Source organism: Callithrix jacchus, chromosome 15 (genome assembly GCF_049354715.1).
Source record: "Callithrix jacchus isolate 240 chromosome 15, calJac240_pri, whole genome shotgun sequence".
Lineage (NCBI taxonomy): Eukaryota > Metazoa > Chordata > Mammalia > Primates > Cebidae > Callithrix > Callithrix jacchus.
Window position 1 is genome coordinate 11,011,371 of NC_133516.1, and position 260,893 is coordinate 11,272,263.

Below are 260,893 nucleotides of genomic sequence, written 5' to 3' on the forward strand. Positions count from 1 at the left end.
TGTAATCCCAGCAGCACTTTGGGAGGCTGAGGTGGGAAGGTCAGGAGTTCAAGACCAGCCTGGCCAACATGGTGAAACGCTGTCTCTACTAAAAATGCAAAAATTAGCTGGGCATGGTGACGCACGCCTGTAATCCCAGCTACTCGGGAGGCTGAGGTCGCATTGCTTGAACCAGGGAGTGGGAGGTTGCAGTGAGCCGAGATCGCGCCACTGCATTCCAGCATGGCGACAGAGCGAGAGTCCGTCTCAAAAAAAGCAAAAAGGAAAGGCATTCAAATTTATGTTGCTGCCTGCTTTGTGGCCATTTTAATTGATAATATTAACTCTTTATAGGCTGTGCAGAAATGTATTATAATGTATTTCGTATCGTAACTCACTTTTTAGTTCCAGTATTTAATAAAACCAGTTCCTTCCTTTGCTCCAGCAGCACCCCATGTATGGCAGAAGGCTTAACTAACCAGTGTCTGTGATGCCTTATTTCCGTCTTAGGTACCAATATTTACTGGTAATCAACATATGTCTTTAGAGCTATATATTTTATATTTTTCAAAGGTTAATAGATTATATGTTATACTGTATTACATAAACAAAATTCTATCTTCCCCTCAAAACGTTTTAAAATTGCTTTTAATAAAGGTTTAGAATGCTTCAAGGCTTAGCTTTCAAACAAACAAATAAATAAATAAATAAATTTAGAAATAAGGCCGGGTGCAGTGGCTCATGCCTGTAATCCCAGCACTTAGGGAGGCCAAGGCAGGCGAATCGCCTGAAGTCAGGAGTTTGAGACCAGCCTGGCCAGCATGGCGAAACCCTGTCACTTCTAAAAATACAAAAACCAGCCAGACTTGGTGGCGGGTGCCTGTAATCGCAGCCACTCAGGAGGCTGAGGCAGGGGACTTGCTTGAACCCAGGAGATGGAGGTTGCAGTGAGCCAAGAGATTATGCCACTGCACTTCAGCCTGGGTGACAGAGCGAGACTCTGTCTCAAAAAAAACCAGTTTAGAAATAAACCTATTATTGAATGTTTGCCATGCTGCAGGCAACTTATGTGGGTTATTTTAGTCAATTTTTATGATAACCTTAAGAGGTAGATACTACTAGTATCCCTATTTTATATACAGTGGAACTAAGACTCAGTGAGAGGAAGTGACTGGCCTAGGTCACACAGCTAGTAAGGAGGCTTTGGGGAGGACAGCAGCAGCCCATAGGTGGGGACATCTGCCCCACCTGCATAATCCAATCTGCCCCAAGGGACCCTTCTGGCTTCTGCTGTATACACCGGCCAAGGAAAAAAGGAAGCGGAAGTCCAAGATTCCCATGCTTTGTGATGGCAACAGAGAGCAGAAAGGGTCCCAAACAGGAGTCAGTCTATTTACGTTCTGTTCCCCTCTCCACCTCCTACACCACTCACCATGCGAACAAGTCCCCACCTTCTCTGGCCTTGAGTGTCCGCAAAGTATAAACTAAGCAGCTAGACTGGATGAGTATTGAGGGCCTAACAGTTCTAATGCAAGGAATTCACTTTGCCGTCCTGTCTGTAGGTGAAGGGAGGCAGTGCTGGAGAATCTACCTTCTCTTAGGCCCATTCAGCCCAGTCCTCATAACGTTCTGACACCACACTCTTAACCCAGCCCTTATTCTACACCAAACATTAGACACAGTCTCTAATTTAACCCCCAAAGAACTTTAAAATGTCAGTGGCATTTTCCCCATTTTATAAGAAAGGAAATTGAGTCTCGGAAAAGGTAATTAATTTTTCTAAAGACAGGCATAGTAGGCTGGGCACGGTGACTCACACCTGTAATCCTAGCACTTTGGTAGTCCAAGGTGTGCAGATTATGAGGTCAGGAGTTCAAGACCCTTCTGGCCAACATGGTGAAACCCCATCTCTACTAAAAATACAAAATTAGCCGGGCAGGGTGGCACACGCCTCTAATCCCAGCTACTCGGGGGGCTGAGGCAGGAGAATCACTTGAACCCGGGAGGTGGAGGTTGCAGTGAGCCAAGATCACACCACTGTACTCCAGCCTGGGCAACAGAATGAGACTGTCTCAAAAACAAAAAAAACCCACACATAGCAATGGCAAGTAAGTAATAGAATTAGGAGTAGGCCCCAGACTTGCCTGGATCCAAAGCCGGCCATAGACCATCATGCTTCTTTGAAGTAACTGCCTCCTCCAGCTGGCTACACACGGATTCAACGTGGAGATGGGAGAGATCAACCATGGCAGCAGTAAACCTCCCCTTTGCTATCCGTGGCTACAGTTTTGTGAATGAGAAGGTGTAGCGAGTATGACTTGGAACCTTTCCAAGAGCTCTGCTTCCTCCCTCTTCCGTCCTCTAAGATGGCAGAGATTAACTGCTTATGAATTACTCAACAGAATGAAGTGCTGGGGACTTAAAAGACCTCGTTTCTGCTCCGGCTTTACCATTTATGTGACTTTGGTACGTTCAGAATCTCTGTAAAATAGGATTGAGTGTATTTTCTCTGCCCGTCTCACAGAACTGTTACGAAAAAAATGCATTCACTATTTATTTGTCCATTGACAAATACTTGGCGAACACCTGACATACGAAAGGCACGGTTCTAGATGCTAGACACCCCACACATTTGCAAACACCCACTCAGTGTGCTGCCCATCGCAGCAGAGACCCACACGCTGTGCACTGATTACGCTTTGACTCTGGGTAAGCTCATCTATCAGTCATACGATCTAACTCAATTATGTCATCACTAGTTCATGATGCTGAGGTGGTTTCAGCGATCTATTTTGCAAGAAATAATTGTTTTCCCACACTCTTTTGCTCCTACAAGTATCAGCTTGGACTTTCTGGCTAGTTCCCTTGGGCTCACACTTCTTTGAAGTAACCGTCTTTAAGGAAGAAAGTTTGAATAAGAGCGTTCTGCCCTGCCTCACTCACCTGCCCGCCCCAGTCCTACCATCTGTGCTTTTTATTTCCTTATATAGACCCAAGGAGGGGTGTGCCCAAGAGCACAGAAGGTGCCAGGAAGGAACGATGTTAAAGAGGTTTACCTGCCAAATGACTGGATCAAAAAGGGGGTAACTGGGGGGAGGGCACCACAGCAGGCCATCGGCACAGCGTGCATTTCTGGGGAGAAAGGTGTTGCCTTGAAGAATAGTTCCGTTTTGTCAGAAAAAGAGAGCGCTCGGGAGGGACGGCGGCAGCCTTCATCCAGCAGGGCATGATGACTCACTCCTCTCCAGCAGGTCTCACCAGTCCCTCCACCTTTCAGTGCTTTGACCTGATAGTAACAACCAAGGTGGACTACTTCCTGGCTCTGTCTTTGATTGAATCAGAGCAAGTTTTTCTTCTTGTTGCGATTAATTTATTACTCACCAGAGTACACCACAGCGGCCGAACTCGCTCACAGACTTCTCTGGGCTTCTTCCAGGGAAAGGTGTACATCCTTCCCAGTACACAGTTATGAAATTTATGTCGCCTTCAATTAAATCTGTATTGTACTCTATATAAGTGACGACAAGTTGTAGCGTATGTATTATGTCCTGATGAGATTGCATTACCTATTTCTTATCATGACAACACCAACAGTTGCCCCATTTTCATTAAAAGGTACAAAGCTAAGGTATCAGGAGAGACTGTGTGTCCTTTTAAGTTTCTTCCCAGCTCAGACATCAGTTTGCAGTAACATAATCTTCTGTGAGGTCTCAGGGGGAGTAAAGCGATTTGGACATCCCCACTGCAACTCGATCCAGAGACTGCTGAATGCAGCAGACATCTCCTGTTACTGCCTTATCTACGTGGAAACGCATTAGAGATGCCTCATCTCCTCCCTCTTTGGCTTCCAAGCATCTCTCTTTACACCCTTTCTTTCATCCTCTTCACCGGTCTCAGACAGGGAAGGTACCGCCACCTTTTCTATCTGTTCTCTCTGCTGCTGTCAGTCTTACCTTCTTCCTGATTCCATTGAACCTCTCTCTCTCTCTTTCTAGTAACTTCCCTTAGTGTCTTCTGGCTCACTGCTTCTTCTGTCTACCCTCTAAAAAAAAGCCGCCTCTGCCCTAGAGACAAACAGAAAACCTTGGTGACGCTGTTCCATTAACACACTACCCCGCTCCTCTCCCACCTTTCTCTGCCAAACTTCTGTTCTCCACCCACTCTTTCCACTTTTATACCAACTATTCACTTTAATCACCTTCAACCTCGAGTTCCAGTGAATCCACATTCTCCAGTGATGCTTATCTTGTCTATCTGCGGTTCTCTGAAGCTGACAATCCTCGTTTTGAAAGATTCTCTTTGGGCCTAGCGCAGTGGCTCATGCCTGTAATCCCAGCACTTTGGGAGGCCAAGGCAGGCAGGTTACGAGGTCAAGAGATCGAAACCATTCTGGCCAACATGGTGAACCCCATCTCGACCAAAAATACAAAAAGTAGCTGGGCATGGTGCTGTGCACCTGTAGACCCAGCTACTCGGGAGGCTGAGACAGGAGAATCGCTTGAACCTGGGAGGGGGAGGCTGCAGTGAACTGAGATCACGCCACTGCACTCCAGCCTGGTGACAGAGTGAGACTCCGTCTCAAAAAACAAAAAGAAAGAAAGATTCTCTTGAATTGCTAAAGAGTTTTCTAATCAATCTTCCCATCTGTTTTCTTCACTCTTCATCCCTTTTCTCTCTACACCCCCTCCCCCAGAAATCTCATCCACACTCAAGTCTTCCCAACTGCTCAATTCCAGCTTTGCGGGGTGCTTTTAAGCAGCTGTGCCTACCTAAGCAGCGTGTCGCTATTTCACAGACTTGGCTTCCCCAACGGCAGCAGGTGGAGACTCCATGTGTGGCTGGGAAAGGCCTGACTCATTCCCAGCCCTGCTCTCCCGGATGTTCCTGCCCCTCAGCTCATCGCTGGTTCTCCTGCTGCAGACTCACCGTGCCTCCCACGTCACCACATTGTTCCGTCCTGGCAGCACATTCATTCATTACATCTCGGATCCTGAGTTTTCTCCTGAAGTGTAATTCTACATTTTTACAACTTCCTAAATATTTCCCCTTGATCCCCTATCACTTCAAACTCGTAGCACATGAATAAATGTATTTGCCCCTGGGGGTCTTGGGGGAGCACAGAACTCTCTCTGACATTATTGTATTAGGTTGTGATGAGATTGCATTACCGACTTTTTGTCATGACCACACAGACAGTTGCCCTATTTTCTTTTCTTTTCTTTTTTTTTTTTTTTTTGAGACAGAGTCTTGCTCTGTCACCAGGCTGGAGTGCAGTGTTGCAATCTCGGCTCACTGCAACCTCTGCCTCCCAGGTTCGAGTGATTCTCCTGCCTCAGCCTCCTAAGCAGCTGGAATTACAGGCCATGCCACCACGCCTAGCTAAGTTGCCCCATTTTCACTGAAAATTACAAAGCTAAAGTGTACAGCCAACTATGTGTCCTTCTAATTTTTTAAATTTTAATATTTTAATAATTTTAGTATTGACAAATGTTGTCAATGTCATTTTCATTCAGTCAATCTCAAAAACCAGTCATTTTGGCTCCCTCCTCCTGTTCTAATTACCAAGCCCTCTTCATTCTTTCTCTGTACCTCTCTTTTATTTCTTTACCATTTCCAGTGCCACCACCTTGCTTTCTGTAACCCATCTGCTACTAGCTTAATCTTCATAAAACAGTGAGCACCAACACGTAATGCTTGTATTAGTCAGAAGCTTTCAGTCGTAAATAAAAATGCCAGTTCAAACAAAAATTTATAAAGGAAATTTGGCAAACACCAAAAACCTTCAAGCGTGGTTGAATCCATATACTCAAGCAACACCATTAGGAATCTCCCCCCCTTAGACGCTTGGGCTGTTGGTTGGCTTCACTCTCAGACACATTCTTCCTGGGTGTGATGAAGGAGCAGCTACCATCTGTAGACTAGACTGTGCAAGTGTAGCAGCATTAGCAGAAAGAAAGAGCACTCTTTCTCAATCGTCCAGCAGATGTCCTGGCACTGGCTTCCACTTCAAAGTCAGGATCACTGGCCCAACCCTTGAACCAGGCGAGTAACATCAACCCACCCGAACTGCATGGATTAAGAGCAGAAGAGGCATTTCTCCTGTAAAATATAAAGGCACTAGTACCAAAAGGGAGCATGGTTCTGGGTAAACAAAAGCAACCAATGTCCAGTTGATTCTCCCATGCCTACATGGTGACGTTCAATTCCCATAGTCTGACATTCAAGATCCTTATAATACCTTAATGTGGCTTTAAAGTCCTTTCCTATTTTCTCACGCCTTATTCAGTGCAAACCTTTTGCTGGAGCCAATCTTAACTATGTTACCCCTGCTATCTCCACGGTCTTTCCTATCTCTGTAACTTTGTTAATGTCACTAGTCCTAGCCCGTCTTCAAGTTCCACCCATCCTCCAAAACCAAGACTAAGCCACCCTCTTTCTGGTCTACCTAACCCCCCTGGATTGAAATGATTTATGCTTTTATTGACCCAGTTAATATTGATTGACTACGAGCTGGTCCGATAGCAGACAGTGCCTGTTGTCAGATTGTAAACACTTAACCAAAAGATTGGTAAAAAGATAGAAAAAGTTGGTATGGCCGGGCACCAGTGGCTCACACCAGTAATCCCAGAACTTTGGAAGGCCAAGACGGGCAGATCACCTGAGATCAGGAGTTCGAGATCAGCCTGGCCAACATGGTGAAACCACATATCTACTACAAATACAAAAACAATTAGCCGGGCATGGTGGCACACACCTGTAATCCCAGCTACTCAGGAGGCTGAGATAGGAGAATTGCTTGAACCTGGGAGGTGGAGGTTGCAGTGAGCCGAGATCACGCCACTGCACTCTAACCTGGGTGACAGAGCGAAATTCTGTCTAAAAAAAAAAAAAAAGAAAGAAAAAAGAAAAAGTTGGTATGAAAGGGAATACTTACTTAGAATAAGAAAATAAATCACAACTAATTATTAATTTTGAAAAGCTGCCATGTCACAAACATTACAAGATCCAAAATACAATAATATTGTTATTAATTAACTGCCTGGCACCCACTATAATACTTGTTTGCTGCCTTTTTGGTTGTGTATTCTTTAATCAGCTCTTCATTTGACAATTGCTTTGTAATATTTTCTGTAAAGAAAACAGAAAGGCAATTCAGTATTTCCTCTAGCCTAGGTGAACTTTTCTGCTTTTTTATTATTGATATATTTCAAAACATATTTCAGCTTTATAATTCATATTTGGTAATGTCAGATAAATATTTAGAATGCTGTCAATTTTGGGGAAAGGGCTACTATCAAGTTTTTAAAAATCAATGTTTTTTTTTTTGTTTTTTTTTTAAGAGATGGGGTCGGGCCGGGCGCGGTGGCTCAAGCCTGTAATCCCAGCACTTCGGGAGGCCGAGGCGGGTGGATCACGAGGTCAAGAGATCGAGACCATCCTGATCAACATGGTGAAACCCCGTCTCTACTAAAAGTACAAAAAATTAGCTGGGCATGGTGGCATGTGCCTGTAATCCCAGCTACTCAGGAGGCTGAGGCAAGAGAATTGCCTGAACCTAGGAGGTGGAAGTTGCGGTGAGTCGAGATTGAGCCATTGCACTCCAGCCTGGGTAACAAGAGCGAAACTCTGTCTCAAAAAAAAAAAAAAGAGAGAGAGACAGGGTCTCCATATGTTGCCCAGGCTGGAGTGCAGTGGCTATTCACAGGCGCGATCCCACTACAGATCAGCACGGGAGTTTTGACCTGCTCGGTTTCTGACCTGGGCTGGTTCACCCTCCTTAGGCAACCTGGTGGTCCCCCGCTCTTGTGAGGTCACCATATTCATGCCGAACTAAGTGCGGACACCCGATTGGCATAGCACACTGCAGCCCAGAACTCCTGGGCTCAAGCGATCCTCCCACCTTAGCCTCCCGAGTAGCTGGGACTACAAGCACGCGCCACAGCGCCCGGTGAAAATCAATGATCTTGAAGGCTTTGAAAATTTTCAACAGACTAGTTTCTGGCTCTTAATATTTTAAACTTGCTACTTCTCCACAACTCCCTGCCTCCGGTGCTGGGTGCTGTGGGATGTACACATGTGTTGAGAACTCTGGTCCTGCTCTTTTGGGTGAAGAGTGGCAAGTGAGTCAGCAAGAGGTTGGAAGGAATAGTCTTAGAAGCCACTCCATTTCTCTACTGGAATGGCTAGCAATGACTTTACCATGGGGGTAACAGTGAACATATTAATATATCTTATTAAAATCTTCACTAAGTATATTTCTAGCTTAACTGGCCCTGATCTGGATCCCAAAACTGTTCACGGCCACTCCAAGACCGTGGGAGAAAGTGTTACAGAGGAAAGTTGGAGTGGAAACTTGTACCAAATCAATCTATTGGAATACAATTGATATTTCCTGCTAGGAAAAAATGTGAATGATTTTGAAATAGACCAAAAAATAAAAGGTGATGGGTGCCTTATTGGCATACCCTACTTGGTTTTCTGATTCTATATGGGCCTGTGTCTTTTCATAAATGATTGCTGTCCATACAAATGCAAAGGTATGGCCGGGCACAGTGGCTAACACCTGTAATCCTAGCACTTTGGGAGGCTGAGGCAGGTGGATTGCCTGAGCTCAGGAGTTTGAGACCAGCCTAGGCAACACGGTGAAACCCCATCTCCACTCAATTACAATTAGCCAGGGGCTGGGTGTGGTGGCTCACGCCTGTAATCGAAGCTCTTTGGAGGCCAAGGCGGGCGGATCACCTGAGGTCGGGAGTTCAAGACCAGCCTGACCAACATGGTCAAACCCCATCTTTATTTAAAAAAAAAAAAAATAGCCAGGTGTGACAGTGTGCCTGTAATCCCAGCTACTCAGGAGACTGAGACAGGAGAATTGCTAGAACCCGGGAGGCAGAGGTTGCAGTGAGCCAAGATTGCACCATTGCACTTCAGCCCATGCAGCAGATTGAGACTCCATCTCAAAAAAATAATAAAATAAAAAAAAATAATGATTAAAAAAAGAAATGCAATTGTGTGTTACTTTGTGGAATACAATTGATTACTGCTCTGTGGATACTTACTATTTTTGAGTGTGTACCTGCATCTGCACAATCCTAGTTGCATATATACATATGTAAAATGTGTGTATATATATATGTGTGTGCATATATATGTGTATATATATAATGTGTATGTATATATAAAATGTGTGTGTGATTATACAATGTGCATATATATAAAATGTGTATGTATATATCAAATGTGTGTGTATATATATATTAAATGTGTGTATGTATATATATAAAATATTTTTGCATATACAAAATGTGTGTGTTTATATATAAAACATGTGTGCAGATATATATAATGCGTATATATAAAATGTGTGTGCATATATATATAAAATGTGTGTGCATATATATAATGCATATATATAAAATGTGTGTGCACATATATAATGTGTATATAAAATGTGTGTGCATATATATATAAAATGTGTGCATACACGCACATTATATATATGATATAATATAGCTTAAATTTTCCTTCAAACCAGTTGTAACCTCTTATTTGTTCCTTTATTAATGAATTAAATAAAATTTTTGATACATGTTCATTTTATCTCTATGAAAGTCATGATTTTACCTTTAAAAAATGTATCCTCTCTCTTTTAGCAATATAACAATATAAACACACTGCTAGGGCCCCTCCCAGGACCTGGGAAGGCCCCATGCCAGATGGAGCTCCAGTGCTACTGTTTCCTTTGCTTCATGGAAAGCCAGCCTTGCTTCTGGTTCTGACATTTTATGACACAGAAGACTCTGGTCACTAGGGTGACCTTGTGTGCTTTAAAAGGCACCTTAACTTTATGTCAAATTTAAATTTTAGGAGGGAGCCAACATGAAATAAAACAGAAAGAGCTGTGGAACTGACATGATCATATTTAGAGCAAGAACAGTTCCCAACACCACCCAAGATCGGCTGGAGCACCCAGGAATCAAATCCCAGGTCTCCTTCCAGCAGATTTCTTCCCATATTCCCTAAATCTGACTGGGAACTCCTTATTCCAGACCCCCTCTCTTCCTAAAGGAGAACGTGCCAGATCAGCAGCTACAGATGTCCAGCTGCTGAGGTTTGTCCAGTCACCTAGACTAGTTTGACAATCCTTCTGGGTTTGAAGAAGTGTGAGCCCAAGGGAGCTGGCCCAGAAGTCCAAGGGAATGCTTATAGGAGCGAAAGAATGATGCTGAGTTCAAATACAGCCTCTTAAATGATAGATTCTAGAATTCTAATGCCCGTTTACGAAATGATGTTCCCCAACCGATAAATGCCTGTACCTATCAGTTCTCAGGCTGGAGTACCTGGAGCCGTCAGCAGACCCACACCGGATCAACCAAGGACATCAACTCTTTCCTCTTCTCTTGAACTGAGCTGAGAAACGTTGCAGTTTTTCAAGATGAATTTGAATTTGTGCGATTCAAGCTAGAGCTGTCTCTTTGGCAGTCTCTCATTAGAGCTGAAACTCCACTTTCAGGTGCTGGTTTTCTTGTGCCAGATAGAGGTTCTTCCGTGGAAGAAACAGACCTCAAAGACCTGTGCAAAGGGCTGGCCCAGAATAACCTGAAGCTTTTGAAAAATGCAGGCCTCCGTCCTTGATCCTCAATCACTCTTTTGAACAGCTTAAGGACCAAACTATGTGGTTAATACAAATGTAGAGAAATAGCCCATCAGGAGCCAGAAAAGGTCCCCAGGTTAATTCTATGTATAACACTGTGGTTCAGTCGAACGTTCTCCAAATTCTTCCTGAAGTATAGGAGATAGTAACAGTTAACATTTATTGAATGTCATTATGTGCCAGCCATTAATAGTTATTGAATGTCACTATGTGTCAGCCTCTAGCATAAGCCTTTTGCTTTGTTTTGTTTGAGACTGAGTTTTGCTCTTGCTCTTGTTGCTCTTATTGCCCAGGCTGGAGTGCAGTGGCTCGATCTCAGCTCACCAAAACCTCCACCTGCTGGGTTCAAGCAATTCTGCCTCAGCCTCCCAAGTAGCTGGGATTATAGGCATGCACCACCACGCCTGGCTAATTTTGTATGTTTAGTAGAGATGGGGTTTCTACATGTTGGTCAGGCTGGTCTCGAACTCCTGACCTCAGGTGATCCGCCTGCCTCTAAGTGCTGGGCTTACAGGCATGAACCACTGCGCCTGGCCTAGCATGAGCCCTTTACTTGTGTTTTACCAGATCCTAGATGAGTTGATTGTAAAGGCTTTGTAAGTATTAGCTACCATTAATGCACCTGACAGGGTTGTAAGGATTAGAAGTGGTATACAGATAGTGTCTGGCACATAGCAGGCACTCGATTAATATTAGCTAATGTTGTTTTATACAGAATGCTTGAAATCTATGACTTTTAACTGGAGTGATTCTTTTATCTTAGATGGAGAGATACGAATAAAAATGATAGTAATTATTTATCTCCAGAGAATTGTAGAAGAGACTGGATTTGTTTGTGTAGCCCTGAAAAAAAGATTTTTTAAAGTCAGTATACGTCATAAGGAGCTGGTAAAAAGAAAGAAATGAAGAGAGAATAAAGAGAGAAAAGGAAGAGCAGAGGAAGAAAGGGACATGTTTACAAGTGATGAGCTCTTTCTTGGGTATCTGTAGGGCTTTTCTAGAAGCAACTGGACAGATTTTTGGTGGGTGGGTGTGTGTGTGTGTGCGTGCGTGCGTGCATGTGTGTGTGTTTTATTTTTGTTTTTGAGACGGAGACTGGCTCTGGCTCTGTCGCCCAGGCTGGGTGCAATGGCAGAATCTCAGCTCACTGCAACCTCTGCCTCCCAGGTTCAAGCGATTCTCCTGCCTTAGCCTCCCGAGTAGTTGGGATTACAGGCGCAGGACACCACAACTGGCTTTTTTGTCGTTTTAGTAGAGACGGGGTTTCACCAAGTTGCCCAGGCTGGTCTCAAACTCCTGACCTCAAGTGATCTGCCTGCCTTGGCCTCCCCAAGTGCTGGGATTACAGGTGTGAGCCACTGTGCCTGGCTAGATTTTTGACAAGGATAATTATGAGGAAAATTCAAACACCAAATAAGCTTGCAGATTGAGGAAAATATTACCCTACCCTAATCCCAACTCCTGTGGCTTGAGAATGAAAGTGAACACCATGGAGGCTTTTCATGGGCCTCCAGCTTCACAGGACAAAGGGTTTTAGAACCAATAAAATGCTGATCAATTAAGAAAAGGATAAGGGTTATTCCTGAATAAACAATAGGTAATTTCCACACCATTTATTTTTTTTTTCTTTTTCACAATGCTTTGTTTTAATTACAGACCATTTATTTTTAAAAGCTCCTTGGAATTAGCAAGAGAGTAAACTTTCCGCTATCAGCAAACATTCTCAAGGCCAGTAACTAAGTTCCTTTTTAAAATTTTTTTGCCTTTCTGTTGTCAGAGGACTGTAGATAATATTTGTAAAGCATCGGGTTCCTTTTACTCTGTTGATGGAACCTGATGCTTTACAAATATTGCAGTGATGTCGAACCGACCTAAATGCCCATCAACGACAAATGGGATATGTGTGAAAATTTCATATGTATACACCATGAAATATTATGCAGCCATAAAAAGAATGAAATCATATCTTTTGCAGGAACATGGGTGAAGCTGGAGGCAAACTAACACAGGAACAGAAAATCAAATACTGTAAGTTCTCACTCATAAGTGGAAGTTAAATAATAACTCATGAACATAAAGAAGTGAACAACAGACTGGGCACGGTGGCTCATGCCTGTAATCCCAGTACTTTGGGAGGGCAAGGCAGGTGGATCACCTGAGGTCCGGAGTTCAAGACAAGCCGGGCCAACATGGTGAATCCCATCTCTATTAAAAATACAAAAATTAGCCGGTGTGATGGCGAGTGCCTCTAATCCCAGCTATTTGGGAGGCTGAGGCAGGAGAATTGCTTGAACCTGGGAGATGGAGGTTGCAGTGAGCCAAGATCATGCCACTGCACTTCAGCTTTTAAAACATGGTATCACTTATAAAACCCTATATCACACGCATCTCAGCAGCACAAAATTTGCATAAAATTATTTTTTATTCAGTTCACTCTGGAAAAATAGTGTATTTCTCTTCTTTTAAAATAATTTTTACCTTTAAATCATCTGGTTAAATGCTTTTAAATTGATCTATACATGATTACTCACTTAATGTATTTGAAATACAAATCTAAATCACACAAAACCAAAAATGCCATTTTCTATTTGGAGACTCATATATATGTAACACAATTTCCTGTGTTAGAGGATACTGCAGAGTATAAATTAATTTCAAAAAGGCTCTGATTAGTTTCTTTAGAGAAAAAAGATAAAACACTGAATCCATGAAACAAAAACAGGCTCATATTAAAAAAAGAATTCTTGGAGAACAGGAAATGTGCAGCAGCCAACTTCCAAGATGGTGCCCAGAGACTGATGCCCACCCCCTGGAATTCAAAGCCTATGTTATCTCCTCCCACACGGCATCAGGGTTGGCCTTCTTGAACAATCAAATACAAGAGTGACATTAACCGACTTCAGAGACAGATATAAAAGACATGTGTTTCTGCCTTGTTCTTTCTCAGGTGACTTAATTGTAAGAAGCTAAGTGCCATGTTATGAGCCTGCTCAAGTAGCTTTATAAAGAAGTCCATAGGCCAGGCACAGTGGCTCCTGCCTGTAATCCCAGCACTTTGGGAGGCCAAGGTGGGTGGATCACCTGAGGTTGGGAGTTCAAGACCGGCCTGACCAACATGGAGAAACCCTGTCTCTACTTAAAAAATACAAAGTTGGCTGGGCATGGTGCCACATGCCTGCAGTCCCAGCTACTCAGGAGGCTGAGGCAAGAGAATCACTTGAACCTGGGAGGTGGAGGTTGCAGTGCGCCAAGATCACGCCATTGTGCCCCAGCCTGGGCAACAAGAACAAAACTCTGTCTCAAAAAAAAAAGAAGGCCACACAACAAAGAAGTGAGGCCTTCTGCCAATAGCCATGCAAATGACCATCTCTGATGCCCATCCTCCAGCCCCAGTCCAGCCTTCAGATGACGGAAGTTCTGGCTAATGTCTTGACTGCAACTTCACAGGAGTCCCTGAGCCAAACCACGCAACTAAGCTGTTCCTGAATTCCTGGGCCACAGAAACAGACATGATACGTATTTGAAGGCTTACTTTGCTATATTTTGGGGTGATTTGTTACACAGCAATAAATAACTAATACAGAAGATTACTTTAAATTAAAAATATGATGGCAGGAGTTAAAAACGCAATAGATATTTAAAGATAAAGTTGAGGGAATCTCCCTCACTAGAATAAGTGGCAAAGAGGTAGAGAATATGACAGATAAGATTAGAAACTTAGATGACAAATCTAGCATATCTAACCAGAAAGAGTTTCAGAAAGAGAGAACAGTTAAAAGGGGTGAGGGGAAGAGAAGAATATTATGAAATCACTTTTTAAATGTAAAAAATGGAAGACCATGATTTTCTAGAATGAAATAATTCACTTAGTCCCCAGCAAAATGAATGAAAAATGATGGCCATCAAAGCAAGTGATTGTGAAATTCCAGAATCTCTGAGGATACAGAAAGATACTGAAAACTTCCACGAAGAAAACAACATGACACGTACAGAAAATCAAGGGTTGGAGTGACACCTGACTTCTCACCATAACATTAGAAGACAGAAGACAATAAAGTCAGTCTTTCTGAATTCCAAAGACAGACTATTTCCATCCTGTTTCTATATCCAGTCAAGCTATCAATCAAGTATGAGATTAAATAGTCACTTCATATATGTTACTCAAAAACTTTACCTCCATGAATTCTTTCACACAAAGCTACTGGAACACATGTACTACTAAAATGAGGTATTAAATCAATAAAGAGAACACATAGGAGGGGGAATCAGGGAAAAAAAGAACACACAGTCTTGATTCAGAATTTAGAATCCAGGTTTATATTAATTAACACATCAATTCATCAATCTCCTTTTAAAAGGGGAACTCCTGCCTGACCTCCCCCAGCCAGGGCCATTTGCAGGTGGGTTGGCAACCTTTGGGTAAAAAGTGTGCCTGCAGCTTTTATTTTTCTTAGTCACTTCCATCCTCCCTCCCTCGCTGCTATTTCAACTGCCCTGAGGTTGGGGTGGAGGGCATGAAAGAAAGGCAGATATGTTCTCACTTAGATGGTACTATTATAAATTGGCTTCACACTCTTGGAGCCTCCTGGACCACTTCTTTAAGGGTGTTTTTCTCAGCGATTCCCCAGCATGTGAAGCTTTTCTGCATAGCTTTATTTATTTGTTTATTTTGAGACAGAGTCTCAATCTGTTGCTCAGGCTGGAGGGCAGTGGTGTGACCTTGGCTCACTGCAACCTCCACCTCTCTGGTTCAAGTGATTCTCCTGCTTCAGCCTCCTAGTAGCTGGGATTACAGGCACCTGCCATCAAGCCTAACTAAATTTTTTTGTATTTTTAGTAGAGATGGGGTTTTACCATGTTGGCCAGGTTCGTCTTGAACTCCTGGCTTCAGGTGATCTGTCCGCCTCAGCTTCCCAAAGTGCTGGGATTACAGGCATCAGCCACCGTGCCTGGTCCTCCTCCCATCTTCAATAGTTAGGAATCAGCACACCTTCACCAATGAAATTTATTTGACATGGGCCAGGCATGGTGGCTCACACCTGTAATCCCAGCACTTTGGGAGGCCGAGGCTGGTGGATCACAAGGTCAAGAAATCGAGACCATCCTGGTCAACATGGTGAAACCCTGTCTCTACTAAAAAAAAAAAATACAAAAAATTAGCTGGGCATGGTGGCGCGTGCCTGTAATCCCAGCTACTCAGGAGGCTGAGACAGGACAATTGCCTGCACCCAGGAGGTGGAGGTTGCAGTGACCCGAGATTGTGTCATTGCACTCCAGCCTGGGTAAAAAGAGCGAAAAAAAAAAAAAATGAAATTTGTTTGACAAAAATTCTTTCCCAATCTTCACTTTATTTATATGTCCCTACCTTCCTTATGGGTAAGGAATTATTTGAATCATGAAACGGGTATATAGCTATACATTTTGTTTGGAAATTTCTTCTTGGTCCAATACTGACACTGGAATTTCATATCAACTGTATGTCAGTGCCTAGCTCAAAACTTCCAGTTCCACCACCTGTCACACTCACATGACGATCATAATGTAGCCTGAACTCTGATTTAACCAGAATTGTGACACGACTATATTAACCACAGTGGGAGAAAGGTTGGGGGGACACTGTCCAGTAGGGGAACAAGCTAAATCTTCATCTTCCACAGAACAGTCAATTAGCCGGGCGCAGTGGTTCACGCCTGTAATCCCAACACTTTGGGAGGTGGAGCTGGGTGGATCACCTGAGGTCGGGAGTTCAAGACCAGCCTTACCAACATGGAGAAACCCCACCTCTACTAAAAATACAAAATTTGCTGGGTGTGGTGGCACATGCCTATAATCTCAGCTTCTCAGGAGGCTGAGGCAGGAGAATCACTTGAATACACGAGGCAGAGGTTGTGGTGAGCCGAGATCGCACCATTGCACTCCAGCCTGGGCAACAAGAGTGAAACTCCATCTCAAAAAAACAAAACAAAACAAAAAAACCCACTGTCGATTAAAACTTTAAGAAATAACAGTATATTATATACAAATGTGGAAGCAAAAGCCAGAAGAAATTGTTAAGAGTTGAAGGTGGTGGTCTCTGGGGAGTGGGACTAGGGAACCGGCAGTTTATAAGACCAAACAGCCATAAATGGTTTATAACAGAAAACAGTGTCTGACTTCATAAACCAGGCTCTCGCGTTATTTAATAAATAATTTAAATTAGCAAAAGGGAGAGATCTGGATGCTTTTTTCTAAAACATAATAAAAGGCAAATAGCACTGGCATAAAATATATAATAAAATGTATATATTTTTAAAATTAAAGAAGGAATTTCCTGTGAGTGCAGCTGTAATATGTGGCACAGCAAGAATGATACATAGCTATGTCCCTGGAATATCTAACAGGAATTATGTTTAACGATATTACAAAGGAAATGCTTTGGAATCTGTTTTCCCCTCATACACCAAATAAAAATGTCTCTACCTAACGTAGGAAGTTTAAAATGCCCCCTGGCCAGGCACAGTGGCTCACACCTGTAATCCCAGCACTTTGGGAGGCCAAGGTAGGTGGATCACGAGGTCAGGAGATGGCGATCATCCTGGCCAACATGGTGAAACCTTGTCTCTACTAAAATACAAAAAATTAGCTAGGTGTGGTGGTGGGTGCCAGTAATCCCAGCTACTTGGGAGGCTGAGGCAGGGGAATCACTTGAACCCCAGAGGCAAAGGTTGCAATGAGCTGAGATTGCGCCACTGCACTCAAGCCTGGTGACAGACTGAGACTTCCTCTCAAAAAAAAAAAAAAAGAAGAAGAAAGAAATTTAAAATGCCCCCATGAGCTGCAGTAAGAGACGAAATGCCGAGTGCTCAGATTTGAGCAAGAAGGAGGTGAACACAACATCCCTCAGTTTCCCAGGTGCAGCTCATGCCTGGGATTCTTCAGCCTGGTGAATAGAACAATCTGCCTCAGCTAATGCAGGGATAAAGTCTCTACAAAGAATCAAAACTTTAATGCATCCACTAGCAAAGGCTTAAGAACCCAATGCAAAATGGTCGCTGTTATAACAAACTGACATCCTTCCCAGACAAGGTCAGTGTGAAACTCACACGGAAAGCAAGCAACAGAACCCGACAGGGAAAGGAATGCAGATCAAACCTAAACCCGGGCTCCAGGTTCTTCCCAGTTCCTGGAGGTGCTGGAAATTTCTATGAGAATCGTGTATTTATCTTTAACGTAGTTTACGGCAAAGAGTTTTCATGCTCAAGTAGACTTAACCAAACATAAATGCTTTTATTGTCCTTATAAAACCCCAAGTTAAAAAGCCTCTCTGAGCAGTTAGCATAGATCTGTGTCTGGATAGTTTTTGAGACAGGGAGTGGCACCATCTTGGCTCACTGCAGCCTCAACCTCCCAGGCTCAAGCGACCTTCCCACCTCAGCCTCCTGAGTAGCTGGGACCATAGGTGTGCGCCATCACACTTGGCTAATTATTGTGATTTTTGTAGAGATCGGGTTTCCCCATGTTGGCCAGGCTGGTCTCAAACTCCTGACCTCCCAAAGTGCTGGTATTACAGGTGTCAGCTACCACCCGTGGCTCCAAATTCTAATTTGTTCAATTCTCCTGCAATCCGCCTCCAGTCTCAAGCAAGAAGGAAAGTCCTTTGTGACTTTTTACCTAAGGAATTTTTACAGAGCTCAAAACATACGCATATGAAGTCAGAGGCTCTTCTGGTCTCCATAAACCAAAGTCCGTAGAAGACATAACCTTGTGTGTCTTGCAGGGGAAGTAGAGAGAAATGTTTGTTTGTTCGTTTGTTTGTTTGAGACAGAGTCTCTCATTGTCACCCAGGCTGGAGTGTAGTGGCACAATCTCTGCTCACTGCAACCTCCACCCGCCAGGTTCAAGAGATTCTCCTGCCTCAGCCTCCTGAGTAGCTGTGACTACATGCGCGTGCCACCACACCTGTCTAATTTTTTCTGTTATTAGTAGAGACGGGGTTTCACTGTGTTAGCCAGGATGGTCTTGATCACCTGATTGTGATCCGCCTCCCTCAGCCTCCCAAAGTGCTGGGATTACAGGCGTGAGCCACCGCGCCTGGCCCAGAGGAAAATATTTTTAAGAGTGGGAGAGAGATCACAGATTCTAGAGACTGGACAGGGGACAGAAATCAGTGGGTCTGAAAAGTATCAGGAGCCTATGCATAGCTTGACAGCCATGCAACAGACAGATTCTGTCTAGAATAAAGCCCAAACCAAGGAGGAAAGATCTCCCAGGGAAGGCTTGTCATGAGCCTAAAGAGAACGGACCCCCAGGATGCCCAAAAATTCTCCTACCCCAGGCATGGTCCAGAAGCAGCTAAGCACTTAAACCTTGCTGGTGAGACACAGGCACGTCAGCAGAAACCAGCATGAGCCACCGCTCACTAAGCAGAGCTATCAGTGTTCCCTCAGAATCTAAGCATGGTGCCACGAGAAGACCAGTCATGACAGTGAATTCTCTTCCTGTACTGCAGGAGGGGGGCTCAGAGTCAGATTCCTGTTGATTCAAGGAAAACGAGGAAATGTGATGTTTTCTTTTCTTTTCTTTTTTTGAAACAGTTTCGCTCTTGTTGCCCAGGCTGGAGTGCAGTGTTGTGATCTTGGCTCGCCACAACCTCTGCCTCTCAGGTTCGAGTAATCCTCCTGCCTCAGCCTCCTGAGTAGCTGGGATTACAAGTATGTGCCACCAGGCCCGGCCAATTTTTTTTTTTTTTTTTTTTTAGTAGAGACAGGGTTTCTACATGTTGGTCAGGTCAGTCTCGAACTCTCAACCTCAGGTGGTCTGTCGGCCTCAGCCTCCCAAAGTGCTGGGATTACAGGCATGAGCCACCACACCCAGCTGGAAATGAGATATTTTCTGCACAGTTGAGCTTGTGAACTGCAATTCATTCCCACAACAGACAGATTCTGTCTAGAATAATGGACACTACCTGACTTTCACAGGCACAGTATCTGTGTCCAGTGGAGATAAAACCAGATAATCGACCCTTCTTACAGAATGATTTCTTAGTAAATATCAATGAATAAATGGAGTGGAGAAGTTTTTAAAAAGTTATTCCTCACGGGGAGCAGTTTTCATCCCATTTCCGACTAGTTAGGTATATTGTTTGTTAGACTAAGTTTAAAAGTGTGGAAAATGGGTAAATCAGTCCAGTTTATTAATTCTGATAGTTCAAATATGGGATGCATTTATAGTTAGAGTATATATCATGAGCACATCAAGAGATCTATTTAAGAATATTATAAAGTTAAAATATTTGCCTCTAAGAAAGAACTCGCTGTAAGATCAAAAATCAATCCATGGTTCCAGCATACCTCTTACTGCTTAGTAACAGTACAGAAGAAAGTGAGGTATATTCTGCATGGGTCAAGTGCATTTTATTTCTTTTGATCCATATAGAATGCTTAGTGTAATTAATAAAATTCACATTGGAAACAAACATTTTGCTGAATTTTAAAAGGTTCCGTCAGATACTTCCAATTCATTATTTTCATGGGGTTCCCAAACCTAATGTATTCATGCCTTTCTGATATCAAAAGTCATAGTTTGGGAGTTTACTATTAACATAGCAAGAAATGTAAGACATTGAGGTTAGTGCAATAGACAAAGTATGAGACAGTGTCTCCTGATCTAAAGCAAAATCCATCAGAACAGATTCCTTGCCCAAACCAGAAGCATTAACAAAATGTAATCTGTTAATTGCAAACAAACTAAAATTATTAAATCAACTGAAATTAAATTACATTTCTCATTCCAGAAATAGAAATACTAGTGGGTTTTTTTTCCCCTTGGCATTACAAAATTATATGGACGGAAGAAGGAAAGGAAGGGAAGATGGGAGAAAGGGAGGAGGAGAGGAAGGCAGGAGAAAAGGGAGAAAGGAAGGGGCTGCCTTGCCTTTACAATGTTACAATAATTTTTTTTTTCCAAATGGAGTCTCACTCTGTCGCCTAGGCTGGAGTGCAGTGGTGCAATCTCCACTCACTGCAACCTCCACTTTCTGGGTTCAAGTGATTCTCCTGCCTCAGCCTCCCAAGTAGCTAAGATTACAGGTGCCACCCCCACACCGGCTAATTTTTGTTTGTTTGTATTTTTTTAGTAAAGATGGGGTTTCACCATATTGGCCAGGCTGGTCTTGAACTCCTGACCTCAGGTGATCGCCTGCCTTGGGAGAAGAGAAAAAATACAACTGAAAAAATGCATAGGGGACACCGATCCAAGATGGCCAATCGCTAACATCTCGGGACTGCAGCTCTCAGTGAAGGTGCGGAGAACTAGAGGACGCCACACTTTCAGACAAATTCTGGTCGCTCACGGAGCAGAAGATCCCCAGTGGAGGAATCACATGGGTCGCCGGCGCGACTTTTGTGGCCGGTGCAGCTGTTCCACCGCCACCTCAGCGCGGCAGCTCTCGGAGCAGAGTAAACAGGTTCGGAGGACCCACAAGGGCCCCCAGCACGACACCAGAGCCCGGCACAGCGGCTGTGATGGCACCTCCGTGCAGCAGCGCTCGGAGCAGAGGCGCAGAGTAAGCGGGACCGGCTCCCCTTCTGACAGAGGTTTGCAGCCCCAGGAAGGCAGAGTCACCCACTACGGACAAAAGAAGGAAGCCAGACAAGAGAATCCTGGGCAGAAAAGCACCATCAGTTTTAATGCTGCTGCTCTGGCTCTGGGAACTAACAACCTGGACGCCCACTCAAGAGACCTAATCTGAAAGTTGGTAAATTCAAAGACGGCAGGAGGATAAATTTACAATGACGGGAAGAAACCAGCGTAAAAAGGCTGAGAATACTCAAAGTCAGAACGCCTCTCCCTCTAAAGATGATCACAGTTCCACATCAACAATGGAACAAGGCTTGATGGAGAACGAGTGCATCCCAATGCTAGAATATCGCTTCAGGGAATGGATAATAACAAACTTCGGTGAGTTAAAAGAACATGTTGTAGCCCAACGTAAAGAAACTAGGAACTTTGAAAAAAAGTTTGATGAAATCCTATTGAGAATAGACAACTTAGAGAGGAGTATGAGTGAAATAATGGAACTGAAGAATACAATACAGGAACTCCGAGAAGTTTGCACAAGTTTACACACTCGAATTGTTCAAGCAGAAGAAGGGATATCAGAGGTCAAAGTCCAACTTAATGAAAGAAAACACGAAGAAAAGATTAGAGAAAAAGGGATAAAAAGGAATGAGCAAAGTCTCCAAGAAGTGTGGGACTATGTGAAAAGACCAAATTTACGTTTGATAGGTGTACCTGAATGCAACGGAGAGAATGAATCTAAGATGGAAAATACCCTTCAGGAAGTTATTCAGGAAAATTTTCCTAAACTAGCAAAGCAGATCAATATTCAACCCCAGGTAATACAGAGAACACCACAAAGATATTCCTCAAGAAGAGCAACCCCAAGGCACATAATCGTTAGATTCACTAGGGCTGAAAAGAAGGAGAAAATACTAAGGGCAGCCAGAGAGAAAGGTCAGGTTACCCGTAAAGGCAAGCCAATCAGACTCACAGCAGATCTCTCAGCAGAAACTCTACAAGCCAGAAGAGAGTGGGGGCCAATGTTAAACATCCTCAAAGAACAGAACCTTCAGCCCAGAATTTCATATCCAGCCAAACTAAGCTTCACAACTGAAGGAAAAGTAAAATCTTTTATGAACAAGCAAGGACTCAGAGATTTTATTACCACCAGGCCTGCTTTACAAGAGCTTCTGAAAGAAGCATTACACACAGAAAGAAACAACAAGTATCAGCCCTTCTAAAAATATACCAAAAAGTAAAGAGCACCAACATAAAGAAGAATTTACACCAACGAATGGATAAAACAGCCAGTTAACATCAAAGGGCAGTAACCCTAAATTTAAATTGACTAAATCCCCCAATCAAAAGACACAGCCAAAACCCAACAGCATGTTACATCCAGACCTGTTTCACATGCAAGGATACACAAAGACTCAAAACAAAGGGATGGAGAAAGATTTACCAACCAAATGGAGAGCAAAAATAAATACATAAATAAATAAAAAGCAGGAGTTGCAATTCTCGTATCGGATAAAATAGATTTTAAAGCAACAAAGATATAGTGGTAAAAGGATCAATGCAACAACAAGAGCCAATGATCCTAACACCCAGATACATAGAGACGTAGACACAATGAGACAGAAAATTAATAAGGATATCAAGGACTCGAACTCAGATCCGGAACAAGTAAACTTAATAAATATTTATAGAGCTCTCCACTTCAAATACACAAAATATACATTCTTGTCAATACCACATCACACGTACTCAGGTTTAAATGAAACATTGATTGGCCATTATTAATACCCATTTTTTTTTAAGAATAAAGCAATATTTCCACTCACTTTCCCTCTTTCTCTTCCTCTTTCTTCCTCTCCTTTACTCATTTTTTTCTTCTTTCCTTCACTCAAAAAAAAAAAAAAAAAGAAATCAACTTGTAAACCTCTAGATCCAGGTCGGCAATGTCTCTCTCATTGCTTGAATTCCTTCCTTCCCTTCCCTCCCTCCCTTCCTCCCTCCCTCCCTCCCTCCCTCCTTCCTCCCTTCCTTCATCCCTCCCTTCCAAAAAAAAAAATGCATAAACAAAGCAACATAATCACATACTAGATTAGATGATGCAATCAACTGATACATCATTTCACTAACCAAGCTGAAAATTAACTGCTTTGTGTATGTGGAACATTTTATTATCAATTGTTAGGTGCCCAATATATGTCAATATCAAATAAAGGGCAAGGTACGTGGAAAAGAATTGAGGACAGCTGGAATCATTCATCAAAGAAGTGGTTCTCTATTGGTTTCATTAAAACCTGAGGTTACCTTTAATGTTATTATGTGTCCATCTTTGAGAGAGTTTTTTGTTTTTAATTTTCTTCTTCTTCTTTCCATTTCAGTCTTCTCCAGCAACAAAAGCCAATAGGCCAGGTGATTGAGGAGTAGCACAAAGTGTTCTAGACCTGAGTTAGAGTCTTACCTGAACCTTTCCATGACAACTGTTTTGTTGTTGTTGTTGTTGTTGTTGTTGTGTTTTGAGATGGAGTCTCACTCTGTCACCCAGGCTGCAGTACAGTGGTAGGATCTCGGCTCACCACAACCTCTGCCTCCCAGGTTCAAGCAATTCTCCTGTCTCAGCCTCCTGAGTAGCTGGGATTACAGGCTTGTGCCATCATGCTAAGTTAATTTTTATATTTTTAGTAGAGATGGTGTTTCACCAGGTTGGCCAGGCTGGTGGTCTCAAACTCCTGACCTCAAGTGATCTGCCCACCTCAGCATCCCAAAGTGCTGAGATGACAGTCGTGAGCCACCGTGCCTGGCTACATGACAACTTTTGGGAGAAATTTACCAATTTGAGCCTAGACTGGTATATTTCTGGATATGGTGTATTAAAACCAGTTAAGCATGTCATACTGAAAACAAAATCAAAGTTACAGCTTATTAAAAAGAGTTGTTTTTCTGTGTCTGATGTAGGTAATCTTGAGCTAAGGAGTTAACTCCTTCCATCTCCATTTCTTCACAGGTAAAGAGGAGCCATTAGTCTCAGAGTGAGGATGAAGAAAGTGCAGTTAAGAAGTATCTGGGAGCCGGGCGCGGTGACTCACGCCTGTAATCCCAGCACTTCGGGAGGCCGAGGCTGGTGGATCATGAGGTCAAGAGATCGAGACCATCCTGGTCAACATGGTGAAACCCTGTCTCTACTAAAAACACAAAAAATTAGCTGGGCACAGTGGTAAGTGCCTGTAATCCCAGCTACTCGGGAAGCTGAGGCAGGAGAATTGCCTGAACCCAGGAGGCGGAGGTTGCAGTGAGCCGAGATCGCGCCATTGCACTCCAGCCTGGATAACGAGAGCGAAACTCCGTCTCAAAAAAAAAAAAAAGAAGCATCTGGAACTGACAAGGCAATCAGGGCTGGCCATTACTCTTTCCCCTTTAGAAAGTGGGTTAAAAAGTGAGGAGTCTATTGTGGATTGCTGCTTCTCAAGCTTTAACAGGTATACAGAACATCCAGGATACTGTTAAGACACAAGTGTCGGGGAGGGCCTGAGATCTGACATTTCTAATGTCGCTGCTTCAGGCACTACTCTAAGCAGTACAGCTTCCAAGATTAAAAAGAACATGGAAATGTCAGAGGAGAGAAAGATTGACAAGGAGAAAAATAAACCAACATTTACAGAATGCCTACTTTATGCCTAGAAATATATACATAAACACATCTTTCTCCCTCGTTTTATCCTTAAAATATCTCTGAGAAGCAGGTTTTATTTCCTTCATACATGGCAGGAAATTGAGAATCAGGTGCCCTTGCTCAAAAGATTGCTATAATCCAGGCCGGGCACGGTGGTTTATGCCAGTAATCCCAGCACTTTGGGAGGCCGAGGCAGGGAGATCACAAGGTTAAGAAATCAAGACCAGCCTGGCCAATATGATGAAACCCCGTCTCTACCAAAAATACAAAAATTAGCCAGGTGTGGTGGCACCCACCTGTAATCCCAGCTACTCAGGAGGCTGAGACAGGAGAATCACTTGAACCTGGGAGGCAGAGGTTGCAATGAGTCAAGATCGCACCACTGCATTCCAGCCTGGAGACAGAGTAAGACTCCATCTAAAAAAAAAAAAAAAGACTGCTATAATCCAAAGTTCACATTCACTGCGCACCTTGAGAGGACGCAGAGGTAGGCAGATCAACGGAAGCAGATAGGGACAAAGGAGTCTAAGCGGGAGAGAGTGACTGCCTAGGGGAGGGACCAGGGGCCTGTGGAAGGAGAATTGAAGGGACTGGGGATGTGTGGGTACAGAAACGGTGCAGGGATGATAACCCCCTTGCTCCCAACAGCCTTTCAAAGCCAGGCTAGTTGCTGTTCTCAGTTCAACCCTTCACCTTTCGGGTCAAATTGTCATTGACAAAGCACTGATGGTCTTCCATGCAGTGAAAAATGGACCTGGTACGACTTCACCTCTCCAAGCTGTTTCTGTGGTTACCAAGATAAGGAAGAAAATGCAAAGAGGTCAAAAAGAGAACAAGCAAATCCTGCAATTCTAAAGGGACTTTCTCAACCACTGAACTTGGCAAAGAGTTCGCATCTAATCTAAGTTCAACTTTGCACTAGCAAACAAGAGCTGGAGCCAAAGTTATGAGTCCATGGTTATAATGAGGTCTAGCAGGTGAACCTCATATGGCAAGAGAAAAATGCTGACATAAGGCAATTGCAGTGTTTAGGTTCCATAAACTGTGAACTTCATTTAGGGCAGACACAAAAAAAAACGTAATTTTTTTTTATTTTTATTTTTTAGCGACGGGGTCTCGCTATGTTGCCAGGCTGGAGTGCAGTGGCTATTCACAGGTGCAGTCCCACTACTGATCAGCACAGGAGTTTTGACCTGCTCCGTTTCTGACCTGGGCTGGTTCACCCCTCCTTAGGCAACCTGGTGGTCCCCTGCTCCTGGGAGGTCACCATATTGATGCTGAACTTAGTGCAGACACCCCATCGACATAGTGCACTGCAGCCCAGAACTCCTGGGCTCAAGCGATCCTCCAGCCTCAGCCTCCCAAGTAGCTGGGACTATAGGCATGCGCCACCATGCCCAGCAAAAACATAATTATTTTTAATAAATTACAACCTTAATTTTGTTTTCAGGATGACATGTGTAACTGTTTTTATGGCTCCCTCTTTAGAAATATGCCAATTTGGGCCAAAATTAGTAAATTTCTTCAAAAGCTGTGAGGAAACCTATCGTTGTTAAATAGAAACAAATCATGTAATGTTTCCTTATACTACCAACTCCATTCCTTGAGAATACAGAACCTGGGATTCATTGGAGTGAACAGTTTCTCCTCCTTGCCTGCATGAGTAAGACCTAGATACGATAATTCCTCATAGTAATCATGATCAAAGAATCAAAATAGTACCAGGAAAATGGTAAAGGAATGTGGCCAAAGAAAAGCAGGACCAACTTTATGACAAAGGAAAGCAGCATGTATTTAGTCTACATACATTAATTCTTCTTCTTTTTTTTTTTTAAGACAGTCTTACTCTATCGCCCAAGCTGGAGTGCAATGGTGCAATCTTGGCTCACTGCTACCTTCATCTCCCAGGTTCAAGCGATTCTCCTGCCTCAACCTCCTGAGTAGCTGGGTTTACAGGGGCATGCCACCATGCCTCACTGATGTTTGTATTTTTGGTAGAGACAGGGTTTCACCATGTTGGTCAGGCTGGTCTCAAACTCCTGACCTCATCATCCACCTGCCTTGGCCTCCCAAAGTGCTGGGATTACAGGCACGAGCCACTGCACCCAGGCTACATACATCAATTTTATTTAATCTTCACAAACTTGTGGGCTAGGTAGTGAGATGCCCATTTTACAGATGGGAGGTCTGAGGTTGAGATAAGTTAATTAACTTGTTCCTGATCATGTTACTAGTAAGTGGCAGTTAGGATTTAAAAGACAAAGGCGATACTCTTGCAAAGCATATAGGGATTGTAATTGAAAGTGTCGATTGCCTATCTATCAATTCTCTTCCTCCTTAACAGAAGCCCAATTTCTATCTGGGCAAACTGTCACTTGGAATAAAAGAATATATTTTCTTGAAGCTAGTTGTGGCCATGTGCCTAAATTATAGACAATGAAATACAAGTAGAAATGTTACATGGGCCAGGTGCAGTGGCTCATGCCTGTAATCCCAGCACTTTGAGAGACCAAGGCAGGCCAGTCACTTGAGGTCGGGAGTTCAAGATCAACCTGGCAAGCATGGTGAAACCCCATCTCTACTAAAAATACAAAAAGTAGCCAGGCATGGTGGCAGGCGCCTGTAGTCCCAGCTACTCTGGAGGTTGAGGCAGGAGAATCAATTTTTTTTAGAGATATAGAGTATCTAAAATCTTTTTTAGAGATGGAGTCTCACTATGTTGCCCAGGCTGGAGGGCAGTGCTTATTCACAGGCATGATCACTGTGGACTGCAGCCTTGAACTCCTGGCCTCAAGATATCCTCCTGCCTCAGCCTCCCAAGTAGCTGGGACTACAAGAGCACACCACCTCACCTAGCTTATTTTCTACTATCTTATCAATAGAGCAAGATTCCATCCAAAACAAAAAACAACAATAACGACAACAAAAAACGCTGGGTGCGGTGGCTAACACCTGTAATCCCAGCACTTTGGGAGGCCAAGGCAGACGGATCAAGAGGTCAAGAGATCAAGACCATCCTGGCCAACATGGTGAAACCCCGACTCTACTAAAAATACAAAAAAATAGCCAGGCATGGTGGCAGGTGCCTGTAGTACCAGCTACTCTGGAGGCTGAGGCAAAAGAATTGCTTAAACCCAGGAGGCGGAGGTTGCAATGAGCCAAGATCGCACCACTGCACTCCAGCCTGGCGACAGAGCAAGACTCCATCTCAAAAAAAAAAAAAGAGAAAAGAAAAAAAAAGAAATGTTACATGGGACCTTGGAAAGCATTAACAGCAATCTCTCCTGTGTACCATCAACTTGCATCACTGGCCTCCTTTCTGAATCACTGGTTCTCAAGTTCTCAGGCCATCCCAACTAGAATGACTCCAGCTGTGAAATCCATCACAGTTGGTTGAAACCTTTACCCCTTTCCAGCCTCAGCTTAATTCCTACATGCTTCTCCCACGGGAATGATGCTCCTCTGCTCCCCTGAGCTCCCACAATGAAAGCAAAGCCTGGATGCCCGCATGAGCACCAAGGAGCCACTATATCCACCTAAAATTTTAGATAGAAATTTCGCTAAAAATGACCAGGTTCCTAGCTGGCCCTTGGTGCCTGGTTGTACCCCCTTCTGATTCCCTGTGGGGTTGGAACCCAGCTCTGAACCCCAGCAAGCTGGCTGTGGACCTCACTGTCTCCTGGCTACTGCTGGCCCCATTTCCAGAGCTGGACTATGGTACGTCTCACCCCATCATCAACACCCCTCTCTGGTTCACATGATGTCCAGAACTGCTGCTGCCTGCTCTGTCCCTTCAAATTGGATCCCATTTGGCCACTGACACCTGCATAAAAGAAACGGATCCTTGTTGTATGCCATCACCCTTCAGCCTCAGCAAGGTCTTGTCAAGCTGTCATGCTCTCCAAACCCCAAGATGCCGCAGGAACGCCCTGGTTAGAGTATCACTAGCCAGTAAGTCACAAATCTGTCTCAGCTCAAAATCTCTCCTCCGTTCTTGGTGTTGCCATCCAGAGAAAAGAAGGAAGAGTGAGGGGCAGAACCTTTTATAAAAATGAAATATACCTACCCTAACCTTTTTTTTTTTTTTTTTTGAGACGGAGTGTCGCTCTGTCACCAGGCTGGAGTGCTGCTCTGTTGCCAGGCTGGAGTTCAGTGGCACCATCTTGGCTCACTGCAACCTCCACCTCCCAGGTTCAAGAGATCCTCCTGCCTCAGCCTCCCAAGTAGCTAGGACTACAAGAGCATGCCACCTCACCCAGCTTATTTTCTACTATCTTATCAATACATACAAAACACTATTAATATTCTAATGTAGAAATTTCAATTGGATCAAGAAAGTTTCCAGGAGACACAAATGGGCAAGGAGTCCATTCTGAGAGCAGTTTAGTTCCAGCAGGCATTGAAGTGATTAAACTTCTTTATGATGGAGCAAGTAGGCATAAAGGAGCTGCTTGTAAGGTCACAGTGGCTTTTTTCCTCCCTTCTTTCCCTCCCTCCCTCCTTCTATCCCTCCCTCCTTCCCTCGTTCCCTCCCTCTTTCCCTCCCTCCCTCCTTCCCTCCTTCCCTCCCTCCCACCTTCGCTCCTTCCCTCCCCCTCCCTCCTTCCTTCCTTCCTTCCTTCCTTCCTTCGTTCCTTCCTTCCTTCCTTCCTTCCTTCCTTCCTTCCTTCCTTCCTTCCTTCCTTCCTTCCATATAGCCACTTTTCTCTTCCAGAAAGAATGACTTCTCAGTCTTGGCTTCCAAGTAAAACTAATTCAGAGAAGGGAGAAAATACAAGAGCTTATAGTTAACTATTTTGAGCAATTTCAAAATCCTTAATTGCGTTCGAGTGTGTGAAAACCCAGTGGAGAAATGAATCACTATCAGAGATCGGCTACTGGAGTCAGAAGCAGACATTATTGATCTAAGACAAGAGAAAAGGGGTTGTGACTCCATTTTGGACACACATATTTTTATTCAGCAAAATTTTGCTCAGAAATCCACCCTTCAGAGACTCTATAAAGGCCAGAAAGAGAAAAAATGAAATTGCCTAGGAAACCATGAGTTCCTCATGGATATTAAAGTAGAATCTGTATCAGTTTTATACCTAGGTAGAGAAGGCCAAGCAGCAAGAATAAAAATGTAGAATAGAGCTGGGGGAGGTGGTTCATCAAAGTGCCTGTAATCCCAGCACTTTGAGAGGCCAAGGTGGGCGGATCACAAGGACAGGAGTTCAAGACCAGCCTGGCCAATATGGTGAAACCCCGTCTCTACTAAAAATACAAAAATCAGCCGGGCGTGGTGGCACTTGTCTGTAGTCTCAGCTGCTTGGGAGGCTGAGCAGGAGAATCGCTTGAACCTGGGACGGGGAGGTTGTAGTGAGCCGAGATCCCACCACTGCACTCCAGCCTGGGTGACAGAGCAAGACTCCATCTCAGAAAAAAAAAAAAAGAAAAAGGAGGGAGAATAGGAATTTTTTTGTGTTGATGCAACGTGGAGCTTGCCTTAGGTGAAGGTTTGAAAGAAAAACATCTGTCTGTGATTCCCTACCAAAATACATTTTTATATTGAAACCATTATTTCTGGATGTCTTCCTGACTCTCCACAGATTAAGACACCACTTCTTTGTACCCTCTGCACTTGAGGCATGCCTCTAACACAGCAGTTATGGTGTGTTATGTAAACTGTTACATTAGAGTGTAACCGTTTCAGCTTGTCTGGCTCCCAACCGAGCTACTTGGGGTCAGAGACTATTTGCTGTGCCTAGTATAGGGTCTGCCAGTGTGTACTGAATTAATGAATAATTTTATTTCATGAAATAGCAGAAGGTCTGCATTTCTACCAATGGAATGATATTGGAAAAAAGGGTGATGATAAAACTTAAGCCTATTTCCTTTAGCCTTTTGTCCAAGACAGAATCAAACATAGCAGGTAGGACCATCTGCTCATGACTCTTGGAAGGACATTACTTCAGGAACTGATTCATAGGAAGGAAAGACCGTTTTCCCATAAAATTACTATATGTCAGTGTTGCAAAATTTAGTAGCAATTTATATTACCTTCTTTCTTGGGTTTCTTGGAATACAATTGTATTAGTCAGAGTTCTCCAAAAACATAAAACCAATAGGAGTATCCTTCTATCTCTCCAGAAAGGGATGAAGTATAAAGAATCAGCTCACATGATGATGGAGACTGACAAGCCCAAATCTGCAGTGCGGAGCCACCAGGCAGAGAGGCAGCAGAAGACTCCGCGATGCAAATGAAGTCTCAATTGATCTGCTGGAGAATTCCCTCTTACTAGGGTCGTTAGCTGGACTTTAGGTTCCACTCTTGCCTTCAACTGATTGGACAAGACCCACCCACATTGTGGAGGGCGACCTATTTTACTCGACCAATTGAAATATGAATCTCATTATTCTGGGTGGTCTTTCAGGGTGTTTTTGGATGTTTGACTCGTTGACACATAAAATTAACTATCACCGCATTCATGCGTCAAATAGGCAAGGTTTGCTGTATATTGCTCTGCGGAATCAACGTTCAGAGTAAATCTCAATTGAAGAGGATACTGCTAGTTTCGTGCAATTGTGCCTAACATGAGCTTTTGCTTCAGAGAGACCTGGGGTCTAGGTTCTACTATGCCAGGCTACTATCCGTGCGACATAGCAAGTTAACTAAAGTTTGTACACTTCAGTTTCCTCTTTGGTATTTTAGGAATAATACTAGTACATAGTACCTATCATGGAGTTGCAAGGATTAACTGCACATAAGCACTTAGCTAAGTACTAAGCGCACACATAGTAAGAAGTCAATAAATGTTAATTGTGGTTATAGTTGTTTCTATATGCCTTTGTCCTCTGACTAAATGGTCTATTCTTCAAGGCAGATTTTTTTTAGCCTCTCTCAATCACACTCTGTGCTTAATGCATTATGTGCATTTGATAAGTTTAACTGCTTTCAGATTCTATGACTCCACTTTTATGATAAGAATATCAGGTGTGTATTTTAATAGCAAAATTTGTCCTTGTGTGTATGTGTGCTTTAAAAAGAAACAAATGTAGAAAATAGTTCATATGCTACTGAAGGGTGGAGGACACTAGACAAAATCCATGAAGCAGAAATAAGGTCTAAATAGGCTCTGGTGAAGAAAGGTAAGGACCCTCAAAGGAATAAATAAATTTACAGATGGAAAGATCTGGAGAACACTAACGGCATTCGCAGGCTTTAGTCACGTAACAAAACTGATGTGAGTTCTATTCAAAGAAACTGCAGATTATTTTAAGCAAATCTAAGAAATATCATTCCTTCTATATATATTTCGATATGCATCAATAAAAAAAGGACTTATTTTTTCTTTTCTTTTCTTTAGATGGAGTTTTGCTCCTATTGCCCAGGCTGGAGTGCAATGGCGGAATCTCAGCTCACTGCAACCTTTGCCTCCCAGATTCAAACACTTCTCCTGCCTCAGCCTCCCAAGTAGATGGGAATACAGGCATGCACCACCAAATGAAAGCGGACTTCATTTGCACGGCCAATTGTGTATTTTTAGTAGAGATGGGGTTTCTCCATGTTTGTCAGGCTGGTCTTGAACTCCCGACCTCAGGTGATCTGCCCACCTTGGCCTCCCGAAGTGCTGGAATTACTGGTGTGAGCCACCATGCCTGGCTGGACTCATTTTTATTTTTTTCAGACACTCCTGAGGTTCCCAGGAAAAAAATGACACAAGGAAATGAGGATACCACAATCATCACTGGCTCAGCCCTCCTCTTCCAAGTCCCTTCTGTCTTTCATTAGGTCCTCAAGCGATTCCCACACTGTGCTTGCTTCACTCCTTAGCAATCAAATAGCTTCCACCGTGGCTTCTCCCCATCAATCCTGATCTCTTTGGGTAGAATGGTGAGGAAAATCTCCAGTTTTAGCTGTGTTCCTACAACTTTCTGAGTTCAGATCCTTCCTGCAGCCTTGATTTGTGCAAAAGTGATGGTGAGGCACACTGCATTCCTTCCCAAATGCTACTAAAAGTCCCAGGATTAAACATCACTGAAGAGCTGTGCAGCCACAACCTTAGGGCCCCAGGTGTTGCTCAGGGCCCAGGAGAGACGGCAGGTGGGTATTCCATCCCTTCGGCTGCTTTGGGGTGAGGTTGCTTGGTGCTGCCGGGGATTGACTCCTCTGCTGGTCCCCCCGGAGCCTCAGATAGAGCCAAAATCCTACTGCAAACTTGAATGCAAGTGTAAGAATACGAAAAAAACAAACCCATTTTCTCCTGCTATACTCTCACAACACAGAACACTTCTGCGACCCCAAATGTGTACAGTTTTTCCAATTCAATTCAATTCTGACACTGTTTACCTGGAGACAGCATCAGATCCTCAGGTTGAGGGCTCAGTTCCATGAGACTCCAATTCAGATGCTAGTCTTAAGCACAGGTGGTGGCCTGTGCTTCTGACTGACCTGCTATAAATCAGGGTTTCCTTGGGCCCCTCCTCTGGCTCAATTAATTCACTAGAGTGGCTCATGGAACTCAGGGAAATAGATACTTACATATACTACACATTTACACATACTGATTTGTTATAACGGCTACTACAGGCCAGGTGCAGTGGTTTACACTTGTAATCCCAGCACTTTGGGAGACCGAGGCAGGTAGATCGCGATCACCTGAGGTCAGGAGTTCGACACCAGTTTGCTCAACGTGGTGAAACCCTGTCTCTACTAAAAATCAAAATTTAGCTGGCAGGATTGCGGGCCCCTGTAATCCCAGCTACTTGGTAGACTGAGGCAGGAGAATCGCTTGAACCCGGGAGGAGGAGGTTGCAGTGAGAAGAGACTGCACCACTGCACTCCAGCCTGGGTGACGGAGACTCATCTCAAAAAAAAAAAATACATATATATATGTATGTATGTATATATATATAATCTCATTAGCATACAGAAGACACTCTTACACTCCTGAGACTCCAAGGATTTTAGGAGCTATATGCTCAGGAAATAGGGAACAAAATTAAGTATATATTTTACAGTATCAGAGCAACCAGTAGGTACATATGGTCCCAAAGAGCCAGCCTGCCTTTAGCTATAATGTTGAGGCCTCCATTTAGGAATCTTCTTTGGCCTGGCCCAGTGGATCCTACCTGTAATCTTAACACCAGGAGGCCAAAGCAGAAGGATCGCTTGAGGCCAGGAGTTTTCAACACAGTGAGACCTGTTTCTACAAAAAAATTTGAAAATTAGGTAGGCATGGCAGCACATGCCTGTAGTCCCAGCTACATAGGAGGCTGAGGTGGGAGGACCCCTTGAGTCCATGAGGTCGAGGCTGCAGTCAGCTATGCTTGTGCTACTATACTCCAGCCTGGGCAGCAGTGTGAGACCCTGTCACAAAAAAAAAACAAAAACAAAAGGAAAAGAAAATTTCTTGGCTCTGCGACTTGATGTCAGACATATTTTCAAGAGATTGTACTGCCTCTTCTATCTCCTACCCTTTCACCACGACCAGAGTATTTCTGCTTTTTCTCCTAGTCACATTTTCCTGCTTTGGCTAAGGGAGGTGGCATACTCAGTTCTGGGAATTTGCTGCGTTTTGTTAAATAAAAGTGTGCTTTGTAGTCAGCAGAATTGTTGGTTCATGTGTTGGTCTAAGTTACTGATTTTAAAAGATACACAGTACTGGCAGAGTGGGTTCACATCTGTAATTCCAGCACTTTGGGAGGCCGAGGCAGGTGGATCACAAGGTCAGGAGATCAAGACCATCCTGATCAACATGGTGAATCCCCATCTCTACTAAAAATATAAAAAAATTAGCTAGGTGTGGTGGCACACGCCTTAGTCCCAGCCACTCGGGAGGCAGAGACAGGAGAATTGCTTGAACCCAGGAGGCAGAGAGACTGCAGTGAGCTGAGATCATGCCACTGCACTACAGCCTGGGCAATGGTGCGAGTCTCCATCTAAAGAAAAAAAAAGATACACAGTACTATAACCATAGCATTGGAATTTTCTTAAATATTAAGGACAGGATTGTGTACATGACTCGGACAGGATGTACATGAAACTGGAGGTTAGCTTTTTGTTGGGAATGGAGGGAAAGACACAGCAGATGAGACATCGAAGTAGAGAAGCAAAATATAACAACAAAGATTTTCAGCCTTTGGTCTTTGGATTTTAGGCATTAAATTATATAAAAGTCAGCATAGTTTAAAAGTACATTAAAATGTTACTTTTTAACTTATCATTCTTGGTGTGTTTAACAGTTAGCCTGAATGCCAAGGCTGTTTATTTGGTGACACAGTCATACAATGAAAAAGGTAATTTTTACCTCTAGAGAGATTATTGCAAAGTAATACAACATGGGCTAAATTAGTGAATACAGAATGAGAGCAAAATAATGCAAAGCAATTCCCATCATCCATCCAGTATTTGCATGCTCATTATTATGTCTGGGAACCAGTTAAGAGAACAGTATTTTCACAGCTTTAAGAATTAAATCCATCGTACAGGAGTCAGACACAGAGAGGAGTTCCAAAGCTATTCACATTGCGCCTGGGAAGTCCCATCAATAGTCAGGTGGTTTTCTCCATTTTTTAGCACGCTATACTAGTTAGGAAAAATATTCTAACCTTAGAGAGACCTGGGTTTGTATTCAGGTTCTGACAGTTCCTAGGTGGGTGATCATAGGCAACTTGCTTAACTTCTGTGTACTTATGTGAGTTTCCTCACCTGCAAAATGGGAACTGTAATACCTACATTCCTGGTAATAGCCAAAATAGTTAACAACAGGTACATCTTGGACACCAACCAATCAGAATGGACTCTGGTATTGCCCTTGATGTTGCGAGCACCTGCTGTGCCCAGCGTTAACCCTTTAGCTTCTGAATTTGAGGAGGACAAGGTTGAGGGGTCCCCAGCAGAAGAGTTGGGCAACTGGAGAAACAGGGTGTGGTGTGGAGGATACGTGGGGAACTCAGGGCAGCAGCTCTTCACTGGCCACTGTGGAAGTGTTTCAGTACCTTAACAAGCATTTTAACCATATGGCTGATGTAACTGTAAATAAAATATAGTTGTTGTGAGGATTAAATGATATATGTACGGCACTTAGTTTCTACTAAGCTCAACAAATGGTAGCTATGTAATAGTAATAGTGTCATCCTAGGAATAAAATAATGCCCTCCTTGGGATTATAGAGGATTAAATAAGATAATGTGTTATGTATTTAGTTCAGGGCTTGGCTCCTACTGAGTCTTGGAAAAACAGTAGGAACTATTATTATTCTATTGTTGTTGTTTAATGCCTGGTATGTGGATTAAATTGTATACATTGGATTGATTAAAAGGCCTATCAGGGCCAAGAAAATGTGGGTGTATAGCACAGCTTTTCTAGCTACTAAATAATTACTAAACTCATGTCGTGAGATCAAATCAGATCGGCCGGGCATAGTGGCTCACACCTGTAATCCCAGCACTTTGGAGGCCAAGGCAGGTGAATCACCTGAGGTCGGGAGTTCAAGACCAGCCTGACCAACATGGTGAAACCCCATCTTTAAAAAAAAATAAAAAAAGAAGAAAAAAGAAAAAAGAGATGAAATCAGAGCATGGAAAAATCATATTTAAAAAATAGTGAATAGTTTTTTTGTTTTCTTTTTAGATGGAGTTTCACTCTTGTCGCCCAGGCTGGAGTGCAGTGGTGCCATCTCAACTCACTGCAACATCCACCATCTGGGTTCAAGCAATTCTCCTTCCTCAGCCTCCTGAGTAGCTGGGATTACAAGCACCCACCACCACACCCAGCTAATTTTTGTAATTTTGGTAGAGACAGGGTCTCACCATGTTGGCCAGGATGGTCTTGAACTCCTGACCTCAGGTGATCCTCCCGCCTTGGTCTCCCAAAGTGCTGGGATTACAGGCATGAGCCACCACATCCAGCCAAGTGAATAATTTTAATGAAAACAAAGATTAATTCCTATGAAACAATAATGTGGGAATACACCTAGTTTGTTGTATAGTGAAAAAGAAAATTAAATTAAAAAACATAATTGAATCTGACAAATTATTAGCTATAAAATCCAGAAAAGGCACAATATAAAGGAATTGACAATACAATAAAGTCAATTCTAGCATTCTTGAAGCAATTTGAATCTAGTTACTGATGATTTAAAATTTAATATTTTCACATCTCTGGGACTTTTATTAGAGATAAATAACTTTTTTGTTGAGACAGGGTCTTGCTCTGAGACCCAGACTAGTGTGCAGCGGCACAGTCTCGGCTCACTGAATGATCCTCCCACTTCCATCTCCTGAGTAGCTAGGACTACAGTTTAGCACCACCAAACCCAGCTAATTTTTTGGATAGATAATATTTTTCACCAAATTAAGAAGTAGGAATAACTTTTCCTTACTAAAATATATCAGCTCAAATCTTGAGTCTTCAAAAAGCTTTGTTATATTATTCAATGTAATCCTTTCTCAGACCAAAGGTATACAATAAAATATGAAGTTACTATTTTTAAATCATTTGCTTATTTTTTTAAAGTAAACATTCAAAACAGGATAGTTTAATAGATTTGGGGTTTGTGGGTTTTGAGCCTCTATTGTTTCTTGGCCCTCAAATCAATTATTACCAAATTGCTATCTCATTTTACCAAGACCTTAAAGTCTCCAGTGAATATTTAGTGGTCAAGTGGTTTGGAAAATGTGGTTGAGATGGAGTGAAAGTCTATTGAACTTACCTACAAATGAAATTAACATTTTTTTCCTTAGGAGCTTTATTTCAGGCATGATAGTAAAGGTCAACAGATGGGTTTTTAATCCATAATCCTCACCGTCATTATGAAGGAGGTATGTCTGAGGGAATCTACCACCAAAAGAAGCACAGAGCCAGAAGTAAGGGTCTCACTTTTTTATTCAAAGATATTTTTCCACATTTGAATAGTAAACTCAAAGCTAATTTGCATTACCAACCAATCAATATTGTACCACAAGTTCTTTTACAGCTTCAAGAGGATTTTTTTCCACTCAAGTAAGCCTGAGAGAACAAAGGTTGCTATTCGCATAAACTGTTTGGACAGATTTTTAAAAATTGTGCTTACAGTAATCAGATTGTACACCATTATTAATTAGTTGTGCATATATAATTTTCTGGCTTCTGTTGATCTATCAGCTTTCAAAAGGCTCAGTCTACCTGAATGATGAAATAAAGACAATTGCTTGCAGAGGAGGGAAACTGAAACCAACTGGGGATAAAGATAATAAAGATAGGTAAGAGCAAGCTGTTGAAGATCTGCTGTCATCCACAGAGATAACATTTTGTTGGAGAGAGAAACATAAAGAAGTAACAGACTTTGAGACTCCCCTCACTGTATGTTCACGAGAGATGTCTTTCATTCCACAAGTATTTTCTTTGAACACCATATTGAGGTCTCATTTATTAATAACTAAACTTGTTATGAACCAAGCTTCTGTGTTAGTTACAAGAATGTATAGTGTTTAATAGTGTGATTATTGAGTCACAAAATGCAGCTTTCTTTTCATTTTTTAATTAATTAATTTTTTTTGAGATGGAGTCTTGCTCTGTCGCCAGGCTGGAGTGCCGTGACGTGATCTCGGCTCACTGCAACCTCCACCTCCCGGGTTCAAGCAATTCTCTTGCCTCAGCCTCCCGAGTAGCTGGGACTACAGGCATGCGCCACCATGCCCAGCTAATTTTTGTATTTTTAGTAGAGATGGGGTTTCACCATGTTGGCCAGGATGGTCTTGATCTCTTGACTTTGTGATCCTCCCGCCTTGGCCTTCCAAAGTGCTGGGATGACAGGCATGAGCCACCACACCTGGTCTATTTTTTATTTTTTGTAGAGATGAGGTTTCACTAGGTTGTCCAGGCTGGTCTCAAAGTCCTGGTCTCAAGCCATCCTCCCCCCTTGGCCTTCCGATGTGCTGGGATTACAGGCATGAGCCACACTAGGCCTAGCCAAAACTGCAGCTTTCAATAAACAGCCAGATCTAACAAGTATACTTTCATTCTCAGTCTAACATTTAATCAACAGAAAATTGAGTCAGATGAGGAAAAAAGGAGTTAAAGAGCAGGCTGTACTGTATATGCTTACCCTCTGATATAGAGGATGGCTTCAAAAATTGTTATTACATAAAATATTAATATAAAAATTAATACTACTGCATCAAAGTTATGTTAAAATAGATGATCAGTAACAGCAAATGCCCCACTTTGAAGAATGTACGTACTTCCTGTCATTTTCCCAGGTTGGATTCACTGGTACATTTCCCTGGGCTCTAACCCAAGGGTCAGGGAGATGCTAGAAACTGGAATTCTGGGAAAGGGCTGAGCGGGGCAAGAGGAGGAAGGAAATCCAGGAAGATGAGACTTCTGAATGTCAGCTGGAGACTAATTCCATCCATATGTTCTAGAAAAAGCCCCACTGAAAACTGTTAAGCCTCTGATGTATCCATGAACTGGCCTCAAATAAAAATAGGCTCTTTCTGATAGTAGACTAGCAAGCCCACCCAAATGCTGGGGAGCATAAGAACATGTCTGGGGATTAGAACTGGAGCACTTATTTCAGGGAGGCTAGTGGGACAGTATCGGTGCTGCAAACTAAGGATTTTATCAGAGTTTTAATAGCAACTTGATGAAACACAACAGATGGCGTTGAAAATAAGAACGGTGGCTGCAACCTAAAAACTGGCATCTCTCTCAACCGACTGCCGAATTCATTCACGCAGGAGAAAGGCTGAGTTCTCGTCTGACATATCAAAATCCAACAAAGCAAAAACAAAATGTCATTCAGAATTCTAAGGCAACCCTGTGGAACTCTCACACTCAACGAAGTTACCGTTAATTATTCATACTCAGTGGAACTAAAACCTATTAGAATTCACACACATTATTATATTACTCAAGGTTAAACAATGGTTACGTCTTTCTGTACATGTAGATAAATAAAAACAACATCTATAAAATAATACAGAGGAAGGCATGTACATATATTTTTAAGTGTAAAAAACTGTTTACCTTTTCTATCATGATTGAGGGTTTTTCCCCTCCTTTTTCCACAGTGATGGGGGAAAGTCAGAGTGATACATCTAACAGTAATCTTCTCTCCTTTGCAATGATGATACTGATCCACCATCATATGACTGAATTGACTTCCCCGTCATGCTGTTGATTCCATTGAATAACTGTGGATAAAAATCAAGCAAGCTAAGTAACAACCCACTACCCTCCCCCATCTTCCCCTCTCTGCACAGCATACAGATACATAAATTTGTGCATACACACACACTGACAACACCACTCCTGCTTTGTGTAGATGAGATGCAATCTTCTGCAGACAGGATGTTTCTTCATGCAAGGACACTGGGTGTGTATATGCTGATTAGCAAGAGGTATTGCTCCATCCAGAAAAGTTACCACGTCTCCGTTGAATGATCTGGTCAGTGAACAAGGAAGTCTTAAATGGGAGCTGACAAAACCAACATTTTCTGAACTTTATTTTTTACAACCGTTTTGACTCCATGTATCTGTGATTTCCAACACAGGTATAATCAGTACCTTTTTGAATACTCTGACCTACAATATTTTTATTATACTCAAGATGGCAGACATAAAATTGTGCTGCTGTTAATAACCTAATTCTGAAGCAGTACCCCAGGTCTTAAACTATGAACACCTTGAAGGTAATACCTATGGGACGATGCACTCAGGCACCTAGGACAACGGCTAGTGTTTGCTAAATGCTTAGCAAATATTTGTTGAATAACTGAATGGTGGCAGAAAAGGTGATGGTGAAGAGAGAGGTTCAGAATAGGAGAGAACTTAGTATGATTTTATGAATGGGCCATTTAGAACTGTCAGCAATTGACTGTAGTGACACATGATGTTGAATTTCACTAGGAATTATCTACAGGATACCAATTTTCCTCACCAGAATAGCAATATTAAATAGTCTGTGAAGTCTTTGGTGGAATCAGTATTGTATAGGAAACACCTCACACTTCATTTGATCTTTTCAACTAGTAAGTGATCTTCTTTTATCCCTTTTTTACTCATAAAAGACCAATTTGTCATTGATGTCTACAAAATTCCCTGATTCTTCACTGATCACTTAAAAGCCGTTTTGTGTTTTTTTTTTGTCTTTTGTGGGTATTTTTTTTTTTTTTTTTTTTTTGAGATGGAGTCTCCCTCTGTCACCCAGGCCGGAGTACAGTAGTGCAATCTTGCTTATTACCACCTCCACCTCCCAGATCCAAGTGATTCTCCTGCCTCAGCCTCCTGAGTAGCTGGGATTACAGGTACCAGCCACCATGCCCAGCTAATTTTTGTATTTTTAGTAGAGATGGGGTTTCACTACGTTGGCCCCGCTGGTCTTGAACTGACCTCAAGTGATCTGCCTGCCTCAGCCTCCCAAGGGGCTGAGTCACCAAACCCAGCCATAAAAGTTGTTTGTTCTTTGTAGAACAGCTGGTCACACATATACTTGAGCTCTTGATGAATTTCACAAACTGAGTCTTTACCCTCCAGAACAGTCTCATGGGGAAGACAGACATTAAAGAGGTTACAGCAAACAGTTACATGATGACCAGTGTGCTAAGTACTTGGAGAGATACTGGATACTGTGGCAATTCTAATCTCTTGAACAACTAGCCACTTTCTTCCTGCTTCCCATACAGCAGTCTCTTTGAATTAGTATTTCTCAATTCTCCACTTCCAACCCATGCTACTTCTTGCAACCTTAAAGAACAGTGCGTTATTTCTCTTGGATTCCGCAAATTTCCTTCCTGCTTACATTTTTTTCCCCTCTTTTCACACCCTGCCTTACCTGGCTTCAGCCTTCACTCATCATTTTGTTTCTTTCCTGTCAATCTCCTACTCAAATTACATGGATAGTCATCATAAAATAGTGAAAATATACATGTATTATGGTGGAAGTAAGGAAATTGAATAATCTTCAGGTTCGATTATTTTAAGCTCACTACCTAATTTTAAAATTAAACTTTGTGGCATTATCATGAATATTTATGTCTTATATTTTCCTTTATTTCTTCTATTCAAAAAACATGAAAGGTAGCTTAAACAATATATCCAGTATAATAAGATATAAAGGAAGTGGAGTAACCAATCAGAAAGAAAACAAAAAACTAAGAATAGACAAAATAAGAACTTGGGATAAAAGTAATTCACAAAACGTACACCATAGGCCTGGGCACTTGCTAAAAGTAAGCCTCTGAATTTTTAAACAACCAACACAATGAAAGGAAGCACACTTGATTATATTATTCAAAATGCCCACAAGATTATATAAGTAATTGCTCAAGGAAAGCAGTTTGCCAGGTGCAGTGACTCACGCCTGTAATCCTAGTACTTTGGGAGGCTGAGGCAGGTGGATTGCTTTAGCTCAAGAGTTCGAGACCAGCCTGGGCAACATCGTAAAACCCCATTTCTACAAAAAATACAAAAATTCGCTGAATGTGGTGGTGCATGCCTGTAATCCTGACTACCTGGGAGGTTGAGGTGGGAGAATTGCTTGAACCCGGGAGGCGGAGGTTGCAGTGAGCCAAGATTGTACCACTGCACTCTAGCATGGGCGACAGAGTGAAACCTGTCTCAAAAAAAAAAAAAAAAAAGGCAGTTATTTGAGGCACTAAATTTCTGCAGGCTCCTGTTAAGAAAACACAATGTGATAATTTAGCACGTTCTCAGGTGCATCTCTGCAGTAAAAACAGTCAGTCACAGCGTTCCTGAGCCTGCGTCTCCTACAGTCCCTAGACTTAGGGTATTTGTGTGATCCTAAACAGCAGTCAGTAAAAATAATCATAGGAGGAATTAAAAGAAGACTATCCAAAAAAAAGAGAGTGTTCTTTTGTTTTTTCTTTTAATCTAAAGATAAAAATTAGATCACCCAAATACAGTGCAGATTTCAGGAAATCCTAAGTGTTACTTCTCCCCGACTCAGCATTTCTGAAAATATCCAAAAAGCAGAGTCATGTCAACAATTTAGAGCATATTCATTTGCATTAGAAGTCATCGGAACCAGGAATAGGGTTAATGCTGTGTTATCAAAATTAAGGAAACAGAGGAAATATTTGTCAGGGAAGCCAAGATTTTCCTCAGAAAACAATTTTGAACCTATTCTAATAAAATATAAGGGCAATGTAACGCCACAGATTTTTGCCATTGAACACAACTTGTGGATGATTAGCCCAGAAAATCTATGAAGCAGCTGTTAGCAAACACCTACCTAATGCAGTCATTTTAATCAGAAAAAACAAAAAAACCACTCATAAACTATCTAACCTCAGCCAGGCACAGTGGCTCATGTCTGTAATCCTAGCACTTTGGGAAGCCAAGACAGGCAGATCACGAGGTCGGGAGTTCAAGACCAGCCTGACCAACATGGTGAAACCCCATCTCTACTAAAAATACAACAATTAGCCAGGCGTAGTGGCGCATTTCTCTAATCCCAGCTACTCAGGAGGCTGAGGCAGGAGAATCGCTTGAACCAGGGAGGCGGAGGTTGCAGTGGGCTGAGGTGGCTCCACTGCATTCCAGCCTGGGTGACAGAGCAAGACTCCATCTCAAAAAAAAAAAAAAAAAAAATCTAACCTCAAGAAATGAAACCTGTGACATCTATAAGAAACAATTATAAAACAAATGCCTCCTAGCTGGCTACACGATTTGATCTACGGTGCAGCACAGGTAACTGAAAAGTTAGTTAAGCACTGGAGACTGTCAGAACAGTAACAGTTTTAGCAATTTTAGTTTTGCTGCAGCTGATGTGAGGCCACCAATATTTCTGTCAGTAATTCAGTCAGAAGCCACTTGTCTATTAACTTCCTTCCCTCCTTAAGCCAAAAACATATACAAAAAAGTTCATTCATTTTTCCCTATTGTATCTTTTACAAGATATTTTAAAATATCTTTTACAAGAATCCTATATCCAGCTCATCCAAAGATAGTATCAAGTTATTAAAAGGCAACTTAAAAATAAGGAAGAGGGAAAGTACAGAAGGTATTTATGTTTTGTGTACTTTCTCATCTTTCAAAAAAGTGATCATTTTTGTGAATTCTAATTCTGACACTGGCTTTGTGTATCAATTCTGTGTAAGCCTAAGTAGCCAAAAAAGAAAACTGAATTCATGTAACTTTGCCCCCTATCTGTTTGAGAACTTTTCAAGAAAAGATGCAAATTGTAATGAGATGTTTCTAATGAAATACTCCACAAGGTGATAAACTATATAATCCTGATCAGTACTAGAAAAGTTTGCTTAAAGTCTGTTCTTTCTTTGCCTAAAGTCTGGTCTGCAAATCCTGAAATGATAATCAGAACGAAACTGCTTTTTCAGTGGAATAATTTGTAATCTAGTACTAGATTTATGATTTTGAGGAGTAAAAAGTTATCCTTTTTAAAAAAATGAGACCAGATTCTAGGACCCACCTGATAGCTCCATCACTACAGAAATAATTAGGGCTCCGGGTACGGTGGCTCATGCCTGTAATCCCAGCACTTTGGAAGGCCAAGGTGGGCAGATCACAAGGTCAGGAGATCGAGACCATCCTGGCCATGGTGAAACCCTGTCTATACTAAAAACACAAAAATTAGCCCAGCATGGTGGCACCCACCTGTAATCCCAGCTACTCAGGAGGCTGAGGCAGGAGAATCACTTGAAGCTGGGAGGCAGAGGTTGCAGTGAGCCGAAACTGTGCCACTGCACTCCAGCCTGGGTGACAGAGTGAGACTCTGTCCCAATAATAATAATAAGAGCAATAGATTGGCAAGGCTGTGTCCTCCAAGCAGACTGACCCTTGAAGAGTTCAGAGTGACACAAAAGGAAGTACCCTGGGTCTGAAGGATGGTGACCACTGCTCTTACTGCATAGCTTGGGATCCACTAAAGTTATTCAGTATGCTTGGCTCTATATCACTGGGATTTTTTTTTCTTATCAGTCACTGGTTTTATTAGCTCATTTTCCATTTATTGAGTACTCCTTAGATGCTGTGGGTACCAAAATGAATGACCACAAATGTCAACCTTAACAAGATTGTAGTCTGTGCTTCCTATTGATGGTCCAATATGTTCTCATCAAGAAAAATAGCTCTCTGTTTTGTCTGTTATAGCTGAGAGGATTGTACCTAACTAGGAGATGTTTTTCTCTTGGGAGCAAACATGTCTCACAGTATAACTAGCACAGAATTACAGTAACAAGTTTACTCAACAGTAAGAACCATATTTACCATTTATTCAGTGGTTGTTACGAGATGCTGGTAAACGTATTGCTGGAACAGCTTGTTTCCAGTTTTCTTGCAGCACAGCACGGCTTCCTATAACTGTTTGCTACTTCTGGTTCCTTGCCAGCCCAGCACTTTCCAACTTAATGTTTCACTCTAGCAATAACTTCCTAACTGACCTTCCTTCTCTCTCCAACCTATCACATACAATGTCTACAGACTAATACTCTGATTTCATCCTGCCATTAATCGGATCAGAAAATTCCAGAGATTGCCCATTTCCTGTAAACTCTTATGACTAGACAGAAACTCTCCCCATGCTATGCCTCTCCTTACTTATCCAGTTCCACCTCTTGAACTCCCGACCTCAGGTGATCCGCCCGCCTTGGCCTCCAAAGTGCTTGGATTACAGGCATGAGCCACCATGCCTGGCCTCCAACCCACCTCTTACTACTCCAAGTTGGTTGTACCTCAAACATCTTGAGCTTTCTTGACTCTCTATTTGCTCCTGCAGTTCTTCCTGTTGGAAAGACTTTCCCTCCTACCTTCATATTGCCACTTCAAGCTCAGCTTAAATTCAGCTCCTTGCTTCTGAAACCTTCCCCAATTGCTATTGCTCACATCAATTTTCCGAAATTAGTGTCTACTGTAGTACAGTTCTTTAGGACTTAATCCCATACCGACTTGGGTTGTTATTTAAGTGTTATTTAAAATCTCTTTTTCCAACGAGATTTTAAACTACCCAGAGAAAAGAGGCTCACTTTAAAAGTTGCCTGTGTGCCGGGCGCGGTGGCTCAAGCCTGTAATCCCAGCACGTTGGGAGGCCGAGGCGGGTGGATCACGAGGTCAAGAGATCGAGACCATCCTGGTCAACATGGTGAAACCCCGTCTCTACTAAAACTACAAAAAATTAGCTGGGCATGGTGGCGCGTGCCTGTAATCCCGGCTACTCGGGAGGCTGAGGCAGAATTGCCTGAACCGAGGAGGCGGAGGTTGCAGTGAGCCGAGATTGCGCCATTGCACTCCAGCCTGGGAAACGAGCGAAACTCCGTCGCAAAAAAAAAAAAAAAAATTGCCTGTGTCTCCTCCTAGTTTTAGGCAGTTGTTATGCATACATCTGATGCTCAATACATGTAAGAAATAGTTGTACAATGAATGAATGACCACTGACTCAAAGCATGTTTTGCCCCCTCTTTCCTTTATAGCTGGTGCCTGCCTTCTTAAGTCCTTAAGTCCTGTGTTTATCCATCTCAATGTTTTTCAAACCTTCTAACCATAACCAATAGGAAGAAATTGCTTTTATATTGTGACCTGATGTACTTGTGTATGAAAACGCTACAAAATACAGGTAAGTACTTACTCTGTGCAATGTATTCTGACGCTTTCTATTCTATTTTTTAAAATACAGATCATGATACACTAAACTGATTTCACCACCACCAAGGGATTATAATTATAGTATTGTTGGGGCTCAGAAATTGAATACCTTAGCTTGAGCTTGGCTATAATGAGTACATTTTAAGCAATCCTGCCAACTCCATTTTACCCACCCTGAGCTATGTTTGCCCACCCTGAGTTATGTAGGGCATTCTGTTCTGAAAGCTTGTGGTCTGAGACCCCTGGCATCTTTTGTAACCAATTTTCTGAGAACCAGAGCCCACCGGCCCTGCACATCCTGCATCTGTCACCGTGTAACTGCTACCCCACATCCTGAGTAAAAAAACAATTTTAAGTAGAACTTTTTGTTAGGCCCCCCCTTCTCCCCTAAACTGCTCCTTCTGTTTCTGTAATAATATGCTTACCGCCCCCTTATCCTAAACTGGTATAAAAATGTGGACCGCCCTTTGTTCTTGGCTGAGGGGTTTGAGCTCCAGCTGACTCTCGGATGCTGGCATAAAGATGGACTCAACAAATTCACTGCGTGGCGCTTCTGTCTAAACTCGCTCAGGTATAACAAAATCAGTATCCCAAAGATAGTGTTTTGACATGCTTTACTGAAGAAGCCTAAAAACCTCTCTGGCCTCCCCTCTTTGCCCCACCATCTCTCCAAAGCACATGAGGAAGCTGAAGTTCCTTTATCTGCACAAGATCTGGACCCACCAAAAGGAACAATTGTTTTTCCTTCCCCTTCCTGTAAGACCAAGAATGTAACTACACCTAAATAGATCCTTTGACAAAATAACATACAAGTTAATCTCTGTTCCCTGATCCATTCATCTTCCCTAATAACTTCCTCAACAGAATTCCTCTTCTCCCCACTCTCATAACCTATTTTGCCAGGATGGTATACAAGCTTGTGAACCACATGAGGGGGCTGGCAATCACTCTATGATTCTCCTCATGTGCACACTAAATTTATGTGCCTTTTCTCTAATTAATCTGCCTTTCGCAAGTCAATTTTTTGGCAAATCTTTGGAGGGCCAATGGGAAAGCTTTCCCTTGACCCCTACAGTATAAAAACTGTCTCCTTGGCTGGGCAGGGTGGCGCATGCCTGTAATCCCAGCACTTTAGGAGGCCAAGGCGGGCAGACCACTAGGTCAGGAGTTTGAGACAGCCTGACCAACATAGTGAAACCTCATTTCTACTGAAACCAGAAAAATTATTTGGGCATAGTGGTGCATGCCTGTAATCCCAGCTACTCAGGAGGCTGAGGCAGGAGAATCGCTAAAGCTCCAGAAGCGGAGGGAGGTTGCAGTGAGCCGAGATCATACCACTGCACTCCAGTCTGGGTGACAGAGTGAGACTGTGTCTCAAAAACAAAAAACAAAAAGGCAGTCTCCTAGCTTATGCTCTTTGTATTAACTTGAGGTGTATAGGACTGCTCTTGTATAATGCTTAAAATACTACTTGTGCTGCTCATTCTGTTCCTGACAGTTTGAGCTTCAATTTGATCATTAAATATTTAACTTGAGATTACTTCTTACTATATTCCATCAGAGCACTAGAAATCAACCCCTTCCCCCAACTTCTTCCTTTTGAAATTTGGGGCACAATTAAATCATGATACAAAGTGTTCTCCAGATTGCTATGACTTATGTTATCTTGAAGAATTTTAGTGGCATATAAGTAAAAATTTCCAGGCCGAATTTGTGATCAGATCATTTGCAAATGAATAAAAGTAGGCATGGCCATATTTTTGTTTCTTGACATAGCTTAAGAGCATGAGCATCACTGCTTAACAATCCAGAAGCTGAACCCCAGCTTTGCCAAATTAGTGTGAACCTCCATTTCTGCGTCTATATAAAATAGGAATAATCATACTTACTTCAAGGGATGGACTGGAGTTAAATTACAGCATACAAGTAAAGAACCTGATACAGGACCTGGGTGCTCCATGAATGGTAGTGAGGTTTTATTACTAAATGTATCTCAAACTTCCTTTTAGGGTCATAAAGTATGGTTTAGTCATAAGAATAAAAGATGACTTTTCAAAGATCTAGTATTTTTTGAAGTTGGATGACTTATAATATAAAATTTCATGTTGGTTTTATAGATCGTAAGTATCCCCAAAGAAAGGTTCTATTTGTGGTGCTGGATAAGCATTATATAATAAGAAATGTCTACTGAAACTAGAAGATTCAGGATCATATGCAGCAACTTACCTAGTCAAGCAAATTTCATTTGGATTTGTTCTTGCTTAATTATTTTTTTAAAACCACAAACGTCTATTGGTGAAGTGTGCTTTAATTTAGCAAAAACACAGCACTCAATACATACATATAACGCAGTATGTATATGGGGCTGCTTTTAACGCCAAATCTTTAACGTCAAAGCCTTGTTCCAGTTGCTTGTATATTCCTTCTGAGTTTGTCATCCCCACACTTATTTAACCTAGGTCAAGTTACTTCTAAGGGTGTTTTTTTATTGCAGAAGTTTGGCAGTTAACAGCGATGAGCTGCCTTTTTACAAATCACCCTCCCCTGATCCTGTCCGATTTAGCACACAAGACAGAATATCTCATCCATTCTCCTAGAAACATGGGTCCACGGTGTCCCAGGCTCAGGGCAGTTGCATTGCTTTCAAATCACTTAAGGGGTGTCATCAAGATTTCCCTAGCCCCGTCTCGTCTCCGCCGTCTGCTAAAGAGGAGGCCTGACAACTTGATGGAACCCAAACTGGGACCTCTAGAGATTAACTTTCAGTCACATACTGAAAGCACATTCAAGATGGTGCGTGTGCGTGTCAGGAGACGCGTGGACCAAAGACGCCAGAGAGCCCGAAACGGACCCGCAACAGGAGGCAGAGACAGAGGAATCGGCCCCACGCTGCAGGCTCGGAGACGGCCAGACCCACACACACGACTTAATCCCACCCCAGAACCCGGAGGAAGGTGGCAGCGGACAGAAACAGCGTTCGGGAACCCGGCACCTTTCCGCGCTCGCTTCTTCCCTGACCTTCAACGCAGACCCCCGCTCGGAACGGCGGCGAGACGCGCCCAGCCCCCAGGGTCCGCGCAGCCGCTTTCGTCACGTCCGGGGGCGGGCCGGGGCGCCGGGGGCGGGCCCGGGTGGGGCCCGGGGCCGGGGGCCGAGCCGGGCGGGGGTGGGGTTGCCGGGGTGCTTGTGTGACAATAATGAAGGTGGCTGCGGCGCGGCGGGAGGCTCAGCTGCGCCGGGCGGGGGCGGCGCCGGGGCCGCGCCTGTAGGACTCGGGGCCGGCGCCGCGGGATGGGGACGCGGCGCGGGGAGTGAGGCGGTGGCGGCTGCAAGCGGAACTTCGGCCCGAGGGACTCGCCCGCTCCAGCCTGTGTCTGGTCGGCCTCCACCTGCAGCCCCGCGGCCCCCGCGCCCCGCGGGACCGGGACGGCGACGACGGGGGAATGTGGCGCTGGGTCCGGCAGCAGCTGGTAGGTGCCCCCCTTCCTTCCACCCCCTTCGTCCGCCTCCGCGCGGCCTGTCAGCGCGGGGTGGCGGGGACAGGCCGGCGCCGCCGAGCGGGGAGGCCAGAGCGCGGGCGCCCGGCTAGGCCGCGGCGGGGACGGGCGCGGGGCCCAGAGCCGGAGAAGCCCCGTGCAGCCCCGCGCTCGTCTCGCCTCCAAGCCCGGGCCGCCGAGGTTGGCGGGAGGCGGCCGCTTCCTCCCGGAGCTTCTCCGTTACTTCCTCCCCCAGCCGCTCCGGGGCGGCTGTGACCAGAGGCGGGAGTCCCGAGCTGGGTGGCGGCGCCCCCTGAGGAAACGGGGCGCGAGAGCTGAGCGGGAGGAGGGCAGTGGGGGAGGAGAGAGGTGCGCGCTTCCTACCTTGCACGATTCGGGACGTGTTTGGGTGAAGGGGAGAGAAGAACCTGCCTTCTGCCCCCGCTTGTCACGGACTTCGGGAAGCGGGTCACGATTCTGAGCTGGGTTGATTCCTGGAGAGGAGGCGGCCTCAGCTAAGTGACTGTAACCCCCTCGGCGACAGACATGTCTCCCCCCGGCCTGGAAACGGGAGAGGAGGACCGTCCGGGTGCAGCTTCGGAAACGAAACTTAGATAATTATGAATGCTACTTGTTGGGGTTTTCTTCCGACCTCATCCTCACCCCACCGCCGTGAAACTTTTCCAGTGGGAACCTTTTTTCCCCTTCTCCTCGAGGTACTTTGAACGAGACAGGTTTGGAAGGAATAGTTAACTTTCCAGTATTACTGGAACATCTGGACACCAGCAACAAAACATCTTAGAAAAGAGTGATTTAAGGCCTTTGAAAAGTACCACCGAAAATTTCCCAGAATTAATTCAGTGAGAAAAATCTTCCCTGCCTCCTTGCAGCTGCGGCGCGGAAATTACAACACTGAGGCAGCTGTGACAATTAGGACTGAAATTGCTCCTGGCTGGAGAAGCCTAACCTTATCTGTGTGATGAGGCGGGCTACTATTTAATTTCTAAGTCGCATTAACTTAATGCTTCTACAATGCAGTGTTTTCATGTACTCATTCTAAAGGCAGTGGTAACATTTAGTGAAGAAGAAACTGTGGGACGAAAGCACTGATACCTCTTTTTCCCTTCTGCTCTAGGAAAGCATTTTAACATTAAGACTAGGCAGAATGGGATTTCAGAGCCAGTCTTGTGTTACTTCATTTTGCAACGGGCATCATTCTCAGAAAAAAAAAAAAAAAATATATATATATATATATGTATATATATTCAGAGAGAGAGAGAAAGAGAACTGCCTACCGCTCTCTCCTACAAATGTGGGCTATTTTTAGCCTTGTAAATTCAGATACCCCAGATACCTGCTTTCTTAGGAAACCAAGCTAATGACGTCATTAGAATACCAGCTTGTTGTAATACTTCGGCTTTGTTGCAGTAAACCGTAGCACGGTCATTTTACTCGGAAGTTAATTGTTACAGATCTGCCTTATGCTTTTGCTTTGCCAAATCTGCATGTGTAGAAGGCTGATTTACCTGATGGTGTTTTGTGTGGTAGGAAGATCATTTTGAAGTGGTTCTCTTAGAGCTTTTAAAAATAGATTGAGACATCCTTTCTCACTGTTAAGGTATTTTTTAGCCAGAATAAAATCCTGGTTGTATAACCACGCTCATCTTCAGGACAGAAAATCTGGTAATGTTTTTTAAAATGGCTTCAAATGAACACAGCTGAAAGGAAGGGCCGGAAGTTGTATGTGGTTATTTTACAAGGCAGCCGTCTTACAGGATGGTTGACGAGTTGAACAAGTTGCTGTGCTTAAAAAATGCTGCCTCTGACATTTAGCTGCTCACCTCACTGGTTTTAAGTTATCAGATCCTCTAAGTACGTAATCATACCTGGGCCAGTGTAGGACTTTGTGTCTCTGGTCATGTAAATTAAATATCAAGGACAGTTGATACAGAGTAATGAAAATGTATTTTACTATACTAGGAGTTATTCAACTCAGGAAAAATCTAGTTTAGATTATACTTCTGTTGGCTCAGTGGATTGAATCAACATGACTTTTAGCAATGGGTTTATTTTAAAATTCAGATAAATAGGATACATTTGGGGAGATTGACAAGCAAATCCTAAGGTCAGGTTGGAGTTATAAGCATACTTAATTTGTTATATGAATTCTGATTTCCAACTAATGTCTCACAAAAAAAGTTGTCGTTTTATTACAGAAACAACGCCTATGCTCTAGTAATTTCTTTTTAATTAAAAAAAGTGCGACTTCTTATCACAACAAAGCATTTTCACTATTTGAGAAGATGGAAAAAATCGGAAGGTTGACAGAAGCTTGATCTTTTCTATAGGGAAAGTAAACAAAATGAAAATATTGGAATAGCCATTTCTTTTTTGTTCTTTGATTTTTAGCACACAATGTTAAAGTTATTTTACACTAAAAAAAATTCTCTTGTGGTGTCTTCGTGGTACAGTTAGTATTCAAAGTGTTCACATTTTCAGTACCGTATTTTATGTCTTAACTCATTAGAGATGACAACACCTTGATTATAATTGTGGAAATGCCGTTAGCTATTCATTGTATTCTAATATTTAGACCTGTTCAGTAGCCATTAGTCACATGTGGTCATTAAAATTAAAATTTGAACCACATGTGGCTATTAAAATTCGAATTCATGTGTCTGTTGGCTGCCATTGGCTATCAGATTAGTTCATATTATCATTGTCACAGAAAATTCTATCGGGCAACACCAATTTAGACTTAAATGAAAGTCTGTGTCAGTACATATTTTAGTTGAATGTAGTATTTCTTTACAGGACAATGTAGTACTACATTTTTAAAACACTTTGTGCTGGTATTAAAATATGCTGAATACTGGGGGTACAAATGTTGGTCAGGGCCACACTTACTCAACACGAGTAGACATTGGGTACATGTAGCTGAACAAATAATAGATAAGGAAAGAATGAATCTGTAGTGTTTCTGTGTTTAGAGACAAAAGTGACAAGTCAAGATCGACTAGCCCAGAAAAAAGCTAGAAAATAATTATACAAAAATAATATGTCGTAGTAGAGTAACTGTTTCTTAAATTGTTTCATAAATGTAATCCCTTTAGATTGTATTGGCGATGGTGGTAGGAGGCTGCTAAGATTGTCTTCTGATTAACTGAGGAAAAGGGGAAGGTCTTAATCTGAACTCCCTCAAGTTTCTGTTCTTTCTCACACTCACCAAACTTGCTTATACTGGTACGTAATCCTTGCCTTCTTTCCCTGTAGTCACAAGGAAGATGCAGCCCTCCTTTCCAGGGTGACAAGTCTTCTTAAGCTTTTGATCCTTTTCTTCCATCCAGCTGCCCATACTCCACCTTTATCATTAGTATGTTTGTTCTCTTCCCCTTTCCTCTCTCCTTCAACCTGGGAACGTGTTCAAGCCTCTCTCTGCTACCTTTTTCCTGTACCTGAAACTGCCAAATTGTTCCTAATTTTCTAAAAACAGATCCACAAAACTGCTGGCTGTTATGTTTGAAATGTGGCTAGCTTAAGTAGAGATATTCTTACGTGTAAAATACACATTGGATTTAAAAAATAGTATTAAAAAATGTGAAACCTGGCCGGGCACTGTGTTTCATGACTATAATCCCAGCACTGTGGGAGGCCAAGGCAGGTGGATCACCTAAGGTCAAGAGTTTGAGACCAGCCTGGCCAACATGGTGAAACCCCCGTCTCTACTAAAAATACAAAAATTAACCTGGCATGGTGGCAGGTGCCTGTAATCCCAGCTACTCAGGAGGCTGAAGCAGGAGAATGACTTGAACCTGGGAGTTGCAGTGAGCCAAGATCACTGGATTCCAACCTGGGCAACAGAGTGAGACTGTCTCAAAAAAAAAAAAAAAACAAAAAAAAAAACCTCATTTTTTTATTAGCTACATGTTGAAATATTATAATATTTTGGATATATAAGTAAAGTAAATTTTAGAATTTTTTGTGGGTTTTTTTTTTTTTTAGGTGGTTAGTAGAAATTTTAAAGTTTCCTGTGTGACTTGCATCTATGACTTATGCTCTGTTTCCATTAGTGCTGCTATATAACATTAAAAGTGAATTCCTGTATCCTCGTTAGCATAGTGAGATCCCATCTCTAGGAAAGAAAAAAAATTAGCTGAATGTTGTGGTACTGACTTAGAGTCTCAGCTACTTGGAAGGTTAATGTGGAAGATGACTTGGGCCAGGGAGTTTGAGGCTACAGTGAGCCATGATTGTACCACTGCACTCTAGCCTGGGTGACAGAGTGAGACCCTGTCTGAAAAGAATAGTGAGCTCATGTTTTTACAGAGCACATTATGGAATTCTAGAAATCTCACTTACTAGACTAGCCTGCCTGTAAATATCTTAGGATAAGAATCATGTCTCACTTGTATTTGTATTCATTACACTCAAGACAGCAGTTGGCCCATTGTAGGTATCCACCCGCCAGATGTTGGTTGAGTAAATGAATGAGTATCAGATCTAATTCAGCATCAGTTTGAAAATACCTGCATTCTTTGCCTCTTTTCCAAGGAATGAATGAATGAATAGAAAAAGGAAACACTGGCCTATGGTGGATAAGTTTTAACCTCAAGAATTAATGTTTAAGAACCTACATCTGTGAATATGTCTCTATTTCAGACATATATTCTTAGATACTCAGTTTTGCAGTTGGTTAGGAAGAGGGTAAAGCATTAGAGGAATCTCAGTTGTTCCCAGCAACACCGAAGGAGGGACCTTGCTCCAGATCCTGTAAAGAGCCTGATGATTACCATTATTGTCATTAAATATTTTCTAGACTGATGCTATTCAGTGTGGTATCCACATATGGCTGTCAAAATGTAGGCACTTGAAATATGTATGAAATACACAATGGATCTTGAAGACTTAGTTTGGAAAAAGGATGTAAAATATCTCATTTATTTTCTAATTGATTACATGTTGAAATTGGGTTATATAAATACACATATATATTGGGCTAAATATTAACTGTTACTGGTTTATTTTTGCCTTTTTGGAAAAATGTTGAAACTAAGAAACTTAACATGTGGCTTGGGTCATGTTTCTGTTTGACAGCATTGTTTTAGATTATGGTAACCATATATAATGCCTGGCATAGGCAGATCCAAGAAAGTTTTTGATTCTAAGGACTTTCTGATTTTACCTAGGCTTTTTTTCTGTTAGTTTTCTAGTTTTAGAGTGCTGGTCCACGTTATATCAAAGAGACTAGAAGCTGCCTGATAGACTATCTTTATATCTGATCTATTTGAAATAATTTTTCAAGTCAGCGTTGACTGCTATGGGGTTCTAGATTTAGCCAGGCTGTTTATTCTTCACTTTGTTTCTGCAGTTGTCTGAGTACTGATCATTCTAAGCAAGAGAATAATAATGATTAGCTTAGTTTTTACCAAAAATGTATATTTTTTATTGTTTAATTTTTATTTTTTTATTTTCAAAAGAAGTAAATGTGTATTTTCTTTAAATATCAAAACGAAACCCAGTATTTTAGTTCATAAACATAGTTAGAAGATTTTATTCTCAGATATTCTTTATTTTGCTTTTTTTCCTGGAGTTTTTCTGTTATAAAGCATAAGAAAAATATTCTAGGCCAGGTCTGGTGGCTCTAGCCTGTAATCTCAGCACTTTGGGAGACACACAGGAGGCTTGCTTGGGACTAGGAGTTTAAGGCCAGAATAGGCAACATAGTGAGATCCTGTGTCTACAAAAAATTTAAAAATTGGCTGGGCATAGTGGTGCCTGCTTTTAATCCCAGCTACTTGGGAGAGGGCAGTAGTATCTATCGCTTGAACACAGGAAAGGCTACAGTGAGCTATGATTGTGCCAGTGCATTCCAGCCTGGATAACAGAGTGAGACCCTGTCTCTAAAAAAACATTCTTGATTGGATATTTGTATAGGAAATACTAGGAGACTTACTTTTAAGCCAATATTTCGTTAGAAAATATATATGGGTTTTTTTGATGTTTTTTTTTTGGAGATAAGGTTTCACTTTGTCTCCCAAGCTGGAATATAGTGAATATAGTGGTGTGATCACAGCTCACTGCACCCTCAAACTCCTGGGCTCAAATGATCCTCCTGAGTAGCTAGGACTACAGGCATTGGCCACCACACCCAGCTAATTAAAAAAAAGATTTTTTTTTGTAGAGATGGGGATCTCACTGTGTTGCCCAGGCTGGTCTCAAACTCCTGGCCTCAAGCAATCCTCCTGCCTCAGCCTCTGGAGTAGCTGGGATTTGGGAGGCTGAGGTGTGAGCCACTGTGCCGGGCGGATGTTTGTATTTAATTCTTTGGTATATGTGGTTACAATGCTGCATTCAGTAAACATTCTCCCGTGCTGCAAATGACATGCATTGAGTTTCTGTTACTTCTCAACTCTTGGAAATGGCTCTGAGGGAACTGTTTGACTCTTGGGTGTGCTTAGGCGAAAACTAGAACACTAAAATTTTTTTGCTGACTGGTTCACGTAAAATTGTCTCTACAGTTTTTTATTTTCTTCTTTTCTTATCTATACATGGTATTGGCAAATTCTTTGAATTTTTATTTATTTATATATTTTTGAGACAGTCTTACTTTGTTGCCCAGGCTGGAGTGCAGTGGTGTGATCTTGGCTCACTGCAGCCTCCGCCTCCCAGGTTCAAGCGATTCTCCTGCCTCTCAGCCTCCCGAGTAGCTGGGATTACAGGCATGTGCCACCACACCCAATTGATTTTTTTTTTTTTCATTTGAGACAGTCTTGCTCTGTCACCAGGCTGGAGTGCAATGGCACAATCTCGGCTCACTGCAATCTCAGTGCAGTGGCGCGATCTCGGCTCATTGCAGCCTTCACTCCCTGGTTCAAGTGATTCTCTTGCCTCAGCCTCCCACATAGCTGTGATTGCAGGCGTACATCACCATGCCCAGCTAATTTTTGTATTTCTAGTAGGGACGGGGTTTCACCCTATTGGCCGGTGGTCTCGAACTCCTGACCTCATGATCTGCCTGCCTTGGCCTCCCAAAGTGCTGGAATTACAGCTGTGAGCTGCTGTGCCCGGCCTTCATTTGAAATTTTTAGCATGTAGTCTATTCTCCTTAACATTAAGTTATAGCTTATGCAGGTAATCATTCTTGTTTCTCTTTAAAAACTAATTGATTATCAAAGATTTAGATGAAATATCAAATTGAAGGTATTAATTAGTTAAGCTCTGTCTCCACATTTTAATTGGAAGTGGAGTACCCCTCAGGAAAGAAGGAAGAATAGGATGATAAGCATGGGTGTCAGCCATTCATTCATTCCCCTATATTTTGGAAAACTTAGGAACAGAAGCTGATTTTGTATATATGTCTTGTTACTGTGTGAAGTCGATAGAGCTGTACAGGTAATTTTTATTCTTTAAACTTTATGGAAAATTTCAATCACATACAAAAGTAGAGAAAGTGGTATAATGAGCCCCTTTATGGTATAATTTAAAGTTGGGCAAAGGGTGTGATTTATCCTTTACCCAACTTTTACAATTATTGGCACATGAACAATCTTGTTTTATCTATTTCCCCCAACCACTGTCCTCACTCTCTTTCGTTATTTTGAAGCAAATCCCAGACATTATATAATTATACCTATAAGTATTTCTTCTTCCTTTTCTTCCATTCTCAAATTCTTATTTTTACAAGTGTAGACATTTCATTTTATGTCAGTTACATCAGTGATTATTAATATGTTAATGTAAAATTATTGATTTAATTCAGTTATATTAATAACAAAAGGTATATGCATAATATATTTTGCTCATAGGTTTGTTAAGAATCTGTTAAATTCTAAGCAGTAGGTGTAGGACTTTCAATGTCAGCTGCTTTTTTCCTATAGATACATCTGTGGGGAGGATAAATCAAAGAAAGACACATGAATCCAAAAATGCTTTGCTTCAAAACATCATGTTATGCACCGTAAATACATAAAATTTTTATTTGTCAATTAAAACCATTTTAAGAAGTGTTTTACTTATAACATGAATTCATTTAAGTGTTTGGGGAGCAAATCATATCTCCCTTTTTCTTGTTGCTAAAAATGATATATCCTGAACCCTTTCTCTCTTCTTTCTCTGCCACCACCCTGGACTAAGCTGCTACCTCTTACCTAAACTATTGCAAAAGCTCCTAATTCATCTCATTGTTTCTCCCCTTCTGTCCTTGCAGTCTTGTTTTCAATATAGCAACCAGAGTGATCTTACTAAACAGATTAGATCATATAATTCCTCTGTTTAAGATTTTCCAAGTGCTTGCTTTTTTGTTGAGAGTAAAAGCCAAAGTCTGCTTGATCTGTATCCGAACCCCTACACTTCTTCCAATTCATTTCTCATCCTTCATCACCCTTCACTCACTCTTCTTTATCCACACTAGCCTTACTGCAATTCAGAAGTCCCAGGCATGCTTCAATTTTAGAATTTTTGTCCTGGCTGTTATACCTCTGCCGGGAATGTTCTTCATACAGACATCTGCTGGCTCCTTCTCTCTCTTCAAGTCTTTATTTAAATATTCCCTTATTCATGAGTGAAGCCTTTTCCAGCCATTCAGTATAAAATTCTGACCCTCCACAATACTTCCCTGTTGCCTTTCCCTGCTTGATTTCTCAGCACTTAACACTGTTTAACCTACTTCAAAACTTACTGTCTTGTTTATCTCAGGAAGGCAGGGATTTTGTCTGCTTTGGTTTTGTTCTCCATTTAACAAAAGCCGTTTCTCAGCTCTGCATTCCCTTTTAGGTAACACCATATCTTTCTCATGTATTCATTAATTCACTCATTTTTTATGAGTGGTTAATTTTCTGTGATAGCATTTTTGTTGCTAGGCTTTGGAACTACCAAAATGAAGCAATCCCTGCCCAACCAGTCTGGGGGAGGTGGGTTCTTCTTTTCCAATGCAAATTTGGATTGTTACGATTTCTTCCTATTACAGAAAGTGTTACAATGACTATTATTTGTTTGTTTATTTTGAAGTGAAATACCTAGAAGTGGAATTGCTGGGTCATGGGGTATGTACATTATGACTGTTACTAAATATTGCCAAATTATTTTCTAAGACATGAGCGTTCTCCTTTCCCTACATCTTGCTCAACACTGTACTGTCAGACTTGAAAAAATGTACCAGTCTGATGGATGTGAAACAGTGTCTTATTTTTGTTCGAATTTGCATTTTCTTGAATGCTATTGAGATGCAGCTATCCTCAATTTTATTCGTGTGAATAGATTGCCCATTTTCCACTGGGTAATTTGGCTTCTTCTTATTCTTGCTATAGTCTAGTTGCTAATTCTTTGTTGTATATGTTATCAGTATCTTCTAGTCTGTCCCTTGGATTTAACTTTGTTTATAATATTTTTTTAATACAGCAATTTTTAATTTGTAGGTAAATTTATTAGACATATGATTTCTGCTTTTTATTACATATTTGGCAATTCTTGTACTAGGATCATAAATCTGTTTTCCTAGCATTTTTTTTCAAATTGTTTTAAAATTAAGTTTTTCAAAACTTAAGTCTTTAAGATACGTGGAAGTGGTTTCTGTAAATGGAATAAGGTAGGGAATTTGTTTTCTCTCATATTGAAAGTTTCTTGTATCAGAGCCGTTTATTGAATGAGGCATCCTTTCTCCACAAGTCTGTGTTGTTTGCCTTCTCTGTCATAAATGACATTGTCTTTCACATGCTCTATCGTATACTAGCATTCTTTTCACATGCTGTCATACAACAGCGTTGTCTTTCGCGTGCTCTGTCATACGCCGGTGTTGTCTTTAGCGCACTCTGTCGTAGCCGGTGTTGTCTTTCGCGCGCTCTGTCGTAGCCGGCGTTGTCTTTCGCGCGCTCTGTCGTAGCCGGCGTTGTCTTTCGCACGCTCTGTCATACGCCGGCGTTGTCTTTCGCGCGCTCTGTCATAGCCGGCGTCTTTCACGCGCTCTGTCATACGCCGGCATTGTCTTTCACGTGCTCTGTCATACGCCGGCGTTGTCTTTCGCGCGCTCTGTCGTAGCCGGCGTTGTCTTTCGCGCTCTGTCATACGCCGGCGTTGTCTTTCGCGTGCTCTGTCGTAGCCGGCGTTGTCTTTCGCGTGCTCTGTCGTAGCCGGCGTTGTCTTTCGCGCTCTGTCATACGCCGGCGTTGTCTTTCGCGTGTTCTGTCGTAGCCGGCGTTGTCTTTCGCGTGCTCTGTCGTAGCCGGCGTTGTCTTTCGCGCGCTGTCGTAGCCGGCGTTGTCTTTCGCGTGCTCTGTCATATGCCAGCGCTGTCTTTCGTGTGCTCTGTCATATGCCAGTGTTGTCTTTCACATACTCTATCATATACCAGCATTCTCTTGCATATACCTTGGTCTCATTCTAGGTACTCTATTCTATTTCATTCATTTTTTGGGTGCATAAATAATGCACTTTTTTTTTTTTGAGTCGGAGTTTTCGCTCTTGTTACCCAGGCTGCAGTGCAATAGCACGATCTCGGCTCACCACAACCTCTACCTCCTGGAATTAGGCAATTCTCCTGCCTCAGCCTCCTGAGTAGCTGGGATTACAGGCACACACCACCATGCCCAGCTAATTTTTTGTATTTTCATTAGAGATGGGGTTTCACTATGTTGACCAGGATGGTCTCGATATGTTGACCTCGTGATCCACCTGCCTCGGCCTCCCAAAGTGCGGGGATTACAGACTTGAGCCACCGCACCGGGCCAATGCATGGTTTTAATTATAGTTTTTTAATAAGTCTTGGTATTTGGCAGGCAGAACCCCCACCTTTTTCATTTAGAATTATATTAATCTTTATTCTTCTATATGCCTCTTACAATGCTTGTCAAATTCTGTGGAAAATCTTTCTAGATTTTGATTAGTTCTGCATTGAAGTTAGGTTTCTTCTATTCATATTATTCCCTTTGATTATAAGCTGTGGATTGTAATTCATTTTTATTTATTTTTCTAGTTATGCTTATAGTCACTGAGTATCTCTACATCTACAAATAAGATATGCATTTAGATTTTTTGACTCCAGTATTCTCTTTCTCATCTTCCACATTACAGTTGCATAGTAGTTTAGTTCTACTTTTTCTCTTTTACCAGCTTTATTGATATATATCTCACATACCATATAATTCACCCATTTAAAGTATATGATTCCATTTTTTTAGTGTATTCATAGGTTTGTGTAACCATCACTACCCTCTAATTTTAGGACATCTTTTTCTTCCCAAAAGAAACTTAACTCTCATTCCCTGTTTTCCCAAACCTGAAGCCCCCAGTCTAAACCACTTTCTGTCTTTAGGTTTGCCTACTCTGAACATTTTATATAAATATCATACAATATGTATTTTGTAACAGTGTTCTTTCACCTAGCATAATGTTTTCAAGGTTCTTCTTTGTTGTATGTATCACTGCTTCATTTCTTTTTATTGCCAAATAATACTCAATTTTATGGATATGCCACTTTTTTTTTTTTATTCATTCATCAATTGATGGATATTTGAGTTGTTTCTACCTTTCGGGTATTAGAAATAACACAGCTTTGGCCATTCATGTATAAGTTGTTAAGTAGATATGTATTTTCAGTTGTGCTTATACCTAAAGAGTAGACTTTTATTGGGTCACATAGTAACTCTGTTTTTAACTTTGTGAGGAATTACCAAACTGTTTTCCAAACTATCTAGACCATTTTACATTCCCACTGGCAATGTATGAGGGTTCCAGTGTTTTCGTATCCTTGCCAACACTTATTTTTGTCTTTTTTATTATAGTCATCCTAGTGGTTATGAATAGTATCTTATTGTGATTTTGATTTACTGCTTCCCTAATGACTAATGATGGTCAGTGTTTTTTCATGTACCTGTTGGCCTTGATCATTTTTGGAGAAATGCCTATTGAGGTATTTTTGCTTATTTTTAATTGGGTTATTTCTTGTGTGTCTTTTTTTTTTTTTTTTTTTTAATTCTTGAGTTGTAAGACTTCTTTATATAGTCTAGATATAAGACCTTTATCAGATGTGTGATTTGCAAATATTTCTCCCGTAACGTGGGTTGTATTTCTCTTTTTAAACTCAATGTTTTTAAATTTTTTAACATTCATTTTTAATGTGGTAATTTTGGTTTAGTACAAGGATTTAGTGATTTTTTTTTTTTTTTGCTCATTATTGTTTCTTGCGTACCACCTCTTTCCTCCGGATTTAATTTTATTCTTGCTGACATAGCTTCTTTAGTTGTTTTTAAGCAAGGGTTCATGAGTGGTAATGTTTTTATTTCATAGTCACTATTGAGTGCAAATTTAGCTAGATACAGAATTCTGGATTAATAGTTACTTTAGCTCTACATATTGGACATACTACTTACTCCATGACTATCTGACATTTATTGCTGGTGTGAAGTATGCTTTTAATCTAATTGTCATTACTTTGTTGGGACTATCTTTCACATTGCTTTTAAGATGATCTCTTTGTGTTGACATTTTGTAATTCTACTGTGATGTATCCATCATGTTTTTTCATATTTTTCCTGCTCTGCATTTGTGTGTGCTTTCAATCTGAAGACTATACAGTTCAGAAAAATTATTAGAAAAACATTACCACTCATGAACTTTTTCTTTAAAATATTTTTTCTCAGCCTTTAATTTTCTCATTCTGGAACTCTTGCTTGGCATATGTTGAAGCCTCTTAATTTATTCTCTATGGCTCTTTTCTTATTCTCATCTCATTTTCTATCTGTGCTGTTTTCAGTGAAAATTTTTTATTTCTAGCTTCTAGTCCACCGGTTCTCTTACTTGTTTTCACTGTAGAGTTTATACTGTCTTCTGAATTTTTACTTAAAAGATAATTTCTCATTTTCAGCATTTATTTTTTTATTTTATTTTATTTTTTTGAGACGGAGTTTCGCTCTTGTTACCCAGGCTGGAGTGCAATGGCGCGATCTTGGCTCACCGCAACGTCTGCCTTCTGGGTTCAGGCAATTCTCCTGCCTCAGCCTCCTGAGTAGCTGGGATTACAGGCACACGCCACCATGCCCAGCTAATTTTTTTTGTATTTTTAGTAGAGACGGGGTTTCACCATGTTGACCAGGATGGTCTCAGTCTCTTGACCTCGTGATCCACCCGCCTCAGCCTCCCAAAGTGCTGGGATTACAGGCTTGAACCACCACACCCGGCCATTTTCAGCATTTATTATTGAACCTTGTTCATTTCTGTCTGCTCTTTCTGCATATCTTCCTGATTTGTTTCATAATTTTTGGAATAAAACAAATAAAAAAATATTATTCTATTATCCCTTTGGAGGTCTTAAACATACTTAGTTTAAGAATACACAGCTTTTTCCAGCTTTCTTTCAAAGGTGGGAGAAAGCCTGGACCCAAGCACAATTGCTACTAATTGAACCTGACTCTAGAACCCTGGTGCAGAGGGAGTTCTGCTGATTCTTATCCTGCTATTCTTACCCTACAGGAGTTGAACATCAAACTGCTCATTTCCACACCAAGTCCCAGAAGCTCAGCCCCTGATTACAGAAATGATTATCTTATGTTAAGCTTAGCTAAGTATTAATTAAAAAAAAAAAAAAGACCATCTGTCTTTGCTTTTGTGAAGTAAAGGGAACAGTTCAAAATGTAGACTTTCCCAAGGCCAATAGCCAGTTAATGTCACAGCCAGGGCTCGAACCTAGAGAGTTTTTCCAGGGAGTTTAGTAGTGTGAAATAGAAATAGCAGTCGCTTCCACTGTTATTTCTAAAATCTGCCTGAAAGTGAGATAAGACTAGAGGATGCATTAGGGTAAGGAATGTCTAGCAGTGGTATTCTGGAGATGGTGGTGACAGGTGTGTAGAGGAAAAAGATAATAAAGTGATCAAGAGTTTCTGTAGTCCAGCCATGGCCATTCTCAAGGTGAAACGCATTTTATTAGTTAGACCTGGTTTATCTCTTGATGTATGTCTCTTCTTAAAAATGTTATATAGTGTAAACAGCAATGTTTAAATTGATTTTAAACACCATGACAATTTTTTTTAAAGTTTTAGAAAGTTTTAAATCCCTTGGGAACTCAAAAATTACTTTGACGTTTGAAAAACTTGTAATATTGAAATAGAAATTATAAATGCAGCAAAGAGATAAGGTGGTTTCCCATTTTTAATAATAACTTTTATCATATCCGTAATGAAATTGTGCCATACTTTTAAATCTATTCAGATTATATTTTATAATATTCTGTAGGAAAATAAGTGAGTCATCTATGATTTAATGCTTTTTAGTCAAATTTGTACTCATTCTACATATTTTATTTTTTGTGCTTATTAAAAGGTCTTTTTTTAAAAATGAAGTTTTATTCAGGGGAGGGGTGTTGTTTTCTCATTTTGGTATTTCCATAGTTCCAAGCATATTACCTTGCTCATAGTATTTATAAATTGAATTTTAAGATGAAATACTAAGTGGCTTGATATTTCAGAATGGTCAAACATTTTAACTTTTTGGTCCAGTGCCAAGCAGAGTAGCAAACACATTTTTCTTAATAAATGTGTGTGTTATGTATTGATATTGTAAGATTTTGCTTTGAAATGTCTTTTGCAATGAGTATAATTGGCAGGTAAAGCTTGAGCAGAATATATGTTACCTAGAAAATTGTTTCTTCATTTCTTCATCTCCCCAATTACAAGGGGAATATAGATATTCTTATCTTAGCTCTCCACTATGCTCTTTAATGTACGGTGAGTTCAGAAACAGGGAGAGTGAACCTGATTTTTACTATGGAGAGACTGTAAAGTAGTTCTGTAATCTTGTGTTTTCCTCTTGAACTTTCAGTGTTATAAAGGACTTGGCTTCCAACTTAGATATGCAGGAGACCCTCATACTTTGTGGATCCAAATCTTTGTGCAGAATTAAAGGGAATTGATGCAGTGCTTACCTGCCAGTGTTGATCATTTTTTCAGCATATGTTTGTAGTATTGTTTTAAAAAGAAGGAAAAACTGAAATATCTTGGGAATTTATCATGAGAAAGGGAAAGTCAAAATTTCTAAAGAATGCTTTTAACAGTTTTTTTAGTTGATAGTCTCCCAGGCCATGGGTTCCCTAATGATGATGTTTCATGTAGATTGAGATAAAGCTTTCTGTGGTCTACAGCAAAATGGAAAAAATGAGGTCAGTGTAATCTCTGTTTGCATACATTTGTAGATGTCCTTGTTTTTGAGTAATTTTTTTAGCATTGTAAATATAAACTTTATTTTAGAATGGGCTTTAACAAAACGTTGCAAATATAGTAGAGAGGATTCCTGTGCCCTCCTCTCTCACCCAATTTCTCTTACTGTTAACATCTTACATGACTATGCTGTGTTTTTACACCAATTTTGATATGTTGTTATTTAACTCCATACTTCATTTGAATTTTATTAGTTTTTCCCTAATGTCCTTTTTCTGGTTCACTTTCTCTTAGATTGTTTCCTTTGCTTTCTTTTTTCTTAATATTTTTGCTTGGAAAAATAAACTGTTGGCAACTCTATGCCAGTTTTTAAATTTAAAAAAGTTTTACTGATCTGTAAAATCTAAAACTGTTCCCTCCTGTGGAAGATTAAAAAAGTAAAAATCTAAAAGTCTGAGAACTAGTGCCTTTGGTTGTTAGAAGTCAGTGTGATAGCCATTAACAATTAAAGACTCTCTAAGCGTTTCCTAATTACATTTTATTTATAGTTTTATTTATTTTATTTTATATTGTATTTTCATTTTATTTAATTATTTTATTTTGATGGAGTTTCACTCTGTTGCCCAGGCTGGAGTGCAGTGGTGCCATCTTGGCTTACTGCAACCTCTGCCTCCTGGGTTCAAATGATTCTCTTGCCTCAGCCTCCCAAGTAGCTGGGTCTATAGGCGCACCACCATGCCTGGCTAATTTTTGTATTTTTAGTAAAGACTGGGTTTTGCCATGTTGGCCAGGCTGTTCTTGAAGTCCTGGCTTCAAGTGATCTGCCTGCCTTGACGTCCCAAAGTGCTGAGATTACAGACATGAGCCACTGTGTCCTGCCCGCTTAGTACACTAATAGGCGATTCCATACATACCCTTTGCTTGCACTGTCAACATATTGCTTGCTGGGTTATCAGATAGCCTTGCTAGTTGTCTCAACTAGAAAACAATTCCAATTTGATCTTAAGTATGTGAGATGAAATAGCTTATGTCCTAAATCACTAAGATTTCATCAATTTCAAGTTGGTGGGGACTAAGTCATGTATCTCTTTCATCATCATTAGTCCTTAGCATACTACAAAGCACATAGTAAGTATTCAGTAAGTACTCTTTGGTTGTTAAAGTACATTTTTAAAAATTGAATACAGGAAGATAGTAAAAGGCAAGAATTGCAGATCAGCAGTAGAATTTTCATTGTTACTATACAGGATAAATGAGCTGCTTTTTGAAATATCTGAAAATAAGTAAACATTTTTTTGTTTTTTAAAAATACATTTTTAGCCAGGCATGATGGCTCATGCACTATGGGAGGCCAAGGTGGGCTGATCACTTGAGATCAGGAGTTCAAGACCAGCCTGGCCAACATGGTGAAACCCTGTCTCTACTAAAAATACAAAAAATAGCTGGGGATCATGGTAGGTCCCTGTAATCCCAGGTATTCAGGAGGCTGAAAGAGGAGAATCGCTTTAACCCAGGAAGCAGAGGTTGCAGTGAGCTGAGATGGCGCCACGGCATTCCAGCCTGGGTGACTTGGAGCAAGACTCTACCTCAAATGTATACATACATACATAAATAAATAGACAAACTGAAAATTTGTCACACTGACATAATTCTGAAAATGTTCCGTTTCAGAATTATGGAACATTTTCAGAATTATGTTAGTGTGATCCAGTGATACTAAATAATCATTTTCTGCTTAAAGTTTAATTTTCATAGCAAAGTTTAGGATTTAGTGAGTCTTTTTTTTTTTTCTTTTTATACTGTGTAGACATGCTTTACTTTCTTTTGAAGTGTATTTCTCAGGTTCTTGATAATACATTTCTGATTTATAGACGATTGTGTATCTTCCTCCCTCCCTACTTTTTTCTACCTTTGTGTCAATTCTTATCTAAAGACTAAATAGGATTCACCTAGCATCTTTATTCTTTGAACTCAGGATTTTTATGCTGTTTTTTGTGCTGCAATTGTTGAGAATGTTTTTACCTATACTTTATCCTATTTAAATCTGTAGTTGGAAATATTTGTTGTACAGTAGTTTCCTGGTTTGAATACTGGCTTTACTGCTGATAGGAGATAAGCAGCACCTTCTAACTTGAGAGATAGTGAATACTTGTATGATAACTTCTATTTTAATATCCAAGTATGTAGTTGATTCTCAACACTATCCGACACATTTCCCTTTTCCTGTCAAATATTTTATAAATACTCCTTCCTTTTTTTAATACTGAAACAAAATTTAAATAGCTTATACAAGTAATTTGTTTAAAAATGCACATTACCACCCTAATTGTCATATGAAGGAAAAATCAATGAATACATTTATGTTAAATAAAATCTGTTTTGGTATGTAAAGAATCATGACTACACTAGACATAATGAATAATCAGATGCTGAAGTCATTGTGAATGCCCTGGCTCTAAATATACTGCTAAAAATATATGTTATAGTGACTCATAAATTTTCAACTGGTGATGTGATTTTCTAAAACAGTAAACACCGCTTCATAAAAGTTCTGACAAAAAGTATAATTTTTCTTCAATTTACTTGGTATTGAAGATTTCATACCTTCAGAAGATTTCAGAACTACATAAAAGTTCTGACAAAAAATAGAATCTTTCTTCAGTTTACATGGAATTATCCAGGGATGCAATTATATGGTAATTGCATCCCTGGAAAATTCATAAATCCATACAAAAAGTTTTTGTTTATGTTTAAATAGACGGCTCGGATTATTTCAAATAGACTTTAGCAAACATGGCATCTTGAAGTTGTGATGCTCATACGACAGTTCTTCATTGGCAAGACTCTGCAATCCTTTGCAGAATGTCTAATACTTCTGCCTCACCCACCCAGTAACTAAATGCCACTAGCACCCCCAAGTCACTGTGAAAATGAAACCAACCTTATTCCTGAAAAGTTCCCTTGAAGTCCACCTTCTTTCTTTGGCTCATTCTCCAAAAAGGAGTTTTGACTTTGAGGCATACACCTCTTAGCTATCGCAGAACTAGTACATACAGTTTTTTATATAAGAATAGGGAAACACACTTAAGCAACCAATCAGAAAACGGTAGATGGATAGAAAAGCCTGTTGAACACTAAGTATATCATTATTCAGGACCATCATTTCAGTAATATCATTTTGGTTGGTTTATCCAGTTTAAATTCTTTATATTGCATTATACACATAGGATAACAGGAACGGCATATAATTTCAGTGTACATAAGAGCATTATATATTTTGAGAAACATTAAAAATGTTTATGATTATGGCAAGATGAAAAGTAGGATTAACTAGATTGTGGTGAGACTGGTACAAGGTAGTTGATTTTTGTTGTTGCTGCTGCTGTTATTTATTTAGTAACAGTTGCCTGGTTCAGCCATTACTGAAAACTGTTTCCAGCATATAAAATTAATAGCACAATTGCATATTTTCCATCCATCTTTTTTTCTTTTTTTTTTTTTTACTTTAATACACTTTTTAATGTTGTTTAGAATTTTGTGGTGTATGTTTGTGACTCGTATTTTTTTAAATAGTAAACTTTAAAGATACTGTGAAAAAGATAACGTTTATTCATTGACCACATCTCCAGCGTATATGCAGAGTTGTAGCCAGCTATTGCCTATTTACCAAGGAGGATTTAGAAAGCCGTTTTCATTGCCATTTTTGTTTATGATTGTTGGGGAAGAAGGAGGAAGCTCAGTGTTTTAGAAACCTGAGTAGAAATGTATTTTTACCCATTTATCTTCAATCTGGAAACTGCAGCTATAAAATTGACTAGTTTCACTCCTTATCCAGACAGTGGTTAGCTGGATAGGCAAAGTAAAAACTCAAATTTAGTGTTCTTGGTTATGGAAACCTTAAATTCTCCCTTACTAAAACCTGTGATCTTTAAATTTGCTCTAAAGTAAAACAACCGTACACATTTATTTTTATCATAAGTACCTCTGTGTTTCCATACATGGAAACTACCAGTGCAGCATATAAAGGGATATTTACTATTACGGTTGAATTATGGCCAAATAGGATTTACCTGATCCAGAAAATCCACGGTGAAGTCCCAAATGGATGACATTGATTTATTAAAATTGTGTGAAATATACATAATATAACATTTACCATTTTAACCATTTTTAAGTGTACAGTTATGTGGCATTCAGTATATTCACATTGTTGTATAATCATTACCACCATCTGTCTCGATTTTTTTTATCTTCCCAACATGAAACTCTGTACTCATTAACTTGCTATTCCCTTCCTTACTCAACCCCTGGCAACCACCTTTCTGCTTGTGTCTTATGAATTTGACTACTCTTGCTCATTATATAAGAGGGATCATATGATATTTGTTATTTTGTGACTGGCTTATTTCACTTAGCATAACATCCTTAAGGTTGATACTTACTATATCATATGCTGACATTTTCCTCTTTTTAATGCTGTTTAATATTTCATTGTATGCCTAAACCATATTTTGTTGATTCATTCATCAGACGAACACTTGGGTTGCTTCCACCTTTTCACTGTTGTGAATAATGCTGCCATGGACATGGATGGAGAAATGCTCTTCAAGCTCCTTCTTTCACTTCTTTGAAGTATATACCTGGAAGTAGAATTGTTGGATCTTGTAATAATTCTGTGTTTAATTTTTTGAGAAACTGCCATACTGTTTTCCATAGTAGCTTCACCATTTTACATTCCCTCCAGCAATGTACAAGGGTCTGCATTTCTCCCCATTTTTGCCAATACTTATTTTCTGTTTTGTGGGGTTTTTTGTTTTATTTTGTTTTCGTAATAACTTTCTTAATGGATGTGAAGTGTTATCTCCTTGTGGTTTTGATTTGTATTTTTTTAATGGAAGTTGATTTCTTTGACATTCGGGAATGTCAAAGTTTACAGCTTACAACAACTGTAAAATTGTAATAAATAGCTTGGATAAGAATAAGACAAATCTAGGAACACCAGAATAAAAAGTTTCCTTCTAGTCCCTCTTACGCTAGTAATGGTACATTTCACTCTACAGAATAAATTTTAAATTTTTTTCCTTTTCCAAATTAAATATAAAAGTTAAAATCAGTTTGGCAGACATTTGTTTTTTTAAGTTATTTTTATTTTTATTTTTTTGAGGCTGGGTCTTACTCTGTTGGCCAGGCTGAAGTACAGTGGCACGATTATGGCTCTCTGCAACCTTGACCTCCCAGGCTCAAGTGACTCCTGCCTCAGCCTCCCAAGTAGCTGGGACTATAGACACGTGCTACCACACCCAGCTCATTTTTCTACTTTTTATAGAGACAGTTTCCCCATGTTGCCCAGGCTGTTCTCAAACTCCTCGCTCAAGTGATCTGCCTGCCTTGGCCTCCTGAAGTGGTAGGATTAAATGTGTGAGCCACCATGCCTGGCTGACATTTATTTTCAGTGATATTTTATTTTTATTTATTTATTTTTGAGACTGAGTTTCGCTCTTATCATCCAGGCTGGAGTACAGTGGCGTGATCTCGACTCACTTGCAACCTCTACCTCCGAGGTTTGATTCTCCTGCATCAGCCTCACAAGTAGCTGGGATTATAGGCGTGTGCCACCCCACCCAGCTAATTTTTTGTATTTTTAGTAGAGACAGATTTTACCATGTTGGCCAGGCTGGTCTCAGACTCCTGACCGCAGGTGATCTGCCCACCTTGGCCTCCCAAAGTGCTGGGATTACAGGCGTGAGAAACCACACCTAGCCAAAAGAATTTTACAGTCTAGAGGGAGAGATACATACAGAGACAAACAAATACAATTCAGCGTAAGTAAATCTATACTGGGACTGTATAAAAGGGTTGGTGGGAGTAGTACCTAACACATGACTTCCTTTGTCTCTGGGGAATGAGGGGTATCAGCTAAAGCTCCACTGAGAAGGAAACTCTTAAGCTGAAAAATGAAGGATGAGTAGGCTTTTGCTGGAACCTGGGTTGAAACAGGAAATCAACTTTGGGAAGTAGTATTATAACCTTTAAGAGATGAGCTATCTGTAGTAAAGCTTTGGCAAACGATTTGAGAATTTTTGAGGTCTTTCTCTAAGATTACTCTAGATTTTATATCCCACAGCTTGAAAATCCAGTCCCAACCCACCCCTGCACAAAGCCAGAGTTCTTGGAAGACCAGACTGGTCTGATAGATGGCAAACAAACTTCAATTCTAAAGTGAAAGTTATGTAATGCAAAGCAAAAAGCTAAGATAAATTATTACAACTGTTTACATTGTAGGTGTTGGAACTTTTTCTCTGTCACCTTACTCTGGCCTTTTAGCAGTGTCACATTATCTTACCCTGATGATACTTACATAAAGGTATATTTTACTGAATAGGTACATTTTACTGAAAGTTCATGTCTAGGAAACAGTAATTCACAATTAACTTTGTAGATTTTAATAAAAGACATTAAATAATTCCTCCCCAGAAGCCTTGGTATTTTTTCCCTAAGCATTTTCATGGGCCTATATGCTTTGAAACACATAGCCAACAAAAATCACTTTCTGTCATGTATGTGATCTAAATAAAATTCTGTTCCTTTATTTTAATAACATAATGGTATTACAGTTTTGACTCTGAAGCTGCTTTTTGTTTTGGTTATTTGAGGTCTTTGGTTTGATTTGATGCTTTTTCTTTCTGTCAGCAAATAAATCATATGTAGGAATGCTAGATGGCACTGTGAACTCTAAGGATAATAGTTTTCTTAGTTATATTAAAGTAGTATGACTAATTATTCACAACTGTAGTTTTAGTCTCCTCATAGCTCTTTTATTTATAATGCTTATAAAATCTTTGGGATTTTAAGATACAAAGAGGCGGATATATTTGGCCTGGAATTGAAAATGTTGAGACTCATTCCTAAGTATTGTTTTATGCTAGAGACCTCCTCTGGAAATTGATAACTCTGTTTGCTGGTTTGATTTTTCCAGGTCTCATTCAGTTTCGTTACAAGAGGAGTCTCATTCAAACAGTCCTGTCCTGTGTATCAACAGTCTCCTGACTGCCTTGAGACTTTCCTTCCTTTAAATACTCACCCTCCCCACTCCCTGGTTTTTTTTTTTTTTTTTTTTTTAGTATCTATAGCTTTAACATATGCTCACAATTCCGGTAAGAAAAGAAAAAAGGGATTTTGAATTTCATAATTTTTAAGAATATAATAGCTTTCCAGTAGTTTAAATTTGTATGTCTGCAATACCTAAACTCTACTTTTTAGTAGATATTAATAAAAACCGGGGTGGGTGGAATAGCATTAATCTATCTCATTTCCTTTGCCCAGGACAATATAAAATGAGAGGAGAAAGGAGCAGGCAAGCACCAAGGCGTTGAGGGTGTGAGTGAGTAGTCTAGGATGACAAGAGAAAATGTATTATGTGCCAAAGGTTTCTGAACCTTGGCATGTAGCCTTGACCTAGTGATTAGGGAGTTCAGATTCTGTTTCCTCTCCAGTGTCATAGAATTGCTGATAATGCTTGCCAGAAATAGCGTGAAACTATGTTTGAACTTCATACTAACAATATAGTTACACAAACAATTTTGTTAATAATTTGTTAAAGAAGACAAAGGTGCTACTGAAACATAAAATTCTCCTGAGGTAGTTTTAAATAATAGAATTTGAAGCTAGAGAACTAATTACAAAGCAAGATTTGAAGTTAAGTACTTTTAAACTTCTTTTCATCATGCAAAGCTCATGAAACCTATGCACACACTTATCAGGAAAATGCACATATATGCAAATTTGCACACACTTGCAGAGAGTCACAGAACTGAAGCCCGTTTATGGATCCTGCTCTAAGTCAATTTCTTCATATTTGGATAGTTTTGTTCTTTTATTTAGGTTGTGGATAGTTTAATTTGTTATAGCAAAGTCGATGTTAAATATTAATGAACTGAAGTTACAGGTTTAATTTTCTTAAGGGACATTAGACCATACTTATACTACAGACATATTAAATTTTACTATTTTGCATATGAAAGAAAATAAGGCATGTACATCCCCACAAAGGCATGCCATTGACTATAATATGATTGGATGAGATTATGTGAATTAATGAAAAACCTCAGGATGCAAAAGTAGATATATCATCATTGCGAATATGGAAAAGTTTGTCGTCATTTTCCTTTCAGATTTGTCATATTTTAAATTGTGATATCTTGGAATATAGAATTACTGTATAGGATTTTAAAAATTCAGTTTATAATTGATTTTGGGGGGAACATTTAAAAATATCCTTTTAAAATAACTATAGAACCCTCAGAAGTTCCAAAATTTTAGTATGTGGTCACTGGTTCTAATCATCCAATTGAGATAAATGGGAAATGATGAGCATTTGCTTCATGTAAAGTATGTACATTTATATGTTAATACAAATTCTAGTCATAACTGAGATGTTGTAGTTATCTTTCTGTTATTTTGGGTTCTTTGTTTTTTGTTTTTTTAGATGTATATAAATTCCAGTGTCGGTGATGATTTAGCAAAAATTAAAATTCTCTTTCAGTGGTTCTGAGTCTCAGTTGTCTTGACATTTTAAAGATTTATGTATTGTTTCAGGTCCTGAAATTTACTTTCTTTTTTTAAAAACACTTTATCCCAAAAGCTAAATTAGTGTTAAAGAGAAGTAATAACGAATATTTTATCTACTTTAATAGGCTCTTAAACAGGTGTCCATCTGAATCTGTTCAGTTGAGCTGAAAGCAGAGTGATGCTGGAAAGATGGCAGAAAGCATATTAAGAGGCAGGAGCTAGTGTATGGGGGAGATGTTAACATAAGTTTACAAAGCAGATGCTGAATAAATATTATGCCTCATGCAGTGTAATGCTCCAAATACCTGTTTATAGGTAAATTTCCTGTGAACCTGTTTTGAGAAATAAAGCCATAGACTAAAGGAGCAGACTTTAAACTATCTGTTCATTCATTTACCAAATTGTGAAAAAATTTAAAGATACCTTATTAGGAAAATAAATATTTATGCCACCATATATTTTCCTTAAAGAGACTGATTTTGAAGTCAGACACATACTGCTATTTTCACCTCTACAAAATGTGGTCATCATTATTGCAAAGTGTTGTGAAAGCAGGGTAGAAAATCATAGGCCTTTAAATAGTCTGAACAAATAAACATGATTTTTATGATGCATACAAATGCATTTGTACAGCCATGTAGTAACTGTTGCTAAGATCACAGAATAAAAGTTTAAAACCAAGAATAATAACAGTTGAATACCATACATAACACTTAATATTCCGAGGGACTAAGCAAAATATCCCTCTACGTTACATGGGATCTCCCGCTGTCTGTGTATGTCGACGCTTAATGGAAATGTTATAGGGATGCTAAGCATTGAATGGCAGCCGGATTACTTACTTAGTAGGTTGCTAAATTAGAGCCTTTACTAATATCTAAAAATGGAATATCAAGTTTTATTGACCTTTTAACAACTGATTTTGAAGTCAGACACATATTGGCTTCAAACACATACAGACACATACTTACTTACTAGTACTAATAAATAGCCCATGACCACTATTTTTAAAAGAAAGAAAAAAATCTAAGGAATTTTTAATTATTTCCTGTTAGTACCAAAGAAAGAAGGTCTTTCATTTGGATATTGCTTTCAACCCAAAATCTACCAAAAGAGTCTTTTTCTTTTCTAATTTTTCAAAACCCTAGACAACATGCCAAATGTTAAAGGTATCTTGACGATTCACTTGCAACTGTGGAGGTTAGTACAGTCCTCTAAGAATAAAGTATCAGTAGTCTTGTCATCCGTGAAATCTTTTCTACTGGACATGATTACTAATAAGCCTTGGCAGGTGGTTTTCTAAATTTGAGGTCAGGATATGAGTTCCTCAAGGCTGGGAATTACAGCGTATTCATATCTATGTTTTAGTAAGTCAGTCGATACTGTAATGGCATCAATAAGTGATTGTGTGGAATGAATCTGGGCAAGACCCTACCTAATGTACTGTCAGTCATCTGGGAACAAATCTCTGCAACCAAGTCAGTCTGGCAGTGGAAAAAGATGTGGCAGGTGCTTACGAGGCTGTGGCTACACAGGACTTTCATATCACTGAGTAGAAACCCATCCTAAGAGAAGGCAAGGAACCCACAGAAATGAAGGGAAGGAATGCAGTAGGGAAAGAAACTTTGTCCTCAAATACTTCTCTAGGCTGTAGTAATTTCTGACAGAAAATGAACTGTTTTTCATTACTAAAGATATTAGTTAAATCTCTATCTAGAGATAATGTACCTGTTTACCTGTGAAAGAAAAAAAAATAGGTGGCATATGTCTTCTAATTAAATAGATTGAATCTATATGCATTTTAAGGACAATAGTAATATATGTAATCTGACCAGCTAAATAAAGCTAACGAGAAAGTGTCATAACTAACCTGGTTGACTAGTATTTCTTTTTCTCTTGCTTGGTTGGTCTTAGGGTTTTGACCCACCACATCAGAGTGACACAAGAACCATCTACGTAGCCAACAGGTTTCCTCAGAATGGCCTTTATACACCTCAGAAATTTATAGATAACCGGATCATTTCATCAAAGGTAAGAATTAAAACTTTTATTATTAGGCTGGGTGCAGTGGCTCATACCCATATAATGCCAGCACTTTGGGAGGCCAAGGCAAGAGGATCGCTTAAGCTCGGGAGTTTGAGACCAGTCTGGGCAACATAATGAGACCTTGTCTGTACAAAAAAATTAAACAATTAGCCAGGTGTGGTGGTGCGCCTGTACTGCCAGCTACTCTGGAGGCTGGCTTCAGCCTGGGAGGTCAAGGCTGCAGTGAACCATGATCACACCACTGCACTCCAACCTGGGCGACAGAGTGAGACCAAGTCTCAAAAAAAGAAAATCATTATTAAAACTGTGGATATGGATCATTTTATTTTTAAAAGTGATTATGTGCATGTATATTTATTTATATTCTTACAAATTGAAGAAAATAGTAGTTGATTTATCTTCACCAGAATAGTTAACTGTAAAATAAAAGGAGTTGCTAATTGCTGATACCAGTAGCTAACATGCCAAAAATTGTCTTTATTTGCTAGTAAACTAAGGAACTAATATTTATGCTATGTACCAGAAACTATATTAAGTACTTCTCCTATTATTTAATACTTACAACCACCCTATGAGATAGGTTTTATGAAATCTATTTTACAAAGTGATGTTATACTGCTTTTAAATCAGTTTTCTCAGTTGAAGTGCTAGGAAATTGAATAATTTTCCCAAGGTTGCTCACTAGTAAATGGCTAGATTGGAATTTAAACTCAGTTCTGCATTGCTGTAAAGCCTGCTTCCTCCAATCTTATCAGTCATTTGTACATATTTTATGGTGCCAAAGTACAGCCTCACTCATATATTCTTCCTTATTTCATTTTTTCCTGTGGCATTTTTAAGATGTCTTAGGTTATTCTGAAGCTGAAGATTGTAGAATAGTGCTTTTCAGTAGACTTTTCTCTCATGATGGAATTGTCCAATATGATGGCCAGTAGCTATACAAAGTTATCAAGGCCTTGAAATACAGCTAGTGCAACTCAGGAACTGAAGTTTAATTTAATTTTTATTTAAATGTCAGTGTGACTAGTGGCTACCTTATTGGACGGTACAGTTATAGAGGATATGAGTCAAAGAGACTGAGGATAAAATTTTCCTTGTCTCATAATTATTGCCTGAAAAGGCACCTTAAGAAGCATCTTTCCATTGCTCCTTCCCTCCTGTCCAAAGCAGCTAACATCTTTTCTCTAATCCTGACCTTGTCTTTCCCAGGGATATTGTCTTAGGTCAGCAGTTCTTTGCCCTGCCCCATATTTCTGCCTTTACGTTCTTTATGTGTGTGACATACCCTTAGTGACGTCTCTCATTTTGCATGTTGGTTCTAAAGCAGAAAGTAGGAGGAGAAAATGTCAGAATCTAGTATAATGCATGAGCTTTAGATTAGTGACACGGTTCTGAATAAATTATGCAAGAAATAAAAGCACTTGAAAACTTTAATTTTTTTTAACTTGGGGTATAATTTACATACAGTAAAATTTATCAGTTTTAAGTGTAGAGTTTGATGAGTTTTGACAAATCTGACCACCACCATAATCAAGATGTAGACCGTATCCACTGCTCCAAAAAATTATTTTATGCCCTTTTGCAGCCAGTCCCCTTCCTCCTCACCCCCAGCACTACAACCACTGATCTGCTTTCTGTAACTATGGTTTTTTCTTTTCTAGAATTTCATATCCTACAGCACAAGTCTTTTGTGCCCGACTTCTTTTTTCCTAACATAATGCTTTTGAGGTTCATTTTTGTTCTTGCAAGTATAAGTATCTGTAGTTCATTCCTTTCTGGTGCATAGTTTCTCCATCAGCCTGGATTTGGATAGTTAGTTTATGTTTTGAATATAAGCCATTTTCTTTGTATGGTTCTCTCATAGTCAGTATTTTCTTCCCCTTACATTTCCAGCTGCTTTTCCAGCCCTGACCTCTAGCTGTTGATGAGGCTGCAGTTTCCCCAGCTGTTTTGCTGCCATTGCTGTCTGTGGTAGTTGGATACGTCTCCAAGCTAAAAAGCCAAAAATTCACAATTTATACTTTTTTCATTTGCAGTTTTTGAAATTAAACTCTCTTCCTGTTTCTATCTATACTTTGGGACTTAGTTTTTAAAATGTAATCTTTATAATTCTTATCTGCTGGGAGTTCACAGAGCCGCTTCTCTGCCACTAGTGGAAACTGAGTGTCCTCCTGAAAAGCTTTTGGGATTAAAAAACTGTCTCTATATGACTGTCTTTGTACACAGAAGTATTCAGTTTAATGTTCTTGACCATATTTTTAAAAATGTGAATGTTTAAAGAAATACTGCCTTTTTAAATTTTTACCGTAAATGAGGACTATCTCATTACTACCTATCACTTGTCTTATGCCACTATTGCTTTCTTACACTCCTTCCAAAACAGATGCTATTCCACAAACTCATGTTGAACTTTCCTAGCGCTATGCTGTTGCTTTGATTTCATGCTGTTAACCGCAGTTTTTTAAAATTAGATTTTATGTTTTTGTAGAAGGTAGAATTCATGTCTTTGACCTTAATTTCAAGAATGTAAATGTCTATACAAATACTGTCACTTTTTTCCTGAGCGTAAATGAAGCCTGCCTCTCGTTGTTCTCATTTTACTACCTTTTCACTCCCCTGTTATTCTCTTGGTCTCCTTCCAGACTGCATGGTTTTCTTTTTTTTTTCTTCTTTTTGAGATGGATTTTTGCTCATGTTACCCAGGGTGGAGTGCAATGGTGCGATCTTGGCTCACTGCAACCTCCACTTCCTGGGTTCAAGTGATTCTCCTGCCTCAGCCTCCCAAGTAGTGGGACTGCAGGCGTGCACCACCATGCCCAGCTAATTTTTTTGTATTTTTAATAGAGATGGGGTTTCACTATTTTGACCAGTATGGTCTCGATCTCTTGACCTCGTGATCCACCCGCCTCAGCCTCCCAAAGTGCTGGGATTATAGGTGTGAGGACTGCATGGTTTTCTGTCTCACAAAGCCATCCTGTCCCTTTGCTCATGCTGTCCTAGCTTCCTGAAAGTTTCTCCTTTGTTTGCCTTGGATTTTCAGCCTGTTGAATGTTCTTCTTTTAAAGCACATGTCAAATATGACCGTCTTCATTAAACTTTTTTCATATGCTTTATCTTTGAATACAGCTATTGATATTTTTGTTCTTAATCTCCTCTACTTAATATTAAACATCTTATTTCTGGTTCTCAATCTCCTCTACTTAATATTAAACATCTTATTTCTGTTTCTCTTATTGTGGAATACATGTTGTGGTTGCATGGTATGTCTTTAATTGGCCATAGTAACTACATTATCTTAAATTTAAACTTCCTTTGGCTGTGCACAGTAGCATACGCCTATAATCCCAGTACTGTGGGAGGCCGAGGTGGATGGATCACTTGAGGCCAGGAGTTTGAGAACAGCCTGGCGAACAAGGCGAAATGCCATCTCTACTAAAAATACAAAAAAATTAGCTGGGTGTGGTGGCCAGTACCTGTAGTCCCAGCTACTTGGGAGGTTGAGACATGAGAATTGCTTGAGCTCAGGAGGTGGAGGTTGCAGTGAGCCAAGGTTGCACCACTGTACTCCAGCCTGGGCAGACAGAGTGAGACTCCAGAGAACTTTAAAGCATAATAAATTATTCTCTTTCTTAGCAGTATTTTTGTAATCTTTGGTATTATGCTACTAGAGTTCACCCTCTCAATACAATAGGAAAAGCGTAGAATTTAGACTCTTTCAATCTATTAATATGTTTGTATTTCAGAAAAACTAGAAACAGTTTCTACCATTTGTGTGCTAGTTTTAACAAGAAATTTTTATTTGTTCTTAGTTGTTCCTTGTATTGAGTAGTCAAAGAAAATACCCTGAAACCAGTTACCTTACTGCCAATTTATATAGCTGTTCTCCTCAGGATTCTGGAATACAAAATATATTGTCACTGTTACGTTTCAAATAGATTGCTATGAACTTAGGAGATTTCCAACTTTCCTTATAAAGTATTAGGCATTTGATTTGGTGACTCAAGAAGTTACAAGGAGATATTCCAACAACTGATTTTTAATTCCAGTTAAGATCACTGGACTTGACCCAGAATTACCATCTCGTGTGTATACATTGAACATTGACTTCCTTTGGCTCAAGGAGTATCTACCTGTCTTCTCTCTAGAGCCCTAAATATACTTCCCATCCTCAGATTCCAGAGCCACTGGTGCTGCCACTACTCAAGAAGAATATGTTTCACATGTTCCAGATTCAAACTGAAAATATAATTTCACCAAAGAAAGAAAGTTTGTTAGATATTAGACTAGTCTTTCCGTATCCCTGGGTCAGATAGGCTTTTGTGGACTCTTCTGGGAACCTGACTCTATTTATAAGGTTGTTCACCCGGGAACAGTATTTCAGGTCTCAAAGAGCTGATTAAGAAGTGAACTTTTGACTGAAAATCCAAAAATTAGAGCCATGCCATCTGACTTGACACCAGAGAAAATAGGTAAAGTACCTCTTTGGAAATCTTGAATTGGTCAGTAACCATTGAGGCTTCATTGCCTGAGGTCAGGATATTATCTGAGAAAAAAAAAACCATTGTCAACCATATTTATGTATTCATTAATGTATTCTGCAAAATATTTGATCTCCACATATGTGCCAGGTAGTAGTATACGTGCTGGAGATAGAGCAGTGAATAAAATGATATCCCTGGCCTCAGGGATCTTATATTCTTCTGGGAGAATGTAAAGTAAAGGTTCTATAAACCCTTTCCCTGTTTCATATTTCAAGTTATGTTGTGAGTTGTAATACAAATAAAATTTGCAACATATTATTCTGCCCTTGTAATATAGCATTACAGGTTTTGGGGCTGAGTAATAATAAGCACGTTTATAGCAATTAGTATGAGCCAGGGTCTATCCCAAGTGCTTCACCCGATGTTAGCTCATTTAATAGTTATAGGAACCCTATCAGATGTGATTAATATTGTCCTCATTTGTGGAGGAGCAAAGTGGGACAAAGAGAGATTAAGTCCAGGGTCATTTAGTGAGTATTACAAATTAAGATTTGGGCCACCGCAGTTTAACCCCCAAGTATCTATGCCTTTAACCATTGTAGTCTTTAACCACAGTATCAAATTGATACTGTGACAGATTTTCATATCCTTCATGAAATTTTCTTGGTGATTATCGCAGTGATCACTTATCTAAATAAAAAAGCATTTTTATTTCTTTAACATTCTAGGTTTTTTTTCATATTTCATACTAAACAAACCACTTCCTCTGTTTCTGTTGCTAAACTAAATAAAATATAAATTGTATCTAAAATCAGCATTTCTATCAACTCATATTTATCTTTAGCATTAGGTCTAGTTTTGTGTACCAAAATTCAAAATAAGTTGTTAAAATGTTGTAGATCGGCTTTCTCCAACTTCTTAAAATAACGAGAATTTAATGGCAAAATTGTTGGGTTTCAGCCTATTACGTTTTTCAAAATGATGCTAGAATTGCTAATAAATAGTAAAAGGAAGAAAAAAGGGAAGTAGAATAAAAGTCCTGAACTCTAAAAGCCAGATCGTTTCTGTAGCATATAGACTTAACACGATTTTGTCTAAGGGATTAGTAAATCTGATTTTACTTTACTTATTAATATTATGTCTATATACTTTATATTATTTTTAAATATTAATTTACTGATCTCTCCTCTTTCTTTTTAGTATACTGTGTGGAATTTTGTTCCAAAAAATTTATTTGAACAGTTCAGAAGAGTGGCAAACTTTTATTTTCTTATTATATTTTTGGTTCAGGTAAGCTTTATTACTCAATATTGTTTGTAAACATAGTTTCTAAAAATATGTCTTGGAACAAAGAAAAATTACATTGTGTTCTTAATCATTTGACCATGTGACCATTTTTTTCTATAATGCTTCTGAATCATATTCAGTGAGTACAATGATCTGTCATATCTACTTTTCTAAAAGAAATAGCCTGTGAACTTTAAGATCAACTGTATATTGTTTCATCAATAATGTGTCATAGTACTTAGATTAACCATAATCTTAGCTAAGAACATAACCTAACATCTTTCAGATATTCTGCCTCAGAACATAAATATTTTGGTTTTTAATATATAGTGCATGTTTTTGGCATATTTCTGCCTATGGAATCATCTTCGTACAAAATAAACTTTTCTTTGGCTTTTAATTTTTTAATTTAAATTTAAGTTATTTAAAAGAATTTTAATTGTTAAGTATCCCTGTGGGTATAGTTTTTTCTTTCCAGGAGACCATTTTCTTTGCTTAAATCTGTGTTTACTATATTAGGCTGTTAGACAGTTTCTTAATTTTCACCTTGTGCTTAAAAGAATTACATATATGTATGTCTATATATAATATATATGTGTATGTGTGTGTGTGTATATATATATATATACACACACACACACACACTCACAAAATATATATAATCAAGAGAAAAGCCCATGAAACTTAAGTATAAATCAAGATTTTAAAATAGTGATTCCTTTTTCCTTTAAAGAAGTTATTCTTTTCTGATAAAGCTTTGCAGTTTCAGTGTAGCATTGAATGTATAAACTCTGAACTCTTCCCTCAGTAGAACTGGGATTTCAAATGAAACATTAAAACTTGTTAAATAAATATTTTAATGCTTTAGGAAACATTTGCTTTTTTTTTTTTTTTTGAGACAGAGGTTTGCTCTGGTGGGTTACCCAGGCTGGAGTGCAATGGTGCGATCTCGGCTCACCACAACCTCTGCCTCCTGGGTTCAGGCAATTCTCCTGCCTCAGCCTCCTGAGTAGCTGGGATTACAGGCACGCACCACCATGCTCAGCTAATTTTTTGTATTTTTAGTAGAGACCGGGTTTCACCATGTTGACCGGGATGGTCTCGATCTGTTGACCTCGTGATCCACCCACCTCCACCTCCCAAAGTGCTGGGATTACAGGCTTGAGCCACCACGCCCAGCCAACATTTGCTTTTTTTAGAAAAAAAAATTGCTTTCCTTCATGAACAGAGAAGGAATTTCTGATTTTCTGCCCATAGAGCATCAGTTTGATTTTCTTGGAAAAGCAAGAAATGTATACTAACCATATCCACATAACATCCATAGATTTGTGAAATCACTAGCTAAGATGAATTCAGCTTGTCTGTGGAATAAAACAAATTTAATTGGCCTGTCCAGAGTAAAGGAACATCGTTTTCCTAGCTGTCTCCCTCTTGTTCTGTTGGATGTAGCAAAATTACTTCCATTCCTAGTTTTCTTTCCCTAGTGTTGATATCATTCTGAATCCAAGGGTAAAAATTGCTGACAGACTTTTCAGAATTTATCAAGATGTGCAAAGAAATGTGAAATGAGAACTGAGTAGCTGTAGTTCCACTCCTTGGCAAATATTGAAGAACTTAAGAACTCTGTCTTTAGCAGAGTTACTGAGTCCACTCTAGCCATATATGTGACTAGGCAGTAGATTTAAATAGTTTACCAGCTCCATACAATAGCCAACAAAGTGAAGTTGTGAAATTGTGAACTAAAGTATACATACTCACTGTGTACTATGAAATTTTAGATGATAATAGTATGATGTGCACAATATAAAAATGTAATATTCTCTGTTCTTTTTTATACATCTAGCTTATGATTGATACACCTACAAGTCCAATTACCAGTGGACTTCCATTATTCTTTGTGATAACAGTAACTGCCATAAAGCAGGTATGAAATACTTTCTTTTTTTATTTTCCTCCAGGTCATTTAGAAGTTGCTAAATGTTTCTACTGCAAAGTAACATTTATTGTTGTGAAAATAATTCCCATAAGAAAGCAGCAAATTTGATATGTAGTAAAATTAAACAGAATTAGCCACTCTGTTATATTTCAGGTACCTGGTGACTTATGGAATGATTAACATCATTAAAATAGGTTATTCCCTTGACACAGCTAGAAAGCATCCAAAAACAAGTATTATATATGTATAAACCAATTTATATATGAAACAGATTTCTTAATTATAACCATCTTTGTAGAGTTTGGTGATATTTAAAGGTAATACAATCCACAAGAGATACGTTTATAGAAACCAGGGTATATACTTCTGGTGTAAACATTTGTGAGTAAAAATTATATAGTTCAAAAATTAGGGTATGGTAGCATATACGTATGGTCTCAGCTACTTGGTGGGCTGAGGTGGGAGGAACACTTGAGCCCAGGAGGTGGAAGCTGCAGTGAGCATGTTTATGCCACTGCACCTCCCACCTGGTTGACAGAGTGAGACCCTGTCTCAAAAAAAAAAAAAAAAAAGCATAGCTTTTCTACTGTTTATAACTCTCTTGTGAGGTTGTGTTTTATGTATTTTCCCACAGGAGAAATAGCTTCAGTCAGAGCATGAATTGACATTAAAATCTAGGTATAGAGAATAGAGTTGTTAGATAAACACAGAATAAGAAATGAAGAAATTTATGGAAATGTCCTGTTGTTACAGCTATTACTTCTCAAAAGATCTTGGCAGGGTTTCATTTAAACAGAGATGATTCCTTCCACTTGCAGGAGAGTTAATTGAATTTTCTCAGGTAAACATGATACATTTTTCTAAGATGTAGGGATAAGGCATAAATTGACATGGAAATAAAATTGACACACATTTTACAATTCTGGGATGAATATTTGTTATTGCTTACATATGATAGAGCCTATAGATTAACAATTAAATTATGCATCTACATGTCAGATAGGTCACAGCTCTCACTAAGTTTGATTTTACCTTCTTCACTCTTCTATTGGAGATTAGAATGCATATATACTGGTTGATAAGCATTTAAATTACTCTATATAATTATTTACTTGATGCATATTTACTTTGATGAGATAAATGACAAATAGATATCATTTATTTCAACAAAGTAACATGTTCGTTCTTCGGACCTCTTTTCTCTATCTATATACTTTCACCTTAGGTGATTTCATCCCATCCAGCTGATTGAAGTTACCATCTCTGTGATGATGGTTCCCACATTTACGTTTATCCTGAAACTATTCTTTGAACTCCAAACACACATGTACAACCATTTGTACAACATTTCTACTTTGCCATCTCCCAAGAATCTTAAACATAATTCTTAATTTTTTTCCCCCTGTAAACCTGTACTACCAGTTCTTATTATTCTGCAGTTTATTAAATGGTACTGCCATCCAACCACCACAAACCTTGACAGCATCATCCTTTGACGGTTCTGTTTATCCCTACCTTCAAGATCTACCTAATTAGTACAAGCCCCCATCAGCTTTTGTCTGGACAATTGCATTCTTTTCCGAAGAGTTCTTGCTTCACTCTTACTCTCCCATGGTTTTCACACAGCAGCCAGATTGATCTCTTAAAATCGGATCACGCTACCCTCCCACTTAAAACTGTTCAGAAGCTTTCCATCACACTTTGACCAAACCATATCTTTTCAGTGATCTACAAAGACAAAAATATACAGAGTCTGGTTCCTGGTTCCTTCTTCTGCTTCATTTCCTACCTTTTCTTTTCCTCACTGTGCTGCAGCGGTACTCCTCTACTTGTCCTCAAACACAGTAAGCATGCTTCTTTCTCAAGAGTTTATGGCTTGTACTTTCTTCTTGAAAAGTTCTTTCACCAGATAATTGCATTCTCAATTCATTTTACTCTATACTTAAACTTTGGCTTTTCCTGGCCACCATGCCACTCTTATTTCTTGCTGTGGCCGTTTTTTCCTTCATATCATTTATTCTTTTGTTCTATTGATAAATGTTTGTGTTTTAGTTTTTCTGTCACTTTCATTTGAATGTCTAGCTCTATGATGCCAGATAATTTATTGTATATACCTGCTTATTTCCATTTACCAGAAAAAGACCATGCACATACTGGGCCTTCAGTAGTTGTTTAACAGATGAATAAATGAACTTATTGGATATTGTTAAAGCAATGTAAAATATTGCAATACGTGTTGCCTTTATTTCCCAATGTATATTTGGCCAAATATGGACTGCATTCAGTTGGAATGCAGCTCATTAACTGAGTTGAAAAAGATGTTGGTGAATTTTTATCTGCAAAATAAGAGTTTAATCATCATAATTGACAATCAGTCTCCTTCCAAAATTGGTTTAAGTAAAAGTGAATAAAATTTAAAGGCAGAAAGCAAAAGGTTATGCCTAGAACCTGTGTTAATATGGTTATTAAATATGAATACTAAATTTATGGCCGGGTGGCGGCTCATGCCTATAATCCCAGCACTTTGGGAGGCCAAGGCGGGTGGATCACGAGGTCAAGAGATCAAGACCATCCTGGTCAACATGGTGAAACCCTGTCTCTACTAAAAATACAAAAAATTAGCTGGGCGTGGTGGCGCGTGCCTGTAATCCCAGCTACTCAGGAGGCTGAGGCAGGAGAATTGCCTGATCCCAGGAGGCGGAGGTTGCGGTGAGCTGAGATCGCACCATTGCACTCCAGCCTGGGTAACAAGAGCGAAACTCCATCTCAAAAAAAAAAGTTTATATGAGAGCTTCATAAGTAAGGCAATGGGGGAAATAGGAAAGGCCATTATAATTTTTGAAGAGAAAATTTGATCCACAAAGATTTTCTCCTTAACTCAAAACAAAATTTTTGGACTCAGAATTTTCTCTTTTGCAACAACTATTTCTAACTTTTTCTAACTTAATAAACACACAGAATACTTCCATATATTGTTCAGGTTTATGTATCTATTTATTACTATAGATCAGTAAAACAAATTTGGAAGCATTGTAAAAGTGAAAGTTTCCAGGTTCCAACCTTTCTTTCTTGTGTTCTCCCCTTTTAGTCTGCCCTTTTCCTTTGTACTTTTGTCAAAATAGGAAAAGACTCCATTGTCAACTCCTTACACTTTAATATGAATGAGGTTGTCAGTTGTTTCCTTGTTTTTTAGCTTCCCTCAACTAATATATTAAGTCTTCTCTCCAATTGTGTAATGCAAGATATACTGCTCTAGGAAATAAGATAGTCTGTCCTCCATGATTCTAAAACTTGTGAAATAGGAAGGTAAGACCAAATATAAAAATAATTATGATTCAACAGAGTAGTAGTAAAATCCAGTGAGCTGTAGCTGTTCAGAGGAGGAATGAAACACTTCATCTTTATCTGGATGACCAGAGATGGTTTTGTGGAAATAAATAATATTTATTTATTTGTGGAAAAAATACTATTTTTACATAAATTTTATTTATTTATTTATTATTTTGAGATGGAGTCTCACTCTGTCGCCCAGGCTTTAGTGCAGTGGCATGATCTTGGCTCAATGCAGTCTCTGCCTCCTGGGTTCAAGCAGTTCTCCTGCCTCAGTCTCCTGAGTGGCTGAGATTACAGGCGCATGCCACTATGCCTGGCTAATGTTTTTGTATTTTTAGTAGAGACAGGGTTTCACCATTTTGGTCAGGCTGGTCTCGATTTCCTGACCTTGTGATCTGCCCGCCTCAGCCTCCCAAAGTGGGATTACAGGAGTGAGCCACCGCACCTGGCCTATTTTTACATAAATTTAAGAATTTATTCATGGTAAGGGTCATATTTCATATCACTGGGGAAAATACTGATTGAACAATAATTGTGAATATTTAGAAAAAATTGTTGGATTCAGACTTCATACCATATAGCAAAATAAAACTCATTTGGATTACTAAACTGAATATACATAACTACAGAAGTAATAGAAGTAAATACAGATGAAATTTTATCTCATTTTCTATATGGGAGTTAATCTTATAGAAGCAAGGAAAGAAATATAGGAAAAACAAAATCTGAGTGTTTAAAAAGGAAGTCTGAATAATATTAAAGACAAAAAGGAATCTGAAAAATTTGTGTTATGTATGACAAAGGGCCTATGTCCTTAATTTTATTATTATTATTATTATTATTATTATTATTATTATTTGAAACAGAGTCTCATTCTGTTGTCCAGGCTGAAGAGCAGTAGTGTCATCACAGCTTATTTTAACCTTGACCTCCCAGACTCAGGTGATCTTTCCACCTCAGTCTCCCAAATAGCTGGGACTGCAGATGTGTGCCACCATACTCAGCTAATTGTTGTATTTTTTTTTTTGTAGAGACGGGTTTGCCCATTCTGGTCTCTAGCTCCTGGGCTCAAACTATCCTCTTGCCTCCCAAAGTGCTGTAATTACCAGCTTGAGTAATTCCCACACCCAGCTGATCCTAGTTTTAAAAGATATTTTACCAAGAGGACATACCTTTCTCTTCACCATAAATAAGTGAAAAGGGCATGGATCATCTCCAAGAAGAGATATGCAGATTGCTAATAAATAGATGAGGAAATACTACGATGATGATTCTTGGAGTATGGGTGAAATGACAATTGATGAAGAAGATGAAGTAGAGATGAACAACTTGGGCAAAAAAAGCCCAAATGCAAGACAAGGGAAGACCTCTTTTGGGGAATTATAAATCTAACTTGTTTGACCCTGTTTAAGAAAGTACTACAGGATAATAGAAGTGTAGGTTGGTTCTAAGTTAAGGAAGCCAGAAGATGCTTTGCTGTAAGCACTGAGAATCACTGAAGGGGTTGTGAGCAGTATAGTGAATCAAGACAATGCTTTGGGAAGATTAATCTGGCAGTAATATATAGGATGAATTAGAATTTGTGAGCTTGCATAAAAAAAGACAATGTTTGAATTATCATTGCTCTGCTGTTCGTGTCATCTGACTGTAAAGGAAAGTGTGCTTTTGACAGTTTGAGAAAAAAATATTTTGACTCAATTAAATTTCTCTGAAACGACATACTGCAACTTAAATGAGGCCAACATAGTTTAGGTGTTTTAAGAGTGCTTTCCCACGAGGTTTCCACCTAAAAACAGCATAGCTTCAAAATAGTCTCTCATGTTTTTTCTTTTATAGTTTCTTAATATTTAAAAAATAATAGATGCACATTTTTTAAGGGAAACAGCACAAAATAGCATATAGTAAGTCTTACACTCCTAACATCCAGTCTCTTAGTTCTTCTACCCAGGGAGCAATTATTTGTAAGTTAGTCCAGATATCTATGCAAAGTGTTCACACAGGCAGGCATATTTTTTCACAAATGGTGGCATAGAACAAAACCTATTCTGTACCTTATCTTTTTATTCATTTATTACTCTTGCTTAGATATCGTTCCATTAGCTGTACTATGTGTATCTTGAGTTCTTGAATTTTCTTAAAATGTCACAGAAAGTCTTTTCCACTTAAAGAAGATTACCATTCCTGAATATTTAATCAAAAGATCCTTTGTGAAATGCTTGTTTCCCTTCCTAATGATGATCCATACAGGCTAACATATTTTTGTTGAGTACATTTGGCCCTTGAACAATGCAGGGGTTAAGGGAACTGATCCCTTGTGCAATTGAAAATTCATGCACAACTTTTGACTCTCCCAAAACTTAACTACTGATAGTCCACTGTTCATCAGAAGGCTACTAATATCATAAAACAGTCGTTTAACACATATTTTGTATGTTACATGTATTAGGTACTGTATTCTTAAAGTCAACTAAAGAACATGTTATTAAGAGGATCATAAGGAACACAAAATATATTTACTATTCTGAAGTGGAAATAGATTGTCTTAAGGGTCTTCATCCTGTCTTTGCATTGGGTAGACTGAGGAGGAAGAGAAGAGGTTGGTGTCGCTATCTCAGGGACACAAGAGGTAGAGGAGATCGATAGGGGGGAAGGAGATTTAGGCACACTCAGTATAACTTTAAGGGAAAACAATCCATGTATGAGTGGACCTGTGCAGTTCAAACCTGTGTTATTCAAGGGTCAACTGTACTAATTATAATTTTGGCAGTCTATTAAGAAAGTAAAAGAACACAATCTCAGTTTCAACATCTGCTCATTTTTTCCTGCTTATTGTTTGTAATGCTCTGTGAATTTATACTTTATGATGAAAATATCATTTGTACATAGAAACAATAAAATGTAGTGACTGAATAGGTGTTGGAAAAGAGTAGAAGTCGAGAATAACTCCCCAAGTTTCTGGCAAGAACAGCTTGGTAGAAGGTGATGTCATCTGTCAAGATGGGAACTGGAAATGTGGCACACTTTCAGGACATCATCGGTTTCATTCTGAACATGTTTAAGGCATTTATGAATCGTCAAAATTGAGGTATTAAGAAAGCAATTAGATATTCAAGTTTGGAGTCCAAAAGAGATATATGGCTGGAGATACACATTTCAGAATTACCAGCATATTTGCACTATTTGAAGACACAGGGATAGAAGGAATCTCCTAGCGAGAAAAAGAAATGTGAGAAAAGGCTACATAGGTGACATAGAAGGACCCTCCATAAGGAAATTGAGAAGAAATAACTGAGGTCCTGTGAAAGCCAGGAAGATGTATGTAACAAAAAAGAAGCAAGTGTTTCCAGTAGGAACAGATGTCAAATGCCTGTGAGCATATGCATCAAAGTGGCGTAAAGTGATTCTGGAATACAGTGTTTTAGGGACGTTTTTGAGGTTTTTTCTTATTTAAGAAATGTATCTTCAAATTATACTGAAAAAATATTTTTTAACCCTTTGGATATTTACAGGGATATGAAGATTGGTTACGGCATAACTCAGATAATGAAGTAAATGGAGCTCCTGTTTATGTTGTTCGAAGTGGTGGCCTTGTAAAAACTAGATCCAAAAACATTCGGGTATGCATCTGGTAAATAATGGAAATAATTTTATCTTCATATCACAGGACATAATTCTAATCTAGATATTATGTTTTAGTTAAAAGCCTACTTTCCTACGCTAAAATACCATGGGAGGCTACTTATTTAGAGCCCAACAAAAGTAAGTCCTTGCCTTTTAAAATCTGTAAATTCACTCTTCCCCAAAATTCTTTATAGGTGGGTGATATTGTTCGAATAGCCAAAGATGAAATTTTTCCTGCAGACTTGGTGCTTTTGTCCTCAGATCGACTTGATGGTTCCTGCCATGTTACAACTGCTAGTTTGGATGGAGAAACTAATCTGAAGGTTTGTTCACGTATGTTTGAGTATTGCTGTTGGAACAAAATGTCTTTGGAGTGTAATGATACTTTCCTTTGGTTAAAGTAATAAAGTTTGACCTGATTAAGGAGAAGATTTTAAAACTACCGACTATTCCAAAATTTAAAAGGTTTTAAAAAAGAATTGATGTTATATCTTTATTTTAAGGGTAGCCTCACATGGGTTTAATCCAAGTTAAAAACAGAAAGTGTTTTTAGAAAAAATATAATCTTTTACTATTTATGTTACTTTTAAAAGATGACGAACAGATTTATATATTCTGTTTTCAGAGTATAATCAAAGGTGAAAATTCACAATTTAAACTTTGAGTATTAGTGACTGTGCACACAGACTTAATTTCCTTATATGCAAATGGCCTCTGTAGACAGGTAATCATAGTAGCTTCCTTTGCTCCTTGTTTATTTTACATTTTTCTTTCTCTTCTCTTGTCTAGATGAGTGATCTCAAGTATAGCATGCCATGACTTCACTGATAAAAGAGATGTGAAATAACTGATATCGAAGGTCCCATTTGGATCTTAAAACTACAATTTAATTCATTTTTTTCAGACACATGTGGCAGTTCCAGAAACAGCATTATTACAAACAGTTGCCAATTTGGACACTCTAGTAGCTGTAATAGAATGCCAGCAACCAGAAGCGGACTTATACAGGTATGTGTGATATTCAGTATACTCATTTTAAGTCCTATTTACAGACCTCATTTTTAAATAACCAGAAACATAAAATGAAATCTTTAGCTAATTGGAGACAGTATTTGTGGGGTGGGTTGGTGGGGGATACAATTAATACAGTGAAACAAACGAGGAGTGGAAATTGTTAGAATTCTAAGCAAAAGATAATAATTCAAAGGCAGTGTTTTTATTCACAAGTTTCTTGACATTACCTTCTATTTAAGAACTAGCATGCTCACTTTGTAGCTCTAACAGTAGTTACGGTAGACATAAGATTATTTTCTCAGAAGAAAATAATGATTTTTTTGGTAAGCTCCATAAAGCCAGGGATTATGTCTTTGTTTTTACTGCTATATTATTTAGAGGATACTACTTTTAAATTAAAATCTTATAAAGTTTTCAATATTTTACTTACATGTAGTACATAATACAGTAAAAAAATAATTTTATATAAATATTTAACAGCTATGAATTTCTCAAAGACAGAAACTCATTCATCTTATCTACCACAGTGAACACAAAATAAAATATGTATTTTTCTAGTTTGTTAGATTTTAAAGATCTTGTTTCTGAAAGGAGAGACAGGAACTTGTTTTAACATTATGGTTTACTAAATACAGTGTTGTATACCTTCAGTGATCATCTTCAGTAATCCTGCCAATTATATGTGGGCTGTGGAATGGAAACAACTTTTTATTATTAAAAAATCAAATGACAAACTATGTTTATTTTTACTCAATGAATGTTGAATAACCTATAAATTATGCCACTTTGTAAAAATCACCCTCAGTTTCTTGTCATTTTGTATATCTCCTCCTGTTGGTTGAAATGTTTCAAAGTCTTTAGCCATTGGCTTTTCTAAACCTCTTATATATCTGGTTTTTTTTGGATCCATCTTTATAATGGAGGTTTTCTCTATGTGGTATTATAAAAATTGTACACTTTCATCTACACTACAGATACAGTGTAGAATTTTCCAATTAACTAAAAACTTTGGAATCATGTGCTTTAAAATCACTTGCTAGACCGTAAGACATTTTTAACTGTGAAGAATTAAGTATTTTAAGATTTCTATATTGCTGTTATATCTTGGTCTGAGGCAATGTCAAATTATAAAAAAAATTATTAAAAACCAGAAAATGGACAACTAAGCAAGCATAAGATTAATATGAGATGAAGTGTAACTAATGCTTTAGTGTATGGTTTTTACATTATCTTGGAATATGGGGAGAAAGTTTGAAAAACTTTAAACAATTTTTCTTATCAGAAGTGTATGTTTTGTTTTTGTTTTAAATATAAGTAAAACATAATTATTGCAACAGTCTTTTGTAATAGAAAACTCAATTATATCACTACTTAAAATTTTGAATGCCGTTTTTATTCATTTAACAAATTATTGTTCAACATCTATGTGCTCATTGTGTTAGGTGATAAGATGAATAAGAATAGTTTCCCTCTTTGAGGAACTCATGGGAATTAAAGACAATATTTGTATAAAATTATATCTTTCATTTATGTGCTTATAACATATGTGCTATATATTTATTCACATATATTGCATGTGAAATATTGCAAATATTTTAAATGTCCAAGTAGGACATTTAATATGTAGATATTTAAAATCTTTTTAAAGAATTGAATGATATAGGTACATACTGAAATATAATGTTAAATGAAATAAGATACAAAGTTGGGGCTCTCATATGATCCCAGTTATGTAAAAATAAATGTGTGTGCAATAGGACAGACATGGAATCAACCTGTGGCAGACTGGATAAAGAAAATGCAGTACATATACACCATAGAATACTATGCAGCCGTGAAAAAGAACAAGATCACGTCTTTTGCAGGCACATGGATAAAGCTGGAAGCCATTATCCTTAGCAAACTGATGTGTGAGCAGAAAACCAAATACCGCATGCCCTCACTTATAAGTGGGAGCTAACTGCTGAGAACACAGGGACACAAAGGAACAATACATACTGGAGTCTACTTGAGGGTAGAGGGTGGGAGGAGGGAGAGGAGAGCAGAAAAAATAACTATTGGGTACTAGTCTGAGCATCTGGGTGACAAAATAATCTGTACAACAAACCCCCATGACCAAGTTTACCTATATAACCTAGTTATGTACCCCTGGACCTAAAAGTTTAAAAATAAATAAATAAATGTGTGTGTATGTGTACTAAATAGATAGGTAGTTAGGTAACAAGATAGAATAATTGATAACTGCAGAAAGAAAAACCTGGAGGAATTGTAGATCAAAATTTTGTAATATTCTTGTGGTAGGATTTCCACCTATTTTTAATCATTTTTTTCTTTTCCATATTTTTAAATATTTCTGTATTTTATTTATTTATTTTTGAAATGGAGTCTCACTCTCTTGCCCAGGCTGAAATGCAGTAGCATGATCTCAGCTCACTGCAATCCCTGCCTCCCCAGCTCAAGAGATTCTCCTGCCTCAGCCTCCCAAATAGCTGGGATTACAGGTGTGAGCCAACACGCCCAGTTAATTTTTTTACATTTTTAGTAGAGACAGGGTTTCACTATGTTGGCCAAGCTGTTCTCGAATTCCTGACCTCAAATGATCCACCCACCTTAGCCTCCCAAAGTGCTGGGATGACAGGTGTGAGCCACCACACTCAGCCTAATATTTATTTAAAGAATGTGGATTGGCTTTGTGATTTTAAAAAGTATTTTTCATTGTTCTGAACAGTATTCTTGACCTGTTTTAAAATATTGCAGGAAGCCGAATTAATGATCATTTTAAATGGCCATGAATAGTTTAAGTGGGTATACGAGAACCTAATAATTCGCCAACATTTCCATTCTTGGCTCCTTTCATTGTTTCACTGTCACAAATATTTTATGGTACCTTATTACAAATAAATTCACCAGTTCAAAATCTGGTGGTTGATAGTTCATTGCTTTCTCCTCTTTGATACTGTTTGCTACCTTGTCTTCCAGGCCACTTCCCTCTCTTGGTTTACCTCCTAACTCCCTATTCTGGCTGTCTCAGTCTCCTTTGCTAATTTTTCTCTTCTCCCAGCCTTCTTCCTGTTAGAGTACCCAGTACTTGCACTGTTCCCTTCTTCACCTGTACCTTTCACTATCTACCTTCACTCCCTTGGTGATCTCACCCAACCTGCTGGCTTTAAAGACTATCTACATGCAGCTGACTGTCAGGTTTATTTCTCTATCCCAGACTTCTTTCCCTAACTTCCAGCTGCCTGTTCCATAGTTCCACCGTAGAAATCTCAAATTAATGAAGCTGAAAACTAAACTGCTAATCTTCCTTTCAAAACCTTTTCAGCCAGCAGTCTTTCTCATCTCAGTTGACACAGTCCATCCTTCCATTGCTCAGTCGGCCAGAAATCTTGCAGTCGGCCATGACTCCTCACATCTCCTCTCCCTTTGCCTTTCTTCACCTCCTTACTCACATCTCACCCCAACTCATCAGAACATTCTGAAGGCTTACCTTCAAAATACATCCAGAATCTCACCATCTTTCTCTAGTTTTATGTGAGCCAGTACCACCTTCTACCTGGATAACTGTTGTCTTACGTCTGTTTCACAAAAGCAGTCATAGTGTTCCTTTTTAAATGTAAGTCAGATCATGTCACTCTTCTTCTCAAATTTTGTCCTGGCTTACTATGTCACTCAGAGTCGGAGCCCATATCTCTATAACCATTTATAAGATCTGTTCCCATCCCCCATCTCCCACCTCTCTTCTCTGCCCTGATTCCTGCCCTTCCCTCTCTAGCTCATCCTCCAGGTACACTGAACATACCATATCCGCTCCCACCTTTTCACTAGACCTAGCCTTTGTCTAACTCTTTAACACCTTCAAGTCTGCTTAAATCACCTCCTCAGTGAGGCCTACCTTAACTACTTAGTACTGTACCTTGATCTGTTCTGCTTTTCAGTTTTCATAATATATAATACTTTCTAGTATACTATGTGATTTTTTTTTTTATGTTCATTGCTTACCATCTCTCTCACTAGAATGTAAACTCAAGGGCAGGCATCTTTGTGTGTTTTGTTCACTGATGGATCCTCAGCACCTAAAACAGTATCTAGTTGTTTTGCAGGACTTATTGTGTATTTGTTGACAGTTGATAGAGTAAACATCTTTGCATACCTAACTTTATGTGCTTAAAATTTTCCTTTTATTGAATTACAGGTTGAATACCCCTAATTCAAAAATTCAAAATCCAAAACACTCCAGATCCTTGCCATTTTGAAAACATTTTTTATTCATTACGTCATTCATAACTGGAGTAGAGGTAGCAAGAACTAAATGTTTTAAAGCTTAAGGACTGATAAGTATTTTTAAAAATAATTTATAGCAAGAATATTGGGCCATTCATATATATACATGATTGATTTTTGTTTCATATATAAGAATAGTGCAAAAACTCTAAAATGGTCCACCCATTGATGTCCTAAGTGATATTATATATTTTTGTAATACGGTGAATTCTTTGATAGATTCATGGGACGAATGATCATAACCCAGCAAATGGAAGAAATTGTAAGGTAAGAATTAATTTGTGTTATCTAATTACCTTTAAATGGGAACTGTTTGGGGGAGGGACTGAAAGTTCCAAAGGGAGATTATGTAAATAAGCAGCCCACTATCAGAAAGGATTAATTTTGTTGTGTTTTGTTTACATTTAGTGGTTTATTATATCACTTCAGAATCATTCAGTGAAAGCTAGAGTGTTTAGTTGGTTAATCCAGAACTGCTTACTTACTCTTCTGATTGGTTTATCATACCCTTTATAATAAACCACTAAATGTAAGCAAAGCATACAGACGAAGAGATGCTCAGGGCCAGGTACTGGGGAGGGGTTGTGGAGCTTCTCCCTGGGCGTGCCACTCTCCAGAAACCTCCAGAAGCCCTCACATCTCATTTCTCTTGCTTTTTTATGGAAAAAAGACATCAGCTTTCTTTACACCTGAGTATAGGGCAGGAAGGACCCTCATTAGGGAAGGCCTTATGACCCACAATTTAGAAAGGTGGCCCACAATTTAGAAAGGTGGAGAAAAAGGAGAGTCCTACCTTGGGGTGAAAGGAGAACAGGAGAAGGTCAGAGGCCTGCCCCTGAGGCCTAACATACCCAACATTATAACAAAAGACTGTAACAAGGGCTATGGGAGTTATAAGCCAGGGACCATGGATGAAAACTAATGTATATCTCATAATACCACTGGCCATCTCCTAGTTTTCAAACACAGATCCCTTACATCAAAAGAATACACAGTTCAGAAGACACAGCCACATTACCAGAATCCCATTCCGTCAATAATTAGTCCAGTCCATCACAGTGCATGAGTGTGTCCCAGAGTAAGGTCACTCAGGTTTGCAGGCTGCTTACCACTTTTCTCAGATTCCAAAAGCAGCGGTAGTCTCTGCAAATAGCTTCACTCTTTTAGGCATCTGGTGTTTATTATTGAGCTAAGAAACAATGTCATCTCTTGCTCTGAGCCTCTTTCAAGGTGTTAATGTAATGTTGGATTTCCCTCAGTTTGCAACTCATTTATTCATTCATTTACCCTCAGCTATTATTTCTCCTTATCTCCATTATACTCAAACTGTTTCAGGAAAGGGTTAATTTAAAAGCACTTAGCATTTCATCTGCTAGTAATTTGTAGCAGCAGCAAGTGAGGATAAAACACGTCCCATAAAATAATACCAAAATAATTTAGTGAGATTGTGTTTTTGTATTTCTTTTTCTAATAATACTAGGTAGTAACATTAAAAGGAAACATAACTGCTTTTATTCAGCTCTTTATGCATTTAAACCCACAATGCTTAGTAAATCTAGAATGTGAAAATGTTTTATACAATGTTTAATAAGTATAAATGCTGTGTTCTTCTTTACTTCAGAATCATTGAGTGCAGACTGGAGTGTTTAGTGGTCAGTCCAGAACCGCTTAACTTACTTATTTTATTATTATTTTTTGCTTGGTTGGTTGTTTCAGATTATTTTCTCTCAATGTTTGGGTTAATTTCTGGCTCCTAAATGAAATACTTTGTGTCAGTTCAAAGATAATGCTGATGGGATATGATTACATTATTTACTCATGAGCATAAGCCTAATTTATCGTCAATCTTCGAATCAGCTCTTCAGTTTCTAATCGTATTTGACATTCTGCCTCTTTTCTGGGGACATGTTCAGTTTATACTGGCTGCATGAAATAAGTTACTAACAGAACTGAGCATTTTTTTAATGAAATACTCAAGACAAACTAGCAAAAATACGATACATTCACATTGATTTGCATTTTTAATAAGCATTAACATAAGAGTATATTCAGTAAACTCTGTAGCAAGATCTTCGTATGCATAGGATCCCTGCTGAATAACTATGACTAGGTTTATTTTGATTTTTATAGGGAAATAGTGGGAAATAGGACACATATTCTGAGTTGCATTAATATATGAAGGAAAATAGTAGTTATATTACTTCAGCGCCTAGAATGGTTAAAAAAATGATCCATGTTCTCTACTGAAACAACCTGACTGAACTGATGAATTATCTTTTAATCTGAAGTTGTCATTACCTCCAAATTTTATCTGCCAATGTGAGCTAAAAATATTTCTGTTTATTGTTAGAAGCAACACTGAGTGAAAAAATAGCTATTTTGTAGCTCCTAAAATAAGTTTCACATTGATTTTGGAATATCCATTGAGTGCACGCCAAATATGACTGTATTGGTTCTCCTTGCTTCATTGCATTTGTTCATTCCAGTGTTCAGGTTTGCAGGTATCTTCATAAATGGTTCAGATTATGTTTGGTTTGGATAACTGTGTATGGATATTTCAGAAAAGTATAAGGAATAGCAACAAAATAATGGCTTTTTAACTTATCCATAGAAGATTCTTATTTTGCTGTTACTAAGAAGATCGATTTCCTTTCTAGTTATTACTTGTCATTTTATATCTCCTTTATGGAGAGAAATTCAAACAGCAAGAAGACCTGTGCTTCAAGAAGTATACAATGCAAGTAGTCAAGTTGTACTGTGCAGTCTTGCCTGGAGAAAGCACTAACATACCTTCTATGCTGTATTTTATAATTCAGTATAATTTTAATTGTGAACTCATACATTTATATGCAAATCAATTTATGTTTACATTGTTTTAATTATTTTCCCTTTCAAAGCTGTTTATTAATTTTGCTTTAAAATTTTATCTTCTGCCACACATTTTAAAATCACTGCTTGCTCTTTGATTTTGCTGAACTTTATGTTTAAAAATTTTGAAACTAGTGGCTTTGTGATTATATTTACATGCATAATTATTTTTCTGAGCCACTAATCTTAGAGCAACTGAAATACTAAAACAGGTGTTTGTTGTTACAGTAACTAACATGATTGGCCTAGGCGGCTTTTTTTTTTTTGTAGAGACAGGAGTCTCATTCTGTCTCCCAGGCTGGAGTGCAGTGGGTGGCACAATTTGAGCTCACTTCTGCCTCTGCCTCCCAGATTCAAGGAATTCTCCTGCCTCAGCCTCCCAAGTACCTGGGACTACAGGCGCACACTGCCATACGTGGCTAATTTCCTTTGTATTTTAGTAGAGGTGGGGTTTCACTGTGTTGCCCAGGCTGGTCTCAAACTCCTGAGCTCAGGCAATCTGCCCACCTTGGCCTCCCAAAGTACTAGGATTATAGGCTGAGCTACCATGCCTGGCCTCTAGGCATCTTTGTAGTAGCTAGGATTTTGGTGTAATATGAAAGCAGTGTTGTAGCTATAGCTTAAGTACTTTCTGCTGAAGACGCCATTTTAGAATCGAATGGAAATTTTAATGTATTCAGTGCTTTATGGTTATTTTCTTTTTTTTTTTCCTAGACCTCTGGGGCCAGAGAGTCTCCTGCTTCGTGGAGCCAGATTAAAAAACACAAAAGAAATTTTTGGTTTGTGCATATTTAAACATTTAAAATGATTGATTTGTGTTAATGCTTTATATGAAGTACTTTTAAAATACAACTTTGTGGTCTTTTGGTTACTTTATTAATAATTGTCATTTACGATGATTTTCTTATAAAGTTTCTATTAATGTAGTCTTGCATATTTTTGTGTTGTTGATGATTCCTGTTTTTTAATAGTAGGCTAGAACCTTGCTCTTACCTTTATGGATAGTTGTGAAACTGAGTGCAGATAGTTTATATAACACTTCTAGTAATAGTGGTGATACCCAGTATAATCTGGCATCATGGTACGGTAAACCACTTCTATAATTCCATTATGATTATTAGATTGGATTAATAACTGTGGATTCATTCATCTATTCATTCAACAAATTTTTACTGATACCTGAATATATACCAGGTGCTATTGGAACATACACTGACTACATCAGGATGAATAAGTATTGCTCTTGCCTTGGAGATCTAAATTAATATAGTACACTGTCAGTCAACTATACGCAAATTGTGAAGTTAATGATAACCTTTAGCTGTTACCTAGCTCCTCCCATTTCAGGGATGGCCCTTAGTATCCTGCCTGCTGTGTTACCCACTGGTTGGCTGTAGCTTTTGAGATCTTCTTTCACATTTGCTGTTTTTCTTTTACCTGTACTATATCTTGTCTATCAGTGTTAAAAAAAGAAGCCCATATATTGAAAAAAAAAAAACAGGTGTTGGTGAGGAAGTGGAGAAATTGGAACCCTTGTACGTTGCTGACGGGAATATAAAACGTTGCAGCTGCCTTGAAAATTAGTTTTGGCAGTTCTTCAAAAAGTTAAACATAGAACTGTATGACTCAGTGATCCCACTCTACATATATATATATATATATACCCAAAGTAACCGAAAATGAGTGTTCAAACAAAAACTTGTACAATAATGTTCATAGCAACACTATTCATGCTGGCCAAAGGTTGGAAACAGCCCAGTGTTCATCAGTTAGTGAATAAATAAACAAAATATGGTATATCCATAGAATGGAATATTATTCCAAAAAGGAATGAAGTATTAATACATACTATAATATGGATGAACCTTGAAAGTATTGTGTTGAGTGGAAGAAGCCAGACACAAAAGGCTACATGTTGTATGATTCTATCTTATGAAATACCCAGAATAAGCAAATTCATAAAGACAGAAAACAGATTAGTAGTTTCCAGGGGCTGGGAAGTAAAGAAGAATGGTGAATGTTTGCTTAATGGGCACAGGGTTTTCTTTGCAGGTGATGAAAATATTATCTAGTTAGATAATATGGATAGTTGCACAAAATGCACTAACTGCCACTGAATTGTACACTTCAAAATGGTAAATATGTATATTTTACCACAATTAAAAAAAAAAAGAAATTCATAAAATGTTCTAATACCAGAAACCAGAGTAAACCTTCAGGGTTTTTAGATCCTCTAATATAACACTGTACTTTAACACATTTTTTTTTTTTTTTTTTTGAGACAAAGTCTCACTCTGTCACCCAGGCTGGAGGACAATGGTGCGATCTCCATTCACTGCAATCTCTGCCTCCCAGGTTCAAGCAATTCTTTTGCCTCAGCCTCCCAAGTAACTAGGATTACAGGCGTGTGCCACCATGCCTGGCTAATTTTTGTATTTTTAGTAGACACGGGGTTTCATGATGTTGGCCAGGCTGGTCTCGAACTCCTGACCTCAAGTAATCCGCCTGCCTCAGCCTCCCAAAGTAGTGGGATTGCAGCATGAGCCACCGCGCCTGGCCAACAGATCTTTCTAGTAACTTCATCACTCCTGTTTACTTTATACCGTAATGAATGGGGTCCACATTTTGTATACTCTTAAAAGAAGATGTGTATTTGAATGCCTTTAGATGGGTCTGCCTTGCCTCAGTACCACCTCTCCCTGTTGGATCATTCTGGCTATTTTGCCACATTTCTATAATCTCTTGTTTGAGTTACAATACCCTGCCTTAAAGGAATAAGTCAAGATAAAAAACTTCCAGGACAAATATTTAGGAAGAGGGCACGCTTTTCAAATTGTACTATTTAGGGATGGGAATGAACATTTATTGATCATGTCAGTTAATTTTTCATACAGACATCACCACTCTATGAGGTGTTTTCTTCCCTTTTAAAGATAAGAAAATTGAGACTCAGAAAAATTACTTAACCCAGGGATGTAGAACTAATAAGTTGCAGAGCTAGAATTTAAACCACAGTCTAGCTGCAACTTTTTTTTTTTTTTATAAGCTGGTCTTACCTCATTTCATTCGTTGTCCAGTTTTAGTCCCATTGCTACTGTCATCCTTGCTCATTTCAAAGTCGTTCAATAGGCAAACATTTTTTAAATAGCACTTTCCATATGCTTACTTGATCTACTCTGACAGACTTCCATATTATCTCTCCAGTGATTATGGAATAGTGTCTAGACCCCTGACTCCAGCATTCAAGGCTTTTCACACCGGCCACAATCCACTGTCCCAGCCTAATAGAAAGTGCGTTTCCATATCTGTCTCTTAACACTGCTGCAATTGTAATGGCCTTCCCTGACACTTTTGTCTTTCCAGATTCTTTTCCTTTATCAATTCTGATTCAGTAATACATTTTTCATTCAGATACCTGTTACAACTCAGGAACAGGACCCATGTCCTTCCCATTTACCCATTGAGTCCCATGTCCTTCCCATTTACCCATTGAGTGACTGGGGTTTCCCAAAATTAGACTTAGAGAGTCTTTTAAAACTCTGAAAATAACTTAAAAGCAAAATTATAATAATAGATAATACCCTAAAAGATTTCATGCTAGTAATGTATTTATTTCTTGTGGAACATGCTAGAGGATTATTTTAAGAGACAATTTTGTTTTATAGGTGTTGCTATATACACTGGAATGGAAACTAAGATGGCATTAAATTACAAGAGCAAATCACAGAAACGATCTGCAGTAGAAAAGTAAGAAAACTATTTTCAATTGTTTATATGTAATTATAATCATACTTTTTAATTCATTTGTTATAAAATATATAAATATATATGTTAAGTAAACAGGGTGAGAACCTTGGGAATATTGATAGTTTCTTATATTTTTATATACAAGTAACATTTTGCACAGTATTGGGCATTTAGTAGATGCTCTACAGTATAACTTTTTAAATAAATACTGTTGGATAAATGGTGGAATCACTTAATCAGACTAATGCTTCTGCAGATAACAGTTCTAAAACTGAAAAAATAAATTTTAATAAACAACTATTTGAAAACTTTGAAGACAAACCAGAATCAAATAGAAACAGGCAAGGAGTCTAATCCTGAAAGATGATAGCAGAAAGGGGGAAGAGTTAAAAGTACCACTCTTTGCCTCAGGGCACTCCCCAGTTTATGTGCTGTTTGGAACATCAAAAGGTCTAAACTTTACTGGATAGAAGTATCAGAGGACAAGGTTAAAAGCTGGAAGAGCAGCTGGAAAGTTAAAGGAAAATAATAAATGGGATTAGTGTTAATTCCTTTCTGTAAGCAATGAGAAGTAAGTGACAGAAGGGAATTAACTCTAAAAACTGCACGTAAATTCTGCCGAAGTCCTTGGCTGAACTATGTATGTGCAAGGGCAACAACAGAGAATTTTACTGCTGCCCATTGCATTGGAGACACAGTTTGGTGTTTGAGCCAGGTGAATTTAACTGACTGCTGCAATAAAAATTGGCACTCTTCTGAGGAACATAAAAGAATACAGACGTCTACAGTGTATTATTTATAAAGTCCAGTCTGCAAGAAAAAAATAAGCAGAATGTGAAGAAAATGTAATTTGTCCATAAGAGAAAAAGCACTCAATAGAAACTGTCTCCAAAATGATCCAGATCTTGCATTTGGCAGACAAGAACTTTAAAGCATATATTTATATTTATTATAAATATGTTCAAGGGTCTAAAGGAAAATTTGAATGAACATATGGGAAAACTCAGCAAAGAAATTGAAACTCTTGACTTGAAAAACATAATTACTAAAATGGAAACATCATTAGGTGGGCTCAACACCAGACTGAGGAAATGAACTTGAAAACACAACATAAATTACTCAGTCAAAGAACAGAGAGGGGAAAAGAATGAGGAAAAATGAACAGAGCTTCTGAGCCATGTGGGATAGTATGAAGTTGTCTGGCATAAGTATAATTGATTCCCAAAAAAATAAAAAAGAAAAAAGGGCAAATAAAAATATATGAAAAAATAATAACTGAAAATTTCTAAAATTTGAGGAAAAAACTTCAGCCTACACTACCAAGATCAGCAAACTCTAAGCAGGAAGAATGCAAAGAAAACCACACCAGAGTACATCATGGTCAAACTACTCGGATCCAAAGGAAAAAAGAGTATTTCAAGGAGCCAAAGAAAAATGCATGACAAAAGTAAATAACAATATGAGTGATAACTAGTTCTCATCAGAAACAACAGAGGACATTGGGGAAGGACATCCTCTTCAGTAAATGGTACTGGGAAAGTTGGATAGCCACATGCAGAAGAATGAAACTGAATCCTTGTCTTTCACCATATAGAAAATCAAGTCAAGGCTGAGCACTGTGGCTCATGCTTGTAATCCCAGCACTTTGGGAGACCAAGGCAGAAGGTCACTTGAGGTCAGGAGTTTGAGACCAGCCTGGCCAACATGGTGAAACTCCATCTGTACTAAAAATATAAAAATCAGCCAGGTGTGGTGGCACATGCCTGTAATCCCAGCTACTCAGTAGGATGAGGCAGGAGAATCACATGAACCTGGGAGGCACAGGTTGCAGTGAACTGAGATCATACCACTGCACCCAGCCTGGGCAACAGAGCAAGATTCTGTCTCAAAAACAAACAAAAAGAAATGTGTATTAGAACCACAATGAGATGTCATCTTGCCTCAGTCTGAATGACTATTATTAAAAAGACAAAAAATAACAGATGCTGCCAAGGATATGGAGAAAAGGAAACTCTTGCACATGATTGGTAGGCATGTAAGTTGGGATAGCCACTATGGAAAATAGTCTGGAGGTGTCTCAAAAAACTAACAATGTAATTACCATATGATTTAACAATCCCACTACTGGGTTTTATCCAAAGGAACAGAAACCAGTGTATCAAAGGGATATCTGCACTTAAATGTTTATTGCAGCACTGTTCATAATAGCACAGCTGTGGATTCAGTCTGACAGTCTATCAACAAACAAATGGATAAAAAGATGTATACATACACATACAGTAAAATACCATTTGGCCATTATAAGAATGAATTCATGTTATTAGCAGCAACATGGATGTAACTGAAGATCATTATGTTAAGTGATATAAGCAAGCACAAAAGAGACACTTTATTAGTGGCACATGCCTGTAATCCCATTACTTTGGGAGGCCAAGGTGGGCAGATCACTTGAGGTCAGGAATTCAAGCCAACATGGTGAAACCCCATCTCTATTAAATATGGAAAAATTAGCCTGCGTGGTAGCATGCACCTATAGTCCCAGCTACGTGGGAGCCGGAAGCAGGAGAATCATTTGAATCCAGAAGGCGAGGCTGCAGTGAGCCAAGATCACACCACTGCACTCCAGCCTGGGTAACAGAGCAAGACTCCACGTCAAAAAATTAAAAAAAGACATTAGTATTTTTCAAAGAACCAGCTTTTGGCTTTAATTTTGTACATATATATTTTTTGAGATGGAGTTTCACTCTTGTTACCCAGACTGGAGTGCAATGGCACGATCTCGGCTCACCGCAACCTCCGCCTTCTGGGTTCAAGCAATTCTCCTGCCTCAGCCTCCCTGGTAGCTGGGACTACAGGCATGCACCACCACGCCCAGCTAAAATTTGTATTTTTAGTAGAGACAGGGTTTCACCATGTTGACCAGGATGGTCTCGATCTCTTGACCTCGTGATCTACCCGCCTCGGCCGCCCAAAGTGCTGGGATTATAGGCGTGAGCCACCGCGCCCAGCCTAATTTTGTATATTGTTTATCTCTCTTCTATTTCATTGGCTTCAGCTTACACCTTCAATTAATTTCCTCTCTTTCTTCTCATTTTGGGTCTGATTATTCCTCTTTAACATCTTAAGGTGCTAGATGAACTCAAATGATTAATTATAAACTTTTCTTAAAAACCTATAAATGAACTGTTACAAAGTTCTTACATTTTATATGAGGTAATATAATAGCATCTATAAGTAAATTGTAGTAAGGTAAAGGTGCATATTCTGATCTCTAGAGCTATCATTAAAAGCAATAGGCAAAGATTTATAGCTAATAAGTCAGAGCAGCTGAATATTAAAATATTTGATGAACACAGTAGATAGCAAGAAAGGAAGAACAGAGAATCAAAAAACCAGATGAGACAAATAGAAAACAAATAGCAAAATGGTAATCCTAAATTTGACCCAAAATTACATGAAATGTAAATTCATCAGTCTAATGAAGTCAGAGATTGCCACAATGGATAAAAACGACAGACCCAACTCTGTGCTGTCTAGAAGAGATGCAGTTTACATACAAAAATATAAATAGGTTGACATTAAAAGAAACACTATGTATATAGTAACCATATGAAAACTGAAAACTAGAGTAATTCCATAATTATACATGGAAAGCTTATCTAGACAGATCAGATGATGAGCCATAAAACAAATCCCAACATGTTGAAATCATACACAGTATGTTCTTTGGCAATGAGGGAATTGAATTAAAAATCAGTAACAAAATCTGCAAATAGTTTGAAATTTAAAGACAACTCTTTTAACTGACTAACAATTCAAAGGAGAAATCACAGGAAATTTGAAATGTCTTCAAATAGAATGGTAGTTTAAATCCAACACATCTACATTTGCAGACTCAAGGCAAAGCCCAGCTCAGAGGAAAATTTCTGGCTATAAAGTTGATAACTTCCTACTGAGATTGACTGATTAAGCAAAAGAGAAGTGGTAGAAGAGAAAAAATAGACCATTCAGGTATGGCTTGTTGATTTTCAACAAAACAAGTCAATTCAATGAAAAAAATTAGTATTTTCTACAAAGATGCAGCAATTGGATATTCAAATGAGAGAAACATAAAACTTAGCTTCTACCTTATACTGTACTCCAAAACGTTTTTGAAAACGAGTCATAGACCTAAACATAAAAGCTAAAATTATAAAACTTTTAGAAGAAAACCTAGATATCTTTATGACCTAGAGTAGGTAAAGATTTCTTAGGCTACAAGAAATATAATAAAATATATTAAAAAATTGATAAGTTAAACTTTTTCAAAAGTAAAATCTTCTGCTCATCAGGCTGCACATTTAAAGAAATGAACATACACATTACAAACTGGGAGACAGTATTTGCAAAACATGTATCCGGCCAAAGTCTTGTATTCAGAATATATAATGAGTGTGTGTGTGTGTGTGTGTGTGTGTGTGTACCAGATACATGTTTTGTACACACACACAACACACACACCTGCCTACAAATCAACAATAAAAAGAGACGCCCATAAAAAAAATGGGCAAAAACTGGAAGGTAGACACTTAAACGGCCAATAAGCACATGGAAAAGTATACAACATCGTTACTTACGAGAGAAATGCAAATCAAAACTACAAGGAGATAAAAATGCATAACTTACTAGAATGGTAAAAATTGTAAAGACTTAATGTTTCAAGTATTGGTAAGATTTGGAACACGTGGAATTCTTCTAAATAATCCATGAGTCAGAGGAAGTCTTAAAAATTTTAAAAATACCTATATGTCAGTGAAAATACAGAATAATAAAACGTGTAGGATACAGCCAAAGCAATACACATTTCTAGCATAAATACTTACATTGGAACAGAAACAGCAATGACAAAGGGAAATGAACACTGAAACCATAATGCTACTTACAGTTGCTCCCCAAAGAAGGAACAACCGAGATACATATCTAACAAAATACATAACAATTCTCTGTGCTGAAAATTACAAAACCCTGAAGAAAGAAATCAAAGATCTAAATTTATGGAACAATATATTGTGTTCATGGGTAGAAAGACTCAGTACAGTAAAGATGTCAGTTTTCCCAACTCAATTAATAGGTATAATGCAATTTCTAGAAAAATCTCAGCGAGTTTTTATTTTTATGTTTAGAAATAGAAAATTTATTTTGAAATTTAGGTAGAAAAGCAAAAGAACAGTTTTGAAAATGAAAAAGTGGGAAGAATTACTATCTGATGTTAAGTCTTACTATAAAGGCTACAGTAATGAAGACAATTTGGTGTTGGTGAAAGAGTAGACACATAGATCAGTGTTACATGATAGAGAACCCCAGAATAGACCAATACAAATAGGTCCAATTGATTTTTGGCAGCAGCAGCACAAAAGCAATACAGTAGAGAAAGGACAATCTTTTTCAACAAATGGTGCTAGAACAATTGGATGTCCATAGCAAAACAAACCTAGACCTCCACTCTGTATAAAAATTAATTCAGTGGGAACATAGATTTAACGTAAAACATTAAGCTACAAAACTTTTAGGAGAAAACAGAATCTTCAGGACCTAGCATTAGGCAAAAGAACTAGAAGACATGACACTAAAAGCATAATTCCTAAATGAAAAAATTTAATAAATTAAAGTTAAAAACTTGGTGCTGTGAAAGACCCTCTTAAAAGAATGAAAAAACAAGCAACACTGGGGAAAATACTTGCAAACCACAGATCTTTCAGAGCCTTTATGTTTAGAAATACAAAGAACTCTCATGAGGCCAGGCGCAGTGGCTCATGCCTGTAATCCCAGCACTTTGGGAGGCTGAGGCGGGGGGATCACGAGGTCAAGAGATCCAGACCATCCTGGTCAACTTGGTGAAACCCCGTCTCTAGTAAAAATAAAAAAATTAGCTGGGCGTGGTGGCTTGCACCTGTAGTCCCAGCTACTTGGGAGGCTGAGGCAGGAGAATCACTTGAACCTGCGAGGTGGAGGTTGCAGTGAGCCGAGGTCGCACCACTGCAATCTAGCCTGGCAACAGGGCAAGACTTTATCTCAAAAATAAAAACATATCAAAGTAAACATGAAAGAACTCTCAAACTCAACAGTAATTCAGTGATCCAATTAGAAAATGAGCAAAAGACATAGTTCATATTTCACCAAATACATACTTCACCAGAGAAAAGTTGCAGATGAAAAGCACATGAAAAGATATTCAGCATCGTTACCTATTAGAGAAAAGCAAATTAGAAATGCACTGAGCTATCACCACACCTCTTAGAATAGCTAAAATCAAAATGGTGATACCAAAAGTCTAGGAGGCAGAGAGAAATCTTTTCTGTGTTGTTGGTGAGAATTAAAAATAGCATACCCACTCTGGAAGATAGTTTGGCAAGCTAAACATGTTTACCATATGACCCAGCAGTGGTTAACTCAGAAATGAATTTTATGCTGGCACAAAAACTCAGGCAGAAATGTTCATAGCCGCCTTGTTACAGCAAAAAAACTGGAAACAGCCCGATGTCCTAGACATCTTCATTGAGCTTTTTTGTGTATCTGTTGCTGTAGTAGGTTTTCTGAGATGTAATTTCCTCTCTTTTGGAGATTTCAATCAAGTTGGAAGTTAAAACTAATACACAGTAAAAATTAGGTAATAGGGGCTGTGGTACTAGTTTTAAATTTAAATAAGGGAAAGTTGAATATAAACCAATGTAGTTAGGACAGACATTAGGAAGGAGATGGATTTTGAGTTAAATTTTGAAAAATACGTTATAGGGAAAAGGGAGAATGTGTCTGATGAGGTAGACATGAGCAAAGAAAGATGGAAATAAACCAGGCATTTTGTTGCTGCAAGGAGACATGACTAGTTTAGTGAAAAGAGGTCAGATTTAGAGTCAGACAGATGTAGATTTGAACTTCATATCCCTTCCTTACTAGTTCTGTGGCTTTGGACCAGTTGTTTCCTTCTCTTGATCTGAGTGTTCTCATCTGTAAATATGTGAGCAATACTGTAGGTGAAATGCTGAATGCTATACCTAACACATAATAACCAATAAAAGCCAGTTCTTCTCTTACGTTCCTTACTCCCTACCTACTGTCACTACAGAATATATAGACAGTTTACATTCAAACATGGTGGAGTATCAACTTATTCCATAGTTAAATTTAGGTTAAATTATGGAAGGCGTAGGGAGAAAAATCAGAGTTCAGGCATTTTTCAGTCTTTTAAGAGTTTTTACAAAGCCTGTGATTCACATTTTCCCTCGATATTTGTTGAATGCATGAGAGTTCATTATAACATGGCTTGTTTTGCATACATTTGAATTTGCAATGAGTTCCTTTAATTGTATTAATAATATGTTTTTTAACTTAAAGACGTGGCATTAAACTTACCTAGAAAAGAGAAGAGGGATTCTGAAATGAATTCCTGGGTTGTGTGATTTTTGGGAAATTTACAGAATTATTTTTGGGCTTGGTCTTTGTCAGTTAAAAAGTATGTAATCCCAGCACTTTGGGAGGCCGAGGCGGGTGGATCACGAGGTCAAGAGATTAAGACCATCCTGGTCAACATGGTGAAACCCCGTCTCTACTAAAAATACAAAAAATTAGCAGGGCATGGTGGCACGTGCCTGTAATTCCAGCTACTCAGGAGACTGAGGCGGGAGAATTGCTTGAACCCAGGAGGTGGAGGTTGCAGTGAACCGAGATCGTGCCATTGCACTCCAGCCTGGGTAACAAGAGCGAAACTCTGTCTCAAAAAAAAAAAAAAGTATGTAATAATTTCTCCTTTACAGGGTTTTCATCTAGATTAGAAAGGTTAGTAGATGTGGCAAAAATTTTAATGCTGTGCAAATATTTTTAGCTATTACACTTATAAGAAGATGGATGCTGAAAATGTAAAAATAAAAACAAAACAAAAACAGAATAATTACTTATGGCAAAAATAACTGACTAGAACCGTCATTTACTATAAGCATTTTGAATGGTAACCTGGCTATAGTAAACAGTCAGACTTGTAACCAGTGTGTCCATTCTTTTATTGCTAATAAATAAATTATGTTGAATGGTTATTTCTTGAAAACAAAAACTGTGTGTTTTAAAATAGCTACAGTAATACCTTCTATGTTTTAATATCTTCTCTAATACAAGTATTAACTTCCAAGCAGATGAATATAGTCATACATAACTGGTATGTTTTATATTCTCTTTTTCTTTCTTTAGGTCAATGAATACCTTTTTAATAATTTATCTAGTAATTCTTATATCCGAAGCTGTCATCAGTACTATCTTGAAGTATACATGGCAAGCTGAAGAAAAATGGGATGAACCTTGGTATAACCAAAAAACAGAACATCAAAGAAATAGCAGTAAGGTATTTTATGGTGTTACTGACTGTGTCATAAGGGAAACATTATTTGGCTTTAGTAGTGACTTCTAGGAGTGGTCACTGTAATCTTAAAACCATTAGTATTGAAGGGTGACAGAAATGGCATTACAAATACAGAAAAGCGAGCATGTTTGTACTGGTATGCTTTTTGCAGTTTATGGCATGAGAAGTTGTATTCCCTGTGGCATGACTTGAATAGTTCAAAGAGGTCACAAGATTTTAAATCCATCTATATTTGCATTTCACATGAATACTACAAACTCAGTTTTCGCTTCCATTTACTATATCTTATAAAAATGAATCAGAGTAAATGGTTGTATTTTTAATTTTGTCTGAATAATTCAAGGATGCTTATTACCAGTCTTAACATGAAGTAATATGCAAATTATATCATGTTTTAATTGATTAAACATCAACTACCAAGAGAATTTAACCTAAAATTTTGGTAAATAATTGTTCTCCAAATTTCACTTTAGATTAAAGTCTATGCATTAGAGGACAGGATCTCAAGAAACTACAAAGCAAATCATCACAGGGTCATATTTGTAATGTCATTCACAGTTAGGTACTTTTTCTTTCACAAATGCATGTTGAAATATGGAGCTGCTAAAGCCATTGAAGTAGGCTATTCCTATGTAATTTCTACTTAAGAGTTATAATTTCCAGCACTTTTAGCCTCACACTTACTTTATAACTTTTTACGAGTTACACTCACCTTTTAGTAGTTACTTGATTTTGAAGGGTAGTAGAAGAATGAGATAAGTACACTCCAGAGATTATAATTTTGCCAAAGGTAGTTTCAGTCTTACCAGGCTTTTTGTTAGCTTTTGAAAGTAACAAATTAACTTATTTGAATTTAACCTTTTCTTCATTTACTTCAACGAGATTCTAATGAGTGATAAAATAAACAGGAAATGTAATGTTAAAAAGTCAATTCAATAAATGAAATTCAGTAAATGAAATTCAATTCATGAGTCTATTCTAACTTACTATAGTTGATGGTCTATGTAGGTATGAAACTTTCTGGTAATTTTCTTCAGTAATATTGAAGAAATTCTAGTGTTTATTTTCTTGTCAAACAATTATTTCCTCTTTTCTAGATTCTGAGGTTTATTTCGGACTTCCTTGCTTTTTTGGTTCTCTACAATTTCATCATTCCAATTTCATTATATGTGACAGTTGAAATGCAGAAATTTCTTGGATCATTTTTTATTGGCTGGGATCTTGATCTGTATCATGAAGAATCAGATCAGAAAGCTCAAGTCAATACTTCTGATCTGAATGAAGAGCTTGGACAGGTGAAAATTATCCTAATATTTTGTTTTTCTAATTTTTTATTTTTATCAAAGCAATACATGTACAAAGATTAATGTAACAAGATATTACAGTGCTTATATCAAAACAACCCTCCTTCGCTCCACTCCTAGCTGTTTCCAGTTTTTAAACCCTAAGTTACTTATTTTGTTATTTACCACTATATTTCTATTTGATACTCATTCTTAAGTTTTAGACATTATCTACTATGGAATATACAGACAACTCATACTACTCTTCCCACACACATACCCAGACACATATCCACTTTGCTTCTCCATAGTCCCCTAATATTATCATATCACAATTTGGGATTTCATAAAATTTTTATTAACTTTACTATGATTGTTTTAATACTGTTCACTAATTCCCACTTCTGTAGGTGTGCCCTGTAATACTATAATTACATTTCCATTCTTATACATTTTGTTTTCTCAAGAGTTAATTGCTCTATTTTTTCATTTTCTTAGTTTTCATATACCCCAAACAAGTCTCTGATAATATGTAGCATGTCTACACAGTCAAACATATCAGGTAATCTAGGAGTTTTTTCTTCCTCCCCACCTTCCTTTTTTTTTTTTTTTTTTTTTTTTTTTTGGTAGCCGTGTCTTTGGAGGCTTTCACCTTTCTGCTCCAATTGGACTTAATCTTTTGTTCTTTCTGGGCTTGCTTCTCAGCTGTCACTCTGGACTTCCCTTTACCATCACCTTGGAAATTCTGCTGCCTCTCTCCTGTTTTGGATCTCCTTTTTCTCACATCCCATGTCTTCCCACCTGTAGCTTACTTTCTTTTGGTGCTGCACATCTTCTAATAACTTCCTGAGAAAGGATGTGAGAGGAAAATATTTTGAAACTTGGCATGTCTGAAAACATCTTTATTCTCTTTTCATACTTGATTAATGGTATTACATTCCAGATTGGAATCTTCAGAAATTTGAAGGCATTTTATTGTTTTCCAACCTCCAGTTCTGCTGTTTAGAAATCCAGTACCATTCTGATTCCCAATTCTTTATGTATGATCTGTTGTTTTATCTCTGGAAGCTTTAGGATTTCCTTATGCAGTCGTTCTGAAATTCATGATGGTGTACTTTGGTGTTGGTTTCTCCTTTTTTATTTTTTCTTTCATTGGCAATGAATTCTCTGAGTCTTTTCAGCCTGGAAACACATATTTTTCAATTCTAGGAAATGTTCTTGTGTTATTTCTTTTATAGCATGTCTTTCTATGTTTTTCTTCTTTTGAAACTTACTGTTTGCATGTGATACTGCTTATATTGACCCTTTAGTTCTCTTACTTCAATTTTCAGTTTTCATTTATTTGTTTTTATATTCTACTTTCTGGTAGAATTTCTCTGCTTTCTCTTTTTTCAGTATCTTTTGATTTATTTCTGCTATAATACTTTTAATTTCTAGTATTTTGGTATTCTCTGAATAGTTTTTTAAAATTGCATTTTATTCCATTTCTTGAACATAATCTATTTTTTTATCTTTTTGAGGATATTAATGACAGTTAAAAGTCTTCTTCCGCTCCTTTGCTTGTAGTTCATTTTCCAGAACAATCAATTCTGCTATAATGTGATACATGCATTCCTAAAATTCATTGCATAATGCAAAATTGCTTAGTAAAAGCCATAGGGTTTATGAGAGAATGGGATTAGGGGCACAACACAAAAACTTCATCAGTAATGCATTTAAAAAAAATAGAAATCGAATAAAAATAGCACTTGCCAAATTGTTAATAAATACACAAATACTTCAGTGAATATAGCACTTACCTGGAAGAGATCTGAAGTTTGCCTATGGAAGACAGGCATCAGAAGGGTTGTATATGTTACTGTTAAGTGTTAGAAAGAAGGTTATCTGAAATCAGAGGGAAGGTTGTAATACTAGATGTGGATGAGTGTGACTCATAACACATGGTGAACTGAGACAGTAACTGAGGTTTGGGCAAAATTTGAGCAAAGTTTGCATTATGCTCAAATTGTCCCTTTATGTATCAGTTGCATTGGGATAAATTCATGTTTTGAAGACAGTGTTACAGCAGAACTGATTATAATTTGTTTCAGATTTAACCTTTTATTTAGGAGTGATCCTAAAATGAATGCTAATCTTTGGCTGTCATCAAGTTTAAAAGTGCTCTACCCACGTGGCTGAGGTGAGAGGATCACTTGAGCCCAGGAAGTCGAGGTTGCAGTGAGCCATGATCGCACCACTGCACTCCAGCCTGGGCAACAGAGTAAGACTCGGTCTCAAAAAAAATAAAAAATAAAAAATAAAAATAAGGCTGGGCTCAGTGGCTCGTGCTTATAATCCCAGTACTTTGGGAGGCCCAGGTGGGTGGATTGCTTGAGCCCAGGAGTTCAAGACCAGCCTGGACAACATGGCAAAACCCTGTCTCTACAAAAAAATACAAAAACAAAAAATACATAATTTAGTTGGAATACAAAAATTAGCCAGGTGCAGTGGTTTGCACCTGTAGTCCCAGCTACTTGGGATGCTAAGGTAGGATAATCGCTTGAGTGCAGGAGGTGGAGGTTACGGTGAGCCAAAATCGTGCCATTACACTCCAGCCTGGGCGACAGGAACGAAACCCTGTCTCAAAAAAAAAAAAAGTAAGGCAATGATATACTTATCAGAAGCTATTGATACATTGGGCCACATCTTAAGGTAATGGACTGACAAGCCCACCAGGTAATGTTTATGCTCCTTATAACTGCTGGAGCTGGCCAATGGAAATCTGTTTTTAGTGCGCTGCCGTACCTCTGTGTTCAGCTGTCTGTGGAGTCCAGATTCTTTCCGGTTCATCCTGCTTAAGGAATACACCTACTAGCTGTTGATCCAGTAAACAAGGGGTATTCTGAAGTTCACAACTTTTAAAGAGATTTCAGAATTTAAACTACTCCTGATACTCTGTATTTTCAGCCTCATCCTGTACTCCCACATTCAGGGGTGGTATGTTACTTCCTGAGAGTTTGTAAGAATGGGTTTCTTCATCACTTGGGTTTCAGATTCTAAGTTCTGGTAAATCAGTATCACTCATTCATTTCCTTTCCATCTTCCAAATTTGTGTCACTCTTGCATCTCATGTTGACTTTTTTACCATTATTTTTGTTCTTTTTTTATTTTTTTATCTTCATGGTGAAGTTGTAAGAGAAGCAGAGATAATTAAATGTGTTTAACCTGTCATATTTAACCACAAGTTGATCCATTTATTTTTAGTAGCATTTAGGAGGCCTTAATATTTATGTTAAATAATAATTCATGTCACATTTATTTAATTATATATCATATATTTAAGACTGAAAGGCCCGTTTTTACTTTTCTGAACAAAATTTTTCCAATCTTTGACCTTTTCTTTCTCAACTCTCTTCCCCTCCTTTTTCCTTCATGATAGAATTCTTGTTTGTCTGGAGCCTCACACTGTGGATGCATACCCGTGTCTGCTTCTCTCTTGCCCTCCTTTTTCCTTCATGATAGAATTGTTTTTCTGGAGCCTCACACTGTGGATGCATTCCCATGTCTGCTTTGTCTTCAAGAAACTTCTGGTGATCATTTCTTTAATTACTAATTTTCCCAGCCCCTCTTTCTGCTTTTGAAACTGCAAGTATGTCTTATATGTTCATTGCTTCTATTCCTGTTTTGTCTTTGTACCAATGAAATCTTTATTTCATATTTTTCTACGCTTTTTTATTTTCATATTATCCAAGAAACAACTCTTAGGAGGGTTTACAGTGGTGACCTGTTTATCTCCAAAATTAAAAGATTAAACTTCTTGATTTTATATATATACTTTTAAATCAAAGTTATTTTATTTATCCCTACCATCTAATCTTTTTTCTAAAGAATTCTCCATTACTGATAAGTCAGTCTGTATTCTAGTCACCTCTGGAGTATTATTTCTGTTTGGTTGCTAATGTAGCTTATATATTTTCTTTATAAGTCATTCCTCATTCTTCCTGATCTACATGTGTGGGGTTTTTTAAATTAACTTGCATGGGGTCTTTATATTTACCTTTAAATTTCAACTCAACATTGCTATAGATACTGGACAAAATTTAATATCAAATAGCAAAGATAAAATATTCTCTTATTTCCAGTTTCATCATTTATTTGCTTTTTGACTTTAAGAAAGATACTTAGCCTTACTCCTCCTCAGTTTCTTCTCTAAAATGTACGTTATGCCTACCTCCTGAGTTGTTAAGAGGATTTAATTAATTCAAACACTTACCAGTACTTGGAATATAGTAAGTGCTGTACAATTATTGGCTTTTATTATTTTACACATAGCAGAATTTCTATGTCTCAGTTGTTATATTTTTCTTTACTATTCCCCAAAATTTGATCCTTGAAGTACAGTTTCTCACTTACCTTTATTTCTTGGTCAAAACAATTTTTTTGCCAAATTTAAGCCTGCCTTTCTTTTTGGATATTGATCTTTATTCCTGGAATTTTGCTGAACTCATTTATTCTTTTTTTTTTTTTTTAAGTGAATTTCTTGGGGTTTTCTGTATACAAGGTCATATCATGTGGAAATGGAGATGGTTTTATCTCTTATTTTCCAGTCATGTTAACTTTTATTTCCCATTTTTTGCCTAATCATCATGGCTAGAACCTTAAGTACAATGCTGAGTAAAAGTAACAAGAGCAGTCTTATTCCTGATCTTAGGAAGACAGCTCTCAGTCTCTCTCTCCATGATGTTAGCCGTGAGTTTTTAATAGATACCCTTTATCAGGCTGAGGAACTTCTTAGTCCTAGTTTGTTGAATGCTTTTATCATGAAGGTATTAGATTTTTATCAAATGCTTTTTCTGCACCAATTTTGGTGGTTATTTTATTAATAAAATGAAGGTCAAGTACCATATTAATAAAATATGATGGATTACATTGATTTTTTTTAAATGTTGACTCAATCGTGCAATTCTTGGTATAAATCCCACCTTTTGTAGTATATAATTCTTTTTATGTGTTTCTGGAGTTGATTTGCATCTCTTTATAAGGGATGTTGGTCTGTAGCTTGTTTCTTTTCTTGTGATTTCTACATCCCTTTTTAAAGGACTTCTTTCTCAAGTCATTATTACAGTAACCAAATTTTCATGATGATCCTGGTTGGATCAAGACTTGATTATTACATCCTTCTTTTCATTGACCTACTTTCTTTTAAAGAAATTTTTCTGGAATTAATCTCCAAAGGTAATAAAATAATTTGTCTTACCTACTTTTAAAAAAAATACTATATTTTCCTTTTAAACATTCATTCTTTTCTCTAAATTTGTTATCTGTCCTCAGTTTCAGCTTCTGTTTTAGACAGTTGGCCCTGCTAATGTCTTGTGTTGCTATTGCTGTCATTGTGTATTCCTGTTCCCAGTGCTGCTCTGTTTTTCTCCTCACTTAGATACCCTTTCACATTCTATGTTATTAAGCATCCTTTCCACTCTGCTTCAGAGATAATTCTTGAGTTTTACTACTTAAAATACCTCAGCCAAGAAACAGAAAATACGCATTAATACCAAATTCTCAGTCAGTTCTAAAGATAAACGAGTACCTAAAGATGCCACAAACTTCAAAATCTATCTATGTAGCTTTAAACTATTTTGTATTACCCTGTTTTCCTTCCTTGGCATCTTTATGTATTTAATTGTGCTTGGATTATAAGAATCTTAGCATCCATATATCATTATTAATAGATAAACTTGACTTCAGGAGAGCGAGGACAGGGGTTTTTTTCTTGTTTAACATAGAACCATGAACACAAAGGTTTATTTTCTTTTGTTTTCTATCTGTATAGGTAGAGTACCTGTTCACAGATAAAACTGGTACATTAACAGAAAATGAGATGCAGTTTCGGGAATGTTCAATTAATGGCATGAAATACCAAGAAATCAATGGTAGACTTGTGCCTGAAGGACCAACACCAGACTCTTCAGAAGGAAACTTATCTTATCTTAGCAGTTTATCCCATCTTAACAACTTATCCCATCTTACAGCCAGTTCCTGTTTCAGAACCAGTCCTGAAAATGAAACTGAACTAGTAAGTAATGTTTACATTAATAAATAAGGGTTTCAAATGAAATAATTCTCTTCAGTAGTTGATGAGTTATAGAAAAAAAGTTTGTGTTAGTGGAGCAAGGAATATATATTTGAAAGTCATATCTTTGATTCAACACTATAAAATATCCTAAGAATATGTGGTTACAGCCCAGTTTAACTTATTTAATATATATATATCTGCCTCAGCTCTTTGAGTATTTAAATGGAACGTAATTAAGAAAAGCTCCTTACTGCCTTGAAGTGAAGAAGACTTTGTTTGAAAAATAGAGCTTAAACTTACTTAATACTTTCTGAGACCTCGCTTTTTCTATAAAGTGTTCCCCTCTACTTGCAGTTTGGTTGTACCCCCTAAAAATTGCTCATGTGATGAAGAGTCCTAAGCAAATGTGACATTTTACTTTATGAAGGCAGAAACAGCCAACTATTCAGGCAATCAAGGTTGTAGCACTCTTGTTCTAGATCTTAGAATTATGCTTCTGGTTTCCAAAAATGATATTTAGAAATGGTATTTTTATTATGAATATTAATTATATTTTTTACAGATTAAAGAACATGATCTCTTCTTTAAAGCAGTCAGTCTTTGTCACACTGTACAGATTAGCAGTGTTCAGACTGAATGCATTGGTGATGGTCCCTGGCAGTCCAACCTGGCACCTTCACAGTTGGAGTACTATGCATCTTCACCAGATGAAAAGGCTCTAGTAGAAGCTGCTGCAAGGTAATTTAGTCTAATTTCTAAATCTTCAGAAAAACACCTTTTAAATAAGTGTAACAGTATTAGAGTCATCATTTAAAATTTTCAAACATAAATTCACTTTATTGTCAGAATACATATAAATACATAAAAATAGAAGTATAATTAAATTTTAAATGAGAATTTGAAGTCATTTTAGTAACAAGCTTGCATTGAATCATTTTTTAAGATCTCTTTGAAAGTCTGAGTACTAAAAAGTCCGTGTAATAGAATTTATGAAAAATGCTTGTGTATGTGTTGTATTACATCACCTCTGATATTTCTAGTTCTTAAAGGTATATATATACATATATGTATATATTTTGTTTGTTTGTTTTTGAGATGGAGTCTCACTCTGTCACCAAGAGTGGCGTGAGCTCAGCTCACTATACCCTCTGCCTCCAGAGTTCAGGTGATTCTCCTGCCTCAGCCTTCTGAATAGCTGGGACCACAGGCACAGGCCACCACACCTGGCTAATTTTTGTATTTTTAGTAGAGATGGGTTTTTGCCATGTTAACCAGGCTGGTCTTGAACTCCTAACCTCATGTGATCAACCTGCCTTGGCCTCCCACAGTGCTGGGATTACAGGCATCAGCCAGCACTTCTGGCACCAAAGTAGTGATGTATTATTAAGAGAAAATATTTTTAAATGTATTTGAAACTTTTATTTTAAATGTTTTTATTCAAATTAAGCTATAGTGACATTGTGAAGTATGCAGTGTTGTTTTTAAGTCTCACTTTTTTATCCTTTTAATGTCTAGGATTGGTATTGTATTTATTGGCAATTCTGAAGAAACTATGGAAGTTAAAACACTTGGAAAACTGGAACGGTAATTTTTTTCACATATTGGAATGTTCTCTGTGTTAAGTGTATACAATATAGAATAGGGATCAGTAAACTATAGCTCACAGGGCAAATCTGGCCTACTTTTTTGTTTTTGTACAGCCCACAAATTCCTTTTTTTTTTGAGGCAGAATCTTGCTCTGTCACCCAGGCTGAAGTGCAGTGGCACAATATTGGCTCACTCAGCCTCCACCTCCCACGTTTAAGCAATACTTGTGCCTCAGCCTCCCGAGTAGCTGGGATTTCATGCATGCACCACTGTGCCTGGCTAATACTTGTATTTTTAGTGGAGATGTTGACCACGCTGGTCTGGAACTCCTAGCCTCAAGAGATTCACCCACCTTGGCCTCCCAAAATACTGGGATTACAGGTGTGAGCCACCGTGCCCAGCCCACATTGCATTTTTAAAGGGTTGTTTTAAAAAGAAGTAAGAATATGCAACAGAGACTATATATGGCCTGCAAAGCCTGAAATATTTACTCTTGTCCTTTACAGAAAAAGTTACTGAACTCTGCTCTAGAATGATATTAACATTATATTGTATCTCATCATAGTTACAACAGTAGTCTGCTTTATTATTTAATCTATATTTTAGCTTAGTGATTCTGAAATTTACTTGTATGTTTATTTTGAGATGCTCCTGGGTAATGAGTTTCATAGGTTCCTCCTCATTGAATAAAGAAAACTTTCCTTCTATTTCCTGTGATTTTTATCTTTCACACACAAAGGAACAGCTGTCTACATCTAGTTTTTTCATTCTTTGATAAATTAATTCATGTTTAATATCATTATTCCTTTCATGGTTTTAGCAGTTCTGATTATGTGTCAATTCCAGCTGTGCTTTTCCAAACTATGCTTTTGCATACTAAATAGGGCCCATTCCTTGGCTACTTTCATGTGAGAGCCTGACTAGCTTATTTCATTAACTTATAAAGCATTATTCAACTCATTGTTTTTCTTTGAGATATGTAAAGATTTCATACATAAATCACCATGTAAGATTCATCTGGAAGACTTTAAGCCACACCTCACCTAGCCACACAAATTCTTCTATACCTTCCTAGAGAGGCACTAGGGAATGCACCCCTACACACACACCCAGGTTCACAGTCACTGCTGTAATGAGCCTTTGATATTAATGTGTGTTGTGTTTGTCAGGTGTGTTAGAATAGAAAAGAGGGTTGAGAATCACCTTTTTTAGTCAGAAAAACATGGGGCTGGGCTCATCTGGATTCCAGTCCTTGCTCTGCCACTCACACTCATCTGACTTTAGGCAAATTACTTAATCTTTCTGAGTTTAATCGTCCCTGTCTATAAAAATGAGGTAAGACCTACTTCTTTGGCTTCTCATGGGTATTAAATGATATATAAGGTATGTGAAATACATGGCATTTGGTAAGTACTCAATGTTAGTCTCTTCTGTTTCTTTCCTATTGTTAATGATGTATAACCTATCATTATGAAAATGAGATTAATTTCTTGTTCTAAATTAGCCATTTTATCTTATATATGGATTATTTCCATATAGTCACTTACTATTATTCAAAAATGTAAGTTTTTGTCTTTCTTATTTTCCTTAGGTACAAACTACTTCATATTCTGGAATTTGATTCAGATCGTAGGAGAATGAGTGTAATTGTTCAGGCACCTTCAGGTAACCAATCTAAACTTTCATGAATTGTTATTTATGTCATATTAGGAGTTTGATAACGCATATTTTTGGTCTCCAGGTGAGAAGTTATTATTTGCTAAAGGAGCCGAGTCATCAATTCTCCCTAAATGTATAGGTGGAGAAATAGAAAAAACCAGAATTCATGTAGATGAATTTGCTTTGGTAAGTGCAGATTTCTATGATGTAAAACACTGGGAAAGATATATTTATGAAAGATTTTGGACTTTATTTTTTATAATTTATCAAAAATTATGGAAATTCTGCAGTTGTGTTACACCATGTATTGGCTCCACATTCCTTTTGTGAAAGCTGGCTTTACTTGCGAAATGTATCTTCTCTTCAAACCTGTTTTGTATACAGAATACAGCCCTGAATACAGTCAGGTTGCAAGGTCTACTCAAACTATGCTATTTTAAGAGGGTATTTATTAAACAAATACAGGGTAATCCTAATGATATGGAGAAACTGGAACTGTTATACACATGTTGCTGGTAGGAGTATAAATGATACAACCACACTGAAAAATAATTTGGCTAAGTTCCTCAGAAGGTAAATACAGAGTGATTATATGACACAGCAGTTCTCCTGGGTGTACACCTAAGACAGCTGAAAGCATGTCCACGAAAAAACTTCATACATGAGTGTTCATAAGCAGCATTATTTCTAATAACTTAAATGTCCAACTAATGAGTGGATAGGCAAAATGTGGTATATCCATATAATGGAATATCATTTGGCTGTTAAAAGGAATGAAGTACTATATATACAATAAAATGGATGATCTTGAAAAGATTATACTGAGTGAAAGAAGCCAGTCAAAAAAGGCCATATGTTGCATTTATATGAAATATCCAGAATAGTCAATTTCATAGAGAAAGCAGATTAATGGTTGCCAGGGGCTGGAGGAAGGAGAGAAAGGAGAGTCCTTGTGGGATCAATGAGGTGTTGTGGATTTAGATAGTGGTGATAATTGCACAATTCTGTGAATATGAAAAAAAAAAAAACCCCACTGATTTGTGCTATTCGTAGAGGTGAATTTTATGGTATATGAATTATATCTCTCTTATTTACAAAGTAAAAAAATGTAGGGGAATCTTACTAAGTCAAAGAGCCATCATTCATGTAAATAGCAAAATTATTACACAGGTCTCTCACAGTCTTCATGATCTCTCATTTTTGCATGTCTATAAACGTATGCCCCATACCTCTGCTCATCTGCCTTTAACAGTTTATGGTTTTTCTCCCATAATTTGTTTCCTAATTGTTTATGTTCCAGTTTACTTAACCACATTGTAACATCTGTGAGAACAAAGACATTATTCTGCCTTATCACCATTTTAACATTTAAAATAATGCTGGCACATAGTTGGTGCTCAGAAAGTATTTGTAATAGAATGAATTAATTTATATATTAAAGCAGATGGTCCTTTTACTATTAAAAGAAGCACATTTATAGGTATGGGTCATTTATAAGTCAGGGAATGGTAGTATTTGGAAATCTGCTAAATAGTGTCATATAGTATTTTTAAGTCTACCCTTTCCAAGTTGTTATTAAAATATTTATTATGGGGCTCAGCACAACTCATGCCTGTAATCCCAGCACTTTGGAATGCTGAGGCAGTATCACTTGAGACCAGAAGTTTGAGACCAGCCTGGGCAATGTAGCGGGACCCCCATCTCTACCAAAAAATAGCCAGGTGTGGTGGCACATGTCTATAGTCTTAGCCACTCGGGAGACTGAGGCAGCAGGATCACTTGAGCCCAGGAGTGACACTTGATTTCCTGTCATTAGGTGATAGTACTTTTTAAATGATCTGTGATTGACTTTTGGTAATAGGTCCTCAGTATATTTGGGTAGTGACTTCCTGATTTTCTGTTAGCTATTTGTGTTCAGTTTTTGTCTTTAACTTTTGTTTGTTTATTTTAGAAAGGGCTAAGAACTCTGTGTATAGCATATAGAAAATTTACATCAAAAGAGTATGAAGAAATAGATAAACGCATATTTGAAGCCAGGACTGCCTTGCAGCAGCGGGAAGATAAATTAGCAAATGTTTTCCAGTTCATAGAGAAAGACCTGATACTACTTGGAGCCACAGCAGTAGAAGACAGGTAACTCAGACAAGTAAACAATATTACTTTTCTTTCATAAGAATTTTTCTAACCAAGTGTTCTAATATATAACACAAATTCTCTTTACTAACATCGTATGGTAAATTAATATATTTAAGATCAAAATAGAGAACTAAAGTCTTAATTTTTTTAAGTCAAGATATGCAATGTTTCTTTTTCTTTTCAGACTACAAGATAAAGTTCGAGAAACTATTGAAGCATTGAGAATGGCTGGTATCAAAGTATGGGTACTTACTGGAGATAAACATGAAACAGCTGTTAGTGTGAGTTTATCATGTGGCCATTTTCATAGAACCATGAACATCCTTGAACTTATAAATCAGAAATCAGACAGCGAATGTGCTGAACAACTAAGGCAGCTTGCCAGAAGGTAAGAATATAGGTATCTATATCATACCTTTCTGGGGTTAGCAAACTGTGGTTCCCCGGGCCCAATTATAGAGCCCGCTGTTACTGCCTGTTTTTTTACAGCCTATCAGTAGTTTTTACATTTTTTGATGGATGAAAAGAAATCCAAAGAATAATAATATTTTATGAAGTGAAAACTATGTGAAATTCAAATTTCATATAAAGTTTGATCGGAACACAGTCATATTCATATGTGTACATATTATCAATGAGTGTTCTTATGCTACAGCACCAGAATAGAGTAATTGCAGCAGAGACTTTACAAAAGTTTTCTCTCTTCAACTTCACGCTGCTGTCTGATACACTGCAAAGCACAGTGAGATACGTATAATGTGATAGTATTTGGAGTGGCCATGTAAAGCATCATATTGTGACGTTTTACTGTTTTTTTTTAGTGTCAGTATATGGCCTTCATATCAAAACAAGAAAAGTGGACTTTTAACATTACACTTTTAAAGCACTGGGGATAGGGGATTGTTTTATTTTTCAATTAGATAGCAAAGCATTGTTTATTATGCATTGATATGTTAGCTGTGCTACCTGTTTGAAAAGACATTTTCTTTTTTTTTTTTTTTTTTTTTTTTTGAGACCGAGTTTCGCTCTTGTTACCCAGGCTGGAGTGCAAGGGCGTGATCTCGGCTCACCACAACCTCTGCCTCCTGGGTTCAGGCAATTCTCCTGCCTCAGCCTCCTGAGTAGCTGGGATTACAGGCACGCGCCACCATGCCCAGCTAATTTTTTTTTTGTATTTTTAGTAGAGACAAGGTTTCACCGTGTTGACCAGGATGGTCTCGATCTCTTGACCTCGTGATCCACCCACCTTGGCCTCCCAAAGTGTAAAAAGACATTTTCAAAGATGAATTATAAATCTCATTACATACAGAGCTATTGTATTGAAATGTAAAAATCTCATTACAGATGGTCATTAACAGATGAACAGTTGCGGTGTTAACTTTGAACCCCAATTAAACAAAAATCCCTTGCCCAAAAGAAATATTTTTATTTTTCTCATCAGTAAACCTCTGTTATTTAAAAAATCATACTCAATGATTACTACATTTTTAACTTAGTGAAATTTTCTTGATTTTTTTTTTCTCTCTTATTATATAACTACCTATATCCTCAATTTTGCCTCCTGGCTCACAAAACCTAAAATTGAAATATTTACTCTCTGGCCCATAACAGGAAACATTTGCCAACCCTTGATCTAGTTTGCATGACCAAGCCACATTTTACTGTTCAAGATTTTTTAATAAGAATTTATACTCTAAATTCTGTCTTTCTTGTAAATCCATCTTTTATAGGCATATCAAATTTCTACCCCATCTGGGGGCAAATGATGCCCCTTTAACACAGTTCAGTTTCTCCCAGTAAACTAAGGAGGACTTCATTTGAGCGTCAGGGCTGCTTGCGTAAGCATGTTAGGTCTCCTGCAGCTTTCTGTTGATTGCTGTCTGGTAATACTAATCCAGAAAAATAAACAAAAAGAGACAATATCATAGCTGTTAATATACAATCAATGTTTTATTTATATTTTTTTACACAGGCAATTGATGTGATACTAAAGCCTAGAGTTCATCTTTTCAAGACCTATTTCATAGATATTTTTAAAAGATAGTACAGGGTCTTTTAAAAATATCTCTTAAGTAGGGTGACACTGGGTCTGGGTGCAAAAAGGTAATTGATTTAGGTAATTATACTACAATTTTGGGACAGCGTCAACAACATTGTGGTTGCTTCAGCGTTTAAACACTGCAGTATGACGAACTTCCTAAAACACAAATTATTTGCTCAGAATTACTTACTTTATATATGCCTTTTTAAATATTTTTTTTCTGGCTGGGCACCTGGCTCATGCCTCTAATCCCAACACTGGGAGGCTCAGGTGGTTCGCTTGAGTACAGGAGTTTGAGACCAACATGGTCAACATAACGAGGCCCTGTCCCCACAAAAAATTTAAACGTTAGCCAGGTGTGGTGGCTTGTATCTGTAGTCCAAGCTACTCCAGAAGCTGAGGCAAGAGGATCACTTGAGCCCAGAAGTCCAAGGCTGCAGTGAACTGTGCTCTCGCCTAAAATTTTTTAAAATATTTTTCTGATTATAAAAATAATCAACGTCTACTTGAAAAATACTGAAAATTGTAAAGCATAAAGTGATTATATATAACAAAGTCATGAGAAGATTAATATTTGTAATTTAGGCTGTTTTCTTTAAGTCTTCTTTATAGAGGTGGTTTTAATATATATGCTAATCATTAGTACTCATTTCCTTTTTTGTATAAAAGCTGTATTATAAAACAAAGACTGTACTCTTAAAAGTGAATTTTAGGGTTGCCATCTTAGTCTGTTTGTGCTGCTGTAGCAAAATACCTGAGACTAGGTAATTTATGAAGAACAGAAATGTATTTCTCACAATTCTGGAGGCTGGGAAGTTGAAGATCAAGGCACCAGCAAGTTGTGTGGTGAGGGCTGCTCTCTGTTCCAAAGTGGTGCCTTGTTGTTGCTTCCTTTTGAAGGGAGGATTGCTGTGTCCTCACGGTGAAAGGGACGAACAGCAAGAGAAGGCAGACTGCTGAAGCCTCTTTGATCAGGGCATGAATCCATGCATGAAACTAAAGCCACTGTGACTTCATTGCTTTCCAAAGGCCCCACTTCATAACAACCGCCACAATGGCAATTAACTTCCAGAATGAATTGTGGAAGGGAATTGACATTCAAACCATAGCACTTACTATGTGAAATTTATGCTATATTTTAGAGAGATCTTTTTGATGGAATACATATTATGAGATAACCATATAAGTCAATAGGACCTGTGATTCACAGACTTTCAGGAAGTATCTGTTATAAAAATCCTGTGTTGAACAAAGAGTTTCATGCCTTTGAAAGCTTTATATATATATCCATTCCTTCACAGAGATATATTGTCATCTGTCTAGACATTTGGAACAGCGACATAAGGTGTGTTGTTTACACCCTGAATACTTACAGTGTGTAGGGAAAACAGAGAAGTAAATACACTGTCATAGTCCTGTCCCAACAGAACTGTAACTGAGGCAAGAACAGAAGCTCTGAGAGGACAGCAGAGAGAAGCTTCACCTAGCCCAGGGCTATCAGGGAGAGCTCTGGAACAACCAGTGACTGTGTTCCCTCCTGTGAGGCGAAATGTTCACTGGACAGAGAGTGACACTCAGAAGAAAAGGGGAGGCTGGGCACAGTGGCTCATAATCCTGATTTATAGGCACAGTGGCCTACAATCACTTTGGGAGGCCAAGGCAGGCAGATCACTTGAGTCTAGGAGTTCAAGACCAGCCTGGACAATGTAGTGAAACCCTGTCTCCACAAACAATACAGAAATTAGACGTGCATGGTAATACACGCTTGTAGTCCCAGCTACTTGGGAGGCTGAGATGGGAGGATGGATTGAACCAGGGAGGTTAAGGCTGCAGTGAGCTGTGATCGCACCACTGCACTCCATCCTGGGTGACAGAGTGAAATGCTGTCTCACTCTGTCAGCAAAGGGGGCAGTGCTTGCAAATTCAGAACTGAGAGAGAGGGGGACATATTCAAGGAAATAATTACAAACCATGGCCAGGGAGTGGTATAGATGGGACAGGGTATGAAGAGTAGTGATGCATGCATTTTAAATGCATGAGATGAGCAAATGCTACCTGTGTGCCAAAGATGTGGCTCCTTTTCCATATTTCTTAAATATTATTCCGTGGATTGTAAGGTCATAATATGATTCATGAAGCCTGTCCAGAGGAAAACCAAATTTCATGTGCCTTGAGAATGTTTCTGAGGAAAACTGATTTGCTCTGTCTCACTCTTGACTGCTAGCATTTCTGAGGCATGTTGCTTGGGTAGTGCTTTGGACAGGCTGAAGACGGTGGAGACAGCACAAATTGCCAAATAAAGTGTGGCTGATAGGGAAGAAAAATCTGATTATAAAAAATGGCAAAATATTGTGCTATAGTCAATATAGGTGTTGATTCCAGATATTGGAGAGTTAGTCATAATGAGAAAACTACATTTTATAAAATTGTATGCTGTAAAGTGAATTGCTTACCACTTACTACTGTAGCACAACCCAACAGTGATTAGGCATCCTATGAAAGACATCACCTTAACTTACAAAAGTTTTTATTATGAGACTAAAATCTATCAATATATGTTTAACTTTTGTAGCTTGTGCTCATTTAATAGTCTTCTCACTTCTTATTTTTAAATGGAGGGATAGTTCTTAGCAGAGGCTGTTGTTCTGTGAACCTGTGGTACTTGTGGGGTACCTATATAAACATTTTTATATAAGGTGTATATAGCACAGTGCTGTACTGAGTACTGGCTTTCAACAACATAACGGAGCTTATGTCAAAATATAAATCTAGGTATACTTCAGTCATCAAGAAAGTGTTATTACCAAAGGAGAACTGGGAAGAGGGGAGAATCAGTTTAATAAAATAGTGTGCTTAGTGATTTTGTTAATTTACATTCTGGTGTAGTCTCCTTACCTCTTCTGGCAACAAATGGTTTGCCCACCTTCCAGCAATGAGACTGTACTTGGAGTAGCTCCTATGTAGCGTATACCCACTTGTGAGGTGTTACCCATGTTCTCCCATAGTAACATCTACCATTACAATCCATCATAGATTTTCTATCGAATGACAGTATTGTTCCTTCATTCTTTTTCTTGCTTGTTATACATATGGTAAATCTTGATCGTTGGTTTTCCTGAACATTCTTGATTTCATATAGTTTTTTGAATCAGGATTTGCTAAATGTTTAATGTTTCGATTTTTGTAAGAATTTTCATACAGTTTGGGAGAATATCCTCGGATTATGTATTATAATTCACATTTTACAAAATATAATTACTATGTATATCATTTCATTGTGAAATTGAATATTAGGCCAGGAATAGCGGCTCACACCTGTAATCCCAGCACTCTGAGAGGCTGAGACAGGCAGATCACTTGAGGTCAGAAGTTTGAGACCAGCATTGGTGGGCAACATGGTGAAACCCTGTCTCTACTAAAAATAACAACAATTAGCCAATCATGGTGGCTCATGCCTATAGTCCCAGATACTTGGGAAGCTGAAGTTTAGCCACCGTGATTGGCTAAATTTCAGAGAGAATCACTTGAGCCCAGGATATCAGGGCTACAGTGAGCCCCTATACTCCAGCCTGGGTGACAAACCAAGACTGTTTCCAAAAGAAAAATAATTGAATATTATCTGTTTTACTCATCATATCAGTGACTCAGTTCTACTTCATTTTAAACTTAAGGTAATACAGCAGAGTTTGTTTCCTGACACATCAGTCTTATAACAGTAAGGGCTGTGGGTAAATAAGCTATCTCTCAGTAAGAATGTGTTGTTCTATATGAGTGTAAATAACATGGCTTCAAACTGTCTTACAGAGAATATAATTATTTTCTCTTTTAGAATTACAGAGGATCATGTGATTCAGCATGGGCTGGTAGTGGATGGGACCAGCCTGTCTCTTGCACTCAGGGAGCATGAAAAACTATTTATGGAAGTTTGCAGAAATTGTTCAGCTGTATTATGCTGTCGTATGGCTCCACTGCAGAAAGCAAAAGTATGTATATATGTTATAAAAAGTCCCATAAAGATATTTAGATATAAACATATTCTTTAAAGTTAATGCCTTACATAGTTTTATTTGGTGCTATACAGTATATAAGTTTTACTAGGAGTCAGTCACATCTCATATTATAAATTTTAACCATGTACAGTAGACTTTTGGAATTTTCAATGAGCTTCAACTATTCAGTGACCCAGAAAGTCTGTGATGAGTAGCAGTTTGTGATCTTGCAGAAATTAAACTGTGATAACTAATGTTTCACGAGTTAGTTACTTAGCAAGTGAAGGAGCCTAGTAAGAGACATCAGTCATTTGCACTGTCAGATGGTTCTGTTGATCTCCATTTACTCTTGGATTTTCATGAAGTGATAATTTGTTGTTATAGTGATATAGTTATATAACATTCTTATGAAGTGATAATTTTTTTGTTACTTTTTGCTATAAAGTGATAAAGCTTTAGTGCAAAAAGTTGAAAAACCAATTAACTTGAATGTAAAGCTTATATAAATTTCAGCTACCTATGTGATTCAAGTGAAAGCCTATATAAACATTTTTTTTTTTTTTTAGATGGAGTCGCACTCTGTCACCCAGGCTGGAGTGCAGTGACCCAATCTTGGTTCACTGTAACCTCGGTCTCCCAGGTTCAAGCGATTCTTCCAGCTCACATCCTGAGTAGCTGGGACTATAGGCACTCGCCACCATACCCAGCTAATTTTTGTATTTTTAGTAGAGTTGGGGTTTTACCATGTTGGCCAGGCTGGTCTTGAAGTCCACACCTCGTGATATGCCTGCCTTGGCCTCTTAAAGTGCTGGGACTACAGGCGTGAGCCACCGTGTGCCTGGACAAACATTTTTTATAAGTCTAAATTTGGAATTTGAAGTCTTAGACTGTTTTTCACAAATATCCTTTGCAATGCACATCTAAATATTATTTCCCATATAGGTCTAATAAATTAGACATCCAGTTTTTAGGGCTTCGTGGAATTTATTACAGTGCCTATGTTCTGATAATTCATGGACCTCAGTCTATGGAGACTAAAACTGGAGATCAAACAGAGCAAATACCAAGGTTCTTTTTTTTTTTTTTTTTTGAAACGGAGTTCCACTCCTGTTACCCAGGCTGGAATGCAATGGCACTATCTCGGCTCACCGCAACCTCCGCCTCCTGGGTTCAAGCAATTCTCCTGCCTCAGCCTCCTGAGTAGCTGGGACTACAGGTGCGCACCACCATGCCCAGCTAATTTTTGTATTTTTAGTAGAGACGGGGTTTCACCTTGTTGACCAGGAAGGTTCTTTATCAAAGTACATTCAAGAATTCCAAAGAAACAGTGTTTTTGAGTTCATTGAATTGAATCTTGATTTTTAAAATACATTTAAATTTTATTACAAAAGGAAACAATTATTTTTCTTTCATGTCAAATGAAAAAATAATTTCTTGAGAAAGAAAAAATTTTGCCTAACAGTTTAATTAAGTGCATTTTTTTACCCAGTTATTAATCCTTCTAATATTTAAGCTGTATTTAAGAGATTCTTGTTTCTCATCATAAAATCCATACCATTTCTGAAAGACATTTCTAAAATCTTGAGATACCCTCAAAAAAAAAGAACCTCAGTGCATATTATTATCTAATGTGAAATTAAATATTTCTTTCATTAGTGTTCTTACTAGAGTCGTTTTAGATAAATGACTTTATATAAATGCCAGAAAATTGAAAATGTGTCGTAAATAACTAATTCATTATGTCTTTCAGGTAATAAGACTAATAAAAATATCACCTGAGAAACCTATAACATTGGCTGTTGGTGATGGTGCTAATGACGTAAGCATGATACAAGAAGCCCATGTTGGCATAGGTGATTAATTTTTTCTGAAAAGTTTTTCCCAAACCTTTAAAGTTGGCAGTATTATTTGGTGGTTTTGAATTTTCTTTTTGTAGATTAAAGTGCAGTATCAAATTTGTGAATGAAAACTAAATGCAACATGGTAATGTAACACAGTGTACCCCATCAGAAACTTACTATAATTAAGCCCACTCTTACGTATATTTTCATTCCAAATTTTAGTTTCACATTTTAAATGGAATAAATACCACATTAGTGAATTTTGTCTTTGCCAGTTCTTTTTCATAGTGAAAGTAACTTTATTTTTACATACCATTTGTACCTTTTAAAGTACTTTCACATTATTTTACCTTTTTTAAATTCTAAATTTGTGATTTACATAGTTGCCCTTATGGTTCTTGTTTTAGAATGTTATTGTTACTCAGTTTATTTGTAAATCTAAAGATTCTACAGTGCATTTTAAAGATAATTGTAAAGGCAGGAAATTGCACCAAACAATAATAAAAATATAAAATCTCAAGTAGTTTTCTCATTTTAATAACCTTTATCGTTACTCTTTTCTATTTTTGCCTAAAACTTTTATTTGATTCAGGCTGCTAATATCATTTCATTATATGTAATTTATTAATCCTTTCCATTTTAGCTATGTAATCAATCTTATTATATAAATACAGAGCAAAATGAAAAGTTAGGCTTGGGATTTTTTTATGGAAGGATAAAATGTGAGAGTTAAGCTCATTTCTGTTCTGGAATAGTCTCTATAGTGTGCTAGATGGGTAGTTATTAGGTCTGGTCTTTTCCATGTGTCTCTCAAATAACTCCTTCCTCTTTCAGATCATTAACTCTTCATTTTGAAAACTTCTCCTTTTAGTTCGTATAAATCTTCATAGCAGCTTGATGACAACTTCCTAATCCATACATTTGAGGCCATAAAAACGTACAGTATTTATAACAGTTTGATTCTTCAATGGTAATAGGCAGACCAGTGACTAGAATGCATTCAAGCATCTGGAAGTTTAGAGTATAACAAAGGAAATACTTCAAATAAGCAGGAAAACAAATTATTTATTTTTAAAAAATGGATAAAACCTGTTAGTTATTTGGAAAAAAAGAGAAATTGGGTCTCTGTTACTTACAACAAAACAAATTCAGGATGAATTAGGATTTAAATAACTAATAAAGACCCAAAAAAATAGAAGAAAATTTAATGAATAATTCTGTTATTTGAGGACAACGCCAAAGCAAGGAACTATAGTTAACTTTAAGGAAAAGATTGTGCAGAGCTAAAAACTCCCAAAACAAATTTTAAAGACGAACTGGTAAAGAATATTTGTAAAATAGATGACAAAGTTTTAATAATCCTGGTTATGAAGTATTAACAGATTAATGAGAATAAGAATAACATTTCAGCGGAAGAATCTCAACATACGTGGAAGGATGTGAGCAATCAGTTGTCACAAAAGGAGAAATCAAAAAAGAATACTAAATGGATGAAAAAAAAAGTTCAGGCCAGGTGCGGTGACTCACGCCTCTAATCAAAGCACTTTGGGAGCCCAAGGCAGGCAGATCACGAGGTCAAGAGATCGAGACCATCCTGGCCAGCATGGTGAAACATCGTCTCTACTAAAAATACAAAAATTAGCTGGGCGTGGTGGTGCGTGCCTGTAGTCCCAGATACATGGGAGACTGAGGCAGGAGAATTGCTTGAACTGGACTCCAGCCTGGCGCCTGGGGACAGAGCAAGACTCTGTCTCAAAAAAAAAAAAAAAGAAAGAAAAAAAAAGTTCAGTCCCTCCAACAATGGAAATTAAAACTGCCTGTCAGATTAGTATGTACTGTAATGTATTACAAACATTGATAAGCCTGGAGTTGGTAAAGGTATAGATTAACAAATGGTCTTACACAACGTTACTGGCAGCATAAATTGGTATACCCTGCATCATTATTCAAAACAGAATTTTAAATGTATGCCTATTGACATTAAATTATGCATGCAGGAATTTCTTCTAGGAAAAAAATTGAGCATGTTAATAAAGATATACATTACAAGTATACATTATAAGCAATGTACATAATCTGGTAAGCAACAAAAGCAAATTATAAAAAAATAATTTTTTTTTTTGAGATTCTTCTGCCTTAGCCTCCTGAGCTAAAAGGTGCCCATAACCACACCTGTATTTTGTATTTTGCTAGAGATAGGGTTTCACCATTTTGGCCAGGCTGGTCCCAGACTCCTGACGTCAGGTCATCCATCTCCTTGGCCTCCCAAAGTGCTGAGATTACATTCGTGAGCCACCATGGCTGGCCTGAGCCACATTTTTATACATGTTTTTGTATATATGAAATAACATCCACACACAGACATGAAATAAGCAGAAAGAAAATTTCTGAAAGGATGCAAACAACCAGTTTTCTCTAGGGATTATGAATATAGTTTTTTTAATTATAGATTTTGGAACACTTTCATCCTTTTATGACAAAAATTTTAATTTTGAAATAATTTTTAAAAGTTGCTTCTAGATTGAAAAATACAAACTGGGTGATGACTCCTTTTCTTTTTTGAAACCTTAAGGATTATTGTAACCTTTAAAAAAGTATTCATAATTGTCAGATGAAATGATGCACTGATTTCAAATGATACTGTACATTTTTTAAAATTTAACTTAAATTCATATTTTTCTTTTAAAAAGCACATTTTGACTTACTCATGGAAGTGTTATGCTCATTTTGTTAAATTCAGATGACTCAATTTGAATATTTTTTATATTCCTTGAAAATAGTGAAGTATTTTATAGCATTCTGTCCATCGGAAGTGTGTTACCCAGTACTTGTACTTACTAGTGTAATAATAGATGTTCCTGCTAAATCCTTAACTTTCAATATTATTTTATATAATATATATATGTATGTATGTTTTTGTTTTTTTTTGGAGACGGAACATATATATATATATATATATGTTTTTGTTTTTTTTTGGAGACGGAGCCTTGCTCTGTCACCCAGGCTGGAGTACAGTGGCGTGAGCTTGGGATCACTGCAACCTCCGCCTCCTGGGTTCAAGCAATTGTCCTGCCTCAGGCTCCCAATTAGCTGAGATTAGAGGCACACACCACCATGCCTGGCTAATTTTTTGTATTTTTAGTAGAGATGGGGTTTCACCATGTTAGCCAGTATGGTCTCGATATCCTGACCTCGTGATCTGCCCTCCTCAGCCTCCCAAAGTTCTGGGATTACAGATGTGAGCTACTGTACCCGGCCTATCTTTTCATATTCTAATTCTTTGCAGATTGGTGTTATGTGTCTGATAAATATTGTAGCTTTCTAGTAATAAAGTAGAACAACCTTTTGGACATCAGCTATCTGCTATATATTAGGAATTAATATTCCTAAGTGCGTGTTCAACTATTATAAATAATTAAGATATTTACAGATTTTTCATGAAAATTACACTTATCAGTTACCAGTGAAACATGTCTCTTGTCTCTTTTATTACAGGAATCATGGGTAAAGAAGGAAGACAGGCTGCAAGAAACAGTGACTATGCAATAGCCAGATTTAAATTCCTCTCCAAATTGCTCTTTGTTCATGGTCATTTTTATTATATTAGAATAGCTACCCTTGTACAGTATTTTTTTTATAAGGTGGGTTTCACGTATTTAGTGTCAATTATTGATGAATTATGGAGTGTCAATTTAAGGAATGTCATAACCACATATATTTTTTCTTTAAAATTGTTTCAATAAGTAAACACAATAGTGTTTTGTCATAAATGGGTTCTATACCGACAGAAGCCAAATCAGTGGTTGCCTGGGGCCCAAGGGTTCCTTGTAAATTAGAACACAGTACATTTGATGTCTTTAAAGTTATTTTGTCCTGAACCAGCAATAAGTTTTAACACCAACATAATGGTTTCAAGTAGAGGTTCTTAGCCTTTTTATGCCATGAATGACCCTTTAGTAGTTTAATGAGATGTGTGAGCTCCTCAGTATAGAGCTTTTATATGCATAAAATAAAATATGTAGGATTACAAAGAAACAAATTATATTGAAATTCTGTTCTGTTGTTGGATCCTTTTGTACAAACTGGGAGTCTGCAGAATCCACATTAACGGCCCGTTACCAATATATTTAATAACACCAGAGTGTACTGTGTTGCATATATTTCCATAATTGATAGCTACAATCCAGTGAAAGAACGCAATTGCATATTGCTGTAAGATGATGGCAATTTTTTTCTGACTTATTTTTCTAGCTTTTACTTGTAATATGAGTATATTGAGATGGAAAGAAGTTTTGATGGTTCGAGTTATTGTGTGTTTCAAAGATTGTTGTGTTGTAAAGATACCATAGCCCTAAAGTTTAAGTAAATCTTACTGTACTATATATGAAAAGTATTTAGTAATAGTTTGAAGGTTGTAAATTCAAAATTACTGTATTGCTTGGCAATGAGAGGAGTCAGGTTTTTTCATTCTCATATCTGCACTGTTGCTTAGAATGTTTTTAGACATTTTTTCATAAAATGGGAATCCTGCTTTTCTGTCTTATATGGACAAGTCCCTTATCCTTTACTTACTTTAACAATTGAGATTGTGGACACTTTAATAGCCTTTTTTTTTTCTTTTTTCTTTTGTCTTTTAGGCCTAAATATTTTAATTATTTCCCATTTAATCTTGTTTTTCAGAATGTGTGCTTTATCACACCCCAGTTTTTATATCAGTTCTACTGTTTGTTTTCTCAACAAGTAAGTAAATAGAAACTTGTGTTTTGTATTTTGTCCTTTTAGAGTAAGGTATGTATGTTCGGATTTTCATAGACACTTGAAGGGACTTCTTCATTTTTCTTACTCTTGCAGGGAACCAGACAAAACTTTTCTGTTTAGTATGTTTAACCAGCATAACATTCAGAATATTTATTTTTTCTGGTTTTCTGTGTGAGGTGAGTGGTAATACCAAAATATAATTCTGGATGCTTTTAAAAAATAGATAATAACTCTTAACAGTATATGAGAGAACTGGGATAACTTATTTGTGATATTTCTGTAAAATCCAAATCAAGCCAGGCCTGGTAACTTGGAAGTTCACCTCATTTTTTTTTGACTCGAAATGTCTTAAATTGGAAGGAGCAATAGTGATGTAGTCCAGGGATGACATATAGGTTTAATCTCAGAAGCTACCTTTAAATAATTGATAAGGCACCTAGAGTGCTATATTGAAAAGGACTCTAAGGCTGCAGACTCACAGGGAAAATGTCTTTTGTTAGCAGTAGTTGTAATGGGCACAAGATGGGTCTTTGTTTGCATGCATGCCACATATTTACCAGTCCTGATCTACTCTGTTTTAATTTCTAGAAAAGGGAAATGAAATCCACAGAAATTAAGCAACTTGCCTTGCTAAGTTAATGACTAAACCATGACTTTGACCTACTGCTTCTGACTGCTGTGGCAGGCACCCTTTTCACATACCATACTTACATCTCAAATTGATCAGTGCTAGTTCTAATTTATTGAAAAAACAAGAGCTTAATTATCTTAGGTTTTTCATGAGTTTTTTCCTATTCTTAATTGCTGTTTTATCCTGTTTACAGTCTGTAACTCTAAATTCCACATACTTGCTTAGGCACTGATTACCATTAAAAGTTTTTTACCTGAATGAACTAAAGAATATGCTAAGACAGTACAACAAGGGAAACTGACATATTTTGATTAGATTTTCTGGGGAGTTTATAGTGTAATTTGGGATGTGATATTCATAAAAATAAAAACAATATGTGAAGCATAGGCAAAGTGCTAAGTGATTAGTACCAGCAGTGGTACCTGTGACTGTTTAGAAGAGCAAGATATCATCAAGGACTTGAGCCATCATGCAGCATTTCATGGAAGAAGATAATCTTGTTCAGTGCCTTAAAAGGAAGTGTAGGATGTAGACAGGGAGACAAAGCCATGAAAGATAAACTGTATGTGTCACGTATGGAAGGAGTAAGTTGCCTGTAGTACCTGGAGAAGTATGTGAGATTACTTCACACTGACCAAATTGTGGAGAATTCGAAATGTTAATCTAACTCACTGTAATTCTATAAGCACCTGACATAGCAAAATATTCCAGTTCTCACAAAGAATACCAGCCTAGGAACATTATATATTTATGTCTAGATTAAAAACAAGTTGGAATTATTTAATTGAAATTACTACCGTGGATTTTAGTGTAAATTTTTAAAACTATAATTTTATGTTTTTAATATGCACAGTTGTGATGTATGCATAATGGTAATGCGTAATTTAGAATCTCAACATTCCTACCAATTTTTCTTTCTAGACATTGTATGACAGCGTGTACCTGACTTTATACAATATTTGTTTTACTTCCCTACCTATTCTGATATATAGTCTTTTGGAACAGCATATAGACCCTCATGTATTACAAAATAAGCCCACCCTCTATCGGTAAGTATTTTCTGGTATTAAGTGGCCTTAATTTTTTTTATTGTACTTTAAGTTCTGGGGTGCATGTGCAGAACATTCAGGTTGTTACAAAGGTATACATGTGCCATGGTGGTTTGCTGCATCCATCACCCTGTCATCTACTTTAGGTATTTCTCCTAATGTTCTGCCTCCCCTAGCCTCCCCACCCCGCAACAGGCTCTGGTGTATGATGTTCCCCTCCTAGTGTCCATGTGTTCTCATTGTTCAGCTCCCACTTATAAGTGAGTGAGAACATGTTGTGTTTGGTTTTCTGTTCCTGTTAAATTGCTGAGAATGATGGTTTCCAGCTTTATGCATGTCCCTGCAAAGGACATTAACTCATCCTTTTTTATGGCTGCATAGTATTCCATTGTGTATATATGCCACATTTTCTTTATCCAGTCTATCATTGTTGGGCATTTGGGTTGGTTCCAAATCTGCTATTGTGAACAGAGCTGCAATAAACATACATGTGCATGTGTCTGTAGAATGATTTACAATTCATGGTGGTGTGTGCCTGTAATCCCAGCTACTCAGGAGGCTGAGGCAGAAGAATTGCCTGAACCCAGGAGGCGGAGGTTGCGGTAAGCCGAGATCGCGCCATTGCACTCCAGCCTGGGTAACGAGTGAAACTTCGTCTCTAAATAAATAAATAAAGTAAAAAATATATTTATTTACGTCTTGATGATTAATGCTTTACTAAGGAAAGTTCTTTAGTTGTCATATGATTTGAAGTTGTTGAATATCAAAGAAAAAAGGTTTCTTTCAAAGAGAAAATTTGAATAATGTTTCCAGTGTTTTTTTAGGAATGAGTGCTTTCATTCTGGGAATGCACTGGACAGTTGTGTAACTTGCTCTTACTGTCACAAACCAGTAATATCTATTTCATGTGCACGAAAGAGGTTATTCATAAGTGGTAGTCTCCAGAATTCCTAAAAGTTAGTTTTTCATCTGTTAGCAAAATTTATGAGTAATAATTAGTGTGAAATGCAGAGGTTAGGACATTAATTCCCACCCCAGATCCTCTGCTTCCCCAGAACCAAGTAATCCCAGTGATGTGACTGGGACCCTTCCTCAGGGCCAGCTGTAATCTCTTACACAGGCAGCTATTGAGGTACCACTTACAGAGGCATCTAATTATCTACATTTGGATTAATTTACTTTGATTTCTCAGGTTATCTAGGATAGGGCTTGACCTCAGATTGGCATAGATTGTTCTTCCCATAATAGTTATTGTTAGAAGGGAAGTTAGGAGGATCAGTTCTGAACCTAACTCAGATATCCTCACTAAAAAGAGACCATGATGGCAGAGTGACTGAATGTTAACAGAAGGATATAACAGATAAATCAACTTGTCAAAATGAAAGTGAAGTGTTAATGCCTATATCATATCTCTTATTTTTCATTTCTGAGACAGGGTCTTGTTCTGTCACTCAGACTAGAGTGCAATAGCAAGATCACAGTTCACTTGCAGCCTCAGTCTCCCAGGCTCTTTAAGACTTTCCCATCTTAACCTCTGGAGTAACTGGGATTGCAGGCACATACCACCATGCCTGGCTAATTTTTTTTTTAATTTTTTAGTAGAGACAGGGTTTTGCTCTGTTGCCCAGGTTATTCTCAAACTCTAGTCTCAGGTGATTCTCCTGCCTCGGCCTCCCAAAGTGTTGGGACTACAGGCACCAGCGACCATGCCCAGCCTATCATATTTCTCTATCAAATGAGAAAATATATTTGAATATATTATGTGAACTATAAGCTATTAAATAGATGTATAATATTATAAGCAGTGGTTTGTAAATTTGGATTTATTCTTTGTGCTAATATTTTCAAGCAATTTTAAAATAATTATCTTGTTTTTTAATTATTAAATTATAATAATTGCTTAGTAGGCAAATAATAAATTATTCCTAATATGTTTCTTTTTCTCTTCTTCTTTTTAACAGAGACATTAGTAAAAACCGCCTCTTAAGTATTAAAACATTCCTTTATTGGACCATCCTGGGTTTTAGTCATGCCTTTATTTTCTTTTTTGGATCCTATTTACTAATAGGGAAAGATACCTCTCTACTTGGAAATGGCCAGGTAAAGTATATAATTTTTTAAAGAATGCATGTACTTTTGTCATAAAAAAGTAAAATTTAATTTAAATTATAGAATTTCAAGTATTAAAATGCAATATAAAAAGGTTTAAAAGTTTTTGTTAAAAAGTTTCATACAAATGGAAACAGGCAATGCAGTGTAATCTCCAAATGAAACTCAAGTTACTGGATAATTTTTCTATTCAGAAATGAGCTCATGCAGCGAATATGTTATTGCCCCTGCATACTATTCACTTTGTTATTAGTAGCTGCCATTTATTTGGTACTTACTTTTGTACTAAGTACTTTATACACCTCCTCTCCATTAATCCTCCCAATAATCTTGTTAGAGAGGTATTAATACCCATTTTTCAGATGAGAAATGAGGACTTAGTGTTTATTTGTTTGCTTTTAATTGCATTGCTGTTTACTTAGGAAATGCTACATATTACTCTTCACTGCACACACAATTCTAAGTTGATATCATAACTTCATATTTAATTTGGCCACTTTTGTGAAGTATGAAATTAGGAAATAGTGCGTTTTTAACATTACACTGTTACATTGTGTTCTGATTGGGGTGCTTATGTTGAGAGATGCTTGGCAGAGCTAGACCTCTCTTTCAAGGCTTAGCTAAATGGGTCAGGAAGAAAAGAAATGACAGCAGTGGTAGGGCCTCTGGTGGACTGGAAATGGTCGTCACTTTTAGTTTCCCTTTTCCTTTTCCACCACTTAAGAATTGCAAAATATGTTTGGAGATACAGACAGAAAATTTGCAATTGGAAGAATGTAAAGTTTTATCTACTCAACAGATCTTTATTGAAGACAGCCATTCCCAAGTACTGTACTATACTAGGCTCTGGAAATATGAGAGTGAGTAACTTGGTCATGGAGCTTAGAATCTTATGAAGGAAGCAGAAAATGAGCAAGTAAACTAATAACAAAATGCACCGATGTAATAAAGGAAATGGGTTTCAAACGTAGAGGCCTTAACCACGCCAGATCCCTTTATCTTGTAGAATAGGCAGTAAGTATAATTGCCACTTCACTTTTGAGCACATATTTAGTCTGATATGGATAAAAATGTGAATCTTGCAGCAAAAAGGCTACAGCACTTCCCAAATAATAACTACCTTTTACTGAGTTTTTTCTCTATGCCTGGTACATGTATTAGCTTATTAAATCGTAATAACTCTGAGAAATATATTAATTTTTGCGTATTACCCTCGGAGAGGTTAAGAAACTTGCCTAAGTTCACACAGTAAACAAATGAAAGTAATAGAATTCAAATGCTGATTGATGTAACTTTAAAACCTCCATTCTTAGTGTTGATTCTCAGTTCTTGAGAGAAGCAACCGTGAGCCTGGCGCCCTTCTGCACTGTCTTACCATCAGTGCAAGTGCCACCATATACATAGACATAGGAGTGAGTACGCTCACTCTCACCTGAAATAGTGGGGGGAGAACCAGACAGAATTAAGAGGGGAGGGGAGGAGAGTTCAGAGATAGGAATTTGTATCTTCATTTGGTTTGTTTTTTAACTTAGGGACCCAAACACTAATATCTATTCCATTTCTTCTCAGTTACCAAGTAGCTAACTGCTCTTTAAAATGAGATCCTGCCCGAATAGGAAGTTTCTTTTGTTTTGTTTTACTAAAGTGTACAGGAATTCAGAGGAAAGCATCTATTATTAATAATGTTTCTTTTCTTTATGGAAGTGTACCCAGTTTGAAAAATTAAAATAATTAAAATTTTAAAAATACAGGATTGGTAGAAAAAGTAGAAAGCTATCAGAGTATGTAAATTCCAATTTGGGCTGGGCACAGTAGCTCATTTCTGTAATCCCAGCACTTTGGGAGCCCGAAGCGGAAGGATGACTTGAGCCCAGAAATTCAAGACCAGCTTGGGTAGTATAGCAAGATCCCATCTCTCCAAGAAAAACAAAGATCCAATTTGACTTCTCCAGTAGAGATTTTGGAGCTGGCAGACCCTCAGCACCATTCTAAAAAACATTATACACTGTACCACCTCATTAAAAATTAAATGGAAAAGAAAGGATTGAGCAAGAAAAAGTAATTCTTCACCCCTTCATTAAGCCTTCTAGACCATTAAGCATTTAAACCAGATTAGCTGGGGATAAATAATGAGCATTATTACAAGGTAGACTGAGGAGATGAAATTTCAGGTTGTAATTTTGAGAGAAAGAAAAATAAACCTTTGTGTAATGTTTACTATTGAATTTTTAATGATTTCTCCCCTTATTTCCTATCCTTAATTTTTTTCATACTATACATATAACTGTGGAAACCTAACCAAATGGTGAGAGCTCTGTTAAGACAAGAAATACATACCGTATTGTATCTGTATTCCACAAGAGAATGCTATATCCTTTATTTCAATTTGAATGATTTGACTGCTGTAGTTACCAGTCAGGTCACTCATATAACTTAATTCCTATAGGTAGATACCGATTGTTTAATAAAAGGTTATATGGTTACAAAAAAAAAAATCTTTGTTTAGTTCATTATAAAATATCCCTGTATACTCATCTATTCATGAGACAAAAATTTAAGCACTAACAATATTCCAGGATATTTAATGAAACTTAATAGAAAGTTAGATATAGCTATACCTTAGAGGAGAACAGAAAACGATATCTTGCTTCTTACGGTACCATCCAACAGTTGGTCATAGCTTGTAATCAGTGTATAGTAAAGAGAGTTTATACTGACGAACTGAACAACTAATTAACTCTAAGGAAGTTAAATCTTGTATAGAGAGATGTATGGTTAAACCTGATAAAAGACTTTCATCCCTCTTTATTGTTAAACCTCTTCTTGCTTAAGCCAGGACTTTGCTCCTGCAGCTTTCCTCTCTTTCCTTCACCATCAATCTTTCATCCCTGTTGGATCAAGCCAGTCACCATACAAACATGCTCTGAGATCTCCCGTCTTCTAATAAAAAACACACTGCCTTGGCTCACAACCTCTTGTTCCAGCTTGAAGAAGTTATCTTTTCTCATTATATCTACTCCCTGACCTCTCATTCTCCCTTGAAAGTACTCCAGTGGGGCTTTTCACCCTCAGTACTCCTATTAAAATCATGTTCTTTATGGCCACGACCACTTCCACGTTGCTAAATTCAAGAGCATGTCTCAGAACTTACGAACTTGAGCATTGGATGCAATTTATGAAGCCTTCCTTCCTGCCACATTATCTTCTTTCAGCTTCTGTAGCTTACCTTGAGTTCCTAATGTTTTTGACTATTCCTTTCAGTCTTCTCCTCTTCTTACCCTCCAAATCAGGTTTTCTCAACCTCTGCATTACTGTATTTTGAGCTGGATAATTTTTCGTGGTGGGGGCCCATCCTAGCAGTGTCCCTAGCTTCTTCCCACTAGATACTAGTAAAACACGTACATCTACCCACACCCCCCCCCCCAGTTACAGCGACCAAAAGTGTTGCCAGAGTTCACCGTATGTCCTTACAGAGGCAAAATCACCCCCACTTGAGACCCACTGTTCTAAATGGAGCAATGGCCTAGGACTCAATTCCAGATCATCAGTTCTTCATCTGTGCTCTGGGTACACTCATTCTTCTCATCTAAGAAGTGATCCAGAAACCAAGCAGAGTGGAAAAGAAAGTATTTTGAGCATCTTTCTCTTCTGAGCAGGGACAGATCTAGGTTTAGTAGAATCTAAACATTTTCACAGGACTGCTTTAAGAAAAAAAAAAACCATACAATTATAACTATGAACTTAAGTATATATGCAGATGACTATGAGTGACAAATATGTCTCATTTAACCCAAACCAAATGTAAGCTTATCTTTAGCCAGATCTCCAAAATGCCCTTTACCACTCACTTTATCACCTACCAGCTCAAGGGCAAGTCAGAATGGAAAGAGACAGCAGTCTTAACTGGTTGATTGCAGTTGAAATACATTACTTTGTGTAATTTTACCCACAAAAAGCCATGTGAATGCTTTTGTATAGCTTCTTTTACAGCCTTAAATGGGGCCTATGCAAGAGGAAGCTCTAAATCCTCCTCTAAAGAAAATACCATGTAACATGCCCCCCCCCCAACCCGCCTGTCAATCTAGGCCCAGTAAAACCAGATACTGAAGGGTAGACATATGCCCCTACCACTTCCAGGCCCAGGACCCCTGCTTGCATCAAAGTGTCCCTCCCAGCTGGGCACAGTGGCTCATGCCCATAGTCCTGACACTTTGGGAGGCCAAGGCAGGTGGATCACCTGAGCCCAAGAGTTCAAGGTCAGCCTGGGCAACATGGTGAAAGCCCATCTCTATTAAAAATACCAAAAAATTAGCCAAGTATGGTAGTGTGCACCTCTAGTCCCAGCTAGTTGGGAGGCTGGCTTGAGCCCAGGAGGCAGAGGTTGCAGTGAGCTGAGATCATGCCACTGCACTCCAACCTGGGTGACAGAGCGACACCCTGACTGTGTGTTTGTGTGTGTGTGTGTGTGTGTGTGTGTGTGTGTGTGTGTGTCTGTCTCTCTGTCTCTCTCCCTCCCCCTCCCCCTCCCCCCCTTCCCTCATTTTGTCTCCCTCTCTCCCTCTGTCTCCCTCCCTCTCTCCCCATATCCCTGAAAGAGAAGAATGGCACTCCTCCTCGGAGAGCTAAGTTGAGACCCACCGATCTTTGATATTTCTGGGTCATTTCTAGAGATGATAAAAGCAGACATCTCTAGAAATGCTAAAATAAGCACAGGTTTAGTATGATTTTCATTCTCCTCTTGACATATACATTCCCCAAATGCCCTCTAATAAAAGAATGTTAATTGATGTTTCATGTTGATAGTCATAACTATTATTTACTGATTGCTTATTGTATACCAGTTACCCTGTTCTTTTTTGTGTATACCAGTTCTTATAGAAAATTGAGGTTTATCCTCATTTTACAAATAAAGAAAGTAAGATAAAGAGAGGTTAAGTAGTTTCTCAACTAAATGCTAATTGTTAGAAATCTGTAATAAAAAGAAACAGCCTAATAATTTTTTGAACCACTGTTAAGATTATGATTGTTAGGTTTTGAAGGGGCTGAGCGTTACACACAAAGAGGTCGTCTCAACAGCAAATACAGGCTTTTTGTCCAGCATAAAACCTACAGAAGTGGAGAACCAGCTTAATGCCAGAGCCCACCACTGCTACAGGCTGGGGGTGTTTATAGGTATGGCCAGGAGGGGTCTGGGCAGTATGGTTTGCTGCCCAGCAGGATATTGATGAGATGTTCCCATGATGAGGTGGTTCTGGCCCTTGTTCTGGTGGGTTATCTTCGTGGCGTTCCTTGGAACTTTATCCAGCAAGATACAATAGGGATGTTTCTTTAGTTGGACCTTTGTCTGCCTTGTGGTCAGGTGGTTTGGCAGGATGTTTCTCATGGCCTGAACCCCCATGAAATGTTAACACTTTGACCAAGGTCTGCAAAATAGCAGGGAGCTTACAAAATGGTGGTTTGGACTAACAATGATTACTTTGTAAACTAAACTAACAGAAACTCTGGTTGTATTCTTATTTGTAGAGGTAAAATCCTGAAACTCTTGGGATTCTGCATGTTTAATACCTTAATAAGTTTTGGCTATAAAGCCCAGGGGAATAATTTCTCACTGGCAGTATGACAGTAACTGGATTTTTACATGGAATCCTTTGAGGAGTAATTCCATGTCCATTATCCTTCCTTTTAGATACAGGTTTTAGGTGTAAATTTCTTTTTTCCTGCTCTACTCTACTGTATCCAGAAATACTGTGGCATGTGCTCTGCTGAAACTTCTGGTTGGAAAAGTTTCTGAAAGTACTTGTGATTGAACAGGATTTTGTTACCTGTTTTGTATTGTGATAGCAATAAAGCAGTCCCTAATGGCTACGTTATTCTAATTAAAAATAGTCTGTGCTACACCATTCTAAACCCATCTTTGGGTTTCCAGTCTGATGATGATATCCGTAAGATGATTGTGTGTAATAATAACATACGTAAATAATGCTTTATGCTCTTTTTTCTCATACTCTTAACTTTATGTGTAGTCACCAGTTTCAAATGTAGCTACTCCAATAATTCCAAGTGTTTTTTAGTAGAGAATTAAGTGACTTTTTACCTGACGTTTCCTTTAATACTATGTTGGCACATGATGTAATAGTGTGTCCTTTCTGTTTAGATGTTTGGAAATTGGACATTTGGCACCTTAGTCTTCACAGTCATGGTGATTACAGTCACAGTAAAGGTATGGTACTGAAATAAGAATGTGGGCACATCTCGCAAGTGTTTACATAATTAGTTAATTTTCTTCATTTCTTTATCCACAGATACTTTTCCTTTTTCCATTTTCAATAATGAATAATTTCACTGATTACTATTTTAATAATTCACTTAAATTTTTATCAAAAAATTGTTTTTTAAGTTTACTATTTTGAGAAGCCTCAGCTGATTTTTATGAACACAGTTTTAAAAATCTCTAAAATTTTGCTTCTCTGTGTATAATGCAAGATGACATAATTTGTTTTAGGCCATGGAGCTGAAAATAGAGTAATCACATGAAATTTGAATGCTGCTTCCTCACAGAAGAAAAACATTATAAACTTGAAATTATTTTATTTTATACTAGGACTTTTTTTTCATTCATATTTATCTGTGAGGGATTTTGAGGGATTATATCTATCTTCTGAGGAACTTTTAGGTATTTGTAATTGTGTTTATTCTTGAGTTTTATCTGAAAAGTTATGGGAAAGCTTTATTCGTTTATATTTCTAAGGACATAAAAACTTTTTTTTAGATGGCTCTGGAAACTCATTTTTGGACTTGGATCAACCATCTCGTTACCTGGGGATCTATTATATTTTATTTCATATTTTCCTTGTTTTATGGAGGGATTCTCTGGTGAGTGAATATATTGTATTTGAATTGTATTGCTTCAACGATAATTAACATTTATTGTGACAGGTTACATTATGAACATATTCTGTTCATAATAGATTGGAGACTCCTGGTAAGCTTACTTCTTTCAGTTGATCTTACTGATATGGACAGGGAAAAATTAACTTTTTAAAAATATCTACAATTTTGCTAGATTTTTAATATAAGATATTATATTGACTCATCACAATAATTATCCTCCCTTTTTTTTTCTATGTAGAAACTGAACCTCAGGGTCACAAAGACAAAAAAGTAGCAAAGCCAAGATTTAAACCCCAATTGTCTTACATCACAATTTTCTTTACAATTGTTATATTATGTATTTATGTATTAATGTGTACAATAAAATAAGTCACATAGAACCATTCAATATTAATCATTAACTTTTCTCACAAAAGTAACTAGTATGCATCATCTTCTTGGTAGAATCAGATACTCAGTTTGCTACTCTGATAGATTAAAAATTAACTTATCTCCTGAGATTCTTTGGTAAAGTGATGGACAACTGAAGTCTCTCCTTTGGAGAATTTATGTTACATTTGCCTGCTATGCCTTTGATCCATTTATCAGACAAAAACTTAGGAAAGTAGGCCAAAAAAATTTGGATTAGCTAAACGTTAACTTCTATTTATGATCATAAAAGGATGTTCTTATGAATATTTCTATATTTCACCATATTCTTTTGAGGTAGTAGATACAAAAACCCAAAAAGAATACCATTGTAACACCTATTACTTTGTAAAACTAGTATTTATGAGTGCATTAATTTTAAAATATGTTTTTGAAGAAAAGCCTCTGAATAAAGCTTTCATCCTAAGATTTAGATAATCCGTCTTCTAAAATATTTTGTTGCACACTTGTTCTTACTTTGCTTGGTCCCTTAAGTCTGTATTACTGCATTATTCTTCTGATCTGCTACCACTAAGATAAGGTTATCTGGTCAACTGCTTGCTATGTTCGTAATAAAGACTGTAGTTGTTTTATTTTTAACAACTAAAGCCTATCTTGTTTTGTTAGCTGTTCAGTTATTTAAATTATACTGATTTCAATTTTGAACATTTTCTTGGAGTACTTAATTGTTACTTTCAAATATGGCATCTTTACATGATGTCCTGATTTAAGTCTTTTGGTTTCCACTTTTATTAAGCATATTGTCTTTCTTTGCAGGCCATTTTTGGGCTCCCAGAATATGTACTTTGTGTTTATTCAGCTCCTGTCAAGTGGTTCTGCTTGGTTTGCCATAATCCTCATGGTTGTTACATGTCTGTTTCTTGATGTTATAAAGAAGGTATTTGACCGACACCTCTATCCTACAAGTACTGAAAAGGCACAGGTAACTGCTTTTTATATTCAGTATCTTCTTAGTTAGGGATCTTTAATGATGAGTAGCTGTCATTATAATTTGCTTATGTGGAATATAGGAAATTAGCCATTCTTGTTTCAAGTATTTTGTGACATAAACATTGTTCAGTGTGATATTTTTGAAGTTATTTCTTACTATTTCTCTTAATTTGTGACTACTGATAAATTAAAATTTGTTTAAACTTGTTAATAAAAATTTTGTTTTTAGATATGAAACTATCAAGTTATATCCCGATAATAATAGTAAATATTTTTAAAGTACTATCACAGCATTCTATCAGATATATAATTAAGATCTGTAGCCATGTCATTAGAAACATAAGAATTTGAGTAATTTTTTTTCTGATTACATTATTTTCAACAAAAAAGTATGAAATAAGTTCTTTAACCTAAATAATTTTTACAGAATGGAATTTTTAAAAATACATTATATCACTAAACATTGATTAATAAATATTAAACTACAGCAAATATTAGCAGTACATTACATAGTGTTTAAGAATCTTTGGGGCATGATAAACTTCAGTCCAAATCCCAGCTCTACCATTTGGTATCTCTGTGACTTTGAATCTTAGTTTCCTCATTGGTAAACTTAGGATAGAAATATCTTTGTTAACTTTGTAGTGAAGATTAAATGAAATAATTTTCAAATACATAGTAGATGCTCAAGAATAGTATCTGTTTAGTTGAATGTATCTTTTTTATATATTTGACTAGTACATGAGCTAGAAATCTCTCACTTTGTCCTTTTAACTATAGCATAGTATTGGATAAATACTCTCAAAAATATATTCTAGTCAACTCTTATGCCCTGATAAACACTGAGTTTATTATTTAGTTCTTCTCAGGTTGAGATTTTTTAAACATGCTGTAACATGCCAAGTGAATTTTGTTTCAACTTTGGAAATTCAGTTGTATATTCATCCTACACATAGAAAAACTACTTCCTAAACATTTAGTGATGTGAGTTAGGCTTCCTGAGCAGTGCCTTAGTTTTCATTTCAGTTGGTCCTGTCCACAAGCGCTTCTTTAGCATTTATTTGCTTTGACAGCTGAATCCTAGCCAATATACACGGTCACACCATTAAGACAGGATAGGCCTGTGACGCCTGACAAAGTTGAATTCAGATATTGTTTAAACAGTTCATTATGTATGTCCTTGATCAAGTCGCTTCACTAAGCCTCAGTTTCCTTCTCTATAAAATCAGAAAAATAATTACCACTTCACATGGTTGTTAGAGAAAATGAGTGTGAAGTACCTCACACTGAGCCTGAGTATAATTGGTCCTCACTGAAACAGGTATCATTATAAGTAAAATGAAGATGTGAATGTTGCTCTGTCATACTGATCTCCAAATGGGGCTAAAAAAATGTGCGTAATCTGATTACTCTATCTGTTCATGCATATGTATTTATATCAGTGTGAACAGACTTTTCCACTCTCCAATATTTTACTTCAATATATATCAGAAAGTTTGCCTATTTTACTATTCCGGATCTTCTGGAAAAAAATTATAATAAAAGAGTACTATTTTTAATACTTTGTCCATTATGCTTATTTTCTAGATCTTTACAGAGAATAATTTTTCTCCCCTTTTTGGCCTAAATACAGTTAGATTTTACCAAAATACGTGAATGGCATTGTTTTAAAGACTTACTTCTTGAGGCCAGGTGCAGTGGCTCACGCCTGTAATCCCAGCACTTTGGAAGGCTGAGGCGGGCAGATCGCTTGAGCTCAGGGATTTGTGACCAGTCTGGCCAACATGCTTAAACCCTGTCTCTACTAAAAAAATTTTTAAATAGAAAAATTAGCTGAGTATGGTGGCCGACACCTGTAATCCCAGCTACTCAGGAGGCTACGGCATGAGAATCGCTTGAATCTGGGAGGCAGACGTTGCAGTGAACCAATATTGCGCCACTGCACTCCAGCCTGGGCAATTTGTAAGTCTCAAAAAAAAAAAAAAAGAGACTTAATTTTTTATTAAAGTAAATACAGGTTAAGTATCCTTTCTCCAGAATGCTTTTTTCAGATTGTTTAAGATTTTGGAATATTTGCATTATACTTACTGATTCAGCATCCTTAATTCAAAATCTGACATGCTTTAATGAGCATTTTCTTTGAGCATCATGTCAGCAGCACTCAAAGTTTCAGAGTTTGGATTTTCAGATTGGGGATACTCACCTGTAATCAGGATAAATGTATTTATCCTTAGAAATTCTACTTTAGGCAGAGCGTTTGCAAACTTACATGTTTTCATAGAGATTTCTTAATAATATAAAAGGTGATAATATTAGTTATTGTTACCTTTCCTATAACCTCTTTTTAAAGGAATACATAGGAAATACTTAGGCCCCTAGACAAGTTAAAAGTGCTTATGTATTTTTTGTTCTTTTCACTATAAGCTAAAAATTGATTTAGTCAATTTGATTAAAAATTGAATGTACAGTGAACCAGTCATTTTATCTATGTGTAAAAGCTAGTATAATCTTCCTTCTTGACTCACTAAATTTACTTCTAAATGACTTAACTGGATGTTCTAGGTGGTCTAATCCAATCTAATCCAAGAAGGAAATCTCTACTTCTACTCAGGGATCTTCCAGCCTGCTGGGGTTGGTGTGTTTTTCCTGGTTTTTTTCTTTTTTTTGCTGAAATAATATATGGTCATTGAAATCCTATATGCAACATTATTCCTTTGCTGTGGGCAGTAATTATTATTTTTAGCTTTGTATCATTTCTGATTTCAAATGATGGAGAAATGGCTAGAAAGTTGTCAGCTACTTCATTGTTTACCAAAAGTAGCAAGAAAACTTGTATCAAAGGAAGAGCTGTCAGCATTTATTCCGAGCCTTGTTTTTCTCCAGAATAACAATGTGGTGTTAAGAGTGAAGAATAAATTTCTTTGATGGCACAGCCAGTGGCCCTACAATGTTAGTCATGTATGTGTATCACATACGATATTTTTTCCTTGTGTGGGAGCAGATGTATTTACAGAGCTTGTCCTGTGTCTGTCTCTTAGATAATGAATACAGCTCACTGACTTGTTGTGTGTCCATCCCTTTTCTGTCCACTTATAGATGTACTCCAACACAGTTGCTTTAAGTGACGAGTTCATCGCACTGCAGCCATTGTCGAGGGCAAGGAATCAGCTGAGCAGACTTAGGTAGAGTAGGAGGAGTAGAACCTCATTAACTCTTCTGCATGCTTAAAGGTCAATTAAACAATACCAAAAGATGGGCAGAGGCATGAATAAAGAGTGGGGCATTTTTGTTAGCATAGTTCTGTCTCTTGCTAATTTGACCTTTATTAACATGTATGTTAAAACCTAAAAAAAAAAAATCTATTTCTTCTTTGAGAAGAAAATTCAGATAAAAATTCAGCATAACAGAACAGAGATCTATACCTTGTTATATATTTTTACATCTTAACTACCTTTTCTAGTACAATTCTAATGCTTCTGCTTGTCATGTTATTCATATTTATGAATGCTCCTGCATGTTGAGTAATTAAAGCTACATATTTAGAAGTAAGAGTGCCCATTTTTTATCTTGCCTTAATCTGTAATGTAAATAGATGTGCATATTTGTGTTCATATACTGTAATGGCTGCTAAAGCATCTCATATCCTGGCTACTATTTAGTGCATCTATAAATTGAACAATATGTGTGTGTGTCTTTATCTCCACAGACAGATTCATTCTGTCAGTTTGTAAAAAAAATCATAGTATAGAGATGTCTTTTGATAGAAAGGGATGAAAGCTTAAATTTTAGAACTTTTTATATTAAGATACTAAAACTATGTATTAAGTGTGGTTTAAAGGGGAAAAGTAACATAACTTATTTTTCTTTTTAGAAATTGACACTTTTCCATTTCTTGCCCTGTTGATTTCTTACAGATTCTTAATCATGTACTTTCTAAAAATTCTTTTTTATTCTCACGGTTTCTAATCTTTCTGTGTTCATTTGAATTTTAAATTCTTATTTATTCTCAAGGTGTCTAATCTTTGTGTTCATTTTATCAAATGGATGGGTTTTACAAAGCACCGCTTAACCTTCTATAAAACTCTGAGTTCATAACATTGAGCTGTGTAAAGATTTACTGAACCTTTCAAGTTTTTTATTATTAGCTTCAAGTTGAGAAAAAGTTGTACTTCGAGTTACAGTGGTGTAATAATTTTAGATGAGAGTCCAAATGGGTGTTTAAGTGGTAGGCAACTAAACTTTATATTTAAAACAAGAACTGAAGTAAAACAACGATTGACCTTCACTTTTGGCAGACCCAAATATATGTATCACAGTTTTATCTGTAGGTGACTTTAAAAGCAGTAGCTTTCTATCACATTTTTGAACATCTAATTATTTAACTCTAAAGCAAAAGGAGAGCTCATTATTTAAAAGCACACTCTAGCCCACTCTTTTGTCATATAAAGATAACTTTTGTATTTTGAATAATTAGGAAGTCATATTTTCACATTTCATATTAGCTTAAACCACATTTTTTGAGCAAAGCTAGACTTAATGGAGAAAGGAGATCATAAAGATCACAGCTTCTGTAATACTCTAATAAAACAGTAAGCTGAACATTCATGTGCAAAAGACCACAGTGAGAGCAGGATGTTGGTGAGTTGATCCTCCTGCAAGCCACTGTCCAGTCAGGTGTGGAACGAGTGGAAACGAACACTGTTCAGAGAGCGGCAGATCTGAATGCTGGTGCTGCAGTTGCTGCTACTCCCAGTGGGCCCTAACCAAGTCACTTCAGCCTCCAGGTTCTTCACCTGTCAGATGGTCATTTTATATACTGTGGTCTGTTTATTTACCATCAGCATTAAAGACAACACAAAGAAGAAATACTGTGCTCAGCTGAAAGACAGGCACAGAAAATAGTTACTCAAATTGAGCAGCGAGTGACCACTAGGTGGGCATTTGTTCATAGCTGTATAGAGTACAGGTGCTCATATACCTCTTTCTGCTGATGCGGCCTTGGAATTTTGAATGCATCAATTTTTTTTTTTTTTGAGACGGAGTTTCGCTCTTGTTACCCAGGCTGGAGTGCAATGGTGTGATCTCGGCTCACCGCAACCTCTGCCTCCTGGGTTCAGGCAGTTCTCCTGCCTCAGCCTCCTGAGTAGCTGGGATTACAGGCACACGCCACCATGCCCAGCTAATTTTTTGTATTTTTAGTAGAGATGGGGTTTCACCATGTTGACCAGGATGATCTGATCTGTTGACCTCGTGATCCACCCGCCTCAGCCTCCCAAAGTGCTGGGATTACAGGCGTGAGCCACCGCGCCCAGCCCAAATGCATCAATTTTTTTTAACTGCATTGAGCAATATCCCATGGGTATGATCCATAATAGCGTAACTACTCGTGACAGCGAGGAAAACTGTATGGATATCAGATATCTTTAAAAGCTTTCAAATCTTGACAAGTTACTATTTCTTAGGAACAATTAAGGCCAGGCGCAGTGGCTCACGCCTATAATCCCAGCACTTTGGAAGGCCATGGTAGGTGGATCACTTAAGGTGAAGAGTTTCGAGGCCATCCTGGCCAACATGATGAAACCCCATCTCTAGTAAAAATACAAAAATTAGCTAGGCATGGTGGCCGGCACCTGTAATCCCAGCTACTTAAGAGGTCGGGACAAGAGAATCGCTTGAAGCCAGGAGATAGAGGTTGCAGTGAGCCAAGATCATGCCACTGCACTCTATCCTGGATAACAGAGCAGGACTTCTTCTTAAAAAAAAAAGATTAATACAAAACTATTAACAATTTTCTTTTGAATAAAACAAAGCTCATTTTGAGTATTTTCCCTTCCCCTCTTCCCTTGTATTATAGGCAGAGCTATTAAGATATCTTCACATAGACTTACTATACTCTTGAAACCAAGGAATTCTGCTTATTTTTTGTTTGTGTCAGAAATTCATCACAGCATCTTTCATAGAAATATTTATTGGTCAGTCTTGGGAAAATATGTAGAGATGAGGCAAAATTGATTTTTATTCATTAAGGATATTTTCTTGTAATTTAATAAGATTTAAAATAAGGATGTCTGTGGACACATATTAAATTGCCTCCAAAAGTCTCTAATGCAAATACAGAAAAAGAACTGAAATTTATATAAATTATTAACCCTCATTAAAAATCTATTTAATTGAGGATTAAATTTCTTTTGTTAACAGATAGATCAGGTAAGCCCTTTACACACATGTTCAATATTTCTGAGGTCATGAAGTCCAGTTAGAGTAGAGAAGTCTTCTGAGAAGGGAAGTAGGAAAGGTGAAAAATTGGACATGCCTTTGCAATAAGTACCCTGAATCTTGGTGGCAAACGAATTTAATAGAAGAACTGAATTGTATTCAAAGAAACTTAGCTGTAATATATGTTTAGTTAGAGCTTTGTGCACTAGAGAATCGTGGCTTTATTTTGTTTGCTTGTGTTTACCTTAAGACGTTTCTGTTAGCCCTCTTTTGTGACAGTAACTGTGCTGTTGTTTGAACATTCTTTTGTGCCTCAGATTGTGGATGCCAGCTTGTTGCTTTGATTTTAAACCTGTATATGGTGAAGAGTATCATTCTGTAATATGAGACTTGTTGCTTTTTTGTCCTTCCAGATGGAAGAAGATCAGGGTTCAGTCAGCTCAGCATATGAATTTGCTGAAAGCCAGCACAGAGGGGAGGACAGTAGGCACCTGCTAGCTGAGGCTTGCAGCCAGCAGGACGGGTGTTGCGTGCACTAGGTAGTACCGCGCCGGACCTTCCCGGGACTCAGCCGCTAAGTTCTCATGCTTGGGGGGCATGTTGTGGGACACCTGACCTGACATTTCCATTTCTTTACTAATTTCTTCACTGTCCCTCATATGTTGTTGTGGTTTTGTTGTTTTCCTTTTTTGTGGTCTTTACATTTTTTGTATGTCCATCCCTGAAAATTTTATCAATCACTCTTTAGAGTTTCAAAGATAAATCAGACTTCACCTTACAATGTAACCTCTAAAGATACTCTCACAACCTGTTGTCTTACATTCAAGAAAATACTCCTTTTCACTTCTTTTTTTGAAAATATCATGCTATTTCTATTATCTCTGAAATCATTTTCCCCTTGAAATTGTAGTTGTGTATCATTTACCCATCTTAATGTAGTTACATACTGAGTTACTTATCTAAGCTCACCTCTTAAGTTGAATGATCAAAGAGTAGGGTGCTTAGACTTAGTACTGAGAAATTCGCTACTGACAGATACTCAACAAACTTTCCATTCTTTTCATAATTTTTTCCTTTTTTCCTTTGAGACAGGGTCTCATTCCATCGCCCAGACTGGAGTGCAGTGGCACGATCATGGCTCACTGCATCCTTGATCTCCTCGGCTCAAGTGGTCCTCCCACCCCAGACCCCTCTCCCCCAGTAACTGGGACTACAGGTGCGTCCCACCATGACCAGCTAGTTTTTTGTGTTTTTTGTGGAGATTGGGTCTCGCCATGTTGCCCACACTGGTCTCAAACTCCTGGGCTCAAGCAATCCACCTGCCTCGGCCTCCCAAAGTGCTGGGATATAGGCATGAGCCACCACACCTGGTTCATAAATTTTCATAGTTGTACCTTTCTAATAAAAAATAATAAGAATTGATGAGAGCTTGATTTTCTCTTTTGAGGAATAAACCCTAACCACCATTTCTAGAACTAACTGGGATATGCAGAATATTTTGATTGGTAGTAATTATGGAGGATAAAATTTCCTGCCAATAATAGTTATATTATTTAGACTAATTGCCATTTTATTTATTGTAATTACTAGTCAAAAAAGTGCTATTGTCTTATATGGGATAAGCAGTGGTGAAACTAAGTCACTTGAAGATTGTAAATGTTTTAACAACACTATAAATCAGACCCTGGAACAGGTAGAATAATGTAAAGAATCTGAACTATTCTATAAGATACGGTTTTTAAATTAGATTACTTTAGCGGATTGCCCTAAATGAAAAATTAATCAGCCCTGTTATTATTATCAGTTGAAATGATATTCAGAAGAATTCTGAATTTTTGTTTGTTTTGGTATGCTTCATATGATTATATTTACAGTATAATTCTCTTGTGCCTTGCTGTAGAAAGGTGTTTAGTTTTTTTTAATATGCTCTGATCAAGCTCCAAAGAAAGCTCATGTGAAGAGCTTGCTGGGAAAAGAGCCAGAGTTGCCTAGGATTTATGTTATACCCTGGGTAGTCTACAAAGCAGATAATCTACTTGGGACCTGACAATATGGGAACTATAAAATTGTGTCCTCTGTGATCAAAGCTGCCCACACATTTGAGTTCTAATGGATATTTCATAAGATGTGAATCTAGTACTGCTTTGCTTTAATATGTCCATTAAATGGGTTCTTAGACTGTTCCCATTAAATAATGGGGGCCTTCTTACAGTGACTTTTGCAAAGGAATGATAAGTGAATTCTTACACCCTATGACATTAAGTAATCCTCTGCATTAAATTTGGAGATTTTATCGTTTTTCACAGGTATTAATTTCTTTCCCACCTAAACTACAAATTCCTAATCCTGTGTTGTTATTTGTGTAACCAGTAGAATAAGTACATCATTAAAACAAAAGGCCCTTAGTCCTCTTTCAAACTAGGAATAAGCCAAATTATCAACATAAATTTACCTAATCAGTATAATTCTGATCATATTCTTATTTTCTTCTTCTTCTTCTTTTTTTTTTTTTTTTTGACATAGAGTCTCACTCTGTTGCCCAGGCTGTAGTACAGAGGTACCATCTCGGCTCACTGCAACCTGTACCACCTGGTTCAAGCAATTCTCCTACCTCAGTCTCCCAACTAGCTGGGACTACACATACAGCTAATTTTTGTATATTTAGTAGAGACAGGGTTTCGCTTTGTTGGCCAGGCTGGTCTCGAACTCCTGGCCTCAAGTGATTCTCCCTCCTTGGCCTCCCAAAGTTCTGGGATTACAGATGGTGGCTCCCAGCCCATATTCTTATTCTCATAGTTAAATTTATGTAATACATACAGAAATCTCCTTCTCTCAAGAAATCCGTAAAAGACAATATGGAAGTATTTTATAATATTTCTAAGTTGTTTATTTTTCTTAGGGGAAGGAGAGAGGAAAGGAAGTTTAGGAAAGTGAATATAAGCTTAAAGAATGTTTTGGAGAAACAGGCCTTGAGTAAGACATACCAGTTACCCAGATTTCATCACTACACGGCTATCTCCGTTGCAATTCTGAATAATGAGATGAAGCACATTACTTGTTTTAGAGATTTTATGATTCTTAATCAGATTGGGAAATCAGTAATATTTGATGACTTGATTTTACATTAAAAAGAAAAACATTTCCTTAAACACAAACCTCTTGTTTTTTCATTTTTGTTTTTATACTTAGAGTTTGAAGCTTCTTTCCAAATAATTCCCTTAAGACTGTGCAAGGTGCTTACTTTGATTATTATAAAACACCTGTGGCCATGTGCAGTGGCCTTTAATCCCAGCACTTTGGAAGGCTGACGTGGGCAGATCACAAGGTCAGGAAATCAAGACCATCCTGGCTAATGTGGTGAAACTCTGTCTCTACTAAAAACACAAAAATTAGCTGGGCGTGGTGGCACATGCCAGTAGTCCCAGCACCTTAAGAGGCTGAGGCAGGAGAATTGCTTGAACCCCTGAGGCAGAGGTTGCAGTGAGCTGAGATCATGCCTCTGCACTCCAGTTTGAGCAACAGAGCGAGACACTGTCTCAAAAAATAAAACACCTTTAAGGTTAAAAGACCTAGTGTGGTTAATTGTTGGACAGTTATTATCTAAACTTACAAAAACAAAAACCTTTATTTGATTTGCTAGAATGTCATAGGCATGACTAAAAAAGTGTTAGAAATGTAAGACATTTTTCTAAAATGTATAAGATTTAAGGAAGGTTGTAAGGTTTCAGGAAAGTAATTTTGTATAAGCAATAAGATAAATATCTAAGTGTTTACTGTCATTGATAGGAAAATAATGGAAATAAAAGCAGTGAGCCAGAATTTATTTCAAAAGGCAGTTTCTGTGAAGATGAGCATTTGTATTAGCTGTGTGTAGTCATGTTGAATAGACATAGTTGTTTTGCTTGACAGCCTTTTTAGCACTATATTATATGGTCATTCCTGGGAGCAAGTGTGGTAGAAAGTGAGGCTTACCAATCAAAACTTCTGATAAATTAAAGGTGACCTCTTGGTATCACCCAGTATGCTCTCACTCCCATTACTGTCATTTTTAAGTGGTCTCCCAAAAAAGGTAATGATTTCCTCTCCTTACTTTGAATGAAAAGAGCTCTAAATGCTCCATTCCATTCCCCTTCCCCCAATTAGATTGGCAGCTATGGCTACACAGGTATTCTGGCCAAGCTCCCAGTTCCTGAATATTGAGATCAAAGATGTATATGTGGGAAAGTAGTAGAGCTTGGAGGTTTGCTAAAGAACATACAGCATTTTCTATAGATGGCTTTACAGAAACAGCCGACGTTCAGGTGAGGCCGAGTGTGGTGGCTCATGCTTGTAATCCTAGCACTTTGGGAGGTTGATGTGGGCAGATTGCCTGAGCTCAGGAGATCAGGACCAGCCTGGGCAACATGGTAAACCCCGTCTGTACTAAAATACAAAAAATTAGCTGGGTGTGTTGGTACGTGCCGGTAGTCCCAGCTGCTCAGGAGGCTAAGACATGAAAATTGCTTGAACCCAGGAGGAGGTTGCAGTAAACTGAGATCGCACCACTGCACTCCAGCCTGGGCAACAATGAGACTCAGTTACAAAAAAAAAAAAAAAAAAAAAAAAAAAAAGCAGCTCTTTTTTTTTTTTTTTCCTTTAAAGGAAAAAGGAAACATATACAAATTATATAGACACAAAAATATATTTAGTTCAAAAGGTGATATGAAGAAGTCATTTCTTAAAATTTTTGACATTTCAAGATGTTTACGTTCTCTGTTGGGATGTCCTTATTTTAATAACTGTCCTTCAGTTTTAAAGTGAAGGATGACAAGGCTCAGTAGCTCACCTCACACCTGTAAGCCCAGCACTTTGAGAGGCTGAGGTGGGAGGACCACTGGAGGCCAGGAGTTTGAGACCAGCCTGGGCATTATAGTAAGAGCCTGTCTCTACTAAAATTAAAAATTAGCCTGACATGGTGACGCACACCTGTAGTAGCTACCCAGGAGGCTGAGGTGGAAGGATTGCTTGAGCCCAGGAGGTTGAGGCTGCGGTGAGCCATGATTGACCATGCCTCTGCACTCCAGCTTGGGTGACAGAGGAAGACCCTGTCTCTAAAAGTAAGATAAAGTGAAAGATGATGAACGCACATAATTACGTAAGGTCAGATCCAGACCAGGGCAGTGTCTTGCACATACATGGATATTCAAATGCTGGTTCCCTTCTGGGTGTCATCCTCGATGAATCCCTCCCAGTCGACACATGTTAAACTAAAAAATGTCAGACAAGATCCTTGCTCTTCTGAGTTTCTGGTTTAGTTATCCCCAAATAAATGTGGTAAAGGATGAGTTTGGTATTTTCTTGTTTTCATTTCCAGTTCATCTTGAGCCAGTGCTTTTACAAATACAATAAAAATAAATTATAGGAAAACAAAATCTAAAAGATACATAAACTCCAATTTTTAAATTATTGAATTTAACAGTTATAAACATATTTTGTCCAACTGCTGTAAAAATTTCTAAACTTTTATTCTCACAGATTAGAAATGCTTATTTCTTTATGGGCTGGTAACAGTGTTTATGGATCAGCATTGATCCATGGATCACACCTTGAGTCACCACTGGTCTTTTTGCAAGGGGACAGTACCACTCCCTTACACTTAGGCTAAGCTTGTGCTGAATACACACTGCACTGCTGCCCACACATAGTCACTTTCTCTCCTCAGCCAGCCTGGAATATCCTTTCTCCCCATCTCCTGCTATTGAAATGCCCCCAAGTCCTTTAAGATGTACTTTAAATGCCACCTTTTCCATCAGATCTTCATGCCCTCCCTCCAGTCTACTAACGGCAGCTGGGTTTGAGCTTTCCCTCCTGTTTTCTGAGCAGTCTTCCTCTTAGAAGGCAGGATGGTGGCATGGTAAAGGGGGTGGGCTCTACAGCATTCAAGCCCCCGCTGGCGTGGGCGACCTTGAACAAATTGTTAACTGTTTCCTCATCTGTAAACTGGGGGTGATCATGGTGCCTATTCCTAAGGGCTGTTATAAGTTTTCAGTGAGACAGTCGGCGAGAAGAATCTTACGTAGTCGCTGGGGCATGTGTGGTGAGCACTCCATTAACGCAACTGCTGTATTGGTGTGTCTTCTTGACTTGTCGCCTCCAACCTTCTTCCTTACCTTTTGCTCAGCTGATTGAGCACAGGTTAGTATCTCCTGTGGAAACTGGCACAGGACCTTGGCTCAGTAAATAGAAGCTTAAGTGCTTGTGCCAATTAAGTGATGCAAATAAGTGAAATAGAATCGGACAAAGAGATGACTCATAATTGGAGAGGTAAGGGAAGTTTCATGGAGACGGTGGGATTTAAGCTGAACCCTGGCGTAGGGTCAGCATTCTGACCCTGATTGATGGCAAGCCCTGACACTTGCCCACAGGCCAGGAACACTGCCTGGTTGGCTGGAGTGGAGCCTGTACCAGAGCACTGGGAAGCAGAGCAGGAAAGGCAGCCTGGGGTCAGGCTGGAAAGCCTTCAAGGCTTCATGGGTGTAGGGCTTTATCCTCTGATCGTGTTGGAGTCCTGGAGTCCGGGTTGCTACAAGGGGTAGATTTAAGATTGGGAAAACTGAAGCCCAGGGACCCAAAGAGGAAACTGGAAAACTGATGAAATCCTGTTACCTAAACCAGCATTTCCTAAACTATTCCTCTGAATATGAATGATCCTCCTGGTGCTGCTTAATGTTTCCTGGTTGGGGTTTGGGGCTGTAGATTTCTCCCACTAAGAAAATGAGTGGGAGAATTGAGATACCTCAGGCTTCCCCCATGCAGATGATCATGTGTCCTGACTTGACAATCCTCTACTTTAAAAGTCTGTTTAGAACTTTGTTAAATTGATGTTTCCCAAATTTAATTGAACACAGAAGCTTTTTTTTTCTTTATGAAATGTCTGTAAATGTCTCAGAAAACAGTTTAAGAAACTGCCCTAAACAGTCCTAAACTAAGAGTATTGTAATGAAAGAACAAGTCAAGTTTGGCTCTTTCTCAAGTGCTTGGGCAGTTGCCAGATAAGAACCATGTTGTTTCACACTTTGTGGTGTTGGGCAGAATCTTCTGAGCAGGGATCTTGCAGGACATCAGCCGTTGCTTACATTCAGAACGCCAGGTTGTGTCTGTTCCACCTCTCTGTCTCTCTCATTTGTTGTGAGCATCTCTACAAACGTCCTCTGTTGCCTGCGCCCTGCACATGGTGATTCCCAACCTTCCTGGAAGCGCAACCCTCCATTTCTCTCCTCCTCCTCTATCCTCAAAAGATGTGCTATGCAGGATGCTATATATGTAAAAGAAAGTGAATTAAGTTTTTTAAAAAAACCAACAGCACTTGAAAAATGTAGGAGCATCCTTGACAAGTAAAACCAGAGTTGGGGTTCATCCAGCTGCGTGGTCACACCATTCCCCCTCATTTTAGCTCAGTTCACATTGTTAGGAGTATGGAATACAATTACCTTGCTGGGCTATTTATGCCTGAATCAACCTAAATCTTGCATACTCTCAGAAAGTAATTCAGTTTCAAATCTCAATGCTACTACTTGTTCACTTGTTTCCTAAATATTAATCTCTGTGCCATCGGCTAACTGTTAAAAAGCAGGGTGAGCTGATGATGGGATGATTGCCACTTAAAAGTTTTTAGCAATTTATCATAGATGATGCTTTTTTTAAAGATAAGTGTGGAGTGGTTATCTATAGAGTGCTTAGAACCTGGCACTAGTAAAGCATACATAGTGTTTGCTTGTTGTTATTTAAGACTGGGGCTAGGTCCTGCCTACTTGGTATTTCCCAGTCTTTGAGATAGTTCATATTCCACTTATCTCAGTTGCTAGACATTTTCAATTGAAATTGCAGGAGCACTTCACCTAAACAAAAACTACATGAAGAATTAGAATTCATTACATTCCTGAGTGATTGATGTAAATCATTTTGACCATAATAAATGATTAAAATATTGAAAAAGATTTAAATAATATCTAGCTTCTTAATTTATATAATTATTTTACCAAACCTCTAATTTAGGATGCAGGGCTTTAAAATAATTTTGGATGGTTATACTCTAGTAAATTAAAGCCCTTATATTTCCCATATTATAGAAAAATGTGTATTTATATATGTTACCTTTGATTTGAAAGTGCTTGGTGTAATTTTGTAATGCTTTTCAGAAGTCCAGATTTTTAAACAACTAATACTTTCTGCTTCGTCTCCCCCAGCTTACTGAAACAAATGCAGGTATCAAGTGCTTGGACTCCATGTGCTGTTTCCCGGAAGGAGAAGCAGCGTGCGCATCTATTGGAAGAATGCTGGAACGAGTCATGGGAAGATGTAGTCCGACCCACATCAGCAGGTGTGAAATCTCTCTAAGTAGCCTTTGCTGCAAATGAGTATCCTATCTGGAACAGGATGAACCTGCAGCTCTAGATACCTAATAAGTCAGCAGCTGCTTTTATCAACTAAAGCAGGAAGTCTGCTATTTATTAGCTGTCTTTAGTGGTAGATTTCACTTTGTGGCTTTGGGGTTAGCGCTTTTTCACTCACAAAGGAAGAGAAAGCACCTTTGAAGAGACTTCATCTAATGGATAAAAAATTGTTTCATAATCTTTCTAAACTGTGCTCAGTAGGATGTGTATATGGTACTCTTATGGTTTGTATAACTTTTTTAAATTATACATATACTATTTCCTGCTTTTTACTTTTTATTCTTTTTGCTTTTTGTCCTTACAAAATAATCTCAACATAACAGTGAAGTCCAAAGGCTTTTCTTTTCTTACTCTTTATGTATATTTTCCAGTCACGTATTTGAGGTTTTGAGGTATTTATAAACACAAAAGATTGTATTTCTGCTCCCCTGCCTCTTCTTATGTCTGTAATGACGTTTCGAAATGAGTCGTTACTTTTAATTTCTTTTGCTTGGTACTTACTGTCTAATTAAAAATATATGAGTTAGAACAGGTGCCTGCTGTCATGCACCATAACAAAAAAATACCATCTTTTGGTAAACACCATTTAAAATTTATTTATATGTGCAATGAATTGATTTATTCATACATTTTCCCAGGAGTTACATCACTATTTAGAGGATGTAAGGGGGTAGAAATAGCTTTTTCTGCACTTGGTGTTCTTTAGGTGAATGATACCATACTGTCAACATCAGGGCAGCAGTACACGGTATGCATGGAGGGTACAAATGGGCAGGGAGAGACGTTAGTTCCCCTTGTCCCAAACATACTTCATGAATGTCAGCCATTTCTGTATGCGCCAGGGCTTGGAAACTACCCCAGGAACAGGTTATAAAGAGTGAAGAAGGCAATACTGTTACCTACTGAAAAAAATGATTTTTATTGTTTGCTTAGCTTTGTGTTTTAAAAACACGACGAGTATGATATCATTCATCTATTATAAAATTCAGGTAACTTTTACTGGTGAGCTTTCCCACTTTACCTTAAGCCTGACTGTGTATTTATGATACAGTTAAACTTAAAAATAGCATTCTTATGTTAACATAATGTCTGTGGTTTGAATCCCCATTTATTCTGACTTGATTATAAAATGATCTAAAATATTTCCATAATGCTGTGATACCATTTTGCAGTAATTTCATTCCATGTAGAAGGGTGAGCACTTAAACTCTGGGACTTTGTTATGATTTATATAATTGTATTATAAAATGTAGCTCTGTCATGTACCTAGGCCAGCAAGTTTCCCAAAGGAAGTTCCAGAAGAGCTTGATTTATAATAATATTTTACCTAATAATACAGCTTGATTGCAGAGACTCAAGATAGGAGTTAGACTAAGATGCAGTAGAACCTCTACAGAATGTTTTCAGTTTCTGCTTCAATGGAAATTTCTCTTTAATGACAATACACGTTTTTGTTAATGATTTTCTTAACACTAGAATTTTTAATGAGCCCCAAATTTTTTCTGCTGTATACATATATCCATTTTCTTGGTGCCAATTATGTGGGTAATATGCCCGCACTATTCTTTATGTAGCCATTTGAGGCAGCATTACCCCTTTTGAACCTGCCCCAGGAGGTGTTGAATTGACTTTGACATGTTCTCTTGAAGGTAGCTGTTATCATCTCTACTTCTTTTCACTTAAAATTGGGCTATATTCTTTGTGTCTGAATTTTTTTATTCTAATAAAATGTTTAACTTAGTAATTAGTATCATATTTGACAGACTATAAATGCCCTTCCAGTTTTGTCCAGCATCACAGGTTATATTAATACTATTATTTACTATTATATATATCACATCACAGGTTATATTAATACTATTATTTACTATTATATATATTACTATTATTTTCTTACCTTTTTCCTCATGTGAATAATCTAGAAAGTCCTTTCAGATCTGTTCATTCTTTTCTAGGGGATAAAGTCATATGATAACACCAAGCTACCTGGTGCTTTTCAAGGGCTATGTGAAAATTGCCATAGATGCAGTAAGATGATATTTAAACCTTCAAAGTCATTTTGATATATAGAGTTCTGTTTTTGCTTTTTACATATAATTATATTTGTGAAATGTGTTGGGCATTTCCATTTTGACTCTAGAGCAGCATCTAGTCTATATTTCTATTTCGTGTCTAATTGAAAAGGTAGGGCAAGGCTGAGACTGCCACTGCAAAATGTAGAAGTCCTTGGCTGTTTGTCCAATTGACATACTAAACTCGAGAGTAATGGGCATCATTTGAGAAATACCACCAGTGTTTTTTTTTATGACAGATTTCTTGGTGGTTAAATTTTCACCATTCAGGCACAGAAATTCAACTTACGTTTTACTAATTGATGTTGTCAGCAAAAGTATCCAGTATTGCAGGCTCAGTTTCAAAGGGAGCATCATGGTGCTATATAAAGGATATGCCATGTTGTACCCTAACGAACTGTTTTTCAGCAACAAAAGATTTTCTGTTTGTATATTACTAACAAGTTACTTTATCCTAATCAAAACTATCTTCTAAATAGAAAGTTGTTAGTAGTTAATATGTAATTGAAGTGTTTAATGTGTTCTGTCAAAAATTATATAAATTAAAAATGAAGGAGACTTTACCTAATAAGATTCTTCTGTGTAAGCCATGTGGACAGAAGAAAAACTCATGTAAAGTATTGGCAGTTTGAAACTGGACATCAGACTCCAGATAATTGGGGTATTGATAGTTGTTACAGTTAAAAGCATACTTTTCCCCCATAAATACTTACTCTTTAAGAAATTTTCATCTTCTCATTTTATTTATTCTACAAATACAAGTTGCCTAATATGTGTCAGACACAGTCCTAGATGCTAGAGAGGCAGTAGTGAACAAGCCCTTCCCTGACCTCAGATCCTGTTCAAGCTTTTCTAGAAAGTGGTCAAATTAAAGTTGAGCTACATACAAACTTAGCATCTCTGGGAAAGAGAAAATATTTGACCAGGGTGAATTGGGGCCTTTTTTTTTTTTTTTTGAGACGGAGTTTCACTTTTGTTACCAGGAGTGCAATGGCGCGATCGTCTCACCACAACCTCCGCCTCCTGGGTTCAAGCAATTCTCCTGCCTCAAGCCTCCCGAGTAGCTGGGACTACAGGCGTGCGCCACTATGCCCAGCTAATTTTTGTATTTGTAGTAGAGACGGGGTTTCACCATGTTGACCAGGATGGTCTCGATCTCTTGACCTTGTGATCCACCCGCCTCAGCCTCCCAAAGTGCTGGGATTATAGGCGTGAGCCACCGCGCCTGGAATTGGGGCCATTTTTAGTGCTCATCTCTTCCTGTAACATCTCTGTTTAGGGAAGGTGGGAGCCCTGGAGAAGTTAAACATAAAATGTATTTGTTGTTAAATGTGTTTAGTCTCAGAAGAAAGCAGCCTTTCACTTGGTAATCCTAATTTGTCCTTGAACTAGGTTGGTCTGTTTTAAGCATGGCAGGCCACTTTTGGTCTTGAGTTTTTTTCACTTAAATTAACTCAAGCTCATTTAAGTTTACAGCTGCACATAAAATATTATGTAATGAATTGCTTTAGGGCCTTATCATTCAGACAGCCGTTAACTTTTCCAGACCAGCAGAGAATCGTTTGTTCTTAGTTAAAACACTAGTGACCTACAGATGTCTTTGATAACTTTGGATATGTCATTCACTGCATTCAAGCTAATTATGCTAAAGTCTTTAGAATAAGATTTATAGCTGAAAAGAAATGATAGGAACATACTACTATTTCATTCCAAAGCTTTTGGTAAGTGAGATCTGGGTTTGTTTTTGTAAACTGAACTTCTCAGTAAAAGATTTTAAAAGCATTTCATGCTTTACTACATATTGAAACTGTTTTAATGCTAATGAATCTTTGAATTTTGGCAAATATTTTTATATGATGACTAGAGCATTATTTTTCCCAAGGTTTTATAGAATATAAAGTTTGGGCATTCAATACTAGGATGAAGAACCTCTCTTTAGCATTTAAATGAATCAGTCAGTGATTGCACTTGGGTCCTCAGTTTTACATTTTTTTCTCAATTAAAACATAGGTCCTGGTGAGCCAAACTTTTCTCTTATTGTTACTTTAGATCATGGAGTGCATCGGATCCTTTCTATACCAACGACAGGAGCATCTTGACTCTCTCCACAATGGACTCATCTACTTGTTAAAGGGGCAATAGTACTTTGTGGGAGCCATTTCACCTCCTTTCCCAAAATTCAGTGTGATCACTGTTAATGGCCACACTAGCTCTGAAATTAATTTCTGAAATCTTTATAGGAGTTTATACCCAGAGTTATAATGGCAAACAAACAGAAAGCTTTAATACAAGCCCCTCCCAGCACCCTCAGTTTGAATCTGAACATGTTAAAATTTGAGAATAAAGAGATATTTTTCATCTGTTTGGTTTGTCCCTTGTGCTTATGGGACTCCTGATGGCATTTCAGTCTGTTGCTGAGGCCATTATATTTTATTATAAATGCAGAAAAAAAAGATAAATCTTAGTAAAGTGTATTTTTTAGTATTAGCTTGCTTATTGACTCTTCTATTTAAATCTGCTTCATAAATTATGCTGAAAGTTTGCCTTGAGAACTCTATTTTTTTATTAGAGTTATATTTGAAGCTTTTCCTGGGAAAAGTTAATGTGAATACTGAGGAATTTTGGTCCCTCAGTGACCTGTGTTGTTAATTCATTAGTGTGTTCTAAGTTCACAGAGCAAATGAGGAGAATCATTTCCAGCTGTTACTTACGGCAGTATGGGGAGTAAATTTCTACCAATACCAATTCCTCTAACTGTACTATAACCCACAGCCTGTAAAGTTAGCCATATAAATGCAAGGGTGTATCATATATACAAGTCAGGAATCAGGTCCGTTCACCAAACTTCAAATTGATGTTTACTACCATTTCTGTGACAGAATATGAAGACCCTATAGTGGGTAAATTAGATACCATTGGCATATTATGAATTTAATATCTATCATTGGATCTTTTGCATGCTTTAATCTGGTTATCATATTTAAATTTGCTTTTTTTTCTCTTCACCTGAAGGCTCTGTGTATAGTATTTCATGACATCGTTGTAAAGTTTATATCAATAAAAAGATTGGACAGTATTTAAATATTGCAAATATGTTTAATTATACAAATCAGAATAGTATGAGTAATTAAATCTATAAAAAGAAGAAGAGCCTCTTTCTGTGGCCAACTTAGAATTGCTCTTCCTGTAAGCTAGATTCTAGAATAAAGGGTTTCAGTTAATAATCTTTTGATTTTCAGGTTACTCTATGTTATCTTAAGTTATAGGAAACTCCCACAATAAAGTAAATTCTGCCAGTGTCCCAGTGCAAGGCATATTTTCAGGTGTGGCTGTGGAATGTAAATTGTTAAAGTCTAAAATGCTGGTATCAGGTAACGGCAGCAATAAATTAAAATGCTGAGAATGATTCATCGGGTACATGTTACCATGTTACTGTAATTAACTCATTGCACTTCAGAACCAACTTCTATCCCGAATTGATCAGGTAGGTTCAGTGTTGTCATTTGTTTTTGTTTTATTGAAAAGTAATGTTGTCTTAAGATTTAGAAGTCATTATTAGCTTAAGAACTATTACCCAAGGCTGGGTGTGGTGGCTCATGCCTGTAATCCTAGCACTTTGGGAGGCTGAGGTGGGCGGATCACCTGAGGTCAAGAGTTCGAGACCAGCCTGACCAATATTATGAAACCCCATCTGTACAAAAATAAGCTGGGCATGGTGGCAGGAGCCTATAATTCCAGTGACTCAGTTGGCTGAGAAAGGAGAATTGCTTGAATCTGGGTGGTGGAGGTTGCAGTGAGCTGAGATCTCACATTGCACTTCGGCCTGGATGACAAAGCAAGACTTTGTCCCAGAAAAAAAAACCGTTACCCAGCCCTAAGCAAATAATGGTTGTATGCCTACTAAGAAAATGGTTAAATAAGATTTTACTAAGTTTTCCCTTAAAAATATCATTCCTTTATGGAGATTTATTGTGCAGCCCTAAGCTTCCTTCCCTTTTTATGAATATAAGACTTTTAGAATTGGGCTGGCAGGGAACGTATGGTAGAGACCAAAATTAAGACTTTCTTTGTTTGCTAGTAAACTCTTTTCTTACTAATGTAACATTTGTTCAGTGATGCAAGAATATTAAGTTATTAAGCTAAATATTAATTTTCAAAAATAGTCTTTTAACTTAGGTATTCCATAGTTGGATTTAGGAAGATCTGTTATTCTGGAAATACTTTAAAAGAATAATACAACATACAATGTGTACATTCACCAATTCATGTTCCAGAAAAGAACATACTGCAGATATATTCAGTAGAGTACGTTAGTGGAGGATAATATGGAAATTTGCTCATAAAATCTCATAAAATGTACACATAGCAAGGTGATATCAATAGGCCTGCGTTACATCTACATTACAGTGTTTATTTGCCATCAAATAAACTGAGTAGTGCACTAGACAAAGACTCCAAAGTCATAAAGTAGCCTGTGACCGACTGCAGCAAGACAAGAGGTCAGCTCACCTAAAATGGTGCTTAAAGTGTGATCGATGTAATTTTCTCTACTCACCATTTGAAGTTAAGGAGAACTTTATTTTTTAAAAAAAAAGAAATGGCATCCACTATTGTGCTTATCCTGAACTGTTACTCCAAATCCATTTCATTTTTAAAGCAAAATTACCTTGTAATTTTAGGAGAGTTTTCTATTTAAGAAAGTAACAATGCAGTCTGCAAGCTCTCAGTAGTTTTCTACTGCTGTGTTCATCTTGTAAAACTATTACTACAAAGTATCCCCTTTGCATATTTCTTTAAAATTCTTTGGAAATATGATGTTGATAGTTAACTTACCCTTATCTGCCAAAACCAGAGCAAAATGCTAAATATGTTATTGCTAATCAGTGGTCTCATATCTGTTTGCCTCACTTGCTTGCCTTTGCCTCGTCCGAGGGCTGTAAGCCTGAAGATAGTGGCAAGCACAAGTCAGTTTCCAAAATTGCCCCTCAGCTGCTCTAAGTGACTCAGCACCCTGCCTCAGCTTTCACAGGCATAGGCTCACCCTGGGTGAAGCAAAGTGTGGGCCGGGGAGAACTACAGCTACAAAGATCTGCTGTCAAGTTGAGAAAAAGGGAGAATTTATGGTCTGAATTTTCTGCCTTCCTTGGGTGTAAAGCTCATGATATACAAAAGCTTCCAGACCTGACCCACACCCAGGCACTATCCTGAACAGGAGACTTAACAGAGGCAAATCAACCTTAGGAAATGCCTGCATTCAGCCCTATTATTATTAGTCCCAGGACTGAGGTCATTTCTACTGCAAAAGATGGTGAGATTGAACTTACCTGATAGCTTGAGACTCCTGATAGGCAGGAGTCAAGGCCACTAGAAGATTGACAAGAGCCAAAAGTTTTAAAAATATGCTACTCTGAAAATCTCATGGAGGCTGTAGGAAAAGGGAAAATCTTCCATGTTGCTGTTTTTCCCATAAAGATCAGTTTGGGGTATGATATAAGCAGGTATTAATAAAAATAATACACCAAAGAGTTATGGTAAAATATGTTTTATTTTGATCCCCACTTATAGACATTTTACTTCTATTTTGAAATGAGTTACCTATTTTCACAAAAGTAAAACATTATTAAAGTGCTGTTTTATGTGAAATAACTTGAATGATGTTCCTATAAAAAACAGACCATACTAACGACATGTTTGTAATAATGGTGATTGTTAGATTTTCATGAGGAATGAGTATCTAGAAATACTGTAGCAATACTTAAATTTGGACCTGAGACACTGTGGCTGTCTAATCCTCTAAAAATTATCTGCATTGCCAGTAAATATGGTATACTTATTGTACAGCTCTCAGCAATTTTTTAAAGTTTATGAAGTTATATTTATCAAATAAAAATTTTCCTATATAATTAAAAGTGTTCCTTTATTTAAGCATTTTAAGCCTCTCTCTTCATCACAACCAGCACTGCCAAACTTGTTTCAGTTAAATTTTACTGTATTTACCCGTCACTGTAGTACAGGGATATCATTTATGCCTTTCACTGAGTGCAGTTTTTTAAAATGTAGTTTTTAACCCACGTTTTGTAGATCATCATCAGTATGACTGCTGGGAAAGGGTCTGATAGGAATGTACCAGCTGTAAAGACCAGCACACCTCAGCTGGAAATGCACCGTTTATGAAAAGCCAACCAGGAGCACTTGTGAATTTGGAAATGCCGTGGTTCAGAGAAAATGTGCTTTTGAAAAAAACGTAACTGATAGAATGTGTACTTATGTATAAAATAGTCCAGTTTCCTGACACCCGTTCACTGCTTCCTCGGTAGCCAGTCAGAACAGACTTAATTGACTAATCTACATCCGCTTTAAAAATTAAGCTGTTGTGTTTGCCCAGTTAGTATCTCCAAAGGATGACAATGCAGGTTTTATGTATTTTTGAGATGGAATAAGAATATCCTAGACAAATCAGTTTAGGCATCTGTTTTTATATTTAAAAAGGAGTGTTCGGACTATGGGCAATTACTGTCTTTAACTTCTAATGTACAAGTAGAACATGATGAATAATGAATAAAAAATTTAGGACAAAAAAATTAGAAGCATTTCACTAGAAAATTTAGTGAATTCAAAAATAATACAAGTTTTCTATTGAAGAGCTAACTGACTTAAAGAACAAGGCTATTGTAAATGGAGATAAAAGTCACCAAACTTCTCTATGAACAGAGCCAGGGAACCCCCTGATAAATCAAATTTTTAAATACTAATTTAAGGTAAGATGGTTTATATTCAAATATAACTTGTACACAGTAAAATGTATAGATTTTGGAATTACAGTTCAATTACTTTTGATAAATCTGTACACCTATGTAATCCTTATCCCAAACCAGGTTAAGAACTCTTCCATCAAAATTCCCTTGTGCCCTTTTGCAGTGAATTTATTCCTTTCTTGGTCCTGTTCCAGCAACCATTTTCTCATTTCTATTGTCATAGATTAGTTTTGCCTACTCTTGAATTTTATTGTAAATGAAATATACATTGTGTTTGCTTTTGTGTCTGGCCTTGTTCTTAGCATTTCCGTGAGATTTCATCCATGTGGTGCCAGGATCCGTGGTTTTGTTGCTTTTTGCTACTGAGTAGTGTTTCATTGCATGAACGTACCACAGTTTGTCCTTTCTCCTCTTTATGGGCATTTTTTTTTTTTTTTTACACTTTGGGGCTATTGTTAAATAAAGTTATTATGAACATTCTTTGTGGACGTACGTTTTCACTTCTTTTGTGAAATAACTAGAAGTCGAATTGCACAGTCCTAGGGTAGGTGTATGTTTATAACAGACTATCAAAAAGTTTTCCACAGTGGCTATATGTACTGTTTACACTCATGAGAGTTCCAGTTTCATATCCTTGCCAACATTTGGTGGTGTCTTTTTAATTTTATCCATTCTAATAGAGTATCTCACTATGGTTTTAACTTGCATGATGATGTTTAACCTTTTTGTTTGTTTTAAATATATATATTTTATTGCATTTTAGGTTCTGGGGTACATGGAAAGAACATGCAGGATTGTTGCATAGGTACCTACATGGCAATATGGTTTGCTACCTCCAACCCCATCACCTATATCTGGCATTTCTCCCCATGGTATCCCTCCCCAACTACTACCCCCCACAGTCCTTCTCCTTGTCCCCCCCAACAGACCCCAGTGTGTGATGCCCCCCTCCCTGTGTCCATGTGCTCTCATTGTTCACTACCTGCCTGAAAGAAAATGTGGTGCTTGATTCTCTGTTCCTGTGTCATTTTGCCAAGAATGATGGTTTCCAGATTCATCCATGTCTGCACAAGGGACACGAACTCATCGTTTTTTGTGGCTGCTCAGTATTCCGTGGTGTATATGTGCCACATATTCCCTGTCCAGTCTGTCATCAATGAGCATTTGTGTTGGTGCCAGGTCTTTGCTATTTTAAACAGTGCTGCAGTGAACATATGTGTGTCTATGTCCTTATAATAGAACGATTTATAATCCTTTGGATATATACCCAGTAATGGGATTGCTGGGTCAAATAGAATTTCTATTTCTAGATCCTTGAGGAATCGCCACACTGTCTTCCACAATGGCTGAACTAATTTACACTCCCACCAACAGTGTAAAAGTATTCCTCTTTCTCCACATCCTCTCCACCATTTGTTGTCTCTGTTTTTTTTAATGATCGCCATTCTAACTGGCGTGAGATGGTATCTCAATGTGTTGCATTTCTCTAATGACCAGTGATGATGAGCATTTTTTCATATGTTTCTTGACCTTATATATGTCTTCTTTTGAAAAGTTTCTGTTCATATCCTTTGCCCACTTTTGAATGGGTTTGTTTTTTTCTTGTAAATCTGTTTTAGTTCTTAGTAGATTTTGGGTATAAGTCCTTTGTCAGATGCGTAGATTGCAAATATTATTTCCCATTCTGTTGGTTACCAGTTCGTTCACTCATTGTTTCTTTTGCTGTGCAGAAGCTGTGGAGTTTGATTCGATCCCATTTGCCTATTTTGGCTTTTATTGCCAATGCTTTTGGTGTTTTAGTCATGAAGTCCTTGCCTATGCCTGTGTCCTGAATAGTTTTGCCTACATTTTCTTCTAAGGTTTTTATGGTGTTAGGTCTTGTTTTTTGTTTGTTTTTTTGTTTTTTGAGATGAAGTTCCACTCTTGTTACCCAGGCTGGAGTGCAATGGTGTGATCTCGGCTCACTGCAACCTCCGCCTCCTGGGTTCAGGCAGTTCTCCTGCCTCAGCCTCCTGAGTAGCTGGGATTACAGGCACGTGCCACCATGCCCAGCTAATTTTTTGTATTTTTAGTAGAGATGGGGTTTCACCGTGTTGACCAGGATGGTCTCGATCTCTTGACCTCGTGATCCACCCGCCTCAGCCTCCCAAAGTGCTGGGATTACAGGCTTGAGCCACTGCACCTGGCCCCAGGTCTTATTTAAGTCTTTAATCTATCTGGAGTTAATTTTAGTGTAAGGTGTCAGGAAGGGGTCCAGTTTCTGCTTTCTGCACATGGCTAGCCAGTTTTCCCACCACCATTTATTAAACAGGGAATCCTTTCCCTGTTGCATGTTTTTGTGAGGTTTGTCAAAGATAGATGGTTGTAGATGTGTGGCATTGCCTCCGAGGTCTCTTTTCTGTTCCATTGGTCTGTATCTCTGTTTTGGTACCAGTACCATGCTGTTTTGATTACTGTAGCCTTGTAGTATAGTTTGAAGTCCAGTAGTGTGATGCCTCCAGCTTTGTTCTTTTTGCTTAGAATTGATTTGGCTATGCGGATGCTCTTTTGGTTCCATATGAAGTTTAAGGTGGTTTTTTTTCCAGTTCTGTGAAGAAGGTCATTGGTAGCTTGATGGGAATAGCATTGAATCTGTAAATTACTTTGAGCAGTACGGCCATTTTCACAATATTGATTCTTCCTAACCATGAGCATGGAATGTTTGTTTCTCCATCTGTTTGTGTCCTCTCTTATTTCGTTGAGCAGTGGTTTGTAGTGCTCATTGAAGAGGTCCTTTATATCCTTAGTTGTATTCCTAGGTATTTTATTCTTTTTGTAGCAACGAACTGAATGGCAGTTCGTTCTTGATTTGGCTGTAAGTCTGTTATTGGTATGTAGGATTGCTTGTGATTTTTGCACATTGATTTTGTATCCTGAGCCTTTACTGAAGTTGCTTATCAGTTTCAGGAGATTTTGGGCTGAGACAATGGGGTCTTCTAAATATACTATCATGTCGTCTGCAAATAAGAGACAATTTGACTTCCTCCTTTCCTAGTTGAATACCCTTTATTGCTTTTTCTTGCCTGATTGCTCTGGCTCGAACTTCCAATACTATATTGAATAGGAGTGGTGAGAGAGGGCATCCTTGTCTAGTGCCAGATTTCAAAGGGAATGCTTCCAATTTTTGCCCATTCAGTATGATATTGGCTGTGGGTTTGCCATAAATAGCTTTTATTATTTTGACCATTCTGTCAATACTTAGTTTATTGAGAGTTTTCAGCATAAAGTACTGTTGAATTTTGTCAAAGGCCTTCTCTGCATCTATTGAGATAATCATGGTTTTTGTCTTTGGTTCTGTTTATGTGGTGAATTACATTTATAGTCTTGCATATGTTGAACCAGCCTTGCATCCCCGGGATGAAGCCTACTTGACTGTGATGGATAAGCTTTTTGATGTGCGGTTGCAATCGGTTTGCCAGTATTTCGTTGAAGATTTTTGCATCCGTGTTTATCATGGATATTGGCCTGAAGTTTTCTTTTCTTGTTGAGTCTCTGCCGGGTTTTGGTATCAGGAATATGTTGGTCTTATAAAATGATTTGAGAAGGATTCCTTCTTTTTGGATTGTTTGGAATAGATTCAGAAGGAGTGTTTCCAGCTCCTCTTTGTATGTCTGGTAGAATTCGGCTCTGAACCCATCTGGACCTGGGCTTTTTTTGATTGATAAGCTATTAATTGCTGCCTCAACTTCAGCCCTTGTTATTGGTCTATTCAGGGTTTCGGCTTCTTCCTGGTTTAGGCTTGAGAGGATGTAAGTGTCCAGGAATTTATCCATTTCTTCCAGGTTTCCTGGTTTATGTTCATAGAGGAGTTTGTAGTAATCTCTGATGGTGGTTTGTGTTTCTGTGGAATTGGTGGCGATATCCCCTTTATCATTTTTTATTGCATCTATTTGATTATTCTGTTTTCTTTTTTATTGTGGCTACTGGTCTATTTTATTGATCTTTTCAGAAAATCAGCTCCTAGATTTATTGATTTTTTTGTGTGTCTTCTGACTTTTGAGTTTTTTTTTTTATCTTGCTCCTCTAGCTCTTTCAATTTTGATGATAGGGTGTCAATTTTAGATCTTTCCTTGCTTCTCATGTGGGCATTTATTGCTATAAATTTCCCTCTAGACACTGCTTTAAATGTGTCCCAGAGATTCTGGCACATTGTGTCTTCGTTCTTGTTCGTTTCGAAGAACATATTTATTTCTGCTTTAATTTCAGTGTTTATCCAGTCAACATTCAAGAGCCAGTGTTCAGTTTCCATGAAGTTGTGCGGTTCTTAGTTAGTTTCTGAATTCTGAGTTCTAATTTGATTGCACTGTGGTCTGAGAGACTGTTTGTTATGATTTCTGTTCTTTTGCATTTGCTGAGGAGTGATTTACTTCCAATTATGTGGTCAATTTTAGAGTAGGTGTGTTGTGGTGCTGAGAAGAATGTATATTCTGTGGATTTGGGGTGGAGAGTTCTGTAAATGTCTAGTAGGTTTGCTTGGTCCAGGTCTGAGTTCAAGTCCTGGATATCCTTGTTAATTTTCTGTCTCGTTGGCCTAATACTGACAGTGGAGTGTTAAAGTCTCCCACTATTATTGTGTGGGAGTCTAAGTCTCTTTATAGCTCATTAAGAACTTGCTTTATGTATCTGGGTGGTCCAGTATTGGGCTCGTATATATTTAGAATCGTTAGCTCTTCTTGTTGCGTTGATCCTTTTACCATTATGTAATGCCCTTCTTTGTCTCTTTTGATCTTTGTTGGTTTATAGTCTAGTTTATCAGAGACTAGGATTGCAACTCCCTTTTTTTTGCTCTCCATTTACTTGGTAGATCTTCCTCCATCCCTTTATTTTGAGCCTTTGTGTATCCTTGCCTGTGAGATGGGTTTCCTGGATACAGCACACCGATGGGTTTTTACTTTTTATGCAGTTTGCCAGTCTGTGTCTATGTTTGGTGCATTTAGCCCATTTACATTTAAGGTTAATGTTATGTGTGAATTTGATGCTGCCATTTTAATGCTAGCTGGTTGTTTTGCCTATTAGTTGATGCAGTCTTTTCATTGTGTCAATGCTCTTTACCATTTGGCACATTTTTGGAGTGGCTGGTACTGGTTGTTCCTTTCTCTGTTTAGTGCTTCTTTCATGAGCCCTTGTAAAGCAGGCCTGGTGGTGATGAAATCTCTGAGCAATTGCTTGTCCATAAAGGATTTTATTTCTCCTTTGCTTATGAAACTTAGTTTGCCTGGATATGAAATCCTAGGTTGAAAGTTCTTTTCTTTAAGGATGTTGAATATTGGCCCCCACTCTCTTCTGGCTTGTGGGGTTTCTGCTGAGAGATCCGCTGTTAGTCTGATGGGCTTCCTTTTGTGGGTAACCCAACCTTTCTCTCTGGCTGCCCTTAGCATTTTTTCCTTCATTTCAATTCTGGTGAATCTGATAATTATGTGCCTTGGGATTGCTCTTCTTGAGGAATATCTTTGTGGTGGTCTCTGTATTTCCTGGACTTGAATGTTGGCCTGCCTTGCTATGTTGGGGAAGTCCTGGATAATATCCTGAAGAGTGTTTTCCACCTTGGATTCATTCTTTCTGTCACATTCAGGTACACCCATCAAACCTACATTAGGTCTTTTCACATAATCCCATATTTCTTGGAGGCTTTGTTCATTTTTTACTTTTTCTCTAATGTTGCCTTCTCGTTTTATTTCATTGAGTTGATCTTCGACCTCTGATATCCTTTCTTCTGCTTGGTCAGTTTGGCTATTGAAACTTGTGTATGCTTCGCAGAGTTCTCGTGTTGTTTTTCAGCTCCATCAATTCATTTATATTCCTCTCTACGTTGCTTGTTTTCCTTAGCATTTCATCAAACCTTTTTTCAAGGTTCTTAGTTTCTTTGCATTGGGTTAGAACATGATCCTCTAGCTCTGAGAAGTTTGCTATTACTGACCTTCTGAAGCCTGTTTCTATCAGTTCATCAGACTCATTCTCCATCCAGCCTTGTTCCCTTGCTGGTGAGGAGTTGTGATCCCTTGGTGGAGGAGAGGCATTCTGGTTTTGGGTATTTTCATCGTCTTTACAGTGCTTTCTTCCCATCTTTGTGGATTTATCTACCTGTGGTCTTTGTGGTTGGTGACTTTCATATGGGGTCTCTGAGTGGACATTCTTTTTGTTGCTGATGGTTATTTGTTTCTTAGTTTTCCTTCTAAAAAACAGGCCCCCTGCTGTAGGACTGCTGGAGGTTCACTCCAAACTCTGCTTCCCTGGTGATCACCTGCAGCGGCTGCAGAACAGTAAAGATTGCTGCCAGTTTCTTCTTCTGTTATCTTTGTCCCAGAAGGATACCAGCCATATGTCAGCCTGAGCTCTCCTTTATGTCTCTTTGGTTATATGGGGATCAGGGAGCTGCTTGAGGAGAAAGTCTGTCCCTTATAGGAGTTCAGGTGCTGAGCTGTGAGCTCTGTTCTGTTCAGAGCTGCTGGGCAGCTTACATTTAAGTCTGCTGCAGCAGAATTTATAACTGCCTTTTTTTCCCTAGGTGCTCTGTCCCAGGAAGGTGGGGCTTTGTAAGTTCCTGTCATTCTACCTCTTTTCAGAGATGCTCTGCCCAGCGAGGAGGTAGCCTAGTCACAGTCTGCCAGCAGAGGTGTTGCTGAGCTGCCAGGAGCTCTGCCCAGCTGCTGTGTGAACTTCCTTGCAGTTTTGTTTATAGGAGTATACTTAGAACTGCCTCAGTAATGGCAGACTGCCTCAGTAGTGCTGCACTGCCTTGGTAATGGCAGATGCCCTTCCCCTGCCAGAGCTGGACCATCTCAGGTCCAGCTGTGCTTGCTATGAAACTCAATTGAGATCATTTCAGATTGCTGGTCTTTGTGGGGGTGGGACCAGCCAAGTCAGATGAACTGGCTGCCTGTTTCACCCCCTTTTTTTTTTCAGTTGAACAGGTGACTGTCTCTCAGGTGTTCCAGTAGCCAGTTGAAATGGCACCTGGATTTGTGTGAGTTTTTGTGCAGAGACCCACTGTGCCTGCCGAAGCAGCTGCACTGGAGACTCGTGGTGCTTTTCCACTCGGGAATCTCCTGATCTGTGGGCAGTAAAAATTCATTTGGAAACGCAGTGATCACTCACCCTCTATTTTCGCTGGGAACTGCAATCCAGAGCTGTTCCTGTTTAGCCGTCTTGGATCCTCTTCCAATGATGTTTAAGCCTTTTCATATATGCTCATTGATATTTATGATTTTTTTTTTAAACATCTGTTCCAGTCCGGTTATTTTTTCATCAGGCTACCTTTCTTGTTACTGAATGGTAAGTTCTTTGTCTTATGTATGTATTGCTAGCATCTTCCCCCTAGTTTGTGGCTTACCTGTTTATTTTCTCAGTTGTCACTCTGGGGAGCAGAAGTGTTTTATTTTGATGAAGTCCAAATCTTCCCTTTGATAGGTGCTTTTGATGACTTCTAAAAACTCCTCGTCAACTCCAAGGTCATGAAGAAATTTTCCCATGTTTTCTTCTGAAAGCATTAGTCTTTTATGTTTAGGTCAAAGATATATTCACTTAATCGTATGATGCAAGGCAGCAAGGAATGAGGATCTTCCTTCTCTGCAACCCCCTGCATAAGGCTATCTGTTTGGTTTAACTCCATTTCTTGAGAATATTCTCCTCCTCCATTGAATTGGTGTGGTGCCTCTGTTTAAAATGAATTGACTGTATAAGAGCGGGTTTATTTTTGGACTCTGTTTTGTCCTGTTCATTTATCCTTGCAGTGATAGCTCACTGCCTTGATTACTATGCCTTTGTAGTTAGCTCTGAAGTCACGTAGTATAGGTACTCCAACTCTATTGTCAGGATTGTTTGGGATATCATAGTTTGTGTTTCCATATAAATTTTGAAGTCAGCTGATAAAAAACCTGATGTGGCTTTCACTTGTATTGCTCTGAATCTATAGATCAATTTAGAAAGAATGGGCATCTTAACAATATTGAGTCCCACAATCCATGAACATGGTGTATCCAGTTATCTAGGTCTTCTTTAATTTCTCTCAGCAATGTTTGGTAGTTTTTAGTGTAGATATCTGGCAAATACTTTGTTAAAGTTCTCATTTTTTTAATGCTATGGTAAGGGGAATCATTCTCAAATTTTCTATTTCCCCTTACTAGAACACAGAAATAAAATAGAAAATAAGGATATGGTCCTGGACCAATTAATCAGGTTTAACTTTGTAATCTACAACATTACTACATTCACTCATTTGTTCCAGTAAGAAGTTTTCCCCTTTTGTATAGAATTCTTTGGGTTTTCACATACACAATCATGTCATCTGGGAAATCTTTATGCCTTTAATTGCTTGTTACTGCCCTGCACACTGGCTAGAACTTTTCCTTTTTTTGGTGGGGTGGGGAGGAAGGCAGGAAGGGAGGGAAGAAGGACAGTAGGGAGGAAGGAAGGGATGAAGGAAGGAAGGAAGGGAGGAAGCGGGGAGGGAGGGAGGGAAGGGAAGGAAGGAAATCAAGCAATGAGAGAGACATTGCCGACCTGGATCTAGAGGTTTACAAGTTGATTTTTTTTTTTTTTTTTTTTTTTTGAGAGAAGGAAAGGAAAAAAAAATGAGAGGAAGAAAGAGGAAGAAAAAGAGGGAGAGTAAATGGAAATATTGCTTTATTTTGAAAAAAATTGGGTATTAATAATGGCCAATCAATGTTTCATTTAAACTTATGGGTAGGTGTGATGTGGTATTGACAAGAATGTATATTTTGTGTATTTGAAGTGGAGAGCTCTATAAATATTTATTGTTTACTTGTTCCGGATCTGAGTTCGAGTCCTTGATATCCTTATTAATTTTCTGTCTCATTGAATCTAAGTCTCATATCTGGGTGTTAGGATCGTTAGCTCTTACTGTTGCATTGATCCTTTTATCACTATTATCTTTGTTGCTTTAAAATCTATTTTATCCGATACGAGAATTGCAACTCCTGCTTTTTATTTATTTATTATTTATTTTTGCTCTCCATTTGGTTGGTAAATCTTTCTCCATCCCTTTGTTTTGAGCCTTTGCATGTGAAACAGGTCTGGATGTAACATGCCATTGGGTTTTGGCTGTGTCTTTTGATTGGGGGATTCAGTCAATTTAAATTTAGGGTTACTGCCATTTGATGTTGACTGGCTGTTTTATCCATTCGTTGGTGTAAATTCTTCTTTATGTTGGTGCTCTTTACTTTTTGGTGTATTTTTAGAAAGGCTAATACTGGTTGTTCCTTTCTATGTATAATGCTTCTTTCAGAAGCTCTTGTAAAGCAGGCCTGGTGGTAATAAAATCTCCGAGTTCTTGCTTGTTCATAAAAGATTTTATTTTTCCTTCAATTGTGAAGCTTAGTTTGGCTGGATATGAAATTCTGGGCTGAAGGTTCTGTTCTTTGAGGATGTTTAATATTGGCCCCCACTCTCTTCTGACTTGTAGAGTTTCTGCTGAGAGATCTGCTGTAAGTCTGATAGGCTTGCCTTTGTGGGTAACCTGACCTTTCTCTCTGGCTGCCCTTAGTATTTTCTCCTTCGTTTCAACCCTGGTGAATCTAACGATTATGTGCCTTGGGGTTGCTCTTCTTGAGGAATATCTTTGTGGTGGTCTCTGTATTACCTGGGGTTGAATGTTGACCTGCTTTGCTAGTTTAGGAAAATTTTCCTGAATAATATCCTGAAGGGTATTTTCCAGCTTGGATTCATTCTCTCCGTCACATTCAGGTACACCTATCAAACGTAAATTTGGTCTTTTCCATAGTCCCACATTTCTTGGAGACTGCTCATTCCTTTTTATCCTTTTTTCTCTAATCTTTTCTTCACGTTTTATTTCATTAAGTTGGACTTTGACCTCTGATATCCCTTCTTCTGCTTGAACAATTCGAGTGTTTAAACCTGTGCATACTTCTCGGAGTTCCTGTATTGTATTCTTCAGTTCCATTAATTCACTCATACTCCTCTCTAAGTTGTCTATTCTCAATAGGATTTCATCAAACCTTTTTTCAAAGTTCCTAGTTTCTTTACGTTGGGCTACAACATGTTCTTTTAACTCACCGAAGTTTGTTATTATCCATTCCTTGAAGAGTGATTCTGTCATCAGGATGCGCTCGTTCTCCATCAAGCCTTGTTCCATTGTCGATGTGGAACTGTGATCATCTTTAGAGGGAGAGGTGTTCTGACTTTGAGTATTCTCAGCTTTTTTACGCTGGTTTCTTCCCGTCATTGTAAATTTATCCTCCTGTTGTCTTTGAAATTACCAACTTTCAGATTAGGTCTCTTGAGTGGACGTCCAGGTTGTTAGTTCCCAGGGCCAGAGCAGCAGCGTTAAAACTAATGGTACTTTTCTGCCCAGGATTCTCCTGTCTGGCTTCCTTCTTGTGTCCGTAGTAGGCGACTCTGCTTTCCTGGGGCTCCAAACCTCGGTCAGAAGGGGAACCGGTCCCGTTTGCTTTGCGCTGAGCACTGCCGCACCGAGGTGCCATCACAGCCACTGCGCCAGGCTCTGGTGTTGTGCTGGGGGCCCGTGCAGGTCCTCCGAACCTGTTTACTCTGCTCTGAGAGCTGCTGCGCGGAGGTGCCGGTAGAACCGCTGCGCCGGCCACGAGAGTCGCACTGGCCACCCGTGTGTTTCCTCCACTGGGGGATCTTCTGCTCCATGAGCGACCAGAATTTGTCTGAAAGTGTGGCATCCTCTAGTTCTCCGCGCCTTCCCTGAGAGCTGCAATCTCGGGATGTTAGCAATCGGCCATCTTGGATCGTTCCTAGAACTTTTCATACAGTGTTATATAGGCATGGTGAAAATTATCAATAGATGATACTGAATTTTGAAAAATGCTTTTTCTCCATTTATTGAGATGATCATGTGTTTTAATTTTTTAGTTTGATAACAGTGAATTACCTTGCCTGGTTTTGGTTGTTTTAAGCGACAGAGTGACCTTCTGTTGCCAAGGCTGGAGTGTAGTGGCACAGTTATGGCCCACTGCAGCCTCAAACTCATGGGCTCAAGCAGTCCTCCCACTTCAGCCTCCCACACAACTAGGATTACAGGCAAATACCACCACACCCAGCTATCTTTACATTTTTTTGTAGAGACAGAGTATCACTATACTGCCTAGGCTGATCTCCAACTCCTGGCCTTCAGCAAGCCTCCTATCTCAGCCTCCTAGAGTGCTGGGATTACAGGTGTGAGCCACCACACCCAGTCTACCCTGGTTGATTTTCACATGTTAAACCAACTTTGCATCCCTGAAATAAATCCCACTTGGTTGTGCTGTTTACTACACTATGACCACCACCACCCCTCTCTCCATTTATATCTTCTTCCTCAGATAATAGATCTACCTTTAAAATGTATCCAGAGTTCAAATACATGAACAGTTTTTGTCAGCTCCACTGTTATCGCCCTGGTCTAAGTCACCATCATCTCATGATAATTGCATTCACTCTTTGACCTAAGAGTTATGTATTGCTGCATAAAAAATTACCCCAAAATTTCCTATCTTAATAGACTTAATCCCAGTTTCTGTGAATCCAGGATATGGGTGCAGATTTTGAGTAGGCTGCAGCCAAGCAGTCAGAGCTGCAGTCTCACCTGAAGGCTCAACTGAGATTAAACCTGCAGCCGAGCTCATTAATATGGTTGTATGATTTAGTTTTTTATGGGTGTTGTACTGAGGACCTTCAGTTTCTTGTTGGCTCTTGGCCAGAGAGTACTCTCAGTTCCTTCCCTCACGGACCTCTCAGAAAGGCAGCTTACAATATGGCAGCTGGCTTCCAACAAGTGAGCAAGAAAGGGCATGCAAGATTATAACCTAATCTCAGAAGTGGTATCTCATCACTTTTGCCATGTTCTACTCATTAGAAGTAAGACACTAAGTCTGACCATACTCAAGGGGAAGATTACACAAGAGTGAATCCCCGAAGGCAGGGACGATGGGGGGCATTTTAGAGGCTGCCTACCACAACTGATCCCCGACTTTCATCTTGCCTCCACACTCTACTCCCCGACACGGGATTTTTCTCAATACATCAGTTAAAGCAATTTTGTTAAAACTTTAGTCAGGACTTGTTACTCCTTTACTTAAAACCCTCCAATGACTTCTTACCTTACAGTGAGTAAAAGCCACAGCACTAATAATAGCCTACAAAGCCATACACAATTTGCCACCTGTTATCTCTGACCTCATATATTACCTGCTCCTCCCCAGCCTGCTAGCCACCTTGATATTCCTCAGACATTCCAGGCTTGTTGCCAACTCAGAGCCCTTACTGTTTCTATTTTCTCTGCTACAAAACTTTCCAGATATGCATGGCTTACTAGCTCATTTTTTTAGGTATTTATTCACATGTCTCAGTGAGGCCCTACCTGACCACCCCATTTAAAATTGCATATTCTCCTTACTCCTTGCAAGCTTCATTTTCCCTCTGCAGCACTTCTCACTATATGTCACACTACATACCTTACAGATTTTTTTTTTTGAGACGGAATTTCGTTCTTGTTACCCAGGCTGGAGTGCAATGGCGTGATCTCTGCTCACCACAACCTCCGCCTCCTGGGTTCAGGCAATTCCCCTGCTTCAGCCTCCTGCATCGCTGGGATTACAAACGCGCCACCGTGCCCAGCTAATTTTTTGTATTTTTAGTAGAGATGGGGTTTCACCATGTTGACCAGGATGGTCTCGATATCTTGACCTTGTGATCCACCCACCTCAGCCTCCCAAAGTGCTGGGATTACAGGCATGAGCCACCACGCCCGGCCTACTTTACGGATATTATTACATCCCCCACACTAGAATGTAAGCTCCATGAGGGCAACTATGATTATCTGTTTTGTTCACTGCTGTGTGCCTGGCACATTAAGGACTTAAGAGACATTTATTTAAATAAGTTAGTGAATCAGTTCGAAAGCCATGGGGAGTTACCACAGGATCTTAAGCCTTTTAGATAAATCATCCTGACAGCAGTGAGAACAAGTAGTTGGAAGAGAAGCAGACAAAAGTAGAGAACATAAAAAAGCCACTGCAAACATCAAGGCAACGTGTGATGGGAATTCAAATGAAGGCAGTGGCACTAGGTATCAAGAACATTATATGGACACATGAAATAGGCAAAATGTATGAGTGGTTCCAAACTGATCTACAAATTCAACAAAAACCCTATCGAAAACAGATGGCTTTTTTGCAAAAATTGACATGCTGATCTTTATATGGAAGTGCAAGAGACTTGGAAACCAAAACAATCTTGAAAAAAGAACAAAGTTGGAAGACACACTTCTTGATTCTAAAATTTTACTATAAAGTTATAATAAGACTGTGTGGTTCTGGCATAAGGAAGGACATATATAATTAATAGAACAGAGGATCCAAAAATAAATCCATACATTTATAGACAACAGATTTTTAGCAAGGGTGCCAAGACATCCAGTGTGGAGAGAACCATCTTGTCAACAAATAGTGCAGAATTAATCTGGACTCCTGCCTCAGGCATTATACAGAAATTAACCTAAACAAAGCAGATACCAAAAGATAATCTGAAACTATAAAACTCTTAGACTCATAAGTAAAAATCTCCTGACACAGGATGAGGCAATGGTGTAAAAAAATAAAATTGAACTTAATAAAAATTAAACTTTTGTGCCATAAGACACTATCAAGAAAGTGAAAAGACAATCCACAGAATAGTAGAAAGTATGTATAGGTCACATACCTGATAAAGGTCTAATATCTAGAATATATAAAGATTCTTAAAAGTCAACAATAAAAGAGAACCAAATTAGGCCAGGCACAGTGGCTCACCCCTATAATCCCAGCAGTTTGGGAGGCTGAGGTGAGAGGATCACTTGAGCCCAGGAGTTTGAAATCAGCCTGGGCAACATAGTGAGACCCTGTCTCAAAAAAAAAAAAAAAAAAATTTGGGCATAAAACCTCCCAACAAAGAAGAGCCCAGGAACAAGATGACTTCACTGGAGAATTCTACCAAACATTTAAGAATTAACACCAATCATCTTCAAACTCTTTGAAAAAAAATTGAAGAAAAAGGAACACTTCCAAACTCATTCAGTGAAGACAGCATTACTCTAATACCAAAGCCAAAGAGGCTATAAGACAAAACTACAGGCCAATATCCTTGATGAATATTGGGGCAAAAATTCTCAACAAAGTAGTGGCAAATTATACATCATGACCAAGTGAAAGTTATTCCTGGAATGAAGGAATGGTTCAATACAGAAAACTCAGCCATTAAAATATACCACATTAACAGAATGGAAGACAAAAACCATATGATCACCTCAACTGATGGAGAAAAAATGTTTGACACAATTCACCCTTTCATGATTAAAGCACTCGACAAGCTTAGAGGGAAAGCACATCAACATGACAGAGGTCCTCTATGAGAAACCCATCACTGACATACTCAATGGTCAAAGACAAAAAGCTTTTCCTCTAAGATCAGAAACAAGACAAGGATACCAGTTTTCACCCCTGCTATTCAACACAGTGCTGAAGTCCTAAGCAGAGGATTAGGCAAGAAAACAAGATAAAGGCATTCAAATTGGAAAGGAAGAAATAAAATTATCTCTGTTCGCAGATGACATGATCTTATGATAGAAAACCCTAAGCAGTCTGTGCACACACACAAACTGAACTATTAAAGTCAACAGTTACAGGATATAAAATCCACACATCAAAATTAGTTGCATTTGTATATACTAACAATGAACAATCCAAAAAGGAAAGACGGCAGTTTTACAATAGCATCAGTAAACAACAAATACCCTAGGAATAAGCCTAACCAAGAAAAGAAATTGCTAAAAGGAGTTAAGACAAATGCATGGAAAGACATTCTGTGTTCATAGACTGGAAGCCTTTGTATTGTTAAGATGTCAATACCACCCAAAACAATCTATAAATTCAATGCAATCTCCACGAAAACACCAATAGCATTTATTTTAAGAATAAAAAATCCACTCTAAAATTCATAAGGAATATCAAAAGATCTTGAATAGCCAAAACAATTTTAAAAAAGAATAAGAATGGGCTGGGTGCAGTGGCTCACACCTGTAATCCCAGCACTTTGGGAGGCCAAGCTTGGTGGATCACCTGAGGTCAGGAGTTCAAGACCAGCCTGGGCAACATGGTGAATCCCCATCTCTACTAAAAATACACACACAAAAAAAGCCAGGTGTCATGGCACACACCTGTAATCCCAGCTCCTCAGGAGGCTGAGGCAGGAGAATCACTCAAACCCAGGAGGTAGAGGTTGCAGAGAGTGCACACATCACACCACTGCACTCCAGCCTACGCAACAGAGTGAGACTCCATCTAAATAAATAAATAAATAATGTGGAATGCTCACAGTTTCTGATTTCAAAGCATACTACAACAAAGTCACATTAATCAAAGCAGTGTGGTACTGACATGAAGATAAACATATAGCCCAATGGACTAGAAAAAGCCCAGAAATAAGCTCTCATGCATCTGTTCAGATGGTCTTTGACAAGGGTGCCAAAACAACTGAAAAGGGAAAGGATAGGTTTTTCAACAAATCAGTGTCGGGAAAACTGAACATCCACAAGAAAAGATAAAGTTAGTTCCTTTATACCATACACAAAAGTTAACTCAAAAAGCACCAAAGACCTAAAAATAAGACCCAAAACTATAAAATTCATATAAGAAAACATAAGAGATGAGGCAGGATCACTTGAAGCCAGGAGGTCGAGACCAGCCTGGTCAAAATGGTGAAACCCTGTCTCTACTAAAAATAAAAAAAATTAGCTGGGTGTGGTGGCACACGCCTGAAGCCTTAATCCCAGCTTCTCTGGAGGCTGAGGCAAGAGAATCGCTTGAACCTGGGAAATGGAGGTTGTAGTGAGCATAGATGGTGCCACTGCACTCCAGCCTTAGCAACAAGGCAAAACCCCATCTCAAAAAAAAAAAAAAACCCAAGTGTCCATCAACTGAATATATAAACAAAATATATATACATACAATAACATTATTCAGTCATAAAAAGGAATAAATACTTATATATCCTACAATACCCATAAACCTTGGAAACATTATGCTAAGTGAAAGAAGCCAGTTACAAGAGGCCACATATTGAATGATTCCATTTATGTGAAATATCGAGGATAGTGGTTGTCAGGGACTAGAGGGATAATGAGGGACAGCTAATGGGTACAGAGTTTCTTTTTGGTGTGACAAAAATATTCTGGAACTAGATAGTACTGACCATGGTACAATCTCGTGAAAATACTAAAAACCATTGAACTGTACACTATAAAAGGGTGAATTTTATGTTATGTGAATTACACCTCAATTAAAAATCTTATCAAATGCAATTCAGCAGCATATAAAAAGGATCACATACGATGACCAAGTGCTGTTGGCCCCAGGAATGCAGGGTTGGTTTAACATCCAAAAATCAAAGTGATACAACATATTAATAAAGAACAAAAGCCACATGATTATCTCAATACACAAATAGCATGTGACAAAAATTCAACACCCATTCATGATAAAAATCCTCAACAAAGGCTTAAAAGAGAATGTTCAGCTAATATACTTAACAATGAAAACATTTAATGTTCTCCCCCAACACTGGAAAAAAGGCAAAAATGACATCTTCACCACTTCTCTTCAACATTGTATTAGCCAATGCAATAAGACAATAAAAAATAATTAAAGGCACACTGAAGAATTAGACTGTCTATTCGCAGATGATATAATCTTGTACATAGTAAATCTTAAGAAATCAAACAACTATTAGAACCAAAAAAGGTGTTTACCACAGTCACAGGATCCAAGATCAATACATGAAAATCTATTTTAGTTACATATACTAGCAACAAAATAAAACAAAACTGAAAAAACAAACTTGCAACAGCATAAAAAAGAATGCTTAAAAAAAAAGTACAATACCTGTAAACAGAAAGTCATAAAACTGCTTAGGAAAATAAGACACCTAAATAAATGACATCCCGTGTTTCTGGATTGGAGGACTCAATATTCTTAAAATGGCACTTCCCCTCAAATCAATCTACAGATTTAATGTCAAGTTTCTAAACCCTGGCATTACTGTCACTTGGGACAAGTCTTGGTTATATGGAGCCATCCAGTGCATTCCAAGATGTTTAGCAACATTCTCAGCCCCACTAGATGCCAGTAGCACCCCCCTACTCTAGTTGTAAAAAAAAAAATTGCCAAATGTCCCTTCAGGGCAAATTTGCCCCTGGTTGAGAACCACTCAACAGTGGTTACAATCTTCACCAAATTCCCGGCAGGACTTTTTTTTGTTTTTTGTTTTTTTTAAAGAAAAAACTGATACTAAAATTTGTATGTAGAGGCTGGGCATGGTGGCTCACACCTGTAATCCCAGCACTTTGGGAGGCCAAGGCAGGCAGATCACTTGAGACCAGGAGTTCAAGACCAGCCTGGCCAACATGAAAAAACCCCATCTCTACTAAAAACACAAAAATTGGCCAGGTGTGGTGGTGAACACCTGTAGTCCCAGCCACTCAGGAGGCTGAGGTGGGAGAATCACTTGAACCCAGGAAGTGGAGGCTGCAGTGAGCTGAGCTCACGCTACTGCACTCTGGCCTGGGTGATGGAGTCATACTTTGTCTCCAAAAAAAAAAAAAATGCGAATACCAAGGACCTAAAGTGATCAAAAATTGCATAAAACCACCAAGTTGAAGAACTTAAAGCACTGATGTCAAAACATAATGCTACAGTGGCCAAGCCAGTGTGCTACAGGTGTAAGACTTGATCCATAAGCCAATGTAAGAGAACCCAGAAATAAACCCACACACACGGGCAATTGATTTTGACAAAGGTACGAAGGTAATTATGTGGGGAAAGGTTAGTCCTTTTAATGGATGGTATTGGAAAATTTGGATATCTTTTTGTAAAAAAAAAAAAAATTAAGAATTTAGACCCTTACTTCACATCCCACATGTATAAATTAACTCAGATTGAATCAGAAACCTAAACTGAAGACCTACATATATAAAACTCAGAGAGAAAATAAGGCTGGGCTCGGTGGCTCACACCTGTACTCCCAGCACTTTGGGGGACCAAGGAAAGAGGATGTCTTCAGACTATCGGTTCAAGACCAGTAAGACCAACATAATGAGACCCTCTCTCTACAAACACTTTACAAATTACCCAGGTGTGGTGGCACGTACCTGTAGTCCCACCTACTCAGGAGACTGAGATGGGAAAATCACTTGAGCCTAGGAGGTCGAGGCTGCAGTGAGCCGTGAATGCACCACTGCACTCCTGCCTGAGGGACAGAGCAAGACCCTGTCTCAAAAAAAACACCATTAAGAAAATGAAAAGACAAGCTACCAACAAGGAAAAAGTACATGTAAAATATATATCTAAGATTTGATCAGAATATATTTTCAAAATCTTTTATAACCCAGCAAAAAGATACATTCTAAGACAGACTTGCATTAATATCCTCAAGGATCTCTCAATATAAAGATGGGTGTTTTTTACTAACAGCAGCTGAAGCAAACAGGTAAGGTCCTCTTCTATCTCAAAATACTTTGAATAAAGTTGTCCATAAAGCCCTGATACATCCCGCCTCCCAGTCAGAGGAAGGCTGGCAGGTAACAGAAAGATGGGATTCTGCTACCCACAGCTAACAGGCATAGAAGCCAGTGTTCTCATCACAGGCTAACAGTTTCCAAAGGGATCCATCTTTTTGGTGGATTGTCATTTTATGGATGTCTTCTTCAAACTGAACAGAATCAAAGTGCTCATCAAAATGGAGATATCATGCTGAACCAGATACTCCTTCAACAAGCCACTGGCGGTGGAAAACAGGCTGCGATCTCTGAAGAGAGAAGGCTCTACCAGAAACGACGAAACAGTCATCAGAGAAGCTCCTGCGTATCAGAGTTTTAAAAGCTAAACTGACTATCTGGATTCAGAACTGGAATGCCTTCCCATGTAACTGGGAACTTGCCTTCAAAGGCACATCCTGGCACTGGTGGCTTGAGACCAATGTACAGACTCTTCCTCAGCCTGGTTCAAGAGGAAGACACTTTCCAAAGCAGTTACATAAATAAACCGGGATCTCTCACCCTGAAATAAATGCACGAATCAAACAGGCCCTCTGAAAGAAGCTGGCAATGATGCATAAATGAGATTTTAGGAAACACTTTAAGGTAACCACTCCCTCAATCACTCTCCCTCTAGAGATAAATGTAGAATCTTTTCTGAAATGTAAATGTTAACTTTCACTTATAGAATGGAACACCCTTCCAAGTTCTGTAAACGTTAAACGAAACTTACAGGAGGCATGGATTTGGATGAGGTTCCTGCACTATACCCAACGGACCAAACCGAGATGGCATCACTCATCATAAAGTTCCCGGCCACCAAACCAAAACTAAGTTGTTCATCTGAGCCTCTGACCAATAAGGAGAGACAGATAATAGCCACATCTCCAAACAGGCCAGTTTTAGCCTGCATGGCGAGAAAAAACCCTCTACCCTTGCAAGGAAAATAACCTCAAGTAACCTGACGTTAACCAGCTGCATTTTGTATGATGCTGTTTTCTGGTTCCTGCTCAAGATACCTTATAAAAACTATTGGCCAGACGCAATGGCTCACACCTGTCATCCCAGTACTTTGGGAGGCTGAGGCGGGCAGATCACCTGAGGTGAGGAGTTCAAGACAGACCTGACCAACATGGAAAAATCCCATTTCTACTAAACATACAAAATTAGCCAGGTGTGGTGGCACATGCCTGTAATCCCAGCTACTCGGGAGAATCACTTGAACCTGCGAGGTAGAGGCTGTGGTGAGCTGAGATCTCGCCATTGCACTGTAGCCTGGGTAACAAGAGTGAGACTCTGTTCCAAAAACAAACAGACAAAACAAAACCTGACTGTTCTTCCATGCGCAGTGTAGATTTTGAGATAAGAAGCTGCCCAATTCATAAATTGCAAGCAAAAGCCAATTAGAACATTTAACAGCATTGGAAATTTATTGAGTTTTCACAGATATAAATATCAAGGGTGACTTCCCTCTAGAAAAAGCCACAGCTCATCAGCTCAAGCAAGTTGGTTAAAAAGAACTGGCTCCCGCTAGGAAACCTGAGCCAGCTACCTAAATCCAGGGAAGAGAGTTCTACAGATTGATTCCAGCTATGACACGGCTGGTCTAAAGAACACATCCTCCCTTTGATAAAGTCATAGCACTATCAAAAGTTAAGGGAAGAAAGCAGGCTAAGTAGTGTTCAAAGTGGAAAATCAAAGGAAACAATTCTATTACATCTGAATTCAGACTTTCCAAATTCTCCTGTAAACTAGATAGGGTATTAACACTTCACGTCACTATTTTCCCTATAAGAGTAGTAGACAGAAACTACCAACCTCCTCTCCCTTGCTGGTTAGTAGAGGTACAAGGAGGCCCCAAAAGTGCCTGCATCCAGCTGAACGTGGGCTGGGCAGGACATCTCGCAGACATGAATGCTATGCAGAGCAGCCCCTTCACACGCTCCTGCTAGTAAGAAAACATTGCAAAGTTACGGTCTGCTTGGCCTTAGCTGCTTTCAAAACCACTGAAAACATATTCCCCCCCCCACTCCTTCCAGATATGACAGAAGTGTCTTCAATGTTATCAGCTGGATTTTCTATTTCAGTTATTTACCAAGTTCCATTCATCAAAAATTAGAAGGTGCAGTGCTTCCTGTTTTTAAAGCGGGAAATTTTGAAGAGGAAAAATTTATAGCTACATGTGCACGAAACAGAAATGCAACAATCTATATGCAATCAGTTCTCCCTCCAAAATCAGATAAAATGGAAAACTATGTATTTTCCTGATGCTTCCAAAGAAGTTCCATTGTACCGTCTTTAGATATGCATGCCTACATTTACTTTTTAAAATCACTATGGATATATAATTCATATAAGATGGTCTAAAGCCTAAAATTTTTAGTATTTTCACAAAGTTGTGCAATCATCACCACTAATTATAGAACGTTTTCACCATTCCAAAAAGAAACTTGTTCTCACTTCATGTTCTCTACCTCCAACCCTAACCCCTAACAACCACCCATCTTTTTCTCTATACATTTACTTTTTCTGGACATATCACATAAATGGAATCGAACATGTGCCCTTTTGTGACCGGCTTCTTTGAGCACGTTTTCAGGATCCGTGCACACTGCAGCATGTATCAGTACCTCCCTTCTGAATGGCTGGTATGATTGCATTTATCCAGTCATGAGTTAATGGACATTTGGGTTGTTTACAATTTTTAGCAATTATGAATAATACTGTAAATACACAGATTTTTGTATGAACATTTGTTTCCAGTCCTCTTCAGTATATACTTAGGAGATTTGCCGGTCATACCCTAACTCCTACGTTTCACTACTAAATGAGGAATGGCCAAACTGTTTCCCAAAGCAGCTGCACCAGTTTGCAGTCCTATCAGCAACTTCAAATTTTCCAGTGGCTCCACGTCCTCAGCAACACTTGTTATTGTTTATCTAATTAAAGCAATCCTAGTGGACATGAAGGGATATCTCATTGTGGTTTTTATTTGCATTTCCCTAACGACAAATGACACTGAGCATCTTTTCACATCCTTAGTGGCCATTTGTTTATCTTCTTTGGAGTAATGTCCATTCACATCCTTTGCTCAATTATAAATTGGCTTGTTTTTTCATTAAGTTGTAAGACTTCTGGATACAAATCACATTGTATTTTTAAGTTAAAGGAAAATCTATTGGTATACTATATACTACATTAACTTTAAAAATACATTCCAGTAAGAATATATTTTTATTATGTACATCAAAGTTTCACCTTCAATTTGAAATTGCATAGAATTTTTTTTTTTTTTTTGAGATGGAATTTTGCTGTTGTTACCCAGACTGGAGTGCAATGGCGCGATCTCGGCTCACGGCAACCTCCACTTTCTGGGTTCAAGCAATTCTCCTGCCTCAGCCTCCCGAGTAGCTGGGACTACAGGCACACGCCACCATGCCCAGATAATTTTTGTATTTTTAGTAGAGACGGGGTTTCACCTTGTTGACCAGGATGGTCTCGATCTCTTGACCTCGTGATCCACCCGCCTCGGCCTCCCAAAGTGCTGGGATTATAGGCATGAGCCACCGCGCCCAGCCTGAAATTGCACAGAAATTTAAAGGGTTAAAGCTATCGTTGCTTTTTCAGATAAATGAATTTGAAGTCAAAGATGATGAGTGTGGGGATCCACTGGTTAGAAGATTTGAGATATGAGCAGATCTTATTGAATCCTGACCTGAATTGGGAAAGAAAAAAAAAAAGACACGACTTGAATAATGCTGGATAGTTATTAACACTAACAAATGGTTAACAGTTAAGTGTAATAACAGACTTGTGGTTTTATTTAACAGTCCTTATCTTTTAGAAATACATACTGAAATATTTACAAATGAAATGATTTGCCATCTGGGATTTGCTGTGAAATAAACAAGGGTTCGAACATGAATGGCGTATAGATAAACCAAGATTGGCCAGGAACCAATCATTTAACATGAATTCATTATGCTAGTCTCCTGTGACATATGCCTGACATATTCCATTAAAAGTTTTTAAAAAGCACTCACTCCAATGTCTCCTATGTAGAAGAGCACAGGCAGCTGGCAGCAACTAAATGGTATCGACTAAATTTTTATAAATTCTAAGAGTCATTAATGGTCAGTTATGTTGAAAGTAAAATCTCTGGGAAACTTCACATGAAGACTTAACTATCTGTGCACAGCAGTATGTACAAAGTTGAATTACCACCACCAGTCACAGGATAGTCGAGCAGCCAATCAACAATGGCACAAACAACAGAGCCAAAGCACCAGCCATCAGCACCACTCTTTGCTGACACATTTATTCTCACCAAACATCACTGAGGGACTAAAACCTCCATTGGAAGTATAATTATTGCCGTCACTGGCTACAGAAAATACCACCTCCAAGAGTATGTGTCTACAGTAACTACTTTTACAAACATCCCTCAGGCCACTTGACACTCACTCAAATCACACAACCAATAGATACATGAGTCAGGATGCCTAGGTGTAACTTACACACATAAAATATATACCCACCAGAACGGCCGTAATAAAAAAGACAAGTATTGGCAAGGATGTGGAGACACTGCAGCCCGCATGTACTGTGGCAGGAATTTTTTTTTTTTTTTTTTCCTGTTTTTGAAGACAGTCTCACTCTGTTGCCCAGGCTAGAGTGCAACGGCACAAACTCAGCTCACTACAACCTCCACCTCTCGGGTTCAAGTAATTCTCTTGCCTCAGCCTCCCAAGTAGCTGGGACTACAGGTACATGCCACCATGCCTGGCTAATTATTGTATTTTTAGTAGAGACAGGGCTTCACCATGTTGGCCAGGAAGGTCTCAATCTCTTGACCTCATGATCCATCTGCCTTGGCCTCCCAAAGTGCTGGGGTTGCAGGCATGAGCTACCACACCCAGCCGGCAGGAATACTTCTAAAAGTACAGACAGACACTTTGGGAAAAGTTTAGCAGTTTTCTAAACGTTAAATATAAATTTACCACACAACCTGACAATTCCACAGCTAGGAATCTGAGATGAAAACATGTCCACACAGACATACTTATGAACGTTCATAGCATTATTATTCATAATTTTAAAAAACTAATTGTAGGCCAGTCAAATGTCTATCAACTGGTGAATGGATAAGCACAACGTGGTATATCCAAACAGTGAACCCGAAATCAGCAGCTAAAGGACTACACACAGCAGGTGTATGCTACAACACAGATGAACCTCAAAAACATGCTAAGTGAAAGATGCCAGATATACAAGACTAACTGCACGATTCTACTTCTGTGAAATTTCTACAAAGGCTAAATCTGTACAGAAAGCAGATCAGTGTGGCTGCTGGGGCTGGAGGTAGGAGCAGAATTCACTGCCGAGCAGCAGGAGTAATTTTGGAGGCTGATGGAAAGGTTCTAACACTGGACTGCACAACTCTAAATGCACTACAACCGATTCATTGTACATTTACAATGGGTGAATTTTACGGTGTGTAAATTACACAAAGCAATTTTTTAAGTGCTATTATAACAAAGTTTTAGAAATGACTATTTTAAAGCTCTGGCTCATAGTCCATTCATTTGATATATTCAACACAAAGAAGTCTAATATACCATTAGGATTAAGAGTATTAGCATTTGCTTGAGAACTAAACATGTTACTTTCAAAGGATTCCAAGTACACCCATCTCTAAATCTCACTAAATACTGCTCTTTCAGCTCTAAGTCATGTAATTATGTGACAAAATCACTGTCAACTCTTTACATTAGCATTGTCCCTTAGCCATTTCATTAATTTGTCTTCCCCCCAACCTTATGCCCTGTAGCATTTCTTTTTAAAAATCTCTTGCTTGGTATTGCCCACGTTTTCCATTAGATAGAAGGTTTTCTCACAATATTTCATAACCTGAAATAAAACTCTAATATTCATATGAACATGCATTTAAATGCATACTTTTTAAATCTGAAATGAGTATCTTTTGTTTGCTCACGAAGCCACTCACATGCTGCCCGTTAGTTCCAAACACTTCACTGTTTCAAATCAGGCTTTGTTTTTACCCTGTGGGTTCGAAGCCACTCACATGCTGCCCGTTAGTTCCAAACACTTCACTGTTTCAAATCAGGCTTTGTTTTTACCCTGTGGGTTCGAAGCCACTCACATGCTGCCCGTTAGTTCCAAACACTTCACTGTTTCAAATCAGGCTTTGTTTTTACCCTGTGGGTTCAAACTTCTTCTTTTCAAGGCAGTGCTGCCTTCAATGCTTAAGCTGACATTTAATTTCAGTTAACTCCATTTCTTTCCATTCTAGTGACAGATTTGCCAAAGAGGTAAAAGTCCCTCTAAAGCCAATCATTTTTAAAAAGTTTTTTTAACGATATTCCCCAAAACCAAATCTAGTATGAAACACTAACAGCCTACAACAGACACAAGTAGAAAGCTATAAAGGAAGTGGAAAGGGCCTGCCTGCTATGGCCCCACCTCATGAAAGACAGCAGCCCCAAGTTACAGCTTGAAGACCAAGGCTCTAAATGATTCCAGGCTACATACATGATTTCTGCACAGCGCAGCTACAAAACAACCATGCAGCACTTGTAAGGAAACAGAAACTTGGGATACACTTTAAAACACGCTTAAAATCTCAATTTAAGAAATGGACAACTATAATATGATTCCCTTTAAATAATTTCCCTTTAAAACTCCATAAAGACATTACTTATTGGGAATTCCACTTACTACAAAGGTGGCACATCTTTTATCATAACTTTCCTGTGACAGATTTTTAAAAATCAACCAAAGGAAAATTTAAAAACACATTAATAGGAAACATTGAACCTAGCGAAAAGTTGTCAAATAAATGAGTTGGTGAGCAAGAAATGCTACTTTCTCAACAGGTAGGAAAGAAAATAAGATAGCAAGAATGCTCTGGTAAAATCATTTATGTAACTGTATTACGAGTTTGAAAAAGTAGCACTATTTGCCTCCAGAAATCAGGTACAAATAAAGCCAATAGTTGAGAAAAATGGCAACAAACAGCAAAGAGAAACCTGGAAAAGGGCATCTGTACTGTCAGGAATTTTATAATTTATCTTAACTACCAAATACACACCCCGTTCCCTCAGAAGTCAAAGATAAAGGTGTCATGATAAATAACTTCACCACAGTTCTATGAAATAAAAATAAAAATTATTGCTGTATTATGACTGTAAAAATGGAGGCAGTAAAGAGTTCAGAAATATCCTCGTTTATAATCAATTAAATCATGACTCATAATTCGAACCCTAATTACCACATTATGTAGAAATCACAATTCAGGTTTTGTGTCCTCATTTATATGTTAAATAGTCCACATTTAAAAACATTTTATCATTACATTATCAAATTTGATAAAATCTTATGAAAACATCTAAGTATTCAATATAAATCATACTGTTAAAAGTATAAGGTAACATTTAAAGAAAACTGCTGAGGTGCCAGGTAAGTATTTTCTATGAAATATACACAATCTAACATTTAGAACTGCATAAATTAACTCTTGCTAAAAGCTGACCCCGCTTTACAAAGGCATACTTTGTGAACCACGGTAAATTTCCCCAGCATCACTTTCCTTTTATTCCAAAGTGCCTTCAATTAAGTTTAACTTTCTCCTGTCATTCGTATGTGAAAATTACAGAAGTTTTACAATACGCAGTCTTAACAGTAACATGTTTCAAAACCTAAGCAAAGTGTACATTAAGTTAGCTACTACTATCTTATCATCAAATAAAAAATAAATGAACACTTAAGTCTTTCTGAGGAAAAAAATAGTGTACCTTGCTTAAATAAGAATTCCCCAGTAAAGATACTAAGTAAAAGGTTTCTCAGGTTATTTCGTTGAGTAAATTTACTTTCTCTCATTAAAGCTTTTTAAAAGTCTAAGGAAGGATATGTACTTACAATGCCTTATCAGACAAGGACGGTATTGTTAATAAAGCAGCCCCACAGAGTTGTAAACATTTTAAATGCGGTAAACAAGACCTGGCATGTCCTTTCTCCCTAAAACATGCCATTACAACGCTCTCCATGAACAGTTATTCTTCCTGGACAAGTTTTCAGGTATATTTGAAATCTATAAAAAAATACACTGAAATATGTGAAAAGATTTAGTCATGGCAATTTCACTGAAGCTTTTATTGCCTCTGTTGGTAATACGACAGGGACTGTAAGAAACACAGTTGAACTTACAGAGATATGCAGATGATATTCACTAAAGATAATCTTCATCTCAAGTATTTTTAATATGTGGGCACTTCTAATTTTATACATTTTACTATTGAAAAAGCATTACATTTTAAAATGTGTACCTTTTTGACATTTGGCAAAAAGGAAACTGTACCTATGGTTCAGTTGAAAACAAAGAATCAGCATGGGGAGCTGACCGAAATGAGGACTGAAACACTTAAGAATTAAAGCGATTCAAAGTGGGGGTGTGTGTCTCTCCCTTTCTGTCAATCTCTCTCTCTCCGGCTCTCTCGCAGACACAGACTCAAACACACACAGCCATATGTGTAATCATTTTTTAGTACAAAATATTCCCTGTAACCAGACATTCATCTTCAGAATAATCATACCACATTAAATCAGTCTTCTCTTTTCAGCCCTAGTAAAAGTCATTTAATTCTAAGATGCCATCATAGTGAACAACCTTAACTTTTATGCTACATAATTATATTCAAAGCTTTATGTATTTTTGTTTATAATTACACAGTAATTATAAATGTTTAGTACCAACCTGATGACAAACACTATTTTGTTGAAAAGGTTTTGCATTTAAAAAGAAAAATATGTAAAATCCAAGGCACTAGGCCACGAACCAATATCAGACTTTTAAAGAAAACACTTTATATTGAAAAAAAAAAAAAAAAAAAAGCTAATGGGATCTCATTTCAAAACACAGCATATGAGAATTAATCAATCTGAAAACAACCATCACTCAAAATCTTCAAGACAGGAAACAGTACATATATAGATATATAGATATATATATCTTTTAAAATTTTCTCATAATTGAAGTTCCTCTTTATATTTACAAAAATGAACTCGGGAAACACTGAAAGCAGCAGGATTACTCTTTTTCCTTTTTGTTTTAATAACCAATTCCAGTAGCTTGAATAGAAATTTTCAAATGTTTCTTTTGGTAAAACTGCATTCATGAATTAGTTATGATTGAATATTAATATGTCCATAGGGAAAGCTTTCTAGTCTATTTCAAAATCATGTAAATAAAAAGCAGTTTTAATAGGTCATTGTTTCTTAAAATCATGTTTGCATAAAACGTACTGCTATTCTGAAGTACATTCCTTTGTTAATATCAACCCTAGACCTTAGAGAGAGTACCTGGATATACCAAGGACAATCTATTCCTATCAAAAGACCATAATCACCTACCATTTGAAGTATAGCATTTCTAGCCTGCCTTGAGGAAATGTTCAAGAAAGCAAAAAACCCTCTTCACATATCAGTAAGTGAACAGAAAAATGACCATTTTCAGCATAAAAGCAGCCCATGGGTCTTGTAATGAAAATAATACATACAAGATAGCATTCTGCTTTGATGAGAAAACTGAGCTCATCTGAGTGAAACAAAAACAGTAAAGAGACTAGAAGCCAGATTGGTATTTTGCATCATGTATGCTTGTTTGAAAATCTTTGCTCCTAAAGTAAATATTTGGCAACCACAGTGATTAGCAGTTAAAGCAATTTCAACAAAATAAGAAGTCATCGAAAATGGACTATTTGTCTGAAAGAGCAGTACCTATATCATCAAGATTGAACTTCATGGCTCATCCAACCATTTTCAAAATTTTACTTCTACTATCGTCTTATAAATTAAAGAGAATTTCATTTGTGTTCCATAGTGCGATGACAAAAAAAAAGTAAAAACAAAAAATAAACCCTCATGCCTAAATTTAGAATATTGTATTGTGTAGCAATCCGAAGCATTCAAAACAAATTAAATAGTTTAACTTATGTGACAGGCAGATAAGCATTTCAAAAGCATGATGAAGTCCAATTATGTAGTGCATAATGTAGACAGGAGTAGAATCTAACATTATGCAGACATTTGCTAAATAAAAGCTCCCTGTAGGGCAATGATATATCAACATGGGTAAGGTAAGCACAGACTAGTTCTGCGGAACCTTTTGAAATCAAGAGTCTGAAACACAATACATTTTTCAGGTAGGCACCAAGTTACCCTAAAAAATCTTCACGTTGGTTATTCTGACATTGTTTTTCATCAGATACTCTAGTCACATCAACAACACATGTGATTTGCCAGGAAAAAAAATATTCCCCCCAAACCAAAACCCCATTCCAGATCCAGTACACTTAAATAGACCCCTCTCATCGGAAGTGCTATTAGCATAGTCTTTGCAACTAGCCCAAAGCGTGGATTTAAGAAGTTTTTATAAATTGTTTTGTGATGTTCATATGTTTAATTCTTATGCCAACTGTTTTCTGATGAAGACAGCATTGTGCTTTATGCGAGAATGAAAACCTCAAAATAATCACCATAAAGCTTCTAAGACTTATGGGAGAATAAACTAGGATGGTCCACAGATAGAAGATGAAATCCACAATGTTGGAATTATAAATGTTTAGAGCGGCCAGACTAGAAGACAAGCCCAAGCCACCATTAGAAGAATGAAATACGATATGGTCCAAGATGTATCCTTAAAGTTTTGTCTCAACCCTCTGTCTGAATTGTGAGGATTGATCTTCAGTTCAGTCCAGCCAGCAGAAATTGACTGTGCAATTTTCTGTTGTATTTATTGTACAGACTATGTACATTCTAGAAGGTTCCTTTAGTGCTACACTGTTGTACTTTTTGTCCCAGCAATTTGAGGGCGTGCAAATTCCACAAAGTCATCAATAAGAACAGGCCATGCTCCTGGAAAAAAGAAAAAATATGAAAGAAAGCAGGGAAAAGAAAAGAGAAATAAGGCTAACATTTTAGTAGAATCCTTTTCTTTAAGACTTCCTCACATAAGCATTAAAGTGTATCATTCTTATCTATTACCAATGATTAAGTCTTTCAAAACTCAAACTTTTTGGAGTTTTTACCCCAAATATTCCTTATATTCCGTGTGATTCATTACTCCAACATTTGGTTGTTCCCTGATAAAAAATAACTTGTCTGGCAACCAATCAATAATATGATTTTCTGAAGGCCACTGCAGTCAGGCAATGTATCCTTAAAGTTTTGTCTCAACCCTCTGTCTGAATTGTGAGGATTGATCTTCAGTTCAGTCCAGCCAGCAGAAATTGACTGTGCAATTTTCTGTTGTATTTTGGTCAAAACTGGCCGCCAAAGGACGGGCATGATACGACAGCCTGCACCCAGTGCTGAAGGCATGAGAGGAAAAACACATTTTCCAGCACCCTGTGGCATTCTCACAAAGGAAATTAACAGGAAGTGTGGAATTCCATCCTATTTCATGCTGATACATAAGTAAAAGGTGAAAATTGCATATATGTATGCCTCTACCCATTCACATGCCCATCCCCAAGTCAGAAAGCTCTTCATTTTTGTGTAAAACCTAGCAGAAGGCACCATCATATGCAGGATTAAACGGTTCACTTTTTAAGGAAGATTCTAAATGACAATGAAAATGAAGAAATAACATCGTCCTTGATTAGCCTTAATGATTCCAGGACACTTTTAAAGACACCAAGATCATAGGGGTTTTTCAAAAAAATAGCTCCATCAGGTATCCCACTGTTTCTCAAGTGGGGCTAGGGAAATATGTATGAAGAAATCAACGTAAATCACTGCCACATGTGGAAAAATAAAAGCCCACATCCTAGTAGTTAATGGTAGTGCCACCTTTATACATACATGAAGAAAGAGCAGAAAAGAATTCAACCAGTGACTATTTACTGAATGCCGGTAGTACTATACTAGGCAGCTGAAGTAAGATTCAAAAAAAAAAAAAAAAAAACCAGGCGCCGTGGCTCACAGCTATAATCCCAGTGCTTTCGGAAGCCAAGACGGGCAGATCATGAGGTCAGGAGTTCAAGACCAGCCTGGCCAACATGGTGAAACCCTGTCTGTATTAAAAATACAAAAAATTAGCCAGGTATGATAGCAGGTACCTGTAATCCCAGCTACTCAGGAGGCTGAGGCAGGAGAATCGCTTGAACCCAGGAGGCAGGGGTTGCAGTGAGCCAAGATCGTGCCACTGCAGTCCAGCCTAGGCAACAGAGCAAGACTCCGTCTCTAAAATTAAAAAAAAAAAAACAAAACAAAGTCACTGAACTTAAGGAGTTTATAATCAAGCTTACACAGAAGACTAACAGATAATGAAAAAAATGCAAATAAGTATAAAAACACATTAAGAAGTAAAAAGGTGCTAGAGTAAACTGAAAACCTAAAATATGGATAAAAATTACTCGTGCCTGGCCAGGCACAGTGGCTCGACCCTGTAATCCCAGCACTTTGGGAGGCCAAGGCGGGTAGATCACGAGGTCAAGAGATCGAGACCATCCTGGTCAACACAGTGAAACCCCATCTCTACTATAAATACAAAAAATTAGCTGGGCATGGTGGCGCGTGCCTGTAATCCCAGCTACTCAGGAGGCTGAGGCAGGAGAATTGACTGAACCCAGGAGGCAGAGGTTGCGGTGAGCCAAGATCATGCCATTGCACTCCAGCCTGGGTAACAAAAACGAAACTCCATCTCAAAAAAAAAAAAATTAACTCATGCCTTTCTGGAAGACATGAATACTGAGCTGGAATTGAAGGAAGCAGAAGAATATAGACTGGTAAATGTATGAAGGCATTTCATACATTCAGAAGAGTATTAAAAAAAGCTTGGAGCTGGGCACAGTGGCTCATGCTTATAATCCCAACACTTTGGGAGGCCAAGGCAGGAGGACTGCTTGAGGCCAGGTATACAAGATAGGAAGACCCCTACTTCTACAAAACATTAAGAAATTAGTCAGGCATTGTGGTACATGCCTGTAGTCCTAGCTACTTGGGAGGCTGAGGCAGGAGGATCACTGAATCCAGGAGATTGAAGGCTTGCAACGGGCCATGTTCAAACCAGTGCACTCAGGCCTGGGCAACAGAGTGAGACTGTCTCAAAAAAAAAAAAAAGCTCAGAAGAGGGAAATCCAACTCTGAGGAAAACAAAAGTACATAAGAAGTTCAGGGGTATGTGATAAAAAGAGATAAACAGCAGGTTAAAAAAAGTTGGTGTGGCCAAAATTTTCATTACCTTCTTCATCGTAATTCGACATGTCATCTGCAATCATTGTACTGAAGTCTAAAAGAAGGTTCCAAGTGTCTTTTGGTATTGATCGTTTATGATGCTCCTATTTAAAAAAACAAAAACAAAATACATTTGTATCACCAAAAAGAGCTGGAAAAAAGTTTGGACAATTCTAAATACAAGAATGCAAAACATCTGTGTAACAAAATGCTGGGAATCAAGCTTCTCATTCCATATCCAACACATGATGTTAATTTATCTTGAGGCCGGGCGCGGTGGCTGAAGCCTGTAATCCCAGCACTTTGGGAGGCCGAGGCGAGTGGATCACAAGGTCAAGAGATCAAGACTATCCTGGTCAACATGGTGAAACCCCGTCTCTACTAAAAATACAAAAAATTAGCTGGGCATGGTGGCGCGTGCCTGTAATCCCAGTTACTCAGGAGGCTGAGGCAGGAGAATTGCCTGAACCCAGGAAGCGGAGGTTGTAGTGAGCTGAGATCGCGCCATTGCACTCCAGCCTGGGTAACAAGAGCGAAACTCCATCTCAAAAAAAAAAAAAAAATTATCTTGAAACGGCAGAATCTTAGAGAAAACAGCAAACTGCAGAACAGTGAACTTACCAACAAAAATTTATTCCATAAGTCTAAGAATTTAAATCTTCCATTAAGCACTAAGTTCCAGTAGGCAATGGCCATTTCTAGATCTGAAATATTAAAAATACATTATATACTTAAATGCTATGAGTATCTGTCCCTCCAAAAATAAAAATAAAAACAAACAAAAATACACACAAAAACAAAACAAAGCCCAAAAACAGAAAGCCTGTGACCGGAACACCTATGTATCAGAAATCCTAAACGAATTGAGTCCAAATTTGTATCCTCCTTCTTCAAAAATGACCAGGGCCTTTAGGGCAAAAATGATACCACTTACCTCACAGGGGAATTCCGTGTTGTAAATTAGGCAATGCAGTTAAGCACACTGGCTCACAAGTGTTCAAATACTGGTTACTATAACCAGGGTTTCTCCACCTGGGCACTTCCGACATTTTAGGCCAGATGACTCTGTCTAGGGGCTGTCCTGTGTGCTGTGGGAAATGTAGCAATGTCTCTGACCTCCACCCACTAGATGCCAGTCGCAGCTTCACTCAACTCCCACTGGTGAGAATCGAAAATGCCTCCACAGACTGCCGAAGATCACCTGAGGGCAAACCTGGCCCCTGCTGAGAATTCTGGACGTCTACCTTTTTCGTCCACAGGTTGGAAGTGAAGGACTGCTACTCAATCCTAAGTAATCTTATGCTCTAAACTGTTTACTGACTGATCCTGACCACAAAGAGACCGTTAAAAATATGCATCTAAAACTTAAAATTCCTAAGAAACGAAGAATGTTTTAAAGTTTGTCGAAGACAATCTAAACGACTTTTTAACGGGGCATGGAGCAGCGAAGGGTAGAGAAGGCAGTAATGCTGCATGACAGAGAACCACACTCATCCCGTGGCAGAGAACCGCGATCTCCTTCAGGGAACTAAAGTAATTAAGAAAGTATCTAGTTTTTATGGGTGAATTTACTTCTCCAGCACAAGAAAACTTACATCCTAAGTAACTTAAGTCTTTTTATTAATAGATGACATCTCAAAACCATTCTTCATAATCTGAGAAATCATGAGAGACTAGGAAAGACAAAAATTGGTGCAAGTGCTACTCGAATTTTTTTTTTTTTTTTTTTTTTGCGACGGAGTTTCGCTCTTTCGCTCTCGTTACCCAGGCTGGAGTGCAATGGCGCGATCTCGGCTCATTGCAACCTCCGCCTCCTGGGTTCAGGCAATTCTCCTGCCTCAGCCTCCTGCGTAGCTGGGATTACAGGCATGCGCCACCATGCCCAGCTAATTTTTTGTATTTTTAGTAGAGACGGGGTTTCACCATGTTGACCAGGATGGTCTTGATCTCTCGACCTCGTGATCCACCCGCCTCAGCCTCCCAAAGTGCTGGGATTACAGGCTTGAGCCACTGCGCCTGGCCATAATTTTTAAAAGGAATAAAGAGCCGGGCGCGGTGGCTCACACCTGTAATCCCAGCACTTTCGAAGGCCAAAGTGGGTGGATCACGAGGTCAGGAGTTCAAGACCAGCCTGGCCAAAATAGTGAAACCCATGTCTACTAAAAATACAAAAATTAGCTGGGCATGGTGGTGTGCCCCTGTAATCCCAGTTACTTGGGAGGCTGAGGTGGGATAATCAGCTTGAAACCGGAAGGTGGAGGTTGCAATGAGAAGAGATCGCACCACTGCACTCCAGCCTGGGCAACAAAAGCGTAACTCCATCTCAAAAAAAAAAAAAGCAACAAAGAGTAGGCCAGGCGTGGTGACTCACATCTGTAATCCCAGCACATTGGGAGGCCAAGGCAGGCGGATCACTTGAGGTCAGGAGTTCGAAACCAGCCTGGGCAACATGGTGAAACCCTGTCTACTAAAAATACAAAAAAAAAATGAGCCGGGTGTGGTAATGGGCACCTGTAATTCCAAATACTTGGGAGGCTGAGGCAGGAGAATTTCTTGACCCAGGAGGTAGAGGTTGCAGTGAGCAGAGATCATGCCACAGCACTCCAGCTTGGGGGACAAAACAAGATTCCATCTCAAAAAAAAAAGGTGGGGGGTAAATCTGACACTAATTCACTGTCAAAAACGGATGATTTGTAAGATATCAATTATAGGCTGCATGTAGTGGCTCATGCCTATAATCCCAGCACTTTGGGAAGCTGAGGCGGGAAGAATGCTTGAGGTGGTCAGGAGTTCAAGACCAGCCTGGGCAACACAGCAAGACCCCATCTCTACGAAAAATTTTAAAAATTAGCCGTTCGTGGTGGTGCATGCCTGTGTTCCCAGCTACTCCAGGAAGCTGAAGTGGGAGGATCTCTTGAGCCCAGGAGATGAAGGCTACAGTAAGCTATGATCATGCCACTGCACTCCAGCCTGGGTGACAGAGTGAGATCTCTTACAAACAAACAACACAGCAACATGAAAAAAGCAATACCTAACCACCCCACCCCCGGCATCCACGGACACACATACAGTAGCTGAAAATCTGCAAGACTGAACCTTAACTTTGTTCAACGATGGAGACTACATACTCCTCAGCCAGCAGACTGAAATACACAGCAGGCATTCAGAAACTGCTAAGTGGACAACCTTCCTGTGGTTTCACGTACAAATGTACTTACCTTCAAATCCATCACCATCTTCCTTCAAACTCAACAGAAATGAAGAAACTCTTCAATCCAAGGAGAAGCCCCTTGTGCCTCTATTCTAAACCCAACACCATCCGCCTCTTTAAGGAATCTTGTCTATTGACTCACTTTCCCCTCGCTCTACACCTCCAACTTGACCTTGTCCTCTGGCATTTCTAACTCCACAAAGAAACATACTCAAGTTATCACTTATCTTTTAAAAATCTTTCTTGGATCTCTTACCACCTTCACTGGCTATACCCTCTTTCTCCTTCCCTTCAGAGATAATCTTGAAATAGCACTGAGAATCCTCTATTTTTATACATAATTTGTCTGAAAATCAAATTTAGATGCCCATGTTTTAAGAGAACTAAAAAACAGATTACACCAGCTGGGCATGGTGGCTCACACCTGTAATCCCAGCACTCTGGAAGACCAAGTTGGGTGGATTACCTGAGGTCAGGAGTTCAAGACCAGCATGGCCAACATGGTAAGACCCCATCTCTACTAAAAATACAAAAAAACTAGCCAGGCATGGTGGGTGGGCACCTGTAATCCCAGCTACCTGGGAGGCTGAGACAGGAAAATCACTGGAATCTGGGAGGCAGAGGCTGTAGTGAGCAAAGATCGTGCCACTGCACTCCAGCCTGGGCGACAAGAGCAAAAATCCATCCCCCCCCCCCCCAAAAAAAATACGCAACACTAATTTCTAATGGCACTTCCCTTTTAATCTATGCAATCTATAAAGCCCCATATCCAATATTCCTTCCAGGTTGTTTTAATTTTGTTTTCTTTACCAACTCAACATACTGGTTTAAGTGCCATAAATGTTCAGTTGAGACTAAGTATTTGCTGTTATTAGTGTGCTTAATTCCCTTCACTTTAAATGCGTTAAATTTATGAGAACTAAGCATATTGCTAAGGTATGTTTTTCCTTTTCAACTAATTTGTATAAAATAAGGATGACAATGAAATATTCAAATAAATACAGACCATGTGACGCCTATAAATGCCCATTTGTCAGCGGATATACCAAATAAGAATTTGACAAAAGCAAGCATGTACGCACATAGCATTTGAAAGTTCAGGCTGTAATCCTGAACAACACAGTGAGACCTGGTCTCTACTAAAAAGCAAAAGACTTAGCCGAGTATGGTGGCACATGCCTGTAGTCCCAGCTGCTCGAGTGGTTGAGGCAGGAACATCGACAGAGCCAAGGAGGCTGAAGCTGCAGTGAGTCATGATTGTGCCACTGCACTCCAGCCTGGGTGACAGAGCAAGCCTGCCTCCCAAAGAAAACCACACACACACACACACACACACGTTCAAAAAGAAGGAATTTCTTATAGTCTACATTCATTGTACTGTTTCCTCATTTCCCACACATTCTAATCCTGTTAACCAAAGTCTACCTGTCATCCACCCCAATGAAATGAAACTCTGAAGGTCATCAGACCCTCTGGTTACTAAATGAATACTCTGATGTCTCCTCTGCAGTATCTGAGAGAATTGAGCATACCTCCTGATAGAACTGTCACTTCGTCAGCTTCAATGCTAAGCCCTCTAATGATTTCCCTCTGTTCCATCAAGGCTTCTCATTTTCTTTTCCTGGTGCTCCTCTTCCTCCATTCACCCATTAAATATTGGTGTGTTCTAACAATGTGTGTCATACTTTTCTAATTTCCCTCAGATTTTCAAACCTATGCCATTGTTCACGTTACATATTCAACCACCCCAACAGCCCCTAAACCTGAAAGCAATCTCTGTATTCTAGACCATTTATCTAACTGCCTGAAGACATCTTCAACTTGGTACCCATGAACTACTTAAACTCCGCAGCGCTCAAACTGAACCCTAACTTGTCTCTATAGACCTGCTCTTCCTTCTCAGTGTCACCACCCTCTATGGTATTTCTCAGTGAAACACTACTTCTCATTAGCACCACCTCTACCTCCAAACCCCTGCTCCCCCTTCCCATGGCCAGTAGAAACCTTAGGTCATAATGACAAAAACCCACCAATTCCCAAATGTGTCCTGAAAGTGTTGATAATCCCTAAGACTCCTTGCTTCCTCATCAGACGCAATCAACCAAAGCACGTTTTTTGTTGGTGGTGGTTGTGCTGGGTCTTTTTGAGATGGAGTCTCACTCTGTCACCCAGGCTGGAGTGTAGTGGCGTGATCGGTGCTCACTGAAACCTCTGCCTCCCGGGTTCAAGCGATTCTCCTGCCTCAGCCTCCTGAGTAGGTGGGATTACAGGTGTGTGTCACCAAGCCTGGCTAAGTTTTTGTATTTTTAGTAGAGACAGGGTTTCACCATATTGGCCAGGCTGGTCTCGAACTCCTGACATCATGATCCACCCACCTTGGCCTCCCAAAGTGCTGGGATCACAGGCCTCAGCCACTGCGCCCAGCCCCAAAGGACTTTTTAAATCTGTCTCTTCTCCACCCCCACTGGGAAGGTCTATGTTAGGATATTCTTCATTTCTTTTTTTTTTTTTTTTTTTTTTTTGAGACGGAGTTTCGCTCTTGTTACCCAGACTGGAGTGCAATGGTGCGATCTCGGCTCACTGCAACCTCCGCCTCCTGGGTTCAGGCAATTCTCCCCCCTCAGCCTCCTGAGTAGCTGGGATTACAGGCACATGCAACCATGCCCAGCTAATTTTTTGTATTTTTAGTAGAGACGTGGTTTCACCATGTTGACTAGGATGGTCTCGATCTCTTGACCTCGTGATCCACCCGCCTCGGCCTCCTAAAGTGCTGGGATTACAGGCTTGAGCCACCGCACCCAGCCTGATGTTCTTCATTTCTAACTAAATCACTGGGACAGCTCCATAACCAATCTCTCTTCTAGCCCACCTTTCACTCCTTTCAGAGGACCATAGTGCTTTGAGATGGACCTTTCAAGCATGAATCTGATGTCACTTCCATGTTAAAATTCTTCCATCATTTCCAATTACTTTTCAATAAAATTTGCACTTCTAGTCAAATGAACTCACTTGCAGTTCCTCAAAGGTGGAATATTCCTTCACCTCCCAGCAAGTGAGCATGCTAGGCCCTCAACCTAAAATCATTTCTTTGTTCCTTTGGTCTTGAAAACATGCATTCATTCTTCAAGGCTCGAAAACTACAACCTTTTTGAAGGGATTGCAAACTACCCCAGACAGACTAAAGACGCTCTTGACTCTTGCTCTCAGAGTAAGCAGTCAAGTGTTCTTGAATAAAAAAGAAAGAGTTTAACTTAGAAAGATTAATAATTTATAACTAAGAGTTGAAATACATTAAGACTGAACAAGGATAAAATGTCAATTTGTCACAGGTATAGGAAAGAGATGCCCTTTAGAAATGTATTTCTAAGCAACGAAGAGAACAGCTTAGCTAGAGAGAGGTGGTTTAACATAGTTTAGAGTATGAGTTTTAGTCTCTTAAACCCCTACTCTACCACCCATTCAGTGACTTTGGGCAACTGAGCTGATCTCTCCGTGATTCAATTTAAAATGAAGATAACAATAGTACTTATTCTTACAGGGCTCTTCTAAGGACTAAATGAGTTTATATACACAGAGCATTTATACTACTACCAGGCAAACAACATATCCCTCTTTACTATTATCATTATTTTAGATCATTTAGAATTGTCATTTTAGATTCTAAAGCAGTATTGGAAAAGACAATGAAGTCAGTGACAAGGTATCAAGAAGCAACACCAGTTAAAATAAGTGGAAGGAAAATATAGAGAAAAAGAGATAAGCAAGTCCTAGTAACAAACAGCATTGCAAAAAATTGAGATCCTGGGAAAATAAATCTTCAAGTCCTTACAGTAAAATGTGAAATGCAAACAGAGATACTCCCCACGTTATTCTTTCAAAGAGAATGGACAAGAATAACACGGGATTTCACAACACATCATCAGGTGCATGCAGGATGAACAGGACATGAACTGAGACCAGATCTAATCCTAGTCCCTAAGAGAAACAAAATGTTGCCAGCTCACTAGGGAGGACGGAATGGTGATTAAAAATCCTATTCACTTGAACCAAATTCCTTCTCATAGAGGACAGTTAAAAAAAATCCTATTCACAATGTCTTTTTTTTTTTTTTAACTCAATCTCACATTTTATAACAATGAAAAAGATACAAAATAACATATATAGAAGTCTGTTCATACAAGGTTCAAAACCAGTTTTCCCACACTTTCAAACTGTTCACCAAATAAAGTTTGTGTGTCCATCCGTCTATCGAGATACAAAGAAAACATGGTAAATGCTAACAACTGGGAATCCAAGGGAAGAAAATGCAAAAGTTCAGAGAACTATTTTGCAAACTTTTTGTGGGTTTGATATTTTTCAAAATAAAAAGAGTTAAAAACCCAGACAAATCCAATTTATATTGTTTAGAAACACAAACACGATTAGTAAAAAAATAAGAATGTGATTATCAAAGTTCAGAATCATTTCCAACTCTGGGAAGAAAGATGAGCTTCTGCTGAGCGAGAGCCTCGCTGGCATCTTCTGATGCTGGCAGTCTCTTCCCCTGGCTGTCTCAATGCATGAACTTTCCTTTATATTCATTACATTCTCTATACAAATTCTGTGCATTTTTTTCTGTATGCACATTTCTCAAGAAAAATGGTAAAAACAATGTGATGAGGTATATAAAAATACAAATAAAAATATATACTTGTTAGACATTATTTGAAAATGCTGCTTTTGCTTTATAACAAGCAAACATAAGCAATGAGGCTTTTGCTATGAGACATTTACCTGAGATCATTTACCAAAAGGCACTTACTGAGGACCAATTTTTGAGGCTAGCAATGTAATAACGTCATCTTATTTTTACATGACTTAGTTCTTTTCTTATACAACCATCAATTCTGAATCTGGTTTAGTTTGGTATTTGGTAATACATCATACATAATTTCTATCGCTCATGTCTAAAATTTGTCTATTTTTCCATAGCATTTTCTGATTTCCTCATTAGGGTTTCATAGTATCTTTTGTGAAATTGTCAGAAGTTAGTCAGAATTTCACATTCTTGTCTTTTTTTTTTTGAGACAGAGTCTCACTTGTTGCCCAGGCTGGAGTGTGATCTTGACTCACGGCAACCTCTGCCTCCTGGGTTCAAGCAATTCTCCGGACAGTCTCCCGAGTAGCTGGAATTACAGGCATGTGCCCCCACACCCGGCTACTTTAAACTGATTTTTAATACAGTGATATTAATTAATTTGACAGTCTCCTCCTATGTCTTCTAAATCAATATCAAAATCTAAATCATCATCACTTTCTTCTTTTCTCCTGCAGCTTCTTCTATGGCTGGAACTTAGATTATTCTCAGCATTTTCTGATTGGCCTGGTTCTTCACTGAACAGAATAGCAATGTCTTCTTTCCACATTTTGCACAAATTTCAAGTTCATAGGCACGTGGTCTGCACGTAATGTGATATGAATCCTCCAACGTCTGTTGTAAACATTTAACACATTTTTAAGGCTTTGATAGTGGTTTGTATTTGCTATATTTTACACGCCACTCAAGAACTTCTTTAGAGTGCTGACATAATCCATCATGAATTTTGTGTGTGTGTGTGTGTGTGTGCGTGTGTTGTTTTTTTGAGACAGTCTTGCTCTATGGCCCAGGCTGGAGTGCAGTGGCACAATCTCAGCTCACTGCAACCTCTGACTCCCAGGTTCAAGCCATTTTCCTGCCTCAGCACCCCCCACAACCCTCGAGTAGCTGGGATTACAGGTGCCTGCCATCACACCCAGCTAATTTTTGTATTTTTAGTAGAGACAGGGTTTCACCATGTTGGTCAGGCTGGTCTCGAACCCCTGACCTCAAGTGATCCACCTGCCTCGGCCTCCAAAGTGCTGAGATTACTGGTGTGAGCACTGGGTAATCTTGTCATTTTTAAAGGTAAATGTATTCTGGTGCTTCTGAGGCCTGGAATGAGGCATGTTGCCTTTCTGGGAGCTCTTCCCCGAAACCACAATCGCCCCTCACCAGGAGCAGGCAAAAGCCACAATGTCTTACTTCTACTTAGAGACAGCTACAGGTAGCACAGCACACCACCACCACCACACTGCATATGGAGGCATAAGGCCTGAGATGTAGTCAGTTCCAGTCCAGCAACTCTCCAGTCAGGTGACTTTATTAACAAATCAGTCTCTCTGGCTGAGTTTCCTCATCTACACAATGGAGAAGATAACATGGTTTTACTTAGCCCAAAGGGGTTGTTATGAGAACCAAATGAGATTATATAGATGATCATACTCAAAACACTATAAAATTATTCCTAAGTATTAGACTAAATGTTTAACAAATGATGTTCAAATCAATTGTAGAGGTCTAAGATTCCAGCTGAACCAGAGCCCACAAGAAAATGACCCATAGACTTTAGTCTAATGAATGTTCAATATTGGCTCATGCCTGTAATCCCAGCACTTTGGGGGCCAAGACGGGCAGATCACCTGAGGTCAGGAATTCGAGACCAGCCTGACCAACATGGAGACACTCCATCTCTACTAAAAATACAAAATTAACCAGGCATGGTGGCGCATGCCTGTAGTCCCAGCCACTCGGGAGGCTGAGGCAGGGGAATCACTTGAATCTGGGAGGCAGAGATTGTGGTGAGCTGAGATCACGCTATTGCACTCCAGCCTCAGCAACAAGAACAAAACTGTGTCTCAAAAAAAAAAAAACAAAAAAAAGGTTCAGTATGGCCCTAAAAATGGTATGGCTGCTAAAGAACATAAATAATCTTTGATCAAATTAACAGAATGAATAGTCTCACAAAAAATAACAGATCCATGGTATTCTACATTAAATAGCCTCCTTTTGAAATACAATGTTCAACTTTATGGGCTCTATTTTGAAAGAAATTGGAAATGTGTTTGAGGGAAGAGTGGCGGGAATAAAAAAATGTCTCCTGTAAAAAGAATAGTTAAAATAACCAGAATGCTGGCCTGGAAAAAAACAAAGGGTAACTGCTAGTGGATCTTTCGTTTTAGCCTTTGTCTATGTTGCACTGGAAGACGTGTAAGAATAATGGTGGAAGTACTAAGACAAAAGTGTTAGCTTAGTAAGGAGGAACTGTGGCGTAACAAGGCTGCTCTGTGATAGGAATGGGCCACTTCCCAAAACAATGTGTGTCCAGTCGCTGCATGCTCAAAGGGAGAAGCTGAATGAGCATCAAGTCAGGATGCTACTTTGGGTAGGTTAAATTTTATAGAGGACTTACGAAATCCCTTTCAAATTTAAGATTCAGGCAATTATCAGAAATAGGCTGGGTGCAGTAGCTCATGCCTGTAATCCCAAGACTTTGGGAGGCCAAGGCAGGGTGATCACTTGAGGCCAAGAGTTTTGAGGCCAGCCTGGACAACACAGTGAGTCCTTATCTCTACAAAAAATTTAAAACTTAGCCAGGCATGGTGGCACACGCCCGTAGTCCTGGCTACTCCAGAGGCAAAGGCAGGAGGATCACTTGAGCCTAGGAGTCTGAGGCTGCAGTGAGCAACGATCATACCACTACACCCCAGCCTAGGCAAGAGAGCCAGATCCTATATCTAAAACAAATTTTTAAAAAAATTAAGTCAGATTACTAAAGCAGATGGCAATAGAGGAAGCACCCTCTAAGAAATAAGGTTATAGAAAGTGAAAAAATACCAGCCCGGGCAATACAGCAAGTCCCATCTCCACAAGAAATAAAATAATTAGCCTGGCATGATGGGGCTTGCCTATATAGTTCCAGCTACTCGGGAGGCTGAGGCAGGAGGATCACTTCAGCCCAGGAGGTCAAGTCTGCAGTGAGCCAGCATCGTACCACTGCATTCCAGCCTGAGCAACAGAGCAAGACCTGCATCAAAAAACAAAACAGAAAAACAAAAAACATGGAAAACACCAGTTCTCATTTTAATTAGCACAGCTATTTATAAACAAACCGCAGTGCTGTCGCTGTCGCTCTCTGCCAATTTGTTCTGGGCGTCTTACCTCTTCTCCTATGATCTTCTAATTCCTCTCTGCCAAGTCTTGTAATTTAAGAGCCCTGTGAACTCTTAGAAAGGCTATTAAAAAAAAACTGTTTTCTTTTTAATTAAACTCTACAAATAAGCAAGTCATGACACTTCCTGATACCTAACACCAAAGCAAAACAAAACAAAGTGTGATTTGTCTCTTACTCAACTTTTTTTTTTAATTAATAGACTTTTTTAGTTTTTAGATTTATGAAAAAGTTGAGCAGAAAGTAGAGATTTCCATATTCCCTCTCTCCTCCCCAGTCAGTTCCTACTATTTTTAACATCTAGCTTTAGTGTGGTAGAGTTTTTATAATTGATGAAACAATATGAATACATTATTATTGACTAAAGTCCATATTCCACATTAGAGTTTATTCTTTGTATTATACACTGTATGGTTGTGGCAGGGGGTCTTAAATAATATTTTCATTGTAGTTAAATACACATAATAAAGTTTATCATCTTGACGTTTTGAAGTGTGCAGTGCAGCAGTGTGAAGTATATCCACATTGTTGTGCAATCGACCTTCAGAATGCTCACCTCACAAAACAAAAACTCTACATCCATTAAATATTACATTTTTTCGGCCAGGTGCGGTGGCTCACGCCTGTAATCCCAGCACTTTGGGAGGCCGAGGCAGGTGGATCACAAGGTCAAAAGATCAAGGCCATCCTGGTCAACATGGTGAAACCCCGTCTCCACTAAAAATACAAAAAATTAGCTGGGCATGGTGGCGCGTGCCTGTAATCCCAGCTACTCAGGAGGCTGAGGCAGGAGACTTGCCTGAACCCAGGAGGCGGAGGTTGCGGTGAGCTGAGATTGCACCATTGCACTCCAGGCTGGGTAACAAGAGCGAAACTCCATCTCAAAAACAAAAACAAAAAAAACATTTTTTCTTAAGATCAATACTTACTAGATAACAATAAACATAATTTTTAAATATAATGCTTTAATGTTTCTCCATTTTTCCCGTAACTAAAATTCCAATTTACCGTATTAATATATCCAATAGCTATAAAAATTTAATTTTGCTCAATTTTTACCACATATAATAAGAACTAAGATTCAGTATCAAAACTACATATTTACCTAAAACAGCATTTATTTTATGCTCCAATAAAGGATGGAGATTTAACTAAAAAACAGGCTAAGTCCCTATCAACATGTGACATTCACATTAAATTTAATCATATTACAATACTGTACATTTCTAAATATGACAAAATAATTATTATAATACAGATTATTTGTGGAAAGGAAAGAGAAAAAGAGAGAAAACATCCCAGTTAACTGGTGGCCCCAGACAGAGAAATTAACTGTAGGTATCCCAGCTTATTCTGCTTGCAAAACAAGGATTTTTCCTTTAAGAATAAAATCCAATCGATATTGAACAATCAGGCTGGCAAGGAGGCTTTGTTATTGAGAATTTTGCTTTACAAACATTTTATGACTCTAATCAACTCAGTCATGCTTAGTAACTCATGGGGCCACACTGCGTTAGAAATGTTATACACTTATCCCTTCCTCTCCAGCTTTCCATCACTTCCTGGGTCTAATCCCTATTCACATAACCTGCTTCTCAACACTTCCCCCTGCCTAATTTAAAAAATAAAGAGGAATTAGTGCAAAAGGCCCCTGGTGAGCGTTTTCAACTACTCTAGCTTCAAAAACCCAAAAAAAACCTCACTACCTTTTACTGGGCAAGTTACTTAAGCTTCCTGGGCCTAAGTTTCCTCATCTTCAAATTAAGGATGATCAACAGCTAGCACCGTATGACTGTGTATTTGGCACAGCACACAGCAGGTGGTAAATTACTGAACGAAAGAATGAATAACTCAAAAAAATCGGTAAAACTCACAAGGCAGTGCAATGGTCTGGATATGGCTGGTTTGTTCCCACCAACACTCATACGAAAATTTCATCCCCTGTGGTGGTGCTGTAAGGTGGGGCCTGGTGGATCGGGTTTCAATCGTGGGGGTGTACTCCTCAAAAATGGCTTGGTGCTAGTCTCCTTTTGCAAATGTGAGTTCTTGCCAGAGGGAGCAGATTAGTTTCTGGAGTATGTTACTGTGAAGTGAGGCTTCTCCTCCTGTTTGTTCTCTCTTCACAGACCTCCCCTTTGTCATTCTCTGCCATGTTATGGTGCAGCATAAAAGCATTCTGCAGAAGCCAGGGCCATGCCCTTAAACTTCCTAGCCTGCAGAACCATGAGCTAAACAAATCTCTTTATACGTTACCCAGGTATTCTGTTATAGCAACATGAAATGGACTTACATACAGACAAGACAAGCAGTATATGTACAGTACAGTAGTTAGCACGGCGCCAGGCACACTAAAAGCTCACATTAAATGGAAGTCACCACCATCGTCACAATCTTCACTGGGTCCCCATTTCCCACAAATTCCACGTTAAACCTCTCAGTCTCCAAAAACAAAACAAAACCCTTTCTGATTTCAAAAGAAGTCTGTGGTTATTAAGCCTTCTTGTGTCTCACCAATTTATAATCTCCAAACGAGCATTCCCACTAAAATCAAACCAACAACTTCTCTCTTGCACAAAGTCAAGCTTATTGCTTAAGTTTTAGACCTTCATTCATAACTACCTTCTCATTGGAATATCTTTTATCTTCCCTTGTCCAGCCAAGTACCAAATCCTTTAGTTCATATCCCACCTTGTCCAGGAAGCATTTCCCAATCACTCCGGCTTTTAGTCATTTCTCCTTTTCTCTAAAACCCCTAATGGTTTTATTATTTTGTAATTATCTACTAGCACTGTCTAACCTTTTTAGGTAATTTGCAAATTACACTGTATCTAAATTATACCATATCTTTTACTCTCATGTCCCTTCACCATCCCCAAAAGCAAATGTACAAATATAAGTGGATTGATCTAAACTGGTACAGTGGTTATTTCTGGATAATCAGATTATGAATGATAAGCATTTCCTTTTCATCCTTATAGTTTTCAAATCAATTATAACAAAAAAGAATAAATATATCTGGCAATTCTATGACTTAGAAATCTTATAATGCTATTTCTATAAATGCTAAGATCCTAAAATATCTTTGGGATCATGAATGAATGAATGAATGCATAAATAAACGTCAGTGGAATTTTAACAACTATCTTCTATACTGACTGTAGTTTTTATAAAACAAAAATCAGTGGTTCACGGGTACAAGGGTAAATACGGTACCAAGGGTACACTTATTATTCAATGTGCATGGTATTTTCTGATTAAAAGTTACCTTTTTCTTTTTTCAATAATTGGTATTTTCATGACTTTATGCTCAAAACACATAACTTTATATTACAAAAATGACACTGTCAATGTATTTGAATATATCTGAAACATCAAATATAATTTTAAAAAATTCTTACCTAATCCTTTTTGTCCTGGATTCTTTGCAAAATTAAAAGTAAACTGGTAAAAATCCTTAAATCGTGCTGGTTCTTTCAGTTCTTGTTCCATCTTGGGTATCTGGGCCTTTAGTTTTTCTATGCTGTCACATCTACATTATAAAATTAAGTTTATAAAAGATTAACTTTTTCACTATAAATTAGTAACTTATTTATTCCCATGAAGGGTTACATTTATTTCCTAGAACTTCTTTCTTAAAAATCAAATAGTTGGAATTCAATCTTTCTATATTACATAAATATAAACAAGCATGGACGTTAGCTGCAGGAAGAATAGGTTTGGAGGGATTAAATGTTCTAAATAATGACTGAAAAGAAATGAGCTATCCATTTTAACTACATAATTCACTAGACTATCAACACATTCCCTAGTAGAAGTCAGCTTCAGAGGGTAAATAAGAATGCATAGTAATCAGCAGAACAGTCATTTTAAACTGTATTAGACACTACTGACATGGTATTAATCATGTCTACTATCTAAATTAACTAAAGCATGGTCTCTTGCTTACGAGGAAACATTCCTTTTGAAAACCTGCTTCTTGTTATATACAAAGTATAGTAGTAAATAGGTGAACTTCCTACCACCTCCAACTGAATTATCTCCGATTAATATTAAGCCTTTTCTATATGTGCAAAACATTCAACTTTCAAAGAGTTTGAAAAGCTCTAAGTACCAAGCCTTACTTTCCTCATACAGCCTTATGGTAGAAATACCCTATTTCTTATAGATTCCACGAACAAACCCATTTTTTTCCTTCTAATCATTTTCTGCTTTTATTTTTCCTTCTACATTCTTTGTAACACCCTCCAGACCATTAGTTTGTAAATGAAAATTTTGATTTGAAAGTTCATTACACATTATGTGAATTCAGTTTAAAATTTTTAAAACCATTGCTTCCATAAGTTCTGGTAAAACCTGTCCTAGCACAGAAAATCCTGGCAAGTTCAGGATGGGCCTGGCTTTGGTGAAGGACATAGTGTCCAGGCCAGTAAATTTACTGCTTTAAACCTGCCCTTCTTTGCCCTACTTTGTGATACTGGACTACAAACTGTGAGACTTCATTTTTCTTGCCAGCTGGCTCAGTGTTAGGCTGGAAGAGGAAGAAGGAACTTTTCTCATCCCAGTTTGCTGTTTAGTGTGTGGGAAGATCCCAGCAGTATCCACCAGTGGTAGCAATCTCACAGCACGCAGCCTCCAGGCAGTTTTTTCACCAGCATCACAGGTGGCCAACCCTCTCCCCTAGCCCCCAGGTCTGAATCTCAGCCTTGTGGGGGATCTCCTAAGCTTCTCAATTTCTTCCTTGTCTGTTCACTTCCCTCACTTCCCAGAGGTGGTAGCAGCTTGCTGCAAACTGATAAATGTTACATCGTAGAGTTTCCTTTTATCCCTCTGACGGAGTAGAGCAATTCTTTAAGTTTTCCCTGTTAAAATTATTGGTGTGGGTTTTGTATCTTGGCTGGACTCTGACTGATTGCAATGTCTCTCAGGTTCAAATGATGACTCTAATACTCCCTAATTAATTCTATATTTTCTCTGTACCTCAGTTTCTTCATCTCTAAAAGGGGGATAGAAAGACTACTCTCAAAAAGTTGCTGTGAAGAGGCAGGTGAAGTACTTGGCACAGCTAACTGAAATAGTGTTCAATAAATGTTAGCTATTATTACTCAATAGTGGCCAACTAAAAACAGAGGGCAGCTACCTACCAACAGACTGATTACTTATGTCTGCAACCTCATTAAAAATGAACAACTAGAGGTCACAGTAAAACCCCTACCCATGACTTTTCAATCAATTTCTCCAAAGACATTCAGCTAATCGGCTGTCAAAGTGTTAAGTGAAACAAGCAGTAACTTCTAAAGTATCTTCCAGTTTTTAAATTCTAGGATGTTATAAATGCAGGGTTCACAGTCTCACGTTAGGAAATAACTTTTTTTTTTTTTTTTTTTTTTTGAGACGGAGTTTCGCTCTTGTTACCCAGGCTGGAGTGCAACAGCGCGATCTCGGCTCACTGCAACCTCCGCCTCCTGGGTTCAGGCAATTCTCCTGCCTCAGCCTCCTGAGTAACTGGGATTACAGGCACGCGCCACCATGCCCAGCTAATTTTTTGTATTTTTAGTGGAGACGAGTTTTCACCATGTTGACCAGGATGGTCTCGATCTGTTGACCTCGTGATCCACCCGCCTCGGCCTCCCAAAATGCTGGGATTACAGGCTTGAGCCAGGTGCCCGACCTTATTATTTATTTATTTTTTAGAGACAGAGTCTCTCTCTATCGCCAGGCTGGAGTGCAGTGGCGCAATCCTGGCTCACTGCAACTTCCGTTTTCCGGCTTCAAGCAATTCTCCTGCCTCAGCCTCCTGAGTTAGCTGGGATTACAGGCACGCACCACCATGCCCAGCTAATTTTATTTTTAGTAGAGACGGGGTTTCCCCATGTTGGCCAGGATGGTCTTGATCTCTTTACCTTCTGATCCACCCGCCTCGGCCTCCCAAAGTGCTGGGATTACAGGCGTGAGCCACCGCGCCAGGCCGGAAATAACTTTAAAACTTGGTCCTTTCACTTTCCCATGTTAAATATTATACATAATTTTAATACTAATGAACCTGCCTTAGAAGTAAATGAGAAGAATATATCCAAAAAGAACAGGCTGTACTAACTATACAAATAACTTGACAAGCCCAGAAAACCGTGTAACATGGAAACTAGCAAGTTCACACACTTCTGTGTATAGCAATGTTTGTTGGCCAGTAAATCTTTAAATTTACATTTTATGAAACATTTTTATAAAAAATCATGACATAATTCAGTTCCACAGTTACATACCTACTTTCCTACTGTAATTACATACTCACCCTAATTCTGTCATGCCGTCCATGAACTCCTGTTTGGAGAACTCACACTGTGTGGCTGCTCTGAACTTCCATGCAATAATCAACACACTAATGCTGGCTGGATCGAGTGCCAGGTCATCACAGAACTGCTGTATACCATCTATTCCAATTTTATTCTCATCTTGAGGATCTTTAAAAATAACAACTCGATATTAAAGTAGTGTTATATTATGCTACATTACCAAAACTGAAAAAGGTAATGCTTCATAATGACCACAATATACGGAAGACATGGAACAATATTACTCTAACAACATATCCTTGCCCATTATTTAAAGCGGCTTTCCTCTCTAACAGCATTCTTTTTTTTTGAGACGGAGTTTCGCTGTTCTTACCCAGACTGGAGTGCAATGACACGATCTTGGCTCACCACAACCTCCGCCTCCTGGGTTCAAGCAATTCTCCTACCTCAGCCTCCTGAGTAGCTGGGACTACAGGCGCACACCACCATGCCCAGCTAATTTTTGTATTTTTAGTAGAGACAGGGTTTCACCTTGTTGACCAGGATGGCCTCGATCTCTTGACCTCATGATCCACCCGCCTCGGCCTCCCAAAGTGCTGGGATTATAGGCGTGAGCCACCGCGCCTGGCCTCTAACATCATTCTTAAAGTGTACAAAAGATATGTGCAGATGGATACATGATTTTTAAAGTCTCATTTATTCATGTGAAATATGTCCCATACTTAGACACATTCAAAAAATCAGACATTCGCATATAGACACATGGGATTCTAATACATCCATATTTTGCTTAAGTAGGTGTTCAGAACAGAAATTCTTTTTTTCTTAGAACAAAGTTCATTTTACCACAACAACCACTTCTTAAGAGTATCAGGAAAATTATAAACTAAAATATGCAATTCAGTCCTAATCTCAACAATGTAAATATCTGTTGTTTGAAGAAAAAAAATCAATATTTACTTGACAGGCAAAAAATTTAAATAACAGAAACAAACAGAAAGAAGCACCTGTGCACTCCTATCAAATCTGATTTGCTAACATATTTCTAAAAGTAATCTGGCAATATCTCCAGCAATAAGAACATGCACGTCATTTGACTCTGGAGCACAAGTTATGCATAAAATATCCCATTTTCAGAAAAACGTTGAAACCAACTCAGTAAATATATTTCTGCATAAACATAGAAGATATGGAAGAATCCACACCAGGCTATTAGTGGTTACTTAGGAGAATAAATAAGGAAAAGACAGAGAAACTATTAACCTTTTCTTATTCACCTGTTATGCAGTTGAACTTTTTAAAAAGTATGCATTATTTTCTAATTCTTTAAAGATTTAGTATGCAGGTTTTCTTAAAGGCTGGTTCAGCTGTGTTTTATGTATATGAGGGGAGAAAAAACAGTTGCCCATCCCCATTCTCAACTTGGACATTGGGGGAGAAAAAAAAGGAGGGAAGGAAAATAAAAAGGCCAAGAAGAAATCTCAGTGAAAAGAAAATAATTTCTCCTCAGACCTCTTGAAATAACTCTAAGATCTACAGACCTCTATTGGATACATATACCCAATTTATGTTACATATAGTATTTGATATCTCACAAGCAGGTAATTTGGAAAAATCTGGTCCAAATTTTATTTAAAGTCACAAGCAAGCACTCACCTTTGTATCTATTGTACAGTTGTTCTAACTTCTTCCTGTCCAATGATCCTTTTACACTCTCTCGTATATAAAGTTCAGGGTTTTGGAAAAAATTATCTGTTGCGACATCTAACTTCCAGTCATTTTGAGAGAGACAACTTACTGCTGTTTTTTCACTAGACTGTGTGAAGATCATAAACTGACGAACTTTATCCTTCTGCGATGATTTCAACTTGTTCTATTGAAACCAGAGAATAAACTGAAACTTTATGTAAAATCACATAAGACTAAATATTTCTATATGGCTGACTAAACATTCTTAGTAATACTTTTTCCTTATAAAACATTAAAACATTTTAGCTTAAGATTTATTTTTGATCTATTATTAATCAGAAAGACTAACTTTTAAAAAAAATCTGAAACACAAAATTTCATAGAGTTTTGGAAGAGGAACTAAGACAGAAGTGAAGGAAGCTAACCAGCCAGCGTTCCTCCTACAGTGGGTCCTGAGAGTGTCTATAAAGGCTGCAGAAGGAAGCGGCGCCTCTCTAAACCCCACCGAGCACCACATTCTCAGACGGATGCCCGAGGAGACACAGGGAAGAGGTGAAATGATTTGACCAGTCAGCAAATGCCCCAGGGAACCAGGAGATTAACAGGTGTTTACTGCAGTCCTAATATCCACTATAAAAGGACATGGAGCGGGAGGAGGGGGATCCTCCCCAACATCACCCACCTTGTTTTCTTGCTCTTTTTACCAAATTGGAGAAAGCAATAAAATATGAGTATTCGACATTTCCCCTAGCTGTATTCAGAAACCAAGAAAATTATCAACAAAATGTCCTCATATTTTCACTCAAATCAGAAGATGCATCCTTCCTACTGAAATCAATTTTCATTTTTTCCCCTAAAGGGATCACCTCATTGCCTTAGCCAGAGCCCAGCAGAGGCCCCTGCTCTCTCCAAAGAGCCCTGCTACCTCTTCTCAGAGAGGGGAAGAGATAAAGAGATAATTGCCTCTTCTCACTTGCTGTACACTGTCGAGGATTCATTTCTCATCTGCCCTAAACCCACAGCAAAATAAGGCAGGATACTGTCAGGATCAAGGACATGTTCTCCCTTCCCGCCCAAGCTGGCCTCCTAGCAACTGCAGCCTCACCACTGTCTCTTCCTCCTCCCAAGCTCCAATACCATCTCCTAGCAAAATACTTGGGTTTTTCCCGGGCTTCCCTACCATAAATGAAGAGGGAAAACCTGAGTAGGGTACTCATGAATAGATACAATATTCTGTGGTTTAAGCAACACATTTGAGAAGCCCAGATTCTCTCATCTAGCCCAAACAGATCATAAACATCAACTTCCAGATTAGACAGATCAGAGAACCTTAACCTTCTGGCATTTGTTCAAAAAAATCACTCAGGTTATTTGTAGAAATGAGACAAAAACAAAGAGGTCTCATGAATTTGAGTAAGCTTTCCATAAATCACACTGCTTGCCGTACATATTTGCAAAGTTTTTGAGATTTACAACATATTTCCACCGATCGCAGTAAAAACAAGACTATGCAAATCAAGTATGAAAACTAACCCTATTTCTTTCAATATGAAAAATGTCTATGCTCTAGAGTCTGCCGGCCAAACCCCTCTCTTCGTAAATATGCTACTGTTAAGATTACAAATTAAGGCTGGGTGCAGTGGCTCACTCCTGTAATCTCAGCACTTTGGGAGGTCGAGGCAGGTGGATCACAAGGTCAGGAGTTCAAGACCAGCCTGGCCAACATGGTGAAACCCCATCTCTACAAAAAAATACGAAAATTAGCTAGGCGTGGTGGCATGCACCTGTAATCCCAGCTGCTCAGGAGTCTGAGGCAGGAGAATCGCTTGAACCAGGGAGGTGGAGGTTGCGGTGAGCTGAGACCACACCATTGCACTCCAGCCTGGGCGAGAGAGTAAGACTCGAGACTCCATCTCAACAACAACAAAAAAAGGATTACAAATTAAAATCTCAACCTCCATACTCCACTAAAATTGAGAAACTTTGAATTCACATAAATTCACGACTCTTCTGCTACTTCACTAATAACTCTACAACATCTGGACATAGTCATATCCCATTATACAACACAACCCTCAAGTGTCTACGTGTCCAGGATTCTTCCCTTTTGAAAACTATCTCCTCCTTGAGATTGTTCAATGACAACGAATTCACAATGAAATCAAATGCCAAGGAAGGTAACTGTCCTAATTTAATTTTGCTTAAATGAAAGTCAGCAAGAAACTGGTTTGATTCCAACTTTTGTTACTGAAAATTATTTTACATTATTTTAAAACTTAGTATACCTTTCTTCCTTGAGCGACAGAGTGCACTAACACGTTTCATACTCCTCTGAGGAGCAAGAAGTACCAAAGGATCACTGCAATCGTCAGTGTCCACTGTACAAAGGTACAGAAAGTGCTGGAGATTAACCTGGAAGTGTACCAACCACAGACCACATCCTGGAAATCACAGGGTTTTTTTTTTATTTTAAAGACGGGGTCTTGCTATGTTGCCCAGTCTGGTCTTGAACGCCTGGGTTCAAGCAATCCACTTGCCTCAGCCTCCCAAAATCCTGAGACTACAGGAGTGAGCCACTGCACCCAGCCTGGAAATTACTTTTTAATTAAACCTGATGTAACTTACTGGCATAACTTTTCCCCCATTCTCCTAAAAGTTGGAGGTGGCAAAACAATCAGGTTTATCTGGGGTTTCATCATATAGCTTTAAATCCAGTGCTCAGTTCCCTGCAGGGTCAATTGCCTTTGTTGAAGGGCAGAAGGAAAAAAAAACAGCTTAAGTCACTTCTACACGCCAAAAAGAGCTGTTCATTCTATTAATGACTTTATCAAAAAGCAAGATAATGGAAAGACTGGGCAAACAAAGACAAAAAAACTGTCTTACCCACAAAAATAAAAAACAAAATTATACAAATGAATTTCATGTCATATCTTATTTGAAAACAGTTTAGGTAATAAATAATACATGTAAATGCAAACTTTTTTTTTTTTTTTTTTTGAGACAGAGTCTCGCTCTGTCACCCAGGCTGGAGTGCAATGGCACAATCTCGGCTCACTGAAACTTCCGCCTCCCGGGCTCAAGTGATCCTCCTGCCTCAGCCTCCCAAGTAGCTCGGATTACAGGCATGTGCCACCATGCCCAGCTAATTTTTATATTTTTAGTAAAGACAGGGTTTCACCATGTTGGTCAGGCTGGTCTAGAACTCCTGACTCTGGTGATCCACCCGCCTGAGGTTGGATTATTAAAAAGTAATGAGTTTCAAAGGCCTCCCAAAGTGCTGAGATTATAGATGTGAGCCACTGTACCCAGCCAAATGTAAACTAATTTAACTGGTTTGGTATAAATTTCCACCATCGAGGGCAATATCAATATATCTGAAGAAAGAGGGTGCACCTACCCATTTCCAACACCATAAAGGCCACTGAGTTACATGAAGCCAAGAACTGACAATATGGACTCCAGCTAAGCTAAGTGGATATTGACAATCCCATTGCTGTAAAGTCTGATAAATACCCTCCACTTTTTTTTTTTTTTTTGAGACAGAGTCTTACTCTGTTGCCAGGCACCAGGCTGGAGTGCAGTGGAACAATCTCAGCTCACTGAAACCTTCACCTCCCAAGTTCAAGCAATTCTCCTGCCTCAGCCTCTCGAGTAGCTGGGACTACAGGTGCACGCCACCATGCTCAGCTAATTTTTCATTTTTAGTAGAGACAGGGTTTCACCATGTTGGCCAGGATGGCCTTGATCTCTTGACCTTGTGATCCGCCCGCCTCGGCCTCCCAAAGTGCTGGGATTACAGGCGTGAGCCACCGGCCTCCTCCACTTCTTATAATGCACTCTGACTACTTCTCTGTCAGCTCTCTGTCCCTAGAATACATTTTAACACTTGATTCCCTACTAAGGGAATTCAATTCTGTAGTCTCAAAGGCTATCCTAGAATAAAGCTGAAGTATGCCTGACCAATTTAGGAGAGCTGTAACACTCCCATCCCCTTTTCCTAAGCCACACAGATGTACCAGGCAGTGTTCTGATTTTGACAGTATGGCACCAAAAGTTTACGTCTCTATCAACTTAAAGAAGAGAAAAAGGGGCCGGGCGCGGTGGCTCAAGCCTGTAATCCCAGCACTTTGGGAGGCCGAGGCGGGTGGATCACGAGGTCAACAGATCGAGACCATCCTGGTCAACATGGTGAAACCCCGTCTCTACTAAAAATTACAAAAAATTAGCTGGGCACGGTGGTGCGTGCCTGTAATCCCAGCTACTCAGGAGGCTGAGGCAGGAGAATTACCTGAACCCAGGGGGCGGAGGTTGCGGTGAGCCGAGATTGCGCCATTGCACTCCAGCCTGGGTAACAAGAGCGAAACTCCGTCTCAAAAAAAAAAAAAAAAAAAAAAAAAAAAGAAGAGAAAAAGGTGACTAATCAGAGAAGAATTATTTTATAGGGATGAGAGGGTGTATAGAAAACTGAGGTGAAAGAAAAAGCAGATGGATTTTTTCTCTATTTCTACTACAAACCCAGTGGGGAGCTTCCCAAGAGCAAAGACATGTGACAGCCACAATGATTCAGCACTCAAATGTAATAGATGCCATTGACTTAAATACTTATTTAAAGGGAATAAACTAGTGTGATCATTAAATAAGATGAGGCAATACAATCTTCAGTATTCAAATGTTAAAACTACAGAGATAGCACCAAGTTTTCAAAGAAATGCAACAGCAGTAACGATGCAAAATTCAAAAAGCAGAATATATTTTGCTTTTTAATTCCAGAAAAAAAAAATGGGAATAGGGGGTATAGAAAGATAATTACAGTTGTTATCAAAGATTGCCAAAGTTAGAAATACTGTCATGGCCAGGTGCATAATCCCAGCACTTTGGGAGGCCAAGGCGGGTGGATCACGAGGTCAAGAGATCGAGACCATCCTGGTCAATGAGGTGAAACCCTGCCTCTCCTAAAAATACAAAAATTAGCTGGGCATGGTGGTGCGTACCTGTAGTCCCAGCTACTCGGGAGGCTGAGGCAGGAGAATTGCTTGAACCCAGAAGGCGGAGGTTGAGGTGAGCCGAGATCGTGCCACTGCACTCCAGTCTGGGTAACAAGAGCAAAACTCCGTCTCAAAAAAAAAAAAATACTGTCATAATCTGAACAGTAAAATGAACTTATTTGCTCAACTTTCCAAAATATAACATGCCAAATTATCAACACATATTGTTTTATTCTTAAATCTAGCATATTTGCATTTTTTTTTACTCAGGAAATTCAAGAATTAGAGAGTCAGCCAGGTGCAGTAACTCACACCTGTAATCCAGCACTTTGGGAGGCCAAGGCAGTAGGACTGTTTGAGGCCAGGAGTTCAAGACCCAGCCTGGCCTGGGCAACACAATGAGACCCCGTCTCTACAAAAAAAAAAAATTAATTAATTAATTAATTAATTAGCTGGGTGCTGTAGTGCACGCCTATAGTCCTAGTACTTGGGAGGCTGAGGTGGGAGGATAAGGATCACCTGAGCCCAAGAGTTCAAGGCTGCAGGGAGCTATGATAGCACCACTGCACTACAACTTGGGTGAAAGAGTGAAATCTTACCTCAAAGAAAAAAAGAAAAAGAAAGAAATTTAAGAATCATATTTAAAATAAGAGTTTATCCGAAGAAAAAGTAATGAGTTTTAAGTCTTCCTATTAAAAGTTATTTCCCCAATGAAAAACAATAAACATGGAAAATGACTTTCGAGTCAACTAAGTTCTAACAATTTCAAAATAGAAATAATTTTAATAAGTGATTTTTTTTTTTGAGACAGAGTCTCACTGTGTTGCCAGGTGCCAGGCTGGAGTACAGTGGCATGATCTCAGCTCACTGCAACCTCTGCCTCCTGGGTTCAAGCAATTCTCCTGCCTCAGCCTCCCGAGTAGCTGGGACTACAGGCGTGCACCACCACACCCAGCTAATTTTTGTATTTTTAGTAGAGATGGAGTTTCAGGATGATCTCAATCTCTTGACCTCGTCATCTGCCTGCCTCAGCCTCCCAAGGTGCTGGGATTACAGGCGTGAGCCACTGCACTGGCCATAAGTGATATTTTTAAAAGCAAAAAATTAAGATCCATTTTATTTCTATTAATTTGAATTTTTAATCCTTAAGTTTACATTTCAGCCTGAACTCCAGAAACAGACACTTAGGCCTTTATATTTTTAAAGGAATTAATTTTCTAACTCAATTCTAGCTGTCTCAGGATTTGATGAATCTAGCTCACAAAAGTCAATGCTTTCAAAACTGAAACACTTTTATGATCACCCACAATTCTCACTAAAAGCTCCGTATGTTGTTATGTAATTATCATATTGACAGTTCCACTTCATCTGAAATTTAGAAGATCATACTTTCCATATATAATACATGGTATTCAGCAGATAAAGCAAAACGTTACCAATATCCAAAACCACTAACTTACAAAGAGCCTTCCAACAGAGACAAAGGTCCGAAGTCAAAAGTGCAGGAAAAACCAATTCAACTAATGAGCCTACCTACAACTCCTCGAGCAGACTTTCACCTAGAAACAGTTCTACTGCAGCAAAGTCAGAAAAGGAATCTAAGCAGGAGTAGCTCTCTCCTTTTCCTTCTACCTGCACAGAGAGGCAATATAATACTGAAGAGTACAGACTTTCAAACCAGACTGTCAGGAGTTTAACTCCACCTGTACCACTTAACTGCTGCATGACTTTAGGGAAATTAGTGTTTCTGTGCTTCAACTTCTTCATCTATAAAGAGTGCTGAGGTTACATTAATCAATTCAGGTTAAACCCATAGAACCACAACTAGCACGTGTTACGGACTCCTCAGAAGCCCATAAACGAAGACAGACAGACAGGTGTGGTGGCTCACACTTGTAATCCCAGCACTTTGGAAGGCCAAGGCAATAGGAGTGCTTGAGCTCAGGAGTTCAAGACCAGCCTGGGCAGCATAGCAAGACCTCATCTGTATTAAAATGAACAAAAACAAAAAAGGGGCCGGGCATGGTGGTGCATTCCTGTAGTCCTAGCTACTTGGGAGGCTGCAGTGGGAGGATCACTTGAGCCAAGGACATAGAGGCTGCAGTGAGTTATGATGGCACCACTGCACTCCAGCCTGGGCAAGACAAGGTATGGGACCCTGTCTAAAAATAAATAACTCCAGAAAAAAATTTTTAATGGCAAACAATAAACTATACTAAAACCAGCAGCTAACATTTGAGCTCCTACTGTGTGCCAGGCACTGTGCTAGGTACTTAACAATCCTGCAAGGTGATTCCATTTTACCCATGAGGAATCAAACTTCGAACATCATGTATCTACTTATCCAGCAAGCAGCAGAGCCAGGAATAAACCCTGGTGCCTGGTTTCAAGGCATGCAGTCTTGCCATTTATTATACACTGTCCTCAAGCGAAGGAAAAACAAAACGGGTAAAAGTGCAACTACTGACGTTGAAGGAAGGAAAACTGTGAGCATTATTTCTCCACCTGCTTTAATGGAAAAGTTAAGTAATCAAATGTGAACAATTTGCGTTCCAACTAAAAATTCCCCATTAAGCTTTCCCTCACAACCTAACTAAAAAGATAATTTGAGGATGGAACTTCTATTTGGGGTGTTTTTGTTTTTTTTTTTTTTTGGTTGGGGGTAAGGGGGAGAAAGGGGATAAGTCATTTTCCAGACAAGCAATACAACAGGAAGAAAAATGTGTTTATAGTCCTGTCACAGACTATTTTAAAAAGAGATGGCTATAATCTATAGCTTTAAATGTACAGAGGTAGAAAAAAACAAATCACAGGGCACTCTAAGTCAGGGTTTCCTTTTCCAAAGAGAGGGCTTGAAACCCAGACAAAGTACAAACACTTGTACAGGTTATAGCCAGAAAACATAGAAATGTGTACCATTTTAAATAGCAAAACGAAACCCTCACAGTACTCTTATCTGCAATTTAAAATAATTACTTATGGATGACAATTATTCATTCGTGCTTAAATTTCCTGCACTTTGAATAACTCTTGAAATTAACCCCTGTTTAAGAGGTGCTGAGGTTGAGCAAGATGGCTCTCACCTCCCAAATCCCAGCACTTTGGGAGGTGGAGGTCCAAGGATTGCTTGAGCCCAGAGTTCCAGACCAGCCTGGGCAACAAAGTGGTGCATACCTGTAGTTCCAGCTACTTGGGAGATTGAGGTAGGAGGGTCACTTGAGCCCAGAAGTTTGAGGTTGCAGTTAGCCATGATCACATCACCAACTCCAGCCTGAACAACAGTGCAACACCCAGTCTCAATAAAAAAGAGGCTGGGCACAGTGGCTCACGTCTGTAATCCCAACAGTGTGGGAGGCCGAAGTGGGTGGATCACCTGAGGTTGGGAGTTCAAGACCAGCCTGACCAACATAGAGAAACCCTGTTTCTACTGAAACTACAAAATTAGCCGGGTATGGTGCCATATGCCTGTAATCCCAGCTACTCAGGAGGCTGAGGCAGGAGAATCACTTGAACCCAGGAGGTGGAGGTTGTGGTAAGCAGAGATCGCGCCATTATCATGCCATTGCACTCCAGCCTGGGCAACAAGAGCAAAACTCTGTTTCAAAAAAAAGAGGCTCTGTATTATATTAGTCCCCTCTTATCCACATGGGGGTGGGAGGAACATTCCAAGATCTTCAATGGATGCCTGAAAACGTAGATAGTATAGAACCGTATATATACACTACGTTTTTTTGACCTGGTAACTCAGATGGCTACTAAGTGACCAGCAGTGGGCAGTAAATGCAGTGTGAATAAGATGGACAAAGGGATGACCAACGGCTGTGACAGTAAGACTGCATCATGCTACTGAGAGCAGCACACAGTTAACACCTATAAATTATTTCTGGAATTTTCCATTAATATTTTCAGATTGCCAGTTGATCGCAGGTAACTGAAATCAAGAAAAGTGAAACCACAGACAAGTGGGTAGTACTGTACTACTAAGTCCAACAGGAATGATATACATACTATGTAATTACTGTGCACAATGATATATTACAGAAAGCTACTTTTTAGAAATTCAGAAGTATATCTGTAAGATTCAAACGGATTTTGTAAACTTTTGCACACTTCACAGTGTAGGCAACTAATGAAAACTTGGAGATTTTCTTGCCACCCCTCAGAATTACCAGTCAAAATATGCCTACCACTGTAAATTGGAATAAGTGTCTTCATGTTGGTTTATAGATTATTTTGACTTTTTTTTTTTTGAGACAGAGTCTCACTCTGTCGCCCAGGCTGGAGTGCAGTGGCCCAATCTCAGCTCACTGCAACCTCCACCTCCCAGGCTCAAGCAATTCTCCTGCCTCAGCCTCCAGAGTAGCTGGGATTACAGGCACCCGCCAGCACACCTGGCTAATTTTTGTATTTTTAGTAGAGACAGGGTTTCTCTATGATGGCCAGGCTTGTCTGGAACTCCAGACCTCAAGTGATTTGCCCGCCTCAGTGTATCCCAAGTGTAGCGATTACAGGCATGAGCCACCATATCCCACCTTGACTATTAAAAATAGTTATTTTAGGCCAGGTGCAGTGGCTCACGCCTGTAATCCCAGCACTTTGGGAGGCTGAGGGTGGGGGCCAGATCACCTGAGGTTGGGAGTTCGAGACCAACCTGACCAACATGGTGAAACCCCTCTCTACTAAAAATACAAAAATTAGCCAGGCGTGGTGGCACATGTCTGTAATCCCAGCTACTCAGGAGTCTGCGGCAGGAGAATCATCCAAACCCAGGAGGCAGAGGTTACAGTGAGCAGACATGGTGCCACTGCACTCCAGCCTCGGTGAAACAGAGTGAGATCCTATCTAAAAAAAGAAAAAAGTTATTTTCACTAATTTCTGATTATCTATGATAAATAATAACCACCTTAAAATATCTGCATTAGCCATATCTCAATTGATTCTCTCAAACTTATTGTTTGAATTTCTAACAAGAAATCAAAGTAGCTAATTTAAATTTGTTTTTCTCTCTCCATTAACATTGTTTTCTAAAGTAATCTCAAATTAACAAAAGATTACTGAGGCAAAAAAAACCCCACAAAATTAAAAATTAAATGAGATTTAAAAAATTCCACAGTTAAGTTATAACATACTATATTTGTTTCATAGAGAAATAAAATCTTTTAATATTTGATACTTTCTCAAATCTTAAAATCCTCTGAATAAGCATTCTAAATGTTTATTAAAATGAACATACCCTACTCTTTTTTTTTTTTTTGAGATGGAGTTTCGCTGTTGTTACCCAGACTGGAGTGCAATGGCGCGATCTCGGCTCACCGCAACCTCCGCCTTCTGGGTTCGAGCAATTCTCCTGCCTCAGCCTCCCAAGTAGCTGGGATTACAGGCACTTGCCACCATGCCCAGCTAATTTTTATATTTTTAGTAGAGACAGGGTTTCACCTCGTTGACCAGGATGGTCTCGATCTCTTGACCTCGTGAACATACCCTACTCTAATAAGGGAATGGGCTGTGTATTTCAACTTATCTCTGTGTTGAGTGATTCAAACAAATAATAGACTTTAACAACAAAAAAAAAAAACTGAGTCTCTTAAAACTTTATAATGCAGACAAGCAGCCTAATCACTCAGTGACTAGGTACTAATTATATAAAACAAATTCAACAAAGAGATAAAAGACTATTTTAGTGACTTTTTTTTCCTTTTGTTTTGCTTTTTCTTGTGGGGGTGAGTACATACCTAAAGTGGCTACATAAATTAGTCAAGAGCTTGTTTCTGTCACAAAGCAACTGAATCCTATTTGGAACTATTTCTCTTCATCAAATGTCATGGCAAACACTACCATAACGTGAATAACACAATACTGAAATTTAAAAGGAGTTTTCTCCCAGATTTTCCTTATGCTTTGACCTAATCTGTAAGAGCATAATCAAAGCAGCCACTTGACCCAAATGACCTGTTCTTTTAAAACTTAAAAAAAAATTAACACAGACTGTACTTCCAACTTTCTTACTATATGCACTAAAACTTTTAATTTTTCAATTACTTAATGTTTACAACAGATCACTGATTTGATATGGAAAGAACTAAATCACTATTATTGGGCATGACAAGGAAGAAACCAGAGTAAGTAAAACTAAACAAAGATTCCACATCTACACTGATGAAATGCTTGCTGGCTTAAAAAAAAAAAAAGAAAGAAAAGAAAAGAAAAATGAGAGTAGGTGAGGGTCAGGGTGGCGATAAAGTGTGGAACCAGAGACCAGGGTTCTAACCCCTGCTCTGCCACATACCAGCATCAAATAATTTAGAAGCGCTAAGCCTTCATTCCCAAATATGCTAAAAACAAAAACAAAAAAAAGGTAGTAATAATGCCTATTTCAGAAGTAGGAGTGGAGTTTAAATGACAGTTGTAAATTGTCTGACTAGCAGAGCCTATCTTCTCAAGAAATGTTAATTTCCTTTCTTTGTCCCCAAAGGCCCAGTATTCTGCCTATATCACTGAACTACATACAAACCACTAGAACATGTTCAACAATCTAGCAAACAGGTTTTGTTCTGTTTCTATGAGCCCTAATGTGGCTAGGTATATTTGATGATCAATTAGCTTTTACTGAACATTAGACAGTCATTTTAAACAGAATTCAAAACTCTGTACACAGAAGCTGCATGGTAAAGAAAACTGTAATAAGGGTTTTTTTTTTTAATTGCTTTTAAAAATAAATTATCTGTAATACTGTCACAGGACACTATGGAACAAAAGAAACAAGGCATCTCATACCACTCAAAATCCTTCAACGGCTTTCCATTTCTTGGGGACAAAATACAATATCCTTACAATGCCCACCCATGCCTATCCCACTCCTTGCCACGACGACCCCCTGTATATACACGTGTATACACACACACACTGCTCCAGCCACACTGGTCTCACTGTTCCTCAAGATTTCTCTCTACCATATTTCTGCATTGCTTATTCCCTCATCTCTTAGTGGGTTCTAAATGATCAGTGGTAACATTTAGCAACCCTCCTTCCACCAATGCCCTAGCACTCCCAATCCCCCTCCCTAACACTGCTTTCTTCCACAGCACTTAACACCTTCTAACATAGTAAAGGAGAAAATTATATACTATCTTTATTATTTATGTCTCCCTACTAAAAGGTAACCCTCACCAGAGTGAGGAGTGTTGTCTCTTCTGAGATATATACATCCCTTCAGTGCCCAACACTGTGTCTGGCACATAGCAGATGTTTAACAATCATTGAAAAGAATTGATATGCTCCTTTAATTGTAGATATGCAAAGAATGTGCAACAAGTTATGAAAAGACAACCTTGAACGAACCTACATCCATTTGAATTTACAAATTCTAGTATTTGTTGACAACCTAATCTTAAATTTTAAAGTTCATATATTTTTAAAGCCACTAAAAACACAGGCATTAATATCATTAATCACCCCTTAATATGAATTTTGTAACTAACACATTCATTAATAACAAGACGCTTCTTCTGCTTAAGTGGCTGATATGATTTAATTTCAAATGCAATTTTCTGGATTTCATATGAGCTAACAGATTTATATGTACCACAAATACTGGGGTTTCATGGTAGACCAGGAGAAAATAGTTTCAGTTCTGCAACCAACAAGCTTGCAGACTTGAACTCAAAACCTCCTTGATCTCCAACTTATTCTTACGTAAAAATGGGGAGGAGTAAATTAGATGATCTCTGAGTCTATTTCAGGTCTAAAAATTCTATGATATTATGAGTCTAGAAAACGGTTAGGATCGTAAAATGTCTATGCTGGATGAAACTTTAGAAATCATCAAATCCAATCCTGTCATCTTATAAATAAAACAACCCAAACGTTTTGAACACTTAAAAAATATCTTCTAGACCAGGCACAGTGGCTCACATCTGCAATTCTGGCAGTTTGGGAGGCCGAGGCAGGTGGATTACCTGAGGTCAGGAGTTCAAGGCCAGCCTAGTCAAATCAACATGGTGAAATCTTGTCTCTACTAAAAATACAAAAATTAGCAGGACATGTTGGCAGGTGCCTGTAATCCCAGCTATTCGGAAGGCTGAGGCTGGAGAATCGCTTGAACCCAGGAGGCGGAGGTTTCTGTGAGCCGAGATCAGGCCACTATACTCCAGCCTGGGCGACAGAGCAAAAGCTCCGTTTCAAACACACACACACACACACACACACACACACACAAACACACACACACACGTTCCAACGTAACAGAATATTATCTAGTTTTGGAGTCATTTTTAGTCTGGGGGTGGAGGGAGTAGGTTAACAGAACAACTTTTTCACTTACACAAAATATTTCAACTATCCCATCATTTAAGTTTGCTCTAGAACTGACAATAACATGTGCTGTGAAAATGGACTGCAGCTACAGACACCAAAAAATTCACAGCCCCAAAACTGTATAAAGAAACAATTATATGTAAGATAAGCTGATAATCAAACAATTTCTTAGCTATACAATTCTTACTGCCTAACTTCCATTAGTAAGGGTGGAGTGGAGCAGTAGTGGAGGGCATTAGTAAGGGTGGAGGGCTCACAGCAGCCGCAACCTCCCAACTCAAGTGATCTCCCCCCTCAGCTTCTGGAGTTGCTGCAACCATACTAGCTGGCCTAGCACTAGTATGCTTGGCTTTTTTTTTTTTTCCTAGAGTTGGGGTCTCACTATATTGCCCAGGCTGGTCTCAAACTCCTGGGCTGTCAAGCAACCCTCCTGCTTCGGTGACCCAAAGTTCTGGGATTTCAAGTGTGAGCCACCATGCTCAGCCCCCATTGTGGGTTTCTAAACTAACCAGAGAATATGACGACAACTCTCATGACAGAAACGGAGTCCAGCCACAGGATGTGTTTTAAATTAGTATCTTGTCACCACTGGTAGAATTACATGACTTATGGCTAAGTTTCAAAACTAGCTAATTTTAATATTAACCAAAAGGATAGAAGCTTACAAGCTGAACTCTCCTAGGAACCGCTTGAATCCTGAATACCTGAATAGGTGATGAGCATTTCCAGGACCCGGGATTCTAAGGGATGATGTGGACCTGGAGACCATCCTGAAGAGCCCATATTTCAATGATCTGGCTGAGTGTTTCCCAGGAAATTAATGTCATTACTTCGAGCTGTCTATACTCATCTAAATGCTTAGAGTCTGGAAACTTCAGGAGTAATGCCTATGACCAACGAAATACTTAAGAAACTAGAAACTGTTTAGACTGCCTGGTGAATCTTTGAACACAGTAAAACTAATCCATACATTAACCTGCACTTTACAGGAAAGTTTTCTTACAAATTCAAACCGTCAATTCCTACACAACTTGCCACAGAACATCAACGTTGAGTATGTGGCAGAGTACACCACATATCCATACATGACACCAAAATACTGCCAAGCTGAAGGCTGGGACTAGAAGTGTCATTCAGCAAAAATAAGACCAGCTAAAAACAAAGACACCAGAACATTCCCTTAACACAGGCACGCACACACACCCTCCTGAAAGAGGCCTTTATGTTCCCCACGAGCAAAAGGGCAATATCATTTTTACTATTCATACAGTAACCTGCATGGAATTCCACTCACGCTCAGACTGTACAAGGGCAAACGGCGCTTCTGAAACACGAAGAGCGTCCAGCAGAGTCAGGTACTTAATTACCAAAGTAAACAACTCGACCACAAGGGTCTGCGAACCTGGAGGACTTTTTTTTTCCCAAACAAAAAAGGAGAGTAACTTGACAAACTGTTTTTTTTCCCCTAAATCACAAATGGCCCTTAACTACTATAATAAAGCAATTACCCCTCCCACCCCCAAGCAAATAAACTAGGTGCTGGAAAGGTGGCTGGCTAGTCTGTGTTCCCTAATTTTCCGAAACGAGAACAGGTTGCACTTCCGTACCCCCTCCCCCAGCTCAGCGGTCTCCCATGTTTCAGGAGAGGGGTAAATATAACCTCCACCAACTGGTCTGGAAACTCTCCTTCTCCTTTTCAAAGCACGGGACGCTCGGAGAGGTGATGGAGAAAGGGACCGGGCTAGTACCCCGCCCCAAGCACAACTGCCCGGGAGACTTGCGGGGTGTCGGAGCCGGGAGCGGAGGAGGGAGAGGCGCGCCGGCAAAGTCTTTCCTCCTCCCGGGCCGGGCGGGGAGCGAAGCCCCGGCTTCGGGGCGGGGGGAAGGCGGCTCACCCGGAACCCCAGACCCCCGTCCCCCGCCAGACACAATGGAGCCGGCGGACGGGCCGGGGCCGGGCCGTTGCCCCCTCCCCACCCCCCGCCCCAACGCCTCCCCCACCCTCGCCCGGCCCCGGCCCGGGGGCCCCGGGGCCGCTGCCCGCGCCCCAAACTCCCCGGGGCTCCCGACTAGGCCCGGCGCCGCTCCGCCTCCTCGGCTCTCGCGTAGCGGCGGCGCCCGGGCGGGAAGGGGCGAGGGAGGAAGGGAGAGGCCGGCAGGGGAGCCCCCGCCCGGGAGCCGGACTGAGGCCGCGGGCCCGGGCTCGGGGCGGCGGGGGCGCCGCGGGCCGGGGGCGGCCGGGCGGGGGTGCGCGGCGGCGGCGCGGCGGTCCCGGGCGGCGGCGGGCGGGCGGCCGCGGTGCCTCACCATGTTGGTGTCCTCCAGGCCTCTCCCCTCCTCCTCCGGCTCCGCAGCGAATGGACGGCGGCGGCGGCGGCGGCTCCTCTCACGGGCTCGCCGGGCTCCCGCTCATGCGCAGTGCGGGGCGGCCCGGCGCGGCCCGAGGAGGCAGCCCCGGGCCCGGGAGGCGGAGGGACGCGGCGCGCGGAGGGCGCTGGCGCGGGGATTCCCCGGGCGCGGGGGTCCCCAGGTCGGGGGCGGGGGGCGCGGCGGAGGGCGGAGATGCAAGAGCTCGCGCGCCACCATCGTCCCGCCGCGCCGGGCGGCCTCTGCTGGGGCGCCGGGGACACCCACCTCCGCTTCCCCTCGCGGTTCCTTCCGAACTGCCGCGGCCGGCGCTGCGAGCGGGGACAAGCCCAGGAGCGGAGCGGCGGGGGCCAGGGTCGGGGCCGGTGGAGGAGCCGCGTCCATCGCGGAACGCCCATCAGCACCGCAGAGAGCAGGCGGTGGGAACCCTCAGCCCCGCTGTGAGACCTACACGGGGAGACCTCCGCCCGGCCGTGCGTGGCTCCACTCCCTCGGCAGGCCCGGGCTCTCCCCACACCTGTGTGTACAGGGAGGCGGCGGGCCACCCCGCAGCGGAGCCGCGTTGCCTGCCCACTGCTGGCTCTCAGTATCGTCACCCCCTCAGTGCGGCCTCCCCAGGGTCAGTTTCGGGAAGCAACTACACAACGTTTCTTCGCTGACGGTCGAGTCAGGCGGGGCGGACAGTCCAGGTGTGACCTGCCCTGGGCGCTAAGGCACCTGAGGCCGAGGAGATCTAGGATTCTCAGCTGAGGATCGAGTGGGCAGATTCGTGCTGCAAGGACAAAAGACTCCCGTGGAGTGAGTGGTCCCTGCCCCTCCGAAATGTAGTATCCAATTGGAGAGATAACACACCTGCACACAGGAAAGAAACGAACAGCCAAGAAAGCAAACCCACTCCGAAAAATCACATCTGAAACTGGACCGAGAGCTTACCCACGTTTCAGAACAAGAGCCACCTGAGTAGACCCGCTGTCACCATCATCCCCAGCACAGCCATTAAACGACCAGATCAACCCAATAACTAACGCGGATCACGAAGTCAGGGGTTCCAGACCAGCCTGGCCATCATAGTGAAACCCTGTGTCTACTAAAAATACAAAAAAGGGAAAAAAAGTTAGCCAGGTGTGGTGGTGGGAGACTGTAATCCCAGCTACTTGGGAGGCCGAGGCAGGAGAATCGCTTGAACCAGGGAGGCGGAGGTTGCAATGAGTAGAGATTTCACCATTGCACTCCAGCAGAGCAAGACTCCATCTCAAAAAAAAAAAAAAAAAAAGCACACACAACTTCCTTGGTAACTCCTAAAGGCCTCCTAAATTCCTGGAGCTAGCCATGTACTCACCCAGCGCTGTACCAAGGCAAGTTTCTGGCCACCACAAACCATTAATCCATTCTTTCCTCCAGTATTTAATGGGTGTGTGTGAATGTGCCAGGCTCCTTGCTGGGCTCTGGGAAATAGTCCTGCAAGGACAAGCCAGATCTGCCCCATGCAGCAAGCCTGAAACTGGACTACATCCATGGATGGTCTCCAGGACTGCACCTATATTTTGACCTAAAGTATGAACACCTAGGATGTTCATGAAGAGGATTCACTGTACCTCTTGCTCCACTCTGTTCTACTTCATTGAAATAATCGTTTGTGGGTTTTCCTAAGCTCTACCAAGGAACAGGCCTTAGTTATTCTAATTGACCTCTCGCCTGCATTTGAACACTTCCTCCTTGAATTTCCTGTTCATTGCCATGACTCCGCCTTCTACATCTCCTCTGCGCTGTGACCATTCTCCTTTGCTGCCTGTACTCTCAGGGGCTTTTCAGAACCATTCCTGAACCTCCTTCTGTGTCGCCTGTGTCAGATTGTCACATTCCCACAATGTCAACTACTGCCCGTATCCCGAGAAAACCCAAATTTTGACTTCCAGTCCCCAAGTGGCAGGCCTGAACACTCATTCTGCTCATCCCACAGGTCCATCAAGCTCAACAAATCTAAAACCTTATCCACAAGCCCACTTGGCTTACCATCAAATCATCACAACTAGAAATCTGGGAATCCCACCACTCTTCCTGCTTCATCCCCTGAATCCACATCTCATCAATTTTCCCTCCTAAATGACTTTTAAATCTGCACCTTACCTTCTATTTCTTAGCCAATTCTTTATCATCTCTCCTCATCTTATCAGTAACTTCTGACCGAGTCTTCCAGTCTCTACTCCTTCTCCACTGCTCCGTAGTGTCTTTCAATAATGCAAATTTGAATTTGCCCTTGAAATTCTCCAGGGGCTGCATAAGCATGAGCCTCTTTGGCATGGCATTAAAGTTCTCTATCTGTCCACTCCCACTGCCATCTTCCACCACCCTCCACGCAAATGCACCTCATATTTCTGTTTTCACAAACCAAGACTGCCATACTCCTGCATGTTTCCTTGATTTCTCTGATTCTCCTATCCCTGGCCTCCTAGCTGAGGGCTTTCCATGTGTCTTGATACATGGAGAGATTAAATAATATGCCTAAGATTCTGTAGCCAGCAAGGAGTAGAGCTGGGATTTGAAACCAGATAGTCAGGCCACAGTCTGTTCCTCTGAGTAACACATATTTCCCACCAAGATCTGAGTACTCGACTCAAAGACCACGTTCTCTATGACTGTCCCCAACCTGATCCCTGGATTCCAGCAGTCAGGCACGTTTCTCTGCCTGCATTTCTCTGACACCTTCGATACACTTCTCTTATGCTTATGACATCATACGATAAGCATTTGCCTACATGACCATCTCCCCTGCCAGTCTGCACTGCTTAAGGTCAGAGACCTGGTCGCACAGATCTTTGAGTTTTCATTATCAAAGTGAGTGCCTGACATATATGTGCTACATGGAGCAGGATAAATAAATGAAAAGAGAGGAAAAAGACACCTAACTTATGTCGGTCTTAAGACAGTGGCTATATTGTTTGTTATTGTAAAGGAATGCTTGTCCTCCTTGGCAGATGTATGTTATACCATATGGTCAGATAGTACATGTGGCAGCCACTGTATCTATTACTGTACTTCCTGGCTACCGTACCAAATGTGAAATGGAGAATTATCACTCAATCATTGTGATTGGGTGAGACAAACATATTTGTTCAAATTGTCCTGATTATTTTTAAAATGGAAAAGAATCCTGAAGATAAAGCATGAATTATTTGATTGACAAAATCATATTAACTAATATGCTCATAGAACTTTTTTTGTCTTGTTTCAAATATTTAAGTAAAGGCTTTGAGTTTTTTCAAGTATAGGAGTGCTAACGACTATTTTCCATAGTAATAATCTCAGTACAATAATAAGAAATAAGATGGAAACATCTAGCTAAAATTGACTATCTTGTCTCTCTGTAGCTCTCCTCCTGTCTCCCCTCCTGCCCCCAACACATATACACACACTCCCTCTCACTGTATACCTATAAGATGAAAAAATTAATATAGTACTCATAAATATGTAATATTTCCAGATAAAACATCCAACTATTTGGAAAATAATTGATGCCACAAAAGCTTAAAAATTCTTATTAAGACAGATAACATTCACTGATAAAATAGTTGCAGTTCTGCTCAATGAAACATGTAAAAGTAAGGATATCGGCCAGGCGCAGTGGCTCAAGCCTGTAATCCCAGCACTTTGGGAGGCCGAGGCGGGTGGATCATGAGGTCAAAAGATCAAGACCATCATGGTCAACATGATGAAACCCCATCTCTACTAAAAATACAAAAAAAAATTAGCTGGGCATGGTGGCATGTGCCTGTAATCCCAGCTACTCAGGAGGCTGAGGCAGGAGAATTGCCTGAACCCAGGAGGGGGAGGTTGCGGTGAGCCGAGATCGCGCCATTGCACTCCAGCCTGGGTAACGAGCAAAAACTCCGTCTCAAAAAAAAAAAAGTAAGGAGTTCATACTTCTAGAATCTGTCTTTAGCAGAAAGAGCAGAAGTAATCTAAAAAGACAGAATGCTAACATTTCTGGTAGTTCATCTAGCTAAAATTAAGCCTGCAGGGTAACTACATACACACAGACAGTTCAAAGCCACTAGTCTGAGATCCACAGCCACCACCCTCCCACACTTCACTTGGGTGCTCTCAATTTTGCCCAGCATTTACACTAATGTCCTAGGGATTCAAGCTTGCTGATTTATAAATATATAAGCGTAAATGCAACTGACTGAGGGAACCTATTTTGTTTTCAGTAAAACATGGAGTTATAGCTTATGAAATCAGAATAATAACCATTTTTTAAAGGGTAAAGCAGACAGGATTAGGCAGGCCTCAGTCAGAGTGGGCTCCAGTGTATCCACAGGGAGTCTAACGTGAGAGCCACAGTTCCAAAGCTCACACAGAACTTGCCAGAGTGGGGGCTGGAAGTAGAAGAGCCTTTTGGCTCACCCCCACAGTGTTACCAGTGAGGACAAAGGAATGACTGCCGGTGCCTCCATGGTAAGAACCATTCTAAGAGGGATTCTTAATCAGGACAAGGGGTGCACCTCAGAATGGTCCCTAGGAAATTGGGTACCATTATTCCTTTCATACAGAAGAGCCAACAAAAGCAATATTCCCGTGGGTCACCTTCTAAATAGGAAAATGGGAATATTCACCAGAGCCAGTCTGTCGTCTCAAGGTACGTGTGGATCTGTTGATTTTAGCTGCTCCACACTCATGGTAGAGGAATGAACTTGCAGTAACAGCTAGGACTGGAGACCTAGCAATGAGAAACTGTCCAAGACCATCACTGATGATGTCACAATGTCCCACTGTCCCCGACTGTCTATCCTGCACCTCCCTGCCCACCCCAGCTTGGCCACTCCTAGATGAGACCAAGGCTCAGCCTGGAGTGTTTGTCTTTGACAGCTCTGGTCAGTGGCAGAGAATGAATTCATTGAAACCATAATGTGTGAAACCGTTCCACAGGAAGCAAGGTAGATGGTCCTCTCAAGTCCGGGATGTTTGTCCCTGGATACTTTTGGTAATGTCCCCCCGATGATGGCCATGGAGAGACCTGGGTATGCAATCACCCCTGCTTCCTGTCTAGTCTGTGGATAGTGTATTAGGCCTGAACATATCTCTGAGCCTCAGCATTCTCAATTACAAACTGAGATTGGGTTGAATTACAATAAATTTCCACCAAACTGTAAGTTTGTTTGATTCCTTCCTGGTAGGCTATTGTGAGCTGCCCTCAAAGATCAGAAAAGTATAGCCAATTGCATTTTTTCCTCATTCATTCGCTCTAAATACATGAAGTGCTGACACCAGCACGGTCTGACAAATACGATGCAAGCCACAAATGCAGGGCAAATGAGAACGTTTACCCTTCCTTGCAGTGACATTTTACAAAGTAAGGAGCATCCTAACCGCTGAACACGTTGGGGTGCAGGCAGAGCGCCATGCCAGGGAGGGCATGGAAGCTGCGCCTCTTCCACAGGGCCTTGCCCTGTGCATCTCTTCATCTAAATTGTCTTCTGTATCCTTTATTATACCCTTTAAATAAACTAGCAAATGGGCTGGGCGCAGTGGCTCATGCATGCAATCCCAGCACTTTGGGAGGCTGAGGCGGGCAGATCACCCGAGGTCAGGAGTTCAAGACTAGCCTGGCCAACATGCTGAAACCCTGCCTCTACTAAAAATACAAAAATGAGCTGGGCGTGGTGGTGGGTACCTGTAATCCCAGCTACTCAGGAGGCTGAGGCAGGAGAATCACTTGAACCCAGGCGGAGGTTGCAGTGAGCCAATATCGTGCCACTGCACTCCAGCCTGGGTGAAAGAGTGAAACTCCGGCCCCCAAAATAAATAAACTAGCAAATGTAAAATAGATGTAAAAAAGAAACAACAGGCTTCACCTGTTTTATTTCTAGCATCTTTTTTTTTTTTTTTTTTTGAGACAGAGTCTTGCTCTGTTGCCCAGGCTGGAGTGCAGTGGCTTGGTCTTGGCTCACTGCAACCTCCACCTCCCGCATTCAAGAGATTCTCCTGCCTCAACCTCCTGCGTAGCTGGGATTACAGGCACATGCCACCGCCTGGCTAATTTTTGTATTCTCAGTAGAGACAGGGTTTCACCATGTTGGTCAGGCTGGCCTCCAACTCCTGACCTCAAGTGATCCACCTGCCTCAGCCTCTCAAAGTGCTGGGATTACTGGGATTAGCCACCATGTCTGGCCTGTTTCTAACAATTTATTTAACCCAAGATATTCAAAATATCAGCATTTCAACATGTACTCAATGTAAAATATCAATGACATATGTTACATTCTTTTTTCCAAGTACGTCTTTGAAATGCGGTGTATTTTACACCCAACGTGTATCTTTATTTGGCCTGTAGCCATATTTCAAGTGTGCGGTTGAATAGTGGCAGTGGCTACCGTATTGACCGGCATGTGCCTCAGCAGTGGCTGTGCTGGAAGAGATGCTTAACAATTGAGAGTAACAAGTACTCTTACCTTCAGGAAACACATGAGAACCAAAACAAGCTTGAAATATTTACATATAACCAACAGTAAGCACAGAACTATTTAGTATTTGGAAAGTCAACATAGCTCAATTGGAAAAAAGCATGTGGTAAAGGGCAATAATAATTATTCTTAAAAAATAAATATCTCTTGGATAAATGTTTTCACTGTCTATAGCAAACTAGGAAAACCACTCATACACATGTATAACATCTTTCAAGCACCTGTAATTTGCTTGACCCTGAACATGTTATCCTGTTCAATGTGATTTCCGCACAGGGATTTTTTTCAATCAAAATAAGACATAGGAAACACAGAAGCACATTTCACAAGCACTTCAGAGTTCTGAGGTGTTTTTCTGCTGGGCTATACAGGAGATAAGAGAATGCCATTTTCTCCATATCCTTCATGATATGTCACACTTTTAAAAGAAATTATTTGGGATGGATGAAAAGAGAAGAGTTTGGAGAAAGGGAAGGTTTTTGTGCAAATATTATAAAACCGAAAAAGGTTAATATCAGGGTCAGGTTAGCCTAGTGCACTGTGAAAGAGAAAAATAAAAATAACAAAAGGCTAAGATTGTGAGATGAGCATTTTGAGAATATATGTACCAAAAGAAATTAATGAAGGAATCTAAAGGACACACACACACAGACACACACACAAAGGTGCAGCCCCAACAGGTTAATCTATTGTGGGAGGTCGGAGAGACTTCTTCAGGATATGTGGGCCGGGAGATGACTGGGCAAAGGACTTTAGAGATCAAATGTAACATAGCAGCTCTTAATTGACCAAAGGTATAAAAGAGAGAAAAATGCTGTGGCCACAGATCAGCACACTGAAGCAAAACAATTTTGTGGAAAGCCTGGCCCCAGAAGGGAGATGCAGGGGGATGGCAGCTGAGGAGAGAGGAAGGAGGCGGGAAGGTCCTTGTCAAGCCTGCCAGGGTGAGCTCTGGGGAGGTGTTGGTGACAGCACAGTGCAGATCAGGTCTAGCTGGAAAGAACTGCCAGCGGGAGGGGTGAGCAGGGAGGAAGGGATTATTTTCATTCTTGATGGATAGGATACAGCCCGGCAGAGTAACAGCATAGCTGTGAAGTGTGTAAGAGAATCCCTCGCTCAGTCCGTGCAAGTGTGACAGAGCTACATGCCCTGGGTGAAGTCTATGGCGCAGAGCCCAAGTTCCTAGTCCACCACCACTGAGCCAGGTGTTTTGTTGGGTTGGCTGATTTAGTGCCTGAGAAGGATCTGTGAGTTGATCCCAATCCTTCAGATGGATGATTTTTCAAAATGAAGTATTGACAACTTCATAATTTCACCAATTCCGCCCCCACCCCCCCCATATGATCTCTACATTATTTAAAGTTCAGGCAACTTGATATTTTCTTTTTACAGTTTGTTTTCTTTTTATATAACTTAAAAACTGAGGAGTGACATCAGCTTTAAAGCTTTTGGAAAAGGCCTGTGGGCTCCATGAAAGAGTCATGGGCTAAGAAACTGTCTTCCAGTTTAGTCACCGTATGACTGGGCAACTCATAGCTGTCTTCTTTGAGCCTCAATTGTCCTATCTGGCTTAAAAAGAGAAGTTCTGTCCTAAAATTTACATGGAATAGCAAAACAATTTTGGAAAATTTGTTTGGAAAACAAAATTTTAGTTAAATTTTTTGGTATGTGATACAGAAATTTGGAAAACAAAATTCGAGGACTTAACATTTGCTGATTTCAAACCTTACAGTAAAGCTACTGTAAGACCCTATTGTCCTGGCATAAAGATAGACATAGATTAATGGGAAAGAATTGAGAATCCAGAAATAAACCTTTATATTTGTGGTCAATTGATTGTCAGTAAAGGTATCACGGCAATTCAATGAGGGGAAGAGCAGTTTATTCAACAAACGGTGCTGGAATAACTAGACAATCTTATTTAAAAGACTAAATCTAGACTTTGTGCCATACAGTATTAGTCCATTGTCACACTGCTCTAGAGACCAGGTAATTTTTGAAGAAGAGAGGTTTAATTGGCTCATGGTTCTGCAGGCTATACGGGAAGCATGATGGCTTCTGCTTCTGAAGAGGCCTCAGGAAACGTTTCCTCATGGCAGAAGGCAAAGCAGGAGCAGGTGTCCTACATGACAGCAGCAGAACCAAGCGCTGTGGGGAGGTGCCACACATTTTTAAACAACCAGATCTCACGAGAACTTACTGTCATCAGCACCAAGGGGAAAACCCGCCCGCATGACTCAATCACCACCCACCAGCCCCTGACCTCCAGCATCGGGGATTACAAGTTGACATAAGATTTGGGCAAGAACACAGATCAAAATCCTAACACATAACCAAAAAATTTAACTAAAAAATGAATCAGAGAGCAAAACATAAGAGGTAAAACTGTGAAACTTTAGGAAAAACATAGAAGGAAATATTTATGACCTTGAGCAAGTCCAGAAGTTCCTAGACGTGACCCCAAAAGCACAATACATGAAAGAAAAAAAATTGATAAATGGGACTTTATCAAAATTGGAAATTTTGCACTTTTAAAAGACATCATGAAAAGAATGAAAACAAGCTACAGACTACAAATTATATACCTGATAAAGAACCTATATCCAGAATATGTTAAAGACTTTAACAACTCAGTAGTAAAACAAGAAATCCAATTTTATTTTATTTTATTTTTTACTTTTTTAAAGACAGGGTTTTACCATATTGGTCAGGCTGGTCTCCAACTTCTGACCTCAGGTGATCCACCCGCCTCAGCCTCCCAAAGTGCTGGGATTACAGGCATGAGCCACCATGACCAGCAAGAAATCCAATTTTATTTTTATATTTTAATGTTTTTTTGAGACAGACTCACTCTGTCACCAGGTTGGAGTGCAGTGGTGCAATCTCAGCTCACTGCAACCTCCACTTCCTGGGTTCAAGTGATTATCCTACCTCAGCCTCCTGAGTAGCTGGGATTACAGCTGGGCGACCCCATGACCAGCTAATTTTTGTATTTTTAGTACAGATATTCACTATGTTGGCCAGGATGGTCTCGAACTCCTGACATTATGATCTGCCCGCCTTGGCCTCCAAAAGTGCTGGGATTGCAGGGGTGAGCCACCGTGCCCAGCCTATTTTACTTTTTTCATTTCATTTTTAAAATTTCTTTTCCAGACCATACTACAATGAATATTTTCAGCCATACATCCTGGCGTGCCTAGGTAGGTATATCCGTACAAAAAAACTCCTCAGAGCGGAATGTCTGAATTAAAGGGTATTTTAACAGATATGAATGTTTTACCAAATTGACCTTCAAAAAAGTTATGCCAATTTATATTCTCATTATCAGTGTGTGAATATACATTTCCTACAAATCTTGCCAAATCCAGATTTTTGTAATCCCTTTTACTTGTTGCCAATCTAATAGGTAAAAATAACAATATCCTGCTGTTTTAATTTACATTTTTAAAAATTTAGCTTCCAAGTTCAAGGGCATAGGTTTGTTATACAGGTAAACCTGTGTCATGGGTTTGTTGTTGTTCCTGTTGTTTTGAGATGGAGTCTCGCTCTGTTGCCCAGGCTGGAGTGCAATGGTGTCATCTCAGCTCACTGCAACCTCCACCCCCCTGAAGCAATTCTCCTGCCTCAGCCTTCTGAGTAGCTGGGATTACAGGTGTGCACTCCTACACCCGGCTAATTTTCATATTTTTAGTAGAGACAAGGTTTCACCATATTGGCCAGGCTGGTCTCGAACTCCTGACTTCAGGTGATCTGCCCGCCTCAGCCTCCCAAAGTGCTGGGATTAGAGGTTTGAGCCATTGTGCCATGGGGGTTTGTTGTACAGATCATTTCCTCACCCAGGTACTAAGCCTAGTACCCATTTGTTATTTTTCCTCAACCTCTCCTCCTCCTAGACTCTACTCTCTGATAGGCCCCAGTGTGTGTTGTTCACCTCTATGTGTCCATATGTTCTCATAATTTAGCTCCCACTTAAAAGTAAGAACATGAGGTATTTGGTTTTCTGTTCCTGTGTTAGTTTGCTAAGGATAATGGCCTCCAGCTCCAACCATGTTCCTGCAAAGGACATGATTTCATTCTTTTTAATGGCTGCATAGTATTCCTAGTTTTCTTTATCCAGTCTACCATTGATGGGCATTTAGGTTGATTCTATCTTTGCGATTGTGAACAGTGCTGCAATAAACATACGTGTGTGTGTCTTTATGACAGAATGATTAATATTGCTTTGGGTGTATGCTCAGTGATGGGATTATTGGATCAAAAGATATTTCTGTTTTAGGTCTTTAAGGAATCATCACATTGTTTTTCCACAATGGCTGAACTAATTTAAACTTTCACCAACAGTGCATAAGCATTTCTTTTTCTCTATATACTCACCAGCATCTTTTATTTTTTGACTTTTTAATAATAGCTATTCTGACTGGTGTGAGACAGTATCTCATTGTGGTTTTGATTTGCATTTCTCTAATGATCAGCAATGCTGAGCTTTTTTTCATATGATTTTTGGTTGCATGTGTGTCTTCTTTTAAAAAGTGTCTGTTCATGTTCTTTGCCCACTTTTTAATTTTTTTCTTGTAAATTTATGTGTCTTATAGATGCTGGATATTAGACCTTTGTCAGATGCATAATTTGCAAGAATTTTCTCCCCTTCCATTGTCTGTTCATTCTGTTGAGAGTATCCTCGGCTGTGCAGAAGCTCTTTAGTTTTATTAGATCCTATTTGTCAATTTTCGCTTTTGTCACAATTGCTTTTGGCAACTTTGTCATTAAATCTTTGCCCGTTCTGATGTCCAGAACGGTGTCACCTAGGTTGTCTTTAAGATTTTTATGGTTTTGGGTTTTAAGTTTTTAATCAATCTTGAGTTAATTTTTGTATATGGTGCGAGGAAGTGGTCCAGTATCAATCTTCTGCTTATGGCTAACCAGTTATCCCAATACGATTTATTGAATAGGGAATCCTTTCCCCATTGCTTGTTTTTGTCAAGTTTATTGAAGATCAGATAGTTGTAGGCTTGTGGTCTTATTTTTGGGCTTTCTATTCTGTTCTATTGGTCTATGTTTCTGTTTTCCTAACAGTACCATGCTGTTTTGATTACTGTAGCCCTGTAGTATAGTTTGAAGACTGGTAAATTGATGCCTCCAGTTTTGTTCTTTTTGGTTAGGATTGCCTCATCTATTTGGGCTTTTTGGTTCTGTATGAATTTCAAAATAGTTTGCACCCGGGTGTGGTGGCTCACGCCTATAATCCCAGCACTTTGGGAGGCTGAGTCGGGTGGATCACAACGTCAGGACATTGAGACCATCCTGGCCAACATGGTGAAACCCCATCTCTACTAAAAAAACACAAAAAATAGCTAGGCATGATGGCGCATACCTGTAATCCCAGCTACTCAGGAGGCTGGGGCAGGAGAATCACTTGAACCAGGGAGTTGGAGGTTGCTGTGAGCCAATCGTAGCACTGCATTCCAGCCTGGGGAAAGAGCGAGATTCTGTCTCAAATAATAATAATAATAAAATAAAAGTTTTTTTCTAGTTTTTTCTTTTTCTTTTTGTAGACAGAATCTCACTCTGTCACCCAGGCTGGAGTGCAGTGGCACCATTTTGGCTCACTGCAACCTCCACTTCCCAGGTTCAAGCAATTCTCCTTCCTCAGCCTCCCAAGTAGCTGGGGCTACTGTTGCATGCTAGTTTTTTCCAGTTCTGCAAAGAATGTCAATGGTAATTTAATAGAAATAGCATTTAATCTATAAATTGCTTTAGACAGTATGGCCATTTTAATTATATTGATTGTTCCTATCAATGAGCATGGAACGTTTTTCTTTTTGTATCATCTGTGATTTCTTTGGGCAGTGTTTTGTAGTTCTCCTTGTAGAGATCTTTCACCTCCCCGATTAGCTGTATCCCTAGTCATTTTATTTTTTGCATGTGGCAGTTGTGAATGGAATTGCATTTCTGATTTGGCTCTCAGCTTGACTGTTGTTGGTGTATAGGAATGTTAGTGATTTTGCACATTGATGTTGTATCCTGAGACTTTGCTGAAGTTTTTTTAAAATCAGCCTAAGGAGATGTTGGTCAGAGACTATGTGGTTTTCTAGACATAGGATCATGTCATCTGCAAACAGGGATAATTTGACTTCCTCTCTTCCTATCTGGATGTCCTTTATTTCCTTCTTTTGCCTGATTGTCCTGGCCGGAACTTCCAATACTATGTTGAATTCAAGTGGTGGGAGAGGGCATTCTTGTACCAGTTTTCAAGGGGATTGCTTCCAGCTTTTGCCCATTCAGTATGATGTTGGCTCTGGGTTTGTCATAGATGCTCTTATTATTTTGAGGTGTGTTCTTTCAATACCTAATTTGTCAAAAGTTTTAACATGAATGGGTGTTGAGTTTTACTGAAAGCCTTTTATCCACCCATTGAGATAATCATGTGGTTTTTGTCTTTGGTTCTGTTTATGTCAACTGCATTTATTGACTTGAATAATATTGAGCCAACCTTGCATCCCAGGGATAAAGCCTACTTGACTGTGGTGGGTAATTTTTGAGTTGCTGCCAATATTTTGTTGAGGATTTTTGCATCAATGTTCATCAAGGATACTGGCCTGAAGTTTTCTTCTTTTTGTTGTGTCTCTCCAAGGGTTTGGTATCAGGATGATGCTGGCCTTAAAGAATGAGTTAGAGAGGAGTCCTCCTCCTCAATTTCTTTGGAATCGTTTCAGCAGGAATGGTACCAGCTCTTCTTTGTACAGCTGGCAGAATCTAGCTGTGAATCCATCTGGTGAGGGCTTTTTATGGTTGGTAGGCTATTCATCACTGACTCAATTTCAGAGCTTGTTATTGGTTTGCTCAGGGATTCAGTTTCTTCCTGGTTGAGTCTTGGGAAGGTCTATGTGTCCAGGAATTTATCTGTTTCTTCTAGATTTTGTAGTCTATGTGCATAGAGGTGTTCATAATATTTTCTGATGGTTATTTGTACTTTTATGAGGTCAGTAGTAATATCCTCTTTGACATTTCTGATTGTGTTTATTTGTTTATTTTTTAAGACAGAGTCCCACTCTGTTGCCCAGGCTAGAGTGCAGTTGTATGACCTTGGCTCATGGCAACCTCCATTTCCCGGCTTCAAGTGATTCTCCTACCTGAGCCTCCTGAGTAGCTGGGATAACAGGCACATGCCAGCATGCCCAGTTAATTTTGGTATTTTTATTAGAGATGGGGTTTCACCACATTGGTCAGACTGGTTTGAACTCCTGATCTCAAGTTATCTGCCTACCTTGACTTCCCAAAGTGCTGGGACTGCAAGCATGAGCCATCATGCTCGGCTCTGACTGTGTTTATTTGAATCTTCTCTCTTTATTTATTCTTTCTTCTTTATTAGTCTAGCTAGTAGTCTATTTTAAAAAAAATCTCCTGGATTAATTATCTTTTGAGCAGTTTTCCATGTCTGAATCTCTTTCAGTTCAGCTCTGATTTTGGTTCTTAGTTTTCTGCTAGCTTTAGGATTGCTGTGCTCTTGGTCTCTAATTCTTTTAGCTGTGTTGTTAGGTCATCAAATTGAGATTTTTCTAACTTTTTGATATGGGCATTTAATTCCTATTTTTTTTTTTTTTTTTTTTTTTTGAGATGGAGTCTCACTTTGTTGCCCAGGCTGGAGTGCAGTGGCATGACCTTAGCTCACTGCAACCTCCACCTCCCAGGTTCAAGTGATTCTTCTGCCTCAGCCTCTCGATTAGCTGGGACTACATGTGCACACCACCATGCCTGGCTATTTTTTTGTATTTTTAGCAGAGACAGTGTTCACCATGTTGGCCAGGCTGGTCTTGAGCTCAAGTGATCTCTCTGCCTCAGCCTCCCAAAGTGCTGGGATTGTAAGTGTAAGCCACCATGCTCAGCCTTATATAGGCATGTAGTTCTATACATTTCCCTCTTAACACTGTCTTCGCTGTGCCTCAGAGATTCTGATGTATCTTTGTTCTCATTAGTTTCAAATAACTTCTTGATTTCTGCCTTAATTTCTTTTTTTTTTTTTTTGAGACAGAGTTTCACTGTTGTTACCCAGACTGGAGTGCAATGGCACGATCTCGGCTCACCGCAACCTCTGCCTCCTGGGTTCAAGCAATTCTCCTGCCTCAGCCTCCCGAGTAGCTGGGACTACAGGTACACGCCACCATGCCCAGCTAATTTTTGTATTTTTAGTAGAGACGGGGTTTCACCTCGTTGACCAGGATGGTCTCAATCTCTTGACCTCGTGATCCACCCACCTCGACCTCCCAAAGTGCTGGGATTATAGGCGTGAGCCACTGTGCCCGGCCAATTTCTGCCTTAATTTCATTCTTTACCCAAAAGTCATTCAGGTGCAGGTTATTCAAATACTATGGAATTGCATGGTTTTGAGTGAATTTCTTAGCCTTGATTTCTAATTCAATTGCACTGTGACCTGAGAAATTGGTTATTACGATTTCAGTTCTTTTGCCATGTGGTGATGAGAAGAATGTATATTTGGTTGTTTTTGGGTAGAGAGTTCTGTAGATGTCTATCAACTCCCTTTGATCCACCGCCAAGTTCAGGTCCTAAATATCTGTTAATTTTCTGTCTCAATGATCTGTCTAATATTGTCAGTAGGATTTATAGTCTCCCACTATTATTATGTGGAAGTTTAAGGCTCTTTGAAAGCCTCTAAGTACTTGTTTTATGAATCAGGGAGCTACTGTGTTGGGTTCATATATATTTAGGATAGTTAGATTTCCCTGTTGAATTTAACCTTTTACCATTATGTAATGTCCTTGTCTTTTTTGACCTTCCTTGGTTTAATGTCTGTTTTGTCTGAAACTAGGATTGCAACCCCTGCTTTTTTCTGTTTTCCACTTGCTTGTTTTCCATATGTTTTCTTCATCCTCTTATTTTGAGCCTGTGAGCGTCATTACATGTGAGATGGGTCTCTTGAAGACAGCACATCAATGAGTCTTGATTCTTTACCCAGCTTGCCAGTTTGTACCTTTTAATTGGGACATTTGGCTCATCTACATTCAAGGTTGATACTGATATGTGTGGATTTGATTCTGTTTTCATGATGTTAGCTGGCTATTTTGTAGACTTGTTTACATGATTGCTTTATAGTGTCACTGGTCTGTGTCCTTCAGTGTGTTTTTGAAGTGGCTGGTAATGGTCTTTCCTTTCCATATTTAGTGCTTCTTTCAGGAGCTCTTGTAAGGCAGGTCAAGTGGTAACAAATTCCCTCAGCATTTGCATGTCTGAAAAGGCTCTTATTTCTCCTTTGCTTATGAAGCCTAGTTTAGCCAGATATGAAACTCTGGGTTGAAATTTCTTTAAGAATATTGAATATTGGCTCCCCCCAAATCTCTTCTGGCTTGTAAGATTTCTGCTGAGAGGTCTACTATTAGTCTGATAGAGTTCCCTTGTTGTTGACCTGGGCCTTTCTCTCTACCAGCCTTTAACATTTTTTTCTTTCATTCCAGCCTTGGAGAATCTGATGATTATATGTGTCTTCAGGATGAACTTCTTGTGAAGTATCTTACTGGGATTCTCCACATTTCCTAAATTTGAATGTTGGTAGGCTATTCATTACTGACTCAATTTCAGAGCTTGTTATTGGTCTGCTCAGGGATTCAGTTTCTTCCTGGTTCAGTCTTGGGAAGGTATATGTGTCCAGGAATTTATCCGTTTCTTCTAGATTTTGTAGTTTATGTGCAAAGAGGTGTTCATAATGTTTTCTGATGGTTACTTGTACTTTTATGGGGTCAGTAGTAATATCTAGCTGGGTTGGGAAAGTTCTCATGGATGAGATCTTGAAATATGTTTTCCAAGTTGTTTGCATTCTCCCCATCTCTTTCAAGGACAGCAATGAGTCATAGATTTGGTCACTTTTACATAATCTTATATTTATCAGAGTTTTTGTTTATTCCTTTTCATTCATGCTTCTCTATTCTTGTCTGACTGTCTTATTTCAGAAAGCCAGCCTTCAAGCTCTGAGATTCTTTCCTCTGCTTGGTCTATTCTGCTATTAATACTTGTGATTGCATTATGAAATTCCTGTAGTATGTTTTTCAGCTCTATCCGATCAGTTATATTCTTTTCTATACTGGCTATTTTGTCTGTCAGTTCCTGCATTGTTTTATTATGATTTTTAGCTTTCTTGGATTGGGTTTCAACATATTCCTGCAGCTCAATGATCGTCATTCCTATCCATATTCTGAATCCTATTTCTGACATTTCTACCATCTCAGCCTTGTTTAGAACCCTTGCTGGAGAGGGGATGCTGTCATTTGGAGGAAAGGAAGTACTCTGGCTCTTTGAGCTGTCAGGATTCCTGCACTAATTCTTTCTCATATTTGTGGCCTTATCTTCATTCAATCTTTGAGGCTGCTGACCTTTGGGTGTTTTTTTCTTTTATCCTATTTGATGACCTGGAGGAAGTGACTGTGGTATAAGGTGGATTCAGCTGACTGGCTTTGTTTCTGGAAGATTAGGGGCCCAGTGCTCAGCTCCCAACTCCCAGACTGCATGCTCTAACTCTGGGAGACTTGTATTGGGCCCTGACTTTGTTCTCTGGCTTCAAGGTTAGGAATCCACTGCACTGTTGTGGGGGACGGGAAGTGGGGAGGTGGCTATGGGGCGAGGTGCTCATGAACTGATGGTCACTACACTCTGATGGATGGTGTCAGCCAAAGCGTTTAATAGTGCAGTGACAGCAGATCCATCCTCATTTGCACACGCCAGTAGCAGTGGTAGTGGCAGCTGTGGTAGAGATCTAGCAGGTGTCAGGTGTCTGCCTCCCTGCAGGCAGTCACCACAGTGGTGGAGGCTACACAGCTGGGGATGTGCAGAGGGCCTCCGCTGGTGACTGTGTCTGTGCTGGAGGTGGTGTCAGCTCTGGGGCAGGGTGCTGGCAGGTACAGATCTGGGTACCTTCTCTGTGCCCCACAAACAAGAGTGGTCACTTAGAGTGGAGGACGATCTGCTGTTCTCTGCACAGTGTTAGTGCAAGGGTGTGGTGCTGACAGGGGCCAAGCTGGCTGGCTCTGTGTTTGCCAAGGCTCTGTCTGCAATGGTGATCAGTTGGGGATTGGGAGGTGGCTGCACTCCCATGCTGGCAGGGCAAGGAATGAAAAACCCCCCGTGCAGACATGGGCCAGCAAAGCGATGTGGGAGCTGCTGTGGACCCTGGGGAAGCTGCAGTTTGGGGAGGGAGTGTGTGGGCTGGTGTGTGGCTGTAGGGACCACCCCTCTGCAGCTCTCCACCAGTCAAGCACAGTCCACCAGAACGGAAGCTATGGTGTTGGCCCTCGGCACCTGAAGCTGACTTGCAAGCCGGCCAGGCTGGGGCCCATCAGACAGTGCCAGCAGACCAAGGGGTGCCCAGGGCCAACTGGCCCTGTCTAATGGACAAGACCACCCTGCAGAATTCATGTCCATCAGTTCCCCTAAAGCAAAAGTCTCCTATGGGAGCAAGTTGAATCTAGGGGGATGGACATTCCTGGCCGTGCTGTGCTACAGATGCTTCCATATGAAACCCTCTGGGCTCCACATCAGCATGTGTGCTGCCCCTACCACTTCTCTAAGCACCTCACCCTGCCAAATTGAGTGTCTGTAGTGGTCGAGGGGCCTTCTCCTGCCAGGGATCCTGAGGCCCATGGTGAGAGTGGGTTGCTCCTGGCCAGTTCAACTCACCCATTCCCCCAGAGCTCTTGGGGCCAGGAATGATCCAGGTGTGCTTGGCCTTGTGTAAGGTTTCCAGCTTTTTCCTGCTTCAGCCCCGTTTTTGTGTCTTCTCTCCATCTACTCAGTGCCTTGTCTCACAGCAAGGGTTTTCAATTGCTCATACTGAGTGCCACAAAACATGACACATATCCATCAGTATCCTCTCCTTCAGGACCCTGTTTAGGGTCACAAACTTGGGATATTGACCCAGTGTGAATGTTCTAGGCTTAAAAAATGGAGGGCTGGGCACAAGGGCACATTCCTGTAATCCCAGCACTTTGGGAGGCCGAGGTAGGTGGATCACTTGAGCCCAAGGGTTTGAGACCAGCCTGGGCTATGTGGCAAAACCTCATCTCCACAAAAAAATGAAAAAATTAGCTGGTGTGGTGGTGTATACCTGTAGAAGTCCTAATCACTAGAGAGGCTCCGGTGGGAGGATCGCTAACCCAGGAGGCGGAGGTTACAGTGAGCCATGATCACAGCACTGCACTCCAGGCTGGGCGACAGAGTGAGACCGTCTCCAAAAAAAAGGCAAAATGAAGTAAAATATAATTTCTTTCTCTCATTAAATCTTACTTCTCTTTTTGCTTAAATATTGATAATATACTATAATTTACTATAATAATACCATAACCTTTTTTTTTTTTTTTTTGAGACGGAGTTTCACCGTTGTTGCCCAGGCTGGAGTGCAATGGTGCAATCTCAGCTCACCACAACCTCCACTTCCCAGGTTCAAGTGATTCTCCTGCCTCAACCTCCTGAGTAGCTGGAATTACAGGTATGCACCACCACACCAGGCTAATTTTTGTATTTTTAGTAGAGATGGGGTTTCACCATGTTGGCCAGGCTGATCTCAAACTCCTGACCTCAGGTGATCCGACTGCCTCAGCCTCCCACACTGCTGGGATTACAGGCATGAGCCACCGTACCTGGCCACTATAACATATTTAATAACATGTCCTTACACATTTATGCCTTTAGTATATATCTGCAGAATAGATTTGAAAATCATTCATTCATTTACTCATTCAACAAGTTATTTATTGAAGACCTACTTCATCCAATAAAATGAGTATTTTCCTCAGCTTACAAAAGGGTCAAATGATTTTTTAAATTATGAAATATAACAAGTATACATAAAAGTGCAAAAACCCAAGTGTGCAGCCTAACAGCTTGTTGTGAAATAACCCCCAGTGTAGTCACCTTCCCACCTCGGTCAAGACACAGAACATCAGCCGGGCACAGTGGCTCACGCCTGTAATCCCAGCACTTTAGGAAGCTGAGGCAGGCTGATCACGAGGTCAAGAGATTGAGACCATCCTGGCCAACATGGTGAAACCCTGCCTCTACTAAAAATACAAAGATTATCTGGGCATGGTGGTGCATACCTGTAGTCCCAGCTACAGGCTGTTGCCTGGGCGACAGAGCAAGACTGTATCTCAAAAACTGCACTCCAGCCTGGGTGACAGAGACTAAAAAAAAAAAAATAATAATAATGCTTTTATGACATAGTTGGTAATGACAAAGGAATAACTGAAGAAGAAGACCCAAACTATCTTGTTTTTGTCCGTGTTTTTTTGTTTTGGGGGAGGCTGGTTTTGGAATCAGAATTATTTCGAATCTAATCTAACAGTTTAGCAAAATGGTAATGAGGGGTGGTACATACAGAGAATGACATGAGCCATTCTTAGTAGGGAGGCAGCTGATGTCTGTGCTGTGGCTTGGAGGCTGCAGAGGAGTGCACACTTCACTTGGAACTCACTGCAGGAGACTGAGCCCATTAGAGGCACCAAGGCATTCTGAGTCCCCAGGGATCCAGGAAATGGGAGGCAAATGTCAGGGTGACAAGATAATCATCAGTATCAGGGCTATCATCTCCAAAAGGCCCAGGCACCCCTTGGTCCAGAAGGAATGGTGTCCCCAGGGACATTCACAGAGGTTGGAGGAGGATGGGCAAAGTGTTTCCACTCAGCCTGTGGCTTTGAGAGTTGTAGGCAAGACCTCCTGGGATGCCTGATACTCCCAATCTGGTGGGGAGAAACTACTAACCTCTAGGGGCAGCATCTTGGGGGCCAGCCCTCAAGGACCATGTGTCATTAGCAGGAGGGGACTGGTACCCTAAGGTTCTCTGCACTAACCATTTAGGGACAGCCATCTTCTCTTCTACCATACAGCTTAAATCACATTTTCCTCTTCTGGGGTATTTAGAAGCTTAGTGTGAATATCTACACATGCTTTTTTGAGATCCTCTGATGAAAATGCAATACCAATGCAAACATTCCTATCAACACTGCAAATATTTTCATGACCACAGCACAAGTGCCGTGGCTAGGCAGGCAGAGATGCACGTTGCACCTTCTAATATTCCTAAGAGAACTAGTTGAGGGTTAACAGCAAGTGTGCAGGAGTGAGAAGTCAATTGTGGCAGGGGAAAAAGTGGAAGAGAGTTCAGCTAAACAAAAGACAGCCCTACTCTGCTGCCCAGCAGGTGTGATGCCTGCCCACACTGAGGCTCAAGCCAGACACAGGCTTCCCCTCCAGCACCAGCTCCACACATGTGACAACCGATGGTGGCAGGTGGCACAAGCCCAGACCCAGCCTTCATGAAGAAGTGAAATGTTTCTGGGCATGCTGCTGTCCCACCAGCACACAGCTCTAGCTGCTGACTGAGGCTTCCCCCAGAGTCTGTCAGCGACAGTGTGTCAGGGGTTGACAGGTGCCTGGGTCACACTGGAGCAGGCTACAGCTGGGGGAAGGTGGGGTGATATGGGACGGGGGAGATGCATGTCCAGGCAAGATTTTTCAAGCATCCTGGGGCCTGGGATTTTTCCTGGCAAGAGTAACCAGCTAGGCTGAATTTACAGCAGTTTCTTAATTGCTCCCTAGCAATAACCAGGAGTTGGCAATAACTACCAGACAAGTATAAATGATTTCCCAGGTACAATGTTAAAGGCAACCTCTACATTTTCTCCTTTAATCTTCAAAACAAGCCTGTGAGGTAGTGCTGCCACCCCAGTTTTACAGATAAAACTCAGAGAGGTGAAATGACTTGCCCGAGGCAATACAGCTAATAAGGTCTGAATGCAAGAATTTTAACTCCAAAGCTGTCATTTCAACTACAAGGCTGTGTTCTCCCCTGTGATCAAAAAACAATCATTAGGGTTCTTAAATTTTGTTGTTCTCTTGGTTATTAAATACCTGAGCCAAGCTACTGTCAAAGAGAAGGTAGCAAGCTTCTTTTTTTTCCCAACTAATGACTCCGTTTTGGTCCATGCCTCTAATGGATCTTATTCAAGGCAGAAGTACTTTTAAGTCAAGATGCGCACCAAAGTGTGCACCACCCAGACCTCCCATCCCAGGCTTGCACTTTTTCCTTTTCTTTTTTTTTTTTGAGACAGGGTCTCTCTGTCACCCAGGCTGGAGTGCAGTGGCATGTGATCACAGATCAATGTAACCTCAAACTCTTGGGCTCAAGCGATCTTCCCACCCCAGCCTCCAAAGTAGCTGGGACTACAGGCACTCGCCACCATGCCTGGCTAGCTTTTTTTGTAGATACATGGGGCAGGTGGTGTGGGGCTTGTCTCCAACTCCCGGCTCCAAGTGATCCTCCAAACTCTGCCTCCCAAAGTGCTGGGATTATAGGCTTGAGCCTCTGCAGCCAGCCTGGCCCACATGCCTGGTGTCTGTTTGGGACTGTCTCCAGTCTCTCCCTACCTTCCAGTCTATATTCCAGATTGTGGACATCACACAACTTGAAAACTTAAGTTGGCTGAAAATCTCCAACAGCTCCTCGCTGCCTCCAGAATGAAGCCCTCTGGGACAAGTCCTCTGTCTGGCTGTTACTGCTAGGCAGCTGTGTCCCCTTGCCTCTCTCTAACTAGTCGCCCAGGCCACACACTCTGTGCCCTGAACACATTGCATGCCTTCACGCCTTACCGTTCTAGGCGTGCTAGTCTCTCTGCCTGCAATGGCCTGGACTCACTGCCTTCTTTCTCCATCTGGCAAATGGCTATCCTCCAAAGCCCAGTTCAAACATCACTGCTTCTCCCTCAGCCTCCTGACCCAAAGCAGACTAGCATTTCACTCACCTGACGGCACATGGCACGTAGTAGACAGGTATATTATACCACTGTCAATTGTTATTATTTTTTGAGATGGAGCCTCACTCTATTGCCCAGGCCAAAGTGGAATGGTGCGATCTTGGCTCACTGCAACCTCGGCCTCCAGGGTTCAAGCAATTCTCCTGCCTCAGCCTCCTGAGTAGCTGGGACCACAGGTGTCTGCCACCATACACGACTTATTTTGGTATTTTTAGTAGAGATGGGGTTTCACCATGTTGGCCAGGCTGGTCTCAAACTCCTGACCTCAGGTGATCGATCCACCTGCCTTGGCCTCCCAAAGTGCTGGGATGACTAACATGAGCCACCATGCCCAGCCTATATTACATTTTTCTATGCATCTGGATCCTGTTTCCCATTAGACAGGGCAAAGGCAGAAATAATTTCTTACCATCTTTGTTTCTAGGGGCCCTAGTATAT

At 39.1% G+C, this 260,893-nt stretch overlaps 2 protein-coding genes and 1 long non-coding RNA gene across 15 annotated transcripts; 1 reads left to right on the forward strand and 2 right to left on the reverse strand.

The window, feature by feature from the left end:
• Window positions 1-10,639: 10,639 nt before the first annotated feature.
• On the reverse strand, window positions 10,640-37,669 carry LOC103788156 (uncharacterized). The gene is made up of 3 exons (XR_008476580.2): window positions 37,550-37,669; window positions 23,017-23,072; window positions 10,640-10,761 (listed from the first exon to the last, which is right to left on the reverse strand). It is a non-coding gene; the product is annotated as an uncharacterized LOC103788156 (long non-coding RNA).
• Window positions 37,670-49,570: 11,901 nt separating this feature from the next.
• ATP11B (ATPase phospholipid transporting 11B (putative)) lies at window positions 49,571-170,632 on the forward strand. 8 transcript variants are annotated; one of them, XR_008476575.2, is made up of 33 exons: window positions 49,571-49,907; window positions 75,536-75,652; window positions 81,349-81,438; window positions 83,279-83,359; window positions 90,214-90,321; window positions 90,520-90,648; window positions 91,230-91,333; window positions 95,843-95,890; window positions 99,206-99,270; window positions 102,157-102,238; window positions 110,456-110,606; window positions 111,722-111,919; window positions 117,717-117,959; window positions 118,522-118,697; window positions 119,475-119,543; window positions 121,138-121,211; window positions 121,288-121,391; window positions 123,157-123,338; window positions 123,526-123,729; window positions 129,212-129,365; window positions 131,122-131,224; window positions 134,708-134,853; window positions 135,893-135,952; window positions 137,523-137,650; window positions 139,612-139,750; window positions 145,914-145,979; window positions 146,529-146,632; window positions 147,836-148,001; window positions 151,106-151,191; window positions 154,639-154,764; window positions 155,318-155,441; window positions 162,451-162,584; window positions 166,779-170,632. XR_008476575.2 is itself a non-coding variant. In XM_035274589.3 (31 exons), the coding sequence occupies exons 1-31, from the start codon at window positions 49,881-49,883 to the stop codon at window positions 166,826-166,828; spliced, it is 3,588 nt and encodes a 1,195-aa protein (XP_035130480.1). In that variant the 5' UTR covers window positions 49,571-49,880; the 3' UTR covers window positions 166,829-170,632. The 8 variants fall into 8 exon arrangements, 4 of the variants coding, with proteins under 4 accessions (XP_035130480.1, XP_035130482.1, XP_035130489.1 ...); XR_013527022.1 differs by lacking the exon at window positions 155,318-155,441; XR_008476576.2 differs by lacking the exon at window positions 151,106-151,191 and having other exon boundaries at window positions 166,779-167,805.
• A 27,581-nt stretch (window positions 170,633-198,213) lies between these two features.
• On the reverse strand, window positions 198,214-242,896 carry DCUN1D1 (defective in cullin neddylation 1 domain containing 1). Of its 6 annotated transcripts, XM_078350233.1 has the most exons (8): window positions 242,799-242,896; window positions 227,820-227,917; window positions 222,488-222,704; window positions 220,831-220,999; window positions 217,940-218,070; window positions 203,946-204,028; window positions 203,332-203,428; window positions 198,214-201,002 (listed from the first exon to the last, which is right to left on the reverse strand). In XM_078350233.1, exons 3-8 carry the CDS (start codon window positions 222,660-222,662, stop codon window positions 200,923-200,925), a joined length of 735 nt encoding a protein of 244 aa, XP_078206359.1. In that variant the 5' UTR covers window positions 222,663-222,704; window positions 227,820-227,917; window positions 242,799-242,896; the 3' UTR covers window positions 198,214-200,922. The 6 variants fall into 6 exon arrangements, with proteins under 6 accessions (XP_078206359.1, XP_035130492.1, XP_035130490.1 ...); XM_035274601.3 differs by lacking the exon at window positions 227,820-227,917; XM_035274599.3 differs by lacking the exons at window positions 227,820-227,917; window positions 242,799-242,896 and adding an exon at window positions 238,453-238,704.
• Between the last annotated feature and the right edge of the window lie 17,997 nt (window positions 242,897-260,893).

Coding starts and splice junctions, on each gene's coding strand:
- ATP11B (XM_035274589.3), top strand. CDS start 49,881: ATGTGGCGCTGGGTCCGGCAGCAGCTG. Junction 131,225..134,707: donor AGAAGCCCATGTTGGCATAG/GTGATTAATTTT, acceptor CTTTTATTACAG/GAATCATGGGTAAAGAAGGA. Junction 137,651..139,611: donor AATAAGCCCACCCTCTATCG/GTAAGTATTTTC, acceptor TCTTTTTAACAG/AGACATTAGTAAAAACCGCC.
- DCUN1D1 (XM_035274599.3), bottom strand. CDS start 238,569: ATGGACGCGGCTCCTCCACCGGCCCCGACCCTGGCCCCCGCCGCTCCG. Junction 218,071..220,830: donor GACGGCATGACAGAATTAGG/GTGAGTATGTAA, acceptor TTTATAATGTAG/ATGTGACAGCATAGAAAAAC. Junction 201,003..203,331: donor GTCGAATTACGATGAAGAAG/GTAATGAAAATT, acceptor TCTTTTTTCCAG/GAGCATGGCCTGTTCTTATT.